The sequence below is a fragment of the Melozone crissalis genome, unplaced genomic scaffold (genome assembly GCF_028551555.1).
Source record: "Melozone crissalis strain CALT ecotype California unplaced genomic scaffold, PUWL_Pcris_2 ptg000027l_1, whole genome shotgun sequence".
Classification (NCBI taxonomy): Eukaryota; Metazoa; Chordata; class Aves; order Passeriformes; family Passerellidae; genus Melozone; species Melozone crissalis.
In genome coordinates, this window is record NW_026535805.1 from 11,424,098 (window position 1) to 11,699,038 (window position 274,941).

The 274,941-nt window shown below is 39.7% G+C and overlaps 1 protein-coding gene across 2 annotated transcripts; it reads left to right on the forward strand.

Moving 5' to 3' along the window:
• The first annotated feature begins 62,696 nt into the window (after window positions 1-62,696).
• On the forward strand, window positions 62,697-215,182 carry LRFN2 (leucine rich repeat and fibronectin type III domain containing 2). 2 transcript variants are annotated; one of them, XM_054280139.1, is made up of 4 exons: window positions 62,697-62,935; window positions 63,469-63,675; window positions 179,226-180,618; window positions 212,421-215,182. In XM_054280139.1, the coding sequence occupies exons 3-4, from the start codon at window positions 179,246-179,248 to the stop codon at window positions 213,337-213,339; spliced, it is 2,292 nt and encodes a 763-aa protein (XP_054136114.1). In that variant the 5' UTR covers window positions 62,697-62,935; window positions 63,469-63,675; window positions 179,226-179,245; the 3' UTR covers window positions 213,340-215,182. The 2 variants fall into 2 exon arrangements, with proteins under 2 accessions (XP_054136114.1, XP_054136113.1); XM_054280138.1 differs by lacking the exon at window positions 62,697-62,935 and having other exon boundaries at window positions 63,141-63,675.
• Window positions 215,183-274,941: the final 59,759 nt, after the last annotated feature.

Genomic DNA, 274,941 nt, shown 5'->3' on the forward strand with positions numbered 1-274,941 from the left:
TGGGGGTTCTTGGAGACATCATCTCCTAATGAGCTTTACATTCTCTTTCATACTCAAAGAGAAAAGCTCAGTAAACAGTCTGAACTTACCCAGCGCTGCTTGCCCACAGCAACCACTGCATGTCGAAGCTTTGTTTTGAAAAGGTTTCTGCCTGCTCTCACAGTGATTTTTTCACTTTGCTCTGCATTTTAAATCTACACTTTGAGGTTTGAAGCACTCGTTGGTTTGTGAAGGGACTGGGTCCTGTTTGGCTTTTGCTTATGCTGTTATATCCAGCCTTGTTTCCGCCTGCTCCTTATCCAGAGTGGCTGGGACCTGGCATCTCTCATGACTGGCTTATGCTTGGTGGTTTTTTTTTCAGGCAAGATCTGTTTTCTGTCAAATTCACTGTGTGCCATTAGCCATGGTGAAATGCCAAGGTCAAATCTCTCCCCATATATTTTGTCTATCATATAATCCTCTTTTGAGAAAGCACTATTACACTGATTAAGGAGTTATACAATGCTCATAAATCTTCTATTTCTCTGTTTGCACTTGATAAATTGTGCTTGGCCATCACTGGAGAGGCAGATGGACTGCCAAGTGCAAAACACCCATCCTGAAGGCAGCATCTAAGGCAGCATCAAGTTGAAAGTGGCCAAAATCATAATTCATGCAAAATAACCTTCTTGGATGGTTCAGCTCTTGTAGCTACTCCTACAAGGCTGCCAGTTTGCTTAACTGTAACTACCAATGCATATCTTGCTAAATCAAGCTCCAGACAAGGCAGTCTACTGGGGCTGGAGGCAACCTCTCATGGATCTTTCTCTGGCAGCTCCATGAGCAGGCCAGCCAGGCTGACAATAGACCAGCAGACTTGCTCACTCTTGTGTGCCTGCACAACAAATAAAATATGTTCTGGTAGTCCTACAAGAGGACAATTCAATCTTTTGCATCCTTCTCCTTTTTTACCCTCATAAATATGACTCCAGGCATAGCAAACAACTTTAATATTATTCTCAAAGGCAGAGAATTGAATATCACAGAACATTGGGAGTGATATGAAAAGATTTTTCTGTAACCCTTTTTTCAATTACAAGGTTTCTGATTATTTAGCAGGTAAAAGAAACATAGCCTTATTCCCAGCCTCATTCTGGAAGTAATTTTTTATTAAAGTGAAAATTATATATTTTAGGAAACATTATAAGATCCTTTCTCTTCCTCTCCTTTTGCAATAGTATAGGTAAGAGGTTAGACTATTGACAAAATATCTCAGGCCAATGAAATAAATCTCTTCTATTTAATGACTCCCCTTCTCCGAGTCTTTTTACGCTGTTCTTAATCTAGGATTCAGGCCTTTTATAAGGGATTCTTCAGTTTCTTTCCCTTGTCTTTTGCTAAGCTTCAGTATTGTTCCTTTCGTCGCTTTCTGGAGTACAAGTTTAACAGTACTCCATGTTTCCTTCATCATAGAAACAAATATTTGGGGGGTTTTGTCCACTGCACTGATCAGAGTAGTATCAATGAATATTGCCAAAGATAACTTTCTAGCTTTGCTTGTAGTTTTCTGTAAAAAGCACCTCTGTAGACCCTTGTAAGCACTCAAATTATCACTTTAATATTAAAAAAACATAGCAATAGGACAAGTAAAAGACATCATTCTGGCCACTATCAATATCTGATCTAGGTTCCAGTGGTTGGGCTGTTTGTTCATGTGCATCTCCCCTGGGGAAAAAAAACCAAATATGAATCATGGCAGTGATATAAAGAATGCATGTCCAGTATGATGCTTAGTACGGTTGCAGCAAGACTTCTCTTTTTGGTAGTGTGCTCGGGAGATTTTTGACTTCACAGTGCAAACATGAGAATATGGCTTTCTGAAACAGAATCTCAGAGTTTGATGAACAGCAAACAGTTGCATGCAACTCCAGAGTTGGTTCCAATTTCACCTAAACCAATCCACCAATATGTCACAGATGTTATTTGGTTTCTTGCTGAACTCCACTGGTTTTTCACATGAAGGTGCTTTGCAGCATAATCTCATGTCTTAATATGTTACTTATTAGAAGCTGCACTTGCAGAGAATCTCCTTGGAATGTAGGTGAAATCAGGTTTATGAGGACAGCTTTTAAGTGAAGTTGAGATTCCAGTAGATTGAGTTTGGGTGCACATTTTAGAAACAAAAGAAAGAGTAAATCATTGTTATGGTTTAATACACCAAAATATTTATTATCAGCTTGCTAGATTATACCATTACACATGAAGACCCAAGAAAAATCTCTATCTGGTGATGCATGGAGATGCTTTGTATGTTCAGGATGCATATATGAACAAGTAATGTCATAACACTTCAGTATTCCAGTCTATGCTAAACCACATTGTTTCCCTGTGTAGGGAAATCCACTGATATTCCTACTTAGGCAGTTGCTTCAATATTTATATTTACTTCTGTCACAGCCTTTCCTCAATTTGCTCAGTACTCTAAGAGTGGATATAAATAATATGAACTTTGCAGATGTCCTTCAATTTTTATTAGTTTAAGTGGAAAAAATGAGGCAGACTTGAGTGATGATAAAGAGTGTTCCCTCTGGTGATCCACTTTTATTTCTCTAACCCTGTAAGACCATTAATGTGTCTGGCAATCCACGAAGGGGTAATTTCAAAAAGACTTGCAGAATTTCTGGATCTGCTTGTCCAAATTCTTCCTTTGTTCAACTATCTGACAATCTAAGATTGCATCTCAGGAGAGATCCTCCTATTTAATGGAGCTCCACAGTCCAGTCTATTCTCACTTCTAGAGTCACTCTGAGCCCTGCATACTGCCATTAGCATAGTCAGAAAAGTGTTATAATAGCTCAATGTTTTTAAGAGATGAAAGAATCATGTACACTTACGTTCATGCCTTTGAGAAACAAAAATGCTCTGCACAAAACTCTGCTTTGAGAGTTATTCTTCCAAAAGAGAACCTGAGAACAAAGCATCATTCTATCCCAAGGGATAGGCTGTGCTTCTGGTCTTTGTTTAGGCTTGCTTGGTGTTTGCACTGAAAGGAAAGGAAGAAGCAGTGCGTGCAATTCTGTGTTGGCTTTCCATGTTAATATCTGCAGCAGTGACTAATGTCTGTTGTCACATATTCCCACAAGGAATAACATCCCAGACAGTGAACTCTCAGAAAGTGCCAGGAAGCTTTTTGCATTCCTGTTCAAAGGCTTTGGTATTTTCTGTACAAACAGTGAATGCAACATCCCTATATTTCAATTCTTTTCAGTCTGGAAAAAGTTAAATGAGCCTAGAACAGCTGAGTGTTTGCAGACTTGTACTTTGTACCCAAGTTCTATGGCCCACTGAGATTTGAGATTGCTTTGAACACATCTGTCAGCATGTTCATCTGGAGATGAGTGTTAACTGGGTATATTCAAGGTAATATTACTGATCCATTTCTTGAGAGTTGAATCAAGCCTCAGTGGTGAAAGAGACTAACCAGTGTTTTCCCATCAGTTCACAAAGGCTGATAAGTAAATTGTCAGGTAGAAAACTTCTGCATTTTCCTCCCTAGAAATTTACACTGCATTTTGTTATACAATTTTCAGATTTTCTTCACATTGACGTTCTATATTAACATTCACTAACAGTCTATACGTGTGACGATGACTTCTAATTCAAGCACATGGCCTTCCCCTGTTCCATGCTTAATTTCTAGAAATTATCTGGCAACCCTCAATTCTTCCTCTGTTGATAGCATCTTCCACTGTTGTTTCAGGCTTGAGAAAATGGTCAGAGCTGGGGATGCTGAACAGGTGACTGGAATTGTTCTCCCTTATTTTAGCTATGTGGCTCCTAAAAAAGCTAGCTGATCCACAGAACAGGACATATACACATGGGTGTGCAAAGTATGTTAATTACAGGAGAGGAATATGAGGCTGAAGTACAAGGCTTTCTCTTTCATTAGTGACACTTCAAGAGACTTTCTAAGCCTTTGAAACCTAGTTATTATATTAAATTTGACTTATTATTATTTTATGTGATTATTATTCCAGAAAATTACACTGCTTTGTAATATTTCAAAGTTGTGCACGTGGATCAGGGCAATGCCAAGCATGAATACAGACGTGGTAAAGAATGGATTGAGAGTAGCCCTAGGAGGAATACTTAGAGGTGTTGGTTGATGAGAAGCTCAGCTTGGCCCATCAGGGTGCACTTTTAGCACAGAAAACCAACCACATCCTGGGCTGCACCAAGAGCAGTGTGACGAGCAGGCCAAGGCAGGGGATTTATTTTGCCCCTCTACTCTGCCTTTGTGAGACCCCATGTAAAATCTGGCATCCCAGATAAGGAGCATGTAGACTTATTTTAGTGGGTATGGAGAGGGGCCACAAAGATGATCAAACAGCTGGAGCATCTTTGCTAGGGAAACTGGGTGAGAGAGCTGAGACTCTTCCTACTGGAGGACAGGAGGATCCAGGGAGAACTTTTAGCACCTTTCAGTACCTAAATGGGGCTACAAGAGAGCTGGACGGGACTTTTACCCAGTGCATGTAGTGTTAGGTAAGGGGTAATGGCTTAGAACTGAGAAAGCGTCATTTTAGATTACATATTGCTGGAACAGGTTGCCCAGAGAAGTTCTGGAAGCACCAGCCCTGGCAGAGTTCAAGGCCAGGTTGGATGGGGTCTGAGCAGCCTCCTCCAGTGGAAGGTGTTCCTGCCTGTGGCAGAGGAGTTGAAACTACATGACCTTAAGTTCCTCTTCCAAACCAAACCATTCAATAATTCTAAAATACTTGTCTTAATTCAAAGAGGCTCATTTGTAAGCTCAGTTTGAGGAAGGATAGTCCCTCAACCTTTTTTTTTTTTTTTTTTTTTTTTTTTTTTTTTTTTTTTTTTTTGAAACAAAATTACCTTGGAAGACTCCTTTCTGATCTTCTCTTATCATGACAAAGCTTAAGTGAGCTTAAGGTTGGGCTCAGGTCTGCTGGGATGGATACATAAGAGAGATAGATGCTTTTCTGTTAAAAAAGAGGCGGAATCATGCTGATCTGCTGTTATTGCACTCTTTTAAAAGGCTGACAGTGCTAGGAGTAAATTTAGGACATAATATTAGGATAAAAATTCAAACAAATTTATCGCATCTTGTTTGCAAAATCTTTTTATTAAATTCAGCAAGAGAAAAATATTCCTCTTTTCCCCCAAAGGACTTTTTTCAAAACATTTATATAGCCCTGTAACATTTACACAGTGCTCTACAGTGCTGACATGCTTCTTACCTGGGTGAGTGGAGACAAGAGAAATACATGGATGATAAGCTATTATGGATAAAAAGGAAAGAGAGAAATGAAGCAGAAGGATTAGGGAGGAGCACTGGACTGTGAGCAAATAAGGGCTGAACCTGGAGGGAAGTTATTGCAGAACACAAGAGAGGAAAGTTAAATGACTTGTGTGTGCCAATACTGGGGGAAGGAATGAGAATGCAGAACAACAAAGCAGCATAAACAGGGGGAAGAGCAGATGTCTAATTAACCTAATTTTTTTTAGAGTGAAATAATTCCTAAATGTTCCTGTAGAAGTGTGAGCCATTTGTCAGGAGCCCTGCTGGTTAAATTAATGTAGCAGTGACTCTATGTTTAGAGACAATAGAGGCTCAGTTATCATTTCACATACACCCACCTAAATCAGAATTTCATGCTATGGTAAAAACCATGCAGGGAAAGACAGTAATCCCCAGGTCTGTGCTGCATAGAAAATACTTCCACCCTGCAAGGATTAAGAGTGTGGCCTCTACTGTTTACAGACTCAGAATGCAGGAGGAAAATCTCACCTATCTTTTAACCTATCTGCTGCTACACCCAAAATTATAAAAGTATTTTAAGCCTAGACAAGATCAGAAGCCCTGTGAGTGAGGTTATAGCTCAGTTTAAGGAATTTCTAGACAGCACCTTATATATGTAGAATTCACACATTTACGATATATAGTGTAATATATAAATTATAATGAAAGTTCTCTGGCCTTTTTCATATGCAGAATTCAACCTAAATTCTGAATACTCACCTCCATTGAAAGCTGCCCAAGTATCAGATAATGCTGCCAACTTACACAGGCTGATGATATAGTCAAAGCTTTTGTGTTAAAGGTGGATTGCAAACGATGTATTTGTATCATGGGTCCATGGGAACAGCATTCAAAAAGTTGGTTGCATTCATGCAGTTGGCTGCCTGCCATTTGTAACCTGGATTTTATTGAGTTGCATTCCTTGCATGAAAACTTTTCCCTGTGGACATCTTTACACCCAAAGTCAGTGAGGTTGTTAAACTCCAGGGCATTAGAATTTCCCAAGTCTTCATGGTACTCCAGATGGAGATTTAACTTCCCTCTTTCATAGAGCAAGGCAATCTGTTTAGGTTGTTACACCAGGATCTGTGGAAAGTTAGACAAAGCATTTGATTTTTCTCCTTTGAGGTGTTTGTCTCCATGGGGTATTTTCTCATATTTTGAAAGCTTCCAAAAGTGTTAGGAGTCTTTGCTGGATTTTGTTACTTTAGCTCAGAGATCCTATTTAAAATAAAATGAAAAAAAATTGTTAAATTATTGAAGTGGATGTGTCTATTTGTTTGAGACTTAGGGAAAAAATAATTTCTATACATGACTACAGGTCTGTCTTCCCTCCCCTCTGTCCCCCAATAATAGCTATAATATAAAACTAGAAAAGCTATTTTCTGAAGACCTGGGAGAGATTTACTATTGAAGCCAGTGGTGTTTTTCCCAGGTGGACCCAAGATTCATGATTCTAGTGTAGAAAAATCTTGCATTGGAGAACTTTAATAAAGCTCCAGTTATCTAAAACCCTACAGAGCCAGATTCAGGAGTTTCAAAGCAGCACATTACCTACATGAAAGGTGATCTCTAGTAACGTGAAGATGGGACTAAATAAACTGCCCAGTGGAAAAGGACTTGGGGGGGCTGGTCAGCAGTGGCTGAACATGAGCCAGCTTGTGCCAAGGTGATCAAGAAGGCTGATGGCATCCTGGCCTGTGCCAAAAACAGTGTGGCCAGCAGGACCAGGACAGTGATTGTCCCCCCTGTACTCAGCACTGGGGAGACCATACCTTGAGTGCTGTTGGCAGTTCTTGGCACGTCACCACAATAAAGACATTGAAGTGGTTGAGTGTCCAGAGAAGGACAGCAGAGCTGCTGAAAGGTTTGGAATCCAAGTATTATGAGGAGTAGATGAGGGATCTGGGGTTGTTTAACCTGGAAAATGGAAACTGAGGGGAGACCTTAATGCTCTCTGCAAGTGCCTGAAAGGAGATTGTGACAGATGGGGGTCAGCTTCTCCCTTCCCAGCTATTGGTAGGACAAGAGGAAATGTCCTCAAGTGGTGCCAGTGAATTTCAGGTTAGATATTAGGAAAAATTTCTTCATTGAAACAGTGGTTAAACATTGGAACAGGCTCCCCAGGAAAGTGAAGGATTTGATTTCCCTGGGAAATGTTAAAAAAATGAGCAGAGGTGACATTTTGTGTGTGTGGCTTAGTGGACCATATTTGGTCGAAGGTTGGACTTAATGATCTTGGAGGTCTTTCAATGGTTCTATGACAGTTTTTTTCTTAAGAACACTCAAAATTTCAAATGAATTGTTATTTTTTTTTAAATTGTTCATTCCTTCTTATAAAGGACCTTGAAAACTCCAGCATCACAAAGAGATCAAGGCCAAACCTGTCTGTGTGAGATTGTGTCTGAGTAGGATTATTTGAGATCACAGACATTTGCAGGTGCATGATAGTCAAGGACAAAAAGCTCCTCATAATTTTGGTTGAGGTGACAGCATGATGTGTGACCATTCACATATGTGTGTACAGGACTTGAATTACCTGCTTTTCTCCTGCCCTGCCTAAGCAGGCACAAGTTTTTGAGAGCTGCCATGGAGCGTACCAGCTCAAGAGCTTCCAGCCCTCTTTATAGATGGTCAGGAGGTTAAGTACAGGGTACCAAATAATAACTGAGGAAGGTTGATGCCTACATTTGTGAAAGCTAACCCTTGTGTGAAAGTGTCTTTATGACTACAAACAGTGAAAGGATAGGAAGCAGCCTTTTTTCCCTCTAAAGGAAGATGTGCAGCAATGCTACAGCTCAGTTCATTGCACATATCTTAAAGCAAGAAGAGATGTGATTTGGTATTGTAATTCCTGAAAGCATAAAGTAATCTTTTACTCCCCCTGGGCACTGCCACATCTTTCTATTTCTCTCGCTGAGTCACATTAAACAAAGCACCAAATAAAATTCATGATCTGACTGAAGAGCCTCTCTCTGTCTAAGGGGTTGCAAAGAGAGACCTCCATACCAGGACACAAAAAGTGCTAAGGAGGGAGGGAATTTATGGAAAGAATATCTGCCTCATTAGGGATGATTAATGTGAAGGAAGAGCTCATTTATCTGGAAGGCACAGTGTCGGAGCAGACTCTGTAGGCAGGATGGGAAAATATTTGGCTGGAACAAAGAAAAAGTTGTCACTGCAGAAGGAAAAGGGAACAGAAAAAACCTTTCATGCTTATCAAAGATGCAGAAGGACCAGGTGCCTTTTTGTCTTCTGCAGGAGAATTGTCTTTGAAAAAAGAAAGAAAACACTTCACTAAATGTCTTAGAGTCTTGTCGTGCTTTTGACCTTCAAATCCAGCTTTTGACCTTCATCTCCAGCAACCATTCCCCTCTCCGTGACAGATGTTAGGTGAAAGAGGTATTTTGAACACACTGCCTCTTTGTGTTACCTTGCCCTTGCTTACACATGCCCAGTTTGACAGTGAGCCTGCAGTAAGCACTGGTAGCAGACAGGGTTTGCCAGTCCCCTTGCTATTGGAAATATGGTTCAGAAGAGGGAATGAGAATCTACTCTGTAAATCTGGGTTCATCTGATGTCACTGGTGTTTAGGAACCAATACATTGTCAGGTGTGGTTGAAAAAGAATGCTATGTCCTGGTAATTCCTTGGCTGTTATCTGTACTAAAATATTCTTGGGTCTGTCTATGCTAATGCCCTCCATGTGTGCTGGAGTATGGCAGCACAGTGGTTATTCTAACCTTTATTTTTGGGACATCTCCTAAAGTTCCAAAGGTTCAGCAGCACATTAACTATGAAGAGGAATCCAAGAGCTATGTTCAGGATTCTTTGTCTCCTCTATCTGTCTTTGTGCTGCTGAGTTCCTGGTGGCTCTGTTAAAATGAGTGCTGCTTGTGAAAGTAACCTAAAGCTACTGGCCTCTTGATCAAGAGCAGTAAAATCTTTTTTCCAGGGTGGCCCATGATTGAAAGAGGTAATTTATGAAAGTTGAAGATTGAATGGTTTAGGCAAAGGAATTTAAATAATCTAGGGAATTTTCAAAGGAGAACTAAATTGTATTAGTGTATTAATTGTAAAATATTTATTACAAAAAGGTCTTATGTTGAGGGGTATATAAGTAAAATTATTCCAATGTTGTGTTGGGCACCTGTAAGCTTCATCTATATCCATTCCTTGGCAAGTTTATCCACAAGCACAGTTTTGATGCAATACCCAGGGACCCAACATCCAGATGCAATTCAGTCAGATTCAGCATAAAGGTCACAGTGAATTTGGTGAGGCCACTTCAGAAATGAGCCTGATCTCATCTGTTATTTTTAGGGAAAAGATAATCAAAGTCATTGTGTAGGAGAAATTTGTGATATTGCTGCTATACAAACCCTTACAAACCCTTTGCTAATATCTGTCATGTGTTACCATCTCTTACCTGGAAGAGATCAAAACCAGTGACTTGGAAAAAAAAATTGAGAAGCATTTTACAATGAAAAAAGCATGGTTACTGAGGATTATTTTTAGAACTAGATATTTTTTGTACCAGTATTCAGAATGAAAAATAACAAGAATAATTAATTATTTAAAAAAAACTGTAAAGCAAATGTGTAAAAGCATCATTCAAAAATGGTTTACTGGGACAAAAACATTATAAATTAGTTTTGACAGGCTAATGTGGGTCTTAAATGCCTATCCTGTTCAGTTTGTATCTCACTACCACTGAAGTGAAGGTAGAGCAATGTTATATGTGACAGAGGTCTGGTAGAACACAGAGGTGAGCTGAAGAGATTTGAGGTCAGCAGAGTAAATGCAAATTTGCCTGAGCAGTTCAGAGGTAGCTGTATGGGGCCAAAAGCTTCCAAGTAGTTGTAAATTAGTGTCTGAATATGCCAGGTAAATACTAAGAAGATGCTATAGAATGCTTTTAAAGTGTCCCAAAGAGCTGCACATAAGAGGTTGTATCTCTTGGCTGGGTTTTGGCCCGCTGTTCCTCAGGAGGCGTCTCGAATTGTGCAGGGCTTCCCTTTCCAGGGAGATTTGACAGTGTCTCTGCCTTTGGCTGGGGGTCACTGTCTGTAAAGGCTTTCCTTCCACTTCATTCACTTTCTAATTGCTACCTGAGATGTGACTGTTCTGTCATAGACAGCTGTGTGCAGGAGTTTCTGGACACATGAAGATGCCAAGCTTTTTCTCTGGCTGGGTAAACTGTTCCATACAGGCAGCATTTTGTGTAAAAGGAAATGACACTGCATGATGCAAGCAAGTAAAGACAAAGCCTGTAAGTTTAATGCAACCGTGCTTATACTGCAACATACTGCCAGCTTCTAAACTCATGTTGGAAGATACTTCTTGTTTTCCCTGGTCTCTCTGGTCAGTTGCAGATTTTTAGTAAGTGGAGTGTGGCATCCAGGTGTTCCAATCTATCTGCTCTGGGCAGCAGCAAGATTTTGGGAAAGTTCCCAGAAACTATGGAGATGTGATATAATCTTGTGATTTCCTGAATGCTCAGATACCAAGTTTAGCCTGAAAGCAACAAATTTCATTTTTTGCAATGTTTTTTTCCCTTCTTTCTTCTAGATAAGAAGAAGAAGAATCCTCTTCTACCCAGGATTATAACAGGGTATAATCCTGGGTAATTTTTTTCTATGCTAAATTTCCTCTTTGAATCCAGTATGAATTGGACAGTGGCAGTGACTGCCCCAGCCTTATTTCACAATGCATGACTGATGTTCCTTTCTCTTTTTCCACCTTTCAGCTTCCTTTGTCCAAACCCTGTGAGACAGGGAGACTGGATGCTCCCAGGCCTTTTCCTTCAGCAAGTGCTCTGTTCTATAAATTCTTTTCTTATTGTTGCTAGCTTCCCAATCCAAGTATTTTCTATTTTTACTGGATTATAGTTTTTTGGGTTTTTTTTTTCCTAAGCAGTTGCTCATTTTGATCGCCATTCTGAGCTTCTTCTAGCTAAGAGATGTCTTGTTTGGGTGACATGGCCATTACACACAGTACTCCAGGGAAGGTTGTGCTGTTACTTGCTGTTCTAAATTCCTTGTCTAACAGAGCTTTAATAGCCTATAGAAGATATACAAAGGAGTTGAACATTGGAAGTGACCCAGAAAGCTGGATCTAAGCACCTTTAAGCTTCAGGGAAATTTGGATTCAGATGAGAGGTTTTTTGGCTTGTACTTGGAGTGTAGTCAGCAATTGCTTCCGTGACTGCTGAACCCAAGCTAAAATTTAGCAGTTTTACATATAGCCTCTTTATCTGATTTGGAAAACTGCCCATCCCTGTGCTAGTCAAAGACTGAGGAATCAAAAAGGTGACCTAAAGCCACCTCTGTCTCCTCAGCTCTTGCAGGGAAGATGACTGCTGCACTAAAAGAACTGTCCATTTGCTTCTCTTTCGCTTGTTCAGCCCTTTCCCTGCCTGCAATTCCTGTGTCATGCCAGTCCCCTTGGATTCTTAGTGGTGATGCAGGGTTAGAGGCCTCATGAGTACCTGTGCCCAGCCTCCTGTGAAGAAACATCCCCTTTTTGAACCTTTGTCACCATTCATATGTAGGGGAAATGGTCAAGATAAGCCAACATTCATAATTGGACATTATGAATGTCCAGTTATTAATGTTGGCTTATCTTGACCGTTTTTTCTTAATGAGTAAAATTGTTTTCTTAATGAATAAAATTGTGTAGAAGGAACTTGAAGAACCTTCCAGCTAGTACTGCTAAACCTCCAGGAATAGGACATTAGGACATTGTAAATGGAATGGTAAAGTAGGACTGGTGTGAAATACAAGCTGTCAGAGATGGAAGCTCAAACAAGACTGAAAAATGCCTGTATTTTTTGTTAACTTTTTCAATTAAAATCCTACAATTCAGGGATGAGGGGAGGTGGTGAACTGACTCTGCTGGGATCTAGTAATAAGAGAAAACCTACTTTTCAACTCAGACTGAAGTATTGGCAGGAGTTTGCTGTTGCCTTCCTCCTGCTTTTTCTTGTCCTCTTTGAAGAACATATCCCCTGCTGAGGAGTTGCAATTCTTTGCAAGATGTCCATATTCTTGCTGCTGTCACTCTTCATACAAGTATCATTCCTAAGGATTGAAAGCTGGGATATCAGAATAATTTAAGGAAGACATAAGAGGACAGTAGAAGGAAAAATGTGGTAAAAGCAATATGAATAGAGTGTTTGCACAGGGGCTTCATACTGTAACAGTGCTCCCCTTGCTGAAGGGGGGGTTGCATTTCTGTCAGCTGGTTTAGTAGGACAGTTTTTCCCTTTTTAGATTACATGAGCCTTGGAGAGAGAAAAAATGTCTCATGCCATGTTTTTTACTTCAATCTTAGTGACTGCTGTTACCAAAACAGCTTGCAAGGCTTCTGGAGGTAGTATTTTTCCTAAATCTCTCTGAAAACTGAAATTATCTCTTTAGGTGAAGCTAATATATTAATTAATTGTTCATAGAGTATTTAGGCAGATGGAACATGGATGGATCAAAGTGTAAAAGAGCTTAAAAGGGAAAGAAATTGCTGATCTTTTTTATGCATTAAAAGTCAGACTTAATCAAGGAAAAAGTAAAAGAAAAGAATTTATTACTCCCTAATGTTTCCTGCTCTTTGTGCCAAATTCTCTAGTTTATTGCTTGGTACAGACCCATTTTCTATTTTACAGAAAGATTCTCTCTAGGCATTCTTTTGTGTCAGGATGTCCCCTGGACCCCTGTCCTTCACCCCAATCATCTGGGCACTTTCTACAAGTTTACATTATCAAAAGGTTTTAGGCTCAGAAGAGGAAATCCCCTCCCAGCTCCCCCTCCCCAGTAAACACTTTACCCGGGTTCATTTTCTTCTGTCTCCCTTGTTTCCAAGAGGTTTAATACCCAATCTCTTTGTTGCAAAGAAAATATTCCATGGTTTTGTCCTGAGAGGAAGCTGAGATTGCCCATGGAATTAGACAAGTTGTCATGTTGATTCAGGGGAAGAGAAATATTTGAAATAACTTGGAGAAGTGGTAGCACCTGGCAAGTTGATGTCCTTGTCACTATGATCTGAGCTGGCTCTGGTAGCTCTGACCTGAATTTGGACTACAGAATAGGAAGATGAGGTGAACTTTTGATGTCATCGCACACCGTGCTCCATACATTGCATTATCTTAGATCTTCTGCCTAAGATATTTTTTTCCTATTTTCTACTGGATAATTGTGTGACTTGGAACCTTTTGGGTTAGTTGCACTGCTTTTTTTCTTTGTTGCAGAAATTTACATTATAACCTTTTCCACTGGAGAACCTCAGAGTGGATTGCAAGCATCATTAAATTTTTAGTTTCTTCCTTTTTTTTTTTTCCCCTCATTATACTAATTTCAGGAGGAGATGTGAGTTTTGCAAGGGTTAGAAAAAATGCACAAGGTTATGGAATAAAATATCAATAGTCAGGGACAAAACTTTTAAATCCTTCTTCCTAGTCTCTCACAGCCTTCAGAATAAGACCCTGAAATGTAATATTGAGAGTAAGTAGCAGCCAAGAGAAGTTTTGTGTGATTTCCACTTATATAACTAGACACATAATTAAAACTTCATCCTTCAAGAATAGCATTTCATACATGGCAAATATAAACTTTTTCAAGTAGGCTGCAGCTATATATAAACTTCTCAGTTTTCTATACGAGAAAGCATATTCACTGTCAGCCTTGTAATGGAATTTCAATAGGAAATTGAGAAAACAGGCTTAGGAGGAAAAGGAGACAGAATTAGTCATTTAGTATATCTACCATTGCCCCATGGAGCACAATTCACCAAAGTATTAGTTGTAGACACATTTGCTGCAGATGAATTCTTGTTACTATTCAGGTCAAATTTCCAAATCTGCCACTAATTCAGTACATTGACAGATAGTGTACGTGTAGATATTTATCTAAAGAAGTCTTTAGATTAATATTTTTGGTTTCTTTTTGCCTGTTACTTTTTTCACTTGCAACACTCAATTGCAGGTAGGATTTTGCAGATGAATCAAAAGATGAATCGAGAGTTCACAAGGTAAGAGAATGAGCAAACTTCTCCATAGGTATTGGAATACTTATAAATTGATACCTTATTTCTAAGAGTTCATGCAATACAAAATTTTATATCCATTTTATATTCAACCTTTTTGTGCCTAGCTATTTGTTTTTAAAATATCAGCTGTTTATAGCATTGTATTGGTTGCTGTTTAAACTGAAGACTGTTTCTCATCTCCCCTTATGCTTTTTACTGGAGCTTCTTCAATCACCATTTCACTGGTTTGTTACTTACAAGTAAATTTATCACTGCTTTCCAGGTTTGTCCATCCATGTGTGGCCAACATATTCAGCTGCTAGCCATGGTAATGCAAATTAGAAGGCTTGTCTTAATTACACTTGGCATCAGCCTGCAGCCATGTAACTTAGGAACTGCTGTTTGCAGATGAGTGTTGCCACTTCACTGCCCCACAGCTTTGACCTGAAGCAGAGCAGTGACTGGTGCCTCCAAAATGGATGCATGGTTTTTTACAGTAATTCACATGTGGGGATATTTATACATGTTTTGGCAAATTTCCTGAGCCCTACTGAGCATCTTCTTTGCCATTCCCTGTGTAAAATGGAAGGCTGGAGTCCACATCTTGGACTCTGCAAATATGTTGGCATTTCCAATACTACCAGCATTTCTTACCCACAACCTGTAGAGTATGATTTGCTGCCTGGAAGAAGAGAGAGGAATGGGATGGTAATGCAATTTGGTGATTCTCTTCCATGATCAAAGACAGCCCCATTGCATTAAATGATGTGTCAAAGCAACAAAATACATTAGAACTAATTTAGTTCTCAAGCTTAAATCATCCTAAAAATAAGTAGTGGTGTTTGGAGAAAAATGTATGTATAACAGAAGAAAACTTGTTAATACTTTTAAAGGAAGGAATTTAGCAGAGCTGGGTGGTTTGTTGGTACCAGATGGTCTTAATCTGAAATACATCTTGAAAAAATACTCTTTTTTTGTGGGAACAGGTCCAACAGCAGTGATCATCTACAGTCTTGTCAGGGTCATGAATGTGTCCCAAATTTGATATGCAGAAATGAGCCTTTCTGTTTCAGGTTCCTCATAGTGGAAATAACTGAGCACATTCTCAGACTTGAGATATTTCTCTCTGGCATGTATTATTATGCTATTTTTATTAAGAATGAGGGAACTAAGATACCAGCTATCATGACAAGATTTGGTAACTGAATTTTTTAAACAGCATTCTCAGGGTAAAAGCAATGAGCTTCTCTCTGCTCTGAAAATATTTTCTCTGGTTCATTGTATGGGCATGTCAAATAAATGCCACTTTGAAGAAACTGCCTCTCCTGATGTAATCCTTTTCAGTGCATAAATAGGTTTTTATTCTGCAAAGCTAAGCCAAAACTATATCATTCATATGAATTCATATTTAAATATTCCTTTTATTCTTCACTTGGCACAGGAGAGATTGCCTTCCTTGATTGTCATATTTATGTGAATGAATTTGTTCTGAGTTAAGTTCCTGAAGCCGTCCATGAATGCCACCAAGCTGTGTACATTAATGACAAATTACACATTGCTGGTGTCTGGTTGCCCCCGACACACCGGCCTCTGCTAGAAATTATGAATATTATGAAATTTACCGGATTAGGGTTTGATGAACTGCATTGGCATGAGGGCTGCATTGGCAGCTGGAGGGCAGAAGTAGTTGTGTGTACACAGCCCTACAGCAGGTACTGGTGCTTCCAGGGACTCATCTTTTGTGCGTGTTTTGCATATTGAGAGTCCATTGTCATGCAAAACACAGCCCCTAATTATTCCATTACAGGATTTTTCCTTTTGAAATGAACAGAGTACCTAATTTAAAAACAGTTTTGAAAGCATTCTACTTATATTATCCTGAGGAGGAAGAAGGGGGAAAGGAAATTAAAACTTCGACTACTGACAAACATTGTAGTGTGGTTTTGGTGGTACGGGAAGCCAGTGAAAGGACAAAAGAAGTCCATAATTTTAATACTGGGTACAGGCTAAACCAAATGGGTTTGCCATGGGTATTGGTACAGGCAAAACCAGATGACACTGCTTCAGTGTGCCCTCACAGGAGATGGTGTGCCAAGGAAAAGCAATCCTTTCTCTCGTGCAATATTTAACAGTAGGTTTTTAACTTTTTTTCTTTGGAAATATACCAGTTACTCCCAGGTGGACTACTTGATATTTGGCATTTGGTTCTGAGTAAACAGCTCTGCTTGTTTAAATATTTGTTCCTAAGGCTTGGAAATTAGTCTGTGTACATTTTTAGTACCTATTCAATGTGGTTTTATACATTAAATGATACCAAAGATGGTTGAAATGAACTCAGTTAAAAATACCTGTGGTTAGTTGCAATATCTCTTATCTCACTTAGGAAACGTATAGTCTGCCACTCTATACTCTATTGATTTTTCTTCCTCTTTCTAATGGAAATTTAAAACAAAAATTTGTTTCTACTAAATATGATAAAATGGATAAAATGGATCAGTGTCATGGTTTAGGAATGGTATTCCTTAATTCATTTCCCCCATTGAGACTCACCAAAACCACACTGCCTCTGTCTCTTTTGGTCCCCCCCACCCTGTTTTTCCCTTCTCCCTTTCCACTGCAGTGGGATGCAGTTGAAGACTGGAGGCAACGGTCACCCACTAGTTGAGATAAAACAATTTAATGGAAACAGCAAAGAGATAAGAAAATGAACAGTAACAACACCAATATTAATACCAAAAGATATATGGCAAAGAAATTATTTACACAGCCCTCAGTAATGAGCCCAACCCCTAATGGGTTCCTTCCCCCCCACCCTGACAATGACATGAGGTGGTATCAAATAACATCAGGGTCTTGGCCACAGCCTTCTGGCAATAATAAAAAAAATTAACCCTCTCCTGGCTGAAACCAAAACAATCAGAAATATTATAAAAGCTATGTGTTATTATTATTATTATTATTATTATTATTATTATTATTACTACTACTACTACTACTATTGGTAGTAGTAGTAGTATTGGTATTGTTATTCTTGATATTATTATCATTATTTGGGGGCTTTCTCCAGGATTATTCAAGTCATTCTCATTTATTTGAAGCAGCCTCCCTTAACTGGACTTCTGGGTGTTTTGATCACTATCCATGCAGTTCTACCAACAGGATGATAAATAGTGGGGTCAAATAAAGATGCGGGTTATTCTTCACTGTTGCAGGATACTTGTTTTATAATATATTTTTTTTAAATGTTACATTTTCTTTCTATTATAATGGTGTAATTTCATATTTCTATATCAGGAAGTTTAAATATTGAGGACTCTGATCAAAAGCATCTTTTTTCAAAATGGGGAGCAGTTTTATACCAAAGTGAATTATTAACTTCTTTAAAAGAGAGTTTCAGGTTTTTCCACTCCCCTGTCCTCATATATCTAGATAACTTCTAGTTCTGAGCCCTTTCCGTCATTGAATGAAATCCTAACAAGTATTGAAAACAATCCTTGATACATTTTATTGTGAAAAAAAAAAAAATAAAAAATAGCTGAGACAGAAAATATCCTTTCCCTTAAATAAATGGTTAGCTGATTTACTGATGGATAAAATCTTATATCCTTTCAAAATTCATGTTAAAAAATCTATCTGTCTATCTATCTATCTATCTATCTATCTCTCAGAAAGTCATATGGATGTATAAAGGATCTATACATATTAGGATCTATACATCCTAAATCAAATGTTTATATAAATATGTGGAATATTATACTTGAATGAAACTCTTGGATGTTCTTTTTATGTGGGTCTCTAATCCTTCCCAGAAACTTGTCTAATGTAAGGTATTTATGATTTCTCAAGGAAGAGAATTTCACCTTCTAAATGCATAAATGGCAAAAAGTATTACTTTTCTTTTGAGTATTCCACTTTGTCGTGATCCAGTGTATTTTTCCTTCTGCACTCTAACTGGGTAACAGTTGTCCTGCTGTACTGATCCTAAGCAAGTTATTCCCCTATTTTATATGTCTCTTCAGATTAGTATAGACTTTGTAGTATAGTTCTGGTTGTAAACTTTAGCTTCTGTGCTTCTGCACCCTTCTACCCTCAAACACTTCCCCGTGGAGAAAAGAAAAAGCTGTTCAAGTCTATTTTGTTTCCCAGTGATCTGGATAAAGCCTTACCATAACCTTCCTCTTTTTCCCTCCCCTGCTGAAGCTTATCCAAGTCTCTCATTTTCTCAGCCAGAAAGAAAATCATCCCCCTTGCTGGATTTTCTTCCACCTACTCCCATGCCTTTCGAACTGATGTGCCATTGACTTTAATGCATGCCGTTGGGGGTAAAGTGCATCAGTCTATTTGGTCCTGAGGGCACAATAACACCCTTGTCTCCACATGGCAAAATTATCTGTCTGCTAGGAGAAATCAAAGACCATGGCACATGTTTTCATTCCCTCCAGCCTGACCTTCCAGTTTTTTTCATTGGACATCATTATTCCACATATCAGACGTCCATCAGGCCCTTCACAGAGCAGTTACATTCAATGGTGTGGGTATTCACCCAAAAGGGGTTTTGCCACGGGGCAGAGTTCAGGGCCACATCTATTGCAGGTAGGAAAAAAAACTCTTCAGGTTATGCTGGCCAATACATGCCGTGTCAAGATCATCTTTTCTGCCAGGCTTAGGCGCTGAATTAAGAACCAGTGTGAGAGGAAAGCACTAAGAGTTTACTGCATGAAGGCACATAGTCTTTTTTGGTATGAATGATGCATTTGGTCTGAAGAGAGCTCCACTGTCCTCCTAGGATATTTGCTTTAGGAAAAAAATGGCTTGTGTTAAGTTTAATGTTACAGAACACGGTATGTGTCCACTAAAAAATAAGTGTGACTATATTATGTGCTAAGTGGAGTTTAAATAGCTTTCCTGCAGAGCAGTCAAGGAAGATAGCAAGATGAAGCTGAGCAACAGGAGAGGGTTTATTCTTTTCAATCCAATAACTTCTTATTTGATGACCCTTTTAAAATGCTTCTACTCCCAGCTCCCAAAAGCCCTTAGCAGACAATGTTTGGTAAGCAGATTACATGAAGCTTTTGCAAGCTCTGTAAGGAGCAGGAAGGACTGTGAGCCTTGAGGGGTTTCACATTAAAGAGTGGTGCCTGGTCACAGAGTTCCCAGCATCCAGAACTCAACCCTGTGCAGACAGGAGGACAGTGAGGCTGTCAGGGGCCCCGAGCCACTTCCCTGCCCGGGATCAGAGAGAGGATGTGACAGCACACTGTCACAGGCAGCCGGGCAGGGAGGCATGGGTGCAGCTGGCTGCAATTAGCCAGCACTCTCAGAGCCCTTGGCGCCCAGAGAGAGGTGGCACAATGTGAATCTGCCTCCTCCCCTTATCCTCAAGGGAACGTGGTTGTGCTTAGGAAAGTCGGGTGGCAGGGGAGGCTAAAGGGCAAATAGGCATGTCAAGTAAGTCTTTGAAAGAAAGCAAAGGAGGCTGAGGAATACTGGAGACAGACTGAGGCCTGTCACATCCTGTCAAGACAGCTAGAATTAGAAAATTATAGTTATGTTAGGAAGGAATTTTTTTAAAAAAATGGGGCTAAGGTTTTTAAGAAACTGATTTTTACAGTAGAAATTACGGGGTTGTGTGGGTGGATGAGTATACTTTGGGAGCAAAAAAGGACAAAATAAACCATGAAACTTCAAAAGAACTTTTTTTTGTTAAACCATCAGTGTGGGAAGGAGGAACTAGCCAGGAAACAGCTCAGTAACAAGGAAGGGATCTGAATTCTGCTGTATATCATGAGCCATATGCAACTGAGTTTTATTATGATGTTGTGGTAAAGCAAGTACAAGGGATAAACAGTGTGTTGCCTAGAAGATATGAGGAATAAAGCAATCAGTGCTAGCACTGCTTCACCAATCAGTATGTCGGTAATTTTGCTGAGGTAGAAGCAGGGAGTATACTGTGTGATAAATATCCATGCCAGAAGGTAGAAGCTTGTGACTCCATCTTTGTTTCTTTATGAAGTGTCTTCTGATTGGTTTGAAAGAAACTGCAATTTCTATTTTCAGTATCTTTTCAGATTGCATATATATGTATGTCTATATATATATATATATATATATGTAGACATTGTGCATTATTTTTTACCTGGCATATAGAAAAATCAAGCTTAGAAAAGTGTATGTGCACAGGTAAGAAAAGGCACTCGTCTGAAAAGGGTGAAAATAGTGGAACAGTGTGGCCTTGTTGTAGATTATAAAGTAATTTACTTAAACTACCTTTCAAGACTCCTTTGACACTAAGAAAGACAAAATGACAAATAGTTTAAATTGCTATGAAAGTAATCCTTTTTACTTTCTTCACGGATATTTGGAGCTTCCTGTTAGAAACCTTAAGAATAAGAGTTACTGCACAGAAATGTTTATTAAAAAGTTCCCCATACTAGTTCCTATAAAAATGTTAAGTATTCAGTAACTTTATGCTAAAGTGTTCTTTCAAAAATGTTTAATGGAAAAAGTTACTACTTGCCAAAAATAACAATTAAAAATATAGACAAAGGGTTTAAGATGAGGAGTCATTTTACTAGAAATAAATCTAAGTCTTAAAGGGGTGGAAATGCCAGGGGAATTTTGACTGTGTCCATTAGCCAAGTGATGGCTGCTCCTGTGCATTGCAGCTGGGTAGTGGAGCGTGGAGAATTGCTGACAGTGGAGATGAGTGACCTTCCCTTTGAACGATGGAACTTCTCACAGCTGGTCCAGGGCTTCTAATGGCCCTGAACTGACAAGCTCTGGAGGGAAGCAGGGGCTGAATGAACCCTGCCAGGAAGGACCGCAGCCCTCTGACACTGCCCCAGATGCACAGCACTTGTCAGACAGGTAATGAGAGAAATGGCTTTGTTTTCCAGCAGTGTACATCACTTGCTGCTTGGCTGAATTCAGCTAAAATTATTGCAAAAAGAAAAACAAACCCAAAAGTCTGGGAGGGTATGGGGAGGTTGGAGTGTCTGGAAAGACAAGAGCAAGTAGAATTTGGCCTGGGCCACCAATCGTACTAATGCCGACAAGAAATTTTCCCACAGAGATTGTGTAGCAGTGATGAAACTAAGGTGTTGTAGTCTGGCAAAGACCAGTACCTGTCTCAAGAGACAAAGAGCAGGATTAAAGGTAAGAAATGAAGCACAAAGAATGGAGTAAGAGCTGAAGTGTGATGGTGAACATCTCACCCTCTTTGAAAAATCTGGGCATTGAAGGATGGGCTGGTTAAAGCATGTTCTACCTAAAGAAAGGTTTTTGTCTCTAAAAGGTTGTTTTCTTTTGTTAAATCAGAAACTGTAACTGTAGCTAGAAAGGAAAATCCAAACAAATCAACAACAAAACTCCAACTAATGATAAACCTCACCTTTTTGTAACACCAGAGCTACAAAAATAGCACTTAGCACTGTTGGGTTTTTTTCTGTCAGAGAAGAACTCTGGAAAACACTGCTACACAAGCAGTGCAGTGACCATCAGTGGGTACATCTGTTGTATATTTACACTTTTTTCAGCAATAACCACTTGAATATTCCTAGTTTATGCTGTCAGATGAAGGTCACAGTCTCTTCAGAAACTGTCTCTTCAAGAGGAAATAAATGTACTTTCCAGTAGCTCCAAAACCAGTTTTATTCCAGCTACATTGTCATTAATAATGTGAATTATTTCAGGCAAAGGAATGCAGAAAATGTGAACTCAGTCTAATGTGAATGAGCACGATCTGTTCCCTTCCTCACAAATGTATGAAATACCTAAACCCAGGTTCTGTGTCTGCTGGGATGGTGCAGTGACAAGCTCAGTATATTTTTGGTGAGTAGGCAAGAGCTAGGCACTCTGTGTGTAGTTAAGAGGCATCTCAAGGAACCACACAACACTCTGCTGGACCCTGAGTATGGTCTTGGACCCTGAGCAAACAAGTTCTCAGGCTCTAGAGATAAGGAGCAGCTGTGGTTTTTGATGTAAGGTTTTGCTGGTTCACTTTAGTGCCAGCTGAGGAAAGCACATGTCATGGATAGGATAAGAGACATGAAAAATTTAAAAGGTTAACAGACATGTTTTCAAGGAATATCTGTCTAGAGTGGTGCTCTCTGTGAAAGATGCAAATTCCTAAATAGAGGGTTCCAGGTAAGATGCCCATGCCAACATGGGCATTCTTCTTGCTGATCACTTGTTAAAGCATTTGTCCAAACATCTTTATTCCAGGTTATGCCATCAGACTAATGTGATGCTTTATCGAACAATATATCTCATGCTCATGTATGACTCAGGGTGCACCAGTACCTATATTACCTGTTTTTTCTGAAGACCACTTTTCCAGGGGTTTCGCATTTAAATGCTTCACTTGTGTTAGGTCATAAAGTGGAAAATTGGCAGGTTCTTTTGCAGTATTATGCATTTTTAACTTTTTGTTTTAAATTAGGAAGTCCTAGGCATTGGATTGAATGCTTCTGGAAACTCCGGGGCTCACCAGAGCTACTAGGTGTCCTGACTGCCAATGATTCCTGAGACTACAGGTGAAAATGAGACCTTCTTGCCAATGCTTTGTGAAAAATTATTGCAGTTTTAGCTCCTTAGGGACTGGATGCTTAGAACAGAATGTATTTGACTGTCAACTGTATATTAAACAAAAAACAACATCTCATAGAGCTCTGCTTTTTAAAGTTACTGTTATCTCCCCCAGCTTTCAGGAACATTGCAGGAAGTCTTTATGTGCTGAGTTAGATGCTGCATAATGAGCCATGACAGTTGGCATCCTGTAATCCTTCAGGTGGTGCCATGGTAATACATTGTACAGGGTGCCTGTGGATCAGCTCAAGAGCTGGCAGACTAAGGTTTTGACAAGATGGAATTAATAGTCAAATGGCCTTTTCTTGCAGTCATGTGATGATTCCTATTCTGAAGAAGACCAGAGCATATGAAGGAACAAAGTCAAACAACAGAAACGAGATCATGAAAAGCTGTTCTTCAGCTCCCACAGTTGGGGATTTGACTATGGCTGCAGGTGCTGATACCCTTGTGGTGTTCCCTATGTGGCAACTGGGGAAACATGGAGATGCATGCTTCCTCTTGCTTCTCCAGAGTCAATAACGCCTTCCTAAACACGTGTGGAATGAGCTTAGTAGGTACTCTCAACACAGAAAAAACCTCGTGTTAAGACCTGGTGGATCATCTGGCTTGTCCACTCACCACAAGCTATCCCATTGCTTTCTCTGGCAAAGACAACTTGGACATAGACCCCACAAGATATCTTCAAACTGCTCTTGAAATCTAGAAGTATCTTCAAACTTCTGTTGAAATCCACAGTAGTTAAGAGTCTTGAATTTGGAGCTAGTCAAGAGATTGTATTATCCAGCTAGATGTGTATTCTAGGTCTGGATATTCAAGCAAATTTCTTTACTGTTTTCTGGCTTCAACACTTTCAAATCATGTTTTAAATTAGTAATGCCTGTGTTGGAGATGATTTACAGTACCATTACAGTTTAAGTTTCATCTTGGTTACATACACCTCATTGACTGCTTATTTTTGTCCGTGCTTTGCCTTAGAACACGTCTACATTTACAAATTATGTCTGATTGATGGAATAACAAGTGATGGGGATTGAGAAGATCAACTGCAGCTATGACTTGCTCATTCCTAGTTTGATTAATTTTCCTCTCTCTCCTATCTGAGTGATTTCAGCAGGATCCTACAAATGATATGCAGTTAGTACCTCTATGGAACCACTACAACTTCTGCATTGTATCTTCAGAGGAAAAGCTGTATTTTCTTTCAGATGAGTAAGTAAAAACAACTTCTCTAGATGACACTACAGGGAAAACTTGAGATGGTGTAAGTGAACCTAAGGTGACCTTCAGTATGCCATGTACAAAACATCATGGTGTTTACTGATGATCACCAGCAGAGGAGGCTTGAGGTGTCTCTTCTCAGACGTCACAGATGTGCATTTGGATCACTTTGAATTTTTCTTGTTATCAACACACTCTTCTTTCTTTCATTCTCTATCCTTATATTTTAGTGTCTGCTTCACTACAGAAAATGTCTAGCCACCCACATTTGCCTGAATTCCACAGAATTTAGAGATTTAACTAAGAGGGTATCTTGCATTGAGGCCAGAGAAAGTTGATTCTGCTGCAGTAATATTTCTCCCAAAATGGAAAAGCTTTACTTGAAAACAGCTGCAACCTCACAACTATTGCTAAAAAACAGAATACAGGATTTTCTAATGGATTTCTGTCTTGTCTGTTCAGGAAATGTACTGCTTCTGCCTCTGAGTACTTAATAGCAGCATTAGAGCCAGGTATCATGTGTACAGGTGTCATGGAAGTTTGGTTAAGTAATCTCAGCCCTAAGATGTTGTCTTCGCTGTATCTAAGAGGAGCCCATCAGCATCTGCTGTTCTGCCTCAGCTCTCCAGCTCTGAGCAGCAGCCTCCTTTAGACCTGCTTGAACTGTCAGCACAGTGCTGTGAGCCCACAGCAACCTTTGCAGTGGCAATCCTTGCAGCTCACAGCAACCTTTGCTGTGGCAGTCCTTGGTTCCCAACCAGTCTGCTGATCCAATCTGCAAAGTCCATTCAGCCGCTGCTCTGTCACCCAGCTGTCACCCAGCTGTAGATCAGTCCTGATTTGATGCTTTTCGTGTGATCATTAAAATATCACTAATTTCATTACCACCAGGGAGGTGCTCAGTTGGGTTTTGGAACAAATCCTGTAAGGATTTTCAACCTTAGCTGCTAAAAGCACAATTCCTCATGTACCTCTGCAATAGCTAATTGTTTTTATCACACCTAAACTTTTTTTCTTAAAACATCCCCTGTTCAGATTCTGAGGCATGCAGTTTTTGTGGACCCTGGAGCTTGGATATCTGAATGTTTGCAAAAGCCAATAAAGTACTCACAAAAAAAAAAAAAAAAATAGATTGGTCTGCCCTGTCACCAATAGCTCTTTATTCTGTTTCCACAGAGTCAAATTTACACTTAAGCTGTTTGTTCAAGATTTCAGAGGAGAAAGTAACCTAAAGCAACTAAAAAAACCTTAACACCAAAACTGGTCAGCCAATTTCCAAATTTCAGAAATCTGAGAAGGACCCCAGTTGTTCTCGAAAATGTTTTGATCTTGGAGCTGCAACACACGCATTTGGAAATTACCTTCCTTTCTCAGGAACATTGTGTCCATCAAAAAAAGGAAAGGATCCTGACTTCATTGCACAGGACTATGCCATACCTAGATACTGAAAACAACATGTCTGGGGGTAGCATCAAAATACTGGTTTTAAAAGTCTCTATTCAAGGAATTGGAGATCAGTCAAAATATAATGATTTTGTTATGGGAGCATACAGTACTTCTATTCAAAGTCTTAATGCTGTCAATGGGAAAGGGAAATTATATATTTTTTAAATAATGTTCAGAAGGTGGTTCTGAAAAGAAGGACTTTGATTGAACACCACTTTCTACTGTTAACTTAAAGTGTAGTTTTTACTGGCAGGAGTTGCATGCAGCAAATTGACAAAAGAATGGAAGACAAATGCAGGGATTCTGCTTTCAGCAAAATCTTAATTTCCTGGTTGATTTTTGCCAAATGTAGCTTCATGCAAGTACCACTCTGTTGTCTGTTGTGCAAGATAGGATTGAGTAAATGATAAAATTACCTTGTTGCATGGCCAATGGTGGGCTCCTAGAGGAATGTGTGTACTGAAGAGTCTCAATGCTTTCTTGCATCCACAGTGTTTTACTGGGTAAATGCCTGTGGAGTGAGTGAGACTGTAGAAGGGCATCATTATTGGGCTGACAGCTATTGATTGCTTTCACTAGTTTTTCATACTTTATTATCATCTATTCTTCATTCCACAAATGCCTCTACACCTTTCCTGTACTGAACATAAGTTGCAGCTAAACACACACAGGCAGAACTTGCCAAAGAGATCAGCAGGACAGAGGCAGCAGCAGCTCCACAGTAATGCTTGATGCAGGAGGAGACCTTAGTTTAAAAAGTGATTGACTGGCATCAAAGCCACTTTTCTCCTTGTGCAAACCCCCTCTTCAGTGAGTGAATTTCTAGATTACAATGCATGAGAATTTTGATCAGTTCTGATAGGATAAAATATTGCTGTAATGAAGAATGAAATGGTTCAAGAAACACCGCTGGAAGAATTCTGAATGTCCTTCAAAACCCCAGCAGAGTAAGCAAATAAGATGTTAGCAGAACTGGGTGAACAGACTCATAACAGACCTTAAAGAGCTGCTTGTCCAGGTGACATCCTTCTTTAGGGTGCCACATCCGCATGGTGACACTTGGGATTAGTGAGCACAGTTCAGCCAGCTGCAGGGGCTGCCTTCCTTTGCAGAGCTCACCTGGTGAGCAGCAAAGTCCCCTCCATGGCTGGATGGGGCTGTCACAGGCCCTTGCTTGAGATCAGCTGCAGGAGCCTGGCTGTGCTTGGGTGGTGCTGCTGCAGCAAAGAGGGTCAGCAGCACACTGCCCCCCAGCACCAGCAGCCTGGGATCCTCCACTTCCTGGGATCTCTGTCCCACGTGGAAGGTTTGCTCACTGTGTGCACCAAGAAATCACTCAGTGAAGGTTTGCTCACTGTGTACACCAAGGAATCCCTCAGTGACTTATATCATATGGCCTGCACTTCTATTGATGGCAGACTATTGACTGATACATTAATTTCACCTATAATATGTACTTAAAATTTTAATTATTCACCTCATAAACCATCAAAGAAAATGTCCTTGTCAAGCAGATAGTTAAAATCTCCTGTTTCTAAATATTGTAAGGATATTGAAATGCCCAGCGCTATTCGTTACTAAAAAATCCTGCTGGCTAAAATATTTTTGTGAGGTTGTAAATGGTGAACTTCTCTGTTATTGCTGCTGTGTAGTTTCTGGTATAAATGTCTTGACTCTGGGAAGGCAAGCCTATTGGAGGTAACAAAAATAGTGAAAAGGGAGATGGACAAAGAAAAGGGGGATGGTCAAGGAAAAGGAGTGATTTTTTAGCATGTAAAGATAATATTGATTAAGACATGCTAATGAAGTCTTAAAATTAATTCTTGTCATACAAGAGACCACAAAATAGCACAACTTTCCTTGTCAGTATTGGGTGTGGGGGTGTTTTTCCCACATGCTCCATGCTTACTTGGAATATATAGGGAGAAGAGTATGGTTTATTTTTAAAGGAAAATTTTCTATACCAGCTAACGCTACAGTAAAGAACTAATCATCATGTCAGGTTCTGCTGCCCCTTTGCAAACAAGAGCTGGGAAGCAATGCCTGCTTTTCTCTGCAGGCTGTTTGTGCTTCAGTGTAAAATGGCAAATGTGCCCTGTGTTAGCTGGCATTTTGTGTCTTCTAAGAAGAAAAGGTACTTTCTTATTGTCATTTATGAGGCTGAAGTGTGGCTGAATCATAAAATACAAGCATGTATGCAATGCAATAGACAGAATATATGCTGGCAAAGCACTGGTTTTCACAAACCTGGAAAGATTTCTGAGTTTTATGTGTCCTTTGCACTGAGATGTATTCTCTCATTGAATTTCAGCACTAGGAATGAGGTAAATCAAGGTCTTAGGTGATGTATCTCTTTTCTTGGACACATATTCAATGAAGTTTTAAAAGAAAACAGGGAAAGAGAGTACCAAACTTCATTCAATTTCTATGGGAAACAGTTGCCTAATCATAATTTATGCCTTTCAAGTATACATTTGAGTGTGGAAAACATTTGGTGATGCTTTGTGTCTGTTATGTGGCTTCCCTGAAGTAGAGCAAGTGCCATGAGAATTTGTGGAGGGAGGAATAACAGATCTTAATAAGCTCTTCTCTTAATTGCTGGGCACTGTAAATTTGCCTCTGTGGTACTGTTCTGTATCTCAGCTTTTCAGTGATAAAGAGTACAACCACATGGTTTTCTTTCCATATGTAAATTTACTGGACTCCACATGTACTACAGTGAAAGACACTTTGAATCTCTCTTCTTGCCAGTGTGAGCAAGGGCTGTTGAGTTTGAGCACCAGACAGATGCCCCAAGTTTGTTACCTTTTCCAAAAGAGAAAGTGCAGGTAATAAATTGGGTCAAAGAAAAGTTCAGAAAATCACAGGGAAGTGCTTAATGTTCCTGCTACTAAAAAACCAAGAGCATAAAGATGCCTGGTATTAAAGCTGAGGCTGTGATTATCTCATTCAGGATAAAGTATGCTTTATTCCATGAGTAATTTAATGAGAGTATATGGCAGGTATGGCCAACGTAAGACTGTACTAAAAAATAAGAAAGCAAAAGGCGCTATAGATATGTCTGTGTAAGATTATTTTCCTTTCTGGACTTGTTTTTTAGTAATACCCTGGTCAAGAATGTCAACTATTAGTGGCCTTATATAGGTTATAATTTAAATTTGTTCTGTTATCTGAGGACTGGATATGTAGCAAATAAAATCCTTTTTTAAAAAGGGCTGTGGGTCTGATCTGAATTGATGATTTTTTGCCTTAAGTACAGGTTGTAACAGCTAACCTAGCAGCACATATATGAATGAACATGATATACTGGGAAAGAACTGCTGTATACAATGCATATGGAGCCCTGTCTTCCAGAATTATATTTTAGTTCTCAGAAGGAGTCAGAGATGTGGGTGATCTGGGCAGCCATGACTCATGTGTGATGAAAAATAGTGAGGTTTTACAGCTGAGAGGGGTTTTTAACATCATCCACTAGGATATTTGGAAGTGCTTGTATCAGCACTAAACAAATTCATAGGCTGTTTCTGCAAAGAAATTAACAGTGACACAAGAATAATTGGAGATTTTTGGTTTTGTTTTAAATAAAAAAAAATTTTAAAATTTAAAAAAAATTAAGAATGTTTTAGAAGTAAAAGTGAATGAAGAGACAGGCTGGAGGTAATTCCATGTCCTCAGTTACACAAAACTAGGAAATACAGGACATCTGCAAAAGTATGCTACAAAATGTCTTAATACTCAGCATAAGTTCAAAAGGAAACTAGAAAGATGGGAATGATTGGGAAGGTAAGAGAATAAAACAGGATACATCATTATTCTGTGATGCATTCTATTATTTCATTGTTCTGTAACTCTCTTCCCATGTTTTGAATACTGCATAACATAAATTAGATTGTAAAAGGTTGCTTAGGTCACAAAAGAAGTAACTGGGATATAGGCCTACATAATCACAAATGACAGGGAAAAGATGAGAAATAATGAGTAAAAGTTCCATACTCACAGTTGAAGAAGCAGAGGAAACTTGACAAAATGATTAGGTAGAAGATTTAAAACAGAAGTTTGCCATGTTCTTTTGCAAGCACTGACCTGGAAGGTCATTAAATTCTAAGAAATGGAAACATACATCTCTTGATACAGCAGTTGTAGTCAAGACTATTCTGTACTTCTTTTGTACAGAATTGGGGCACTAAACAGGACAGACTCTTCCTTTGAACTAGACATTCTATAAGAACCACAGATTTTCATTTGAGCCTTTTTGGAGGATACCAGAGGACAAAGAAATGGTAGCAAATTGCTACACAACTGATGGTGATATGCACCGGGAAATGATCTGCAGACACTGAGCATGTCCCAGAACTGTGTCTCACAGCATTTATTTCACTGTCCACTGCCTTTTCATTTCCTTTCTTTTCCTTCTAGTTATAACATGCTTACAGAACAGTACCTGTCTGTTTGAAATGCTCTGTGTGTTATTTGTCTCTTCTCTTATTTTTCTTTCCAGTGTGGTAAGTACTTCTACACTGTCAGGGAGCTGAGTTTGTCTGGAGATTCTTCAGGTTTCAGACAAAAAGACCAGACTCCTTATCTGAGGTGCAATAATCCTATATTCCCTTTCAGGACTGAATTAATCCAAATCTTGTGCCTAATAGAGAAAAGCTGCAGCTCATTTCCTTATTTATGTAGTTTCCTGTTTCAACACGTCCTTAGGAGCTGTTAGATGGAAAGGCAATTTGGACTTTTCCTTGCTTCTGAGGCCAAAGGAAAAATCTATTCAGACAGAACAGCCATCAACAGAACAATGGCTGAGTTTTTAGGAGCACATTCCAAACCCTGAAGAATTCAATATAATTTTCTATTTCATTAGTACTTTTAATCAAAATGAGCACAGTACTTTGTTTAGTTTGAAAGGAGCAGTACAGATTTACACCTACTGAGATTCTGCCCATGTGTGTCTCATCTCTCCCAAGTATTCCCCATCCTGTGTGCTTAGCTTGTCACCAATTTGGAATAGGCAACATGAAAGAGGTGCGCACTTCAGCTATTCATATGGTAGTTTCTTCAGATAATTAAAAGTCTCTGCTTCTTTAGTTTGGGGCCTTTCAGCTACACTGGATTTATCTGAAGGAAGGTCTAAACCAACAGGCCAAACTGATGGATGTGCTCACACACAGCCTTGTTTGTCACCTGTGTCATAAGTACATTCTAGACCCCCTAGCTGTGAAGATTGGCGGTTTTATTTTTCTCTGTTCCCTGTCCTATTGCTCATTTCCTGCTAGTACACAGAAGGCCCAAAGCAAAAAACCACCCTGGCCGTTCCGAGCACGAAATCCACTTTAAGGCCACGGTGAAAAATCTTTTAGATCGTAAAGCACTGCTAGAATATCACAGGTCAAAAGATGATTCAGCTCAATGCTTTTTCCAAGGAAATTCTAATGCTAACAAAACCTTTCAAATTTTGTGTGGCTACTACTATACCTCTGTAACATCCAGTCTGCAGCAATTCTGGAGTGACAACTGTCCATGCTTTCTCAGGTGAGCATGAACAGGTTTTATTTGAGGGTCCTTGTACCATGATAGCAATCAAAATCTCACTGTCAACAAGACTTGCAGTCTGAGAAGTGAGTTTTGCCAGGAGCCTGTAAATAGTGAAACCAGTGACAGGCTTAATGCCTAAAAACTGAACTTGGCAAAGAGTCATGGTGTCTGTCTGGTGGGTGGCTCAGTTGCTGTGGGAGGAAATGGGTAGAGTTAGATCTGGAAAGGCCCTGGCATTGAAGAATGTCCTGGTTGGTGCTTAGTCAGCTCCTGCTTTCCCTTTCTGGTATGGAGATAAGGCACTACTGTCCATCTGAACGTCCCCAAAGGGAAAAGCCTGACAAAGTTATTTCCGACCATTAAGTTTTCCCTGTCCTTATATAAAATACAAATGCTGGACAAGGTGCCAGTGTCTGCCTTCCTTATGTATTATCAGTCACTGGTGAGGCTTTTTGTCTAGGAAGCAGGAGTCTGCTCAAATTTTTGTTTGATTTGAGAAAGCTCTGACACAAGCTTCCTACTTCCCCTGTATCTGCTAATGACTGCCCTTATTTTTCAGAGACCTGCTCCACTCCTCCTTGCTCGTTGTGCTTCATTGGCTGTGATAGGTGTGAAGTCAAGTAACTATAGACTGGTGGGGAGTAGGGGAAGTTTGTCTTCTGGTCCAGTCCCTGCCCCCAAAACTATTTAGATAGTTCAAGCCTTCTGTGAGATAAAATCTAAAATTCTTCTGCAGACAGGGCTCAGAAGAGAGACAGTAATTGCAGCTGAATCATTTCCACAGATACTACTTTAAGAAAAGGAAAATGATCATCTACCAAAGTTGCTGTCATTAACCTTTTCTGCTTTTGGGGATCAAAAAGGGAAGAAAGAACAGAAGAGTTCAGTGAAAAATAGTTCGTGAAGGGAAGAAAGAACAGAAGAGTTCAGTGAAAAATAGTTCGTGAAGTGTATTTCTACAGTCAAGTAAAATTGCTTTTAGATATTATTGCGAGTTGGATTAAATCTCTCTGAAACATATGTGTTCCAGTAAATTTGTAGCACCCTTCATGAAACTGAAAATTAGAATCAGTAGTGCTGTACATAGCAAAGAAAAGCAGATTTACCTTTTGCTACCTAGTCACGAGCAGCTATATTCAAAATACTAAACAACTACATTACTGAGTTTCACATTTGCAAGTGGTGACATGATGGAAAAAAACCAATCAATTACTATTCATCATATACTGTGTGCTATTTGTCTGGAAACTGCATGCTCCTCTCCTGTGGTTGTTTTATTTAGAGGTGGTTCTTGGCCCCTTGAAAGTGTGCTAGTGGTCACAAGGGATTTTTTCAGCATTTAACATTTGCAGAAAGAGTGCCAATCATTGACTGAGGTGAGGGGGGTTATCTGCTCAAAGGTTGCTAAATGATGTATATCTTTCCAGAACCTGATTATCTCTCCACAAACATATTTCTTCAGAAGTCTTATCCAAAGTCTGAGAAGAAACAGGGAATTTTTGTTACACATGATAAATTATAAATATCTAAAAATAGACACATCAGTATGAAAATTATTTCTCCCTGGGCAGAGAAAGAAAAATGTAAAGCACTGAACCTGCATTTCTTGTGATCACTAATCTGTTGCATGATGATGAGATTGCATGGCCCTATGCCTATATGCCTGTATGATATTATCTGTGTTTCTATCTGATATATGGAGTATTATTCTGTTCCCCTCAACCCTTGCAGCTAAGAGTTCAAAAGCAACAGTTTTAATTCTGGTATATATTGTGGGCCTTGTGTATTACTGAAATCTCTCTTTATATTCATTCTTAATTTTGTGTTTGTGTGAACTAATATTTTTCTTTTTAAATTGCACCCTCATGAAACAATGATTTTGCCATATGATATTCAGTGTGTGGAATTGTTCAGTCAGAATAACTAGATCCTGAAATTATTCATAGAATTAAGTATGGTTGCACTTTATTAAAATATTTGTAAAACATTTCCATATATTTTGTTACATGGGAATTATAAGATGCATAGGACAATAGCCACATTTTGGAAATTCTACATCCAGCCAAACCACACCTAATGGCTTAGGGTTGGATTGCCCTTCTGAATGTGTTTGCTCAGAAATAAGGCAGAAAGAGTAAAGCTGTACATGCATTTGACCTTAATTGTAAGAGGTAAGCCTAGTCTGTGTTGACACACAGAATAACCTGAAACTGTCATTATTTTAAAACAATTTTTTTTTATTCTTTGAACTGTTCACAAAAGCTCCGGCCCATTGTCCTCATTAATATGTATTGCACAGGAAAAAGTCAGGTTATATCCCTGCTGACAGTACTTGCTTTCTAAGTCCTGTGGCATGCTTTTTCTGGTACAACCTCTTAACTATTTTGCTGTCAATGATCTGAATTAGAGATGTGCTCATCCATACTGTTCGTTGCTGTGCTTAATGTGTCATTCCCCCAAAAAAACATTAAAAACAAATCTCTTGGGTTTTGCATTACTCAGCCCTTTAGTTTTGTTTAGCTTGGTATTGACCTGTGTAGCAATTTGCTACCTTAGGAAAATATTTTCACTGTTCCTTAAGTTCAATGCTGTCAGCTGGGGACTAAATGCAAAGAGAGCCCTTCTGTCATTGCCTGCGCTGTGCCCACCCTCCCTCACCCCTGGGCGAGTACCTGGCAATTGAGGGCCTCTGAGTGAGCAGAGCAGCAGTGACGGAATGGGAACTGCTCTGGGACAGCTCAGGTTTTGCTCCAGGCTCTGTCCTTAAGCTCATCCCCAGGAGGAAACAAGTCCTGCTCTTCCCATCTTCTTTTGACACGGGACTTGAAGGAGCTTTTTAAAGCACAGAGAAAGCCCTATGGCAACCTCTATATCAGATTCATTTGCTGCAGTCAGTTTTTCACTTTGCATTGCATTTTGGCTCTGTGTCTGAAACTTTCTGACAACCTTGTTATGGCAGCCCACAGTATTTTTGTGTGTCTGGTTTTACAGAAGAGATTTTTGTAGACATGATCATTACAAAAATGAGTTTGGTACCCTGAAATAATTTTCATATTGAATTGAAATGGTGTCTACAGTTTCCATATTCAAGTCTCACCATACTATACTTCGTAGTCATGGGAAGAAAATGCAGATTTCTCATATGTAGGGTTGAATGCAGAGTACTGGGATGTGCACTGGTATAGAGATTGGCATTTTGAGATTATAGGGTGCAATTATCTCCTTGGCTGTTTAAGTGCCTCTTCAGACTGGGAGCAGTTAAATATTTTCTGTGTATTTCACTGTCAGTAGCCCAGTGTAACAAATGGTTCTTAAGGGACTGAGCTGTGCTATTATTCTCAGTTATGTGTTTGATCAGATTTATGGTACGAGGCTAATTACAGTTGGTTTACAGTTTTAGGATACTTTTTTAAAAACAAATCAACAAATGCTAATTGACTAGTAAATGCTTTCTAATAAAATCTTAAATTATCAATGCATGGTAAGCAAGGGAAGGTTCCTCAGTGAATACAGTTCTATCAGATGGATGCTCATACTCACTTCCAAGTCTGTACCTTTTTTCCCACCTAGAGCCAACATCACCACTATTAGATTCAGTACCATTATTTCGACTTACAGTAGGGATTTTAAACAAGAGGTTTAATTACTTAAGATGCAAAAGTCATCTTATCTTTCTAGAATGTTCATGAACTACAGGTATATTGCTACAACTGAATAAGGTTTTCAAAGAAAGAATTTACTACATGAACATAAGTATTCAGTTCATAAAGAAAATTGTTCTTATCCTGCAGCTCAACATTACACAACATAGTAATGTGAGTAGTTTGAGATCTATGGTTATAGGGAAAGTTGTTGCTGGAGAGACAGAGAAGACAATAAACATGGTAATGTAACATTACTGCAGACATATTGTCTTTTTCTAAAATTAAATATTTCAGAGCCCAAGGTCCTAAATGGTTGTGGTTCCTTCATTTTCTGTTATAACTTTGACGTTTTAATCTGTTTTTAATTGATGAGTGCTCTGAACACCAGGGTGTTTCTGCATCTTTTGTATAACCATAATGGACACATGCAAGGATCTACTGCAGAGGAGACTTATTGTGGAAGGAAGTGGTGAATTTGAGTTTAATTAGCATTTGGCTGGGTCTTTGAAACTACAGGTTCCTCTAGGCAAAGCCTTGTTAGTGGTCTATTATGTACTATGTAAATACATGATAAAGTGTTATTTGAAGCCTGTATTTGAAGTAAGGACCTTAACTCAGTGGTTTCTGGGTGTGGTGGAGCACCCTGGCAAACTGGGGAAGGAGAGCTGCAGCAAAACTGTGGGAAAACCTGTTTCTGGGGAAATACTAAATCACCCTCTGCCAAACTTGTGACACTAACATTCAGTGAAGTGTTCCTGTAAATAAATATTCAAATCTGAGCATTTGCAGAGCGAACAAAATTTTGGAGATTTTGATGTGGTTACTCTCCTATTGAAATCTTTTATAGAATCATACTTTTGGTGAAAGCTCAAACCATTACTAAGAATTTTTGAAAATGTCACCTCACAATTTCTGTGTAATTTCCATACACCTTATTGTCTGTTTTCTGCCTCAGAAGGTAAAATCATGTAAGTGGTGTCCCTTCCTAAGGAGCAGATGAGCTGGTCCTTGTGTGTGAATGCAGGACAAAACAGAGCTCTGTTCTCAAGCTAAACTGACGCTGTGATGGTAGTAAGGATTTTGGCCTGAGGGCTATGGATTTGTTCCTTTGATAGGGTTGTAAGCTTTGTTTCCACTTTTTTTTTGTCCAGCTTGTAACAGAAATTTTCTCAGTTTTAAAATCAAGATGAGGAAGTTAAAGCTGTCTTTTTGGGGTTTAGGAAAATAAACTGTTAAATTGGCTAATGCATGTTTCTTAAATGACATATCATAGAACTGTAGAATATTTTAGGCTAGAAAAGGGCTCTAAGATCATCTAGTCCAACCTAGATAATCTAGTTCTAAGGACAGATTCTGCTGTGAATTAAATCTTTTAATCTGGAAACAGTAAAGTAGATGAAAGCATTACAGGATGATGGAAATTTTCTTCAGTTGCTAATCTTCTCCATGCTGAGTGTCACTACTGTCATTTCACTGAATCCAGGAAATCTTCCAAGCTTTTATCAATGTCATGATATGAGGAGAGGGAGATTCCTATCATATTGGATACTATCCATGAATAATTTTTCTTGGCTGGAGGTTACCTGACTGCAATCTTTGATGCTTGGGCCGTGGAGTGTGACAGATGGATTCAGGATACAGATCTGCATCAGATGCTGAAATAGAAGGACCATCGTGCAGACCAGATTTCCCATAGATATGTGTAAATTTTGAATTGGTTTGGGAGATCTGAGACATCATTTTTACATCTGCAGCAAAAATTAAAAGCAGGAAATAATACAGGGGCAACATGATGGCAACAGATTTGATCCTGACCCCACAGGTACCAAGGGAAGTGCTGCTGCTGGCTTTCTTTTTGAAGAAGCAGGTAGGTACTGAGGATTGTAACCATACTAATTGACGATGTCTGTCCTCCACTGGGACCTTGTGGTACATTGTTATTCACCAGCAAATCATGCAGCAGCAGGTCTTAGGAAAGTCTTGCTTAATCTCTGCTTATTTTTGTCTTTAAGTGAACATTGTCGTGGATCCCAACTTTGTTCTTGCAACCTGTGTGTCACATTAATGTTAGATTATTGTAGCATACTTGAAAAGAGGACATGTCCTCCGGATGCATTGCAAAGACTGTGTGTTTGCCTGAGTGTCTGAAAGGCTGGGGAATGGGAAGGAGGGTACAATAATAGTTGCACTTGTAGTACATTTCTTGAAATAAAATTTTTTTTTGAGTAAATGTCATGATTTCAGAACATCCATCCTAATGTATTGCTTAAATACCTCTGAAAAAAGTATTGATTCGGATTAAGGAAAAGGCTTGGACATGTAAGGTCAGCAGAGTGACCCAGAAAGCTCCTGTTTAGTGTCTGCTGGTTGGTAGGACTAAGATGCCAAAACCTCTGTTCTTGCACAGATTCATATCTGCATCCACTTTGCCAGAGCTGAATCTTTCAGCATGGTTCCCACTGAAGCCATTTTTATATCTTGAAATTTCAATGTTGCTCTGACCATGTCCCTGAAGAGCCTGGCCTGCCACACCTGAAGCACCTTCCCCACCCTGAACACAGAAATCACCATAGTCTTCTGTCTTTGAGCAAGGATCTTAAGGCTTGAGCTGATGGATTTATAGCAAAATGGGAATGTGGGTTGCTATTGTGGAGATAAATGATCTCCTGAAGAGCCTTGAACTGTGGTCTGAATTCCCCTATTTTTCTGAACATTAGTTAAAAATGCAAAAATAATTCAGGGAACAGGGCTGTTACCCAGACAACTGTCTCTCAAACACATTTTGGCCTCAGTAAATGCTCGTGATCTCTGTTTATTTCTTCTAATTGCACATCTATGACAGGAAGGACAGAGAAAGTGGTGTCACAGGTTTCAACAGTAAGCAAATGTAGTTAATGAACAGATCCTGGCTGCCTGATCAATACTGGGCTGTGTGTTTTTCTGGCTCTTTTAGCATAAGAATCTCTGTGCTGCTCTCTGGTCTGTTGCTCCTGGCTGCTGCTCCACCACAAAGGTTTAGGAATATTCAGGCAGAGAATTATTTTCTCTGTCTCCAACATCACCAGGGTTTAGATCTCTGCCCAACAAGCACCCTCAGGACGTTATCACTGTGAATTCAGTGCTGGAGGAAGGATCTTCTGCATACTTTGCTGCAGGTTTAATGTGGCATCCGAGGTGGACAGGAAGATCCTTACCTTGATAGGTCCCAGTTTGCAGAACCACAAGTTGAATATGCAACATGAAAGAGATGGAAAGAATGAAGAGACAGAAAAGGTGGCATGCCAAACACAGGACAATGGAAATGGCAGTAGGTTCAAGTTTGTGTTAAACTGACCTGGATGCTCCATTGCTTCTGGAAGTTATTAGGGACTTTGGGAGGAGGGTGATAAGCTGGCAGGAACTTTGATAGCTGAATAAGAAAATATGTAAAAATAAAAACTGAGTAAAGGTTCGTTATAGAGCAAAGAAATAGAGTATACCTCATATTCAATTGATCAGTTCAGCGTCATGCTGGATAGTGATGGCTTTGTATTCACTTTTTCAAGAGGTCTTTGTCACAGCTTTTGGTTCCTAACTTTTACTTCTTCCCAAGAACATTGGCATCTCTGTCCTCCTTCATTGTGCAATCTGCTGAATCCTAATCTTGTGGTTAAAACAAGTGCTTAAGGTGCTCTGGGATCTTGTCTCTCCCTGAACAGTGCTGTCAATCAGACATCTTTCACAATCAATTGAATCAGAAAACTTCAAGAAGGCAGATATGAGCTAAAAGTTAAATGAAATTTTGCTTTAGGCCCAAAGGACCAACTTTGAAAATCTTTTGGACGTATCTCCTTGTATATTTTGAGATAAGGTTAATTCCCTGCAGATAAAGTCAAACTCTTCAGACAGAGACAGCAAAGAGTTCATTGTCACTTTAAAGGGGGTTGAATCCATCCTCTCCTTTGACAGCAGAGGTAATGTAGCAGACTCATTTTCATCTCTCATTCAGAAAGCAGATGAGATGGGAATCAACTTCTTTGACAGATGAACACCCTGGAGATAATTTCACTTTGTCACAGTATGTGTGATTTCTTTACAATTAATGCCAAGCTACAAGAATGTGGAAGACTGGTCCACAAATGCCAGCCATTCTGCTTTCTTTAAGTCCCAGAATATAAAACACTTTTTAAATTTTAAATATTAAAATATTGTTGGAAATTAAAGTCTTCACTGGAAAAACAGATGCTTTTTTATAGTCAGATAGGAAAAACAGAAGAAATCACAAAATTGGAGGGAGATGAGAACTCTGGGGTTTATTTATTTTGGTTTTTTTCTTTTTCATTTCTCAATTTTGAATGAAATGAGTTTGAAGGAGAGATGCCATGTGCCTGCTACCTCTCTTGCTTCAAAAGGGGATGGTTCAGTGTGCTGAGACACTCTGTACCACTGCTCTCCTAGACAATAGGTATATGGGCCACTTTGGGTGTCAGAAGCACCAAATGTTTGCAAGAGTGAAATGCAGAAGAGATGTGGCTCCTTGCATGGCATGTAGGTCCTGCTGCAGCTCCCAAAGAGCCTGACACCTCTCTTCATTTAACACTGGCTGCCAGTTTGGCTATAAAAATATTGGAGGGGGAAACACCTGGTTTCCTGGGCAAACAAAATGATTTTGCTGCAGTCACCAAAATGTTTCCACTCCTTCAAAAACATACTGTGTTCCACCTGAAAGCAGGATAGATTCTCATACTACTTATTTTTACTGGAAGATTGTCCCAGATCGTCACATCTCCATTGGTTTAAAGACTTATAAATTTCTTCCTAAGTAAACCTATAGTGGCTTATATTCATTTGTTCTTGAACCAGAATTGTACTTTAACTCTTAGTCTTCTCCTGAGTGTTTTCCATCAGCTTGGTTTTTTTGGTTTTCCATCAACTTTTTCTTCTCAGAGCTGTAACAGGCTTATGAAACAAAACTGTTTGTTTTCTCCCATTTATTCCTTACAATTGCTTGGTTTTTACATTTATTATAAAATAGATAAGACAAAATAAATACTGAGGAAATTTTGTGTGGAAGTGGAGATATGGAAAATGATGGGTCATATCTTTAACCATCTACATTCCTAAAAGTTTATAATCTCATTTTTAATTTCCATACAACAACAGATTCTTCCTACACATTCAGTAATTTTCATGCCTGATACTACCCTCCATAAAAGCGCTGAAACAAATTTCTTTTATCTTTTATTTCTTCTTTTCCTTCTGCATCTGAAGGATCTTAAAGGTTTGATCTAGAAATTTGGTTTTATCCAATTCCTGAGCCTCTCCCAGTGATTTTCATCTCCTGCTGTCTGTCCACCACAGACCCGGCACTGATTGCTTCAGTGCTGCCTTTTAGTGTACTCATTGAAACTGCTGTGGTTGCTTTATTAAAGCATTACCCTTATTTTTTTAACTTTTTGAGCGTGTCCCAACTGACCACTTTCCTAGTTGTAGCTGTTTATTCTGGAGATACGTGCACATGGGATTTTGGTTGGTGCTAATGGCAGTGTACAAAGTTCTCCAGTTTATTTCTCCCTGTAGGACACCAGCCCTTCCCTGGGCACGCAGTTCTGGCCTCAGCAGGGCTGTGGAGAGAGTAGTGGGACAATAAGGAGAAAACCATGGCCTCAGCTCCTGGCATGGTTTAGCCCTGGTATGCTTGAAGCAATGACTAGGTCACTCCAAACAGGGCCCTTGAGAAAAAGTCTCCAGTGAAATGCCCACCAGCAGAGTGCTGGGATTTGTCCTGCCCCTTTCAAACGTACCGTGGGATGTTTGACCAAAGGTCTCCTCTGTCCTGGAGATAAAGCACTGGTGGTTCATATCAACAGCACAGCCCGCCCTAAATATACAGTACTCCTGAGAATTCAACCTTTAATGCCAATGACTTTAAATCAGTGGTTTGCCTAAGTATAATTTCATATGTATGTAGTGTTGGATGCATCTTTGCCATATTCCCCCAATGCTCTTGTCTCAGTTTTGCTCTTGGCTGTCCTGAATAACTTGGCAGAGGTTATGCACAGCAAAACCTACTGTGGGTTTTCCTCGCCAGCTGAGACCTGTGTGTGCTCAGTTTGCCAAGCTGGCCTCCTGCACCTCTGCAGAACCAGACCTTATGCAAAGGTTAGATGCCCTTCATCACCCTGTATGCAATCATGAGCTAAGAAAGATGATTCCAATACTCCATCCAACTCTAACATCTTCTTCTGCACTTTCTTCTCAAAGACATTTATTAGATAACTCACCTGCACAGTCCCTACAACACAGACAGGTTCCCAGGACTCCCCTGCGAACTGGGCAAACTTGTAATTCCATTCTCACACTCTATTTCAGTGCACACAGTCTTCTCATGAAAAGTAGAATGATTTAATAAGAAGGGCTTAATGTCCCAACCAGATTAACCCCCAGCTGAGTGGTTAAGCTGTTGCTATCTTCCTGTTGCTCAGGAGAAATTTCTAACACATGCAACATAGCCTAAAAAAGGATATTCAATAAAGTGGAGTACTGATTCCTTCTCTTGAGAAGATACTTTAACACAGTGGTTTTAAAAATCTTGGAACCCATGTCCTGTTTCTGAAAGAGATGAGAACCAAACCTACTAGTTAGGCTTAGTTGGAAGAAGTTCACATACAGTGGTCACAAGGTTATAGGTCTGTTAGCCAGTTCTGGTTTTAGAGGCTTAGTAGGGACAGATAATTAGATTTTTTTTCATCATATGTATAATTTTTTCCTGTTTTATCATCTTTAGCAATATGTGCAGTATATTTCAACTGTTACCATGGGTGTTGGTTGAAACTCAGAACAGTAGGACAAAGGTAACAGAGATGAGAAGAGAGAAAGACAGAGAAATATTTACACTTCCTCCTGCTAATTATTGTGTGCATGAAATCTCACCAGCTGACCTTGTGACTTCTCTAAAATTACATTGCTAATTAATTTCCTTACCTTTCATCCTTTGTGAATCTTTCATTGTCCTTTCCCAGCCTTGTGATCACCTGCTTTGTGTTGCTCAATCCATGGTGAAAGAGGTGAGTGCCCCGCTGGAGAGAAGCAGCCCTGCTCTTTCCCTGTGTGCTCTCTCCAGTGACTCTACTGATTGTTCTTCCTGCTTTCCTGAATGTCACCTACAGGCAGTCCTGGCACCCTTCTGCTACAGGGCACTTCTGCTGCAGGAGATATTACCAAAACTGTATTTGGTGGGAACAAATAGCACCTAGAGATGTCTGTGGAGCAGAACACTTGGAAGCATGGATGCCTTTCTCATCCCTAGACAAATTCTAGCATCAGCAGTCATTTTCTCCATGAGTGGGGAGCAAGAAGTCAAAATTTCAAACATTTTTTTAAATTCTATGAAGAACATGAAAAAGTGTAAACAGCCTAAATGAATTTGTCTATAAACATAATCAAGACATTCAATTTCCATCCTGTTCCTACATGATGCACATAGGCCAATGGCCAAGAGCAGATATTCTCTGTAAGCTGCCAAAAGACATGGTCAGAAGCTATTTGCACATTATGGTCAGGTGCTATTCGCAACTTTCTCCATTCGGTCTGAAAAACCACATCCTGTGTGGTGCTTTGACCCTGCCTGCATGACAGGCACCCACCAAAGACACTGTTTTACTCCCCTTCTCAACTGGACAGGGGAAAGGAAATATAACAAAAGTTTATAATTTGCAGTATGGATAGGGGGAGGGCACTCACCGTCATGGGCATTACAGACTTGACTTAAAGAAGTAAGTTGAATTTATCATTCTCTGGTTGCAATTTGCAATAATGAGAAATAAAACAAATCTTTCCCTACCCCTCATTTCTTACCAAGCTTAATTTTATTTCCAATTCTCTCTTTCCTTCCTCCAGTGGTGCAGGAGACAGGGAATGGGCACTACTGTCAGCTCATCCCATGTTGTTTCTGCTGCTGCTTTTCTCCTCAGGGATAGGAGTCCATCCCCTGGTCCAGCATGGGGTCCCTCCCATGGGAGACCATTGTCCACAGACTTCTCCAGTTGTGAGTCCTTCTCTCCTGCAGTTCTTCCCAAACTGCTCCCATGTGGGTCCCTCACAGGGTCACAGGTTCTACCAGTGGGTTCTAACCTGGGCTCCTATCTCCATGGGTCTGCAGGTCCTTCCCAGGAGACTGCTCCAGCATGGGCTTCCCATCTGCTCACAACCTGCTTTTGGGCATCCACCTGCTCCATGGCCTGCATGGACTTCCACAGGCTGCAGAGGAACACTCTTCCACTGGGGGCTGCAGGGAATCCCTGCTCCAGTGCCTGGAGCACCTCCTTCCTCTCCTGCTTCGCTGACCTTGGTGCCTGCAGATGATTTCTCTCACATACTCACTGCAGTGTCACAGACCATCAGCACAAGTCTGGGGACTGTCTGGAACCGTCTGAACCTACTGCCAAGTGAGACTTGAAGCAAGATGCTATAACCTCTTTATCCCTCCAGTTCTCTGCGAAAGTTACTTATTATTTGAATGAAATAATCATGGAAAAAAGTTAGAATCTCCATTTTATTTAGGAAATTATTTCAATATTTTTCAATATTCTTGTATGAAATTTTGATTGTTTGGAAAATCCTGCAAGTTCCATGAAATGTTGATGTCATACTGCTTAACCATCACTAGACCATTAGGTGTCTTGCTTAAGAACTGAGAGAAGTTTTTTCTTCTTTCCCACAGCATTTTCAGTGTTCTACAGTGTCTGAGCACCTTTTCCTGCTTCCAGTTGTCCCCCGTAATTCTCAGCACATCTGCAGGATGGCTGTCCAGATCTTCATCTCATCTCATCTCATCTCATCTCATCTCATCTCATCTCATCTCATCTCACTCTTTGGAGAACTCTTTTCTTCTTCCTGCCTGTGCTCCTGCAACTGTCTCTCTCCTCTGCTGAGTGATTTCCTGGGTCCTTGGAAGTTCACATTCATTCTTCTCTGCCCTCAGCCTCCAGCATGATCCTGGATGGCACAGGAAAGGGTGGCAATCAAGAAACCAAGAGGTTTCAAGGCAGGAAATGAAGAAGCAAGTTGATAAAGAAAATTTCAGCAGAATATTAAACATTCTGCCATTCATATTTATATTTCCAGGTTCAGCTTATCTTACAGCTCACCCAGCTATATTCAGTTGGTATCGTCACTTTCAAATAAAAATGGGATTAAACTATGAAAAAATAATTGAATAAAATTCAAACAGTCTCAGTGTTGAAGAAGTTTGCATTAAAACCAGTACTTACACAAACATGTAATTTCTGTCCTTTTAGTGCATTTTTTGGTGTAGTCTTTCTCATATCAAACATTTCAGAGAAAAATAGATTTTATTGTTCCTCCAGATATTACTTTAGAAAGCTTTTTTATAAAGAGAGGATGCTTAAGTGGAATAGATACAGGTATAACAAGGAACAAAAAGAATAAATATTATCTTTTCAGAGCTTGAGCTGACTGAGGATATCTTGTGCCGTCTCAACTAACTCAACTAACCATGTTTGTCCTTCTACATTTTGCTTATTGAAGCAAACCTGTGCAATGTTGAACCCTTTTGCTCCTGAATGCAGAAGTGTCTGTCTGACAGTAGCAGTGAAATGTAAAAATTATTCTATTGAAAGCAGAAACTTTATAAAGATTACTCTGAATGAAAGTACCAGGTTTTTTATTTAAGCTTCTAAATTGTGAATCATATTCTAGAAAGAACTTCAGTGCTTCCAGTAGTAAAGCAATTGGAAGCACTTATTCATTTTACTTAGAAATGTTTTGCTTAGAAACAAAACAAAACAAAAATTTTTAGGGGAATTTTATAGCTATTCTCTGTTCAATTAAAGTTTTAAAGTTGTTGTCAAATGTGCTTGTTAGAAGTAAGAATGCAGACAACACCAGCCTATTACTTGTGACAATTCCATATTTGTGTAAAGGGTGCCTTAGCCAAGCAATGAGTCACGTCACAGAATGTAAGTCAAGATGTGTGGTTTTGGAACAAAGATTAATATGCAAAAGTTACAGACAGGGTAATTAAGATTTGAACATTAGCCATGCAATGGTGTCCTGAATAAAAATCTCTAGTTTCTTTCTTTATAAATCCCACAATGGTCAGTTCATTTGAAATCCAAAGTTCTGTCAGTGGATTAATTTTATTTCTCATTTAAATGCTTGATATATTTTTTTCCTTCTTAGTAGACTTCCAAGCTTCTTAAGTCCCTTTCATAAACTTGTCAGGTGTTGGAAGTTTTTTGTCACCTCACATAATTTTAAGCATTCGGTTTTCTCTCGGTTCATATCACCTTCATCTGAGCTTCCCCCAAAATAGCCTTGTAGTAAATATCTCACACACTGCTTTGTCACCCCAAAACTTCTCCTTTCCCAGCACCATTTACTTTGTGAGGAAGATTATTTCAAAACTTAATAAAATCTCACCTTCCTCACCCCAAAGGTTTTGAATATCCATTATGAGATTTTATGTATAGAGAAATGATTTAAAATGGCTTGAAGTAGAAAGGTTTGGTGGATTTTTTTTTCAATCAAATTGCATATTAATTATCTTGAAATTTTTCTGTAAGCAAATGATTTCAGAGATTTCTCACTATTTAGTGAACCTGCTGGACTAAGCACCAATCTGAAGAGTGGGGAATCTTTCTTCCAGCGTTTGGTGGTTTCTGCATCATCAGTGTGAGAGAAATATTTCTCTCCTCCTAATTAAATGTCTCAGAAAAACTGAAACAGCTACACATTTCCTTGAATGGAGGGAGCCCCTGTGTGAAGATTCTCATTAGAAAGAAACCTGACCCACAACCTGCCAGCTGGGCAGGTGCATGATTCTTGCAGAGACATTGTTTTCAGGTTCTCACTCTTTTTTCCCTCTTCCTAAAGTTTATGAAAGAATTCTATCTCAGTTTTAGTTTCATGTTTCTCTTTTAAAATTCTTGTTATTTTATGTTTTAATATTTTGCTTGATTTAATGTTCCTTTAAATTGCTGCACAAGCAGCATAAAAGCCATGAATAGAATAAGGGAATGGCAGGCACAAACATAAAGAGGGAAGAATGACATCAGGTATTGACTGTAACTGCAAGAAATTAATGACTGCTTGTTGACAGAAAGACATAAATTGTAAGTAAAGCCATGGTGTAAAAGCTGAACAGAAAATAAGTTTTTATGCAGAAATCTTCTCAATTGCAGGCTAAACCATCAAATTGGTTTAACACAGTGCAGGTTACTTGCCAAAGATATGAATGAGATTTATACATCCAGCTCTGCAGCAGAGAGGGAGGTGTACACAACAAAGTTCTTTTGCATATGGTGGCAAGAAAGGGCTGGAAATCGGGTCCCTTCATTGAGTACTCCCTCTGTAAATACCTCCCCTGCCCAAAGATAGACACTCTGATACAAATATCAAATAATTGTAGAACAGTTTGGATTGGAAGGGACTTTTAAAGGTCATCTAATCCAACCCCACTCCAATGAGCAGGGACGTCTTCAATGAAATCAGGTATGTGTGAAGACAAGTAATCAAAAACAGGTCTTGCTCTTTTCCTGTCTCCATCAATTATTTTTCTTAATTATCTTGTTGTTCAAACCTCATTATTTTTGTAATTTACTGTTTATGACAGTTTGCTGCTGAACTGAGCAGTACTGTGCTGTGAAGTGCCCTGTGGACATGATTGTACCAGACACTCTGCGGTCTTGGTCTGTGTCTGTGTGACTCGATTCCCTGCTATTCCCTGATTCCATGAAGTATCATCTGACCTCCTCATATAAATCCTGGGCTTGTGGAGAGAACAGCAAAGACACATGCAAAACCAGCAAATATCTGACAATACTGTGCCAATTTGCAATGAAGGTTTATGTTGACATATTCATTTCTTGATCCATAGCTACCATTTTCTCAGATGAAGGAAATGGATTTATTTATTTGTCACTGGTAGCCTTTGGAGTGTAGGGTCCGTTGCTGATGAGCTGGAGTCTTCTGTAGCGTGTAGGCTGCTTTAGGGTGCAATCACTCATCTAAGTGTGGGCTGGGGATAGCAGAGCTCAACTTCCATTGTGATCTTTTGAACCCTAAAGCCCATTAACATCCTGTTCAACTTTCAAGGTTATGATTCTTCTCAAAAGACCTGCGCATGAAGCCTGTTCTTGATGCTGAAATCTAAACAGACCAACAGTTTTCATGTGTTCTTATTAAACATAAAAATAATAGGAAAGAAGGAAGAGGGACCCCCAGTGATTCAGGGTCACATTCGTGTCTGCAGTGACTTTTGTGAATTGGCACCCACTCTCCTCCTCCAAGGAAAAACCCACCACCCCTGCAGATGGGGCAGACACTGTGATTCATCTGTCTCTCTGAGGGCTTCTGAGGTGAGAGTTGCTGCTCAGATGACAAAAGCAAAGGATGGTATTTAGACAAATGTCACAATTTTTGAGAAGAAACAGAGAAAAATATTTATTTTCAGGATATCAGTCCTCATGGCATACTGTTTTCCTTAGAGTTTTTACCTGGAACTTGCTCTAATTAAATGTTGAAAGCAAACACGTATCTCTTGGTTAAAAATGCATTATAAATTCATGATTTTTTGATTTCTGCAGAAGTTCCGTACTAGGGTTATTAAATCATATTTTATGCCCTTTTCACTTTAATCTCTGAGCAAACCGAATTCATGCACACCTGATTTGCTGTCACAGAAACTGAAACAGAAACTGGTGATTCAGATTAAATATCTAACTGTGACTGGGGTCCTGCATCTTGAACAGATGGTTTTCCTCTTATCCATTCATCTTTACAATGCATAGATTTATATTTCCTACTGAGAAACATTTTGTAATATACATGCATATTTCCAGAGAGGAGAAAAAAATGTTTATTAGTGTGCACACCAGATCCTTGCATATGCCAGTGCTGTGTGTGGGAATTGTTTAACTGGAATGCCTGGAGAGAAGCAAATTCTAGTTAATGCCTTTCCTGTAATGGGGCATTTAAAAGTTTGCATTTATTGAGGTATTACTTCCTGGCTAACTAACTCTCATCTAAGGACAAATATAATGGCTCTTGTCACCCTGACATTTTCTGAAAAATCCCTTCACCAGGATTTCTTCTGAGAAGATGAGAAGCCTTAGCTTCTCCATGTTTTGCTGCTCTGGAATGTGGTCTGGAGATTGTTTATCCAAACATGTGAATTGTTTTAAATTAATGACCAATCACCATCAGCTGTGTTGGACTCTGAGGAGTCAGTGCTTTCATTATCATTCTTGTTAAGCTGTCTGATGTATCCTTTGTCTTTCTTTAGTATAGTTTTAGTATATCATTCTATAAAGAATAGAATAGAATAGAATAGAATAGAATAGAATAGAATAGAATAGAATAGAATAGAATAGAATAGAATAGAATAATAAATCAGCTGTCTGAGAACATGGAGTGAAATTCTCATCTCTCACCTTGTCCTGGCGACCCTCATAAACACCACAGGCTCTTCTTCCCAGATATTTTTGTGGCATTTGTACTTTCTTTGTACTTCCAAGGCCTCTATCTGCCTGATGGATTTAATTGACCAATTGGATAAGTTATCTGGGACAGAATAAGGAGAGGGGCAAAGTAGGATGGAATTTCCCTAGGACATTTCTTTCCTCCTATGCTTAAGATATTTTTTTCCTTATCCTTAGGGGTTTTTTTGGGGATTTTTTGTGTTGTCGCTTGTTTGTTGTTTTTTTTTTTTTTTTTTTTTTTTTTAATAATTCAGATTGCATGTTTCTTTTCTCTTTTAATTTTCTGTTCTACCAACATATGACCTCTAAAATTTGAGGAAATGTCAACAGAGGCTCAAGAGATCACCATGTTATATCACCAGCTTTCTCTGTAAGGGATTGGTTTATTGCTTTTTATTTTCCTCTCTTTTTGGAAAGGTGTATACTGCAAGCCCCAGCTTTTTTAAGCTAGAAGGGCAGAGTACCTCTAGCACTGCTTGTCACTTTAAAATGGAAAGTCAATTTTTGGGGGCAGGAGTCTGGCTGCTCTCAGAGGAGGGGCTGGACTTGATCTTAATTCAGTTCAGGACTTTGTCTGCAGTGGTCACAATCCTCAGCATCTATTTAAAGCTACCCAGCTGCCTTAAGCCAAACACTCACACAACCTAATTTTACAGAGCTTTTGATCTGTCACTCTGGGTAGCCTTGTCATTGTTATAACGAGTTAAAACTGAAATAGTCAGGAAGTTGGCCTGATACTTTAAAGGCACTATGGTGCTTACATTGCTTGCATGGTACCAGCCATTTGAGGGAAGGATGATGCTCCCCTTCTCCCCTCTCACAGAAATCTGTTTTGAATTGTCTCTCTCACAAACTTGGGGGTTAATCAATTATGACTCTTCCCAGACCTGTGGCAGTGGCCATCAAAGGGAGCCCGCTTTTCCAAGCATCAAGGCAAAGCAAACAAAGTGAGAGGATCCTCTGCCAACAGCCCAGAACCCCTGGTGTGGGTTACAAAGTGTGTTTGCACCCTTTATGTGGGAGGCAGGCAACATTCAGTTAATTAGGGCTTAATTTGTCATTTATTACAGCACATATGTTCTTCAAGGGAGAAAAAAAATGAATTAGGGTCTTGCTGTGAATATTTTTCCTTGCTCTGACCTGAAGTATGGCTGACTGTAACGGCAACCACACTTTTTAATGCTATCAATTACTTCCACATATAGAACAGACACTTCATCTACCACACAACATTTGGCAATAGAGAACATATTTTTCTATCAATGTAATAGAGGTATATTGGGAAAGACAACAAACTTGAATATAAAGTCTAACAAAATATATTTTTTAGACCCTACTAAACTCTTACAGTCTCAGAAAAATGTAATGGAAACATGATTTAACTGTGACATTCTTTGCTTCTTAAACAATAAAGAATAGTAACTTTGTTTTTAAAACGAAAATCCTTTTCAAATAAATTCTAGATCCTGCATATAGAGAATTTGCTAATATAACTGCAATTCTCTTTGCAAAATTGACCACAGCAGTTCAAGAGACAATTGCACATTGGTAAATTCCCTGTTGTATGTTCCTCTCAATCTTGATGTGCATCCTTTTGAAAACAGCTACCACAGGATCACTGGTTTTCTAAGACATCAAGAACAGGCACAGGTAAGACAGAGTCAGTGCCCTGAATCTCTGCAGAGAGATGAATTGAAACTTTAGGGAGTGGATGGTTATTCTTCTTGTAACCCTGGTCTAAGATGCAGATCTCTGTGATACAGAGAGGTAGGCAGACCTGTGAAGAAAACTCAGATTTATTAAACTCCTTATAATCATCTTTACAGGCAGAAGATCTACATTTGGCCTGGACTCCCTTATTATTCCCCATCCAAATAAGTGCACAGTTTATTTCACAAAATAAACAGGAGAAACAAGTCACTCATCACAGAGTGAATACCCACAAAGTTATTTCACAAAACCTTCACTACCACAGTGGCTTTATTGGGGTCTCTCATTCACTTCATTATAAAGACAAGAAACCACATTGTGGGCACCACGAGACCTTTGCTACCACTTTTTTGCATCTTTTTAGGGCTGGTTGGGACAGCTATGTAGGTGCTCTCTGGTTGGTTCATGCTCCCTAGACTTGTCTCTGCACATGTCTTGAGTAGTAGAATTGTATCAGTTCTGCTGTGTGTGGTGTTTTCCCATGGTTTAAACGCCTAAAAATTATTAATTTTAGTAATATTCTTTTTATTTGACTGGACCTAGAAGCTGGAGGTGGGGAGAGCCTGCCCACTCATATCCAATGCAGAGCTTCTCTCTGGGGTATTTATCAGGGTACCACCCAGAGAAGCTGCAAATGACTGCAGTGACAGGGCTGAAAGAGTTTCCTTCCAGGAGGCTGCATCAGGAGCTCAGCACAGGGGCTGTGTGCACACCCTGCCCACATTTACCCTGTCAGCTTTCATACAGCTGCTGCACTGAGGCACAGTCACTTCACAGCTGAAGGGATAAGCAGCAGCAGCTTCCACAGGGGGAATGCGAGCTGCGCAATGTCACCTTTCCTGCCTTCGGTAAAGACTTTGTGTCAGGTTCCTGAGGAAACTTTGACTCGCAGCAGCCTCCTGGATCTGACAACTGGGCTCTGCAACCTGGACATCCAGCATTCATCTGAATGGATCTTCCCTTTGGGACTATCTCCTCTAACATAAACAGTACATTCAGACTCAGCTTTATACGGCTCCAAATTGCCTGCTTTTCTTTAAGACACCTTTGACAACAGTTTTAGGAAATGGTGCCATTACTGCAGAAGTTGTGTGATGTGCACAGAGCTGGTGAAGAGTAATATGGGGGAGGACCAGCTAAAGTTTTTAAAGGTTGCATGTGTATTACACTTTCTTTTTTTCTATAAAAATGAAGCCTTTTCAAATCTAATCCTGTCATACATGTTCTCTGAAACCTCAGCCAGACTCTAGAGCATAAAAAATGGCCTGGTCTACATGCATTCACAGCCTTGCACTGTTGATGTTTCTCCTGAACAGGAACTCAGGCCGTTAGCTGTAGATAATAGTAGAGAGGGGAGGCCTGAATCTTAATCATTAGATATTTATTCATTTTTTGAAGAATATTCACCCCACTTAATTGACAACAACTTACAAAATACTGTTTCTACAGGTTGTATTTAATCCCAATTTCAGTTTAATTGCTTCCTGCAAAAGGAGCTTACCACATTCACAGTCTGAACCTAGTTAATATACTTCTACTTCTGGTTTTCTTAAAAAATTTTCACAATTAGGTGGTGTTTTATCTGCCATCAGAAATAGCAGCTTTCAGCTGGAATTGTGGCACAGTTGCAATGTATTTCAATTGAACGTCAGTTGTACTTCAGTTGAACTTGAGATCTTGAATTAGTTTCCAGTGCTACTTTGAGATTGATTTAGGTGTTTAGATATAGCATTGAACTAGAATTGTCAAGTGCACAGTTAAATGAAATTTAATTTGGTCAATTTAACTTTCACAGGTTTTTTTGGACACCTTGTGACTTAACACATACTGAAATTGATTGCTTTCATATGAAAATCAGTAGAAATAATATTTTGAAATAGGTCTATTTTCAATATAATACTCCCTCTAGTAGAAAAATAAAGCTATTTTTAATTTACATCAGAATTTCAGGTTCAGACAGCCTAAGTATATATGAGAAGAGTTCAAGCCTCTGGAGCACTTTTACCCCTGATTGGTTTCTCCTTTCTGTGTGAGAGTAAAGAAAACTACTTCCTGAGGGTCTCTGCATATTGGTATCATTCTTTCTTGCCTCATAGCTTGGTCTTGCTAGTACAGCTTTCAAAACCTGATTTGATGGAGGTACTGATTTCACATCAGGATAAAAAACAGGTGGCCAAGTGTAGTTTAGGTTTAAATTTTAGATTAGGACTATATCTCAGAAGAAAAAAGACACCAATTAATGTTTAAAAAATAAATTGGGAAAAGGTAGAGATTGAAGCTGTTTCTTTTTCTGAAAGCACCTTGTGTCTCTAGCTGGGTTATATTTGTAGCTAACTGTCTCAGCCCTTGTACTGCACCTGAGGAGAACAGTACTCTGTGTGAGAGTAGATAAATGAGGTTCACAAGAAAATGGGTTCCTTTCTTGATGTATGAAAAGAATGTGCTTGGCAGTACATGTGTCTATTTGGCTAAATTATTAAAATACACACCTCAAAGAGAAGGAAATTTATCAAACATCAAAGTAAATGGCCAGCTTTATGTGTTCAGTAAGGTCTGATCCAAAATCCACTGAGGAAGGTGAAGTACATTTCTGTGTGATTTGAAGGGCTTTGGTCCGTGAAATGTCAATGGTTTGACAACTCAGATCAAAGTTGCCAGGACATTTGCATGCCTGACAGTGCAGTTGAGTTCTTAGTGGGCTTTTCTGCCTGGTTTGAGCAGCTTTGGTGTCTGCTTGTTACGGGCAGTGCTAACATCAGTTCCCTAAATCATCAGCTTTGCAGGGGTGTCCCCTTTATCCAGGAATTAGGGTGTTTTCTATCACATCATTTCACTCTTGTCTCAGCAAGACTGCAAATGTTGTGTGGATGCATTAGGGTAAACACCTGCACTAACAAAGGCATTTCCAGTTTAAGTAACTGGACAGTCCAAGAATTGAGTGCAAGTCCTAATTTATTATTTAAACTGAGAGTGAGTTTCATGTCCCGTGACCAGATTTTGTGCCAAGTCATGGTGCAGCTCTTGCTGCTTATTCCCTGGCTTATGTCTTTTTGGATACTCTCTGTGGCTGAGCCATGGTCCTTATGTAAATGAACAGCTCTTGTTCTCAGACAGAAATATTAATTGAGAGTGACACAGCTGCTTTTTGGTGTGTGCCTGTGTGTCCTGCTGTTGTGCAGCCAGTGATGGGAGCTGGACCTGGAGCCACCACTGAGCCCCCACACGAATGCAGGTGTGGGAAGGGAAGGGCTGTGCCCTGGATCTTAGTGCTGAACTCTGCCTTCTCTTTAATATCTGCCTCTATTTTTGCTCCTCTCTCCTCTCTTTAAGCAATGGTGTGTTTGATCAAAAGGAATGTGCTGCCAAAATTAGAACATATATATATATATGTATATAAATGTCCCTTTCTTCTGCCTGCATACATTAGAGAAAAGCACTTACACGAATCACGTGAGAGCAGAAATAATTAGGTGTGTGATTGCACATCAGGCTTCCCTAAATACATTCTCATCAGACATTCAGGAAACATTGCGATTTTATTACCAAGGGAAGGCTTTGCTTTTATTATTTTTGTAGGGGTAATTGTTTTGGGTTCTATAAAATTCAATCTTCTAACTAAAGAGTGTGTTTGTTTTGAAACCTTTGGCATGAAAGAAATTAACATTTCAGTTTCACTGTTTTTACAATTGTAGTGGGTATCTCTATTAGCTAATGTGAATCAGGGAGTTTCTGTTATGTTTATTTGTTTACTAGCACCCACCTCAGGTTCACAGCCCTCTTGGTTAATGTACTAGTATGAGATCCTGGGAAAGCATTCCAAATAAATTTGCACACTTCAGTGATGTCCTACAAAATGGTTTGTCCTGCCTGGTGATGCTGAAGGCATCAGCCCATATTTTACTTGCTGCCCAGAATAGTAAGGGAAAGGATGACCAAAAACTCCTTCTGCCCCTTTTGGCTTCCTCACCAATTCCCTTTTTGAGTTCCCTCTTTTTCTTTTCTTATTCTTTTCTCTGCTCTCTTGTTTTCACTCAAATTCTCTGTTCTTATAGACATGTAAGTCTCAAACCCTTTTGTAATGCTCCCTTTAATTCTCTGTTTTCTTGTTTCACGCATTTGTTCTCTCTCCACTTTTGGTTTTTTCTGTGTCTAGCATTTTTGTTGTGTTTTGTTTTGTTTTGTATTTTTAATGTTAATTCTGCCAGGCTCCCTGTCTCTTCCCAGCAGCCCTGGGAGGCATGACAGAGCTATCTCTATTTCCTTCTCTTTCTCCTCTGCAAAACAAGAATTGAACTCTTAGGATGGGTTGCAAAGAAGTTGGGCAGCATGAAGGGAGTAAACACACAGGGGAATTTGTACCCTTGCTTTCCTGCAGCACCATCTACTCCTACATTGCTGTAGCATGGGCGCAAACATGAGATCTAGAGACAGGGATGCTTTGGGGTGCCTTCAGCCCTCGTATTTGTCCCTTGGTAAGGCAAGATGGTGTCAGCTTGATGGCATCTATTTGCAGCAGGTGTAAATTCTTCTGTAGCCAGGACCTAGGTAGGAATAGAAACTTCCAGTTAAGTTACAGCAGTACAAAGAATAATGGTAGAGATATCCATTAATTTAATGGGCACTCCAGGGGTGACTGGAGTAGGTCCCTCATGGGATCTTGGGTCATGAGACACCCCAAAGCTCTGCTGCTGGGGAGACTGTTCAGACCAAAATTATGAACAAAGGGCCCAAATCTCTACATCAGCACAAATTAATTCATCTGTCTGAAAACCCATCTAGTTTATAAGTTCTGTAAACAAGTAAGGTTCTATTTGTAATGTGCTTGGTCATGTGTGGAGTATAGTAACCTTTGAAGGACCCCAAAGTCTCTGAGGCAGCTCTCCAGAACAGCTCTCTGCCACAGAGCTTGTATGCATCCCTGTGTATGTATGTACACCCACATTTGTGTATATTCTCACAATTATTGAGGCCTTATACATGACTAAATTTCATCCTTTAATGCCCAGCTATATCTTCTCTCTCAGCATCCTCTGCTTTAAATATTTTCAATCAGTGCCTCCTAGATATCCCATTTTATGCCCAGCTACAGAGACAATGATTTTCAGGTACAAGAGAAACATGGAAATGTTTCAGGCTTCTGCTCTGGTGGCCTCATGTCCAATCCTATGTACAGAAATCAGGGCAGCTGTCAAAAAGAAAGCAAGAATTGCTCATTCTGGTTTGTACATTTATATGCCTGGTTTCTTAGAGATTTCTGCAGCTATTTCAGAATAATTTCCTTTTAACTTCTAGGGAGTATTTACTTGCTCTGTGTGAACCAAGCTCCAAGCCTTATTGTAAGTCTTTCTTATGCCTGTAACCACAAAGGCGTTTTCTGTCTCTCCTCTAATACAACTGTGATAAAGACTCAGCAGTGGATCAGTACCCAAGTTCTTCTGAAATTCATATTTTTTCCTTTACTCTGCTCTGAAACTGAGCTTGCATTGAATAATGTTAGATAAAGTCTCTTGAGATAGATCATGTAATGGTGGGACAAGTATCATCTGAGCAGGACTCAATGAGCTGAAAAATACAGCAGCCCAAGAAACTCATTTAATTTGACATAGCTATGAATATTTGACATTTTATAAGGAAATACAGAAATTAAGTCCATCTTACTATGATTCTCTAGGAAGTACAGATTTTCTTACGTGTGTAATCTCTGTGAACACAGAGGCTGAGGAGGCTGGTGAGGAGAAGTAGCAGCTCATGCAAAGATTGTCCGACCCTTATAGAGCAAACTCATTGCAAAAATTGAATTCCCAAAGTTTTTGCATTGGGTGTTAAAATACTGAGCTGCATCACACATGCCTTGCAATAGATGCTCAAGCTTTTAATACATGAGGAAAGTTTTCTTCCATGTATGTTTATTGGTTGCATACTTTGTTTTCTCCAGGGTCCCTGAGCAGAATAACAGCAGAGGGAAGATACTCTGGGATGCCCTGGACATGCAAGGTCTGACTGAAGGCCAGGTCCCACTTCCCTTTCAGAGATGAGAGCACAGAGAGCAGTGAAAACCATGTCAAAGGATTCTCTTCTTAGGTTGTTCTTTAAATGGTGCCTTTTTTCTACCATGCTTGAGATAACCTGAAACCTCTGAAATTGCTCTGTGTACCTATTCTCCTCACAGCCAAGTAGTTCTTGCTGTGCCTCCTTCTGATCACAGTTTAAATTTACGTACTTTGGCTTAGCTCTTGCATCCACTGATGCTTTTTAAGACAGCTTTCATTTTTCTCTTTGATTCCTCTTAACTTTATGAAGTAAATAAGAAAGAAGATATGAAGTAAGAATTGAGAAGATATGGACTAATTTTCTCCTTCCTTCTTTTTCTCTGGTAGACTCAAATAGGAGCAGAGGCTGAGAGAGGAATCCAAATCACTTGTTATCCTGATACTGCTACTCTGCAGAACCACAGAATTCCCTCTGCCTCCTTTATTTGGATGAGCCCACCTGGGTTATGAATGGAGGCAGGGACCTCACCCATGCATATCCTTCAGCAGCTTCCAAGGCCTCAGGCAAAAGCCAAGAAGAATTTGTTGAATCTCCTCTTTACATAACCACACTTCATTGGCATCAGTCTCAGGAAGGAAGGATAGGAGAGGGCAGACCTGAGCAATAATTGGGAGCAGTAAGGAGGCCATCTTCCCCAGAGCAGAGCAGGCAGAAATCATATCCTACATTGCCTCTGAGGCATTCACACCCCCTTCTGTTTCCTTTTCCTTTCTGCATCAAACTTTAATAATATTCAGGTTCCAAGTCAGATCCCAAGTCATGCCTAGTTTGTGGTTTTCTTCTTTCCTAACCTAAATATTTTGTAATATTAGGAATAAAACCCGCATTTTTTGCATCATGCTTAAGCTTCATTAAGAAAAATATCACCTTGTATTTGTTTTGCTCTGTGTACTGCAAGCCCTGTGTTACAATCTTAACTCACTTCAGAGGTCTGGGATTGTTCCTTTTAAGTACCTGATCCCATCTTTGGCAAACTTAGTAGCTTTCAGACAATTGTGACCACAGAAACTAAAGTGCTTTGTGGCTGGGAAGAATTCTTCCCACAATTTGCGAGGTAGATTATTGAGGTTATTGATGGATTCATTCCTTTGACACCTCCATGCTATAATGTGACAGTGTTAGCCCACACTGACTTTATGGTCATGGCTGTAATTTTGATACAAAACCCTCGTTTTGTTTGCCCAAAAGCTTCTCACCTCCACCATGTATTTTAATTCAATACACAATTTTAACCATTCAGTTCCATGGCTGAGACAAGCAATTTTGAAAGGACTAGAATGATTCCTGAACAGCTTAAGGAGCTGACCTTGTCCTAGATAAGGACTCTAGTCCATTGTATGCCAGTCTTCTTGCATGATTAGCATAAGACTGGTTTCACAACATTGCCCCACTTGACAAATCCTCTCTGAGGATTACCTGTCCCCAGCCTCTCACAATCCCTCTCTCCTTAAAGGTTAAAAAATGCCAAATAACCTTCTCGTCTTCCAAACTTGTTTTTAAGTGGCAATTAGAAAGCAAACTAAGATCTGTACCATGTAACAGGGCACAAAGACAAATGACTCAGCTGGTGCAGAAGTGAGATTGGCAGGGGAGTCACTGCAGCAAGTCCCAGCCAGGGCAGCCTGACCTCCCTAAAATTGCTCCTATTGCCATTGTAACAGAGAATCACAGCCGAACAGCATCCTCTCCAAAGAGGGACCCCCTGCTGCATGGCAAGTGCACACATCCTCTTTCAATAATGAAAAACTCCTATTCTGTGCGGAAAGGGTCAGACTCTAGAATGAAGACTCCTCTTGTGCCATGCCTTTATTGCACTGGGCATCTGCTGCCCCTCTGGATTTCAGTGGTGACTGGGAGTGCTCTGTGCAGAGTGTATCGATGCCAGAGGATGCAAACCCACCAGGATGAGGTCCTTGTGGGCAGGTGGCAGAGTGCTGCTGCCTCCAGGCGTACTGTGGAAGCTAATGCTGTACTTCTCATCAAATTAAGAGAATTGGGAAAGCACTGACAGGGCAGTCTCCCTATTCTGATGAACACTGTGCTGAAACAGATGTCCACTAAATAAGAAGTTTATTTATCTGCTTGTTTGTTTGTTTGTTGAGTGAATAGATTACCCTGGTCTCAAAGAGCACTCATTTGTCCCCAGTAGACCCAGTCCACTTGTCTGGGAGAAACTTCTGCTATTCCTAAATCTGAGTTTTCTGAACAGGAGATGCCCAGCTGTAATTCATAATTATCACTTTGAAGTTTTGATAACATACCAAAGTCTTTTGAGTAACAAAATTAGGTGTGGTATTTTTTTTTTTTAATACCAGCAGTTAAAGATATAAAGAGAGTAGAGTAAATACATCATCATTAAATCAAGATTTAATCATTGACTGCCTTTATAAAATATATATTTTTGCAACACCCAATATTATGATGATAGATGCAGGAGCCACAGAGAGGATTTCTGTAACTGAGGTTATGCAGAAGGTCAAATGAGATGGCCATAATGATCCCTTCTGGTCTTAAACTATCAATCAAAGGGCATTAAATTTTACTCACTGAGCTGGACATGTGATTATGCAAAACAGAAGTACAAGGATTTTCCTGCTTGTAAAGGGAGAACCTGGGAAGAATAATAACCCTGGGATAAAAATATTATGCTGACCTTCTTTCAGAGCACCTACAAAGTTACAGTAGGTCCTTTTAAGGTTAGCACAAGTATCCTGGTTATTCCAGATGAGATGAATGCTTAGAATGGAGTAGATTATGAATATATAATTTATTCTATGACCTGAAATAACTTGGTATTTGGTATTTGGAAACCCTTCTGTATTTAGCTGCATGATGGACAATGAAAGATTGCTGTAGAGCTGTTGAAGTATTTTAATGAAGTTCACCCTCATATTTTGTTGTGATATTAGTCTATGGTTTTTATAACAGTGTATTGCAAAAGGGACCTTCTGTGATGCTTTTGTCTCATCATTACCCTCAAAACCCCTTTTCCTTTCACTGCACTGTAAAACAGCACCTGGTCTCTGTTGGATGTCTGGGTCTAGAAATTTGGATAAAGTGTTCCCCATGCTAAGATGCAAGAAACTGAAAGAAAGCACATTCATTTTATCTGTTGGCTGGAGCTGCTTTTAAAAGCAGAGGGATATGTGGGTGGAGGATGTGAGAAGGAGATTTTGTACTGGCATATACATGTGTAAACAGATATTCAATGATTTGTAAAGAGCTGAGCTGTACAACACCCAAGAAATATACAATTTTTCCCCAAACCTCCAATGTTTGAAAGCTGGTGGGTTCAGCTCCTGACATTTGTTTTTGTCAGTAGGGCCACAGAATAAAGGTTTTTTAGATTGTCTTTCAATCAGTGTAATTGATTGGCGGCCATTGATTAAATGGTCATGTGGACCAGTGCTGACAACTTTGGTTTGGAAGGGAGTGGGCAGGAAATGGAAATCACCAATGTCTGCAAGCACATGCTAAATTGTATTGTCAATCAGATGACCAAAGGCTTCAGGGTTTTTTCTGCTAGACTTGGAAAGGAGAGTGGTGTTTGCAGCAGGTGAAATTGTCCTGGAAGTCTCAAAAACATCTCAATTTTATTTTTGTCTTGCTCTGCTAGCCTAGTTCAGCTTTCTTAGGTTTTGATGTTATATCTGGCACTGTACGTCAAAGGAGAGAGTTTCCATTACACAATTTCTGTGTCAAGTTAGATCTTTTCAGTGATTGACACTGTTCAAGGAAACTTGTATGAATGTGATTTTAAGGATTTAATGAGTTTTATGAGTCTCTTTTCATAGAGAAATTATGCATTCTGTTGGAGCACAGGATTTCCTGCATCACTGAAAGCTTCAGCTGCTCAGCAAGATTCTCAGAGCAAAAGTTAGACATCTGTAATCCTAGTCTCTCATGTAGTTTCTAGATCTAAGCCAAGAAGGAAAAACTGAACCTTGACAGTTCTTTCCAGGAGTGGGTATTGTGAGCTTGTGAGATTATCACAACCCAGGCAAAATGAGATTTCTCTTGTGGCTCTTTGGGTCTGATGGGATTTCCGTGGAGGTGGAAGTAACAGCAGATGTAGCTCAAACATCCTTGTTGGCTGACTAGGAGCGAGGGCAGGATTGGAGAGAGGGGAGGCCTGAGCAAAAGAGATGAGTGGAAGTGATAGCCTGCTAGGAGGACCAAGAAAGAAAGCTGTTGATTCACTGAGAAGCTCCTTACTTGGGAGCAAAGCAATATATAAACACCAGGGATGGTTAGTGAAGAGGAGAACCTGAGGAGCAAATGCCAGGGAATTCTGATTGAATTCTACAGAAAGCACCCTGGCCTTGCACACTGGAGACCCATAACACCACAGCCTCATGTAAACTTTTATTTTTGGGTGATTTTACTTTTTTCCAGAGTTGTATCATCTTTTAGTTTTCATTGGGAGTTTTCGCTGACAAAACTGTAGCTGGTGAAAGATTTTTGGAAGATTTTTTGGAGTGCATTTGTAGAGTGCACTGATTTCTGTCACTGCAAGCAATATTTTGCTTTCAAATCAGACTCTGAAACACTAGTCTCAGAGTCTATTATTAATTCTTGATGTCATTAAGAGATGTCTTCTTGTCTGCGATGCACTGACATTTATTTTATGAGGCACTGACATGATTAGAGCTTTCATTCGATTTTCTAGCCAATGTGCTGGCACAGGGTTCCCAAGAGTTATGTTTAAAGTTAGCTTTCTAAGTTTGTGCTTCAGTCATCTATAAATTAAATAATTTTTTAATATTTTAACACCCAGTTTGGCAGCTTTCAGCTTTTCAAGTCTTGCTTTGGCCTGACCACTTGCTTCAGTGCCCAGTAAAATTACTCTTGGCCTTCTTCCCAAGAAGGGCCCTTCAGCACTGTTCCAAATAGAGCCAAGGAGAGCTGAATAGGCTGAAAAATAGGCAACTGCTGTCTGTGCAGTCCTTCCTCATCTGTTTAACCACAGTCTGGATCCCCTGTGTGCTAAGCCTGCAGCTTGCACCTTAGGGGTACAGAGAGAGTCACTGGCAATGCAGCAGGCACAGGTCAAAGGGGTGACACTGGTAACAGTAAGGGATATAAAGTTTGCAGCAGAACCTGCCTCTCCAAGAGAACCTCATGTATTCCTCTATGCAGTCATTCATAAAAATATCTAAAAATATCTTCAAACTTTTCAGTTCAGTCTGGTCTGACTTTCTAGGGGCCAAATTTGATACCTGCATATTATTTGTGTGACCTGGTTCTTTTACCTGCACTAGATAGCCTCTTGAAGAACATTTGATGTTTCCACGGAGAGTAAGGAGTAAATGAGGAGAGTAGCTAGGTTATATGAGGCTATAAAAATATACTTCTTACCCTTCAGAATGAAATACTACAGCTCTTTCTGAACTCTTGGCCTTTTTTCACACTGGGATGTTTACAAAGTGTCAGAAGATTTTACTCTTTAGACCCTGAATGTCTTAAAAGAGGTGCACTTTACACCAAATGCAAAGAATCTCAAAAGCAGACCTTACATGTTTAGTCTGGATGTGCAGAAGCAGACTGTTTCACTGCTCATGCCTCAGTGCATTAACTAATCTTTAAAGAACAGGGATTAAGGAGAAGCTTTGCTCATGAACAGGTTAGCCCTGGCTGTCTAGCACAGTCTGCAAAAACTCATTCAGATTCCTCAGAGGTATCTAGTGCTGATCACTGTCCAGAGACAAGACACTGGACTAAATGGACCATAGATGTGACCAGGGCCACAGTTCTCAGGTAAATTTCCACTGCAAAATGATACCACTTTCTTGGTTTGTGAGGTTTTCTGGTGTTTGTTTGTTTGTTTTCTATTCCTTTCATGTGCATTTTGAGTTGTTCTTTCTGTTGATGTATGGATACTGGTGTGTAGTAAGTTGAACAAGATTCCTCCTCTTTTATAGTCAGTGCTCGTCTTTTCCCTGGCTCTGTCTAGGAGCCTCTTCAACCAAGAGAGGCAGAAGAAAATGAGTGTCTCTGTGCCAGGAGGGCTGGAGAGAGGAATCCATTGGTTAATGGGAAAGGCTAATCAATCTCCATGAGTTCTTTTATCTCAGTTCAAGTTTTATTTAGACATTACAATACTGTTCGGTACAAAGGGAGAACTACTACTACTTTCTTGCCAACAGCATTAGAAATAATACCATTTAACATGGGCAACCCTTGTACATGTTCTTATCTTTGTCATTTAATTTTCTAAAACATAGCAAGGAAAAATGTTTCCAGTATTAAATAGAACGAATGAAGCTGACAGTGCTATTAAAATCATAGAATGGTTTAGGTCAGAAAAGACTTTTGAGATCATCAAACCCAACTGTTAACACAGCACTGCCAAATCCACCCCTAAACTGTGTCCCTAAGTACCACATATGGTTTTTGTCTATCTTTTCCTACATCGATACAGATATATATGACTTCCACTATAACATTTCAAGCATCGGCACCACCTGAGAACTCAACTGCGGCTTATGCATTTTGCAGTAAAATTTCTCTCCTCTTCTGTCTTCCCTCCTCTTCCTCCGCCCCCAGAGGACTGACAGGCTTTCTACTGACAAATGTTGAGTGTAGCTACTGAGGATTTAGCATGTCAGGCTGTGTCTACACAGCTTAGGTTTCTATTATTATGCAATGGCTTAGAGGGCAGTGCTTTGCCACATAATTACAGCGCCAATCTCTGTTAGGACCCAGAGTTTGGATGCCTCTTTCTATATCAGCTATTTGCCTCCTGCCCACTTAGGACTCCTCCCTGACACTCTTGCTTGTTTATTAGCTTCTTTTTGTACCCTTGTTTCATCTGGTTTCTGGTTTTCTTCCCTTTCCTACGGTGCACATTTGTTTATTTCAGAGGTGAGGGGTCTGACTGGGTCGTGCCTGCGCGGATTCCTATGCAGTACAAAGCACTTGCTGCATGTTGCATCGTCAGAAGAGGTAAGAAGAAATTCCTGAAGCTGCCTGCTAGTTCTCTCGGGTTTTTACCTCTCTTTTTTTTTTTTTCCTTCTTTTTTTCCTTTTTTTTTTTTTTTCCTGTGTGTGCACATTGCTTGTCTTACAAGCCGTGCAGGCTCTGCCATCTAGAGCACTTTGTGAGATCACTCCACTTTGCTGTTTTTCCTTCTCCCATCCCTGCGTGTGACTGTGTGTCTGTCTCTCTCTGCCTCTCTTCCCCCCGCGGTAGGGCTCGGTCGCCCACCCCACACGCACACACACACACACACACCCACACACACACACAGGAGCTGGGCTTGCTTGTATGAACTTGAAGACTTGCAGTACTGAAATGCATGTGTTACCTTGGGATGCACTAGGATCAGAATGCTCAAAAAGCCTGCAGGCTGCTTAGTCCTCCAAGACTGGGTTTTTTAAATCACACAGGAAAAGAACAAGTTATTCACTCTTTTTTATTCTCTTTCTGTTTTTTCACTTTCCTTTTTTTTTTTGTGCTTTGGATATTACTGAACAAGGAGTCTCAGGGATTGACACGCTCGGACTTCACTGAATCAGGCTGCATCTGACAAACAATCTTGTCTACATTTTGGTTTGCTGGAGATCAACTGGGATTTTTCTGATTCTATCTTCTTTTGAAAAAAGGATGCATGGAATAGGAAGAAGGTCTAAGTGCCTGTCTGAGACTATTTTACCAAACCTGGGATAAATGTTACTTCTCAAAGGTAAGTGCAAGGTTTTTTCCTATGTATGTATAAACTGTGTAGTTATAAACTATAAATAGATATATACTCAAAACATTTTATAGACAGCTACCTTTGATGGTAAAAAATGTCTCAGTCATCCAATTTAAAGGATTAGTGAAATGTATAACTTTATCTCTCTTTTCATGTTAGCTTAGATAAGATTGTTCATGTACAGTAATGGATCTCAGTTTGGTTTCTGCCTCTCATGGTATGAAAAGGCATTTCAAAACCAATATTGTTTTAGAGTCAATAGGATTTTTTAATGATAGTTTTTAAACAGTGATGGAAAATGATGAAAAGGGTAATAATTTTGTTTCTAATAAAGGAGGACTTGAGGAATAAAGCTGTGAAAGCAATTTCAGCTTTCTGAGGAATTAGTAAATCTTACAAAGATAAGGAACAACTTTGCTGGACAGATCAACTCTGCTGTGTATAAAACAGGAGAGTAAAAGTGAGAACCTTGGCAAATGTCATTTGAAGAAACAGAAGGCATAGGAGCAGCTAGAGAAGGGAAGGCAGTGAGGGGTGTGGAGGGGCAGTGGGCACCACTTTGGTGTCTGCTGTCACAGAGGCTGTTGTTCTCGGTGAGGTGATGCCACTGGTGATGGATGTCCAGAACTGGCAAGGTGGGCATGTGGGGGACGGGGTACACAAACAGGTATGTGCTCTGTCATGTCTGTCTGACGTCAGCAGACATATATGCTCTCAGCAAGACTAAATGTACTGAGAATTGGGATGGGGGAGGCATCTGAGTGGCAGCACAGTACAAGACATAGCAAAATGGGAACTGAATCTCTCTCTGATTTGCAAGGATGCATGTACATGTTTGGGACACAAGGCAAGTGCATGACTGAATAAAAGAAAGGAACTAATGGGGTAAAAGAAATTGGCAGTGAAGTCAACAAGTCCCAGTATGGCAGATTAGCCACTGGAAATGTAAAATGGTCAGTTGTGGTAGTGTATGTAAGAAAGGGTTCTTAAACTGGGTAACTACTACCTACACAGAAGAGACAAATAATATTGATTTAAAGCAAGAATAATTTTCTCTTTTCAGACTGCCTGATCTAGTATTTTAGGGGCAGTGCCATGAAGATATTAAGAAAAATAAGGTTTATTTTATCTATTCCACCTTTGGGATTACTATGACAGAAAAACTCTTTTGATGAGAAGAGGGAGGGAAACAGTAAGCATCATATCCTTCTGTAAACTCACAGTTAATTAAATCTCTTGATATCTCTTAACTTTATAATACAATGTTCAGCTTGTGTAAGTCCAGCAGATGCAACACAATTGTCATGGGGATTTTCTGTTCCTCCAGAAAGAGGAAACATTGACATGCAGGGGATCAATTTCTTATTGGACCTTGATGTGTACAGAGACCGTACTGGGGCAAATTTAGGCTTGTGGTGAGAAAGAAGAGAGACAAAGAATTACTTCCACTCCTGCTGTGTTTCAGGCTGGTTGCAGTCCCCTTGTTTACAGCTTGCTCTGTGTCAGTGGTGAGTTTGCATTGCCCAGGGATCGCCACTTGAGCACAACAGAGCACTTCTTGCGTGCGCTCTGCTCGGAGCTGCCGTGCCACAGCAGCACCAAGAAGAGCTCAGACCTTCCCTGAAACTGCTTCTGATTCTAGGGGAGAGAGGGGATGCAAAAAATAAACAATGCCAGGAGACAGGTAGCAAAAATTTCATGCTGAATTTTCTTAACCCATGAAACCCAGCAAAGATCTGCATCACCCCTTGGCTCAGAGACAGCCTCTGATCCGCTCTGCCCAGCACAGCTCTGGTTTCTTTAGGGCATCTCTGGACCAGGTGTGCCCCAGTATCTGGCTGTGTAGGGCACTGGCATGCAGGGAAGCTGGCTCCCCTTGGTGCACCATAAAGGGTGAGAAATGTGACCCAGCCCCAGAGCCCCTCTTTGCTGCTGTCCCCTCTGCCCCATGCTGCACTTCACAGCTTCGGTGCTTCTTGTTTCAATGTACAACTGGGCCATTAGTGACCATTTTTCCTAATGGGAAGTACAAATGGCACGTGTAGCCTTGCCCCTTAGCCTGCACTTTGCCTGCTGCTCAGGTGCACCTGAGCTGACAGCTGCCAGCAGTCCTAGTCAGAGTGCTTCTGCTCCCCCTCTCTGCTGAGGAATCTGACCACTGACTCAAGTTTGCAATGTAATGGTTAGAGACACATCTGATCCGCCCCCTCCCCCCAGTTCTCTTTTTTTTTTTTTTTTTTTTTTTTTTTTTTTTTTTTTTTTTTTTTGCTTGTGGGCAAAAAGCAAAATGGGAGGATGGGAGGCTGATTGAAAATTACCAAGGTTTAACTCGTAGTAGGCGGAAATATTCTTCAAGTGACTTAACTCCCTGCTGAAAAACCTGTGGACTGAAAACCCTTGAGGCTGCATTTGCTACCCACCCTCACAGAGGTGAGGGAGGGGATGATGACAGTGCCTGTTCACTCCCAAATCCCATTTTGCATTGCTAATGCATTTCGGCCTTGACCTACAAAGATCACCTGTGGGAGAAGGGGGGTAATTTGTTCCAGCTGTGTACTGAGGTTTTTGGTTTTTTTTCCTGGTCTGAGCGCTCAGCCTTTCTTCATGTTTGTCCAATGTGCTGTCATGGGTTTGTTTTTGTGAAGAGGCTAATTATCTTCTAGGTGCTGAACTGAAAAGCAGTAACACTCTTTTTGAAGGAAGACATCTGTGGCTCCTTCAGACCAGTCCAGATGTCTCTAAAATTTGTTGTCCAACTCCAAATAGGCCATTGCTTGTAGTCTCTTTTCCCTCTTTTGTTTTACCATGTAGAATTTGAATAGTTCTAGCAACCAATTCTAGCAACTAATTCTAGCAACTAAGGATCTCACCAAGGGGCTGGGATTTTCTCTGTCACTGTCCAGAGGCCACATGTGCTTGGATGGGGTTGAACAGCACCCAGTTATGAACTGAAACTTGTGACAAAAGACAGGGTTTCATCTGAGTGCACCAGAATAAAAACAAACCCCACAAATCACAAATCAGCATGATGCAGTGCTGCAGTGAAGGGCCAGCTGTTACTCTCTGCCCAACCCAGCTCCACCTGGGATGCACAGAGAGAGAGGAAAGCCTGTAAGTGATAATTCTGATTCTAGGAACTCAAACTACCTCCTGCTATGGCTAAATGATAAATCTTGGCAAGAAATTAACATACATAAAGGTGACATTAGAAGGCTCACATGATGTGACATGGAAAAATGGGAAAAGATTGTGTCATTTAGAAGCATTTCTAAATCCCTTGGATCAGCAATTGTCACTGTACTTCAGAATATTGATATGACATTTTTTCAGATTTTTCTCTCTTCCTGTCATTTTCTTTGTCTTACCCACAATATGGGTCTCTGATAATATCCTCATCTTTATGGAAAAACATTGGTGACAAATCCAGGATGCCAACTTCAGCATATAAAATGAGCAGCAGCAGTAGAAGCCAGAAAACATCTTTTCAGTTTAAAAAAAAGCTGATTTGAAAACATAGGAGAAGGAAAAATATGTCCTGTCAGGGTCTGCCCCCATGCAGAATCACTATTGACCTACATAGAAGGCAGAGCTGCGTGGGAGTTTTTAGTATAAATGTTTTTTGTTTTTGCAGGAAAAGGTATTTTTAACACACAGAAACATGATTGGGAAAGGGTCAGTCTTAGGAATTTCCTGATTCAAAAACTGTAGGAACAACATTTCTTGAACACTTTACCTTACATTCTTTCTGGAAGATAATTTTTCATTACTTCTTTCCAGTTCGTGCATTTTGCATGAAAACTGAAAATAATTCATACAAAACTTTATCATAAAGCCCCATTTTTCTAAAGGACAAGCAAATCTGTGAGCTGAACTGGAATTAAGCATTTCTGGCTCATTAGAAGGCTTGCGTACCTTCAGATTGGGACAAGGATGCTGTAGACATTGTCATTTTGACTCAAGGAACCAGAACTTTTGCCTGCCAAGCCTTACCTGAAAATCAATTCATTTCACCAAATTGGATTATTTTAGGGGTGTCTTGGCAACAAATGCTGTGAGATATCAAGGCCTCTGAGAGCTTGCTCTTGAAATAATTCCTCCAGGTATGGAAAACATGCACTGAGAGGATATGGCAGCTAAATAACAGGTAGGAGGGGATAGCTGCAGCAATAGTATAAGCAGTACAATGGAGCATTTAGGAGGCTTCTGCTAATCACACCTCAAGAAGGAACAGGTCTCTAATCCTCTGAAAGATCTGCTGCCACTGTGGGGTTATGGAAAGAGGTGAGATAAGGAGAGGGTCCTGGAATAGCTGTAAATCCAGGGTCCTGGACAATGGTTGGTCAGAAGGTGAGAGGTAGGGCTGGTGCATCCCAGTGCACAGCAAGGCAGATTCTGAGCAGAACAGAAGCTGGATTAAGGATAAAATCAACAGAAAGTACACGATGGCTGAAAGCATCTTGTCTATTTTAATAGAGCTAATGTTGCACTGAAAATCCCTGGAAAACACGTGTGTGTGGCACTGGTGCAGAAAATCACCAGTATGACTCTTTTCCTGAAGCCAGAAGAGGTAAGTGAGAGTGGTGCATAGATCTTTATGTGCAGGACTGAGACTCATGGCTGCAGTTGTCCAGTTAGGACAGGAGAGTTTGAGCTGACTTGGCTGGGAGAAGGAAAGACTATGAAAAACCTAAATCTAATCAAGTCTCATGGATTGAGGTGACCAGGCATGATTGAGGTTGGAAGAAATACATGCATTGGTGGACAAGTAAGGAATTTTTCCTCCTCTGCCTTTAGAAGAGCAAAGGCGCTCAAAATGGCACCAGTCACCAAGAGCTCTTAGCCATTCCTTTGTGGTGTCTAAGCTCCTCAGGAAAGCTTCAGTCTACATGTTGGTCAGAATGAGTAATCCTCCTTTTGTTACAGCCCAAAGATAAAAACTAAGAATGGGAAAGGAAAAGAGGATGTCTTAAAATGTGCCACATCCTCTGCTGTAGTGGCAGGATGGATAGGCTGTGATTATCAGCAAGAGAGAGGCACCTGTATTGGTGCTACAAAGGAAGAACTGGCTATACCAGGATTCAAATTAGATCCCTCAGTTAACAGCCTTTAAAAAATCTATCTGCCCTTTCAGTACAGAATGAAAACAATGAGCAGTCAAATGGCAAAAGGAAAAGTCGAATGAAAAAAGTGCCTGTCATGGCTTGTTCGGCATTCCCTGTCTGGTTTAAAAGTAGCCAACAACAAATGTCTGTCTCCTTAGAGATAAATATCAAAACCTTCCCAATCATTTCAGGAGATATTTGATCTCCTTCCCTTGGTGAATATTCCTGTGAATAGCTAAACACATGGGATACTCAGAAAGCTCTGCATGGTTTGGGTGTGAAACAAGAATGCTAAACTAAGAAAGAAAAAGGCCAAACTGTATTGATAGAAAATAAATTATCTGGGCTGAGACCATTTTGTTGATTTCCTAAATTGAGGAGTAGTTGGCATTTTGTATGACTTATCTTTAGTGTAAGTGAATGTGATCACTGCTGCTGGCAGATATTTACTGTATATTGTTTTTTAAATAAGGGTACAACATTGATTACTTGCTCTCCAAACTATTGACTGCACTTTCTCCCTGTTGTCAGGTCAGATAACTTATCTCCTCTGGAAATGTTCAGTAGAAAAATGGGAAAATGTGTTTATTTCCAGAAACTCTCATGAAGAAGAGGATCAAAGGGTTTTGTGTTTTTCTGGTTTGGTGGGGTTTTTTTGAAAGCTGCCTATAATCAAAATATCTTGTAATTATCTCTGAAAATTGACAAATTCCTCTGTGAGATATATGAGCATTCACTAATCCCATTTCACATGACCAAGTAGCCCACTGAGCCATGAATTCTTCAGCTGACACCCACTTTGGAAGGATAGTGTGACCTTTCCTTAATAGTGCAACTACATCTTCTGTTCACGGCTCCACAAATGCATTTTGGCAGTGATACCTTCTTGAGATGAGGTGGAAGGTTGTTCATGGACTTCACAGTTCTGCTATGTGGCCAGGAGTCTCACAGAGAATGAGCTTTCCTCTGTCCCTGGTCTCCCATCACCCTACCCTGACTGGACCCAACGGGGCCTCTGGCTGGTGGGAGAAGTTTCAGGGGCATTAATTAATAATGTTTTCTTTCAGATCCAGGAGTGGGTGGCAGCAGTTCATGTGAACTGGAGAGAATTGGTCATATAGACAGAGAGTAGGAGCAGAGAAGCTGAAGTGCAGCCTGATGCATATTCATGAGAGCAAATACCCGGAGAGCACAGAGAGTAACATTGGGAGAAAAATTGGAGAAATTTGGGTAGGATGAGGGGAAAGACAGAAAGCAAAAACAGCTATGGTAAAGCTAAGAAGATGTTTCTGTGTCTCGTTAGTTATTTGTATGTCACTTTTTTCCACTGATCCAGAATACCAGTCTAGGCTAAAGACAGACTTCTGATGTGTGTCACTGGTCACACTGTTGATAGCTGATACCTCTCTCAGCCACTCAAGGCTGTTTTATTTTTCACATCTAACCCGTTTTAGCATTTTGGTGAACATGAGAAAAAGCCCTTTGTGCATTTGTTCCTGATGTCTCAGTCTTTCACCTCCCTGGATCAGTGAGTTGAGTGAAGAAGCTATTTTTTTTATTTTTCCTCAGGACTAAACACAAAGAGTTTCTTATCATCAGCTAATAGTTATAACCACTCAGTTCCTAGTAGAACCTAGCAACAAGCTTTCAAGTTAATGTGAGAGACTCTCTAAAATACATTAGGTCCCTCTTCTTATGATATCTTTTCCAGAGAGTGAGCAACTGATGGGCTGAGATCTTTCCCTTCTGTGCTGGATGTCTGATGGCTGCATTTCATGATCACCTTAGGGTTTTTATTTACCTCTTTTACAACTTTTTCATTTGTCTAATGCTATAAGCAGCAAAACAAAGGTCTGTGATGACCTTGTGGATCCATGTCTTACAAAACCTCGCTACGTTTTGGATTGTGCAAGAAAAGGAAAAAGTCCATCCTCTTGTAAGAAGGCTGAGATAGGACACAGTGAATTTCTGTGTACTGGTGACTTTTATCCTATGCCAGTGTCCTACCACAAAATGGAAAAATCAAAGTTATGCCACATTCTATCTCAACTATAGGATTTACATTTAAAAATAAATAATGCCCTGGGGCCAAGTAACAGCTGCTGCAGTTCTTTCCAGCACAGCTCATCGACCTTGTCCTCTCATTTGACATATCCTGCTACTCCCATGGTGCTGTAGTTAGCATTAAATCACAGAGAGATCATGCAGTGACCTCACTGAAACTGAGACCTAGTTAGGGTAGACTTTGCACACAGATATACCAGGCCTTTCATCACCTCACCACACAGTGGAGAAAGACCTGAAAACAAAGTTCTTATTAGGCTGTGTTCTCTGTTTCTGTTTTTCAAATAGATTTTTTGCTTATTATATGTTAGTCTAATCAGGCTCGCTTTAAGGAATTACTTTCAACTTTTTTCTTTTTTATTTTTTTTAAATAGCAGGTGTTGTTTTATCATGAAATATTGATGAGCTTAATACATTTGTTAAAACTACAGTATTCCACAAAAATCCTGTTATAGAAACCAAATATCTTTTAGGAACTCCTAAATAAAAAGCCTCCCAAGTTTAGTACATGATGCAATTTTCTCACTATCATTCCTCACATTTCTCACAATCACTCCTCTCTTTTCTTTATACTGACAAGTACATGAAGAGCAAAAATGAACTCTGCAGCCAGCTGTTCTTCGTAAACATGTCTTGTCTTGCTAGTTCAGGTAAAAGGCAAATTGCACTTTGAGACTTTATTTCTGCAGCAAATCAGGTCTATTTTCAGAGGAATGCTTCTTCAGTCACAGTATTTCAAGATGGGAAGTCAGGATATGTTCCTGTCACAATCTGATTATACCATGTTTGCAGAGTCTTTAGTCATAGGGTGGCAAAAACATTTAAGAACAAAAGAACACAGTTTTAGACCTTTGCTTCCATTTCTTCCACTCCTGATTAAATTTTGAAAGCCTTTCTAACATTTAACAAAGAATTATCTGAGAGCTGTTTGGAAAGAATATGGGATCTTAGATTGACATTCTCGGAAAAATTTCTACTTTGTTCCAAAACAATCTCTCCTGCAGCTATAAATTTATTTTGTAACCTATTTTATGCTCCTTCTATTGTTGCATCCTTCTGTTAAAAACATATTGTTTTTGTTTCTGTAGTCTTACCAGGAACAAGAAAAAACCATTTACCTTGCCAACACACAGTTCTTTTTGTTTGATTGTGTCACAGAATAACAGATATTGCTGAATGCTTATAGGGCACCAAGTAGTAAAATCATATTTACCTCAAACAAGAAAAGGATATTTGAGCTTACTAGCAGGCCTTTGTAAATTGATACTCCAGAGAAACTTGATTCCTTGAAATTCTGTTGATAAATGCCAAGCTTTGGTGACATTAACTGATAGTGGGCGCTGGGATTTCCATTAATTTTTCTGAGATTATTTGACTAGTGTGATATTCAAATGTCCAGGTGCTTTAGTCATTCAGAGAGGCAGCAGCACCCTGGGGTGAGATAAAAAATGAAGTAAGAATTCAATCATAACAAACAGTTTTTTTGAAACTGATACTTCTAATCACTATTAAAAATTAATAAAAATAAAATGTAGACTGTATCACAGTTAGTGCATTTTAAAATTGATATCCAGTAAATCCTGGCATCTCACAGGGGAAAGGAATGGCAGTACCAGCCCCTTTGACATACATATCTGTATTAAAATATTTTCATTTATTTGCAGGAAAAAACTGAGGAAGGAAGCAAAACCAAATAAGACTTTGGTTAAAGCCTTAAAGACAAAGTAGGCTTGCAAGAAACAGTCTGTGCAGGACTTACTAAGGTTTGCAAAAGCCCACAGTTGACTGCAAAGAAAAAGGGAAAGAAACTTTCATTTTGCTAATTTTGGAAAGGTACATTCCCAAAATTCCCTTTTGTATATTATCCATTAGGTCACTTCAAAAATGGAAATGGTAATTTGAAATTAAATGCTTGGGTAATTATGTTTCTACTTCAGATTCAATAAATGTTTTCAGAAAGGTGAAATGAGTTCAACTGAAACAAAGGATCTTTTTCCTGTTTAAATAAGAAAATGGCAAGTCAGCTCAAAAAATGTATTTTTCATTAATTTTGACCCCTTTGATTGCATTTTTGAAATTATTGAACATATATGTATAATGTGTGCTTGTGTACATATGGTTGGATACATTCTTGGCCATAGGTATAAACTCTGCTTTTCACTTCTGCCTTTGTAACAGGACATAATGGTAACAAACGTCAGAGACTTAGGCCTAGCAGAACTGATGTTTACAAAGTGCTTATAGAGCAGTAAAGACAAAGGATCCACTCAGGAGCGTACCTGTGTCAACAAAAGGAGACACACAACATAATAAGAGCTGGTGAAGAGTTTTCAGTCAGCCTGGGATGTGGACAAGCTCGAGAAGCGGGCCCACAGGAATCTCATGAGGTTTAACAGGACCAGGTGCTGGTGTTGCACCTGGATGGAGCAGCCCTGGTATCAGCACAGGCTGGGGGATGAATGGATCAAGAGCAGCCCTGGGGACGAGGACTTGGGGGTGCTGCTGGGTGAGAGGCTGGACATGAGCTGGAAATGTGCACTCCCAGCCCAGAAAGCCAAACCTGTCCTGGGTAGCATCTTGTCCCTCTGCTCTGCTGAGAACTCACTGACAGTGCTGCATCAGCTCTGGGGTTCCCAGAACAGCAAGGACATGCACATGTCAGAGAGCATCCACTGGAAGGCCATCAAGTTGTTTAGGGTGGAGTGCCTCTCCTATGGAGAAAGGTTGAGAGAAGTGGGATTGTTCAGCCTGGAAAAGAGAAAGTTTCAGGATGACAAGGCTGTGGTCTTCCAGTACCTGAAGGGAGCCTACAAGAAAGATAGAGAAGGACTTTTTACAAGGCCAGGCAGTGACAGGACAAAGGGGAATTGCTTCAAACCGAGTGAGATTTAGCTTAGATATTAGGAAAAAATTCTTCCCTGTGAGCATGGTGAAGCACTGGAACAGGTTGTCCAGAGAAGTAGTGGATGCCCCATCCCTGGAAGTGTTCAATGGGGCTTTGAACAACCTGATCTAGTGGAACTGTCTCTGTCCATGGCAGGGGGCTTGGAGCTAGCTGATCTCTAAGTTTCCTTCCAACCTAAACCATTCTATGATTTTTTCATTATGGAATAGGTTTTTGTCCAAATTAGCTTCCTGAGTATGTTGTGGGAGGGGGGATGGGTATTATTCAACAATATCTTCATACGTTCTGTCTTTTAAAATATTTTTGGCTGGAATGTTTATGAGTTTTGTTTCTAAATGAAATTGAACTTTATATCATGTTTAAAGCTTTAATGTGGCATTTTGTGCTATTTTTACAGCAAATAACTTCTTATATTTTCTGAAAAGCAGATATTCTTCAAATTTTAATGAGACAGTCTAATCTAAATAAGTCAAAATTTTCTCTCAATTTCTGATAAAATTATGCTTTCTTACCATAATTCTCCTAAACAACAATTCTAAACAATTTCTAAACAATAATTCTTAACATTGACTGATAACCATACAGCAATAACACCACTTCTTTTTGTAGAATTTTTTTCTTTTTTCCTGTTTCATTTTTTTTTGTTTTCTTGTCCTGGTAGGTCTGTTCTTTGTAGATGACTATGCACAAATGGAGCAGATAGTTCAAAGGCTTCTCCAAATATAACAGCCTGTAAAAATGCTGCATTTACTTTAAGGTTCATAGGACAGGAAAATATGAAGGTAAAATGGCAAGGAGCATGTGGTATTTGAGTGGGAGGCTTGTACCAAGGCAAAGCAGACCATCACAATTCTGAATTAGCGTCTGAAATATAATCTGTGCAGAAGCAATGGGGGCTGAGAGGGAGCACAAGTGATCACCAATGAATTAAGGAGTTCACTGTCAATGCTCTGTGATATTTGAAAAGTGAAAGAAGCAGCTGAGAAATGTAAGAAAGTTTCCTGTGGCAGAGGAGCCACCTGCAGCAGCTCGGTACCCTTCAAACTAGAAATGCTGTTGGGTGGTCCATGGTTAATATTCTCTTAGGTGTAAAAGTGAACCTGCAACTACTCCATTTTTAAATGTGTTAGGGGCCATCACTAACACATGATTCATCATTCTAAGCCAGGGCAAAGGGGAATGAGGGGATCCTGACAGTTTATATCAAAATATTCCTAGAGTGCAGAGCTTTTGGAGGCTCTGTGGTGGCATGCTGACACTGCAGTGAGCACTCCCTTTGCTGTTAGCACATTTTCCACTCAGAACTCTGAGCAAATGAACTGATCCTTGATGCTTTCCATGTAAATTGGGGTAGAGTTGCTATTCCTTAACTGAGAAATTGGCACGTGGGTTTTGGTTTGAACTGCTCTGTGCTCACCTGCAGTGCCTACAGCAGAGTGGTTGGTTGGTCAGCCATCACACTGGCTTTTGTCATCCTGCTGGCGCTGAGGCCGTGGTGAGGCAGTGCTGAGCCAGAGGAATGGAAAACAGATAAAATCCCAGAGCTGTGCCGCAGCAGCAACAGAGTGAGCTGTGCCTACACAAGGGAGCCCACTGGAGAGCTTCATTTAGGCTTTTCATTCCAGCAAGACTGTTACGAAAACAGCACTCAAATAGCAAGCCTTAGCTAAAGTAGGAGCCACTGAACTCTTTTGTACAATTTTTACATGCTCTAATAGAGTTGAAGAAAGTACTCATCATATGCATTATCTATCTTCCTGCTTATTTTTTCTATGTTTATTTAATAGTCATTTGGGAGGGATATGGATATACCACCAATAGGGATTAAAAAAAAAAAAACAAAAACAAAACAAATAAACAAAAAAACCCAATCCCAAAAAACCCCCCAAGCATAAATAGCTATACTAAGCTTTTCATCTTGCTTGGGATGCTAGAAATCATCCAAGCATACATCCAGGCAAACCCACTCTTCCTCATGTATATTTTACTTATTATCATGAATTGGCATACTGAATTACTGATGAAATTCACACTAGAAGAAATTCAAATGATATAATTATTTTATTCCAGTGATGGACTGAAACATTTTATTCATATTACATACACAATTTTTCTGCTTTCATTATGCTACAGCTAAGATTTATTTGGCCTTTTAATTTTTAGGGCTTCTTATTTCAACTGAAGTTCTGAAGGATGTAATTGATGTCAGCTCATGGTTGACTTATTTCTTTAGTTTTCATATGAAGATACCAAGAGCTTCTCACCTCTCTCTCCTCATTGTGCATTTAAACATAACCTCAGCCTGGTAGTGAAAATGGTCAGTCTAGCAAAATCAGTAAGGTCAGGTGACCTAAGATCTAGTTATTCACAGAGGAAATATGCAAACTGCTTATGTGAAAAAAAAAAAAAAAGTAGAATTTATACTTTAGAAGATTTGTAGTTACTTATGTAAACTCAGAAAAAACCCCCACCTAAGTCCCTTGACCAAAGCTTTTCTTACCACTTCTACAAGACATCCTTTAAATCCACACTGAGAAATAAACCAAAACAACACTCCATCAAACCCAATAAAGTTCTACACTGCAGCTGCTGATCACTCATTTCACATTTGGTGCAGTTTGTCTGGACTGCAACTAGTCCCTCCTAGCACAGACTTCAATCCTGTCTCAGCTGTCCAAACCTCAGTTACCCAGAACAGGATAGTGGTCCTCTGTGCCTGTTAGCTGCACTGATAATTCCCATAATTACTTGGACATGCTTCATCTCCCATGACATTCAGTTGAATGAAGATGCACTGCCTGGTAAAAACTTCATTTTAATGTCTCACTCTAATTCCCCCCATAATACATTCAGCAGCAGCATGTTTACTTGTTCTTCTTGATGTGAAAGCTTCTAATATATGACTACAGCAGAGACAAAAACAACAATAAATATTCAAAAATCTCCAGTGTGATTAACACACATAATCCATAAGAGCAGTAAGAAGAGCAGTAGTTATTAAATATAGATGGTTTACTCACTGTGTCATCAATAAACATGTGATTTATGATTTCCTGAGACTTTTTAGGTGATGATTCATTCATGATTTTATTTATTTTACTGTATAATGCAGCAGAATAGCAGAAGGAAGAGATTTTAGCTGATGCCACAAACATCTCCTTATTTGGTGAGATGTCTTCCTGTACTTTCTAGCTCGAGAAATTAAAGTTTAGGGGTCTAGAGCCTGCAAGGCAACTGAGCATCCCTGGAAAGTGCTGTGTGAGCTTTTCTGCTTGGTCCAAAGTGGAACTGCCCTGTAGGTGCTGCAGATGGTTATCCAGTGACAGTAAATCCAATGGCCTTTGCCACTGGTGATAAACAGATCCTAACAGAGACCCACCAGCACAATTCTGTGTCTACAACAGCCCTTTTGGGTGCAGCTTCAGCTGTTAAGAGACTTCAGTGCTCTCATCAATGATGTTGCACAATTCTGGTCCTAGAAGATGAACTGAAAAAATGCAGAGAAGGAGAGCATGGATGGATGGATAAGCTTTTAAAAAAAGAATGATTGAATGCTGCAGCTTGGAAGGAGTTTACTCTAGTTTGATATGATAAAGATATCTAAGACCACAAAAAATATTTTTGTTCCATGTCTCTTCTTATAAAAGTCTTACAGGACAACAGATAAAATTGGCAAGTGACAGGTCCAGAAAAAAAAATAATGAAGAATTGTTTATCTTGGGATAATGAGAAGCTGTGAAACCCTTTTCTGCAGGATTCAGGGGTTTCTAATTGTTAACTTTGATTTATAGGCCATTTGGAGAACTAAACAAGAAAAAAACATGATTTTTTTAACACTCAAAGACATTATCTTCAGCTAACAATGTTAGCTGCACCACAAGCAGCTAAGAAGCAGAGAGGGAGAGTATTCTGGGAAATTGTCACCAAAGGCTTGCATTGCTTTTAAGTTTTTTGACTGTTTTCCCTATTAGCTACTAGCAGAGACAAGGTAGTGGGCTGGGTATGCCCAGATGTGACATGATTCAGATTTGTTCAGACTGATTTGACTCAAGATGCTGATTCCTATGGTGCTCATGGCACAGAAGGATGCCGTGTTTGGCTGAGTCCACAGCTGTGCACCAGCAGGGTGCAAAGAGGTGCAAATTACTCAGTGCTTGCACATGTGGGCAGAAGCAGTGATCTTCTACCAGGATACAGAGAGAAAGCTTCACTGCTGCACTGACTAAGTTATTAGCACCCTGGATTCTGAAACTATGCTGATATAATCACAGTCTCTGGCTCAGAAATTTCAGATAGCTTTCATAGTGTTTCACTCCTAGTTAGGTGAAAATTGTACTGTCTGCACTTTGGGCTTCTTCAATAGTTGCAGTGGCTGGCTGGGTTGGTGTGAACACGAGGAGGCCGCTGTTGAGCTCTGGCAGCTGGAACAGGTAGGCATTCTTATTGAGAAAAAAAATTAAATGGTATTATGGGCCTATTAAGCTGGAAAAAGGAGAATTCTTCTTTCTCTCTTGTGAAACTGTTCTTCTAGAAGTTTAATAATGATAACATTTGAGTGTATAGACAAGAAATCACTTGAAAGGCTGTGGTTTCTGAGGGAACAAGAGTCTGAGCTCTTGCATATGGTTCTCAATCCCTATAACAAGTTAGAAGTATGGCAAATAGGGGGAACTCTTTCAAGTAGGCATCTGACTGGTTTCTTTAACTTTTACTGATTTAATTTAGGATTTTTTGTGTGTATTTAGAATCTGGCTTACCTGAGTTCCATATGGGTAGAATTATTCACTGGCACCTGCCTTGCGTTACCAAGGAAGTTTTTTCTTGTGCTGGTGGAGGATCCTTCAGAAGAGAGTTTCCAGACAGACAAGAATAGAGGGAAGCCTCTAAATCAAGACAAAATAGGATGGGGGGCGGGGGCAAGGCTGAAGAACTATCACCAAGGTAGGGCTCATTTCTTTCTGGGCTGGTGTGTCTTGTTTTGTTGAATATCTTTAGTGATAAACCACAGATAGAATTCTCAAGACTCAGCACATCAGAAGGCTGTTTTACAGAAGAAATATGCTAAAAGTGCTATAAATTATATATTAAAAATGACTTTATTTCCACTATTTTTTCTTAGGCTAAATTTTTAAAACCTTTATTCAGGTATTGTCAAGGTAATCTGAAAACCTAAGGAAATCCTGAGTTATTTTATGAAATAGTTGGGTCTCAGAAGGGGATTGTTAGGCCAAAATTCTCCAGTCTGTTCTGTGTGTTTTGAATATTAAATAAATGAATTTGTGAGACTCCCTTATTGGATAGACTCAAAGGCATTGACCATTGGGTTTAGGCCTGCAATATATGAAATTAAGACTGCATTGCTTTTATTCCTTGGATCGCCCCATTCAATTATTTTTTCTTTTTCTTTTTTTTCTTTCTTTTTTTTATTTTTTTGATCAGAATATCTAGATTTGTACTCTCTGGTGGAGAAAACTGCACTGATTCTTTTTCTAATACAACCATTTACAGAAGTGCTAATGTGTCCTAGGAAACATGAAGGCACAGTACTGTATTTAGAAATTGTTCTACAGAGTTATCAGATTTTTTTCCCTTTTTTTTTTCTTTCCTGCTCAATATTTCAAGAACTATCTTTAGGCTGAACAGAAAGAAAAGATTTATTGACAGCAAGATTCATTAGACTGTGAAATAGTCTCCTAAGGAAAGTTGATAGAAACTTTGAGAATTTAAAAGTAGCTTATTGGGCGCAGGGGAACTCAAACCTTTTAATGTACTGCATGAGATAAGAAATGTGTTAGAAGAGAGAAGATGGACTAACTGGCTTGATAAGGCCATCTTTTGATGTGTAGTTCCTATAGCTATTTGCACAGAAACACTAGCATTGCTAATTAACTGCTCATCTGCTTCGTGTACTTACGGCTTACCAGCTATAGTCAAATCCCATCTGTCACTTGAGGACAATTAAGTGGGCTGAGAAGCAGCATTTCATGACAGCACCTGGCCAGGAGGAGATAGTCCAGATGGACAGCATGGGAATCAGGAGATACCTAGGTGAGGAAGGGGAGGAGGCTGTCTCTGCACCAGGCAGATGCAGGTGGTTGCAAGCCTGTTCATATAAAGCAAAGAAAAGCTGTTCTGGAGTGGCACTGATAGGAGCACACAAAGCTCAAACTCATGGTTCCAGGACCACTGCAAGAGCTGTGTGGTTTTCTTCAGACTGCTACGGTTCCTATATTCAATTTTGCATTAATTTTGACGCCATAGACAGTGGAAAATTGCAAGAGCTGACCAAAACCCAAAAAATGGCATGAATAACGTTGGAGATGAGGAAGAGATGATATAGCCATTGTTATTAAGTGAGACCCAAACCCTGGAATAGGGTTAGGGTCAGTGGTGCTGTGGTACAGGTATATGATACTGTCCCTTGGTTCTGCCTGGGACATGATCCTGGGGACTGAACAACTGCATAAATAACCAGGAACAAATTTTCGTAGTGCTGTCATGGCTCTCACTTTGTGCATTTTCATTCATGCTGCTCTTGCTCTCTGCTGCTTGTGTCTTGCAATGAGATCCTTTCATTTGAGTAAGAAAACATGAGGTGAATAATTATATTTGTTCCTAAATATAATGTTTCCTCAAATCTCTTCAAGCAGTATCAGTGGCACTTTAGAGGCCATTTCCAAGCTTACAGCAGTGTGCTTGGGTAATGAGGTAATGGTAGTGCCTCAATTATATTCTGCAGGTGAGGATGAAGCCTTAAACTGCCATTCAGCTTTAGAATTACTGCTGTAATTTTAAAAGTATCTACCCTCCTTTCTCTTTAAGCAAAATAATCCACCCCATTTGTCAAGATAATGATATCCATGGCCAAGCAGGACCTCTCCTTCCAGGGATAGCTTCCTTCAGAGGGATGCCATTAACAGCCTCATTTTCTATCACCTGAATTCATATAGTTTAATTTATGTCAATTCTATTTTTTTTTGCTGTTATTCACCATGTCTGTCTATTATGCATGACCAGGAGATTGAAAGAAGGGCAATTTTGCCATATCAGCCTTTGTGCTGATACTTCCCAGCAAAGATTTTACACACACACATATGCACACACAGAGATAAATTTTATAGATATATATATATATATTTATGTATTTTATCTGTAAGTAGATGCACATGGAAGAGAGATTTGTTTCTTGGCAGGCAGAAAAGAAGGACTTAAACTTTTCCTGGTAGAAAATTTTGCAATTCCTGGCACGGTGATAAGTTGCAGTGTGCTCTGTGGTCCCTTCTGGCAGGGCTGCACTCAGGCCAGAAAGAGACATCAGTAAAGCTTTCTGGCAGATGGACTCTCTTTCCCCTCTGTGGGAAAACAGACTGAATTCTCTGCTCTTGCTTGCACATCTCAACGGGGAAAAGTTTCAAATAAAACCACTTCTGTTTTGTAGAGCTGAGGGGTCTTGTAAGGTGGCTGTGAAGAAGAAGTAGATAGTACTAACTCTTGTTAGCCATGAGCATTCAGAAATCATCACTCTAAATATCAGATGAGAGTTTAGTATGGCATAATCTACCTTTTGTAGCACTGCCTATTTTTAGGCTCCCTTCTCCAGTTTCTAAACTATTGTGGACCTTCTTTAAAAAAAAATAAAATAAAATTCTTTCCTAACCACGTGATTCCAGGAGCCCTGTGCTCCTGTGTGTTCATGTGTCCACGGTCCCTGTGCAGGTGGGTAAAGGACCATTTGATATTATTCGCTCTTTGTGCATTTCAAATCAAATCAAGACAGTTTCTCAAAACAAGGCTGTGTGGGATTTTGTGGAGTTTATTGTTTGGGTTTTTAACCTCATCTTTGTGGGGTGTTTTATTGTTTGGGGTTTTTTTCTCACTATGGTATTTAAAATATGCTTTGAAAAGTTGTTGCTTAAGTATTCTGAGAGTCAGACTTGAGAATCAGTTTACCTGTTTGTTCAGGAAAACCATGACATGGAATGGATTCTTGCAGAGAGAGGGACTCATTTGTCTAATCCTGCCAATCAAGACAAGAAAGATGAAATAAAAGCCAGCAACATAACAGGTAGAAAAATAAATTAAAATACTTTCATTCTTGCCCAACCAAAAGGATTTGTGTAAGGAATATAAGAGAAAATTTTGAAGAAAATTTTCTTTAAATTGTGCTCTCTACAATTTAAAAGACATACCTGAGCAGATTTTTCTCAACCACCAAAGTCATACCTTTCTAACCTGCACATCACTTTCCAAATTTAAAAATATTTTTTTCTTCTTCCATCCTTCCCTACTAATTTGAGGCTCTAAGGTCTTTCATAGGCCTGCATGAGGAATATCATATGTATTTTAACAATTTATTTTTAATTTTGTTCTCTCTCTAGTACAGAGATTGTATCCAAACAAAAATCACAGTTTTGATGCCTGTATCTGGCACAAGCACAGCCTGAGACAAATGGTGAATAATGCAAAGAATAATGAGGTGTACTATGGCATACTAGATACCCAGTTTCAAATGACTGTGATTACACCTTTCTCCCCTGTTACTTTTGTCACTAACAACACCAAGCACATTTCTTTCAAAAAATACATTTTGAGCCTATTAGAGAGGATATGTTAAGGTCAGATTTTTCAAATGTGCTCAGCATACTGAATGCAGATGGGGTGCTAAGTGCTCTGGTGTTTTGTGGATTGATTTTTGTTTTGCTGCTTTTTTTTTTTAAATGATCCCACAATAGGATTTATGGACATAAAATGACTTTGAAAATTCAGCTGCTATGTAAATTCTCAGGTCTTAAAGAGCTGGTTCGTAACAACCTTTTTTAATTTTGGAAAAAGCGCTTTGATTGTGGGATTTTCAGGCATTTTCCCAACTGGCCAAATTCTGTTCTCACTGAAATCAGTGAAAATAATTTTATCTCAAATTGATCTTATCTGATGTGGATTTTTGGTCCTGCTTGTCTTCTTTACCCTTTGTCCATAGGTATATGTTTAGGAACAAACTTCACCGGAGCTCACAGAGGACTAGACGTGCCTCAGCCCAGGTCCCAGCTCTTTGCTCCTGTGCTGAGGCTGGATCAGACACAGGTGATGCCCAGTGACTCACACCTGCCAGCACATGTGCTAATTATAGCTTTTCCTTAAACCCAAGCAAAAGTGTGGGGGTTAGATTGATGTATAGGGATTTTCCATATGCAATCCTTTATGACTGGTAAGGAGGAATACACTTTCATGATGCAGCTGTGCTCAGCTTTAGTAACTGAAGCACTCAGTAAGGTAGATATCAATAATAAGCATGATGAGTTATGTCTCAGAACTGTCTAAGTCTTTTGATTCATCCACAAGGGTCACCAGATGACAAGATAATATGTGAATGTCTAAATTACAGGCCTCACAAATGAGATCAAAGCCACTGCTAGCCACAGTGGATGAAAAACACAGGGGTCATTCAGTGTGTGAAAGCTCTTCATCTCTATTTTAACTTTGCATCCTTACCTTATTTTTGCCCCACTGGTTTCACTTGAGAAAAATAATCCCATACCAATTGTTTCTGAAACCTTTACCTACAGCTCAGGCACTGTGTAGCTCTGCACTATGGCCATTTCCCTTTAAATTACTTGCATTTTTCATTGTGAAACAACTTGTCCCTGGGACTGTTTTTGTACCACAGGCTCAGAAATGGACCAGTGACTAACTGATTCACTCTCTAAGACATCATGTATTTCACATTGTAGCCATCTGTGCTGTGATAATACCCTTATTTGATTCTGTTCCTTGAACTCTCTAATGCTAATTTAGGAAATTATTTGCCTGGCATTTTTTAACTTTTTTTTTGTTGTTGTTGTTATCACTATTATTTATAGAGACAATGGGCATAAGGAGATATTTGGAACCTTTTTTTGTTTGGGTTTTTTCTCAATTTCTGAAAAGATTTTTATTTTTAACAGATGAACTTAGGATAAAAGAGACTAGATCCTAGCGCATCACTGTTTTCTGGTACTGCTATGGTAAATGAATACATAATTCCTTGACTTATTACAAGCTAATACAAATCTGTATGTTTTTTCTCCACCTCTTTTAACCTCCTACATTCTCAGAGCATATGTTGAGAATGCCACCCGTAGCAAAGGATCAGTGTAAAGCATCTGTTGCAAATTATCCAGCTGAGATTGATTGATTTTTCAATTTATGCATTTAACTCTCTTGGTTTAGATTTCAACCTAGACCTCAACTGAATTTCAATAATGACACATGCCAGACTTAAGTGCTAGAGAGCTCCTGAAATTCAATAGATCCAACATCGGTAATTAATAGACATTTAGGCACTGCTTGACCTTGCACCTTTCTAATAAACCTCTATGAAACTAATAGGTTAAGACATAAAGAAACTTTCTGAAATGTCCTTTATGGATTAAGCTTCCAGGGGTGGCAGGCACTGAAGCTTGCAACCTGTGTTGGAAGGTCTCTTCTTTTGGAGCTCCCTGTGCTTCTGAGGTCTGCAGCAATCCTTCTAGGATTGTTTAAACAAGATTTATAGCCAAGCAGTAAAGCAAACTAGCAGTAAAAATTCTTAAATTATTGTGCTAGGCAGTCTCCTAAGCTGTACTGAAAAAGTAATCACTTTCACTTATGCGTCTTGATTTATTGTTTCTGAAAGAAGCCCTGTACTCTGGTAGCATTTTCGTCAACTTCCTTTGCTGTTGAAAAAACTGTGCTTTACCTAGTTTTCTTCCTCTATTTCTTTCAGTATTTTCTGTTATGTGAAGAGAAATCTCAGTCAGGTCAGTAAAGTTACTAAGATAAACAAATAGGAAATCCAGCTGTGACTGTATCATTTGGAGGAAGGGATGAAGGCTCTTTGCAAGCTAACCAAGTGAATTGGGTAGTTTTCCACACATCAGTTGGAAAGTTGGATACTTGACCAGCAAGATAGTTTTCAAGTTTGAAATCTGTTTCTGTTCCTAATGGAAATGTGAAAAAGTAATTTCTTACCACTTCTGTGAAATGTTTGTAGAGGGGCCAGAAAGAGAGATGGTAATGTGGGTGGCAAGAAGTCTGGCCATACTAAGTAATTGCAGAAAATTTAGAGTATCAGAACCCTTGTTTTGGTTTTGGGTTCATTTTTTTGTTGTTGTTGTGGTTTTGTTTGTTTGTTTTGTTTCTGTGTGCAATGAAAATTAAGAAATGTGAACCTTTCTTTCACAGACTATAGACTCTGTGTCTGATTTTCTATACCCAAAAGAGACAAGGTGACCTGAGTGTAGAGTTTTCACTGCTATGTTATGAAACTGCAGAGCCTGATGAACAGGCAACTGCAGTTTGTTTACAGAATAGTGGCACAGAAAGTCACCATGACTTTGAAACCGAGCCGAGATCCATACATTGAATAGCAGATCTGTGTAGCATTGTTGCAAACCATAGTGCAAGGAATCAAGAGCCACGTTTCCCCCGAGATTGCAGGTAATTTTTATGTTTCTAGCTTTCTGTTAAACAAGAAACCTGCAGTTTCAAGTTAGTTCACAGTCATATTACCTACGGGACCATTGAATCTGGGGAAGATTAAAGCCATGTTGCAGGTGAATACCCAATCTCAATTACTAGCTGCTGAGCCAGGGAAACAGGGCTTTCCCAAAGCACCAAGTCGGGAAAAGAGGAGATCTCACATTGCAGGAGGTCTATGTCTCCAAAGCCACAGGAGAGAAGGGAAGAGAGGTGAGCACACCGCAGGATTTCTCTCTTACTCGGCTCCTCGGGAGCATGAACACAGACGAGCATTGTAGCCACTGACTGACAAGGCAGGAGACCCTGGGGAGGTGCAAGATGCTCCCTTCCAATGGGGACCTTGCTTTTTCAGTTTTCTGCAGTTTGTTTACCTTGCTGCACTGCATTCCAACAGCTGCCTTTGTTTCCTATAGCACGTATTTCCTTTATATTGTTTTATGTTGCCCTGCCTATGCAGTGGTAAGCAAAGAGTAAATCCTTTATGAGTGACTACATGACAAGCACAAGACAGACACAAGAGACACGGTCCTATTCTTGTAGCTGAGAAGGGATTTAAGCTCTATACAATGTGCCACAAAAGATTTCATGCAGTGGTTGGAGTTGCATTATTTGTAACCAGAAATAACCGTGACAAAGACAGTTAAACTCTGCATCTGTTTTTGTCACGTGGATTCATGTTTTGTGATGAAGGCCAGGGAGACAAAAAGAGTCAACTGTATGTCATGCTTTTATAATATTTATCTATAAACAGAGACCTCCATTTGAATTGGGAAATTGTGATAAAGCAACAGAGACTTGCAATGAAATGTCTTTTGGTTATGGGTTTAGGTTTTTAGGTAAATTGTTCTTCCAGTTTCTGCTTTGAGGAAGATAATTAATTCTCTCCTAATTTGGTAGTGATGCATTCAATTTTTAGCTTGGTAAATCATGTAACAGATTGGTTTCATTTCACAAAGGAACAAGAGTACTGGCTTAGAGGACAGATAAAATGTCCTAAGTCCCCTGTTATACTTAATTTGAGTAAACCTAAACCTTCAATTATGGCTCAACACTGGTTGAATAAGTCCTTCCTTTCCCCAAGTCCCAGCAGGTATCCTACTTGCTGGCAGCAACTCTGGAATCTCACTAGAGCAGATAATTTGAGCTAAATCATAAGTTGTCCCCTCATCGCGCGGTCAGAAGGCGAGGAGGTGATAAGTGTTTTTTGAGGTGTTTCTGATATGTGTTTCCCTGAGGTTGTGAACAGTGATTACAGAAGTGAGTCAGAGTCCATGGAAAGGGAGTTTTCTGCTAGATAAACCTCTACAGTGTGATTTCTCTGCTGATCGAAGAGTGACTTCTGTCAGGAAGGAAAAACAGTATTAACTTTGAGGGGACCCTCAGAGTTAAGGGCAGAAGGCAGCAGTTCAATTATTGGGCTAGATACCTTCTTGCCCTGCAGAGCAATTCTGTGGTTTCAGAAATCTTCCTCTTGCTGCCATGGGGAGAGGTGAGATATCCAGACTTGGGTGTTCAGTTGGAATGCTGTAGGATGTGATGGTGTTTGCAGGAGCCTTAGGATGAGGGAAGAGATGAGAATGTTGACTCCATGTTTCAGAAGGCTTGATTTATTATTTTATTATATATATTATATTAAAACTATACTAAAAGAATAGAAGAAAGGATTTCATCAGAAGGCTAGCTAAGAATAGAAAAAAGAATTATAACAAAGGCTTGTGACTGACCGTGACAGTCCAGACATCTGGACTGTGATTGGCCATTAATTAGAAATAACCATATGAGACCAATCACAGATCCACCTGTTGCATTCCACAGCAGCAGATAATCATTGCTTGCATTTTGTTTCTGAGGTCTCTCAGCTTCTCAGGAGAAAAAATCCTAAGGAAAGGATTTTTCATAAAACGTGTATGTGACAGTAGAAAGCCTGGTTCCCCCTGATGCAGAGCAGGAACGTGAACTGTTTCCTACCTTCTGGCAAGTCACTGTAATCTTCTGGCTGCTCTGAAGTTTGCTTATGGTTGTTTTTACTGCACATGCGCCATTAAAAATGGGCAGATGTCCAGGCTGGTGACAGCAAGTGAGTGAGCACAACCAGCAAGAGCTACTTTTCTGTAAAGTGTCTGATTGGGAAGAGCAGAGACCAGGTCTCCTGCTGTGGGTAAATGACAGTCTGAACTGGCAGGTAACTAAAGAGCTCTGGGCTGGCCTTTTGTTCCCCTCTTGGTGGCTTTCAGCAGAGTAACTGGAGAGATTTGCTGCTCTGTTTTGTCACTAGCCTCTCCCAAAAGGAACAAACAGCCTGTCCATTTGTGGAGGGGGAATTTACCATATCTGGGTGGCATAAAATTGGCTGGAAGCTGTCACATTGAAATGTTAGAGAAGGTCTCCGTATGTTCTACTTGAATTGACACCTGTCCTTTTAAAAACTAGAATGCTTGCTAAGACATTTAAACCCATACATTATGAAGAAAAAAAAATCATGTTGCATTTAATGAAATATTCAAGGCTGCATTCTTTTTTTCTTTTTGTTGAAATCCCTGCCCCCAAAACACCTATTTCAGCTTGAAAAATCTCATTCCACGTCAGAAATACTTTGGGGGGAAAAAAATTAACTAGCAAGAACCTATTATCTACACATATGTAGCTGTGTAATCACACTTCAGACGATTGACTGTCATTTCCATGTCTCTACAGGAACACCGACTCTTTTCTTTCATAACTAAAACTAATGCAATCAGAAGTTCTGTGTTTGACAGATCTGAATTCTAAAGTTCTCTTGCAGAAGAGCACTGTAGACAAGATCTGAAATGATATGTCCTTAAAAAGGGGAAATGTTTGTTTGGGAGTAACCACATCATTGTGGTTTTCTGTTGCATTGCAACTACTTGGAACAAACAAAAAAAAATTTGACATAAAGTTTTTTTCACCACAAACGGTAAGAATTAATTTTGGAATCTTCTTAATGGGTTCTGGTTCTTTAACATTAGAAGCTTTTTCAAGACTTATCGAGGTTTATTTAGCCAACTAATATGACAGTATGAAATTTATTTGTTCACATCTCCTGCCTGACAAGCAGAGGGAAATGGATGAGGAAATGTATTGGAATTTATTTTTTTTTCCAATTCAAAGTACCCAGCTTTGTCTAATTGGCCTGAAGAAGTATGTATGTTTGTGGAAATGAAGATGTAAATTGGGAGCAATCAATTTTGACTACTTAGACTATCTCTAGATGGTGAGGGAGAAAGAAAAAGAAAAAAATTACAAACAACAAGAATTAAAAAAAAATAAAATCCTACCTTGTTCTGCTCCTGTTGTGGAAAACCATTTTGCTACTAAGGAAAGCAAATGCTGTGCAAACTTCTAGCTAGTACAACTTTTATTGTTATTTGACAGATGAGTGTGCTTGTTTTTAATGGTCCTGTTTTGCCTTGATTATCTGCATCTTGTCACTTCTGGCTGAGCACAAGGAACACATTGGCGCATTTCAGTGCAGACTACCTGTCAGTAGGAATATGCTTACAAACACTAATATTGCAGCTGGAGTTAGCGTATTTTTTATGACTTGACTGAATCATAGAATTGCTCTCTGAGCCCTGTGAACCAACTGGTTTCTACAGGTAGTATCTTAGCAAGAGGGGAGCTCCTTGCTCCCAGCATCCTCCTAGGGACACACATGTGAGGCTGTGTGATGGTTGAGTTCAGCCCCAGTCATTAATGGGTCCCTCCTCCTTCTCACTGACACCTGCTTAGACAGAAGTTAATTTGTTGTTTTGCAGAGAACTGAGACTAACCCCAGGCTTCTGGACGTTATTCCTCTGCTTGGTAATGTGGCACCTGTTTATGCCCATGTGTTATTATTTTGTGCTGTGGGTTTTGGTGGTGTTAGCCAACAAAATTCTCGAAGCTGACTTTAGGCTCAGGTAAAGTGGGCATTTGCCAGCAAAATGACTGTGAGGCAAAAGACCAGCTTGTGATTCTCTGTGCTGTCTTGACTGTGCTTAGGAGCCTGGAAAACTGAGCCTCAGAAGAGGCTTATGCTACAGAAATACAGCAACCATCCTTCTCCCTTGCAAACAGCAAATTCTACTGTCTTGATCTCTCTTCTTTTTCTGTCTGTTTTATTTATCTTGCTTCTTTCCATAGCTGGAGTTCTGTATCCCTGTTAGAAGCTTAAGTTTTCATCCTTGGAAAAGTTAAATTCTCACTGCATTTCTCAAAAGCTTTGAGGTGGCCTCATCTGTCACTGTATATCTGGGTTCCTCTACCCTACTTACGTAGCTCTACAGTTTCTGAGAGCTATGGGTGCACTGTAGCAAATAATTTGCTTTCCCACATCCCTTCACAGAATGAGTGGGTTTTTTCCTTGCATAGCATTCAGCCCCTGTGAAAGGATCCATATTTCTATGTTCCTAAAACGTCCAAGGACTGATGGTGTCTTTACCTTGCTCTACCTCACCTTTTTTTTCTCTGTGCCCTTTCTGAATAAGCAGCACAGAAAACTCTGCATATGGGGAAGACCTGGGTTTTGTACATACAGCATGAATACAGCCAATTGCACCCACAGAGGAGCTTTTTCATCCCAGAAGAGTGAGGGTGGACCAGTGTGTTAAATGGAGTGCAGAAATAGACACTGGTGACTCCACAGCACAACTCCCCCTCTGCAGGAGCACATCATGCCTAAGCAGCATGAAGGGAATGATGACAACAGGCAAGTCCCTGCACAGGGACACTCTGGATTTTGGAGTACTGTGGGAGCACCTCCGTTCTGGAGCAGAACAGCTGTTTCACAGTGTCCAAACAGCAGTAGACCAATCAGAAGTCCCAGTCTCATGGAAAACTTGGAAAAATTTTGGCCAGCTTTCAGCATTTGATGTTGCGGCTCTTAACAGAGAGCTGCAAATGACACACATGATTGTTTTGTTGGTTCTCTGTTTGCTGCCAAAGAAAGTGGCGTGGATGCCGTGGGTGACGTGCAGCTGCTGAGCCAGCCAGCTCTCAGGCCAGCCTGGCTGCCTGCCACCCACAGGCTGGCTGAGCCCTGGCTGCTGGGGATGGCTTCCAGTGGGTGGTTTTCCTTCTCCTTGCGGGGTAAGTAAGTTTTGCATCCTGCCATGTCTCTGACTGATATCTATTCTATAATACTGTGGGGGAATCTCTTCAAAACAGCTCCATGTGAATGTCTCTGGGCAGATAGTCTCCAGCATTTAGACGCTGTTAATGTACCCAAAATGAGCTGTACAGTGCATGACCATTAGCATTTGTGAAGGAAGTGGGATGTGCTAGGTCCCAAACATGGAGATTTCTACATCATGCAGCCTTTCTGCTAGACTGGAATATCTCCAGACAGCTCAGCATGAGGGCAGAGGTCAAATGGCTTTCCTTAGGTATTCTCTGAAGCTAACCCTGTGGTCTCCAACATTGTGTTCTTCAGGTATTTCTTTTAGAGCAGTTTCAATGCCCCACATTTATCAATTTATTTTATTATTTTACTTCTGAGGTTGGTGTTGGTGGAATATTTTTTATTTTCCATTGCTGGCAAAAACCCTAAGCAAATTGCAGAGAAGCAAGTCCCAGGAGCATGATAGCATGCTTCACTCACAGTTACTGCTGCTGTGAGTGCACACACATAGATGTATGTGCAGCTGCTTTATCCAAAATAGTGGTGATCATTACTGGTGGTAGTTCTCCTAGAAGTTTAAATGAACTGAAACAATAAATGTACTAGCTCAGATTTCTTTCCTGAGTTCCAGTTGGTAGCCCACAAACAATACTATAGTTTTAGTTACAAGGACATTTTCTCTTTGTATTAATCATCCAAGCTCATGAATACTCCTGTCCTGCTAAGATGGTGCCAGGCAGTAGAACCCTCCTGAATTTAAAAAAACAAACAAAACAAGAAAAGGGGAGAGAACATGATCTCATACCTCTGTTTAGTATGATCTCAACTTCAATCATGCTTCTAATTGTTTATCAGTTGAACAGCAAGACAATTGTACCTGGTTCTGACTTCCTTTAAAGCAAGGCCAGGCTCTTTTCAGTGGTGCCAGGGACAGGCCAAGAGGTAAGAGACAAACAGAAGATGCTGCATTAGAGCATCTGGAAACACTTTTTCACTCTGAGTGTAACCAGGCATAGAAATAGGCTACCCAGGGAAGATGTGGTGTCTCCGTCCTTGCAGGTGTCCAAAACCCACCTGGACATGATCCTGAGCAGCTGGCCCTGAGCTGGCTTGAGCAGGGGGATGGACAAGATGACCTCCAGAGCTCCCTTCCACTGTCAACTGCTCTGTAATTCTATGATCACAGCTCTTTTCCCTCTTCACCTTTACATCATTTCTTCTACAGTAGGTGATGAAAGGGAATGAAAGGAATGACACAGAATGATAGGGGAAACCTTTAGGAATAGGATAGGGAGGCATGATGGTGCCCCTGAAATGTTAGGAAACAAGAGGTTGTCCCAAAGAAAACCCTGGAAATGCAGTGCAGCAGGATGCCAGGGACTGACCCAGATGCAGGAAGATCAGTCCAGAGAAGTCATTAAGCCTCCACTGCTCTGAGTGTGAGCACCAATGATTTGGACATGGATGTAAGTCTGTAAGGAGCTTCTTGGATGTTGAGTCCTCTTGCTTTTCATCTAGTGCAGCAGTTGTACAGAGCAACACTGGAATGCTAAACCTCACAAACCCAGGCTCCTTGACAGCTCTTGGCACTGAAGTGACTTTTGCTCCAGGCCCAGGGATGGATCATTTGGCAATGTGGTCCCCAGCTGCTTCTGGAGGCCTCTACTGTCAGGATCGTGGGGGCAGCAGGGAGAGTGTCAGCCCAGACAGGTGATGCATAAAAATGGAGAAAAGAGCTTCTATAATTTTATAACCTGCAGAAAATCAAAAGAAGCTGTAAGATAAAAGGAAGCATTCCGTGTTCATCACCTTAACATAATCAGGAATGTTGCTATATTCATTTTTCTTTTCTTTTCCTTTTTTTCCCCTACCCCACTCCTCCCCATGCTAATGTCACTATACTTTTTCTATATGTGGCCTGGGGGTAGTCACTGATGCTTTTACTGTGAAAAAGATCCCTCCATACCACAAAAGAGGTTGAAGCTGTGCTCATTCAGGTTTTTTTTTTTAGTTGAGTTCTGTTTGTTCCATTATCTGCCCAGTGGTAAGTGACAGGTGCCACTCTTCTGGGGAGAGATTACACTGAAGTGTGACTAGAGTCCTTTTAGCAGGCTTTTATATTAATGATAGCTAGCTGTGCTAATGCTTAATTCTCCTTTTTCCCTTTTATTTTTTTTTAATCTTCATTGAATAAAAATATGAAACAGTGATGCTATGGCCACTTGGAGTTTAATCAGAACACTTACTGTGTTATTTATCTGTCCTTACTAGCAGTAACTTTCTTGGTTTCCAGAGCATTGCTCCTGAAACAACTTTCTTTTAAAGAGACTAGGCCATCTCTTTACAATGAACAGCAATATTTTTTTGTTTACTGTGGGGGGTTTTGTTGATTGGTTTTTGGTTTAGGGTTTTTTAATTTGGTGTTTTGGGGGGGTGGTTTAGGGGTCTTCCTGCCCTTTTTTCTGGTTTTTGATTGTTTTTATTTTTTTAAAACATGCTCTTAAATAATAGAATTTGTTGCAAATTAGATGCATTAGTGGAGCTGTTACCTCTCAATGTAGGAGAAGTTCCTTGAGAGTCTGCTGATATGTGTGTGTGTGTGTATGGATGAGGCAGCTAGTGCTAGGGGCTGACATATCCTGGTTACGGGGAGGGAATATTTCAGAAGTTCCCACATCAAAAACTATTGTTGCTGTCAGCAGGGAAGGGTAGCAGGCTAAAGGTAGGTACTTAAAAGGATTTTCTTTGATTTGGTTTCTCCTAGTGAGGGAATTTTCCGGATATGAGTATCTGGTGGGAAAAAAAATAAAAAACACTAAGATGCCCAACATAAATGCCTAGGTGGGTTGGGAGCAAGAAGAGGTCTGACAGTAAAACCTGTCCTCTTTTGCTGTCATCTTTCTAGTGCCTGCTTTGGTCCTTTGATGATCGTTTTGGCTGAATATAGGCCTAATGTACCCCAGCCCTAATCACCAATCCCACCTGCTCTCTTGTCCCCGTCCTCCTAGAATTTGTACTGCACATCCTGCTGACATTGCAGCAACACTTTGAACTTCCTTCTTTTGGCAGCCTCCTCCTGTGAATTCCATTAGGTCACAAATTCTTGAAACTAAATATTCTTCCCTACACAGATTCTCCATGTCCCCACTGTGTTTCTAATTTTAAATTTGTTAGTATACAAATTAGTGTAAACCTGAAGTGTCCCATTAAGACCTGCCTTCTGTTTCCTGGGAAAATGTCCTCTGAAGTAACCTCGGAGTGTCCACTGAAATCTCTAAGGTAAAAGAAGATTGCCAGGGCTCTGGAATATCCAGAGAAAGCTGATTTGTTTCCCAGAGATGCTCAAATGTTCTACACAGCATTTAAATGTTGCATTATGTTTTCCCTGTGGCACTCACATAATCTTGTTTCAGTAATTGAAAGTTACAGAAATTGGAACTTTATCATTTAATAACCTTCCTACTTGCTGTTTGCTCAGATGACTGTGATCTAGTTAAAAACATTATGTAAATGTGTTTATAAACAAAAAGTAATCAACCTGTAGAGGAAGGAAAGCCAAAGCAGGAATACACTAAAAGAGACAAAAAATAATATACCTGAGACTTGAATTCAGAAAATACTTATCAGTCCCAATTTTATGTGAAAACATAAATGTTTGGATGTTGGATGTGCTGGTTACTTAACAACCATAAAGTTCTTGCTTTCTTGTGAAGTGTTAACTTTAGTAATGGGATATTTTGACTGACATCAAGTGAGAGCAGCTTAATATCTTACTAATCTTTTATTAGGACACTTTATTTGCACTTGTCAAAAAGATGTTTTCTTCTGTCTTTTATGTCTGTGATTTAAGATCCAGCCCTCCACTAAAGATTGTTTTTTGAAGTTCTGAAATATAAATCAGCAACAGAAATAGAATAAAAGTAAATCTCTGGCTACCTCAGTGAGGGGGAGGACAAGGGCACCTGTTTGGTTCTTGCACAGAACATTCAGCTCTGAGCCACTGCATATTTCAAGTGGTTATGAAGATGTGCAGGAGTTTCTTAATGTGAATATGCAAGTACTTGATAAAGATCTGGTGGTTTTGTCAATCTGTAAGGGACATCATTTTTTTCCCCTAAATTTATTTTCAGGAAGAGAGAACATCAGATATAGTTTAATCTGTTTTGGGATAATTGGCACTGTTACCAGTGGTAGTAGGAAGTGTTGGTTACTGAGATAGTTCAGTACTTGGAAAAAAAGTATCAAAGGTTTCAGTCCAATGCACTTCCAGTTTTTTTGATAGAGGAGCGTGATATTAGATCAAATAATCCTACATAAAGAGGCATATTCTCATGCCTGCTGTTGACAGTAAAGGACACAGTATTTTTAGGAGAGATGCCAAACACGCCACTCTATTTATGCAATGCACAAACATCCTAAAAGGACAGGTAGAGATGATTGTATTTCTCTCCGCTCCTCAGGTGATTAATTGAATGCTGTTAAATGAGCAAAAAAAGTCCATCTTTTCCCAGGACTGTTCTCTCATGCCTGTTTTTCAAAGGATCCATAAATCTATGGACTTTCCCTTCTGACATTAAGATCTGGTTAACAGTTCTACATCTATACATTCAACAAACTTTGCCCAGTTTCTGCTCACAGAAGTTTCTAAATCAATGTGTAAGGCAGGTTTAGAGAGAACACAATTTCTGTCCCCAGCCATCTCCTTCCCAGGGCAGTTGGTATAAATTTTATTGGAAATTGCTCCTGGCAGTATGTGCCACTTATTTTCCTTTAATCCTGTTTTCATCTCACCTCATAATGATTTCAGGAATGTTTTTAGTTTCCAAAGCCAAGGAAACAGTTTCTTCTTGGCGGAAACAGCACTGGCTGTTAAATAAAAAGAAATGTGCTTTTCTGGCTGAGCTGTATGAAGATGATTGTACAATCTGTACTGTACGCTTGGAAACTGCTGCAACAAGACGTGCACCATATGGTGTATATGGCATTCCCTTACCTCAAGTGTTCCCTTACTCAGGCTGATATGGTTGGTAATGAGCTCATTTTTGAATAAGAGAAATATGGCTGATTTTTGTCTTTTTGGATTGGGGGTTGGGGTAGGTGAGATGAGGGAAGCAGAAATCTCTACATGCAAGAACCGGGCAGAGAAATGTTATCATTCTTCACCTCTGCTGGTTCTCTGATCAGCTTGAAGTCTATAGCAATCAGGAACTTCATTAGGAAAAAAAGGGAGACTATTGAGCTGAGGTTAAGTTTAACATGATGCCATGATAAGAAAATAGAATTTAAGTAAGAATGGTTTTTGTTTTTCTTTCCATCTGGCCGACACATAGTCCATAAATATGTGGGAAGTGAGCACATTAGGTAGGTGAAATGTGATATCAGCTCTCTTTTAATGTGTGAGAAGAGAATGGGAGGCTCGTAACCTTGGGAAACTCTTCTGCACATTGCATTCTTCTCCTTGGAAGTCACCTTAGAGAAAACTCTAGGAATGTGATACAGAGAAGTTAAAATTTTCTCTACCTGTGTGTTCCTAAAAACCACAGACAGAGAGGGAAATCCATTTAGGCTATCACTGCTCCCAGGCAAAGTGTCACCATTCTTTCCTGATCTGCCCTAAATAGAAACAACCAGTTCATGGAAATTGATGAGCTGTATGACCAAGCTGACACAAAACACTGTTTTGTACTCCCTCTATTAGATGTACTTGTTCATGGTGTGTATCCTGGTCTTGCTGAAAAAGGAAGTAGTAGACCACTAGTGCCTGCAAAAGCTTGAGATGGCTTTTTTTATCTCTCACCAAGATATTGCATTCTACATTTATTAAAGATGAAGTCCATCCAAAGTGACATGCAGTGACATGTCAGACACAATAAGAATAAATGTCTATGGTGTATTGTCTCAGGTAAAGCCTAAAAATCTGGATAAACATTTCTTGAGCTTGCATATTCTTACTAATCTATTCCTGTGTCCTAACACAGGACAAGTCATGGGACTAAAAGAAATACATTGATCCTGAATAAAAGGAACATCCTTTGTCAAAAGACAAAATATGATCTTTTGTTACAGGCTATTAGTGTTACAAAGCCTGTGTAGAATTTTCTGTCAAGAACCTCAACAGTAACCTGAGATAAGGATAGATTGTGGAAAACAGAGGCATACTGAGGACTAAAACTGCAGTTGTGGATAGGGCAAGCTGCGTGAAAAGTAAGGTGTAATACCATCACACAGTTTTTAATGTAGTGAACAAAACTAGTCTGCAGTGCCATTGTAGTTACACCATGAACATTGTTAGGGCAGCCAAGAGCTGATAACTGAGGGCTCTCCTGGAGGATTGCTTTTGCCATGAGAGGTGTGATGTGTTGCCTTGGAAAATTAATTGAGCACGGGATGATGATGCAAAGCCCCAAGCTCCTTTCTTGAATGCAGAGGGTCCTATTGCTCCCTGAGATTTAGGGTTATTTTTGTTGAATTTTGGGTTCTCACTTTTATTACTTGGGGATGAATATGAACAGAAAATGGAAAAATAGACTGCATCATTTTTGTGTTCCTGCCTTACCATTTTAGCTAAAGACACCTCAATAAGGATTCATGACAAAATAAATGTCTATAGTATTAAAGGGTAAAGAACATAATTGCTAATTTGAGGAGTTTGAAGAAAAGCATCAAGAACAGTGTATTTGACTATTAGACAAACAAAAGCTGAATTTTCTAAGCTTAAATTGGCACTTTTTAAATGAAAAATAGATTTATATTGTAATGAGTGTTGAGAAACAGACCATTATCTGTGAGGTATCATTAAACTTATTGAAATGAAGACAAACAAGTATTCTTTAATTTTTCATTATCTGAAGTCTCCAAAAGTTCATGAGGGTTTCTCACTGCATGTTTTTTATGGTGTGTTAGAGAAAGAAAAACATGCCTGAGCCAATGGAATATATTTACATAGAAAATAAAGAAAGTAATTGCATTTATGTATATGTATGGTCAGGTTAGAAGTCAGTAAACACTTGCACATTTCTCTCTATGGAAGAAGGCTTTAATTCTCTACTGTTTTATTTTTCATCATTTATCAATCTGCAAGTCAGTATTTAAAATGCTATCACGTTGATTTGGCAACAGCCCTTTTGCATTAATTTGTGCTAGCAGTGTTAAGAAAAGGAGAGCCAGAGCCTGAAACTTCAGTGTCTGTTCAGAAAACTGTCAGACAGGAATATGTGTCCTGCTGCCACATGGGAGTGGACTTGAATTAAAATCCCATGTTGTATTTGCACTGTGGATCACTATCTGACTTCCTGGGTTGCATAAACCTATTCAAGGACAAGGATCATTCCAAGCTCTGAGGTGCAAATAGAAGTAATTTCACCAAGAAATTGGTGAAATATAGAGAATAGAAATATCTAGTCAGAGGCCACCAGACTCATGTTTCCTTGGGAATACTCAATCATACTTTGCAGGACAGCCTAACACAGTAATAAAACTTTGGGGGGTATAGAATGGCCTCCTTGTCCAAGAGCTTTTGAATATATTATTTTAGATATTTATTATGTATAGCAGATATTTCAACTCCTGGGAGAAGCAGCTTTCAAACAGAATATCAAATATTAGAACTGGACCTATCCTGAAGACTTTTCACAATATACTGGCTTCCAGTGGAAGTCTCAATGTAAATAAAATGTTTATCTAATTTGAAAACCAAATATCAAGTTAGATTGGTGCTTTCCTTGTAGAATTCAAAAGAGGTAAAATATTCAGTTTCCACAGAGGTTTTCCTTTTTGCTTTCAAATGAAGGGCTTTTGTAATGAAAAACCCCCTCAGCTCTGAGGATTTATACAGTTCTTTTCCTGCTTAGGATGATAGTGTATGCTTTTGTATTTTCTCCCAAAATCAGTTTGACCTCAAGTCTTACCACAATTTATTGCCCACCTGCAGTTCCATGCAGAAAGATCTAAATACACTTTATTACCTTGTACTTTATCTGACACAAGTGAGCCCAAATCTTCCCTGGGGTTCTGAGCTGTGGTGGCTGAAAATCTTCCCTGTTATGTAGACAAGGGTTTAGCTGAAAAATCACTGGATTGACTAGGGATTCTGTTTAGGATGCTGTGTTTCTCTGGATAACCTCTTGACCTGAGCATACTCACTACTTCTCCTGTTGTGATACATCAAAAAAGGATGAGCTTGAGAACAGCCTTTTAATTGCTACTTCCAAAAGTGTGGTTATCAGCTTAATATTTTCACTTTCTTGCTGTTTTACCCTTTTAACACACACTGCTTTGCACATGTGTATTGCAGTCCTTGTAAGCACCTGCTTCAGCTGAAAACCAGATCTGAAAACAGGTGTGCTGAACCCCACCATAATCCTCATATTTTAATTTTTAGTGTTGTCTGATCAGCCTATTTGCTGGCATGCTTCCATCTAAAACCTGAACTCTTTCTGGACTTTATTCCATTCTTACAAATATGTATCAAACTACTTATTCTTCTCCCAGCCCTAGGAAACAGTAGAATATGTTACAAATCTCATTTGGCACTAAGAGAAATTCATTTAAACCTTTATAGTTTTGAGTGAATGCTTAGGGATTTGTTCCCATTCTCCACAGCTCAAAAAACCCAAAACAAAACAAAACAAAAAACAACAACAAAACAAAAACAAACTCAAAAAGTAAATAATAAATCATCTTGGCATGATAACCATTTTCTGATTTGCTGTTGGCTCAATTTATTATTCTCTGTGTGTGTGGTTTTGACATTCAAGCCCCTGAAAACCTTATTTTAGACTTCCTGAAATAAAATTCTGTGACAAGTTACAGAGGTTTTTGGTTGAGTAAAAGTTCAGGGATCCCTTTGTTAAAATTATAGTTCCAGCACTGCACCACCACTTTGAGCAGAGATGAAATTAATTTCTTGTAAACTAAATGTGATGTCAGTTCTGTGTCTGAGTGAGGACATGAGGATCTGAGTGTAGCAGAAAATATGGGCCCACAGTGTAATTTACTGTCTGGCCTCTAAAGATCAATGCTGCTTTATCCTGCAACTATTCAAATCTTCTTTGAAGCCAGGAAATGCTGATGTTGATGATGATCAGGAGCATAGCAAGCATAAAGATCCAATCTGCACTAACCTAATATCAGGCGAATGCTGGTTTTGGTTTCTTCAAGGAACTTCCAATTCTTCTTTTTGTCTGACTCCTCTTCTACCAAAACCTTTCCCCACGGGTGGCTCACCCAGCAGCTGGAGGAGGCACATTAATTCCTGCCATCACCAAGCAGGCCTGTGCCTGGCTGCAAGTCCCAGATGCCATCTTCATACATGTAATAGCAGCTGTAAAACACATGTTTCTCATGTTTAGTGGAGTCTTAACACCATATGGCTGTGAGTGTTCACAAATGAGGTGTTATTAAGTTGTCAGTTGCTTGCAGAGGTGAAGTGGAATGGATTGGATGAAGAGGGAGGAGTGACCTTGAGTTAATGGAGGCTATTGTGGCACACTAAGCAATGAATAATACTGTGGGTAATAACCAGCTTGTTCTCATCCATATCCCTTTTCAAGTGCACCTTCTTTTATTACATCAATGATCAAGTAGTTGGTGCATACGGCTGCAGGCAAGGAATTAAAAGGTATAAATAACACATACTTTAATTGAAATCCAACAGTGAATGCCTGGCCTCTGTGATTAAACCTTTTATCACATGGATTGTCCCACCACAGGTACATTCCTACTACTCAGAGAACTACTTAGCCTAAAAAAATAAAAATCCTTTCTTTCTTTCAGATGTCCAACTTGAGTTATTTGAGAATTTCTTTGGCAATACCAGGACAAGTATTGTGGATATAACAAACTCATTCTTGCACATGTGTAGAATCCTCCTGCAGTCCCTTCTGCTCAAATGCTGGTGGCAAGCACTTTGAACATTGCAAAGGAAGAGGGAGCATGGGAGCTGGAATAATGGGTACTGAGGGTCATCTCCCTTAGGGCTTTCCACTCCAAGTGTAGCTCACTGATGTGGTCCCTAGGATTTCCTAAAAATAATAAAAAGCCCCATTGGATTGGGCCAGCCTTGGTAGCGTTGCCTAAGTACAAAGGCTTGATTCTGGATTTCTCCAGGCTTTCTGTCTTCATCAAACCTCAGTGAAAAGGCTTGATGAGCAGGCTGCTGAGCGAGCAGTGTGACTCCTAGGGGGATTTAGCTGTGTGAGTAGATCAACATTTGCCTGAAAATAGGGGCACTGCTGGTGTCATCCTTTACACAATGGGTAGCAGAGTGGAACCTTGATTACTGTGATGGAAACAGCAATGGATGATACTTATTACAGATCACTTCATGGGCAGACTGTCTGCAGTGATGATGAATTAATGTTTTCCAGGGGAGAGGGATGACTAGCTGTTCCTATGCCTCAAATTTAGGAGTTTGGTTTGTTTATAACTCTGTCTGGAAAGAGTCCTCCAAACATTATCCAAGATTTACACTTATGTGATATGATAACCAAGCTGAAAAAAACCACTGTTCTTGACAGCAGTATCCAAGTATTTTTTCTAGTTCAGGTGTGTCATATCTGCAATGTGATGGATTTCTTTTAACAAATCAGTACTGACATAAACTTGATGCCTGGTATTTCCCAAATAAAATTATGTGGAGGAAAATCTTTGTGTCCGAGCTACAAAAAAAGCTGGTTGCTGCAAATAATGCAGAAAAATAGCATCATACAAAGCTAACAGTGCTGCATTAGTGCAGTGAATAGCCCTGGTAATATATTTTAAATTACTCGCTTAAAGATATTTGGCTTCTCTCAAGGAGATTTACCAGCAAAGACCAGGTTTTGTAGAATGTTTTTGAACCTAAACTACATAAAAGAGGCCAGTAAATACAGACCAGCAAAAGGAGAGAATGGCTCTGGGAGCTGTTAGAGTTATAAATTATTTGGTTTTACTGCAGCATACAGCTGGAAGGTTCTTCCTTGATTTAAACAGATGCTTTGTTTTCCCCTTTGTTGGTATACCAAGTTTCCAAAGGCACTTAAGCCAGGTAAATCAGTATTTCTAGCACTGCAGTAAATGTGTCAATTGAATATGGCACTGAGAAGAAATCTGAATTAAAAATCTAAATGAGAAGTTTTACATGGCATCTGGTGAAAGGAGGAGTTTGAAACTGGTAGCACTAGGTTTTCATCTATAGAAACCAACAAGCACCACAAAAACTGTTTTATCCTTTATGCAGTACCTAAGGTTTTGAACCTAAACTCTTTGAGCCTAAATTGTCACAGCTTTCTTAAGTTTTACATTTTTTTTTACTGTATTTAAGTTGCTGTGCTGGAGTACACGTTTCAAGAACACCCTTGGTATTTGAAAGAAGAGAATTCAATAAGCTAAATTATAGAAAGAAGTAGATTAGGTTTTTACCCCACATATTTAAGTTGCTGTGCTGGAGTACATGTTTCAAGAACATCCTTGGTATTTGAAAGAAGAGAATTCAATAAGCTAAATTATAGAAAGAAGTAGATTAGGTTTTTACCCCACAGTCTTCTTTCAGAAGGGACTCCCCAAAGGCCTTTTCAAACCAGCAGGTTCCATCCCGGGGAAGGACATGATGAAGGCTCACCTTGTTGCAGCGTGCACTAAGATTTTCTCTAGTGTGTCTCTATCGTCTTCTCTGAGACTGCTTTTGCTTTGAAGCAGGGTAGGAGAAAGCAGAATCCTGCAGGGACTGTGCAGGCAAAAGTAAGCGCTCTGATGCACTCTACAGTGGTTCATGCATATATACAGGGGATGTAGAAAGGCTGTTTTATTGGCAAGGGGGCTGTTGGCCAAGGCACCATGGTTGTGCAGTAGTACCTTGGGACCAGTATGTTCCACAAGAGCAGACACTGAATTTTGAATTACTGTTGCCTCTAAAACATTTTGCAGCCAATAATGCTGTACGTCCACACAGTAATTGTCATTCAGCACTCAGACTTTGTCAGGCATTTTAAAGTTCCACAGCAAATCAATGTGTCCTCTGTGTTTCACAGCATCAGATCCTAATGTTTCAGTGTCACCTGATAGAAATGAAAGACTTTATCTTACAAAAACTTGGTAAACATGAAAATGTATATATTGTGGGGAGTGATTCTCTGTTGCTGAGCCCTGGACTGCTCAGGAGCTCACATATGCCTGTTCCATTTTGGGCCTTTTGCAATAATGCTGAAATATTTCAGCTTGCCATGAACTTTCTTCCCATCAGTTCATAGTGGGCTAGCAACGAAGCAAGGAAAAGGTATGGTGAGTGTTATGCCAAAAAAACCCAAAAACAAAAACAAACTTATTCCCTCTCACTAAACTCGTGGAAGCTTATCAAATTTGTTGAAGAAAGTAACCAAACAATCAGACAAATCCCCCCATACCAGCTCTGGGTTGTTTTATCAAGCATGACCTCCTACAGGTCAGAGGCTGTAGAAGGTCTTCAGTCAAAGGCAGAATGGAGATTTACCAGAAAGTCTGAGATCTGTTTACAGCAGAGTAAGAATAAATCTGGAAAATGTATAAAGAGGGGTTATGACCAAAAGTAGTCCTTGTACTCTGAATACTTTTTGAGTCTAACTACCCTACAGAACATCTGCTCACAGGCTCTGTTGTAAAAGTCTAAGCTGTCCCTGATGGAAGTGTAATGTTCACAAGTCCTCCAAAAGCCCAGGAAAACCCTCATTCCCAAGTGCAATATCAATCTGTGATGTAATAGATATAATGAAAAACATTCACATAAATCCCCTGGCACAAGGAAAATTATATCTTGGTAAAGGGGTGTTGTCAACAGGGACAATGTCCTTGCTTGGAAGATGATCCAATTTGTTGTCTCTCCTTGTGTAGAGGTGACCAGTGTCTTGGGCACTGTACAGCTCCATTGTCATGATGCTACCTGGAAAATTAATTTATCATGTGTGTATCAATTTGTGCCAAACTATCTCAGTTTTCAAGTGATAGTCACGCTAAGAAACAAAAGCCAAATAGAATGGGATTTCAAGAACGTACACTAATTATCAATTACTTCATTTAAAACTGCACCCACAGTCTAGGTAATTTTTTTAATATTAGATCTAGCTTCAGTATTGTTAGTAAAAGTTTGGTGTGATGTTACTTGGATTTATAGTCTAGGAATGAAGTAATTGCAGCAATGGAGGAGACAGAGTGAGTGAACTACCTCTATTAGGCAGTTACTGAGCTTTTTCACAAGAAAAAATTGCACTTTTTTTTTCCTCCTGTTTTCTGTAGAAAACTTTTTTACCTTATATATGTGGGCTATGTCTTGTTGACAGGTGGAAGTTTTACTTTTTAGCTATGCTGATACCATTAAATTGGCAAAACCCCTGTAGTGTGAATACAGTTGTTGCTAGAATAAAAGTGCTTATGTTAGTATATCTTATTCCATTTCAGCAGGAGAAATAATTTACACACCCATGAATCACTTTATATTTTTCAGACTATATCTGCACTAGGGCTTTTATTTTAGTACTTCACTAGCAGTCAGGCTCACTAACTCCCTTTCTACCCTGACACTGAATAGGGGTAATGTGCCAGTAGGCTCAGCATTATACTTGCTTAAGTTTTCCCAAAGCAAGCAGAAGGTAATTGTGAAATCTTGTCAGAAAAAAAGTCAGAGTTTTCTCCTTTTGGAAAGTATAAAATCCTTTTGAGCTCAAAAGATAAACAACTTTTAGCCATAAACCTTTATATGAAACCCAGACATTTAGTTTTTGAATTCTTCCTCTGTGTCTCTCCAGTGATGCTTAGGTTGTTTATGTTGCCAGTCTGCCCTGCACTCTGAACACCCTTTGTGAAACTCACCTTCAACCTTCAAGTCCTTGTCTTGCAGGCATGTTGTAGCTCATCACTGATGTCCTTGGCAAAGGGCAAAGGAGCCGGGTGGTGAATGTAGCTCATAAGGGAGGACTTCTATTGCCTGAAAAGACATGGAGGTACTTACATGTAAAAAATGGCAGAGGAAAGGTATTTGCTATTCATAACTTTAAAAAAAAAAACAACCCACAAAAATTTGGCTCTTGATCTCAGTAAAAAAATATTCACAAGGAAAGAATACTTTGGATAAGAAAAAAACAAAACCCCCCAAACACATTCTCCTTGATTAAAGACCCTATTTTCCTTTCTTCTTCAAAATAAATGGATTGTAGGAGAAAAGGCACCAATGAACCTGCTAATCTTTTCACCAGTTGTAGTGTTATGAGCAGTAACTGAAACCATTTGCCTCTTTCAGTTCACTGGGTGAGCCCCTTCTTTCCAATGTTTTTCACCATGACATCCAGCATGAACACTTAAAGAGCAAACTTCAGAAACATATTGCAAGAAGCTCTTGAAACATCTGTTTTAAAAGCAAAGCACGTTAAACATTAATTGAAATTAACACACTGCTTACAAAGGATAAATCCACATGAATGTCTGACCCATAGGATTTCCACCTCCCTTCAGTCTGAGGTTTCACATGGTTCAGTGACAAAAACAATTGTGCTGCAAGCTGCTGGCAAAAGAGCTAGCAGAGGGAAGGCTGTGTTTCTCTGGCCACAAGTATAAATTCAGATTTCATCCCTACCAGAGTGGTTTTAGACTGTTTCACAAAGGCTTTTTTTAGATTTTGGGAACCAGTGTGTCTTCTTTTCTGCCTTGATTTAAATTTATAATAGTATTACAAATGTTGAAAGGTAGTGTTGAAAGCATCCAAAATACATTGTGCACTAGATTCATTCAAATTAGAGTTCCTTGAGTTAATCCCTGCCAAGCAATTCCTCTGAAATTTAGAAAGCTGTATAAGCCAGGGACCCAGACTGAAGCATTCATGAAATTCTAGTTAATTTAAATTTGGATTTAGGCATTTTATTGACATGTTTACTTGATGTGATTTTTTTTTTGAAGTCTCTGTCCATTTATTTGCCTGTCTGAATTCTGATGCCATATTAGGAGAAAAGAAAAGCCTTTGCAATTTTCACAACCTAGTTAAAAACAAGAAAAGTTTAAAAAAACATTAAGAAAGCTTTTCTGGTTTTGCAGTATTCTGATTTGCATTTTGCATTTTGAAGATTTTGGGGGAAAAAAATCTGAGCTTTGCCTGCTTTCGTGAATAGATCTCCCACGCCTTTTAGAGACATTCCTGCTCACAATCTCATCAAATTACAGATGGGCTGAACACTGATTATCCAAACCTTGGTTTTTTATTTGCATGATGAAGTGTCACCATGGTATTACCAGGCTTAATAATTTGGAAAGTCACGATTTGATTGCTTTCATTTTGACGCAGCTCTACCTTGGCAATCAAGTGTTTGTGACTGCCTTGAGTGCAGTCATTCTCCTGGGAGGCTGTGCCTCCAGTCAGTCCTGTGGCAGGGCTGGCCCCTGGGTCTGGGCAGTAGGGAGGGGAGCCTCACGTGATGTCATTCCTTGTACAGCCTCTGACATTGACCTTATTTGCTATTTTCTAGCCCAGACTCCCTCTCTGAGTGCTTTACTGTTGCACAGTTTGTATAGCACAGTCATATTATCCATATTTGTGCCTGCCCTATGCCAGCTCATGGTGTCCACCCCCTACTGCACAACTTCATTCCTGGTCCTTATCTCCAAATTCCTGCTCAGCTTTTTGTTTCTGAAATCATGCACTGGCCTTGCTCCAATTCTTCCACAGTTGTTACCCTCCCTTTTACTGGGATTCCCATACTTCTGGCTTTTTGACTCTCTTTCCAGCTTAATTTTCAAACTGCATTTTCCATCCCTGCTTTTAGACTCTGACTACTAGCCATGCTTTATGCCAAACATAGGGGTTTGCTATGGATTTTGCCTTCTCTGTGTTCCTTGTTTGTACTTGGTTCAAATTTGATACACAATTTAATACCTGCCCCGTTTTTACACTTAGTGATCCCATCAGAAGATAAGAATTTACCACATCCTTGTGAAGAAAAGGTCTACCGTTCCAAAATAAAAGCATTCACCTCCATTACCCTTGATCAGAAGAGTATTTAGGCTACAAGGAGCTAACTTGTCATTTTTTCCCACTGATCCCCACGGTGAGGCTACAGGAATTGCTGTTTCCTCTTTTTGCTCAGCTGCTGGCCATTCTGTTGTCCATCCCTGTACTTCACTTTTATGTCCTTCTTTGACATGTGGAATGATTCTGCAGGCAGGCAATTTATGATAAAGGATCTCACAGTGCATTTCAAATTGTTACTGTGCCCAAGATACATTTTCCAGACAGCTGGTTCAGCATGCAACAGCTCATAACTCAGTATTTTCCATCAATGTCTTATGCACATTAGGATTGTCAAGGGGATTTTGTCAGGACCATTTTCAGAAGGAGTGAGCTAATAGAGAAACATTCTCCTCAGTTTGCAAAGAATTTGCCAGGCTATGCCTATTAATAATAATGGTGATGATGATTGTTATTGTTTGTTTCACTGGGATGTATGCCATTCAGATGGAGATTTTGGTCTGTTGTGGTAGTTTTATTTGTGATCCGATTTTCCCAGGGGTGTGAATGGATTGCTGTTTGTACAATGCAGCTGTGTTTTGGGTAGACTGGTACATAAGCTGTGGACACAATTTTTCTCTGAGAGGCTCTGGTTTTATTTCCCTCTGACAACACTAATATGCAGCTTTTACAATTGGCATGAATGGTGAATTTCCTACGGATTCATCAGAAAAATGAGGAACACTGAATTTTTAAGCAATTATAACTAGTATCAATTATGAAGTTGTTACAATTATAAAGTAACCCAAAATGAAAACAAAAACTCAATGAAAACTCAGGCACAAATAACTACTTGTGTCCAGAAGAGTGATTCAGGATTGGGCCTTGTCATTAAAAGCAGATAACTAAGTTAAATAATGCAGAACAAGTGGCTGCATGTATGTCAGAAAATTATTAATTTATTAACATTTAAAGACTAACACAATTTTTATAATAATTTACATACTATACATCAATATATTGTATTTCATTGTATCTAACTATAGGGCATTTTTATATTTAAATTATTCTAAATTGCATGTTATATATTAAATATAAATTATAGAATTATTTTTATTATTTATATGAAGACATTTAATGTGATGAGGAAGATAGATTTTTTTTAGCCATATAATGGATTATATCAGGTCAATCTCTCATTAAAGCTAATATCATGCTCCTTGCATCAGCTAACATTTCCAGCTGGAGATATGGCTGAAATACACCCTGAAAGTCTTTAGGCAGTGGTGGCTCTCCATTATCAGGGAGCAGGAACTGAAAGGTGGCATTCCTCACTATGTTGACTGGGTAAATGGGGTTGGGCAGAAGAATTGATACCAACCCAAAAACTAAAGCCGTAAATTTTCACATCTCTCTGCAGTGATAGAAGGATCCACATAGGGAATGCTGGTACTTAAATCACCTCTTCAAAGGGGATATAATTTGAAACCATTGTCTAACACTCATTTACCCCTTAACAGTGGGGAAGACAGAAACATCTGGATGTGCAAGAAGGCAGGCCAGTCAGGGATGTTTTCAGAGATAACACCCTCTGACAAAGAAGACAACTGTTCTCTCTGCTCTTTAGTTTAGGGAGGCCTAGAACTGAGAGACCACTGTGTACAGAACCAGCCTCACAGTGCTTGCAAGACATATCTGGTTGGAGTGTTTTGGAGGCAGGGTGGGGGGAAGAAAAAGCAAGAATGGACAAATAAAACAAAACCAAACCCCAAGTCAACAAAAAAAAGCAAACAAAACAACAACAAAATCCATTAAAAATTTCCCCAGTGAAAAATTTTACTCCCCAAAGCACACTCCCTCCCGACACACACCATATTATACGCCAATTTCTGAAACATTCCAAGTGTTGCCCAAATGTACATTGACCTGTTGACCAAGAATCTTGAATGTGATCTTGAATATGCTTAGAAGTCTGGATACCTTTGTTTTGGGAAATCTCACCTTCTTCTGAGAGATCAGGTTTTTATTTCTCATAATGTATGCTGAGATATCAGTCATGAATACATGCTAAGAAGCTCCCAGTTGGTATTAAAATCCCCTGGCTGTCTGTTAGAATATTGAATTCAACCCCTGCCTATGATGGGATGCATGCATCAGTTTTCCACACACGTGTGAGCGAATACAGCAACTACTTCTGTTCTAGCTGTGTGCAACAGATGGGATCCAAACATGAAAATATTCGTACCATTCCCACAGATGTTTTTCATTTTCTTTGTTTCTTTGTACCTTGAAGGTGCATTGGAGGAACTAATTGAAAAGAGAGACAGTCAAAGATTATTGCAAATAAATCAGAAACATAGGCAAGTTAACATAGGAAATAGTTTATGACTGAAACCCTGACGTTATAGCACTGAGAGAAGGTGAATGACATCAGGAGGTGCTAGAGGGTTGAAGAGCCTGAGCTCTTATCAGGATAATGGGGTCTCATCTTCAGGTACCTATTAGTGTGCCATTAGAACACAGGTGTTCTGTCTTTTCATTTAATTTCCTCTCTGTGTCCATTATTTTTTCAAGTGTTCTTCACATCCCAGCACTATGCAGCATCCTTGCAGGTCTGTGTGTGCTTTCACATCCTTGTGTCTTCACACATGCACAGACAGTGTGATACATGAAGCTTTCCTGAGCTGAAATAGGTACATTCAGACGTGTAGGGTCAATTATAAAGCAGATCAAACTAGATTGCCATAATCCTGTCAATCTATACATTGACCTTGTGTATCAGAGCCTTCTGTAAGCTACAGATAGGATAGTAAGGATTTGCCAGCGTGGGCTTGGAATGATTGCATTACTCACAGGTAAATAAACTGAGTTGTCTCTAAGAACAAAAAGAATGGCAACAAGGTCTCAGCAACAGATGGCATTCAGTCTCTAAGCAGCCCTTCAGGCTAAAAATCTGTATCTGTGTTTGTGTTCAGGAGTGGGGAAAGGATTCCATGAGGAGTCACATAGCAGTGATACCTTTTCATATGTACCATAGATAAAGTCATGCCACTAATAAAGTTTGGTGGCATCACCCATTAGATGTTGGTTTTTTTTTCCCTCAGTAACAGGTTGGGCTTTTTTGAAAATGCCTTATTGCTGCTAGTTTTACTATTGTACCTGTACCCAAAGCAACTGTTCCTCCAGTCTGTTCCTTCACCCAGGCAGCATCTGCAGTGTCACCTATGCTGGCATTTGGCTGCAGGGGTGGCAGAGTGCTCTACACCAGGCATGGGGCTTTATGCTCACCTTCCCTGTTTCATGTCCCTTTCCTTTCCCTGGTTTGCACTATCCTACCAGACCTAATCCACAGCTGTGGACATAAGAGCTTTATCCCATTGCTGCACTATCCTCAGTGCTTCATCCCAGACTAATCCAGTACAAAAACAGCTTTCTCACTTTGTAGAGAGGCTTTCAGCAGCTTCTTACTGGATCCAGACAGCAGGAACTGCGTGGTGCCAGAAGCAGGGCTGTGATGGACCCTTGGCTCTTGGAAAAGCAAGAAGGCCAATGAAGAAGCCTTGCACGTCCTCTAGTTTCTTCCATCTGTGCACTGATTCTGAAATATGAGTCAGTTCACCACACATTGTGAGCAGAGAAAGAAGAATTTACTGATTTTTGCTCATAAGGTGAATAAGGTGTAATTCCATAAAGGCATAAGTATATATATTTTAAAAAATGGAAGGAATTTCAGTAACTTTATTTTTATGAAGTTCAAGTGAGTTAGAAAGGAACTGTGGGTTTGAATTACAAATATCAGGGTACTGTCACTGATTCCAGTGAGAGCTGAAGAATTCCAGCATTTCTGAGAACTTACACCCTCCAATAGGTGTCAAGATCAGCATCTAAATCCAAACAAAAAATTTTGGGGAAAAGCAATGCCTGTGTTTTGTTGTAGGTCATGTGGCCATCCATCCAAGGAAATAAGCCAGGAATCCTGACTTTAGCTCCTAAAAAGCTATTTCAGCCAGTTTTCACTTCAGTACATAGCAATGGAAAAAATAAAAACCTCTGTGGCCAAGCCCCAGAGGAGAATTTGTTCAAACCGTAGGAGCACTGTGGTGTGTCTGTGCGTGTGCTCTCTCCTTCTGGCTCATGGCTGTTTCATGTGGTTCTCCTTGGCAGAGGAAAAACTGATCAGGGTGAGCAGCTTGTGAATCTCAAAGCATTTTGATTTTCAATTTAGATAAATATCAGAAAGGTCAGATGCTTCTAAAGAATTCCTCCCTTCCCTTAACTGGAGAAATCAAATTGACAGGTGTGTCATGTAGAGAACTACACTACAAATAGTAACAGGAGTGTCAGGTGGTACCATCTTTTTGAAAAATACAGACCTTCTCTGATTATTTGAATTTGTAAGACATTTTCCTGATTTGATAGGAGAGCTGGCAAAATCTTGGTGGGAAAAAAGAATCCTAACTTTTACATCTTTACTTATTTGGTGTCCTGGTTTTGGCTGAGATAGAGTTATTTTTTTTTCTTTTTTTCTTTTCTTTCCTTTTTTTTTTTTTTTACTTTCTAAAGTGTTCTATTTTGGAAACTTAATAGTCCTAGGCTTCTTTATAAATTTCCTAAATTCTAAAATTTATGCTGTATTACCCAAGTTTTGCTCAGTCAGTGCCCATGTGTCTCAAGTGACAATTCTTACACGAAGAAGGTGCTCCACCATCTGGTCCATCATCAGGAGTCTCCTGCTCTCTCCACATTCTTCTACCTAGACATGACTGCAGTTGAAATACTCTTATTTTTTGTCTCATTAAGCCATTGTTATAGAAGTTACTGCATGATTAATAATTCAGAGTAGTAACTTTTGAATGAGAACGTATTGTACTTTAGTAGTTTAATCATTGCAGCTGTCCCTTGTTAAACTTTCCTATAAACTTTTCAACTTTTGGGTCACCAAAGTTTCTAAAATATAAATTATTCACTGCAAAGTCCTGTCAGGTAACAACATTTTAGGAACAGGAATTTTCCTAACCAGATAAATAATGTTTTTATTGATATTGGCTTCTGAAAAGCTTATGGAAGCTTTTTATCTGTGCCAAAATTTCAGGTGCTGTATTGGGATGGTATCATGTTCTCTGATTGCCGCACAGTGTGAAATCTTTCTGGCTCAAGCTTCCTAAAGCATCTAAAAAAAAGAGACCCTGAAATTAATCCATAACTTCAGTGTTTTAGTAAAAGAGTATTTGTTTTTCTCTGCCCATAATTATTTCTTAGTTTTTATGTCCATAATATGTGGGTATCAAAAAATTACTCCAATATTATGTATGCATGAATTGCCCAGTATCTAATTCTCAGGGACAGGAGCAGTTCAGATAAGGTTATTTCAGCTCCCAACAGCATCAAAGGTGTCCTGACACTGATTCTAAGAATGATTACACCAAGCAACTAGGAGGAGTAGACAGAGTATTAATGGAGGAGGAGAAGGGTAGAAATTCTGCAAAATATTTTGTTTATGCATTTCTTTTCAATAAATGGTTTCAGCGTGACTCTCTCATTTGATTATTGGGCTTTTGGTAGAATCCAGAAGGAGATGGAAATTGTTGAACTTGAGCATTTTGAGGAGAATTCATCAAGAAAGCCAGCAGAGGTGACAATGTCCATCTGGGTAGCAGCTCTCTCCTGATCTCAGGCATTTCTCACACTGCCCGGTAATGCTCTTACCCCCAAGATCATTGAAGCAACAGGCAGCACCCAGAAACATTTCACACCCCTGGGAACTGAGAAGTAGAAACAGACTGACCCACCAGCAAGGTGACCCTTTCTCTCTTGAGGCACCTTCAAAGGGGATCTGGAGGTGCAAGGATTACACTTTACCTTCAGTTTCATCTCTGTGAATATAGTCCCCTTTTTCACTTGTAAATAAAGTTTTTAAATAATAATCTCTTCCATTTGAACATCTCTTTTGCAAGCAGTAAAATGGTACCCTTATGCAAATTTACTGGAAATATTTATTCATTTCCAGAAGTGCTTAAGTGTGTTTAATTGGCATCACTGTAATGAAGTAAGGAATGCTACAGACTTCTGCTGCAGTGTGAGTGTGCTTATAGAAACAGAGGTGGATTTGGTGAATTTTTGCTGCCTTCTGTCCAAAAGCAGGCAGGAAGGAAAAGCAGTGGAAAGACTTCCACTTATTCACTTAGATCAAATGATTGTATTTAATTTCTCCAGATATTCATGTCATTAGGTTGTTTTCTCAGTACTTGCTGCTGATGCCTGGAAATTCCATGAATTGATATGGACCAGTACCAAGAACTTGTGAATGATTCGAGGTGGACATTATTCTTTTACTTTGGGCTGTATAACATGATATCAGAAAGAATAGTAATAGGATCCCATCACTGTGCACAGGGCTTTGTGCCAGGCTATGGGCAAGGTGGACCATGACCTGTGCTCTCGTTTTACAGATATCTATATTCTGGCTCTGATACTCCTGTTTCTCAGCAAGCTGCCAAGGGAAAAAAAATAAAAAAGAAGTGTAAAAAGGAAAAACTTAAAAGACTGTGAATCATGTCTCAGGAGCTGCTAATGATCACCCTTCAGCTGCTAGCACAATGCCTGTAAATGCCTATTTAGGAAAAGAGCAACATGAATTCTAATGCCAGTGATCAGCACTCTTATGGTTACACATGTGGTGCCATTTTGTGAGGTTAAATCACATCTCTTCTTTCTCAACTAAGTGTTCAGAATGATTTTGTCTTTTTTTTTTTCATTGCTCATTAGAGAAATCAGAAGCGGGAAAAAGCTACTGCCGTTGATGCGTGCGCACTCTGATAGTAGGAAAGTTAGAACAAACTAGACTGTTAGACTGTTTCATTAGAAAGGGATTAACAATGATCTGGTCCAACTGCCTGACCAATTCAGGGCTGATCAAAACCTAAAATTTTGTTAAGGGCATGGTTCAAACGATTCTTAGCTACTGACAGGCTTGGGGCATCATTCACCTGTCTAGGCTGCCTGTTACAATGCTTGACCATCCTCTCAGTAAAGAAATGCATCCAAATGTCCAGTCAACCAGCTTTTCTCAGGAATGGTATATACCCTATAATCCCTTCTTTAATACAGCTGTATACTTCCAAGCAAATCTATTAATTATTTTTGTCAATATTAAAATATAATCAACAACAAAATCCTATAAGGCAATTTAATACATAAATATAATAATATATAAAAATATAACAACAACAAAATCTCATAAACCAACCAAGTACTTATTTAATTTAAATTAACTTGTTTCTAAATCAGAATAGGAAGTATTAGTCCATGTTGTTTTCAAAGACTGAATTTTTTTCTCCTGGGCTTGGGCCTTTACATGCCAATGTTCAGTCCTGAGCACTGTTTCTCAAAACACATATTGTACTTTTGGGTTGAGTTGTTCTGTTTCAGTACATAAACAAGAATTAGAGCTTTGGACTGATGTTCAACCTCATCAGTATTGTTTGAAAGGCTTGGCATTTCCCCTGAAACTGCCTAGGATGGAAGACTCAAAATTGCCCAGGACACTTCCTTTTTTCTAATGTCACAACACTAAAGAAGGAAACCTCTGTCCCTATAATGTGTCACTAAAAGATGAAGAGAGACCTGAGGTGGGCAACTGAGACTTTCTGTTACAAGATTTTTGAATGCTTTGATTGCATGGCTAAAGATGCCAAGTTTGAGACATTTATCAATTCCTAGTTTGTAGGTTTGGCGTTTTTTCCTAATGTAAAAGACATATAAGGAGTTGCTCCAGAAAATGTATTGCTGACAGGAATCTGCAGCCAAAAATAATTTAGGAGAGATTATCCTCCATTTTACCTGTAACTAAAGCCCTATGTGGTCAGTAGCTCTACCCTTCATCAGCTCTGCTCCTCGGTCCTCCTCTGCTCCCTGACTCTGGTTGCAGTTAAACTCCAAGCAGGGGATGTTTCCTGTTTCTCCTTCTCTAGTAATGTTTCCTATGGGACACTCCAGTTGCACAGGGGGTCCCAGTAAGGTGGATCACAGGTGTGCAGCCAGAGGGAGAACTTCCCTGACCAGGAGTGTTGTTTGGAGAAAGCATCTTTCCAGCAGCGCCACGAGCTCACAGTGTAGGCTCAGTTGGCAGGTGTCCCAACATTATAATGCATCCTTTCCTCTCCTTTTACTCCCACTATTGCTTCATTCTTCATCATTTCCTTAACCAGAAAAAGAACTAGACAATGGACATACTTGCAGGTTAAATACCATGCCAAAATATAAATACCCAAAATAAAATGAGTTTCATTTCAACTGAGGGGGAGGCTTCTGGGTCTGCTGGCTCTCACTGTACCAGCAGTCAGGTAGCAAGCTGAGCAGCATCCCACCAAACCAGCTGCCTTAGGAGGTGGGGTAGCAGGCAGGCAGACAATTGGGCAACATTTCCTTGCCAGTAATGCTCCTGCAGATTTCAGATACATTAAGTGGTGAGTTTTCAGTATAAAATAATTCTGTGGACACTTCCGTGCAGCTGCTGTTCTGACAATGGTGATTGACAGAAGCAGGCTGGGAAACGTGCTCAGAGCTCAAAAGAAAGGCTGAGGAAGGCAAACAGAGTGCAAAGATGAGGTGGGAGGAGGAACTGTGTTGAGCAGGAATCTGTAAGGGAGTTTTTGTATTCCTAATGCTTTGATCATGTAGAAGAAGCCCTTTTCCAAAGCCCTGCTGACCCTTGTTGCTCTTGTTTGGTGAAAAAACCAAGAAATCTATAGACTGGAAAAGACTGTGTCTGATATGTTGTTCACTTTATCAAATACTACTTTTTTATTAATAATTCAATTAATTTCTTCTCCTGTCCTTCCTCACTTGCTCATATTGTATTCTCATGCTAGAATAAACACTTTCCATTCTGAGCTCTGAAAGACGATGATACCTTGCCGTTAAACAGACAAGTATGGATTTTAAAAACAAATCACGTATCATTTCTTTCACTGGTGATTTTGTCATGCATAAAGAGACATCTCTGAACATGATTATGGATAGATAAGTATGAACATTTTGTTTATACCTAATAGGCTTCTTTGTGGCACTTAGAAATCCATGAAGGTTTGTATCTGACTGTTAAGAGATGGTACCAAACTAACAGAGAGAAATCAATGAGGATATTATTTTCACTCTGACCACTGCTTTGACTTTTTAAGTATTCTTACCAAAAATGCAAATGTCCTGGTAGTATTTTGTTGAGGGATATTTTGATATTTTGATTGAACCCACAATATGAAATCAAAGGGAATCTTTATTGGTTCAATATAGATAACTTATACAGAATGTAGCACGCTTCTCTGCTGCATAGGATTGCAAAAGCGCAGTATAGATCTGCACTTTTAATGTTATAACACAGAACTGTGCAGAAGACAGAGGTGCAAAACTAGATTACTAAAGGTCATTCACAATCTGGTAGTAAGATACGGAAGATTTCCCCAAAAAAATATTATCATCAACCATCTTGCTTATATACATATTCTGAGCCATATTTGCTGTAAATATGGACTTTTTGAAAATTAATTTAGTTATGTTTAGCCCTATGAAGTGGGTTGCATAAGGACAGCAGAATTTTGTGTTTTAGCATGGCAGAGAATGTGTCCTCTTGCTGTGTACTTATTCACAGCCCAAACTTCATCATTGGCAGGTTTATCATAAAATCCTGACAGTCTTTTAAGATGTCTGCTCCTCCAGAAGTGTTCCTTGAAAAAATATCAAGGAACAACTTTCATCTTCTCTTTTATCTAAGGTCTCTCTGGGTATTTGCAAAGGTTTATTTGTGCAAATGGTCACCTGATTTCCTCTTTTGATCACTTGAAACAGGGGAATAGTGAGAGATTAGCCTTCAGAAATATTTAGCTGCTGTTAACATTGGGGAAACTTTCATTAGGAATGAAAAAGCTGTGTACGATGAAAAAGTTGCTGCAAACAACAGACCTGACATGCAGTATTTATGAATGAATAGTGCATCTAGGTTTGTTTGCTGCTTTCTGGTTTAATCCATTCCCAATGGGAATTATGCTATGTGGATGGTTAGACTACTGGCAAGATTATTACATAACAACATAATGATTGGATTTTTTGTCCAGAAAAAATATTTTTCATGGCATTTTCCATAGTGTAAAATTTTTGGAGATGCCTTCTATTTATTTTCATACAATTCTGAGTGACAGAGAGCCCAAAAAAAGATATTATTTGAGACAATGTTTGAACTTTAGGAAAAAACATCCTTGTGATCAGAGGAAAGGAAGTCAATCCCCAAAAGCATGTAGTGCTGGTTTTGAGGCTTGTATGGCTGTGTCTGCACTGAGGAATTTTCCTGTTTTCCCCATCCCTGCCTCAAAGTTATCCAAGGTAGGCCGTCTCTCTGAATGCCTTCCTGCACGTTTCCTCAGATATCCTTTCAAAGGATGAGTAGCACACCTGGGGACCTGTGCCTTGTAAACACACTTGACATCTGTTCCACTAAAACCTCCATTTACCAGTAATCTGTGCCCAGGCACTCTCCCTGGTAGCTGTCTGCTGTAACAATGACTGGAGATGGTGTTGAACAGAGTGGTGGCAGAATGGTTCACTTTGCTCCAGCCTCCTGCCTTTGTCACTGCAGACCTGGGGCTGCACCTTTTCAGCTTACAGCAGAAAATGGCTTTTCATTCACTCACTCCCAGGAGGCTGAAACAGTTTTTCAGGGTTTATGCATTTGATAAGATCAAAGGGCTGGGGAATGAAAGAAGCTGTTCAGAGTAATTAGCATTATTATTTACTCAAATAACAGTTTATGGTCAGCAGTGTTTTTCTTATTGAATGGCAGGGTGTTTGAACTGCATTCATAAATTCTTCTAAAAATATTTGTGGTACAAGTGATTGACAACTCTTTGAAGGTTTTAAAAGAGAATTGGAATCTGTTACACAAAATGACCATGCATCTTGACTGGAGTTTGCCACCTGTCTGTGCTTTCCCAAGTTCCTTCCATTCTAAAATGTTTTCTTACCAGATGGTCCATCTCATCTTTTTCATCTACAGTCAGAGTAGTAATGGAAAGTTCCCCTAATTTTTAACTTAAGTGATAACCCATCATAGAAGCTCAGTTAACAAATCTCACATAGCTCCACTGACTGCTGTGAGAATGTTCTGGCATCTTAATGTAAAGTATTGCTAACCCGGTTCTGAAATTCACAGAGAATGTAAGCCTACAAAACCAACTAGCATTTCACGTCAGTGTGGTTTAGTTATGATGAATATTTCAAACATTTTAACCAACATTTTAACATCAAAGCTCTGGAGTCTATTTTAGGCAAGTATTGCTATAATTCTTGATATGTACCCTGATCCTGAAAAAATAGAAAAACCCTAAAGGTCTAGTATGCATATGAATAACTAAGGAGACAATATAGATGAGAGGTTTAAAACCCACACAGAATTAGGACATGTATATTCAATGTGCTCCAAAATTATCTTTTTATTTATTATATACATGGTTTTCTTCTGCTAGAGACAAAAAAAGAAAAAATCATAAACCAGGAAGTGGCATCATTTCAACAAGAAGATACTTGAGTGAATTTGCAAAGAAAATAGGTGCATTCTTGTTCTGTTATTGAATCTAATATCATCCTTAAGAAGTCAGATGGTTTTCTTAAAAAAAGCAGTGCAGTTACAAAATAAAATTGCAGTCATATTTGTGAATGAGTAAAGCTTTGTGCTTCACCCAGTCAAAAGAGCTGAAATGAGATGCATTCAGTTTAGAGATGGTTTCCTGGTTTAATAGCTTTTTCTTTTGCTGTTATTTCAACACAAACCAGATTTACTCTATTCAGTTCTTGGATGCAAAACAATAGCATTTGGTCTTAAAAATATCCTTTTCTTTATTGGTGTTTGCTTGACTACCAAATCTTTCCAGATGCTTTTGTTACTGGATTTATTATCAACCTTTATCAGATAAAATCTAACTACAAATAAGTAAAACAATTTTGGTCACCTGGACACAATATTAAAATAACACCTTTACTTAAAGTGCATTGTTTTATATTTACTGTGACGTATCTCCTCTAATCAACTTTCTTTACACACTCTCTATGCTAAATGCTTCTACAGAAGTGACCTTTGACTCCATGTCAGGGTTTCTTGCACCTATTCATTTTTCTGTGTAAGTTCTCCAGCCTCAGTGAAGCACTTTTTCCTTCTTTTCTTCATTTTCTCAGCAACTTGAGTGATTCCTCTCCATTTTTACCAGGCACCAAAGGTGAAAGCATCTCTATAATAAAAACGTGTGTGAGGAGAGCAGAGCAATTTGCAGTGTCACAACATTGTGACACTGTTATCACATCAGGAGGTGCAAATGCTGTGCTCCCAAGCAAAGATCATGCCATGCAGCCACTCCTGGCAGCATGTCAGAACTGCTCCTGACTTGCCTTGTTCCCTGCTGCAAAAGTTACATAAACCTTCAATCCTCATTATCCAACACTATTAGAATACAGGGCAGTAAAAGAGAAGATGGAATGAATGAGATAAATTTTCTGCAGGTTTTTGAGGAAAATTTCCTGTGTCATGGAGGATTTTCGACTCTTAGGTATGAGGCCCAAAACAATACTCTTTCTAGGGCTTAACTTTCATGATGAACAATTTGCTTTTTGGCTATAGTTATTGGATATTGATGATACAGTCAGATTCACTTTCAGTATGTGGGAGTGACATCTCTGCAACTGACAGAGGGAGGGAGGACAATCCACTGAGCTGCTGGGCAGCAGGAACCAGGCACCAGGGTTACGGTGACTGCTGTGTTGTTATTTGTGGGTAAACCATGGACTTCCATTTCAGAGCCACACATTGCTAAGGGAGCTGCTAGCTTTAGAACCCATTAAAGGCTCCAGGTAAGGAATGGGTGTGAGCTCCTTTCCTGTCCCCAGACTCAACTTTTGCTTTTCATAACAGCCATGAATGACCATATAGACTGTCCTCCTGATAGGACAGCTCCATGCTTCTGCTAACATCAGGAAAGCGTTGGTTTACCAGGTTAGCACTTCAAAACAGACTCACCTAAGTTAAGAGTAACAGCCACAGGCCACAGATATGTCTGTGAATTATCTGCCAATCATCAAAAAACCTTCACCCTAGATAGTCAGACACATACTGAATAACTCTGAAGTCAAAAGTGTTTGAAAATGGTGCTTTGCATTTTATCCAACAGATTCAGAGAGAGGGATGCAGATGGTTTTTCAGTGAACCCAAGAAAGGGATGCATCCCTCAAAGGGTTGGCGTGGAAAGGCTAGATACAGATATGCAATCTTGGCAGAGACCAGGTCTGTGCCTGACAAGTTAGACCTTGCATTGAGGGCTGTGGAGAGCAGTTGAAGTGATTTCCTGGTGGGTGGTTTGCATTCTGCAACAGCAGAAGCCATTTGGCGGGGAAAATTATTTTTGGCAGTCATGATTTTGCTTAAGCACTCAAAGCAGGAGTTTTTGTCATTAGCTGCTTACCCTGGGGCTGTGGTAGTGCTGCTCAGCACACCTGCCCTCATGCTTGCACCCTCCACGTCCCCATGATTCAAACTTGCTAATGTGGGGGCAGGGGAGGACTGAAAACAGAGGAAATGGAGATGCCCTAAGTCTGCAAAGCTTTAAATCAGCCCCACGACACTGAATTTTATGGGGTTGACTGGAGCAGCTGGTCTATGTGCAGCACAGAGGAATCCCCTCCACAAACAGCAGTGTCAGCAAAAAAATGCTCAGGTGTAACAATGTGAGGGCCAGGCCTTAGCATCCAACTTGAGTTCTTGTCACTGAAAATTTTCTAGTGCTTCATTGATAGTGGCTAGAGTGGTACTTCTTATTTAGAGGCATGAGAAGTAGGAAGAAACAAGAGACTTACTTAAAAAAAAAAAAAAAGAAAAAATTGCTTCTAGTATAAACATTTTTAATCCCTGCAGTGATCATGTAGAAGATATCTGTAAAAATCTGATTTCTGTTAATCCCAGTCGCTTCCTAGTTGTTGATCAGCAAACTAACCTACGGCTATTGGGATTCTTGCTATCAAATGATTCCATAGAAACCAAGGAGCATCCTACCTGCTCCAGCTAACAGAAGGAGCAGCTTGAATGCCTGCACTGAATAATTTTCTAATCCAAAGTTGGGGCCATCAACTTTATCACTGTACAGATGATGCTGTTAATGGTTGAGCTCAGCTGGCCAGTTGTGGGAGTCAGGAATAATGTATTGTTCAGAACCAGCTCTCAGGAGTATTTGCTCTCCAGTGTGCATAAGGAATACCCACAGAACTCGATAATCCCTTGATCTGTACTGCTGCTTGCCCTCTCCCAAACAGGTAAGGGTTAAGCATGGTGATCAAGCCCTCTGTCATCAAGCCTTCTTATTAGCAGGAGAAAGGAACACACATAACTATACAGTTTGCAAAGCTGTGTGTTTGTGCAGGATATGAAAGAGCCTGTCTGCTGTTGTGAAGACTGAGGGCATAGCTCCTTTCGCAGTCATTCTACCTCGGTAAGGATATTTTTAAAATAATCAATTGCTTTAGTCTGAGTGAAATAAAATGTCTTGTTGACTTTGCATTGTAAAAGCACCGTTGAGATTTCCCTTCTTTATTTAGATATTTTGGCTGAAGCGATTTAACAGGACATCTTTAATGTCTTGCTATGAGAAGAGAGAGAAGTGGTATGTGGTTGAGTTTACAGTGTCTGCCAGGATGCTGAGGCTCAGCAGAAATAAGATAACCTCACATATAAACAACAGATGGCCGATGGCCTAATGCTTTGATTTGGGTGTACATGACAGGGATTTATTCTTTCAACCTGGAGAAGGAGCCTCGGAAAGGCTGAAACTGCAGAAATGCCTGACATGCGGACAGACACAGTTTGTTATGGGGATTTGGTCTGAGCAGATGGTATTGGAATACAGATCTATTATTAGGCATCTGCTTCTCTTCTCACTTATATGATGCGTAAGACTTGGATTAAATTCCCCAGGGAATGCCTGGATCACTTACTAATTTGTGCATGCGCATCTCTATTTGTGTCTTTGAATACAATGAGCTACATCCTGAGCTAAGTTACAGAGAGATACATTTCTGGAGTGACAGCCGTGTCACTGCCAGCATCATCTCATCTGTGTTCTCATTGCACACAGAGCTCCTTGGTGATAAACTATTAGTTAAGGTTTAGTACTCAAAACAGATGGAGTTTCTGTGGTCTCTGAGTAAACGTGCATGGATCCACACACTGGGAAGGCAGCAACATGCAAATGTTCTGTAAGACCTGCATCCAAGTAGAAACAGTATAGATTAGGATTTATTTCTGCTTTTTCTCCCTTTTCTGTCAAGTTAAGGTACATAATGGGATCAGTACTATGGATGACTTACAGGCAGAAGCTATTCCAGGCTTTCAATGTAGAGACTTCTGGACTCTGCTTTTTATGCTTCCCATGTGAACAATGTGAAGCTGATCAGGAGAGCCCAATGGCTTCCTGCCTTGAGGCACCAACCTCCCACTGCCCCACGTGCAGCAGGTTTGAACACAATTCATGATCCAGTGGAAAATCCATGCAGACTCCCCCTGGGGGGGGGTGACCTGACAGGGTTGCATGCACTAATGGGGGGAGCAGTAGCCCTCAGCAGTACCTCAGGCCGGGACCCTGCCTTGTACCAGACAGATGGAGCTGCTGACAGCTGTCCTGCCATGAGCAGCCCAGGTGGGGCCAAGGATCTGTGTTTTATCAGCATACCCACACTCCCTTCCCTCACTGCTCTACTCCCTGCACATGCCATGCAGAGGAGGGACTTTGTCTCTTCCTTAATTAACACTCCCACTTGGAAGCCCTGGAGCATGAGCATGCATCCATGACACAGCTCTCCCCATGACTGTTATGTCCGAGCCCTCACAAAGGCAAGAGGACCACAATTTCATCTGCTTGGCCCTTCAAGAGGACAGATTGTGTGGAGGCTGAGGCAACTAACCCACTTAAGGAGAGAAAACACTCACAACCCAGCATTTCTGCCCCTTATCTTCAAATATTTAGTAATAAGTATGTTTTAGTGCAGGAAAGATGCTGCCCTAGATGTGTCTCAGTTGCAGCTGGGGTTGTTGTTTTATCTACTGTGTTGCAGTGAAGGAAGAAAAAGATACTGAAATTCAGCTCCAGCAAAGTGTCTCTGATAAATATGTAAAGCAAAATTCTGATTACATCAAAGAAAATAATGTATCTGTTAAGCTCTACTTCTCTGAAGTGATTTCAAGCTAGTGTAAGTTGCTTTATTAATAAATAAATATACAGATTTAACAAGCAGTTCTCTCTCCTTACACAGAGAAACTAAGGAATGATATGTAACCACTGAAGTAATTCTTCTGCAAAGCAAAAACGTGCAATATTTGGCTGTCCTTTTCAAGTTCATGATGTTATTTATGATCCAAGCTGCTGTGTTTAGGAATGGGTGTATGTTACCCAAGTTGATAGTGTTCAAGTGTGAACAAGCTCCTACATCTGATCCCAATTAGAGTGGAAGAATCAGTGCTGAAATTCAAAAATTTACCCAAAACTTATGTTCTTACTGTCACAACGAGTGAACCTTTGTGGCTGAAGGCGTTGCCCAGCTCAATAGTTATTCAGTGCTTCAAAATGCATCAGGATGAGGTTACTGCACAACAGAAACCATCCAATATGAGATTTCTTGTAGAGTTCAGTGGCTGTACATCAGTTATGGTGACTTTGGTGATCAACCTGAGTATACAGTCACTGTCAGTGCAGGATTTAGTGGTGTACATGAGCTTTGTCAGACCTACAACCACATAAAAGCCCATGTCCTCATTTTTTTCAGTCAGACCAGTATCCCAGCTACTCCAGACAGTGCTCATGGGGTGGAAAGGAAACTGGACATCCATTTTCCCATTAATTCTGTGACTATAAATCAGTCTGGCTCAATTAAACCCAGTTTATATAATTGCATGAGAATAGCCATGTCTCTTTGAGCTATAGAGTAGTTACAGCCTTATTTAATTGCATGGTACTTAATTTTTGCTGAGTATTGAGCTGGTCTCCTGAAATGTTAGAAGACAGATGAGGCATTGCAGTAGCATAGCTAAGTTCTCTGAGGAAAGTTTTCTAAGAACAGAGGTGAAGGAGATGGGTGGAGATCTGAGATCCCTGTAAACCTCTAAGTGGGGGGAGGGCAGTTAATAGCTAGGGGACTAGTCAGGTTAATTCAGCCCTGAAAATTTCAGCGGCAAAAGCCATTGCACTGATCCCAAAAAAATGCAGTGGATTATCAAGTTTTGCATTTTCGCTTTCCATACCATGAATCATTCTAAGTGGAGAGGAAAAAATAAATAAAAAATGGGAATGGAGAATAAAGCCGCTTTCATGAAAGACATGTAATGAGCAGAGAAAATTGCCTCTTTTCATTACAGCCCTAAGCCTGACCTCATGCTCTGTCTCACAAGCTGTATTTCTCATTATTATCCTCAGAAATATCTTCTATTCCATGCATTTATTCTTCCTTTTGAAGAAATTCAGACAATGATGGCAATGACGGTGATGAAGAACTTTGTTTTATGGGAGCTAACCTGTGGCCATCCACTCAAGGCTTCTAAAGAATCCCAAAGGGTTTCTCTCCAAGAATTTATAGTTAATTAACACTTTTCACCCTCAGCTGATGATATTTCAGACTGAGTAAATTGTATCTATCATTGCTCAAGTGGAATTTGAACCCCAGATTTCTTTCATTAAAAAAAAAAGTAGAAAAAATTCTATGGATAGATAAAGAAAATAGAAGTCTACCCTAGCACAGGTTGCAAATAGCATAAAGAGAAAATGTCAATCTTACATTAATTACCAGCAACAATTGTTTCACATTGAGCTAAAATCTTGACAAGAGCATTGTATCTAATTCTCTCTTTACTGAGGTGGTAGAAGCTGAGGGGAAGAGAGCCAAAAGTATTTTTACTTCCTTCACAAAGTTAAATAGAATCAATCCTGAGTGCATCATTAGACTTCACTAAAAGCAGGGCAATTTTGAAAAATGAAACTCATTGACACTAGCTAAAAAATTAGTGACGTAATACCATATCCCAGTAAAGAGATCTAGAATGCCTAATTGTCCAGAAATACAGACTGAAATGAGCCTGAATGAGGAGAAAAACATTAAATTTTTAAAAATTTCTAAATTCCATCATTTTCCTTCAATAAACAGGGGTCAAACAACATTACTCACAATTCTTCAACAACATGCACCATTTCAGGACACTGAATCTGAGCTGCTTATAAGTCATAGTCCAGAGGCTTATTTATGAGCTGATATTTCCCAGGATGTGTGGGATTTTTTTGTTTATTTTCCTATGTATATGTGGCCCACAATGCTGAGAATGCTGCTGTGCATTTGGCTGTGTTAAAAGAGTTTCTAAAACAAATAATTAAGATTTTGTATGGCATTATATTGTTGGTTCATCTCATCATCATCCATCAGTTTTCTCGAACCTCATTTCTTCATTCTTTTCTTCCCAGTCTCTCCTCACAACAGACAGTTTCCAGATTCTCAGCTTGGTTCTTTTTGTGAAACTAAGTCCTAGTTGTTTTCTTTTATTTTGGAGATATTTGTTCATAATATTTTCTTGTATTGATAGTATTCACTGACTTTTAAAATATTTCAGTTTTTCCTCCTTTTTTTTTTTTTTTTTTTTTTTTTTTTTTTTTTTTTGGTCAGAGAAAGGGTATTCAAAATACAATCTTTTTAGGCAATAAAATGATTACTTCCCTGGGCAATTTTTTTTCTGAAAAAAATGTTCTTTATTGATAATGAAAAATAAAGGAAGAAAAAATACTTAAAATGTAAGTTTACTTCTCAAAAGCTGAAAGTTGGAGTAATATCAAGTGCAATAAGCATAACTCCAGTGTAATTCTGCCAATTTGTACCATTTCAGAGTGTAAACCTTTTTTTTTTTTCTGCTGATATGGTTCAGCTGGGCATTGCTTGAGTATGAACTCTCAATCCTCTTCTAAGATGGGCAGATCACTCACCCAAAGAATTTTTAATAAAAAATATTTTTGAATAATTTAAGAATTTCAGATGCTTTTAAGAAATGTGGTTTGAAGACCTGGTTTCAAATGTGGTTTTCAACTTTGGTTGATATCCTGCATCTTAAACAGAAGTTGACAAGACAGAGCTCCTGCTCTTCCAAGTCTCTTTTATGTGGTCTTGTAAAAGTAAAATCAACTTTCCTACTACTGTATCTGTCAGGATCAAATATTTATCATTAGACAAGATACCTTATCCATAATTTTAAGGGTGGAAAGAAGGTAGCAATGTATCTCATAGGAGATTGACACATCCAAAGAGCTTAGCAAGGTTAATTCTCTGCCTGTGCACCACTGCCTCTGAATGGAAGCTTTGTAATTGAAGAGGGAAGATGTTCTCTAGCAAGTGTTTTCCTTATTGACATGATCATTTATTGTTTATTCATGCTCACTATAGCAGGGAAGACCTATTTTCTTCCAAAGAGGCTATTTATACTGCTTTTCAATTTTCCATTTCAATGGCTTTATGACTTGTCCTTCAGGTTTGCCGAGTTTTCTCTGCTAGAGGAATTTTCCTCCTCTCATAAGCAGAGGCACAGCTTGGGAAAGATTACAATGTAGATGTGTGAGTGGGCCTTCTATACTTCCTGCAGAAGTCCTGCTGGCCAGTCAAGTGATTTAATCCTCAATGCAAAAAGGCTTAATGAAACTGGAAGGAGTAGGAATGCAAAGTCCTCTCTACAGAGCAATGGATTCAAAAGTTTTTTGTAGCTGTTTTGCAGGTGCAATACAGGTCTGTGCTTCTTTGGGCTTGGCAAGAGGGAAAAATCCCATGGACTCAGGCTCAGCAACACCGTGGTTGAGAAATCCAACTTCTTATCAAATGCTGACATAACTTGTTTGACTTTTTCAGCCAAGTGATTCCTGTAATATCCTATGACAGCAAAGTGATTCGCACAAGAAAAATTCAAGATTATTTCCTTTCCGTCAGGGACCACTGTGATCTAGAAGTCACCAAAGGAAACCTTGGATGACTTTTGGACAACACAATATCTGTGTAGGTCCAAGATAATATAAATTCTGGGTGTTCAGGGAATTCATTACTGTTTTGTTTTGGTGGATTTTTTAGGATTCACTACAAGAGAGGGCATTGCTCCATAGAGGGAAAGTAAAGTTCTTTTATTGAAAACACTTTGTAAAGGTGACTAAGCTGTTTAATAGCATACTCCTAACTTTCTGTGTGGAAAGTTAGGCCAGATCCCTCTGTTATAAACTGTGCTCTCTGCAGCTTGGGGCACTGGGGACAAAAAGTCACAGCCACCATCCTCGTCATCACAGCAGCTACATCTTCTGTCTCTCATGTGCTGCAAAGATTTCTCAAGCAGGTTTTCATTACTCTAGCTGAACAAACCTTTGGGCTGCTGAAGGATCTAGAAACTGCAAATCATATTTTGAATTTCTACTCTCCATTGTCCTTTCACACATCACACAGAGAACTGAGAAGGCCAGTCTACATTTATTTACTCTTTGCTTGCTTTGTTAGTGGATATATGAACAATATATTTCTCACAGAATAGTATGTTTTGGAAGGGAACTTAGAGCTCAGGAGGTCTTTAGAACAACCTCCTGCTTAAAATGGAGTCAGCTGTGATGTTGCTTCAGCTCAATCAGGGCTTTATCTAGTCAGGTCTTGAAAAATTCCATTGGTGGACACTGCTTCAGTGCTTGACTGTCCTCATAATGAAAAAATCTTCTGTCCTGATTTATTCATGACAATCTTCCTTTTCTGTTGTCCCATCCTACTCCTCAATAAAGAGCCTGGTGTTGTCTGCTCAGCTACTTTGTTGTATGTATTAGAAGGTTAGGTCCCCTAAAGTTTTCCTTCTCCATGCTTGTCATGGGTGTCCCAAAATATTGCCGAGTATTCTCCTTTACATTGTCTCAAACCAGGACAACACTGAAGATGTGCGTAAGCAATTTTCCTTTAGTTATTGATGCCAAAGTCAAATAATGTCAAGGTTTTGATTGCTGTTATTGTTATTGTGTTGGTTTATTTCATGATTATATATACAAATGTATATATATGAGTGTATTATATTACAAATACATTAATTCCTTCTGCCCCATGATATTAAGCACTACCAGAGTCACCCAGAAGTCCGTAGGCACTCATCAATCCAGCTCAGTTCTTGTGTTTAGTCAGATGGAAGCTCTCTGTGATTCAGTCTTATCTTTTAATAAGCAAACTTGGTTGACTGAAGCCTTGGAGGCAATGTTCCTCTGGCTCAGCAACACACTGTAAGTCCCCCTGTTCCTTTGAAAATGTGGTGGGAGACGACACAGAATTACCCACTCACTCATGGGACACATCTGCAAAGGTCTGAAGGCAATTTTACTTGCAGGACTATAGTTTTGAAGATTTTGTTAGCATTATTTCAGGACTAGGCTCTTGGCTCTCCACTCAAGAAATCTGTGTATGAGTTAGGAAATGTGCTTTCAATTCCCTCTTCCACTATAGATTTTTTTCTAGACTGTATAGGTATAAATAACAGAGCTTTTATCTAATCTTTTCTTATAGACAAAGAAAGCAAGCAGGCATTTCCAAGAAATGATCAATTCCCTCCTAAACCAGACACTGAGAACAGCTCAACCCTATAAGACTCTCTTTTGGTCTAATGTCTCTCACAGAAAAACCTATTTCCTTGCTTAGGTGCACACACCTACATTTCAGACTTCTCAAGTTAGATGAGATGAATTCTACTCTGAGTTTTTCTGAGCCTCAGTTCTTGGCTTTCAGTTTGTCACTGTGTCTCAGGAGGGATTAATTGAAAGGATAAGAGCCTTAGGGATTTTGAGGCATCCAGTGCCACATAGAGCTAGGGACTGTGGTTTGGTTACATATATGCATCCATTAAGGTCTAGATGAAATAGCTGTGTGGGGCAAAAGCAGTACAAAGACTATGATGGAAGATCTGTAGCTAAGGTTCTTTCAGAAAAAGGCATAACACAACTCCCAGCTTCTTCCTCCAGATAAGAGCATGGAGAAGGTGACACTGCCTCTCCATGCAGGTGAATCTGCCTCTCATCAGCAGCACTGTGCTGAAAAGGAGGTACCAAATTAATAAAACTCAGAAATTCACCTCACCTTCTTCAGTTGCAAATCATGTTTTAAATTTTTATGTGGAATGGTGTGATGGGTATAATGTACGATTTCATTTCAGGTAATTACATTCTCCCTGCTTAAAATTATCTCTGTAGCTTCCACTGGAAAAATGATTCTTCATTTCTCCCTCCTGTACCCTGCTGGGTAGGCGCTATTGCTGCCAGAGAGTGGCTGCTGTGTGCCACCCCCGTGCCCTCCACGTACACACATACACAAATTGTGGTGATGTTACAATGAGCCCTGCATATGCAGCCTTTTGTCCCGCCTGTGACTGAAATTGGTTGGAATTGCTTGGGTGTAGCTGAGAGCAATATCTGACCTGCAGTTTTCAAACCACAGGGGATGAAAGAGGCTGGGGAAAATCAGTGCTACAGTCAGACTTTGCATTTTTATCAAGTATCCAGAATCATATCATTCTTCTTCATCCCCCAGTGAAGCAGATTAATATCATTTGATGGATTGTGAGACCAGATAATCTGGGGCCAGGTGGGGTGAAGAAACTTGATGGCTGCCAGGCAGCGTGAACAGTCATGTGAATGCTTGCAACGTGATCTGGGCATCTCATGAAGCTAATAGCCTCCCACAGGGATTGCATGGTTCTACCAAAGGTGATTTAATTGGTCTGCTTTACTGGGCAAACAGCATAGGAGAGCTCATGCAGTCACTGCCTGTTGAAGGAGGTAGCAGCCAGAAACAGAGGGTGGGTAGCTTATCTTAAAGCTCCAAACCAAGCTGGCAACACTTTTCAGCTAGGCACTGGGACAATAGGAAGACATGGCTAAAAGCCAAGTGGACACCAGCTTTTCCCTCTTCTGCCAAATCCACACACAGAGCAAGCCTTTATTCTATGGCCCTCAAGGCAAGTTCCACAACTCATTTGGTTTTAAAACTCACTATTCACACATGGGGTTTTGGGTTTTTTTGTTGGTTTGGTCTTTTTTTTTTAATTTTGGTGGGTGTGGGTGAAGTGGAGAAGGAAAGTGGACACTCCGTTTGGTTGAGAGTTTTTGGTTGTTGCTTGCTTTGGTTTGCTTTGTTTTGCTTTGCTTTGCTTTTTGAGCTGCTATGTTTGTATTCTCAGGCAGCTGCCACACTGTGGTGTGTGTTCACAAGTCCTGGGGCCAGCTTCCTCTTGGCATGAAATGAGGGAAGACCCAGGTGTTTACCCTGCAGACTGTATTGCTTCATTCTTCTGCATTCCTACAACTGATCAGTTTCCTTCTTTCTTTTTCTTTCTTTCTCTTTCTTTCTTTCTTTCTTTCTCTCTTTCTTTTCTTTCTCTCTTTCTCTCTCTCTTTCTCTCTCTCTTTCTTTCTCTCTCTCTCTCTCTCTCTCTTCTTTTTTCTTTTTCTATCTCTCTCTCCCTCTCTTTCTCTCCTTTCTGGTTTTTTTTTAAATTCCCTTGCAAATTTTTCCTTCTCAAGATATATTTACATTTTATTCATGACTCTGTCAGGATTAATTTCAGCGCTTCACGCTGCCTGTGACTCCTCATGTATAATGAATGAAGCAGCAGCTGGTGCAGCTGACAGCCTGGGCACTCCAAGGGCATATACACACCAGCATCATTGGCAACATCCTACCAGGAAAGATTTTAATACCCCTGCTGTCTGAAATGCACTTCTGGCCAGGGCATGCTTTAGGAAAGAATTGTGGCAACTCTAAGCAGAAGGTACTTTTCAAATTACTTTCTTGCTGTTTATTTATGTGCATTGATAACAGCAAAGGCTTTGGCTCCATCACTGTCTTAGGGCTGTCAGATGCAGTGTCTGGACTTGGTTACCTTGGTGAAATCCTGTGGAATTACTTAGCCATCTCATTACTGTAAGAAACTAATCCTGGATCTGGAGTAGCATACAGACACAGCCCCTGTTTTCCCTTTTTGATCACACAGAATAACTTATGTCATAACTCTCCAGAGGTCAAGGATGCTTTCACACTGAATAGGCTCTCAGAGAGTCAAAATCTGGTCCCTGATTCTGCCACTGGGTTCTTGAGTAGCCTTGGCATGATGTTACCCCTTGATGTTTCATGCAGGAGGAGTGTATTAGAGGTTTGCATGGACCCTAACACTGACATCTTGATCTTCCTGGAAGTTTTTAGGTTCAGCCATAATAGGAGCAACTATAGTAATGAAAAAATATTTTCTGGATTCCTAATTAATTGCTACCTCAGCCATGTATAGTACTCACAGCCAAGCAAAAAAAGAACTGTAGAAGTTATACCAACAGTTAGTTTTTTGTCTCTTTTTTAAATGATGGAAAAATCAAGTTTCAGGTAATTTTTAAAAAGGCATTTCAAATTAATCTTTAAAGATATCAAAACAATCTTTCTAGATGATCAAGTTTGCTTGTGTTTCAATATTTCTAGTTATTATGACTGCTTTAATTTTAACTCTGTAAATACTTTTAACATTTCGTCTTCTTTGCAATGTTTGGGTTGTAAAACAACATACAGCATACCAGATTGTCATCTCAGAATTGAACTCTATTTTCAAACCATGTCAGGCAAAACCTCAGATGGCAGAACTCTCTTGCATCTTCACATTTTCTTGTGAACACAGCTCACGAGATAGGGATGCAGAATTCCTCCTAGCATCATGATTAAGTATGATCTGTCTTCTGCTTCATAAAAGTCATACTTCTTAGGAAAAAAAAAATCAGTTTTGAGTCTTATAAGATGGTGTACAAAAGACATCTGGTAAAATACTGCATAAATGTTAAAGTCTTAGTTAATAATTAAATATCTAATTCCAGAGAAATTGGACAGATTAGCTAGGTGAAAAACTATTCATCCGAGGACTAAGGTTTTGTGCTTTGACTCTTGTTGACTGATTTTCACACTGACAATTTGACAAATGAAAGAGTTTGCTAATTTTTCACAGGTGGGGAAAATGAGGCCTATGATGTGCAGATTGTTTGTAATGGATTCAGTCACTGGGAAAACCAGGATCACCCCTTGGAGGGATTCTTACCTGCAGCACTGTGCTGAGTCCAACACATGTGGTTGGCATCAGCAAGTGAGGTGTCACATAGCAAATCCTCAGGATGGACTTTGCAGAGAAATGGTTCTGGCCCTTCACTCTGCCCACTATTGTAGGAGGATACAGGACCACTATTCCTAACAGTGTTTGAGCAAGGGATGTTTTCCAGCTCATTTGTTCAGTACTTTATTAAAGCAGGTACGTCCAATTACTGTAACATCCACGATTTCCCCCTTCTCACAGTTCTTCTGTACTTGCACTTGCTTCTTTCTTTTCCTTTCTGATAGCTGAAGACAGTGCAAGATAAATTTTGCCTTTCACAAACCAGACATCCCTTCAGTCAAGCCATTCAGATTCATTCAGATAAGCTGTCACTTATGCAATTCTTCACAACTTGTCTATTGTACCCTTGCAGTTTTGTAACCAAAATAGGTCTAAGACAATTTATTAAACAGGAGAATTCAAGTCCTGGCAAGTCAGAAGACTCTATTTTCTTCTTTACAAATTCTAATTTTTTTGATCCAGAATGGTTGTGATCAGACCTGATCCCCCATGCACCAAGTTGATCATCCTTGTGATTATAAACTTCTGTGATCCTTAACATTCTGGCTGTGGTCCAAGCTTAACTGTTAATACATTTAGCATGCAAATTTTGAAATATCCCCCATTCATCTGGGTACTGCATTCTTTATTGGCTGTCATAATGGTATGTGTTGTTGCTATGCATGGTTAAACGTCGAGGGACTGCTCTGCATTTCTGTGGATGTTGCTATTTTCTGTGCTGCATTTCCTGCTATAGAAACATACAGATTCATAATTCCCAAACTTGTGAAAGCCAAGCCTTTATTTCCTCTTAGGGAAATAAAGCCAGTTACACATATCCTGACTCCCAGAGGGCATTCAAAAAGGCTTATTTGTGCATAATCCACTTCTTGGACCTTCACATGCCCCAGCGCAAGATATCTTTGTTTTTCATGTTTCTGGTATCTGTCAATGACATACTGTTACAGAAAGCCATGAGACCCCAGCATAGGGGTAAAAATAGCCCTAGAAGCTGAGAGGGCATGAGTGTAATGCAATTCTCCTAACTTTCAAATTCTAACATGGCAAGGTCATGGTGCTGAGTGCTTCTGAGGACCTTCTTTGCATTGAATATCTTCCTTATCCTACAGTAATTTATTTAGGTGTATTTGTATTGTAAAGCCACAGGTTATTTGGCTGTTTGATTCCAGCAGCAAGGAAATAAAATTGTTCATTTTCCAGTCATAAAAAATAATCTAAAATCTTGGGAATATTCTTTACAATATTTAGACAAAACTATTTGTCAAGAGCCCAGTGGATGTCTGGACTCTCCTTCCAGTACCTACCTGAGCTTAGAGAGAAGGATGGCTCAACCCCTGAGGTTGTCTATGACATTAAATATTTCTTTGAGCAAGGAGAAGACAAGAAGGCATGCCTGCTGGTCTCATTTCTGATTCTGCTCCCATTTGCTCAGTTTGCTGTAGTGTTCAATGCAGGGCTGCTTATTTTTTTCTGCCTTTGAAACAGCAACTGCAGAAACTTGTTCACCAGTGGCAAGACAGTGGTTGTCCCAAAGCTTTGCTAGAGGGGCTGAGAAAGCCTCTCATGTTGCTGGCAGGGAACCAACCAGACTTGACTTGCGCAGTCTCACAGGTTAAAAAGCTCTTTACTGTGCTCAAGAGAGCAGTATGGACATGTACAGTGTTTTTTCCAATCTGAAGTCTTGGTTGCAAGTTAATTGAAGTGCCCCACCTCGACACATGGATCTGTGGTATTTTCTCAGGCCAAGTCCCAAAGAATTCACAGAAAAATACCTTGTTTTTCAATTAAATTGTGTGGTTTCCTTCAGAGAAGAGTCAGAACCAAGAATAGAGAAAAAAAACCCCAAAACTCTTCTAGTCCAAAGGCTGTAAGCATGCTCCTGTAAACTTTACCTGAACTGTGCCTCATGCTCTACCAAAAAGCCAAGGTGATATTTGCCTTTTGCAGGAATGAATGATATCTTCATTTCAAGGCTTTTCTTGCAATAATTTATAAATGTGAAAAATGCTGAAGGGCTGTTAAGCCCCCCAGACAATTCAAAGTTAGAAATGAGTTTCCAGGGACATTTTGGGAATGGCTTGTCTCCCCATCTGAGTGAATTTGTTGTTCTCCTGCTTCACATTAAGAGGAAATTACATGTTCACTGACAAAAGAGTGTATCTTTTAGTGCTACCTCTAAGTCTATAGAAGAACAGCTCCCCAGGAAGCAATCAAATTCCAGATGGAAACTGGATGCATGTGTATGGCTATATACAAATATCTATTTTAAAAGCAACCTTTCTTTTCAGTTTGTGATCAATCGCTAATCCAAAACATTATGGATGGAGCAAATTTGGTTCAGCAAGGCTGAGATTACTATAGTTCATGATTTTAAAGAGTGCCAGAAAGGTCCCTGGGCAGCCAGATCTAACTGTTCATACTGTTGCATTGCTGGAAAGGGACCTGCAGAGGATTTGGCTTGTACTCTCCCTCAGGTGATCACTCAGGTCTTAGCAGGGGCCACAAGATTCTCTCAGTAGGTAGCCAAGATGAATCTACCCTGTTGAAAGGAAGAGGGAATTCAGCAGTACAGCTGTACACCAGTCTGTAGCTGCTCTCTTCAGTGCTAAAGGGAGTATTGGCAGAATTAATTTATGAGCATAAGAAGAAAAATCTCTGTATCTACACACATAGCTGCTGGTTTTTTTCCTTTCTGTTTTTATCCAGAGTAGATGAGATTATTGCTGCATACAGGCTTTACTTGCTCTTACATGCAAGATTCTAAATTCAGAATAATAAGACATAAATAAGTGCAAGTAATCCTGATGGCCCAGTGGCAAAAGAGATCAGAGACATGAAGGAATTTTGTTTCATTTTTCTTAAACTAGAGTCTAAATCCATAATCACTTTTCCTATGAAATATTTCAACATCAGACCAATACCCTCAAATCACCCATTTTCTGCAGAGTGCTTTTTATCCAGATCTTTAGATTCAGTAACAAGTTTATTGAGTAAAAGGAGACTGCAGGCAGTATTTCTGCAGTCAGTATTTAGAGTGCACTTGATTGCATTAGTACTTGTATGGGGTGTGTTACATAAGCAGCAAATTATTAAGACACATTTGTTGAACACTAACAACTGTTGTTCTTGCCAATAATAACAGCCACCATTATACATGCAAAATGCAATCAGCCACTGTGCTTCACAGTGTCAGCTGATGGCTTCTGCTGCTTGAAGGTGTGCAGGGCAGGGTCAGAAGGCAATTCCCTTTCCTCATGCATTGCCACAACTCAATGGTTGAAGAAAGGTGGGCAGGATGAATGGCTGGTCTTACAGAGATTGGCACACTGCTCAGATCCAGGTCATTTTCCTTGGTGCTTTGTGGGACTAGCACCTACTAAGGACTTCCTTCTCTCTTTGTGCTTGCTGTGTCCTAAAGCATCTTTCAGAAACCTGGGGTTGTCTCTGACAGGCAGTCAGACCTTGTTTGTAGTGTGCTGCAAAATTCAGTGAATTAATAACAAAGGAGGCAGAATTATGGAAGAAACTGGAGCAAAATGAATGTCAATATAGCCTTCAGTATGCAGTTTCTCTTCCCTGAGCTGTCAGAAAAGTAATTGTGTCTCTGATTAACCATTTTTTCCCAGAGCACCTACTGGGAGCATCCTAAGCATGTACTCTCTCTTCCTAGAAGGACAATGCTTATAATAAGTGCAAATCCACATGCCCACTCTGTTGCTCACCTTCTCCTCCAGGACTTGTCCAAGCCAGCCACCAAGGAAAATCAGTCAGCATTTTTATTTCTCTGTGGATCATGAAGATAGGCACAGTCTTACTTTAACATACACCAGCACCAAGAGAGCTTCCACCGCCTGACTCCAACTTTACACCAGAAGAAGAGTGAGCAGATTCAGGCCAAGCAACTGTCTGTAAGTGATTAGAAGCAAATGGGATTTGGTAAATAGCGAGTTGGCAGGAGGTATTAGAGAGCAGCTCTTCATCAGGAGGTTCCCCATGGCGCTCTGAAGGGTCATTGTGTGTACTGGCGGAATTCTCACGTTTTCTTGCTTCCTCCTTCCCAGAGGCATTTCGGGGAGGAAGACTATTCTTTGCCACATAATCCCTTCTCCCCTCCCTCTCCCCACAGTGCACCCTTCCTTCACAGGTTCGTTTATCATGCCGAGCCATGATGCAGAGTTTTTCCATGCTGTTTCTCCTCTGCCCCCCTTTCTCTCCTTACATAAATTTTTGTTGCAGAGGCAGAGCCTCGAGAGATTTTTGATCAGTCAAATATTCGGGGTTTCGTGAATTGCTTCTGCATTTAATAGGATGCTAGCAAGGAACTGAGTGGATGCTAATGGACTGCTGGAGGAGGAGGTCCTGCTTCAGGTTTATCGTCACAGCTATCTCAGACGCTGGCAGGAAGAGTTTATAATTCATTACTTTGATAGAGGCTTTACTGAAAGAAAGAGATAGATGCACAAGAAGCAATGGAGTCTGGGGTGATTCAGCCTTTTCTGGCCATTTTCTTCAAACTGTAACTGATCTAAGCAAATTTCTCTGCCTGTCTAGGCAAAGGCATTTGTCATATTGGGGGTGTATGTTGCATCTGGAGATTATCAGATCAGACACATAACCAGGGATTTGAACTATGCCTGAATTACTATATATCCCATGCATCTTAGGAGTCAGAAATATTTAAAGGTGTAAGCTCAATCAGAAAAAAATATTAGCATCACTGTTTTGGTGAAATTTGAGCCACTTGTTTCTGAGCTTTGTTAAATTATTGATGGTCGTGGCTGTCTTTTAACATTAGCAGAAATAAATTTTCTGTGAAGAGTGAGATAAGGGTCAATAAGAGCAATTACATGTATAGGGGAAAAATAGAAAAACAAACATTCAGGCTGCAGAATGGGTGCTCATCAGGCCACTGTAGAAGAGAGGAATACAACAGCATAAAATGAAGTTTAATTTCAAAAAGCTGAAACAGCATCAAGAAGGCAACAGGATTTTTCTGCAATGGGGAATGGAGTTCCTCAAGCCAGAAAGACAGGCCACCAGAGTCATGGGTATTTCAGTCTGGCAGTATGACACACAGGTGTTGCATAGCCCCCATAGCAGACAAAAGATTTCCATGGCTGGGATGCAGCTCTCCATCTTCCTTCTCAACTCCCTGAAGCCTGGCTTTGCTGGCTGAGGCTGTCTTGGGTCAGGATCTCTCACAGGTGGAGTTGTGCATACCAGACCTGACTGCCAATAATTTGTTTTACAGTTCCTCTGTGCTGGAAGTGGATAAGGTATCCATGGTGTAGGTGTGAACATGCACTTATCGCTGCTAACAAAATTCCAGGGATTGTCAATCAATCTGTGAGGAGTTTAACTTGTTCATACATTAAACTGTCTGGTGAATTATCAGAGTCTGGTTCTGCATGCTTCAGCTGCAGACAGCAAACACACTGAGCAAATTCCTAATGAACTGATTACTTAGCTTAGCATTTAAACTGCCACATTTAACATCCTTCAACCTTCATAAACATATTGAACTACTAAAGAGATTATGGCTGCCAGGTTTGCTGTGTCATTACTATAAATTATTCTAAGAATTTAATCAAAAATACCACCAGAAGCAAAATAACAGAATGAGGGGTTGAGATGATAATTATTTAACTCAGAGCAAAAAAAAAAAAAAAAAAAATTGTACTGAGAATTCATTTTCAAGGTTTGTTGTAAGCAAATGTAAAGGACACAGGTGCATATTTCCCCTATGTACATATGCAAAATTAAATACTGTGCTTGGAAATTTTTTAGCACATTTTCTGATGTCTTTTTTCAAATTTTCAAACATTTTTTTTCAAAGTCAGGAATGAGGGGAAAACTGGTGGACTCTTTGAAATTGGCAGTAAAAATTAGACAGACTCTGGGTAATTGAAACCTTAGTGTTGATTTTACATCTACAGGGAATAAAAAAAAAAGATTCATCCATTTCCATCCATTGAAATCCCCTCCAAAACCAAATTTTGTCTAGGGCTATGGAGAGGAAACTCCTTCCATGGGTGGCTGTGTTTTCACAGGAATTGAGAGCACATGGTTGCCCCTCTTCACATTCTGAACATCAGGTCCGTGACCAGAGCAGAAAAGCTGTTGCAAGTGTGTTTCCTGATCTCTCAAATGTCAAGACTACATCTTCACCAGCTATTCACATAGCCCAGTAAAGGTGTATTTAGGGAACACTTTTCTCCCCTTTCTGGAACTCTACTGTCTTCTACCTTACATGGTGCATCACTAGATATTTACCAAAGGGAAGGATAGGAGGTGAAAAGTATAGAAAAGGACCTAATCTTCACTTAACCTTGGTGCTCTGACCATTTGCCCCCCATCCAACTCACATTGCCATCCTCCATTATTCTCATTTTATCCTTCAAGACATGAGTTATGGCAATAAAAATTAATTGTTACAGGCACTTTTTAACTTCTGGGAAAATTTGCTTTCAGTTTTTCCCCTTTTAGTTTATATAAATTTATTGTTTTAGGGCATAGATTCAATTGTTCTTAGTTGTCGACAGAAGATCTCAGCATTTCTAGAAACTGAATCACCAAATGTCACGCTGAATGACCAGAAAATGTTGAAACAACTTTAAGCACTCACACAAATCTTTGTTAGGAAAGTTGCTGAGCAGCATCTAAGAACTTATTGGCACAGACATGTAATTCACCATCTTGGACTCAGGTTCCAGAACATTATTTAACTCTAAGCAACCTCATACAATTTTTTTGAAACTTAGGCATTTTCAGAGAAAGTTACTGGGAAAGATAAGTAACTCTTAATGCAGTTGTCTACTGAATTAGAAGCTCTTCTGTAAGTTTCCTCATCTTTCATCAAATCCCATTGATACAGTTGTTTTCCTGTTAGCAACTGGTAAGTGAAGTGACTGTTTTCTCACATATTGTAACTCCTTTATTGCCTTTGCCATCCAACCTCCTTTCCTAATGTCCTTGTGTCCATGTTATGTGTTATCTCTGCGAGCAAAAGGTAGGATGCCCTATGGACAATAAAATTCTACAAAGCATCCACACAGTCCACAAGAGCTAGTGAACTGAATCTTACCCTAGCCAACAGTTTAGTTGTGAATGACTTTATTTGTGAAAGAGTTAATGTAAATTAAATATTAATTTCTCTGTTTGTGTCCATTAGGACTGATCTGAATCATAATGAACATTGGAGAGTTAACAGATGCTTCATTGATGAGTGTTGTACCTGCTCCTTTCAATCACTAATGCATAAATTGTAGGAAATAAATGGAAATCAATCAAGGTAGAAATATGGGTCTGCAAAAGAAGATGTGTTGCTTGGTAACATGGACCCTGTGCCTGCCAGGCAGAACCCCATGCTCTGTGTGGCATTTTGAGTCAGAAGATAACTATTATCAGGGGGCTGCATGAAGTTTATCAAGCGGTTGCATGAGCTGGCTGAATGACTGGTTACAGATGTTACTGGCTCCTACATCCTCCCCTCTTGAGCCATTCCCTCTGGAAAGCTCCTTTCTGCAGAGTATGATTATTTCTTATTTCTGCTGTGTTATACACACCATTAATCTTCCTTCCTTTCCTAGTTATTGCTGTCACCTCCTTTTGTAGCCAGAAGGGGCTTAGAACTGACAAACAAGAAAACTCCTGTCCTGTAATCTGCTGACAGTACAGCATATCTTCTTTCTTGCATGGCAGCTTCAGGGGCTGTGCTTCCTCACAGACATCAACTGAGGAAGATTAAGAAATTCCCTCCTAACTCATCAGATAGGAAGTGGTGGAAGAAACAAAAATTTATACACATAGAAGTAGATACTGTCAGTAGTGGAAGTAGTTTCTTGCATCTTGAGTTGCTGAGTGCATTTTTAGCCTTGTATCATGGATTCAGAGATTTATTTGAAGTTTCCATAAGGATGTAAAGTAGGGATCTAGAAATTATGAGAGCCTGAGATAGGTAGCAGAAGGTGGAAACGTTCATTCAGCCTCTAGCTGTGCTTTTATTTTCTGCAAATACTCCCAACAGATGTTTCATGTCAAAAATGAAAAGCAATAATCATCTGGGAGGTGGGAATATTAATATTATGCTGTATGTCATTAAAAATGTTGGTTTAAAGTAGGCAGTGAGAGATCAAGATAAGGTGCTCTAAGGCTGACCAGGAAATACAGCTGTCAAAGGAAGCAAAAAATTAGACACATCTTGTTGGATACAACTCAGAGAGGTATACAGGGGTCAACAGTCGCAGCAAGACCCATCAAAGGGCAGCTGTCAATGTGATCTGGAGCTGAAAGAAGAATTTCTGTGTTTTATAAACTGAAAGGGATTTTTTTTTTTTATGCTCTTGGCATGCATTCATTTACTATCCCATGCCCTTTATATGTGTGTGCTGATCCAGCTTCTCCTGAAATGTGTGTCATCTTCCAGGGCTTTATGAGCATCTGTGGTTACCAAGAGTAGCTGCTACTAATTTAGGCAATTTGGGAACCCCAAGAGGTTCCCTGGGTTTCAGCAGAGAAGGTACAGGAACTAAACACATTGGTAGCTGTTCTGTTGATTTATGTTTTCTTAAAGAAAGATACAATTAAGCTTGCTGGCTGCTTCCGTAACGTGAAAAAAAAATGCAACATTGCAGCAATAATAATCTGTGATAAATTTTAGAAAACATATCTGTAGTTACTTTTTAAGTGTTTTTCATCTCCCTATTTTATTTTTCTGCATTTCTTTGTGTGCATCATCTCTCACCCATCTGAGAGCACAGCAAATGACAGCTCGGTGATACCTTACTGATGTACAAGGAAATGTCACTGTTGTCTAGGCAAAATGTATTTTTCCATGTGCTTAGTCTAAAAACATTCTGTACTGTATATATTTCCTATGCTTCATACACCTGCTTCTTGTCAAAAGACAGCAAAGGTAGAAATAAGCTTGCTCTCTACAGAAGTGGATGTTTTGCTTGCATGAATGCTAATCAAATGATTACATTCAGGCCAAGTTTCTCTTCAATTCTTCAGTAGGGTGTTATGGCCCAGCTACAGGGGATTGCTAATCAACAGGTTTTGGATGAAAATCAGGTAACTGAAGACCTCTTTGACTAAATGTTATTAGGCATTATATTGCTAATTATGACCAATGGGATTGTATGCTTAGGAGTCATTTCCATACTAAAACATGCCACATCACATTGTTGGCATTTCAATGCAGACAGGCAAACTGAGACCTGTAAAACCTCCATGAGACCCTGAAAAGCAAGTTCTGCTTTCAAACTAGACAAGTGCTGAGTTAGGCTGTGGTACATAAATGTCAAAGACCTTAGGATGGTCACTCTGTATGGAGAAATGCCCTTCAAAGATGTTCAGATTAGCCCAGGGCTGGGCTGGAAGCAGTGTCACTGAGCTGGCACAGTGCTGCATTTGCCATATACTCTTATAAGTCCAGGTTCATTAGCCTATGGAAAAAACTATATTAGCCTTATTCTCGAGCCTGACCTTGTCATTTTGCTTGGTTCCAAATGACATTGCAATGTCACAGTCCTAAACACAGCTGAAGGGCTCAAAAGACCCTGTAGGTTTGCCAGACGTCCTGTTTGGAAAAACATTTATTGAAACTTCACCTTAAAACACTTGAAAGATCTAAAAAATATTGTGATTAAAACGGCAAATGAAATGTGCACACTTCTGCTGGGGCAGAGAGACCAGGCCATTTTTAAGAGTTCTCTATAGAAAAATTTGCACTTTCAGGCTTGTCAACAGGACACAGAACTCTATATCTGTAGATCACCACTTCAAATTTTGTTTCATTGAAAGTCAGTGGTACCATGCCAGTCTGTGTCTGATGAATTGATGAAATCATACATGTCAAATGAATTGCTGTCCACACTGACATTGGCACCAAAAAGAATCTATGGTGGAAGAAGCAGAGAAGACAGAAAGTAAAATGGGTAGATATACTGAATTATTCTGCTGTAGATGCCAAAGAGTTATTTGCTTTAAAAACATCAGCCGTCTGAAGTCATTGCATTCCTAAGCAAAGCATGTGGGGAAAAGGCCTGTGACATTTTACTGAACCTCTGAAGAGCAGAGTCTGTGGGATCTTACCCTCCGAAGGGTAAACTGTGGCACTCCTTGTCATTTTTCCATCAAATAAAAACCACATCTTTTGTCTCAGGAAGTTCTTAATTTGCAAACATTTGTATCTTCTGAGAATATTCTAGAGATATGTTGATAAATGTCTGCTCCCTTGGTCCATAAACATTTTGGCCATTATCAGAGAGAGAAAATGGATGAGGTGGCCATTTCATTTAATCCTTTCATCTAAGCCAGGATACAAGGTCTAACTTCCACATGTCCATTAGCACCTAAGATACTCAATGTGCCATTTGACATAGCACTGTTAAGATAAAATTGTATGCTATCCAGAACAATCAGTTATTAAAATGATCTGTTATCATTATTTTCTGAGTTTTGTAAATATTTGTTTTCTGAGTGATGTAGACTATGCTAATGATGATATGAAAAGGTTTATTATTCATGGAAAAGTTTTTCATCTCTAGGGAAAAATAGGAGTTTAGAGCATTAGGTAGAAGGTTGGGGAGCTAGGTATTAGTTTCAAATATGTTACTAGTTTCTAATACAGCCCCAAGAAAAATGCTTCTCTGTGCCTTTTCATCTGTAAAATGATGGTGACAGAGCTCTGTGAAACTCTTTGGCCATATTAAAATGGAAAGCACTGTTTGATAGCTTAAAGCTTGTTATTATCACCATACAGAATGCAGCAAAAATCAAAGCATCCTGAAATGCCTTCTGTCCTCACTTATATATTTATTCCTTGAACTCTGGAGTATTTATATGTGAAGAAGCACAGCAGATGGAATCAAGTTAGAGAAGATGAACCTTCCATATCTCTCTGGGGCTCCGGATCAAACTGGTACAGAAGCCCCAGGAAATTATAGCAAGGCTTGTTGACTCTGCTCCCATGGGTGCTACTATAATCCAACCAGTGTCACCCTGTAGGTCAATTTAGCCAACCACAGAATCACACACAATCACAGAATTGTTAAGGTTGGAAGGGACCTCTGGAGGTCATTTAGTCCAACTCCACTTCCAAGGCAGGGTCACCTAGAGCAGGTTACTTGGGAATGTAACTGGCTCGGGATATATTCTATCCATTTGTCCAGATCATTGATAAACAAGTAGAATAAGTCTGGATCCAGTGCTGATCCCCAGGGAAAGCCACTGACTAAAGGCCTCCAACTGGATTCTACTCCACTGATCATAACCCTCTGAGCTCTGCTATTTAGCCAGTTCTTGATCCACCTCACTGTCCATTCATCTAACCCACATTTCCTGAGCTTATCCAAGAGGATGTTATGGGACGGTGCCAAAAGCCTTGCTGAAGTCAAGGTAGATAACATCCACTGCTCTCCCCTCATCAACCCATCCTGCCATGCCATCACAAGTGCTATCAGATCAGTCAAGCATGATTTCCCTTTGGTCAGCTCATGCGAACAACTCCTGCTGACGTTTCCTTCTGCAGGTTTGGTGATGACCTCCAAAACTATCTGTTCCATCACCTTGCCAGGGATGGAGGTGAGGCTGACTGGCCAGTAGTTTTTGGGTCCTACCGCTTGCCCTTTTTGAAGATTGGACTAACAACAGCCTTCCTGCAGTCAGGCATCTCTCTCTTTTCCCATGATTTTTCAAAGATGATGGAGACTGGCATAGCACCAAGATCTATCAGCTCCCTCAGCAGCCATGGGTGTATCCCATGGGTGAATCCCATGGATTTTGGCTTTGTGACCACCCATAGATTTCTTCTTGTTTATTCTCCATGCTGGATGTGTTTGTGTACAAGCACTTTAGAGCGGAAATCGAGCATCCAGGTTTCCTAGAAGGGTTGTGAGAGGATTCACCTTAGCCATAAACACCCTTTGAGCCTCATCTTGAGAGAAAGCCACGGAGTATCTGTCAGCCTGGCTTATTCCCTGACGGGAAGAAGTGCCACGAACATTGCCACTTCAGACCCCACCCCTCAAGTTCAAACCAGACCAAGCAGCCAAAAGGGGAAAGCTGATCTTCAACTCAGTATCTCCCTGGCAGCCCAAATTCCTCTGCCCATACAGGCAGCACTGCTGCTCCAAGTCCCCAGAGCTTTCTTTCTTCTCACTCACTTAAGATTTCTCTCTTATATTTTCTGTAAGTTCCAGGCATCTCTGCTTCATTCTTTTCATAGCCATAGCTTCTCCTCGTAGAGTGACGTTCCTTTTGGGCCAATGAGGCTGTTTAATGAGAGGATAATCTTGTTCCTTCATAAGGAAAAATTACTCAGCATTACAGTTTATCCACAGAGCAAACAGATTTTCAAATAAAATAGCATATTATGCTCTAAATAATTAAATAAACACCAAGATATTTGTCATTCAACAGACTGGTGTCAGCTGAGAAAGCAGATATCTTATTCCAAATTATGTTGGCTTCTCTTTCAAAGTGAAGTTACAGAAGAGAAGCAATTGTCAAAACGACAGAGTAGCATTCCATATTTTTCCCTCTGTGTTTTCCTGTGCAAATTAGTTCCATTTATAACTTACACAGTGATTTTTCCAAATGCCAGCAGTGCAGATTTAGAAAATTGCACCAAGATTCCTCGGTTTCTCTTGTACTACTACCAGGGAAGGTAGCATGATCTCCACTACTTAGCTGGCAGGTTTATTGATAAACAAAACAGAGCAGGAATTTTCTCACTTCTCACAATAATAGTGGCTCAGATAGCTGAGCACAGGGGTGGTGGAGGTTTTTTTGTTGTTGTTGATTTGTTTGGTTTTGTTTTGGTTCTGGGTTTGATTTTTTGTTTTTGGTGATTTTTTTGGTTTTTTTTTTTATTTTGTTGTTTTTATTTGGTTTTGTGGAGAGGGAGTTGGTTTCTTTAGTCATCTCTGTGCCAGCAGCAGTGGAAGATAGGAGTGGTAGAAGAAAAATAGTGCTTCTTCCATAAAAGTGCATATTATGGCTCCAATGAATAAAAAGCTGGGATGGCAGATATATTTATTTGGCTCATTGCACAGTAAATAGATAAATTGGACAATAGTGCATGTTTGGAATTTAATGGAAGAAGGTGCCATCCCAAATATTCGGTAAGATATTTAAATATTAATAAAGCTTAGAAAGTGGCTGTGTTGTTCACATAGATTTGAAAAGATCCCAAACTTGTATGTCCGCCTGTGTTTATATTGTTCCCTGCTTCTGGTAGATATCCCTTCTCAATCTTTCATGTCTTCAATTTAGAGTAACAGGTTTCAGTTCAATTCCTGTTTAGATTTGTTGCCTTGCAAGCTTCATACCCAGACGCACTTGTTGTGTCTCACTGGAAGGTGGGACTGTGAGGCCATGATGTACCCAGCATGTGTTTTTTTCATTCATGTCAAGTTGTGAGCTGTATGACCTTAAAACTGTGCACACACACACCCCAAAGTTGTAGACACTCCAGCTAAACTAATATTTAGAGGAGTACAAAATGTATAAGCACTGACTTTCTATCACTCTCAGAACTGTGGACATAACTAAATCAACTGGCTTCACTGGCATAAGAGGTACAAAAAAATTGTAGCAATAAAGATTTTATTACTCTAAAGTATTTCTAAAATAACCTTTTCCCCTCTCTCTTAAAAGGGAAGTAAATGGAATACGTGATAGTCTGGCAAGAGTGTTTTATAGACATGCTTGAGTAAGGCAGCCATTTCAAAGTCATACCAATAAGAGACCAGTTCCTGCTGCCATTACTCATTTGTACAGCCCTAATGACTTCGATACAATGATATGCTCGAGCAACTTGAGCAGGATTTAGTACAAAATATTAATTTCAGAATGGTTTATTGGAAATTAGAAGGTTTTATCTGTGCTATAAATAATATTTTGGGTTATAAAAATGAATTGACATTTTAACATCTAATTCACATTGCTAAAATAATGGCACCTTTCAGACTACTTGTTTACTTTTTCCCTTCTGTCTGTTGCATCTGAAAGTGAATCACTCTGCTTTACTTTGGATTTTCAATCAATATCACTTTCCTGTTCCAGTTCAATTATGAGAGCTTGAAAGTCAGAGAAGTTACTTTTATCAGCTTCTTCTCATGACTTTGTTTGCTCTTCATCTTGATATTGAAATATTTTCCAATAAGCACCAGCCATGGGAAATCTGTTTTGAACAAACCCTTCCTTTAGGGCCTTATCTGTCCTTTGTAAAATGCCTTTTGTTGGTCACTGGTTCATCTTTCTGATGCCATCACCAGTGGTAAAAGTAATAGGGGACATCATATTGCCCGTCTCCAGCTCTGAGACTGCTAAAAGCTGATTTGGTCTCCAAGGGACTAGACAGTCCCTGGGATCCCAGAAACACCAACCCATGGCATGATCAAGCCACGTGTTCTCATCATCAGGCTGCCTTGGAGCTTTTTCTGCTTAGTGCCTAGTTGTGGAGGCTCAAAGACCTAAGAGCTAACATGGGGTTTTCCAGTGAACATATCTGCTGTGCTCTTGGCTCCCTGAGAATAATGGCCCAGCTGCAATACTATGGTAAAAAAGAGATTTCAGGCAGCTGAGAAAAAGGTCTCATTGAGCTGCTTCTCTGTGCTTCATTCTCCCAGTGAGAAACTGATTTGTGACTAGGGAACAGCTATGGTAATGAAAACACTGGTAATAACAGTTGGCACTTAGCAATTCCTGTATCCAAGCACTTCCAACAAATCTAAGGCTGACATTCCTCAGTCAATATGCATAAATGTTTAAATGAAGAATGCCATAATTGGTTTTCCTGTCTCATCCTTCTTAACCCATTGAACTGCCATGCTGCCGTTTCCTGTTATCAGACACTTGCCAGTCATAAGCAATCAGTCAGGTACTTCACAATTAGCAGGGAGAAAATATGCAATTTCTTTGTGTTGGTACCAGATGTTTAAAGCCAAGAACAGGATAAACTAGAAAAATGCTCCACCCTCAGAGTGCTGCAAGTCAGCCTCTTGTAGCATAGCTTGTCTTGGCTATGCTTTGTAGTTTTCTGTAATAACACAAGAGTGAGAGTTAGATTCTACTGTCTGTCTTTGCATGGAAGTTGGATTATTCTGTGCATTCAGTTTGCTTACAAGGATTTGGTGCTGACACCCTTCAGAACAAGCTTGTTAGAAAAGCAAGAAAATAATGTCAGAGGGATTTTCTTTCACAAGGAAAAAAAACCACCAGTGTAAGGAAGGAAACAGTTGGTCCCAAAAGCGTCAGAAACGAACCCTCTCCAAAGCAATTGTTGGGCAGAGTATTTGTTGTACTTTATCAGGCTGGCACTGGGGGGTTCCTTTTGAGCAATTTTCCGTCTGCACAGGTGGGTAGCTGAGATTAGAGTAAGTGTCTGGTCTGTGTAATTGAATCTGTGCTACTTATCAGCACTACTGAGAGCTCTCAGTTGCAACTGGAGGTCTGTTACCTGTGCTCTGGTTCACATGCAGAGAGAGCCAGCGCTCCAGAGCTTTCAGTCTATTTACACAGGGAAAAGAGGGAGGGGAGGAGAGAGCATAGTCCAGAGCAGTGGTGAGCACAACAGGCAGATGAATAGCAAAGAGAAGAGGCACAGATCTCATGGCAGTTGTGATGACCTCACATTAGAGCATGACATATTTTGTGGTTTCATGATGTCCATCACTGTGTCATATTTTCTGCAATGAAACTCCAAACCATTAAGAATTTGGGAGTCTGTGTCAATTTACCCAGATAAGATAACTGGGAGAGCTTCTGTGAAAGAGGAGCATATTAATTTTTGATCTTTCTAGGATAAAATACAGCCCATTTCCAGACACCTGGAACTGCTACACCTTAAGCTAAAAAAACCTGAAAGATTATTGAATCTTAACCAAATGCTATTCATGTCTGTTTTGGATAATCTCCATACTCCTAAAATTTTTTTTTTTTTTTTATTTATGGGAATGTGGAAAGGGTGAATGAGATTAAAATATTTGCAGTTTATTGCAGAAACTAAGAACCAGACATCAGTATTTAACATCTTGTGTTTTGTGAGATCAAGTAAAAACTTTCATTTTACTCTTTTTCTTGGGGTTGAGATGTGTTATTTCCATCCCTCCAGATATGAAACACTTTGCCTTGATATTTAACTTTTTTATTTTCCCTGACTTATTTGATAAACTTTTTTTTTTTTAATAATCTAGCATACTTACAGAGAAAAGAGAAGAAAACTTGCCATGTGGGTGTTGACAGGTTGCTTGTTGCTCATTTGAATAAATGCAAACAATAGTGCAAAAGTAGCTCTCAGAGCTTGTGTGAGGAAATTATCCCTGTTTGAGAGAAAACCTGAAGTGAAAGCAGGTCCCCTCCAATGAAGTGTGCTCCATAGTGTATACCAAAGCATAAACCAAACATTAAACATATGAAGAGGTGCTACATTAATGAGTAAATAAGGATGGAGAAAGTCTTTGTGTTCTCTTGGCTTTGCACAATGTTGCAAAACTTTTAGCTTCTCCACATCCTGAACCCAGCTGTTAACAAAATTCCCTGGGAAGAGCAATGACAGAGGTTGCTGCTAAGTGGCCTGGGTGAGATGTTATTTAGTGTCCTCTGGAGCCAAAGCTGAACTTTTAGAGGGGACTAGCAGGCTTCAGGGAAGTCTTTGAGAAATTAATTTAATATGTCAGCCATCAACTGTTAAAGTGAGTGCACACTGTTACACAGCTACATCACACCAGTATCGAGGAAACAAATGGGCAGAAGGCAGTTAGATGGATCCTTTGCATCTCCATAGAATACAGAACTTAAAATCCATGCCCAGGGATGCTTGAAAACAGGGAGGTATTCTGATTACTTCTCTGGAACAGCCAGCCTATAGCACGCTGCTGTACTGCACATCTGCTGGCAGCAAAGTGAAACAACGTGAGCCCCATTTGCTGAAGTACTCTCACAGGTACTGCCAGCATAAAGATCCAAATCTGCTTGGATTGGTAGTCTGGGGAGTCCAGTACTGCTGTGGGAATGCCATATCTGAAGCATGAGATGGGAGGAAGAGGTCAGAGGAAGAGGAAAGCTGGGGAATATTAACAGCTTTAAGAAGGGGTCCCACCTGAAGTCCCGCTCTTTCTGGAATGGGACCTTGCTAATCCAACTCACTGGAGCATAACGCTGTCCATACTACTAAAAAATCATTCTGCCAAGGACTATTGAGAATTTCTTCAGTAAGAATAGGCATTTTCACATAAGGCAATAAATCATAATCATTGTACTCAACTTAAAAATTATTACATTGGCAATGAAGATGATGGTATTGAAATAGATGACTTCCAATTTTCTCTCTGCATAGTTTTGGGTGAATGTGCATTTTATCTCTGCACATTTTGGTAAATGTGGCTAGTTTGGTGGTTCAGCAAGAGACCCATCTGTGTTTTGGAAAAGCAAAAGTTTTCATATTTTCTGAGAATAATATGCAGTAAACAAGATGTGAAACAATGGGAGACACTTGAGAGAAATTTTATGTATGGCTGTCTTAAGCATTGTGAATAGCATTGCCTCACAGAGCACCTCAGTCGTAACACTCAAATTAATTTTTAACAACTCTTTTTGCTATTCATGCAAAATATGTTTATTACCTCCCTATTTCTCAAACTTCTTCCATTGTCTCTGCACACCGCAGGTGTAGAGGTGTATCCGAATCCAGTGTGCCAGACTATGCTCTTGGGCATTTCAAAATCCCATGAAAATACTTTTCACCAGAGATGTTGAGTTTATTTTTAAAGAGCTTACCATGAAAATGCAATGTAAATGATTCATATAGTTGGTGGTAAATGCTGACAGGAAAACATTTGTTTGTATAAAGCCAAGAACTTTCCACTAAGGGAAAGCTTCTATGACTTTGACATTTTTCTTCTGTCTCCCTCGGCACACTAGCAGGGGTTGGCATTTTTCTTGACAGGTTTCAGTGCTTTTGGCAAACACCAATCAGCTGAAAATTATGTTGTCACTTAGAGGTTGGTACGACAGAAAATCATTGCTCTTTTATTTTTAGGGAAAACCAATGCAAGGGGAATTAAATTATTTCCCTAAGGTCAAGGAAAAAGGCAGGAGTGAATGAAAGAATTCCAATTAGAATTTAATTCTGAAATAGCTCTTTGTGTTCTGAAATGTGTCTTCTGAATATCTAAACCCAAATGGTACAGGAGGTCAGGAGGTCTGTAGAGTGGGATTTTCTTGCAGAAGGCCGGTCTGGGTTTTTCCTTTTCTTCACTCTTATGTGACTGGTGACTCTTGGAAAGTCAGAAATCTGACTGCCAATACTTTCCCATTGTTTCCACCAGGGATTTCAGCTGTAATGAACTTGCTGAAGTGTTCTGTTGATGAGAAATTTTGTCAAAACACCTCCCAGAGGCTTTGGGCCAGTCTGTTTGCACAGTGCTGTAGTCATATGAGGCTCAGTCCCCACGCTTGAGTGAATGAAAGAGCTCTCTTGAAGAGTTTGAAAAAGTGTCTTCTCCACCTCCTATCAGAAACATGTTAACAGCGATTGACAATATCCATACAGATCAAATTCAAGGTCAGTGACTGCAAGTGGGTGGTTCCTGTGGGCTGTCTTGAAGAACAGTAAAGAAGCTTTTTCCCAGATGGCATGCTGAGCAAACTGCCTCTCAGAGCTGTAGGACTAGTGAGTTTGGGATTTTATGTTGCACTGCAGTTTATGGCTCTGGACAGAAAACAGCATCATGAACGGGCAGACAAGTGATGCTGGTGTGCCTTCAGGGAAGAGTAACAGTGCTGCAGGTCAGATTTTCAGCATTTATGATAGGACATTAAAGAAATGTAATTGAGCTATGAAGCTAGAAATCATCAGCTTCTTGAGGAGAATTTAAGTGCTGCTGAAAGTAGCAGATTTGACTGTCAAATCTGGAGTCTGGAGTCAAAAGGCAGGTACTTCATGAACAGCAGCAATATGTTCTTGCTCTCTCTGAAGACTTTAAGGGGAATGAGACTGCTTACTTACAGTCTTTTCCAGTTTCTTTGTTTGCTATCAAGACTGCCTTCAGGGTAGTCCATTTTAGTGTTGGTTTCCATGTATGCGTTGAGTGCTTTAGTTGAATCCAGACCAGCTCCAAAACCCCCTGGTGTGGATGGGCTACTTTTCATTGGTGTAAAGGAGATTTTTCTGGAGGTCTATGAATGATGATGAGAATCCTTCGACTTGTAGCCTATGAAAACATCCTGTGAGAGCACCATCACCAGTGGTGATTGCTGTCTCCTGGAGGACTGACAGCCCAAGCTTCCCACTGGCCTGTCAGGGCCACCAGAATGATCCCTACTTTCAATTGCAAATTATCTCATCACATGCCTCCTAATCTCATTCAAATGATGCAACTCATGAGATGTCTGCACAACACCATGAACAGACTGCAAATCAATAAGGCTAATTCCTGAAATCCTTGGCTTTTCTGGAAATGCCAGTAATAGATGGCAGATTCCAAGTGTATTTTCTGCCTTTCCCTAGGTGTATGTGGGATACACAGAGCACAGGAGAGCAACCATCAAGCCCAGAAATCTCACAGTTTTCAAGACAAATAACAAAGTAATAAAAGGTGTACGTGTGTATGACTTTTCTAGACATTGATTTTCAATATTTTGTGAGTATGAGTACAAAAAATGCAAAATTACAAGTACAAAATGGGATCCCTTGTGTTTAAAATATTATTCAGCAGCTGGGCATTGCAGGTTTAAAAGTGTATAAGTAATTTTCCTTACAATTTGTTATATCAGGACCATTTCTGATTAGTCTGTGGGAACTTATTTTTCTTTTGTGTGTATAATAGACATCTTTCCTTTTTCTGAGAGTATTTCCAGAATTCATAATTCATTTTAGAGTTTTCATGAAATTTCTTACTTACCTTATTCTCTTCCCTTCTCTATTGGATCTCTCATTGCAAGCTGATTTCCACTTTCTCTTCAGGCCCATGTAGAAAGTTGCCATATTCCTTTTGCACTGATGGATTTACAACAGACATTGTCATTTTAGGGTTTTTGTTTTTCTAGGTGGTAAGGACCACTTGTAAGGTGTTTATGGGATAACTCTAGGAAATGCAAATTGGAACAGGTTTCCCAAACTGGTGGTTGATGCCCCATCCCTCCAAATATTCAAGGTTTGAAAGGAGCTTTGAGCAATGTGGTCTAGTGGAAGATGTCCCTCTTTATCAAGGGGTGTAGGAATAGATGAATTTTTTGGTCCCGTCCAGCCCTAACCATTCCATGATTCTATAATTCTAGATCTTTACTGGGTTTATAGGCCATAAAATTATATATGCAGAGGGTAGCAAGACTTTATTTCCTAATAATTACAACACATTTCCTCAGCCTCCAAATTATATTACATTTTGATGCTGCACAATAGAGAGTATGTGGAGGGAACCCATCCCAAAGACAATGCACAGGGATCTGTTTAAATGCAGAGGCACCAAATACTGTAGGACACAGTGGGCTGCAGCAGTAGCACAGCTTTGTCTGGGGTGACAGGAGGGGAGCATAAAAGAGAAGAGCCAGCATTACAGTACCAGCAGTGTTTCACATCATGTGCGCTGTATTTTCAGCAACTCAGAGGGGATTTTGGTCTCTAGCTCTGCATCTTTCAGCAGTGACATATATGCTGAGACAACTGGCAAAAGCTGTAACACAACAGGCTGGTTTTAACTGTATTTTTTATTGGTAGTTTTGGTTTTCTACCAGGCAACTGTCACATCACACACCAATGCACCAAATTCATTGGGGATATTTCACCCTGTAAACATTGCAGCACTTGCTCTTTTCTTTTGCACTTAGAAAAAACAGTTGCACTTTGCTTAGTTTCAGAGAGAAGTAACATATCAATTTCCACCTTGATGAATAGCCCTCTTTTTCAACCTGATTGCTACAGGTGCAGCTCCAATGGGATGGCAGGAAACAAAGAAGAAAAGTGTAAAAGTGAACATATATTTTCCTTTTTTTTTTTTCCTTAAGTACTTAAAAGCAGGATCTAATGCCAAGTTCTAAAATAAAGGTCTCGTAGAAAGAGCACTGGCTGTCAGCCACTCTGAAATAAATCCACCTGTTCAGTCATCACTTCAAGAAAGTGTTGACAGCACTACAGTGAATTTAAATAGCAAATGATGGTTGTGTTCACCTGACAAACCTAGTTTTTAGGACTGTCCCTAAGGAGCTCCTAGAGATCTTAAGCTTGCTGAGGAGCAACATATCAAGCTCTACCTAGGGGCTATTAATGCTTAGAATGAGGTCTGGGTGGCAATGCTTGGGCAGGAGGCAATCTGTCGTTTGCTATCAGGCAGAGTGACAGATGTGAATGCAAAGTCAGAATAGGGAGATCTGGCTTTTGGGAGCTTTTCAGCTCACAGAAAGCACTGATTCTGGTTACCTCAGAAATTCTGCTTGGGTCTTATAAACTTTTGCTTAAGGTTATGGTGGAAATCAACATTGCACCTCTCTTAATTTGAGTGTGCTGTAAAAGGCTGTGTTTCAAAAATGCTGTTGGGAGAGGACCAGAGTTCTTGTGAAATGTGGTGTCAGGAGGGAAAAAATTAAAATTAAATCTCTTTTCAGAGATTGACAACACTCAACAAAGACTCTTTTCAGTCTTCGTTGAGTGTTGTCATTACAGCTTTCTTTGCCTATTTTGTTATGTGAGTAACTGATAATGAATATATTTAATCATTTGTATGTCTAGATTTCAACCACAGAAGTCAGAGTATTTACCTGCAGTCTCTGCTCTTGTATGTGCAACCTCAAACCTATGCAGTGTGACTAAAAGTGAAAAATAAACAAAATGATCACATCATGTAGTTAGTCAAAAATTCACAAAGTTTTTTGGAAGTATTAGATTGCCAAGCTTTCACAGCAAAATAGTCACTATAGAAAACCTAAGGTGTTTCTTGCCAGTAATGTTCCTGCAACTAAATCCCTTCACAGGCATATTACTTCCTGCAGATCAGCGGAATAGGTAATTTGAGACTTCCAGAGCTACTTGAATGAATCTGGCTGAAAGATTAAAACCTTGCTACTGGAGCAAATTCGGTGCCTCATCCCACACTGACCTAAGCGATAATGTACTATTTTAATGGGTAAAGATTTTACTTCAGGGCAGCTGGCTGACATTTACTCATCCTCTTGGGAAGAGTAGAGTCATTTAGGAAGGATTTGGCATTTTTTCTACTTGTTTTATCTCCCAGTGTGGGATAGAGGATTACTTTGCACCAGAAGTGGACAGTACTGTTGACTAACATGACAGAGAGCCACAGTTCTTTTCCCTAGTAACTGAAGGAGGCTTAAATTTAAAGGTCAGAACTTACCTTTTATGTTGAATCACTTGCTTTTTAGTGGACTATTGAAGGATTCACTGTCCAGCCTATCCGTTAATACCTAAGTCAAACACACACACCTCCTCCTCCTTTCTCAAGGTCAGGCAGTTATATTCAGGGAGCTTCACAAGGAAGTTCTACAAAGCCCATTTTTATATTAGAAGATTGTCCTGCAGCTGCTCTCTCTGTTCACAAATCTCCCTGAAGCAGAAAGCCACTTCTAGTAAAGCTGTGGAGAATAGTATAAACCCATCAAAATAAAATTAATTTCAACCTTACCACTTAAAACTGGCACATGGATGCGCAACTTTTTAGTATGGGAGAAGAGGCAGTTAGAAGCAAATATTACTGTTGCTGCTGTAAGAATAAAATTGAAAATGTGCACTGGATAAATGCCTGCTTACCTTTGCCATTTCACTAGGATGAAACAGTCAGGTCTGGAATCTTGTCCAGGAGCTGAAAGCATAGTAGTCACTTGAGCCTATGTCTGTTGTCACAGAATGGAGATAAATACCTTCAGATGATTATTCAGTTTTGAGTTCTGGTGAAAAGTCCATTTCCTTCCACTGACCACCAAGAGTGACCCTGGAGTTACTGTACACTAAGCCTGACTTCCTAAGAACAGTCTCAAGAATCAGATGGAGTTGTACAAATTAAAGCCGATTGGCATTTCACCTAGTGATAAGATTAAAACAATTTGTTTTTTTCCAGAGGGACAATTTCTTTCAGTAAATGAGTGGGGGGATTTAGTTCTGAACATGAGTTCTGGTCTTCTGTCTGCATTAGAGATGCTCCCTGCTATCTGCACTTGAAAAATAGGATGGCTAGGAAACAAAATAGAAACTAAACATGTAAACAGGATGTTGATTGGAATAAAATGTAAAGAAAGACCACTGTGGACTTTCAAGGAACTTCTGAAAATTGATAAAAAAAGCATTATTTTTATTAAATGTATCATGTTTTTTCATCTCAGACAGTTATTTGCTACTTAAAAGTGCAGGAACAGGGCTGACCAATCTTTAAAAAAGGCAAGAACTCATGAAATAAAGAATTAATAATAATGATAAAGCATATGTGTTCAATAATCTGAAACCACATCACAAATATTAATTTTTGAAAAGTCACATTACATCAGCCAGTCAGAATAAATACTGGTGGCATACAGAATTGTAGAATTGCTAATGTTGGAAAAGATCTTTTAGACCATTAATCCAACTGTTAACCCAGCACTTCTGAGTCCAGCACTAAACCAGGTCCCTAAGTGGCATAGGTACATGTCCTTTAAATACCACCAGAGATGCTGTCTTAACCACTCCGCTGGACAGCCCCTTCTAATATTTGAACAACTTTTCAGTGAAGAAATTTTCCCTGTAGAAATCTGGGCTCCCCTGGCACAATTTGAGGCCATTTCCTCTTACCCTGTCACCTGTTATCTGGGAGAAGAGAGCAACCCCCACCTGGCTAAAGCCTCCATCCAGGCAGGGACAATAAGATTCCCCCTTCTGAGTCTCCTTTTCCCCAGGCTAAGCAACCCCAGCTCTCCTAGCCTCTCCTCACAGGACTTGTGGTCCAGACTCTTCAACAGCTCCATTGCTTTTCTCTGGAACATGCTCCAGCCTCTCAATGTTCTTCTTTTAGTGAAGGATCCAAAACTGGACACGGCAGTCGAGGTGTGGCCTCCCCAGTGCTGAGTGCAGAGGGACAGTCAGTGCCCTGGTCCTGCTGGCCACGCTGTTTCTGATGTAGGCCAGGATGCCATTGGCCTTTTTGGCCACACTGGCTCAGGTTCAGTTGCTGTTGAAAGTCCTTTTCTGCTGGCAGCTTCCCAGCCACTCTTTCCCTAGCCAGTAGAATTAGAGTAGATTTCCCTCCCTCCTGGAGGAAGGATCCAGCCTTGGCCTTGTTGAACTTCATAGAGTTGGCCTTGGCCCATTGATCCAGCCTGCCTGGTTTCCTCCACAAAACTTCCTATCTTCCCTCAACAGTGCTACCCAACCTGGTGTTGTCTACAAACTGACTGAGGGGGCACTCGATCCCCTCATGCAGATCATTGATAGAGATATTAAAAAGGACTGACCCAAATACTGAACCCAGGGGACAAAAAGAAATACAGCTGGAGGTCCACCACAGGAGGAAATAAGAGATGGGAAGATGGGAAACTGAGGAGGAGATATGTTTTAGACAGGTATCTTGTATGTTGGAGTTGAGAACCATAGAGAGGTGGCAGATACAGTGAGACCCTGCTGTGGGACTGGTATCTGGCACTCTGTCAGACTCAGCAATACTGTCCAGCAATTCTGATCCTGGCATACTGGTAAGCACTGACAGCATCCACTTTGTCTGGGGTGAGGACAGTGAGTCCTTCTGTCTCTTTGTCCCACCATTACTACTGGAAACATGTCCCTGTCCATGTCAGAGGCAGCTGCCAGGCCCTGAAATAATCCAGCAAAGCTCTTGCAGTGACTGCAGGCTCAAGAGGACTCAGCTACACCTCACACCTCAGTATTTACCTTGTCCTCCTTTCTTTTAAAAGCTATAAAGTCATATCCGAGATTATGTGCTTTTATGCTTGGTGGCTTAGGGACGTGGAAGCCCGTATCAAATAGAATTGATCAAAGCAACTGTGGAAACCACACCTGGCAGCAGTTTGTCTCTTGGGTGCATTTTGTCATCAAGTGTTTACAGAGAGTAACAGACTTAGCTGGCCCCACCTAAGAGAGAGGCTTTGCAGGGTTTTCTGCTGAGCAGTGATAGAGACGGTGGTAAATAGCATTAATGGTGAGTGACAGTCGTGCCCTATTTTCTCCACATCACTCAGCTGTAAGTCAGCTGCCTTCATTAGGGGAAAGTTCCCTTGTACTTTGCATAAGGCTCAATTTCAGACTGAATTATGAGGTGCAGAGTCAGTAGGCAGGGATTTATACCTGTTGAGGGAATGGACTGGTAAATTCAGGTTATGCACATACACAGAAAAGAACAGAAGAAATGGAATAAACCTCTCTGAAATCTGGCACAGACAGGATTCATAAAATTAGACATAATCCATAGAACAACTGCAAGGGGAAGGGTATTGTTCAGCAAATAAGCTACTTCATTAAAAATGTAAATGCCACTAGAGCTACAGAAGAGTGCCAACATTCCAGCTTATTAGGAAGATGACAGGAAGGAATGATTGACAATTTTTTCTGCAGTTTAAATTCTGCTATTTTTTCAATATCCAAAACATAAAGCTATGGACTGTATAAAGTGTTTACTAAATCTAAAAGTAAGCAAATTAAAAATATGCATAATCCATAGCAGAGTGTTAAATGAGAAACAATTTAATTAAAACAGTATCAGTGGTAGTAATATGATTTGCAGAGTGTCTGAAAAAGAACATGCTTCTATGATCTTAAACCCACTGATTGTTATGATGGATGAATACTGGGAAAGACATAACATGACAGTGTAGGGAGTAGAAATGACAGGATTAAATCAGTATTTGATTTTGGACCTATGAGATATACAAAAGAAAATTTATTAATTGATGTGATTCTTCTATGTGTATACGTAACCGTAGGTGCAACTCCATGTGCAAATAGCTTACAAATTCATTGAGATATTCTATGATTAGTCCCCCTAAATAATGAGAGCTGTGATTGTTATTAATCATTATTTTATGACCATTGTAGTAAAGATCTAGAAATAGACACATTAGATATAAATGAGCTCTGCTCTGTTGACTTTTAATTTGGTCATGCTGATGTGTATCATTGAGGAGTATTTGGACATGGGTACAAGGGGATATTCCCATGCATAGAGAAAATGTGTTTTTCTCTTACCTGATAAGATATCAGTATATCACCTTTTATCAAAGAGATAAATCAGTATATCACCTTTTCACTCACCAGTACAGTGAAACAGACACCTGTAAAATACCATGCATTAAGTTAATATAATTTCAAAACTTAGCAAGTGGTAAACATGAATTCAGAGTAATACTGGTGATTTATTATTAGATTTCATCATATCAAATTTTCCTACCAGATGAGCTGGTGTTATGCAAAGCTAAGATAATGGAAGCATGAGATTAGTTACAAGGAAAATGAAATTTTGGTTTCCCTTATGAGCTGTGTGGCTTGTGCTGTGGTTTTGAGACCATTGATCAGATCTAGTCAGAGCATTGCTTCTCCTCATATGGGAAGCCTTGCAGGGAGAGGATAGCACACCAGGAATGCTGTCAGGATGGCAGCAGGGAACCACTGCACATTCCTGGTTTTAGCCAGAGCCTCCAAAAGGCTCCAGGGCACCTCCTTCAGCAATGTGTCTGTTTCTTCAGTGAGCCCAAGACACTTTCTGCAAGGGTAGGTCTCACAGCTTCTATTTTCTAGTGAGTTCCAGCTCATCTGCTTGCTTTTTGCTCTACTGAGGTTCTCTGTAGGGTTCCCATGGCTCAGGGTGTCCCCGAGCTCCAAAGTATGGAACACTGGGGGCTGAGTGTTGAGACCCCATGGAGAGAGCCCCATGTCAGCAAGGGGGCTCAAAATTATTATTCCTGCATGCACAATATTTTCACAGCCTGGGGATCCAGTTCTGGCTGAAAAGAGCTATAAATGTGAGGTATTATTAGCACATGGCTTTGTAGTAAGCCACCCTCAGGCCACATTAAGGTTTTTGATGTTTCTCAGTTGCACTCTAAAGGGATTTTAACATGATTTCAGAAAAGGAAAGAAGAAAAAGAACTTCCAACTGCTTTTTAAATTTTAAATAAAAAATGAAACCACTTGTATTTTGATTTTCATTTCTGTTTGGAGCTGAAGATTTGTTTAGAGGCAGGCTGAGCATCCTGCTTATTCTCTTTTAAAAGTGATGATGATCTTTTTAAAATGCAAATGAAAATAAAAGATCTGGTGACCTTTTTATTGAGGTCTTCAGAGAGCTGAGAGGAGCTTTCCCTGTCTTCCCGTGTTGCAGGAATGCCTCCTACTACGGAACACAATATCAGGCAGAGTTAAAAATGCCCCAAGGGCCATATTGATGAGGGGAAGCTCACTCTCCACGGCCTTTTTAACATTCAGCCACGGCGTAACTTGTTTGTTTCCTCCGTGTTGGAAATGTCAACAAATGTCACCCAAGTTCTTTGCTTTCCTTTCTTATCTTTTGACATATTATTTGATATGTATGTGAGAGTGTGGAGTGTATTAATAAAGGAACTTTACTCTCCAGTGTATTAAAAGAGTGAGTGCAAAGCTGTACTGAAGAAAGGTTTCTTCTATTAGTTTTGCCATTAGGAAAAAAATAGTTCTCTTCAAAAGACCGACTGAAGAGAGAGATCAAAAGAAGACCTGTTAGCTTAAAGGGGTCTATACTTCTTCTGCCATGGGGTCAGTCTGTATTCATTACTCTAGGATTTTCTTTGAGACAAAGTTTGAGTGCTTTGTCCAGATAATTTAAATATTCTTTTTAACAATGTCACCCCCATTGATTTCCTGGGAGACTTTTCCCAGACAAGACTTCTGGGTTCAAAATTTCAGAAGTCCTCCACATTCCTTCATAACTTTATTAAAATTTCAGAGATTACTTAGTTACCCAAAAGTGAGATTCCCAAAGGGTCTCAATGATACCCAAAGCCTCTAGGTGCTTTTTTTTTTTTTTTTTTTTTAAATATGTCTGCTGTTCCTAAGCCACTAAGATTCTTTGAAATTGCAGCCTTTGCCTTTAATGAGACTGCTGATATTTGGGTTGAATTAGCCTTTGAAAACAGTAATTTATTATACATTATAGCACTAGGTACATAATATAATTAGACTAGGTAGAATATGACATTTAACATTTATAAGGCACCTTTTGTGCAAGTATAATTATTTAATTAGAGCAGTGCTGAGAGGCCCCCAAAGCAATTTGGTATATAATTTGCTTATATTATGTGAATGCATCGAAAGAAACAATTTTGGCCCAAATTGCTTTTAAATGTGTGGACAGGACAGAAAAACAATGAGGAGTGAAAGCCTTTGATTTCATTGTAAGGACAGAGAACTCACATGGAAAAATATTAGGAGAGTTTCCAAAAGACAAATACCAATTTTCTGTGACCAAGCTGTGAATTTATTTGCCTGTGCACGACAAGATGATCTTTCTTTTTAATCTTCAGCTGTTTCATACACACTAAATTCTGATGATTTATATACTTCTGCAATGTGTTAAACAATTCTTTTTCATCTTTAACAGTCAGATGTTTCAACTATTTGTAGACAGTTAGTCATTGCTATATATATTTCATTTTTTGTTTTGTTTTTTATTCCAATCTGTCCTCCTAAAAAAAAATTAAAAAGTTCTATTAAAGCATCCATGGATCCATCTGTGAAACTAATATCCTGTAAAGCATTTAAAGACAATGCATCACTGATATGCTGCCTCCTTAGGGGAATGTGCTCTGACTGCAGTTTTCAGCAGCTAGGGTGGAACAGGATGGCAAGGTTGAAGACCTGGGTGTGCAGTTGTGCCACTGTCAGTAATCTCCAGTCTCCTGCCTTTCTTTCCATTTCCAGACATGGAAATTTCCATGAAAATTTTCCATGAAAATTTTACAATAGCAAGGCTATGAAAGGCCAAATACATACCTTATCACTCCGGGATTCCTAATCAGGAGTATCCTGAAATGGAATTCTTGAAGTTGTATAATCTTAAACAATTACTGTTATAAGAAGGTGAAACCCTCACAGGAAAAATAACAATTCTTGTATAATTGTTCCATGTTTTATCAATTTGTGACCAATTTAACCAACCTATTGAAGTCCCATAGCTAAATTTTGCACAAAATTTCCTTTCGCACTACAGGACTGAAAAACTCTTTCAAATTATGTTTGACTGGGATACTCCGAGAAGCTGATTTTACCTTAATTCTGATGATCAAATTTTTCTAAAGTTGGTAGAAGCAATTATTTTTTTTTACTAATTATTTTAAATCTGGAATGAAAAACAAGGGTTAAATGCTGAAGGCTTTAACAGCACATCTGCAATTGAGATATAACTAGGGTCAAGAAGTCCGCAGTCCTCGGCATTTTTTTCTCCCATGTTTACTTCATCCAACCTCTTATTTAGGTCATTTCTGTGCAAAGGAGTTGGACAGCAGCCTGTAAAATCAGGCCTGATATTAAAGAATATTCTCCTCATGCCAGCTATTTCTTGCAGAAATTACAACTTCCTACAAGGAACCAATTCAAGGATAGTGGTTTGGAAATGCTAGGAAGTAGTGAATTAGGTGCCTGAAAGGATAAGGGACCTGTTGCATTTTTTTCCCAGCTCTTTGTGCTTTGATTAATCATTTGCTTGCATTTTGATAAGCAGCTGCACTGTGTGAGTATATTCCAACCTTGAGATGTTCATATTATTTCAGGACATTGCATCATATGCAAAGCAGTTTCCCAGCTGCTTCCTGACTCATGCTGGTAAAGGAGTAACTCACACATTTACTGGATTTTGAGGGTGGTAAAATCCTAAAAACTGAAGGCTTCTCATCAAAAGACACTTTATCAAGATAAATTATATTTCTTTCATACTTCACCAATACAGCAATAGTTGTCAGGTTATGAACAGTTTGACAGAGGGATTATTTTGGCTCAATTTGACACAGAGATACAAACTTTCTGTATTTGAGATGAAACATGCTACAAACATTTTGGGCTTGTATGTCACTGCAGTGATGATGTACCCACTTTCACAGGTAGCAATAAAACTTGCTTTGTTATCAGGTCCTCATGTCTGGGGAGCAGTAAAGCAATTCACAGGTATTCCTACAAGATCCACCACTGATTTAGGGTGTGCCTTCCTGTTTGCAGGTTCTCCCTGTGGCTGTACTCTATCATCTTTCATTGCAGAGCCTTACCATATTCCTCAGCATGAGCTGTGGTCAAATGGAAGATATGATACTTGAGGGAAATATTTTCATATTATGTTAGGTTCAATCTGTTTTCTGACCTTGTTTGTATCATTTCTGTGTTCCGAGGCTCTTTGCTTGATGACAAACATGCATATATACCCTGAGGATGGAGCTTTTCTTTATAAGTTTGAATTCCTTAGATTGTATACCATAACATATCATATTATATACCATATTATAATATACCATATTATATAAACCACTTTTGTCTGGAAAGACATTAATATGCACAATTTCAGTTGATATCCAGTCCGCACCTTTCACCAGAGAAAATTTGCCTGCTCAGGTTCATTGCTGTAATGAACCATGCACTGAACCACCAAGCCAGGAAATATAGAAAGTCAGGACAAGCAGAGACATGGAACTGGGACCCTTCCTTTGTTTACAGGTCATAACTAATCCTATTTTTTCTGTGTTCTGAGTTTCTTTCCATAGAGAGATGAGCACAAATCTGCTTTCCTTCACCCACCCCATCCACCCCCTCTTTACACCCCATGCCTCTGACAGTCATAGGAAAAAGTGGTGACTTCAGCTACATCAACTATTTACCTAAAGTGGGGAAAAAAGAAACCAAAAGTAAAAAAAAAAAAGGTGATTTCAGTTTATTTAAGTGGGCAATAATGAAAGGGGGAGTCTAGGACCTTTGCTTCCCTAAGCAAAATTCGGTTCCAATCATTCTCAGTCATTTTAACAACAAATTGATTTCTAGCAATGAGTTTATCATAATTTATCAACCAGAGCAATCTGATCCTGTTTGTGTATGGAATATTGATCCCTGAATGTTGGTGGTTCTCAGCAATGCCTGATACCTGAGCCAGGACTACAAAGTGTGACAGATGAAGGAAATCATTAGCTTGTGTTCTGGAGTGAGGTATTTGCTATAATAAGAGCTGGTTTGACAGAATCATCTTCAGTAGAAATTAATTTCCTTATGAACAGAGTTCATTATTGTAGAACTCACTGGTTACTTGTCTGCATTATGTTCAAAGTTGCAAGAGAGGTGATGTACAATACAAGGCCAGAAGCTGTTTTGCCTCTGCACCGAGATCAAGAATGCCCTTCAGATAAGTAACATGAAAATACATAGCCTATTTACACTGCAGAATAGTTGAGATTTAAAGACACCTTGGGAGATCATTTAGTCTACCTGCCTGCTCAAAGCAGGATCAGCTGGGACAGGTTGGCCAGGACTGTGTTTAGGCAAGATTTGAACATATCCTGGGATGGGGACTCCTAGACTTCTCTGGAAAACACATTCTGGTGTTTAACTGCCTTCATGGCAAAAAGGGTATTTTCTTGTGTTGATGTGGAATTGACTGCATTTCAATTTTGTCCATTTCCTCTTGCCCTGTCACTGAATACAACTGAGAAGATTCTGGCTCCATCTTCTTTATTCCCCCACATCAAGTATTTACAGATACTGGTAAGATTCCCCCTGAGCCTTCTCAAGGCTGAACAGTCCCAGCTATCTCAGTCTTTCTTCACGATAGGATGGCTCTAGCCCTTTAACCATTTTGTGGCACTTCTCTGAGCTCACTCCAGCATAGCCTTGTGTCTTTTGCCCTGGGGGGGTCATGACTGGACCCACCAGTTGGGAATTGTCTCACCAGTGCTGAGTAAAGGAGAAGGAACACCTTCCTTTAGAGCTGGTAACACTCTGCCCAAAGACCGTTGTTCTTTGCCACAAAGGCACGCTTCAGATGCAGGTTCAACAAGTCCCCACCAGGACTCCCAGATCATTTTCACAAAGCTGTTTGCCAGGTGGCTGGCCCTTCAGCCCCATAAGGAGCTGGGGTTTTCAGTTGTACCTGCAGAGTCCTGGAGAAGATCCAGTTGATCTCTTTCTCGTTGTTTCTGGAGCTGTGCAGTGTGCTGACCTTGTCACAGCCACATCACGTAGTGGCACAGACCCTTGGGCAGCCTGTGGGCAAAGCCCCAGTCCCACCAAGACGTCTCAAATGTGCAGGGATGCATTCTCCCTCAGGAGCTTGGTCCAAAGGGAGGTCGCTGATGTACAAGGGATACTTCCTCCATGGGGCTGGAGTCTGTTCCCTGCAATGTGTCAGCACCATTGGAGAGCCCAGGGAAGTTTGTGGTCTCACTCTGGGCACCAATTGCTGTGCCTGCTGCCTGCTGCTGCTCTGTGCTTGTGGTGCACACCAGCACGAACGTGGCTTGCAGCTGAATCAACTATGTGGATGCTGACAGGTATTTAGCACTTCCTATTGTGCTGCCTGTTTTTCTAGGTCCCACTCTGTTATTAAATGCTTAAATGTAACATTATGTTTTGACTCTCAGTACTGTCTACTGGGCAACATAATTTGCCTCTTCAGTTACTGATGAAAATAAAGCACAGAGTGGGATAACACCTGAACAGAGATTACAGACTAAATTACCAGGAAAGGAGATCAAGCATCCTAACCCATATCTCAGTGCCTGCATTACATTTTACTTTTATTTGCTGTGGATTAGTAACTCTTTGCTGTTACCAAGGAAATGAGAGACTCCTGGGCATCTGGCACACCCACAGTGCACTCTTACCATTGATGAATAGGAAAGGAAGCATGAGTATACTCCAGTGCATGTCAGAGATCCAAGAAAAAACAAGCTATTGAAAAGAGATAAAGTAAACAAGATTATCTGAATGAAATCAAGAAATACTTTCAGAGGAGGTTAAACTGTTTGTTTAGAGCTCTTCAGCAAAATCGAAGATTTGATGTTTTTTTTGAGCAAAGAAGCATACAACACTATCTGCTATCCTGGAAATGACACCCTGTAGAGGGCCTTCCACAGAGGTTGTCTTCATCATTCTTATTTTTATTGTCAGGAGGTACCACTGAGTACCTCTGTGTAAGAAGAACTGAGATGTTCTTGTAAAACAGTCCCAGTACATTGGAAAGGGGTATTTTGCCATTTTTTGGTGGCTTTTTCAAGGAGTTTGAAAATGACTCAGAGGTCCATGTCTTGAAATCCTTACTCATATTTCTCTTGGGCAAACCTCCCACAGGTTATAAAAATGGAGACTTTGGAATCTAGTTCAGAAAAAGGAGGGATCAGTCTCCAGAATTCAGATATACAATATGCCTTCCATGAGTCAAGAGGCATAAAGCAGCATGAGTGGGAAAATTCCAAGCAGAAGGTAATTCCTGCAGGATGGACACTTCCTTCCCATTCTGAGCAGTTGTTAAAAGGATGTGCATGTGTTTGCAGACCTTGCTGTGAGCAAACTCAGAAGTGAGAAAATGAGTTGAGTGTGTCTTGGGCAGATAAATTTCACCTGGGAAATCAGCACCCAAATGGGTGTTATAAAATATTTCTGAGACTGAAAGGTGCTACTCTGTGAGTTACTTGGTTGAGGCAAGATGTGTGCTCCTTAGGTCATTTAAACATATGTTGGAAGACCACTGTGGACTGTGATAATCCAAGATTTAATTTTTATTTGTTCCTGAACTATTATTATCTGATTATTTTAATCTCTTCTTTTATATGAGCATCCATCTCCTGAGAAGAATTTCTGCATTTTCTCACACCTCGTGATTATATGTATACAAGTAGCATAAGGGAGAAGATGGAGATTTTCTCCTATATTTAAACTGAAAAAATCATTCAAAACAAAAATTTTCCATCGACACGAAAAGCAACATCTCATGATGCTCATGGTGAGGAACAAGAGACTGTCAAGATCACTCTGAATTTCAGCACCTCTCACTTTAAAGGCCAGCACCTCAATCCAGAAGGCCAGCACCTTTTCTCTCACAGTAGCAGATATGTCGTCCTAATCTGAGCTTCCTGCTTTGGGGAAGGAGCTCTGTGGGCCTGAAGCAGCTCTGGTTTTATCCAGAGGCTCAGTTTCCCTGGCACTTCTCAGTCAGATCAAGTGTAACCTTTGTGCTGACCTTATTCAGGCTGGTAGTTTTTGGCAGCAAGTGAGGGTAACATGTTCATGCTGGCCTACTTAGATGTGACATCATCCTCGGGTACAACTGGCCAAAGTGGATTGAGGCATTTGTAGATCCTGTCAAGCACAGAGCTGTATTTAATTAGCTCAGTCTAATGCAGAGAGACCTTTGCCACTCCTCGTGCCTGCTGGACATGCAGCTCAGCGGCTCGGTGCCCTTACTGTGCTCTGCACCCTTCACTAGGGTCTCCTCTGACTGCAGACCCTGCGGAAGCAATGAACAGCAGCAATCATCACTTTTCCCCACTTCTCCTGGCTGGAACAGTGCAGTTTTCCCTCCCTGGAAGGGAAGTCGTATTTCAGTTTTCCATAACATTTTTTGCTACTGATAGGAAGATTTTACTGCTCTGCTGAAGGAAGCAGATACTTGTTTGCTAGTATAGGGGAGATTTTCATGTATGTCAGACTGGTATTTTATAGACAGACTTAGCTTCCAGACCCTCTGGGTGCCATCAAGACAGTGTGTTTTGCTTTGTAATTGTTCTACAGGACTCTTATTCTTTCTGGAAAACATTGGTTTGACTTTCCACCTCAAAGCTTGAACCATCTTTCTGATTATTTCCCGAACAGTAGATGATAGGTGGAGAATTTAAGAAGAGGAACTCTAATAATGTTAAACGTTGTTTCCATTATAGCCCAACAGAAAATAAATATGTAACCTTTGGGATATGTTGCAATTTACTGAAAAATGCAATCTATTCTTGGAGTATTCAAATGAACAGCGAAGACAGTGCATCTGCTGTAGTATGAGAATACCTCTAATTATTTTCCCTTGATTTTGTGTTAATGCATCTAGACCTAAGGGCAGGGAAGAGTGTGTTGTATCTACTACAAATAAATCAGTGCAATTAACTGCTGATATATGCAAACTGACCTTAAGTGCTAATACATGTCTGTTTCTAATATCAGGAATCTAGCTTAGAACAGGCAGTAAAGGGATCTGGCCTTGGATCAATGAAGGAAATTTCTTGAACAAATTGGGACCAGAGAGGTCAGTCTTCTGAAAAACATAATTAAATTGGGACTGAACTGAAAGCCTCACACATCAAAGAACTGCAGTGATCAAATGATTAGAGAATGAAGGGAGGGGTGGGATGCATCAGAAAGCAAGAAAGAAGCAGCGAAGAGTGTGTAAGACAGCAGCTTCAGAGATGGTATTTGAGAAGCAGAAAGAGTTTAGAGGCACAAAAAAGGAAAACTAGTCAAAGACAGACTAAGTAAAAAAAACCAAAATGTGTGAAACAAATACCAGGATATGCTGGTACACACTAGAAAGTAAAGAGTACATAAGGAAATGAGAAATAAAGCATGCAGAAAGGCAGTATTAGGAATGCAACAAGAAAATCCTTGGGTAATGGAGCCTGTTGTTGGCAATATAAATTTAAATGCAGCATATAGCAGCTGGCTGCTCTTATCTGATAAGACTCATTCTGAGCATAGTTGGTGAGCAGAAACTGCAAAGTGAAGCAGAATATATATTTGAAATATTGGGGTCTTATATATTTTATTTTATCACATGTTTTCCCTTCATTTTAATTTTAAGAGACTTGTTCTTTTTTTGCTGACTTAGTGCCTGTGAAAGGTGCTGCACAGAGAGTCCTGGGGATTGAAGACTTTTGTTTCCTCATAAATAAACATAGTAAGTGTAGTACAAAATCAGCTTTCCTCATCTTGCTTTCCACTCACCTTCCTCTCTCCTAACCTGAAAGACTTTCCATCTTTCCTGAAACAAGGTCTCTGCAGACCAGATGGAGTTTGATGAGCAGCTCAACATGAGCTGGCATTGTGCAGCATGGAAAGCCAACCATGTCCTGGGCTGCATCCAAAACAGCATGGTCAGCAGGGCCAAGAAAGTGGTTTTATCTCTTTACTCTGTTCTTGTGAGACAACTCCTGGAGTACTGCATACAGGTCTGTGCCCCCAGCATAGGAAGGATGTAGTACTATTGCAGCAAGTGCAGAGGAGGGCCATGAAGTGGTTAAAAGCACTGGGGCACCTCCCTGATGAAGACAGGCTGAGAGAGTTGGGTCTGTTCAGCCTGGAGAGGAAAGGGTTGCACTGAGACCTCACAGGAACCTTCCAGTATCTGAAGGGGCTTCTAGGGAAGCCAGAGAGGGACTCTTCCTCAGGAAGTGTAGTAACAGAACAAGGAGGAATGGCTTCAAGCTGAAAGATAGTAGATTTAGATTGGATGTTAGGAAAAAGTTCTTTCCTGTGAGGGTGGTGAGATACTGGAACAGGTTGCCCAGGGAAGTTGTGGATGCCCCGTCCCAGGAGGTGTTCAACACCAGGTTTGTTGGTGGTTTGAGCAACAGTGAAAGGCATCTCTGAAGGCAGGGAGCTAGAACCAGATGATGTTTAAATTCCTTTCCAGCCCAAACCATTCTATGATTCAATCAAACAGCACACTCAGGGAATCATAAAATTGTTTAGATTGGAAAAGGGCTTTAAGATCACTGCATCCAACCACTAAACCATGTCTCTAAGTGACACATCTACATGTCTTTTAAATACCTTCAGGGATGGTGCCTTAACCACTTCCCTGGGCAATAAGTTCTAGTGCTTGATAAACCTTTTGATGAAGAGATTTTTCTTATATTCAATCTAAACCTGTTCTAGTACAATTGGAGGCCATTTCATGATATTCTACTGCTTGATACCTGAAAGATGAGATCAGCTCCCACCTGCCTACAACCTCCTTTTAGGTAGTTGTAGAGAACAATAAGATTCCCCCTAGCCTCCTTTTTTCCAGGTGAAACAACCCCCTTTCTCTCAGCCAATCCTCATAAGATTTGTACTCTAGACCCTTCACCAGCTCTATTGCCTTTTGGAAAGGGAAAAAGCCTTCAGTCTCATTAGCATGACTGAAGTATCATGATGTACTTATACTGTTGTTATTTATAAAGTAATAGATTAGAGATGCTTTTTAATTCCTTTCTCTTTGCTTTCCTGGTGCTGTTTCCCAGTGTACTCATTTGTACTAGTCAAGGTTTCTTCTCAGTCAGGAAATTTTGAAACCTACTCCACTATATATGAGCTTCCTACTGGTGACAGGCGAGCCTCTGAGCTGTGGTTAAGCCATTGAAGAAAATGAATGTGAGATGTCAGGAAAGGAGGCAAAGTGTCTTTCAGGGGCTTCTGTTCTGCAGGGGGTCAGGGCAGCAAATGGGGCACTGGGGACAAAGTCACTCCAGCCACACACAGACACGCACTGCCTCTGCCATCTGCTGACTGCCACTCCTGGGGTGACGAAGAACCAGTGACTGAGCTAGAGAAAACACTGCACAAGATGTCTCTTATCCACGATCTCCCTTCCTGTGCATGACAGCAGACTGCCCCATAAACCGATCTTACATGCACACACTGTTTCCAGATACTTTGCAAACAACTGATTAGCAGAAGTCGGTACTTATAATTATCTTACAGAGGAGAAAGAGAGGTTAATTGAAACTCTCATCCAAGGTTACATAGATAGCAAGACACGATGAAGTAATCCAGGAGTTAACATTAACGTTAAAGCCGGATTTCTTTCCCAGAGATAAAAGCACTGCATCTCTCCTTTCAATGTAATTATGTAAACATTGTCCATGACACTAGATTTGTGTTAAAAAATTGTGCAGTGATATGCTTTACATATGGAAATATCACTGTGGAAAGAGAAGGTATGAGAGTTGGGTTTTCCATGAGGAACTTGGTGAATTATTTTTGGCAAAACATTTGAGGCAGACTGTGCCTCTTCTTATTCACTTCTTAAAACTAGGTAGAAGTTGTCTCTTTTTCCAAGTGCATTAAGATTCTGGTGTGAAAGTACTGGTATTGCTACCAAAAGTCCTCCTTTCTTTTTCCCATCCATTTACAGCTCTTTGGAAATAGGTATCTGTGTAAGCAGGTGCAACAAAGTCTACAATTTTGAAAAGCTGCTCTTGTCATGGTAGAAGTAATGGGAATGTTAAATTCTCCAGAGAAACAGTAAATTATCCTCCTGTATGTGAATCAAAAAGGGAGAAGTGCTAGAAAGAGAAATTTAATGGACAGATCTAGTCCCATCAGAAGTGAAAAGCAAGAAAGTACAGTAGAAAGTTTACCAGGCTGCTGAAAGAGCCCAGACACTGTGGAGGCCATGTGTTGTGTCATGCAATGGCATAGCAGGGTTCTCATGTTTCCTTCTCAGAACTCTGCTAATTTCTCACTGACCCATGAACCAAACACAGATACAAGACACTGGGCTTGTATTCCCTGTAACAGGGGACCTCTGCCACCATATGCCTATGCTAACATTCTTAGGAATCCTGGGACATTCAGCCAAAAGTGATTGTTTTGATGGTTTTTTTTTAAAATGTGGACTTCAAATCTGCTTTGCTTATGTTTCAAAGGATTTCCGTATCTTTGTATATCACTTTGTGTGTCCAATTAAATTTATGAGAAAAAATCAGGAAAAAGATCTTTTAGTTTTAATATGCCTTGGATTTCCTACCAGTGTCTCTCTACATGTAGGTTATACATGAAAGAAAAACTGCAGTCTGCACTCCAAATAAAGAATACTTCCTATGGAATATTGGACAGACTTTGTCTCTAGAGCTGAAGAAAGGGTCAATTAAAAAAAAAAAAAAAAAGGCAACAGTCCCAGATAAAGAAGAGAATCCCAATTCTAATTATCCTGCTCTTCCTTTGATGTGGAAGGAAATAAGAATGCATAAAGACTTTTATGAGAATTAAAGTAAGCTCAAGATAAAGTTACCTGAGGATTTTCTGTCATGGCTCAGAGCCAAGGGGAGTTTGGATTCAGACCATGAGAAGAGACCTTCAGTGGTATTTGCAGAAAGCAGTAGGGCCTGTTGATGGACATTTATGTTTCTTGCCACAGGCAGTTCTCTGAAAGAGCTGCTCCTTAGCAGCTTTGCAGCTTCTGTGTGTGTTCAAAATGACTAAGAAATAGAGTAACTGGTAACTTCTCTACTGTGCTGATAAAGCAAAATGGAAGATTGCTGTTAAGAACAAGATAAATAAATGAACTGAATGGCTAAAAATAGCAGAGGGGCCCAGCTTAGCTGACTCATGAGCTTGTAGATGAAATCTGATAGAGACTGGCACACAGCATTAAAATAGGATAAATGTCAATGGCCATTAAATGAACAATGAAAAATGAATGGACCTTCAAATGGTCTGTGGGAGAAAAAAACCAAACCAGGCCAAGCCATTTTTTTTTACAATTAGTGCTCAAGCCGTTTACAATTAGTGGTGTTGAAAACACCGTTCCTCTTCTCCTGTGTATCTGTCATGGGAAATCACCATCCTGCACAGATGTAGAGGGACTGCACTGGAAAGCTCTAGGAAACTGCCCAGAGAGACCTGTTGCTCACACAACACACCTAAGTGTGTCTCTTTACCAAACACACATACTTGGATTTTCTAAATGGCCTCTTTGTCTTCAGTTTGTTTTGTGTGCTTACAAGTGACTGCGTACACATTTAAATTTTTTTGCATTACCAAAAATCGTCCAGGTAGCTAAGCACTGTTTTGTGACAACAAATCAGGCAGCTAAAGCCTGTGCTTTCCAGTCAGTGAAGGTAGAATGATACAAATACAACTGTTTTCACAGGTAAAATCACATTAGTCAACAAAATCTGGCTATGATTATTAAGGTTATATTATTCCATTCACAAGTTCTGGATAGAGCTATATACTTTTTTTCTATTTTGTCAGAGGTTTTGCCCACTGGCAGGTATCAGCCCATGTGACAGAACTTGTTTGTAAGATTATTCATGTTTCATGAGATTACTTTAAGAAAGTCATTAGATGAGGCATTCAGAATATTTGTTCCTAGTGTTTCTGAAATTAAATGTTTTAATTTGGAAACCATGCATTTCACATACATATTTTTCCAAAGTACAATATTTAATGAATGAGTAAATCAAGCATGCCTACTGGATTTATGCTACAGGACTGAATTAATTTAGTTACTACAATCAGCACTCAGCAATTAAAAATTGAACAGTAAGCTTCAAGGCAGATACAAATGAGACTGACCTTGGCATTGCAGGTAGGCATCATTCTAGAGTAAAAATTTCCATCTTCTGCAGCACAAGAAATTTAGGCTAATTGCCAAGAGGAATTTTAGGCACACATTTCTTTTGCTCTGTTCTCTGTGTGTGCAGGAAAGCTTTTTAGTCTCAGCTTCAAGTGGCATGATGCCAGATCAGACCAGGTCTGGAGATTAGTCATAGGAAGTAGTGGCACCTGTACCCTTTGGATGGGAGCTAGAAGCAAGTCCAGTTTCCAAAGGATGTGTGTCCCTAACTGACCAAGTCCTGGAATCATAGCATGACTGTGGAACAAGTTCACTGCTTATCAGACAATGGAGAAACTGCACATTTTAACAGCAGAGTGGACCATTGTCTAAAAAGGCTGAACTTGGGATAAAGCCTTTTCAGTAGGCAGAATGTTGATAATGTTGATAATGTATGTCTTCCATGTGGATACTCTGATTCCAAAAATGAGGTGGGCACAACGATGCATAATGTCCTTCACAGAAGTCTAACAAAGCTAACCAAGTGTCTCTCCTCTGCTTTCATGAAACTTAATATATTCTGTATTCTTGAAAAGTGAGAGTAGTAAAAAATTCTGAGGCTTCTGCACTTCAGATTTTATGTGAAGGGATGAAAATGTCCCAAATATATTATGAAGAAGTGCCAGACAGGCAGATGCTCGGAAGTACACAGAATGTGTTCACTAAGTTTTATTTTCTTACAAAATGAGTCTCAAAATCTTGACTAATTTTGCACATTTCTTAAAACCAAATGGCTTATTTCGGCCAAGTGCTAGCAGCAATAATGAAGAGTGATCTAATAGATCTATACCTGGTTTCTTCTTTACTTAAGAGCTCTTGAGACATTTCTTAGGAACTAGAATGTAAGTGCATTGTGGATCTAAGCACTCTAGGGTCACTGAGGCTGCTAGACACACACACTGCCCAGCCATCAGGGACATCTTTGTCAGAGAAGCTAAAACACATAAAATGTTTCTCCTGGGTCAATATCACTGTGAAAAATTAAAATCCTTATGTACATACATGTTTCTCAGAATTTCTTCTAAGAAAGCAACTCTATCCCAGATGAAACCAGGACAGTGAGCACATACACATTAGTGCTCAAAATACCCTTTCCATATACACTACAAGAAAGTGACTCCAGGAAGAAATTTGTACCACGTTTTCCAACAGCTCATCAAAGAAGCATTTGCTAGTAGGTTAATTATATCAAACAGAAACAAAATTTTTGACTGACTCTGAAATTTGTCTGGTAAGATTCGGGGTTACACTTGTCTTTTAAGTGTTATATGTTAAAACTTCATAAAAGTGTCCAAGGGATTTTTTTTGCCTAAGTAACCTGAAATGTGAAGAGGTTACTAATTGTAGAGATTAAGTGTGCTGGACCATTAGCATATGGATTTGTTATTTTAGGATGTATGGAAAGAACTGGTTTTAATGAAAGAAATTAGATACTTTAGTAAACTAGGAGAGATGAAAGCTACATTGATAATCTGGGCTTTTGACAGATGCATCATTTCCATCTTGGTAGTGGTAAGGAATTGGGTAATGTTACTATTTAAAAAAAGAAATAACAGGACTGGTGTCAGGAAAATATTAGGAAAACATTATGAAAATATCAGAAAAGCTTTCCAAGAATGCACACAGAGATACACAGGTTTTGCTCATGAAAGACTGAATGACAGCAGTATCTTCCTGTGTGAGAAAGCTCTGCCTAAGGAAATTTGGTTATTTCCTTGGGATCAGTTGAATGGATTAAACCAGCCTTTACAGAGTGAGCCCTCTTGGAAATCAGCTTTATGCATTATCCTTACTTCTGTTCTGGATCCATTATAACCAGTTTTTTAAGGACTGCAACCTTAACAAAAAATGTTTTTACATTTAGGACCATCCTGTGAGGCAATTTTACTTGGACACATCCACCCCTTTACCCTAGCTCTTTCTAAATACTGGCAAGATAAAACTGCTTCCTTGCTAGGGAGCACAGAGCAGGTAGGAGGGACTCACAGCTGCTTGGAAATGTGAGAACAATAGAACATAACTCAAAAGAATCAAACCACATAAATAAACCTCATGGTGGTAAAGGGGTGAAAAATATTTTTAGTGCAACCTTGCTATGGCTGCAATATTCAAGAAAAAGAGTTGTAGAAAGGGCAATAAAGTTGTTACACTTTACCCAGAGTTCCCTGTTTTCTGTTACTGTGGAAACAGGATCAGTCACATTAATATAGGCGGAGTTTCATATAGACAAATACCTGGAGAAATGTGCTCTTGCAAATGTTCCCTCTTTATGTGTAAAACATAAGGTGGCTGGAGCAAGCAAGCAGTTCATGTCTAGAGCTATTCCTTCTATTTTCAATGAAACCAGCTCCTTAAAAGGCCTAGCCAAAACCTCCACTGCATTGTCTGTATGCACCTGATGAAGATCAGCTGTACCCCAAAGAAAGGAATCTAGGCAAGCAAAAAATACAAAAGATCAACAAAAGCAGTGTTGGTTGTCCTGATTTTGAGCCTCTAAGCTGCTAGGTGCAAATTGACTTTAAACACCTGAAGAGTTTCACAGGTGCTCACAAAGCCAGCACTGGCCTAACACCAAGCCTTGGCCTAACACCAAGTGTTTCCATGGATGTGCTACTGATGACACATCCAGATGCAGAGAGATTTACTTTCCTTATGGCCATTGCAATTGTTTGGTAAGTGTAGCATAAACTGCTTGTATGGATCAGGGAAAACACAAAACATACCTTTCCATACAGTTTTTTGGTGATGCAAGGGATTAAGGAGTAAGTTTTGTCCTGACATAGTCCCATCCTCTTTTATGCCTTGTTGATTAAACTGCTTTTGGAAATAGGTGCGAAACTTCACCCGTCACTGCAATCCTTCAAGCTCTGCATTGAGGGTAGATTTCTTAGTCACTTAAGTTCACTTAAAACAGAGATAACAGAAGATAAAGAACAAAGAAAAGGGCAGCTCTCAGGAAAGAAAACCTAGTTCCTCCACAACACCTACAAAACTGAAAGGAGATATCTAAGTTCACCCATACAGTCCCTGGAGCCTGGGTTCCAGGGTGCTTGGAAACCATAGATTCAGAGCCACTACCCATCCATTCCTCCTTTTTTAATTTTTTCTTTCCCTTTTCCCAGCCTTTATGCTGCATATTATTTGTCTGACAGTTACCTTGCACTTGGCACTGTGGAAGGCAAAGGTTACTGGAATTTAAATGCAAAGTTCAATGAATACAGAAATAAAAAATGCCTTGGAGGCATTGCTGAAATGAGATGCCAAATCCCAGAATTTGTATCTTTATGAGGAAATTTGAATACAAACCACCAAGTTTTATGGCTCTTGCACATATTGATTCATACCAATCCATGTTCTAAGAGGACTAAAGGGGCTATTTTTCATCTTGGGCTAAGACAGGAACTCTTCCAGATTTACTGACTTGCTGTGAGAAATATGCTTTATCAGGCTGATAGATATCTTTAAAATGTAAATCAGAATGGTGAGCTTATCACAAGACTGCCATTAGCAGCTTATAAAATTCTTGGTGCTACAGTTAACAAGTGATTTTGTGAACAAGGTGAGCATGCTGGTCAGCAAAAACAGACCCCAAACTTGATACTTTATTTTCTGTCTTGCAAGAAAATTACCAGAAATAAAATCAAAACAATTTTTATTATACATCCATCTCCTTGGCAACTAGCAATTACCATGGCTTTGTGGGATGGTCTAGATTTTAAAGGATATTATTATAATTGTGTAGGCTTAAGTATTGCAGTATTACCTGGAATCATCCCTAGAAGTGCTCAAGTCCAGGCTGGATGGGGCTCTGACCAGCCTGGTCTAGTGAAAGGTGTCCCTTGACAGGTAGGTAGGAACTAGATGATCTTCAAGGTCCCTTCCAACCTAAACCATTCTATCATTCTATTAGTCTATGAATTCTTACCTCATCTTTGGCCCAAGTGCTTTGTCTGTCTGGAGAGAGAAAGGAAAATCATTTGTGCTATAGAAGTCCCAGATTTTCTCCTTAAGGAGTCCTGTCCATTTCTGTTGTCTCCAGTGTCCTATAGGAAGCCCTTTTGGTTTATACCCTGTTCACTGAACTGTGAACTGTTCCCTTCAGGATTATGTTGCAGAGAAACTCAGGTCGGAAGCTTGCAATAACAATGCTAGTAAATGATCACAGAGGCCAGAAATATCCTCTGTAAACAAACAATATTTACATTAGTACTCTCAAGTGCACGCAATAGCTGGAATGGCAGTGGCTGTTGACAGTTTGCCCTCTTGCTGGCAAGAGCACATGCTGCACTCTCTGTGACTTTCATGCACACGTGCAGGCTCACACAGGCAGATGATGTGCTTTCGAGCCATCCACAGATGGTTTCCCCATCAGGGCTTGCTTTGCCATTTAGGCCTCCTGCTTCACATCCTCCTCTTGGTGCTTCAATCCCTATTTTATGTAATTAACTTCTGTTCCTCCCCCCATTTTTACTTTTTTTCCCGTGAATGCTCTTTACTCTGATGCTCAGAGTCAACCATCTCCCCAAAGCACTGTGATATTTACCAGCATCCGGAAAAAACGTGGTTAGAGAATTGAGACACTTAAAGGAGACACGGCTGTTGTAAGTGTGCATTCACATTTTTGAATAGATATTCAGAGGGTGGGAATCTAGATGAGGGAGAAGCTATGAAAGGGCTTATTACTAATTAACTATATCTATTTCTCCCCCTTTTAAACTGCTTTTTGTTTATCATTTCAGCTGGTAGGGTAATACACTAAATTAAAGCTGCATAATACATTTATAATTAAGACTGAAAAAGCCAATTGCCTGTTACTAAACCACCAATTGATAATATTGTAAGGGATATTTATAGCTCTTTGGTATGTATGCCACAGATTTGCATCAATAACACACTTGCTTATCTCCAAACATTTTATTCAGTAGCCTTTTATTTACTATTGAAGGTAAGATTACTCTTCTCAAGCCATCCTTTCTAAAAGTGTCTCGCTTTCATCTTGTTTGTAAAGCTCAGCAAACACAGATGCTTCAGTCATTTCCTCTGCTATGAAATAGTAATAACAGTATATAATTACCATCATCACACCATGCAGAAAACCTTGCCATAAAGAACACACTCTACATAGTTCAGCACTCATAGCATCTTGCATTTCTATGGCTCCTTCTTTCTGACTCATCTTGCACATCCTAGAGAGGAGATACCAGGCCACCTTACCCAGGGCATGAGTTGAGAAGTTTTGGGCAGAGCCCCAAACACAAGCCCTTAGGGCCCTATGCCCTATGCCGTTCATTTCACAAGGAGGTAGAGCAAGACCTGTTCAAAGAGTCTTGCTCTACCTTGTTGAAGTGATACTTTTTGTTTTGTGTTTGGCGCGTGTTACTGGGGGTTTAAAAACTTGAAACATGAGCCAAGAAACTGCTAGGTGTGTGAGCCCCTGCATGTTGAGAAGGGATATGGCATAGACCAAAGAGTGCTGCAAGTTTACATGGTGATTGAAGGTTAGAGGCAAAATGGCCATGTTCAAAATGAGAGCCTGAATTGTGCCTGGACCTAGTGCCACAGGGAGAGTCTCAGAGACTGGTGCACACCCTCCTAGCAAAAGATGCCTGGGAGAGCCCTTACAAAAATACAGCTTTTTGTCTACCTGCCCCTTTCCTCAGAAGGAGAATGAGGGCCAGGAATGAAGGCTCTAGCCATTCTTCAGCCCTGCTGGATAGCAGGGCCTGGGAAAGGGATAAACAGAAAGAAAGCAAATTTCCTTGTATCCTGCTCATGTGAGAAGAATGTCAGCAAACCTGTGTAAGTAAATATTTCCAAACCTTACACAGGGCTTCAGCTTCTCCCAGCCACAATTGTATCTCCAAGCCAGCCCAATCATGAGTTTTGTTTATCCTTCAAAGATGCATCCTAGCAGTTTAAGCTGGAAAAGTGTATGAGAGATCAGAAAAAAGCGAGATAATGGTACAAGGAGGAGTTGGTGGGGTGTAAGGAGGAGTTGGTGGGGTGTAAGGAAGAATTGACGGGGTGCAAGGGAGGGCCATGAAGACAGACAAGAGCTTCACTGTCACTACAACAGTAGGGGTTGCAGTTTGAGAGCCTGTAGCTGTCAAAAAGCTTGCCAGGGGCCTGAGGTAGCACTGTCTTCCCCTGGATCCCTTCTCTTTGGAGCTATATGCTGTCGTCCTTTCCATGGTTTGGCTGAGCATAGGGTGAAACCAAATGGCAATTATGCAAGTGATTTCTGCTTGTAATGCTGTCTATCATTAATTTTATTATGAGTGGGCAAGTGACTTGCCCCAGAACCGGCCAGATAATTACATGGTCATCATTAACCACATTACTGAAGGGTGAAAAAGCAGTTATTTTTATCCATAAAGTCAGCTGCTTCAACCCTAAAACTAATTGCACATTATTATGCAGCAGAAAGTAATTATTATAGATACTGATTTTAGCTTCTACTCCCAAAGAAGCAGACACTATTTCAAATGAAATCTTTCAGGATTTTTAATAAGCCTTGCAATCTGTGGTAAAAGAAGGAAAGAGAGAGAGGGAGAGAAAGAGAGAAAGAAAGGGAGAAAGAGAGAAAAAAGAGAGAAAGAGAGAAAAAAGAGAGAAAGAGAGAAAAAAGAGAGAAAGAGAGAGAGAGAGTGTTGGAGAAGAAGGGAGAACGACCATCCTCTAACGCATCGAACTCAACTTTATTCATCAATCAATCACCTTAAATAACAATGGTAACGAACTTCATGCATATTCTGTAATCCAATTTCATGATGGGCTAACAGAGAAAATTCTAACCACTCCTCTTGTTTTAGAATACCTACAATTGTTTATTAAAAACAGAACCAGAGTTCCCAAAGCTTTCACATCTGTTCCCAGGGTGTCATCTTTTCCCAGAGATGGTGTTCTGCTTGTTATGGGAAGACAGTCTGAGAACTTTATTGTTTACAAAAAGAGTCTAATTGTTTATAGAAATCAGAAGGCTGAGAACTGCGTTAGGACTGCTTTACTTTTTCCTTTTACTTTTCTCTCAATTGTATGTCTCATGGCCTTTTTCTTTAAGCCATTCTTGAACTAAACTCTCCAACAAGAGAGAGAGAAAGAGAGAAAGAAGGAAAGAAAGAAAGAAAGAAAGAAAGAAAGAAAGAAAGAAAGAAAGAAAGAAAGAAAGATAGATTTTATCATGTTTTTATAACACATAAATGTCCCATCCTAGAGGGCTGATGCCTTTTGGTGGGACTCCTGAGAGGAGGCATCACAAAGTCTCTCTGGAGGTAGATGTTAGGCAAAACATGAGAAGAAATGTATTATAATTAGTATGTCATAATTACTGATGTTCCTTTAAACTCTTTTTGTTTCTCCCAGGTACTGTTGCGTGATTTACAATGGAAAAATTGCTCTGCGGCATCCTGGTGTTTGGAATGGCTGTCACAGTCAACGCTTGTCCCAAATATTGTGTCTGTCAGAACCTGTCTGAGTCACTGGGGACTTTGTGTCCCTCCAAGGGTCTGCTTTTTGTACCTCTGGACATAGATCGAAGGACTGTTGAACTCCGTCTTGGGGGCAACTTCATTATCAATATCAGCCGACAGGATTTTGCCAATATGTCTGGACTTGTTGACCTTACTTTGTCCAGAAACACCATTAGTTACATACAGCCCTACTCCTTCACCGACTTGGAGAGCCTTCGGTCTTTACATCTGGACAGCAACAGGTTGCCTGAGATTGAAGAGGATACTTTAAGAGGTTTAATTAACCTTCAGCATTTGATTTTAAACAACAACCAGCTAAGCAGCATTTCTGATGACGCCTTTGAGGATTTTTTACTGACATTGGAAGACTTAGACCTGTCCTACAATAACCTCCGAAGCATTCCCTGGGAATCTATAAGAAAGATGGTAAACTTGCACCAGCTCAGTTTAGATCACAACCTAATAGATTATATAACAGAGGGGACATTTGCAGATCTTCAGAAATTGGCCAGATTGGATCTAACATCCAACAGACTTCAGAAGCTCCCCCCTGACCCTATATTTGCCAGATCACAAGTAATTCCTTTGGTTGTTACCCCATTTTCGCCACCTCTGTCCCTCAGCTTTGGGGGAAATCCACTGCATTGCAACTGTGAGCTGCTGTGGTTAAGGCGGCTTGACAGAGACGACGACATGGAAACCTGTGCTTCTCCTCCAAGTCTGAAGGGAAGGTACTTCTGGTACGTACGGGAGGAGGAGTTTGTTTGTGAGCCCCCTCTTATTACACAACATACTCACAAGCTGCTGGTCTTGGAAGGGCAGACTGCCACGCTGAAGTGCAAAGCCATTGGGGATCCCACTCCCATCATTCACTGGGTGGCCCCTGATGACCGTCTCATTGGAAACTCCTCGAGGACGGCTGTCTACGACAATGGCACCTTAGATATACACATCACCACCTCCAAGGACTACGGAACTTTCACGTGCATAGCAGCAAATGCTGCAGGAGAGTCCACTGCAACAATTGAACTCTCAATCGTCCAGCTCCCCCATCTCAGCAACGGCACAGGCAAAGCAGCTCCACCGAAATCCAGGCTCTCGGACATCACCAGCTCCACCAAGTCCAATCGTGGCGAAACAAAAGGTCCCCCAGAAAGGGCTGTCCTGGTGTCAGATGTGACCACTACCTCAGCTTTGGTCAAGTGGACAGTCAGCAAGTCGGCCCCTCGGGTAAAAATGTATCAGCTGCAGTACAACTGCTCGGATGATGAAGTCCTGATCTACAGGTAAATGCATTTTTTGTTTGGTCCTCTGATGATGGCAGGGGGTGGAAATCAACATAAGTCTTTTGCTCTTTGACTTTTTAATGATTTGACTTGGAACTAAGATGGCGCTGTGACCAGTAGCATTAGTGGTATTTGATAAATTTGCATTCTCTCTGTCAGTTTGCCTGTTGGTCTGTTCACTGCTTTTTTGTCCAAGTCACACATTGCAAATCTCTGTAGTACTCATTTTCCAACAGCTGTTTTCTGTAAAATTTTCAATTTGGGAAAAAATAGTACTGCAGTTGGTAGCCTCCTTAGTAGGCTTAACAAAGACAGGAAAACTTGAAGACTAGAAGTCAGAAATTTCCCTTTCCACCTCCTGTAGGTGGGATTGAAACAGACTACTAAGAGAGGAAGCAACGTGGGAGGAAGTTTGTGCTGTCTACCCATAACACAGGCTCTAATTATTCTGTGATTCAAGATTTGGGGTTGCTAACAAGACATTTTTCACCTATATGATAAAGTTTGTTTCTTATTTCACTAACATCTGTTCTACACAACCGTAATGGCTGAAAACTTTGGAGCACCTAGTTTTTTAAACCATATTAAATGCAAGAAGAGGTGGATATAATTTCAAAAGCAAACCCTGAATCTTCCTTATGATCTTTCAGTTCTACAACTCCTCTTCAATGATGTAAAGCAGGAATCGCTCTTGCAGTGAAGCAGCAATAAATTTTTAGGGACTAAAAATGTGTAGGAACAGTACAGGAGAGCAGTACTACTGTTTTTTCCTTGTGTAATGGAAGAATGATTGACATATTCATGCTAGTGATGAATCCCTAGAAACCACCTTGTCCTTCCTTTTTATTGCAAAGCTTCATTGACCTGAACTGTATCTTTGGTTGTATATGATCTCTCAGCAAAAGTCAGATTCTCATGGAAAAATAGAATCAAACATATCAACTCTTATAGCTTTATAAGCATCCTGAAGCAGTGAAGAAAAATTGGATCTGCTAGAGATATAATGGGATTTGGGGTTTGAACCTAATTTGAGAATAATCTGTGGCCAAAATATAGCCAAAGGCATTGAATTCCATGGTAGGTTTGGTGTTATTGCCTGATGGCTATTCCATTCTCCTGCTGCCTGCAGGGAGAGCCGAGGCACTCATCAAGTCATGGTACTTGGCCTCCAGATCCCACAACAAGCCTTGTTATTTTGTTCTTTACCATAGGGTGGTTTTCTTCAGCATGAGGAATTCAAAAGGAGAGGTTGTAAACATTCATGTGACATCTTTCCCTCACCCTTCTACAATGAAACCTAATTTAAAAGCTTCTCCAGAGCAGAATGTTTAGCTGACATGGCCAAAATTTTGTGCCAACAATACCTTTATCTGAGTCAGTTGTAGAACTGAAATAAAGAAGTGATCAATTTAGTTACTCCAAATTCACTCAGTCATTGCCAAAAGCAGGAATATTGACCAGCAAGTCCAAAAAACATTTTTTAAAGGATATTTATTCAAATACTGAAATAATCTGAGGAAATTCAGTTCTGTCCACCTCCATTCCTCAATTATAAAAATATCTTGAGATAAATCAATTAGAAAGTGAAAATTATTTCTTTTGCTCTGGCTAATGTACAGTGGAACCAGTGTGTTAACTTTGGGAATTGCAACTATGTGGAATTAAGCAGAATGAAAGGATAAGATAAAGTAATGATACAGTATTAGGAATAGAATGGAAGAAAACATGCTAGTGCATTTTTTTTCTCCAAAGCAATGCTTTTGGCAGAAGCTCAGCAGTAATTAAGATCTTAAGCACAGTGTAAGGCTGAAAAACACTCTGAAAGATGTATAAGTCATATGTTCACTGAAAAATTAATTTGGCCAAGTGAACAGGAATATTCCTGCAACCAGAAAGAGAAGTTTGCAGGGGTCGTCAGATGTTGGAAGTGGTTGGATTTGTCAATTTTCTAGGGAGGAGGATGGTCAGGGTTAAAAAAAACAAACCATGCAGAAGCACTGACATGCAGCCTAGGAGCTGGATGGGTGAGAATTGGGTGCACAGTGAAGAAAGATGGCATCTTGCCAGCCTGGTCTGGAACAAAAAGTTGCTGTCAAGATTTTAGACACCGCTAAAAGTTTTTATCATGTCCCCACTTCCATGTCCCAGTAAGGTTTTGGTCCTTTGCTGCTTTATTTCGTTGTGGCTCAGTTTTTCAGAAGCTCAGTGAAGAGAGTGTTATTTTGAAAAATCTCCCATCAGGCCTTTTTTGAGGATTCACTGATGATGCATAGTTCTTTTCATTCACAGCTCTCAAAAGCACTTCACCAAAGAAAACTTTTTTCTTTTTTTTCTCTACATTTTGCACCAGGGAAAAATGAAGTCTAGAAAGATGAAGTGATTGTCCAGAGTCTGAGAGTTAATCAATGGTACTCATAATATCAAAACCAGTCCTTACAACTTCCAGTCAGGGAACCACTCAGTCCCTTAGAGTTAATTAACTGAAGCTCTTTTGCTTTAATTGGTCAGATGCATATCACTGCAATGAGTGTGTGGAAAAACCTAAGGGAAAAGGATTTCTACAGTGCTCTGCTCCATAAAATGCTGTGTATGTGCTAAATGGAATGTGATACTGCTTAGCTGCTAAAATGATGGGCACTTAATATACGCTAAGACAGTTGGTATTCCAGGACTGAGACACATCAGCTGTGCTCAGCTTTTAGGAATCCTGCTTCACCAGCAAGAAATGTATGCACAAAAGACAGAAATCTGCTGCTCCCTCTGCTAAGATTTTTTCATGGACATTGTACTCATTGTGAAAGAGTGAAAGCAGAAGTTCTCCCCTCCTCGCTGATATCGCCATTTCTCCTGATCATTACCCAGGACAGCAGTCCCCTTTCCCCTTCCGTGCCAGCTGTGATTTTCCACCGTCAGGATGGTGCAAAAGGGGACTACAGTAGGGTGCAATGGCTCAATAAAAATTCAAGTTTTGGGACATTTTGGCAAATGTTGTCTGCTGGGCCTCCCATTTGCACTGAGCTGAAATGGTACCAGAATGTGAAGTTTGGCTTTGGATATACCAATGCCATTATAATGAAGATTAGCTGGAGAAGCCCAGTTTGTCTGCTTTCCCATCTGACCTTCCCTTGTATTTGCTGTCTCAGGGTCTTTGCTCAAGCTCATAGCAGGTTTTTATCTCTTTCAATGCATTCAGAGTGCACATTTCTGATAGTGATTAAATTAGTAGGTCCTGGATCTGCATTCTGTGGGTTTTAATGCAGCAATCTTTCCATTCTTTCATCTTCTCTGTAATACTAACACCAGTGCTAGTAAATCACTTTTAGCCAAGAAGAGAAGCTTGTTAAAAATTGCAGAACTGAAAATCACTCCTTATTTGAAGGAAAAACATGCAGAAATAACCAATGTCCAAGAGAGAAAGGGATGGAAGAAGACCAAGGTCTATGAAGAGATGTCTGTCCTTGGACTCTGGGTTAAAGGAGTGAACACTAGGAAACCTCCACTGTCATAAAGATCTTACCTAGTCCCCTCAGTCAGAACTCCAAAGTGTTTTAGATGTGTAAAAGCATCACTCTTAAGATCAGTGCAACACATGCACTGGTAAGCTTAATTCATTTTGAATAATTGAAATTGAAATGAAATATAAATGTTAGAAAATAATATCTTTGAGCCTTAGTTTCCCATCTGTAACCTGGGTGACAGCACCACCTTGCTTTGTGGGGATAAACACATTAGAAAATATTATGGAACCAGGAGCCCACATAAATAAATAGGGAGACTTGCTTTGAAGTCATTGTGTGGTCTGCAGCAACAGGGATAGTCATGAATGATTAAGATGGAAGATTACATAACTGCAACACTTGAATTCAAGTAAGGCATCTGGGGAGAGAGATTGTGGTTTTTTTCATGCATAGAGCACCCTATATGATGGGGGACCAAGTCTCAGTTTTGGCTGGCAGGCATTGCTGTAATATATACTTTCACTACTTTTTCAAAAGCGAATAAATCTGCAAGTGTTTTGTAGAACTTACCAGGTCATACTGAGCCTTCTGGCTGTGTTTTGAATTAAAGCAAAGATGCAGCCATTTAAAAATGTGCATCTGAAGTGCGACACTGCCATTAGATTTATGAGACATTTAGGTCTGTTTTATTTTGTGGTATTTCATAGTAAAAGTGATGAAAACAGCTGTACAAATTAAAAATTACTGTAGTGTTATAGTCTCCCTAACTTATAAATTCTGCACGGGGAAAAAATGTATTTTATATGTTTCTGAAAGCTTATTTTTTAAATATATATTTTATGTAGCAGGCAGTTGAAACATTAAAATATGAATAAATGGCTCTACATCTTCAGTTTATTTAAACAATAGTGCTATGGATTTGATTACTTAAAGAATATAATAATGATTTATATTTACACAGCTCCTTTTACTGCAACTGCTTTACAGGGTGGCTGAACAGAGATCCCCACTATCCTGTCACCTCTCAGTTAAATATTGGCTGCAGTTTAGCAATCTGCAGGTGATTGTTCAGTTCCTTTTCATGAGCAAAAAATAGCTTCAGCATTTGCACTCGTGGATACTTTAAACTAGGGAGGAAGTAATTAACTGAGCTTGAATTTCCCACAGCATGGTGGTATAAATATACCCGTGCACTCTTCTAGTCAAGTGCATGTCAATAAGAAAGTGCTTCATGGCTGAGGTGCTGCAGACTTCAGGAATATCTAATTCACATAAGGAGGCTCTCTCAGGCAGCAGTGCCACACTGAGAGGATGCCATTGTCTAATGCTTCTTGCAAGGAAAGCCTACGGTGTGATCTTCCAGCTCAAGACTGAAAACAGAGGAAGCCCTGTCCTGTTGCTGGTAGGGCAAATTGTCTCAACAACCTGATGCTGTAGCAAAGTGTGTTTATGTAATTTTTGTGTCTGAGGAAAGTTGGAAACACAGAGTACTGGTTAGCTTTGGAAAAGATAGAAGATTCATTTATTCTGAAAGGCCCGAACATCTGTCCTTACTTGTGATTTGGTCACAGGGCTCAGACAAATAAATGATTGCAGATAAATGTCAGCCACACTTCTACCCAATTTTCAGTTCCACCTGTCTCCAACCTCCCTAGGCACTGACCTGCCTCCATGGCTCACACCTGGAGCAAAATTCCCAACTTAGCCTCAGCATATGAGCTGAGCTATTCCAGATGCATTATGTGCAGGATACAATCCTTGATTTGGCCAAAGCATTTACATATTTAAACATTAAATTAAACAACAACTGGGAGGGAGGACAGCACATGAAGATGTTAATCAGCATGTATTAATCTTTTATATTTGACAGGTAGAGAGCGCCAATTTATAAAAATAAAAACATGAAGTCACAGTCCAAAGAGAAGCAAAATTTATATAATCAGTGCAGAGGGAAGCCTGGCATGGACATTTGGTAGTTCAGATAATTTGAGAGTGGTTTGCAGCAGTAGTGTCTATGTGCTTCTGGAGTACCCTCAGCAAGTGCAAGCTTGCTGCAAGGCATCAGTCATAATGAAGAAGCTGCTTTACAGATGCCTGTATTCTGGGACTGTGGGGTTTTATTTGTTTCTGCTGGAAACATTTTCATCTAGCCTTTTGTTTTTCATCTATCCTTTTGTTTTCTTTCGTTTGCTGGAGGAAGTACAGGGGCAGTTGTTTTTTGGGGTTGTTTTTTGCTTGGTTTTTTTTGTGCTGTTTTTTTTTTCCCACCACCCCACCCTCCCTTGCAATATGAGGAATATTAAAAGAATAAATAAGAAAATGTAGTGAAAACGAGAAAAAATACATGTATTACCAGAAAATTATATGAAATATATATATTAAAAAATAATATATGCGAGAAAAGTAGGTGTGCATCTCAATATTGTCCCTAAATTCATCCTAGATTGTTGTGAAAAACTATCATCCACTTGATGCTTGTAAGAATCACAGAAAATTATGAGGAATCTATTGGTCAGAGCATGTCCAGTTCAGGATGAGCAGAACCTGACCATGTGGATGCTGCCCAGACCATTTTCTTGTTTGATAGCTGACTCAGAAATGCAAAATACTAAACAGTTCCTTATCCCTGGGGGAAATATGCCCCTGGCATGATCATGTGAGATGTATGTGAGGGCTCATGAGAAAGTGCTTGCCCTGCTGCTGACCCTTCTGCAGTGCCCCAGCAGAGCAGGGCAGGGGCACCTGCTCCCAGCTTGGAGGCATTCCCGTTTCTTTCAAAGTTTAACTCCTGTCAAATAACATTTCTTGAGGCTTGTGGAGAAGTTGTATGTGACAGCACTACCCCCAAACTCAGCCTCAGGAGTTGAATGTGAAGGCAAATCGCCTGATTCTCATCTCACCCCACATGTAGGGGTGTTGTACAACATAGAAAGGAAATTAGAATCACTTCAGACAACACTCTCAGGCACATTATGTGATTTTTAAGGCAGTCCTGTGCGTGGCCAGGTGTTGGACTTCAATGATCCTTGTGAGTCCCTTCAAACTCAGAATATTCTGCAATTCTGTGATTCAGCATGAGACAGTGGTACCTGTTTCATCTTTGTTACCAATTATTAATTCAGCTCAATAAGGCTGAGCATTCTCACTCAAGGGGAATTCAGGATGAGCTAGTTCTTGTCCATAACATCTGCCACATCTTCTCTCTCAGATGCTCTGAACCTAAGGTGCCAATATCTGCCCCTCACAGCCTTTATTGCAATAAAAAGTTAACATCTAATTCCAAAATGAAACATTGAAATAAGATTTTTATTTAGCTTCAGGTGAGTCAACAATTTGATCTCTAAATGAAAATCTTTACCATGTCCAAAATTTGTATATGTAATGCACATTTAACCATCCAAGAGGCTCTACTTCATCTCTGCATTTTCACTGCAGCAAGTTCCCAATATTCCTTTCCTTTCTGCTGCTCATCCATTTAATTCCAGTTGGTGTCAGAGATCCACTCTAATATCTTCTTTATTTTGGGTCACATCTGCTGATATCTGGGTCCTTTTAGGAGGAATGGAAAAGGTATAAGCAACCACAGAGTGTGACAACTACTCCTAGTCTTTCTAAATCTGCAGCCAAGAACATCCTCCCTGCCCTCACTTCACCCTTCATTTCAACTGGATCACCACCAATTCAGACTACTTAGAAATCTCCTCCAAGGGTGTTGAACCAATAGTAAAACTAATGGCTGAAAAATACCTGCTTGAAGGAGAGGGTGATTTATTTTTGTCCACAGGTGTTTTGCAATAGAGTTACGAATGAAAAAATGCTTAAAAGCATACTGTGCTCTAAAACACCACATTACTAAAATTTGCCTTGCCAGTTTGAGATCATTCTTCTCAACTGAGCTCCCACGTGCTCACGTGCAGGTTCCAGGCTGTAGGCAGGTGAAAGAGGGTGCCTTGACAGCTCTTACCTCCCCAGCTTTCTGACACCCCATACAGCTCCCACCTGAAGTCATTGGACAGACTTTTCTCCCATTTCAAAGCTGATGTGGCTTTACATTCTTGGTAGGAGGGTCTTCAAAGAGAACTCTTGCTCCTGCTGCAGTAGGCTCCTATTTCTCCTTGTCTTTCCAGTGCTGAACAGTTGAGCTCTGACTGTGAATATTGTTTTGAGGGTTGTGCGAGCAATTATATTCCTTTGGTTATGTAGGACTATTTTATCTATCAAATACATGAGACGGGACAAAAAGGATGACAGGGAAAGAATAAGTCAAAATTACAAACACAGCCAGAGCATAGTGTCTTATTTCACTGGCATAGCTGCAGACTTACCTACCTAATTGCTTGCTCTGAATTTCCTATTATGCCCTTTCTCTTTCACACCAGGCTTTCTGCTTGTAGGCTCAGGCTATTTTCAGAAGAAAATCTACTTTTTTGTACAATGATGGAACCGATTAACCCTAACACATAATAGCAATGATACAGCTTGTTTTCCAAGAGAAAAGACTTAAAAATATGGAACTGGAAAAAGGCACAGCACTGGAAAAACTAAAAAAAAACATAAAGAGAAGAATACACTGGTCTAAATAAATTATATTATAAAGTCTTCATTAGCTTTAGCCCTTACAAGTCTGGTTATTTTTGGAGTTGCCTGTAAAAGTCAGGTTTTCTGAGCAAAACACAGTCAGAGTGAGAAAAAGTCTCTTTTCAGATGATACAGTGCAAGCTGAATGCAACACTCTCTTCTCATTTAAACCTATTTTGGGGCTTCAGTTGGGATGTTGATGGTGAGTAGTCTTTGTGTTAAGGCTTTGGTTATGGAAAGATGAAAGAAGAGAATTCAGACAAGCTGAGGAACATAAAATTTTAGGTGGAAATCAGGTTCATGCTCCGTGTAATTTTTTGAGTGCTGTACTTGTAGGTTTTCAATGAAGGCTTGTACTACAAGTAATTTATCTTTTCTTTGTTCTTAAAAGGACACAGGAGAAATATAGCTCAAATTTTGACTACTAAAGAAAGAAAATGTGAGGTAATGGATGTTTTTGAAAATAAGACATTGGTTATTTCATTGTCATGCCACCCTTTTCCCCAAATGTGTCTTGTTTTGCAATCTAATATGAGGACAGTACAGACATGTACCCTGTAATCCATAATAATCTGTAACAGGGCCTAGCAAAATGGTAATCCAGCCCTAGCTGAGGATAGCAGGCTAGTACTTTCATCTAAAGAAACCTTGAAACTATAATGCCATTGAGAATTGCATATGTTTAAAGTGAAATGTTCTGATTTTCATAGCAGCGAAAAGCAGCCAAGTCAGCCAGCTGATCTGCCCTATTGTCACAGCCCTACTGACCTCTCAGAGTCACAGCATGATCATATTAGGTCCTAGAATATTTGTCAAGAGTCCAATATTGCCTCTGGTCAGAAAGGAAGCAGGTTTTGGCAGAGGACACCACAGAGTGGAAGATAAATCGCCTGTGTGCCACAACAACAGAGATGGAGACACTTGTACTGGGCAAGAGAGATGTTAGTCTGGCATCCTTGGATGAGAAATAGTCCACCCACTACATGGCTGCAGCCATGCTTTAGAGTGGCTGAACAATCCCTGGAGACAGCAAGGTAAGGCTATGCCCTAAGCCTCTTTTATTCAGCTGCTCCTGGTTTACAGATTAGTTTATTTGCAGAGATGAACAGTTTGAGACAGCCAGCACTAGGTGTGAATTCAGACTGTATTTGCCCTTCCTCTTCCATCACTTTGAATTTGCCTAAGTGTTGTAATATATTTATTGTCTCATAATTTACTTCATTTTGACTAGAAAACAAATAAAAGTGATATTTGCTCAACCCAGTACTTTTTTTAAAATTATCTGTTTATTTAATCGGCTTAGTTTGTGGAACTAATTGGCTCTTATACAGATATCCCACACCGTGCTCTGAATTTTTCTCTCAGAGTGGGGATTGCACAGGCAGTAGCTGCCCAGTAGACATATGGGCAGCTGACAGCATCAAGACACCCCAGCAGCAGCAGCAGCTCTGTCGTCTGGCAGATTGCCTCGGAGAGTCAGGCCTGGTGAATCAGTCCCTCTGCTGGCGCTGGGAGCGCGGGGCACGCCTCTGCTCCAGCAGGCTGCCTCAGAATGAGAAACAAGCACAGCCCCCACGCTCCTTGAACTGCAGCCTTGGCACGGCTGGCAGGGCCCAAATGGACTTGAATCTGGCTAATTTGGGTGTGTGGAGGCAGAGCTTCAGCTTGGTTACTCTCAGGTGAGGATGTGTCACTAGCTTGATGCCTGCTCTTCTCTCTGCTGCAGTGGGGATTTTCACAGCCTGGAAGTGCCATGGGGAGGAATTTAACAGTGCTGCCAAGGTTGGGCAGTGGGAGAGGGGAAGAGAAAAGAAATTGGCTTGGAAGTGTCCTATCTCTCTGTGCCTCTTCCCTTCTAGCCCTGAAAGGGGCCAAAAGTTCTTGTGAGCTCAGCAAGCAATAAAACCAAGAGGACCCCTACTTGTCTCCTCAACCCCTGGGTCCTTGCAGCCTCCTCTGGTTGCTGATTCAGTCGATGACATGGCAGCCCCTGAGCAGGCAGAATAAGGAACAGCCACCTGGAGTCACCTTCAGAGCCTGGCCCCTCCAGCCCAGGGACTCACAAAGCCCAAGCTGGCTGCTGTCACAGGCTGCTGGCTGAAGAGAGGGGCAGGGACAGCTCTGTCTTCTCTGGTGGTGTCAGACAAACCTCCTGCACTCTCAGTGGTGCTAGAAATTCTGCAGTCCCTTTGCTAGAAAAAAACAGTGCAGAAGCACATCTGTCTCTTGTATAATTTGCCTAGGGGTGTGATCCCCACTGAGCACACAAGGCTGTGTGTATGGATAGTAGTTTAAATTGTTTGCTGAGTTTTTTTCCTCTGGGGACACTGGCAATTTCTATGAGGTGAAGAACTCTTTGCAAGGGGAAAGATGAAATGAACACTGGGAGCAGGATTCCCACTTGTGAAGAGTATTAACAAAAGCCTGAGGGACTGCAGCAGCCCCAAATCAGGGCACAGTACTGCACCTTTGTACAACAATAGGTTGGTGTGGGGTGAAAACCTTGTGCTGTACAAACTCTGCCTAGTGAAAGCAGATGAGGTTTAGCTGGTTTTTTTTTTTCAGGAGGTAAGGTTTTTTCTCACTAAAACAGAGTGTTGTTTTTTTTGGTTCACCTTCCCTCTTTTTCCCTATTTGGCCTCTTCATGGATATTTCCTTATTTGGGCTCTTTCATAGATAATTGTATTGGCTGTGGATTAATTAACCAATTATGCTGGATTATTTTTTAGACTAAATCCTTTGTTTCGTTGTCCTTAAAACAGCTTCCATTCTGACACAGCTCCTGACAGTTTGCTGCTCCCTGTACTTCCCCATTTAAAGGCTGGGTTAACGTTCTTGCTGAGATTCACACCCATTACTTAGTGAAACCGTGTATGTCTGCACTAGGTTAAAACCTGCTTTCTACCCTCTTTATGTGATTTCAGTCCAGAAACTTTCTGTGGTTTCAAGGTAGCCAAGGGAATCCAAGAAAAGCTGTAGAAACTTACAGGAGTCCCTCCTACTGAAAGTCTCTGAAGACATGATCTGTGTTTTCCTGGATGCTGCCATTTTCGTCTCCTCTGCTTAACCCCAGTGAGGCTTGCTGATGACAGGGAGGCATACACTCAAAAGTGCTGCAGGCTGTTTTTTAAATCAGGTCACATTTACTAGTTCCCAAACACAATATGTTATTGTGGGGAAAGTTTGAAGCTAGTACCTCAGTTTAGCCAAAGCAAACCTTAATCTGGCATATAATGGGACAGAACCACAATGACTGTTCTTGACATTGAACAAGGATCAGATTTAAAAACTGATTTTAAAAAGCCAGATCTACGGTAATCGGTCTTACAGTCATTGCAGCAATGTGCAACATCTGTCTAGCACACCCTCCAAACACCTGCCTCTGCAATGGCTATGAAGAAACAAGCCATCCATCAACTCAGTTTTATTTTCTAGCCCTGTATAAAATGGAACAAACACTGGAATACCTCTCCCATGGGAAATTCCAATATTGTAACATCTGTTTCTGTAGACTGAAAATTCTCCATAACAGTTGTTTTTTTTGCTTATTGGAAAAAAAAAATAAAGCATTTCATATGGAAATGTGGAAGTGTTGCTATCAATCTCTTTGTGGATGTTACAGCTTTTGGAATGACAGTGCCATTTCCACCATACATCATGCCCCATGAGGAGTTACTCTCCTCCTGGATGTAAGGCTCTATAAATTCACCACATTCAATTTGCTCTTTCCCCTCACCACAGAGCTCCTTCTTCCAGCCCATTTTGTTTCTGCTTTCACCTCCTTGAGTGGCAAAGGAATGGCTGGACTGTGCAGGGAGAGGAGCAGCTGCTCATGGGTGAGTGGGAAAGGAGCAGAGGACATGGTGGAGGGGCAGAGCAAGGGCTGGGACCAGAGCACCCCTCACAGGTGCCAGGGAGAGGAAGAACGTTGTGGATCCCCACACCTACAGCTTTCATTTTCATTTTTCTTACAGGAGGCAAGAAAAAATTGATTTAGCAGAACCTCCTATTTTAATACTAAAATTATGTTTAGTTTGAGATATCCAATCAACTTCGCAGTCAAAGTGTACCATGGGTTTACTAGCATCCAATGTTACTGCATGTAGGAGCTTTGAACACATGGTCCAGGAGACATCCAAGTAATGAAAAATACTTTACACAAACTCCTTTGGGGGGGGGATTGTTTGGCGCAGGTAACGAGTCCATCTGCCAGACACAAACCAAACAGCTCTGCCTCACACAGTCACAGCTGCAGGAGCTAAAAACCTCCAGCTGAAGCTTCTGCCCTGGAAGTCATCACATTTGTCAGCCTTTCCCTGACAGCAGCAGTAGATACTGCACTTGTACCACCCCAGCTGCACCCTCACTGCTACAGGTGAAACAAAAAGGCCCTCTTACATATTCTGAGATGTTTTGCCCAATTTTGAGTGTGTGATGTTTTGTGTTTTTGCTGGCAGTGACAGCCCTGCTCAGCAGGTGACACACATTGCTGTTTAACTGCAGCACTGTCTCTTACACCTTGTTTTAATGACAGTTCAAAAAGGCAGAGAGCTGCACAACATTTAGCTAAAGGCAGAGGAATGAAGATGGAAGATAAAATCTGAAAAGGGTGACATGAGCACATAGAAAGGTACATGAAGGCAGAGAGATCAATTTTGGGGGGAAAAAATCTTATTTATCTTTATTCCCCCTTTCTGTTCCCAGCTTTGCTTAAGATATTCCTTCTTTTCCTTTTTTTCCCCTCTGGATTTTTCTACAAATCAAGAGCTTAGTAGTGTTAAATCACAGCAGACCTTATGTCAGGACTGGATCCTCTATTCCCACTTGTGATTTAATTTATGGCCAGACTGAAATTTCTCTGCTTTCATTTTCTATTCAGAATTATCAGGCTTGCAGGTCTGTGTTGCTTTTTGCTAACTAGAGAACTATGAGATCTATGACTGCTGACTTTTCTGTCATAGATTTTTTTCTTTAAAAATGTTAGATAAATGTTAGATAAATCATTTGAGCCTGTGTTTTATGATTTGGTTGCCTGTTTATCCTTCTGCTGTTTCTTGTCACCCCACTGTATTTAGATACCTCTTTTGATAACCAATATTTTACTGAGCACAGATAGATGAATATATATGTAGGACACAGTTTCATGAGCCAATATAGGATGCTCCTTGTACATGTGTTTATCACAGACATGGTAACTACAGTTGAGATAACCACAAGTGGAACAACCCTCAGTGAGGATTCAGAGAGTAGAAATTCAGTGCTGCTTCCAAGGATGGGTTAACATACACAGTTCCCTAAAAATCCACTATATTCTCTACTCCATCACAGAGGTAAAATGAGGTGCTTTCTTTTGCTGTAGAGCAGGCCAGGAATGGAAGCAGAACAGACTTTTCTGTGGGTTTCAGTCCTATTTTTCATCCTTAGAAGCTGTGGAAATTTATCTGCTGTTCAGTCAGATCTGGATAAGCACCAAACTTTGCAGAGACTGACTATTCAATGAAATATTCAAGCTTTTCTTAATAAGGCCCTTGTTAATTCTAAATGTCTATAGGTAGAACACCTCAGAAAATTGTAGATCTATTTCCTCCAAAATGAAAAGTGAAATTATGGAAGGCGTAAGAAAAATATGTAGGAAATAATATTCTATTCCATTAATATTTTAAAGGTTTTCACTGAAAAACAACCTTCCTAAGTTCTGTTTTTAAAAATGGATATCTGAACAGACTAACTTTTTTCTTGAACCTATGAATACTCTTATTAAGAACAAAAGATGCAAACAGAACTACTTCATTTCAAATTTCTTTTTAATAAACTCCAGCTTCGGAGAACTGCAAGATACTTTTCTGTTATGAATCCAGAAAAGCTCTGTTAAACTTCACAGCTGAAAATTACAGTGTGTAGCAGAGAGTTAGCATTTTGGCAATCTCACATGCCTTCTGTTTTGTTTACAAAGAAGTTGAGTGTGGTTGTCAGCCTACACAAACAGACTGCCTGGCTCCCCTGGAGAGGTTTCTGTACCCCCAGGATCCATTCAGACAATGGCTGCAGAAGGCAGCTCAAGCAGGGTTGCCTTTACTCCTCCTGCCAGCTCCCATGCCCAGCTGGAGTGGGGTGAGAGCCACTCTCACTTTCCTGGGGGCCACATCGCAGGTGGACCCAAGAGCTGGACTCACCAAGGCTGGCCCCTCATCTTGCCAGGACAGGGGCAAGACTCTGTCTCTACATAGGGATTCGGAGTTCTGAGCAGTCAGGAAGGCTGAGCTTTTGTGGCTGAGCCATTTCTTGACAATCCATTAGCCTAAACATAGTCCAACTCTCTTTGATGCATGAATTTTTTTCTACAGAGCTACCAGAAATAAAAGTTTTTGGTGGCTAAAATCAGCATCTCTATCTCCAAGTGACTGATACACTACTCCCACAGGCAGCCCTTTTGGAAGCTGGTTCGTGATGTTATTATGCTGCTGTTTTTGGGGTAAGTCGTGTGCTTGAGAGTGCACTTCTCAGCACAACTGCAAATGAAATGTCTGCCACAGACACAGACAGAGTGCACAATAAATTATTGCCTTTCTGACATTTTCTTTCTGCAAAGTGAAAAACAATGAACAGAGTATAGAAGTGACAATCAGTCTTTAACTACTCCTCCAGTACTTCCTATCAGTGATCTGCTTTTCCCATTCATGTGATACATGCACATGTTAATCTGAAAATGATACTCTGACTTGTGAAGAACCTCCTAGACAGCTGGTGATTTTTGTTGGCTTGGAAGGATTCATGAGTTTATCTATACCCAGGATGTTCCATCATTCTCAAGTTCTCAGGCGTTGAGTAGCTATGACCCTGAGGGGAGTGCAATGCAAGTATTAATCATTGGTAACAATGGGGTATTCTCCATGGGCATCATGTGCCACTGTCAGTAGATCAGAGAACTGCTGCTGACCTTAAATAGAGAAGAGAAAAGGACAAAGGTCACCTTTGTTTCGTCTACACAACAAAAGTTTTGAAAATGGCTTGTCATGAAAGCATTAAAGATCTGCTGCACAAAACCCTTGGGCTGAACGGTGCTGGCTTCCCTGACATGTGTGATAGTAGAGTCACTTTAGTACTGAGTAGTACTGCAGGAACTAACATGCTCAGCTGAAAAGGTACTGGTTTTACATTCTTCTCTGTTCATGGGGTCCTGTGACCTTCTGAAAAAGCTGCTAAATCTTAGGGGACTTTTTCTATGTCACTTTTAATAGTGATAATAACACACAGAAGTACCTCACAGTCACAGACATGTTTCAAGTGGAAGTGACTGGATACAAAAACACAACCTATTTGGACACTCTAGAACTGGATTAAAAAGCCTTTTATGCATGAGATGTCAATGTCTTCCTCTTTCCATATTGTCTTTGTATCCCCTTCCATTTCAACCAGTTACGTTACGTATTTTCCCATAATTAAACTCTTGATACTTGTCTTCATGTTTATCCTGGCCTTAGACAGCTTGTCTGTGACCGTCTGGGCTTTCTCAAGTCTGTCTTTCAATCATTTTATAAAAATTATTTTATAAAAAGCCATTAACTATTTAGCAAGTCATCTTGGCCAGTAGCAGACCATCCATCACCGGTGAGATTATATTTTATATTCCAAATCTCCACAACACCTTGCCTCCTCTCTGCAAGTATAGAAGTTCGTACCATCCTCTGATTCTTTCAAAAGTGAATTTCAGAACTTCAATAATTCTCAACAGCTTTAGACTATGTCTCCATCCTGCCTCAAAGTCTGCTCTTTGCTTGTTGTTTTTACTTCATATGCAGATGTGTAAACCACTCTTTATCTTTCTCAGGCTGAAGTGAGGACCTATAAACTCAAAGTGGAAATGAGCTGTGATGACATTTTGGTGTTGTGGTATGAACTAGTACACAGACATAGAGTCAATAACTTTTCATCCCCTGAGAAATCCCTAACTCACCATGTCCAGTAAACCACAGTGCTGTGTATCAGTGGAAGAATCCCTGGATAAAGTCCCCAGCCTGTGCTGGACTTTGTTGAAAAAAAAGTCAGACTAGATGATCATGACTACCCATACTGCTATTAATATTTGGAAACCACCCCTTCCCGCAAAGGCAAGAACATAAAAGCAGTCAAACTGTCAATCAAAGTCTTCTGGTGAAGTCAGCATGTTCAATAAAACTGAATATCTCTGCGTAAGCTAATGCTAGAATTGTATGCATTAAGGTTTCAATTGCCTTAACTTTTATGAGAGAATACTCATTACTTTATCTGGCAGTCACATCACAGCAGTCCTATGGATCTTCTATGGCTGTATCAAAAAAAGGTGCTACATGGCCTTGTCTTCCTTGAGAGCTAAGCAGAGCCTTTATAACTGACATGGCACGGGCTGTCAAGCTTTCAGTCAGTACTGGTCGCCAAATACCAGCCCTTCCTAAATGTTACTGAAAGCAAGGCTGGTGCAAACAACAGATACTGACCATTTCAGAGAATGCTGGCTGTCTGGAAGTCTGGTAGGACATGTGTCAAGCAGTGTCCACAGGTGCAGAAAGCATATAGCAGTATCAAAGTATTTCTCTATCCTTGTTTATACCCTGGGTAAGCAATTAAGCTATGATCCATGAAGTGTCTCCTATGCTGTTCCACTGAAGTCTTGTGAATTGATTTTATCTCAGCAAGATTCAGCTTGCAAAAAAGCACTTGTGCTTGACTAAACTAAGAAGATATTCTCACACTTTACATTAGGCTGCATCTGAGATGGAAAAATATAAAAATGTATACTTCTTTCTTTTTTCACTGTAAGGATGTTCTTCACTAGTCAGTCCCTTGGATTGTTGCATCCAAGGATATTTTGAGCACTGCAGACACACCTCTGCCTTTCAGGCTGCCTTCTGTGTTGTGGTTCATTGTGGAGGAGGTTTGGCATAGATGTGTCTTCTGGTGTGTATTACTCTCTGGGACGGTCAGTGGTCCCTGCAGCCATTCATCAGTGTTGCCCTCTTTGCTGCTTCTGCTTTGCTGCTCATTTTTATATGTCTGTGTGGAGGCCTCAAATATTGCAAAGCCAGCAAGGCTAGGGGTGAAAGATTGCAAGAGCAGATTTCTTTCAAGAAATAATCACAGGCTCAGTGTAGTGGTACAGATTAGGCCAGGTTTAGTGAGCACAAGCTCAGTCTTAAAAAAATTGCTGAAGGAAACATCACTGAAGGAATTATTAAGACACACTGTGCTTGACTGAGTGAGCAGTCTCAGTACCAGAGAGCTCACTAGGGCCTCTGTGCATATACCCATGACTCTGATTTAAAGCAAGATGGAAATGTCGATGCCTTTGCATTTTTTCTGCATTTTCTTTTATGGTCATATTGACCCATATACTTAAACTTTTGTGTGGGCAAGTACAGCAGCCATTCCTCTACCAAGCTTTAAATCTATTTTAGCCAGAACCATTGGAGAAGCCATCTCCACATGTACAGGATTTTCTTATAGACAAAAATGGAGCTAGCTGTTCCTTGAACTCACGGTAGCTGTCTCTTGAGTTATATAAAGCATTTCCATTAGAGACTATTGTAGTTAAATACTTTTGAATACTGGTTAAAGCTTTCTGAAATCCTCAAAGTATTCGCCTGGCACTTGTGAATGTTCACAGAAAAATGACCCTTTGTGTCATCACGTGGGTCACTCTGAAGATGTCCACAGCTTCTTGAGGGAGACAGACTTTGTAATCTGAGAAGATTGCTTTGGGATAAAATATTATGCTAACACCTTCTCTCTCAAACTGAGAGCAGTGTAGAAATTTGTAACTTCGAAAATCTATCCTCATATGATTACAGGTTGCTCTCTTCAGAGACAAGAAAGTGTTCTATAATGTCACACAGAAATTATGAACACAGAAAGGAGGAAAACTTCTGTATGTTTGCTTTTGAACCTCATAAAACTTGCCCCTGAAAGTAGAGCAAATCCAAGCTTGCTGAGCAATATGTAAAAGACCAGTTGTACTGGGAGTGGGCTTTCCTCTCTCGAGGAATCATGAGTGTGTTGGAAAGCAGTAGACAGAGAAATGCTGAACATGAGCAGTTTGAGAAAGAAAAAGAGAAGCTATCATCTCTTAAATTCTCTGTTGGGGACGGTGTGATAAGTGATGCATACAGATACACTCCTACAAGATAACCCTTTTTTTAGGCTCTACCATATGTTCAGGAGCAGCAGTCACATTTGTCTTCGTGCTGGAGAGAGGGTGGAGTGATTCATTCCATAGCAAGGTAAAAAAAAAATATCCACATAGCAGTGGAACCAGAAATATGACTATGAAAGTTCTGGACACTTTAGAGAATAAAGACGCCAGTATTTGCCAACAAACCCAGAGTGCACATGAAGAAAAAAGACCTGAGTGAAATCTGTGGCAGGCTACCACATATTTACACTATAGAGTGAGAAATTATGCAGGTGTTTATAGAAACTTTTCAGTTCAGTCACCTTTTCTGTGGAACTGCAAAATGTTGCCAGCATGGCCATTAAAGATCTACTCATTTTCTGAAACAGGGTTATGAATTTTAGTCATGACAGAATAAATTCTTTTCTACAGCTGAAGTATTGAAGCTAGTTAAGCATTCTTCAATATTTCATTGAAATTTAATCACTGTGACTCAGAGTTTTATCTTCATTAGGTGCATAGCCAAATGAATTTAGGATCAGACTCATTTTTGACTTGTAGCTTATAGTCAGGTTATTGTGCAAGAGAAAAACACATGCACTATGAGGAATCATTGGCTCTGTCTGCAGTTTCTGATATCTGAGGTAAGTTAATTTTAGTCTGCCTGTGAGGCATATTAGACAGTAAATTCTGAGAGATTTGTAAACGCCAATAGCTCATAGAAGTTTTCTGCAGTGCCGCAGTTATCTCTCCACTACATCTCTGAATGCAGCCCTTTCCAACCACCAAGTAATGATTTTTGGCACCATCACAAGGATTTTTGGCATTGTCACAGTTGGGTAAATATCAATAGCATCAATATCAAATATCAATAAAAGATTCATGGTTGAGCGTGGGGGAATGATTCAAATACACACCTGCAAAGACAGAGAGAACATGGCAGGGAAATGACTACACCCTAAGTGTCAGGTGTGAAAGCAATCTTAAAAAAGCCCTTGAGACACTTGGACACAGATTTTTTACATCTCTGCTATCTCCTGAGAGAGGCACAAGGGATGGAACAGGGGTGTGTTCTGCTTGAGATGTCTCCAGCCACTGTGGAAACAAAGGCAGCTCCCAAGCAAATTTTGAGGACCAAAGACAGCTCTTATTAGATCACTCCCACCTTGTTTCTTTTGCCATGTATATGAGGGAAATGTGGGGGTTCCATTTGCAGGCAGTTGGGTACAGGCTACTTCCTCCCATCTTGTAAGTCATAGCTGCTGTTCAGCAGGTTTGCAGCTTCATTTCTTCTGCAGGTGACCATCCTTCTCTCCGTCATTTTGGTGAGAGAGACAAATAAGGAAGGAAATTCAACTTCTAAAAAAAATTGAAACCTCTACAAAGTTGTCTGACTTCCCCAGCAAGTAAGAAAGGCCATCTCATCAGTCAAGATGCTCATCTGACCCTTATTCTCTCTCCATGTCAAAGACAGACACTGTGCCTCGCTGGAGTCCTGCCACAGACTGATGGTTCTGCCTGTCCTAATTCCACATGTCACAGGATTGGCACTGACTGGGTGACACCTAGGAAAGGGACTGAAACAACATTTAGGGAGGTGAACTCAGAGCCCAGGAGCTGTGTATCAAGTGGTACAGAAGCAAGTTTAGGACTCCCTCTAACCCAGCCCACTGCAGACAAGCCAAAATCAGCAGTTCTGCTAATGAAGCACAACTTTGCAGTACTTCATAAGGGAGTAAAATTTCCTTATTCTCATGTTCATACACTCTGAGATGCACTCTGGTACTTCTAAGGTGGCCATTTATCGACAAAAGAAGGGAAAATGCTTTCCCAAGTGCAATATACTTTGTTCTTTAATCACTGCAGATCTAAAAAATCTCCCAGCCCATACAGTGTTTACAGAGGATCAAGTTTCCTCTTTAGGTTTACATTGGGTATCAGAAAAGTTGATTCAAATGCTGATTACTATACTGGTAGTACTCCTGACCAACATATGTATGGGAAAACAGAGTCTTATAACTAATATACCCTAGAATGCAGTTCTGGCTGTGCTCTCCAAAGAAGCCTGAAATCTTATATTTCTATTTAGTGATTTTTAAAATAATTTCCTGTCCTTCTTTTGCAGGAATCAGTCTGACTTTTGACTTTTTAGTCTTTCTGAAGGGATCATACTGAGGTTTTGATGCTGCTTGGCGTAATGAATCAATGTTCAGCTCAACCTTTTTGCTCCTAAATATCAACAAACGTTTGGCAAATTTTTTCTACTGCTCATTTTGACAGGATGAGGACAGAATTCCCTTGTCTGATAGTAGAGGTGACTAATGATTCTGTATTCTTCAAGCACACAAAAAATTGTGCATTTAGTACCATTGTGCATTTGATTTGCATTTTATTCCACTCTCCTTTTTAGCTCTCAGGGTAATTTTTGCATGTTCTACTTATTTAAGCTATCTGGAGTTACAGCAGGAAAGCTCAGAGAAGATTTTGCAGAATGAAAATTTTGAGTTTTTCAGTCTTTACCCTTGAAGCTCTCCAAAGCAGAGCAATCTGTCAGTCTCTTCCTTTATTACTCTTTGAAAGTTCTTCAAGCAAAGATAAAGAAAAATCTTCTTTCATTTCTCTTTCAACAGTACTCTTACATGTTATTCCACAGAATTTATAGTTTTTCAGTAAAATTATTCCTAAGTTGCTTTTCATTATCTGTAATGACCTCACATGGATGCCCATAACAAGTAAAAGCTTCTGTTCTCCTGGTAAACAATGAAATATCCACGCCTGCAAAAACCTCCAGGAATGATGACTAGCAATTAATCATGGTAAAGGAAAAATAAACCTAGCAAATCTGGATGTGGCTGTATCAACAGCCTTGATACCATACCTAGCATTTGTTGTATTTGTACATATGTAAACCATATTCAGAAATTTAAGCCATAAGTGGGTAAATCTCAGGAGCCAGGTAAAATTTTAATCAGTTGGTGAAGTTGAAACCTAAGAAGAAATTCTGCTCTCTTCTTAATGTTAAACCATCAAACTTAAAGAGAACAATTGGGTTTCTCTTAAATAAAAGGGAGATGCAAAATTTGAGCAGTCCTATATTTATGAACTCATTTAATATGCAACGTTGTTAACTAGTAGGATTTCTTTCCTTTTCTGGTACTTAAAAATCTTTTGCATATTTTCTGTTAGTGAGAACTAATTTTAGGATAGCCAAATATATATTTGCAAAGTATATAGCTGATACTTGGAAGAGAGAAAAATCCAAATAACACTGCTCAAGCTTTCCTCTTTCCAATGAGTTCATTAATGGGATGCATAGCCTGGATTCTGGACTGCTGATATTTACTAGGCTACTGGCAGTCTGCTTTTAGACTCCTAATTGTGAAGAGTTGGTAAAATGTAAATAAATAGTACACTAGTTTTTGTTAAATTTTATTCACATACCAGAAATCTGTGGCACTTATCTAAGATCCTTTATCAGAGAAATATATTGCTAAACAATAAAACATACTTCTTGACAATTAAATTATGATACTATTTGAAGTTATAACTGACTTCTCATTTTATTTCTCCTAAGGTCATTATAAACTAAAACTTATTTTCTTGCTGGGTGGGTTTTACTTGCCTTTTCAGTAAGGAATTTGTCACTCTTCATGCAGTACACTTTCAGTCCAGGCTCAACTTTGAAAGAAGCAGGGTGTCTCTGGCTGATGAGCAATGCTTTTGTCTGATTTTGGTAGCACAAACTGAAAGGATGTAACTGTGTTCTATCCTCTAGTAGAGCATTCCAAAATTCAACATTTCCATGTCTTTCTAGGCTATCCAGTCTTTCTAGCCTGCCTTTTCCTTTGTTTTATGTGCAATACCCAGAAAATGACAAAATGTCCCACCTCTGCTTTAGGAAATGCCTTCATTACACATCTATGTTACTTTTTTCTTTTTTTTTTAATTTCTGCTTACTTTCACTCTAAGGAGATGATATTTTCTGACCATTAGTGATTTTTTCACCCCTTGTTCTTATTCTACATATGGAAAAAAATCCTGAATGTTACTGCAAAAGATACCTTGAATCATTCTGTTTTTTCTTACCTTGTGTATGCTTCATGGAAATTTTTGTTCCAAAATATTTCCTCTCTCTTCCAGCTCAGAATCTAGAAGCTTGATGATTACTTTGCTTATATGTTTTTTAAAAAGTTTACTCAGTTTACAAGAAGCAAACAAATCCCTTTTACACAGTAAAAAATATTTCCAATGTTTGCTAATTAGGTAAAGGGTTTGGCAGAGAGATTCTCTAAACATAGGTGAACTATGTCTGTGTCTTTGGTGAGTTGGTAAATATTCCTTTAGTTCAATTTTGTAGAATTGGTGAAGGCACTTCTCCCTTTCTCTCCCCTGGGAATTAAATTATTTTTTTCAATCATTATGATAAGAGAGATACTTGAGATTCTGGTAGATAAGCATTCCTTATCTCCTGAGAATATCCACAAGTTCAATCACTGAAGCAGGGGAAACACTTGAATGATATGTGTTTAAACTTTTTAAATAAGGCATAAATTGTGCCTTTAATGCTGAGACACTCTTCTGTACAAACTGATATATCAGTGAATACACAATTTCTATGGGTGGTGATGCCCATTTCATTTCATTTCATTTCATTTCATTTCATTTTCTTTCGGTAGGAATATTAGAATAGTCTTGTCAGCTGTTGGCTGACTCCACACTTCCCTTACCAGTGCACAAAGATTTTTTTGACAGAAGAACTTGAAGCAGCATGTTGAAGTTTGCTTTGGCCAGCCAATTACAAAGAATGGGCAAAGATAACTTCAGGCAATTCCTGGGGTTTTTGTCATTCTGGCATAACCTTCTGGAAATAAAATTATCCTGTGTGGAAGGACACCAAGTTTCTACAGGACATGAGAATTTCAACCTGGCATAAGTGCTCTGAGCTGCAAGCAGGGACAAAATTGCTAGTAAGCCACTGAGGATCCTGTTCATCTCAGCTCACATGAGCTCTCACAGAAAAAGGGGGTGGGTTAACCACTATAGGATCCCTTCATTATAATTTACACAGATCTCACTGCCTGGAAATGAGTGAAAAATCCCACTTGTAACTCTCAAGAAAGGACAGCATATGGCTGAATCTGACAGCTGTTCTGCCAGGAAAATAGCAGATTCCCTTTTCCAAATTAATTTCATTTGAGTTTCTAAATGTGCTCATTACTTCTGATGTTGCTCCCTTCTGGTAACCTCTGCTGGCGTGGAAGGATGACCTTTTCTGAGGTAACTGTCCAACACTGCAAAAAAGAATTCAGAATTACTTCAGTCAGAGAGAATAACCATGACCCTTCAGCCTAGTGTATGAGCCATTTGTCTATAAAAGCCTGGGAAAAGTATGTCCCAGGTCCCAAATTCTGCTTAATGACTTGAACACCCCTTTCATGGAAAACTTTTACCTTTCCCCATCTTTAGAAACATGGTGGTTGTAATATATTGCTTCCACTGACAGTTGCTAACTTTACATACTGTTGAGTAATCTGAAATATTCTGTCTGACTCTTTGAAACATTGCTGTGAATTATGAGAGCTTCCTAGCTCTACATTTACGTGTGGCTACAGAGTGAATTCATTAGTGTGCCTCTGCATTGTTTCCATAAATATTTCAGCTTCACGTTTACTAACAGAAATATTGTGTGGGCTTTCAATTACCCTGCTAATGAGCTTAAATATGTTTTAGTTGGATTTGAATTAGTGTGAGGAATTTTTTTTCTGAGGCAGTTAGTATAATGAGGTGAAAGGTGTTCTGTGTGCTGCTGAATAGCTTGGGTGTGACTGGATTAATCTTTAGTGCTGACCAGGCTTCCTAGAGTGTATCTCCTTCCCCTCTAAAGATAAAATTGAAAGCTAAGGGCAGTAAATTTCTGCTTCTGTTGTATCCACATGAAAGAAGTTATAGCACAGATCAGGGACCCTGAAAGTCTAATTTTGTGTTGTCATACAACATGAACCGAAATGAGATTGTCCCAGAGTATCAGCTTGCACCTGAACAGCTGAACTGAGCACCTTCATTGATTCAAAGGATCAGAAGATGTTTCTGGTGATCTTCATCCAAGTGCCTCAACCATTGAGCCTGACTATAGTTTGCAAGAATTTTGTTGAGAATGATAAAAGGAAGAGAGCAATGGCAATGGAGGGGAGCAGAATACTTTGTACTATGGTTCCCCTTCCTCAGCCTTGTGAAATAATGTCCCCTAGAGGCCTACACTTTCCTCTGTCACTTGATAAATTACTCCAAAGTGTCCCCAGGGGACATTATTCAGCAGCCTGTCAAAAATTTTTATATTCTCTGAGCCAATTGTTTAAAGATTGCGTTGTTTTGGTTGTTTTTTTTTTTACTTTCCCTTATAGCACAAGGCATATATTTAATATCAGTGTCTCTATGGCTCACCATCTTCTGACAGGCATATCAATTGCTTTTGTCTCTGCCTTCTCTTCCTCACCTCCAACCCCACTTTTCCAAAAGAGCAGGAAAGAACCTATGCAAATTAGGAAATAATAATTAAATTATATGTGCTTTGTGTTTTATTTGACAAGACAGATTCTCTGAAGGGCAGCTGGATGAATGAGTGATGAGAAGATAAGTTTCAGAAAAGCAAAAAGGGATTTGTGTTTAATAATAAATGTTCCGTCTGAAGGCAAAATTATGATTGCATATCATAAAACCCCCCAAAACTAATAAAATAAAAATGCAAGAAATTATTCATGCTGGGTTGATTTAGTGTTTACTGAAAATGTCTGGCTACCTCCTGGTATTATCTGACATTTCCCTATGTTGACATGACTGACAGAGGAATTATACCCTGTTGCTAATACTAACAAACATCTCTTATCCCAGGACACCAGAAATAAAACTGTCATTTTTCCAAGATGCAGGTCACAATAGGTCTCTGTCTTTCCCAGATTCTAAATTAAAAAATCTTGAATCAGATGCCAGAAGAGCAATCTCACACAGAAACCTACTTGGTACTTTTTTACCTAGTTTGTTTTTTTTTTTTAATTCCTGAGGCCTTTAGGATGATCTGAAGACACATATTCAAGGATTTCCTTTGAAATTTAAAGGGTCAGAAATTAATCTCTGTTGTTAGCTTACTTAATTTTTAATAATGTTTTAGACTCTATTTTCATTCCATCACTACAAAAACTGGAGCTTTCCAGGAAAATAATACAGAAGAAAATTAAACCAGTATATCCCATAAAACTTTCAAGCAAATCACAAAAGTTGGCAGCCAAGAAGAATGCTAAGTGTGCAACACAAATTTGTCAATTGCCTGCTCTTGCTCCAAGGCAATACATCATGTGTGACATTTTCACTTCAGTTTAGATCCTTCTACTCTTCCTCTGATCTTTTTCTGCCTTTTTCTCCTGATTTCTTAATCTCTGTCCACCATCTGAGGTCTTTTCACTTCACTATCTTTAAAATTGTCTTGGCTTTGCTCCAAGATCTTCACATTCTTACATGATTTTTAGTCAATCTTCCTCCACTATGCCCCCACTGATATTTTCCCTCTTCCCTTTCTCTACCAGCCTAATTCTATCCTACTGAGATTACAGGGGGACACTCTACCTGAAATGCAGGACTCTCTCAGACCCTTTTACAACATTACCTGGAATATTTTTTTTTTGTCCTCCAGAAAAAACATATGAAACTGGACTGAAGGAAAAAAAAAAACGAAACCAAAAAAATATCTTAAAATAGGGGACAAACTTATTAATGAAAAAAGGATGATTTTTGGCATTAAATTTTCCCTGAAAAATGATTTTTTTTTCAGATTCCAGTGTTTTATTTTTCTGGATTGATTTCTAGTTCTGAGAGTAATATTTTGCACTTAAGTGAAAGCAACTTTATCAAAGAGGAAGTTCAGCAGTGCACAGTGAGACTGGTATTTTCACAGTAAGGCTTTATTATACAGAAAAGATAGTGTGCTAACTAACTGGGATATAAATTTACAATGCAATTGCTATTTCACCCTTGCACTGCTCTTTCTCTTTCTTTTCCCCTCCTCACCACAAATTATAACAAATAATGACATCATTGGTTAGCAGTTGCTCCATAATTGTTGTATAGTCTACAACAGCTACAAAATACCCAAGGAGTTAAGCTATTTAAACTTTTTTTGCACCTTTTCCTGGTACAGTATTTAATAAATTAGCATGACTCTATTTTGAAGTCCTAGCATTCATTCCAGAAGGAGAAATTGTATGCAGGTGGTATATAGACCCAGATGATAAAAAAAAATTGTGCATAGGTAGTATATAGTCCTGGGAAAAGAAAAAGAAAAAAAGAAAAAAATAAAAATAAATAAAAAGAAAAAGAAAAGAGAAAAGAAAAAGAGAAAAGAAAAGAAAAGAAAAGAAAAGAAAAGAAAAGAAAAGAAAAGGGGAAAAGGACTATGAGAAAAGCAGCATAGTCTAGTTATTATAGAACTGAGTCTTGAAAGTTGCAAGTACGTTCCCAAAGGAATTGCCTTGACAGGTCCCTGCAAGTTCTGTGATTAAAGCAGTTTTAGACTAAAACTAGATGGTATCATATCCCTCTTTTGATGGAGAAAAGGAAGAGAATTGCCTAGCCAATTAACCTAATCTGGGTTTTGTCTAATTTGTCTGTTTTGCATAACCACAGAGTTAACCAGCAGTTCAGTCCTGCTAATCCCCAGTGCTACACAGAAGAAAAGAACCATTTGTATATTACAGTGTAATCACAATATCTACTAATTTCCTTTGATACACTACAGGCCTCTTTTGAAAGGAGATTGCTGGCATTATCCCCATTTTATAAATGAGGAGCCTTAGAGTACAGCAAAATGATTTCTCAGGAACTGAGAGTTACTGATAAAGTGGAGCCTGATATCAGTGAAGCTGATAAAGGAAGAATAAAACTCAGTTATCCTAAATTCTTAGCACAGTTCACTCTCTGCAAGCATCAGTGCTCACTTGCATCTGGGATTATGACAGAAGTCTGCAGCAAACCTCTCTCCCCTTCATTTCTAACTAATTTATTTTCTAATTTTCTTAATATCACCAAAGTGAATAATTACAAAATTACTTGCTTTCTGTATGTTGTGTCCACAAGGACATAACAAGGACAGTTTAGTGGTGATACAAAATAAGATTGACTTCAAATAAGAGTTCTAGCACTCTTCTTCCCTTTTTTTAAAAAGTGTTTCATGGACTCATTTTGGTGCTTTCACAAAATGAGACAGAAGTCTCCATGGATTGAAGGGAATGGATTGTTTGAAAAAGCCCTGAAAACCTTCACGGCTTCATAGCTCTTCATTCCACATTAACTCTCCTAGGAGCATCTGTCTACTGTTGTTCTATTTCTGACACTTATGCCATGCCCCAATCCTGGCCAGAAGTCTCCTCCTCTTCCAGCAACTAAAGCTATTGTGCCAAAAAGTGAGAGAAGAGGGCTTTTTCCTGTAAATTAAGAGGGTCAGTTGTAAGACTCCTATCCTCATTTCATTCCTTATAGAGGCAAGATTTTCAGAGAGGTCAGAACCTTGTTAATATATGAATACTTTTCTTTGGGATATTTCGACCTTCAGATAGGATTCAGAAGGTAGATTAAGAATCAGATAAAAAAATCCTGGCAGGAATGTAGAGATTTGCCTGCTTCTCCTACTCCAAAGAGAATAAACGAAATGAGAAAGGCAGAAATTATTGTGGCTTTTGTGTCTGGACAGTGAAATTTCCATAAGACTTTCAAATTGTGTCTTGACCTAGCTGGAACTAAATTTACACTTTCCCTTTTGACATATTTGTGTGTTAGTTTGCTTTCCCAGTTCTCACTGCTCCAGGACTCCTTAAACTGGATAGATTAAAACCTTTCACAACCTATAATCTGTAAGGAAGACTTTCGTTAGTTAATCTACTCCTGCACTTAGCCAACTGTCACTTTTTTTTTTTTCCTGAAGAAAAGCTAGTATCAAATTTAGATCTTTATTCCTCTTTTGTGATGGGAGGCATCTCTGCAAGGTCACCATGCCCTGAAGAGCAGGTGGACAATATCAAGCTTGTTGCTTCAAGATACCACAGCTGTTAAGTATGTTTGCTGAGGGCTCCCAGGTGAACACCAGGATCTTCTGAGTTCCAAAAGCTAACAGCTTTAAAAAGCTATTTTTGATCTCTTATGCACCAGATCATTGCTATCTGAAACCAACTTTCTGTGTTTAGGTGATGAGTGGGCTGAACAAAGCCTTGCAAGATCTCTGCCTAGACCCAGTTTTGTTGGCCCCTCTCAGGTTTACAGCAGCTCTGTGCTGTTGAGTCCCAGAGTTAAGGGCACAGTGGTCCGTGATTAATGGCACTGCATGTATGGAGCAGCCATGAAGAGACACCCCCTCTGAGGCAGCAAAGCAAAGCCTGAAGTGGCATCTGGCAGCTACCTGTGCTGGGAACAATCAAAGTAAGAGTCATCACATCCCAGAATGAAAATGTGACTGCATCGATATGAGATGTAGGGAGCGTTAGGAGATGTCATCCATCATATCTGACTGGCAGCATGTTTGGGGAGGGTAGACCAAAGCATGGAGCCATGCCAAAATACTCTTAAAATCTGGCAAGTTTAAGAGAACAAGATTGCCTTCCCTGTAAGATAGAAAACTAAGTCTGAAATTAATTACTTAACTCCTAGTACTCCTGAAATTGTTGCTTATTCCTGTGCTTAGCTGTTCTTTAGCAGAATAATTTGAATATTTTACAAGAGTATTTAAGGTTTATTTGCAGAAACAGCCAAAATTCTTTATTTAGATGTATATGGAGACTTGATTGCTTTTTCCTTAGTTGGGACTACAACTGTAATCTTTTAAAACACAGTATTAGTCCCACTGTTGTCACAGATGTTACTTCCAGAATTCATTGAATTTAGAAATGATTCTGTTTCTTCCAGGATTCATTGAATTTAGAAATGATCCTCGTTTCTAAGACGAGGTTTTTATTATAACACATTTCAACACAGTTAACCTGTCCAAGTTTTAGGACTAGTTATGGCCTCAATTCTGTGCATTCAAAAATGGAATGGCTATACACTTCTTGCCACTATTCACCACCTGCCAGTCCTTGAAATATTCTAGGCAGTTTCACTTCCTTGGAAGCTTATGTGTTTGAAGAAAGCAAGTTGTAAATTATTTGGGCTATCAATGTTCACTGAAATTGGGCATAAGTGTGTGAGGCTGAACAACTGTATTTCTATTTTTATATGTTTGTTTGCTTTTTTAAAAGAGCCACATCCTTACCTGAGGCCAGACTGAAGGGTTGTGAGAAAGCCTACATGCAAAGATCACCCACCAGACACGTGCAAAGCTGTAAAGTGGGTAAAACAAGGTGTTTGCTGCTTGCTCGGAGACTGTGGAAATCTCTTGTCTCTGTGTTCCACCAGTGCAAAGCCAAAGGAGCCACTCTAACAGGTGGTGTTATAGTCCTGTTTCTCCAAGGGTTATGACCCAAGTACAAGACCCAGTTTGTGGGCCTGACTACTCTTTCTGCTAACAGTGCAACTTGTTTGCAATGAGGTTTTACAGTGAAATGGCTTCTTAATGACTTAACAACTGCAGAATTTTTTTAAGTTTTGGTCTGGGATTGGTGGTGAAAAGTGGAGTATAGCACTACAGGAGGAGATAGGAAGCATTTGGTGAAACTAATTAAGGGTTTAAAATCAAATGTTTTATGATCAGTAGCATTCTGTTATTCCATATATCATCCTTGGTTTGTGCATATATACTTGAACAATTCAAGAAAGTGCAGTTTGCTATGAGCAGAGGTGTTCTATTCACAGAGACACAGGGAAAGCAGAACAATTAGAAATAGCTTGAGACCAAATATTTAAACTTTTGGAAACTATTTTAGCAACAGTATCTGGAGTGTTTCACGAAGGCTGCTTTATGACCTCTCGGCTCATTCTGAATAGCTCATCTGTATCTGTGTCAAACAGCTACATTAGGATGATAAATGTGCCCAGAATTTCAAATACAACATTGAGTAAACCTGCCAGATGATGTTTATATTCCAAGTGTCTCTCATTGATATTTCTTTTCCTTACAGAATTTTTTTTTCTGTGCTTGTTTGCTTTTTAGAAAGAAGCCACATCCTTGCCTGTGGCCAGACTGAAGGGTTGAGTAAGTGGGGTGAATGCATAAATGCAAAGATGATCAGAAAACCATCTTGGCAGTGCCTTGACATTGCTGCTTCTCTGTGCAGGTCTATTCCCTCCCACTGCACAGAAGGGGCTCTGCAGAGCTGCAGTTTGTGCTGGCTCTGGCAATGATTTGAGCCTAAGGAAGCCTGGTTCTCCTGCAGGGAGTCTGCCTTGGTCCTGTGCCCAGGCCTTACCCTCCCAAACAGTCACACCAGCTTACTGTGTGCTCTGAGTGCCTGTATGGGCTCCCTTGTTGCTGATGCAAAAAACCTGCAGGTATAAGTTGTAATGGGCTGGTTTAATTTCAGCTTTTTTCTCTCACCCAAGCCTGTAATGTGGCAGTAATGAGAAACATGCATGGGGTATCTCTCTGGTGTTATTCTTGACTGCCCACCAGGCACTAAATCTGGGATTCCCCACTCTGTTCCACTAATGTGCTACAATTTTCACTGGTTTGAAATGGGGGTAGACTACGTTCATTTTCATCTGCTAATTTTGAATGCTAGTGATGCTCTAATATTGCATGAGTTCAAATGACTGCTTAAGTGTTGTGGCAGCAAAGAACAACTTCCATAAATGTTCCAACTTGGAGCACAGCTTTGGCCCAGCTATTTGGTTTTTGGAAATGGATTTATACATGAGTAGAATTTTTTTTATTTTAAAGAAACCTTATTTCCATACCTATATCTTCCTACCTCTCCTCACAGTTCCACAGCCCATACTGCCAATGCCAGCGTTCCCTTCTCACTCACACAGGGGAAGGTGGTTGCAGTGATAAATTTCTGGCAAAGATGATGATGGTAGCTGCATTTTTAGGAGATATTTCCCACAGTGGGGAGTAGGAGGATGAGGAAAGTAAGTGGGAGAGTGGAGAAAAAGAGAGAAATGGTTGCCTGCCTTTCATTCTCAGTCAATGAGAAAACTGAGTGTAGACCTTTGCCTTCACAAGGTAAGTAACCTGCCGATGTGAGACAGAAAATATTCAGGCACCTGTGAAGGGATGTGACAACTGCCACGCTGAGTCTCAGCAAGCACAAGGGTCATTTGCATACTGAGAAAGAACTGCTTTTTGTATGATTTTATTCTGAGTTATTTGTTCAAGTTTGAATATATTTCAGATTATGACAGATGCAAGTGAGGAGAAAAAGAATCCCCAGTTTAGTTTTGTCTGCTTTTTCTTATTCCCTTTATTGCACAGTTGAGAGCTGGCCCTCAAAACTTGCATGTTACTGAATGTTGAGATGTTGAATCCTCAGGAGCTGGGGAGCTGGAATGATTGTTTGAATTTTATGGCTCTGAATTTATGGCTCCTCTCTGCCAGTACTCGGAACAGTTAATATCACGTTGTTCTAATCTCCATTCTTTCTTTTACCTTTGTTCCAAGACTAACCAATTCTTTTTTCTTTCTTTTTTTTTAATTTTTTTTCTTTTCAAGGATGATACCAGCTACAAACAAGGCCTTTGTTGTAACCAACCTTGTTTCTGGAACAGGCTATGACCTCTGCGTCTTGGCAATGTGGGATGACACGGCCACAACCCTTACTGCCACCAATATTGTGGGATGTGCCCAGTTCTTCACCAAAGAAGACTACCCTCAGTGCCAGTCGATGCACAGCCAGTTCCTGGGTGGGACCATGATTCTGATCATTGGAGGCATCATTGTGGCGACCCTGTTGGTGTTCATTGTAATTCTCATGGTCCGCTATAAGGTCTGCAACAATTCCCAGGGCAAGATGTCTAATGTCAGCAACGTCTACTCACAGACAAATGGAGCACAACCAGTTCAGAACGGAGTCTTGCCCCAAGTCAATCCCAAAGTGGTGGTGAGAAATGAACTTATGGAGTTTAACTGCCAGTCTGCGCGGAGCAGCATCTCCTCTTCCTCCAGCTCTGCAAATAGCCGTGACTGTGACAACTACAGCCTCCAAAGTGAACAGGGCACATTGTCCAGCAAATGGAGGCCTCCTTCCCGGTCAAAACACAATATTGACCGGCTAATGGGAGCTTTTGCCTCCCTGGAACTGAAGTGTCAGAAAAAGGAGGAAGTGACAGACTCCAGAACTTCCACGGTGGCCCGCCACTCGGACAAAGAGCCACTGCTGGGCCAGTCAGAGTCCAAATTCCGCAGCTTCCTCATGTTGCCTCTGGAGGGCAAAACTAAACGTAGCCATTCTTTTGACATGGGGGACTTTGCCACATCTCAGTGTTGCACCTACCCAAAAAAGATAACAAACATTTGGACAAAGAGGAGCCTCTCGGTCAACGGCATGCTGTTGCAGTATGATGACAATGACCTAACAGGGGCCAAAGGGACTTTCGGGAGCTCAGAGTGGGTGATGGAAAGCACGGTGTAAATATCAGTGTCTCCCCCTTTCTCTTCTCCCCTCATGTGCTATAAGTGTGGTTTGCTTCAGGGCCGTGCAATTGGAAAGAGAGGGGAGGAAACATTTCCTGTTGTACTGGCCAAAAAGATAGGCAAGCAAGTTACAGGAATAGTAAAGGAAAAGGAGGGTCATGAAATGTGAATAGGCACATATGGTACCATTCCTGTCTGGCCCCTACTAAACCATGTGTGAATGTTTCAAGGAATTTGCTAGTTGTATTTAGCATTGCTTTCCAAAAGTTACTCAGACTCCTGGTGAACCTTCACCCAAGATTAAACAAGGAGGATGAAAAGGGGTTTAACAGCAGAAATTTAATTTTTCAGGGTTTCTTTTTACTTTCTTTCTTTGGTTTTGTTTTTGGTGGTTTTTATAATAGCACCTCTTTTTTTTTTTTTTTTCCTTAACCACAGAAATACACTTCTGTGGATATGACTGGTGCTAGGATATATCTGGTTGTCATTCCAAGGAATTTTCTCAAAAGTGCAGGCAGGGCACCCACAGGGGAAGATCAGAGTAAATTGTTTAGCATAATCTCATGGTCTTAACTGTGAAACTGTGACATCTGGGCAAACAATAATTGTTGTTGAATGGACTTTTGTTTGGTATTTAATTATTTCTCTTCTGTTTTGATTTGTTACTGCTTTTGAGTTGCTTTTTTCCCGCAAGACAAGGTATGTTTCCATGCATATTTTGGTTTTGTTTTCAGCCTCATCAAATTCCCCAGATCCTCCCCATAAAGGAGGATATGTACAAAGGTCAAATATCTGATGTACTGTATAACTCACTTCTAATACCATCCCTTTTTGTCCTAGGAAAAATTAAATCTAGGGATAAATTAAAAAAAATCATCCTCTTTTTTCCATCTCCTTCATAATCTCTTCTTGTCAATGCTCAAGGCAGATTGCAGCAGATATTGATATCTGTAGGGATGTTGCTATAAAAGATGAGGAAAATAGTTATCAGGATACCCTAATAAAGGATAAAGAAAAGGAAAACAAAAGTAGCTCCTGGGAGCTCTCCACGTTGTGGATAGCAGTGGCTTCTGGTAGGGGTCATGCTCTCACTCCACTAAAAGGAGAGACTTGCACCCTACTGTGACAAAAGCTCCTTGTTCTGTACGGTCACCATGACATGTCTTTACTGTATCAGTAACATCAGGAAAATTAAGTTTTTGTGTATTTCGGGTGATTGGTTATGTTCCAAATTAGCCACAGAAGCTGAGTAAAATTTGAGTATCACTGAGGAGGGGGTGAGCCATGTCTCCCCTGCATTACATAAAGCCCTTCCCCAGTCTGGTGCACTCCTACTCCCCTGTCTCTCATCCTCAGGAAGACACTTGTAACAGGAGCTCTTCAGGGTTTGTAAACAGAGCCTCAAACTGGTTTTTGGTGAGCATTGCTGTGGTTGTAGAAATACACATGGCCCATCCAGCAGAATTTATTTTCTTTACCAATTTTACTGTGATTTCTAGCATTCTGCTGGCTACTGCAACTGTCCTGTCATTTATTTATTTATTTGTTTGATCAGCTGTTGGGAACCATTCTGAAATTGCACATTGTTACTATGATTTTGTAAAAGAGGTGGAGAAAGTATGCAAGGCACAGAGAAAATAATACATGAAAAAACTCTATGTATATTTTTTTTAAAAAGTTCAGAGATATATTGTGACATGGCTGTGTACTTGATCTTGTATTCGTCATGTTTCCTACTTGGAGTTTTAGATAACAACATCCCTGTGATCAGAATATTTTTTTCCTTTATTTTCTTTCTCTTTTTTTTTTTCTTTTGCTACAAAATGTACAGTAAAAAACATCCTTGGAAAAAAAAAAAAAAAGCCCCTGCTTTTCATTTATTTGTTATTCTGTGGTCTGCTTTGAAACCTAAGAAGTAATTATTTTTTAATTATCTTTAAAATTTAGACATTTGCTTTTTCTTTACCACAAACTGTCTTGGACTTCAGAATTTTAGGTATAAAGCAGGAATCAAGAAATACATACCTTTGTGGAATGCATGAAAAAGATTTTGTAAAAGGCATTTCACCTCTTTTTCTGTTGTTACATTTGTACAAGTCTATATTACTAGAGTACTCTAAACTCTGATCTAAAATCTGCAGACCGAAGAGCTAGCATTTTTAGACTTAGGACCCAACTTTCTGTAGGTTTTTGCTCAGACTCTTTCTCACCAACAGCATTAATAGATTCAAGAGAGATCCAGTCAAACTCTATTCGGAACATTTTTCAAACTCTCTGTTTTTCTCACACTTTCTGAGATGAATGACACCTCCAGTGCCAGAATCTACATAATCCAACTGTCCAGATGGCAGTTCATATTAGCCGTTAATGACATGTTGCATTTATGTTGCACTGAAAACTCCTAAAGAAGTTCTTGTAGTGAGTTAGTAATTTTCTTTTCCTTGTTCCACTGTGGTACACTTGGATTTTTTTATTATGTTGCTACTTCGCTCTGAACATGACATCTGGGTTGTTTTTAATTTAGACTTTGAGTTCATTTTAAATATTAGTAACATATGCAGCCATGAATTTTCAAAATATATCACATACTTAAAGAAGAATACTCTTTCACATTCTCATATAAAATTAAAAGAAGTAAGCCAACAGATGCCGTTTTAAAATAATGGATAGTTGCCAAAGAACCAAGGTAATAAATTCCACACTCTAGCAGCTGCATTTATTATGGTTAATCATAATATTAATTCATTTAGCATTAATGAATGAGGTTCAATCCACACCAACTGATTTGCAAATACTGAGCAAAATTAAACAGGTGCTGGGTAACTCCCTTTTGTGCTCACAGTGCTTGGGAGGAAGAGGATTCAGGGACTCAGAGATGAGGCAGGGAGCCTCACATCATTGAGTCAGCAAGTGGCCAGACCTCAGAGAGGGTTGGAGCTGCTTATGGGTGGTGATCATCCTTCAGGTGCTACCAGTCACTGCCCTACTGCCACTATCAACAAAGCAGGCCTTTGGAATTGTCCTGTGGCTTCCTCTGTACCCCTCTGAGAGCTGCTGAAGACAGCTCTGTAGTTTGGGCTGCATTCTGAATCCATGCCCTAATTGCTAAGGTGCAATTAAGGCCCCAGGGTCGTCCACACACAATCTGACCAATCTCTACCTTGGCTCTGTTTTCCTGTGTGTACCTCACTCAGCACCTCTGGGTTGGATTATTCTTCTGTTGTACTGCCATAATACCGTAGTAGGGATTCTTTTTTGCATCACTTCTGAGCACAACTGCACATCCGTGTTTCCTGAAATGATTCATAGATGCCCACCCACTTGGTGCAATAAATATTTTCACTCATCACTGAGGAGCTGAGATAGCTTTGATGGCCTAGCCCTCTTATCTCAGAAGAGAGACGAAGAGAGAACTTCTACACTGAGATGTTTATATGGTGTCTCTCAAGTAAATATGGGATGGTCTGATGTGCAGCTGCACTAACCATGTTTTAGGGGCAAAGGCCAGGTAGTGCAGATAGTAAGGAAAGCAACAGAGATCAACAGGAGCCTTCAGAAGAGAGAAGTCTGAGATATTAGGGGGGCTAAAGAGTTTAAAGTGAGGTCTATGGGAATAATTAAAGACATCTGCATATGCATATGAAACTCCTGTAAGTTCATTTTTTGAGGTGTTTTATAACAGTGGAACTAGCTTTTTTCCTAAAAATGTATGTCATTGGCTTGAAAGAATAAGATATGATTCTACTCTTAAATTACACAGTTAGGCCTGCTAAAAATCCAACACAAATCCCCAAAACATCATCCTATCATCCTGGACAATATTAAGCAAGATGACAAAATGAAAATTTCTGAAAGTAGTGATTATGTGGATTTCATTTGTTGTCTGCTAAGAACCAAATGGTTGTATGAAATGAAAATAAAAGTGTGTGTATGCCTGTGTATGTACATATGCATAGCAAAGCAGACCAGACTATTTCCTTACATTTATATCCTTACAGATTACATGAACTGGAATATATTTCTGGTTTCAAATGTTCTTTCTGAGTTTGCCAGCTGTAGAGAACAGCAAACTTGCCCACTTTTTTTTGAGGAAGATAACCCATATGATATGTCTCCAAACTACCCTCTTTACTTGGTTATAATTGGGATTAATTCACTTGTGAAGCAATGCATAACAAAGAAATGAGATGTCTCTCTGCCCAACATGATGTGAGATTGAAAAGGTGGCAGATTTTACTTTGCTAACCTTGTTTATATTTCAAATCATGGGACTGATCTGCTCTGGCAAGAGAAGAAAATAATATTCCAAATGCCTGCTTGTTTAATTTCTCACTCTTCACCCAGCAAACTGTTGCAAAGACACATAACAAAACACAGTCCTTGGAGGTTTCTGAATGAGTGCAACAAATGCAGCAACTTTAATACAGCAAATTTAAGCATTCTTACCCAGAGAGCAATGAATAATTGTACCTGATAGCTAAGAAAATATTTTAGTCTTTGAACAGCTTGAATGTCACATCTGCTTGCAATGTTTTGCACCCATTAGCCCGTGGGTAACCCACAGTACACCATATGGTGTTCACAGTACCCCCTTCTACCCCTTGCAGCCCATTTCTCTGGAACATTTTCTCAGTGACTCTGTGTTCAGTGTTTGTAAGTGGACAGTTCTGCATGTGGAATTATCAAGAACCTTTATTAATATCTTGCGTATTTCACCTTTAAATTCCCCGAAACATGATTATGAGATCCCACTGAAAACATTAAATTAGGGTTGGTTTTAGGCTGTGGGCCAGATGAAAACCAAATCAGAATGCCTTGAAACTCTTGCTTTCAGTATAGGAATTTTATGTTCTGCAGTATGTTTTCCTTGTCCTAATTAACCACTCCTTAATCCCCAGAGGTACAGCATTCCTTAGCATCAGCTGTCAGAAGGCCCTACTACATGAAACAGTGCCAGATGCTTATTCCCGGTATTACACTTCCAACAGATGGCAAATGTCACAGATATAAATACACATCCAGATACAGATATATCAGCAAGTGCAGGCATTTGTATTCAAGCATATACATCCCCATGCACATGTGTACACGTTGCACTCTTTATCTGCATGGTTTATGATGTACAGGTTTCCTAGCTTGGCGATAAATGAACATTTACATTTTTCATTAAATACTAGTGGAAGAAAGGGAGAGAGAGACCAGAAACCTCTTCTTTATAAGAAGCAGATTATTTGATAAGCTGCATCTCATCCCAGCTGGGAGACATCAGCACTTCAAATAAAGTTAATTGGTGGTGAAAGGGTTCATTCATTTCCTATGACAACAGTGAAGTCTCAGCTCCTCTGTTAGGGCATTTATTCAGCTGATGCTCTCACCACATGATGCAGATAAGTCTCCTGTCAATGAGGACTTGTGATCTGCAGCCACGGGGAGTTACTGTTCTGCATTCACTGAGGACATTGTGCAAGCTCCCAAGGACCTTGCTTCTTGGGAGAGGGCAGCATCACATGTTATACTCAGTCACATGAGGCACCCAGACACAAGGCAAGAGAAACACTGAAAATCAATGGCTTGTACAAGAAGAAAATAACTTTTAAATCCACAAATCTTAGTTTGAAAATAGGAGAGGAAAATGCTCCATTGATTACCTGTACATTTACAGAGGTGGGCATCAACTTATGGCAAAAGTTGGCCCATAATATTTTTCATGCAATGAGAAATTGAATGGATAGCTTAGATGACACGTTTTAAGTTTCTTCTGTGGGACTAATCTATTTTAAAAGTATCAATACTCCTATCCTCTTCTCTTCAATGAATAATGCAGACTAGTTTAATGCTGGGCTGTTAAATACCACCTATACCATTTATGTGTCAAATCACAAGACAGGTGTCTGAACAGGAAGAAAAGACTGTTGTTTCAGGGAAGCTGCTCCTCTTTGACAGTGCTGTTGGTTCACAGGCATGAAATGCACGATCTGAGAAGGCACAGGCATGATGAAATGCCATCTTTATTCCCTGAGTCTTGATGAGACTTAAAGTAAAATCCAAAGAGTGGATGTGCTAATCTTCCTTCTTTTGAGCATGAGTCAGAGAAGGGAAACTTCAAATAATTAGGCTCATAAATGTGATGTGCCATAGACAGAAAAATGGTGCTCATCAGACGGATGAGATCCAAGTGTTGCTGCAGCAGGGAGTTAGTTGCATGCTATCACTCGTGGAACAGCCATGCACAAAGACTGCTGAAGCAGAATCCAAAGAGGATCACTGCACAGGTCACAGCTGAGACATGAGGCATGGAGATGTAGGAACATGGTAGATCCAGCTATTCCATGCCTAATAAATCATTCTATCCTGGTATCCTGTGATATGACACTAGTTATTTCAGAGAAAGTACCTTTAAGCAAACTTCAGAGAACTCTGTCCCAAAGCCTGATGGGCTTCCCCCTGTCCCCTTCTCCATAAAGAAGCAAAGAATTACTTCCAAAATTCACACCCTAAAAAATAAAGCACAGCAGAATTAAAACTAGGACAAGAAAGAAAAAAACTCTGGAATAGTTTTCCAGATGAAAAGAAAAAAAGAGGAATGTTCCCTCTTCTTTTGGATTTCCTGCCTTTGAGTCTCTCAAGCTTGACTTTAAAACAAGATAGTTCTTATCATCTGCAACTGGGTTGCCTGAGGGACTTGGAATTGGACAGGTGAGTATTTGCAGAGATGACGAGAATATTACTCTTTTACAAGAAGGATACAGTGCACCTTCTGTGTGCTTCACAGTCACTAAATGCAGACCAAAGTTCTTGGCAACAGAAACAGCAACAACATTAAAACACTTCATAAACAACTTCATAAAATATGAAATTTTGGGCCATAATGCAAAAAAACTGAAAAACAATCAAACAAACAAAACTCCAGCACCCCAAACAGTGACTTCCTTACCTAGATTTGAGAAAAAAAGACCAGATATTTGTTCTTGTTTTCAAATATACCCCTGAATTTGCATATAATAAAAAACCTCTGTAGAAAAAAAGATTCATTTTCTAAGAGATCATTGCATGCTACCAGGTTGTGTAATAATATCTGGAAATCAGATATGAAACACTCAATATAGCACCAATTTGATCCTAAGAAACTGGTGTTCCTGAATTTTGGGCCAGTAGGAGATAATGTCTTTTTTTTTTTTTCTTGTTTAATAGAAGGCCATAAATTATGGCTTTCTGCTGAAGAAACCCCAGCGGGATTGTGGACCTTTAAAATCAGGTTGTGAGGCCAATTCCAAGCTCAGCAGGTGCATGAAAATGCAAACAGGCCTGAGGCCATTAGTACAAATGCTTTTAACAGCTGCCAGAGAGCCTCAGCTTGCTGTATGGTTGGGCTGCTACACAAGCACATCCAAAATGACTGCACAGACCCAAATGATTGAAATGTAGCTGCCTGTGAAACTCTGAGTGTTGACTAATGGGTAGCACTGGTTAGAAGTCATGAATGCAGATGAGAGCAATACATGTTTGGCTGCAACTTCTGGGCTGCAGTTCCCTGTACCTGCTGGGTGCCCAAATCAGAGCATCACTGCTGGTCTAGGCCACCAAAATCTGAGAGATGAAGCCACCCAGGTTGTATTTCCCTTACAAAGACCACTGAGCACATCTGGATAAGATTCAGGAACATTTCCCTCCTTGGGGAATTTAGGTTACAGAACCCTGCAGAACCAGTCCAGAAGGGGAACCCCACTTCTACCATTTAGATCAGCCTGTAAGAATTTGAGTTTATTTGAAATGGAAGGAACTTACATCTCTAGCTTGGCCTTCCAGGACTCATCACCTTCTCTCATAGCCCTCCAGCCCCCTTTCCCATCCCCCAATGAGATTTCATTCCTTCTCTGTTTCCTTTCTTTACTGATTTATCATTTGATTTCATCCAAGAGGCTGTTTTTCATCTGCTGTACACACCAGCCCAGTCAGTGCCATGAAGTAGCTGCACACGACAGGGGAATGAACATGGCTGATGTGATTTCTGGCCATGCTACATTCTCAGTTACTCTGCTGCAACTTTGCTGCTGACTGCACTGACTTACAATTACAACTGTAATTGTAATTGATGATTACAATTACAGTTGTTTGAATTATTCACTGTAACAAGCCAACCAAATGTACTGAGATTCTTCATCAGCCACAAACTGAGGACTCAAATTTCTGGAGATGTGCTATCATCTTTTAGTGTTCTCTCAATGGGTTCATGAACTCAGATCAGTTCTGGGGACCTTGCTGTATTTTCACTCCTAAGTAATAATTTGGGGGTGGCCATTTCAGTGAGATTTCTCCAGAATAAATCATAGAGCAAACAACTGACCATAAATACAGACTAAACAGAGCCCCTAGGTTTATCATGATTCCAGCAGGATGCAAAGCATAGACATTAAGAATATCAAACTGGTGAGCCAGTCTTCAAAGAGCTAAAATATATTACTATGTCAGATATTTTATATTTGCTATTAATGTCACACTGTTTAAATTGCATCTGGCATTAATATGGATGATACCAGGTGAGCAGCTTCGGAATTAATCTCCAGGACAGGTGACCTGGATTTCATTTTAGTGAAGAGAGGATCTCCTACCCTTCAAGTGCCTTATCCTCTCCCGAATATTTTTGAGTGTCTGCTCTATATGTTTAGTAAGCTAATTGCTGTAAATATTTATTTTATGTAGTTATATAACTTCATTCCCATAAATGTAGAATGCAGTGAGGCATGTTCCCATTACCCATATTATTTGTGGTATATATAGATGGGCAACGCTGTTGTTCAGAATGAAATCCCATACAGATACCATATGTTTTTCAAAATCCACCAAAATAAATATCCAGTCATTCAAGAATTTATACCCTTACATTTAAACCAGAGTAGGAAAAGAAGAGCTAAATATGATGTAACTATTGACAGAAATATACACATATGCTTTCTGCTCAAAACTTGAACCCCAAATATTCTGAACAGAGGTAGATCTAAATTCTTATGTGTCAGCAGTCTTTCCCAAAAGAGCAGGGGGATATTTTCCCACAGTGATAATAATTTCCCTTGGGTGTTTTTTCCCTTGTTATTTTTCACCTGATACAATGCAGCTGACGAAGGAATGATGCTCTCTTTACTACCTCCATTGGTGACAACCCAGACAGACTCCAAATGTGTGTGGTATTGGTGTGGTTTGCTCACTACATGTTGTCTTCAACTCTTAAATATCTTTGTCAGTTACTTTTCCTGCACATGACTGCAGGAGGAATGGTGTTTCTACCACTGCCTGTATTAGGGTACAGTACTTCCACATGAGTACAAGTATTCTCCACTCATTATTTGCTGTTTGTCTTGCCCTCTTCATCACTTGGCCATAGACAAAATTGTTCTGGTACAGCAAGGGGCTAGAAGTAATAACATTGGTTTTACCACAAATAGCTGTATAGGGAATGTAACAGCTGAAATTAGCAATATAATCACAAATCCTAGAATAAAACCTCCTTTTGCAAAAATATCTGAAAATGAGACTAAGATTTGCTATGAAAACACAACAGAAACAAAACAAAATTCATTGGATGATTTATCTAGAAAATGTAACTCTAAGAGCTTTAACAGTGAGTTAAAATGGAAATTATAACGTTTCCTGAACTGTGCTGCACCTATATTCAGAGCAAGAAAATGAGCTGAGAAGCTGATGTGAGGTTATAGCGTGTAGTTTGCAACCCAAGACTGTACAATTTCTAAAAGGGTTGTGAAATTCCTGAAGGAGAAATGCAATTACCAGAAGCGGGATTAACTAATATTAGTTAATCAAATTTGAAAGGCATTTCCTTAATGTCCTTTATGGAAGGGAAAAGGAAGGTAATGTATTCAAATGAGTTTTGAAATAAATAAATTATTTTTTAAAAGGCTGAGAGTGGATTTGCGATCCAGACCTAATACTCAGTTTGCTCCTAGTACCCAGATTATAGGAGATTATCACAGATCAAACCCCTCTAACAGAAAAGAGCCTTTTAAACCACCTCAGCATTGCCCTTATTAGGAATGAAGGAGAGAGGCTCCTTCCACTGGGGGGAAAGGAGCCCTTAATTCATGTCTTGTCAGAAGAAAGGCGCTTGCTTCAGCACTGAGCCAGGTTAGTTATGGCCCTAATTTACACAGCACCATGTCTTCCTGGAGGAAGGGACGACACCTTTAAGTAATAATGAACAAGTGTGCATCGACAGAATAATAATCACAGATTGAAAAGGTTACAGCAGAGAAGGTGGTAAAGCTAAGTGCCTGCTTTAATTCCACTGGGTGCCATAATATCAGGACTCAGGACCTGCACTTACAATATAAAATAACATTAGTGTGGCAATTAGGACTTAATGGTTTGTGGAGAGAAGTCTGCAAGACTTTATAAAAACATCTAAATTAGTCTGTATTCAAGTTTTACATCACTCACACTTTTTTTCTGGCTGTATTGCCCTCTCCCTCAAAGGCATAGTTCGTTTAAAATACTGGGAAGAAATGCTAGAGGAACTGGGGACACTTCTCAGTTTGTATATATGGGTATAATCTGAATTTCAATTATTCAAATTGAATAATTCTTTCAATTTATTCAAATTAAAGAATCTGGCCTGGGGTGCACAAATAAAATTGCTGACCTACAGCAAATGTTCATTTGCTCCAGTAAGCAAACAAAAAACCAAATCAGTAGATGTATTGACCTGGTGTCCTGGTCACTAAATTTTGACCTATCTTAAGGTGCATACATCCTACAGCACTTAGAGAAATACTACTCCAATGAGACCTTTTTGAGTGAACTCATATCCCACACATTTTGTTTGGACCTTCTGCTTGTCTCAGAAGGAAGAAGTCACCCAGATTTGCAGGAGATAATCTACAATTTTTAAAATTCTGCTGAATTCTGAATTCTGTCACCAGAATAGCAGGGTACCAATGACCTGCAGTGCTGGTCTTGCAGAAAACCTTGGAGAGCATGTGGAAATTTCTCCATGTATGTGGGATAAGAAGCAGGCAAAAAACAGGGCTCTGTTTTTTGAAGTCCCCCACATGGCACCAGATTTTTGACTTCTATGAAAATACGTTTCTTCAATAGTTTTCATATATGACTTTCTTTCAGGCATCAGTCAATGGCTGACTGACTGTATAAATCTCAGGCCCTGAAAGTACACAAAGCAATTGTCTCCATTCCTGTCTCACCATCACACAGTTCTGAAGCTGTCTGAAAACTGAATTTACACATAGTTCTCTGATCATGGGTGGCAACAGTTGATTTCCTCAAATTTACAGTAAGAACTGACAGAAATGAAGCATGTCCTTGCCTCTCCATTGATCTCTCTTCCCTTTGCTTTCACACACATACAAATTTTCTGCTTCAATTTATTGTGTATCTTATCTCTGGTAGATATGTTTATATGACTGTATATTCTCTGCCTGAAACTGAAGGCTCAGACACCACATAGGTCTGCATTGATCCAGGTACTGACAGTGCAACTATTCTATTCCTTCCAGGAGAGATTTCAAACCATTCCTTTCCTTTTAGGATAGGCTTTTTGTAGGTTTGTTGTGAAACAAAAAAGTACATGCAGGGTTTTGATTCCTGTCTTTCAATAAGTCTGTGAAAATATACAGGCAATTTGGAAAAAAAGCTCAAAACACTCCTGAAAAATTCTTTACTGTGAATTAAAGACGCAGAAACAGGTTGTCCAGAGAAGCTTGTACATATCTACATCCATGCACACATCTATCTAATAATGCTGTCAGAATTCAGAGACAGACACGGAATTTTCATTTTTCTCACCAAAAAGAAAAGTAAAATGGCCAAGCTTATAGAAAGGGAGGGTTCCAAATAGAGAGACTGGATGCAAAGACACTGTACAAGCAGCTGTCTGCCTCTAGTGCTGATCATGATATTAATTCCTTACTGAAAATCAGGGACTCTACTCACTTCACTTAATTTCCCGCTCTTTTCAAAGGAGAAGAACTTCAGACACTGCCCCTTTAGGTATGGTTTCTTTCTTCACTTCTGTGATAACTGGACACATAAAAAGCATCAAGAATTAGGATTAGAATTTTACTGCAAGACCTGTGTGAATCAGGGAAATGAGAATACAGCAAGATGAGGCAGGGTAAGCAAACTTATCTTCTTATGGGTGCAGGATTGGTTTACATGATCTTCCCATGTTTTTCTTCCCTTCCCCACTGTGGAGCAGAAGAGTAAAATTAAACTCAGTAGGAATAAACGTATTACTTTGGTGCCGGGTTTCTAAGCTTATCCCTACCTGGTGCATTGGAATTTGAATATTTAATTACTGAGTTTATCCTTTTGTCAAATACATTTTTTAATGTAATATTCTGCTCTTCTTTCTGCCTGCTGTGTGGGGAATGTGTATATGCTCATGCCTATATACTGCCCATGTAGTACTTGTCCTTTTAAGCAGATACAAGCAGGAAGGATTTACATATTAAATACCAATTTTTTTTTTTAATAGCTGACCTTACAGTGATTAATGACCAAAACCACAAACTACCCTGATTTCAGATTCAAATCTTATCTCTTTTGAACACAATCACTCCATAAACTTGTAGCATTAACAGACTACGTTCAAAATCAAGTGCAGAATCACACATTAAACAAAAAAAAGCAAATCGTTTTTCATAGAAAAAAGAGTCTACTTCAATTAGTGCAGACAGTGACCTTGAAATTTTTAGTTTATTTTAATTTTATGAGACATTCAGATCCTGGATTGATGGGGACAGAATAAATATCCAGTCTGAATCCACTAATTAGGCTGATTTCTGGCTGAAAACATTTTGGTAAAAGAGCTCTATGTTTCATTTAGGTAAATAATAATGGGATCTGCAACTGCTTTTGCTGGCATGAAAATTCTGAGGTCTGTCACTCTGTGTGCTTCAAGGCAAAGTATGGATCCAAAGTCAGTGATTTTTATCGTGACACTGCTATATTTGGTATCTTTCATAAAGGTCCTATACTTAAATTATTTTGACAGATTGTCAGCTTCCATTAAAAAAAAAAAAGTTTTTAGCCCTCCAGACTATGGAAAAAAACCTCTTGACTAAATTTAAAGATCAGAATGTAATTCAAATGCCATTTTTTTGTATTTTAACACCATAATATCTTGTGATTGGATTGTGATGAGCCTTGCTCATGATTTTTTGAAAACTTAAGGCCTTCCGTCCTGTGTGTATGACTGGGTCAGAAGGAAACCACATCCTTTCTCACTTCAGAATAAATCCTGTTGACTTTGCCTTTTACAACACCTGGAAGAGTTGACAGCCTGCTATAGGACACTTAAGCTGGAGATTCCATGGGACCCACTAGAGAAGTCAGCCCTTCTCAGGCCCTACTAGGGACACCCACTGTCAGCTACAAACCTAGGGTTTGTCTAACCCAATTCTTCAAGAGGAAAACAGCAAGTTAAGTTCTCACTGCCAGCTGGAGGTGTCTCAGTTGAGCATCACACACTACACCTGCAGCTCCCTGTGTCCCTGGGGGCCCCAGCCCGGCACGCTAAGCCGCTAACAGGATAGCAGCCCTCCTCCACACCTCCAGCTCACTGGATTTTGAGGGACAGAATGAGGTTTAAGGTTAACTACCTGCTTCCAGAAGATTACAAATAATGAAGTAAGGCAGGCATGTGAAAAGATTCTGAGGACTCCTGCAGGGGGACACAGCACGGGAGCCTCCTGCCCCTCAGGTGGCACGGGTGGGTGGGGATTGCCAGGCTGGCATAGGGACAGCTGGGCTGGTGCTGCAGGTGGCCACATGCACAGCTCCCTGAGCCATCTGCTCTGAATTAGACTGGATTAGACACACAGCACAGACAAATCCCTTCCTGCTGCTTGTGTGAGATAGATTTATCCCATGTGAAATATGGCTCCGAGGAAGGGGTTACCTTTCTCACTTGCTAGGGAAAGGCAGTGAACAAGGAGAGAGTCTACAGCCAGATAAAATAAACAGCACCCCTAAATGAGAAATGACACTTTTGCAGGCAGTCTTTTTTTTTTTTGATAGCCCCAGCACAAAGTAAAAAAAAAAAAAAAAGTAGGACAGGTACCAAAGACTGCATGCAGGATTCTCTGAAGACAAGAAAAGGCACAGGTAGGTGAAGAAGTCAGTACAAATAGCACTGGATTCATAATTGTTTTACAGAGATGGAGGGTGCATAAGAGGAATGGACAAATCTGAGGCAAAATGTCCTTAAGCACCATTTACATCACAGCTCCAAAGAAAAAATCCATTTCATTCTTGACTTTCCTAGGTGGTTGTCTTGCCATGGGAGCAACAAAACAAACAAAAAAGAGCTGCGGGGTAAGCCTGTCATTAGTATTTCAGGAGCCTGTACTTTTTATCCAGTTCTTATTATTTTGCTTACTTTCTGCACACATACTGCTCCCTGAGAGGCTGTCCTGAACCCAATGGTCATGACCCAGCATGGCTGTGTAGCCCTGTGGGTTTGTGAGGCACTAATTGTGCTTACTTATGCTTTTTCCACCTATATAGTGGCCCTTTGGCAGAGCAAATATTTACTTCTTTCTTTTCCAAACAGCTGCTGGTTCTGCCTTACAAATGCCCACTTTTCCTTGTGAATGAAGCACACTGGAAAACATAAGGGAACAATGGAACAAAGATGCCAGTCTCCAGCTTCAAGAAACTAAATAAGAAACAGTTCCAAGTGAAGTCAAGCCCTGTACCTGCCTCCCTAAACCAAACAGAGAGTAGTGCGCACTTTTCCATGTTACTTGCACCTACAGTTCAACTCTTTTAGAATGAAAGCTCTCCTTGCCTTTATAATGCTTGGGAGCAAAGAACGGCAAACAGTGAACACAGAGCCATGCAAGAGACTGAAGCAAGGTTGGAATGAAAGCAAATAAAAAGGAAGAGAAACACTATAGTAATGGCAGTGACTACAGGTTCTGAATATGTCATAAGAAGAAGGAAAAATGCCTTCTCTTTCCAGATCCTGTGCAAAAATAGACCTTCATCACAGAGTTTAACACTGTTATATCAGGAAACTGTAAGGATTTAACAGTATCAAACAAATTTTGACACATGATATTGAATTTTTTTACAATAATAAAAATTAGAATCAATTAAAACCAATGGAATTATCCCAGACCTGTATGTGTTATATTGTCTAGGACTAAAAGAGGGTATTTTTTGCCATTTCTAGTCAGAAATTACTAATTAATAAAAGAAAAAATATTTATATGAGTAGGTTATTCCTCATGAGGCATATTTTTTTTGCATAATATTTCAGGAAAATACAGCAAAGCTGTCATGAAAGGACATTTCAGCTCCTTTTCAGAAATAAAAGGCTTAATTTTCCATTAAAACGGGTGTTTTCTTCCATTATGAAATGAAAAAATACAACTCAACAATGCAAAATAAATTGAAGAATGGTTTTCTTTGTATTCCAGTTGGAAATGAATGCTATTTTCAGTATTAAATTTTCATAGAACAAGAAATCTATTTCCTATGAAGTACTAATAAAGACAACCATATGACTAATCAATCTTATTTGTTTCAATGCCATCATCTTTGACATAAAGAAATGCTGTACTTCCAAAAGCTCTAATTTTTTATGTCCCTTAAGACTATATCGGCCACATGATAGTTTTGGCAGTGTGCTGTGCTGTGTGGTTTGATTATGCAGCAAAACTTAATAGAAATTTCATGTTTAGCATATGTTTTAATTGGTCCATACATTAATTGAACAACTCTGTACATAATTATATAATTAATTAATAATATAATTAAACTCGTTACAATTTGTGCAGGCAAATCTTTTAACTACCATATTCAGATTTTCTAGTCTTTTTGATAGGCCTAATCTTCTATCTTACTTCTGAATGGGATCTAGTAGTGGTACTGCACAGGTTTCCCTGCACTTTACTGGAACACAACTTAGTTAACTGTATTACTTGATGAAGTTTGGGGAAAATGCTGTTGCCAAATTTCAGACAAATTCTTTGAATAATCCTGAAAAGATGACCAAAATATTCCTGGATTCTGTTCACACTTGACCACTTTACTTCTAAACCAATCTACAAAATTTTTCAGAAAATTTCCCATATTTTAGGGAAGAAGTGAACAATTTGCTTGTTGTGATCCTTTCATTTCCAAATGACCCCAAGATCATATGTTAAGTGGTACAAGTGAGAGGTCAAATGAGATTGCTTACAGAATACAGCAGGCATCACACTGGATTAGAAAAATGTCAGCCTAGCTTGCTGTATCATCTCTGACAATTTTAGCAGCAGGTTCACAGGTGTTCTGTGACTGTAAGCTAAATATAACCCCCTTCTTTGGTTTGACAATAAATTCTATCCAATAGGACTTATGAGCCTGGCTGAGGTCTCCATATACTGGGTTCTGCGACAAGGTTTTGTCAGGGGGGGACTTCATGGGCAGCTTCTGTGAGAAGATCCATAAGATCCTCCCATCTCTAACAGAGCCAAGCCTGCCAGCTCCAAGATGGAATCACCACTGGCCAAGGCCAAGCCCAGCAGCATCAGCAGTAGCACCTCTGGGATAACAGATTTTAGAGGGCAGGGGAAAACTGAGCAATTGCAGCCAGACCCTGTGGGAAGCCCACACTGGAGCAGGACCCATGGAAGAGGAGCCCACACTGGATCAGGTTTGCTGACAGAACTTGTGAGCCCATAAGGGACCCACACTCAAGAACTTGTTCCCAATGACTGAACCATGTGGAAGGGACCCATTCTGGGGTAGTTCATGAAGAACTGTAGCCTGTGGGAAGCACTGAGGTTTGGATAAGTTTGTGGAGCACTGTCTCCAATGGATGGTATCACACAGGAAGAGTGTGAAGAGTCCTCTCCCTGAGGAGGAAGGAGCATCAGAGAAAATATGTGATGAACTGACATTCCCTGTTCCCCTGGGCAGCTGCAGGAGGAGGAGGCAGAAAAAATCGTGAGTAAAATTAAGACCTGGAAGAAGAGAGGAGTGGGAGGAAAGTGTTTTAAAATTCAGTTTTATTTTTCGTTACCCTTCTCTGATTTGGTTGGTAATAAATTTCCCCCTACTCATATCTCCTTTGCCTTCGACAGTAACTTCTTAGTAACTTCTTAGTGGTCTCTCTGCCTGCCCTCCTTTCAACCCATGAGCCTAAAATTTGTATTTTCTGTCCTCTGCCCAGCTGAGGAGAGGAGTGATAGACCAGCTTTAGTGGGCATGTGGCATCCAGCCAGGATGACCCCTTCACACACCAGTGAATAGCTCACTGGAGTTTATTTACAACATTAAAAACAAGTTCACACATGCAGGTCTTTCTGGTGGATGCACAGAAGAAAATTAATGGAAGATCAGTTTGTCTCTTCCATTTAACTCTGCTTACCACTGATACTGGAAGTTTCTGTGGTCTGCTGCTAATTCTTTTAACTGGCACTTCATAATTACATGGTCATACATCTGTTATTTAAGATAGGTGGTTGTCCTTAACGGCTCTTAATAAAATTAAGACACACCCTTCTGAAGGTATTACTTATTTAGTAATCTCATGATATCTCTGTAATATTTTTGATTCACTCCCTTTGTGTGTCCCTCTGATCCCACTGCTCCTGCCAATGCTATGTGGCAAAACAGTACCATTGTCACTTCCAATTTCCCTGGCAGGAGCTGAGCCAAGGGCTGTGGGCCTAATGAGGTGTACCCAACCAGGAGCAAAATGCAGCTCCACTTCTATTCCCTGGGTGACAACTATTTTGTGAGAGCAATCCATACCTGCTTACCTTCAGAAGTGGAAATAAACATGCGTGCATAATTACAGGTGATCTCCTGCCCTGCCAGGGTGGGGAGGGAATTGGGCAGCCACGAGAAGCATGGGACAATCCACAGGCCGAGCCATTGAACACGTTCTGCTGCTGTGATAGCAGCATCTGTCTTGGCTAGTTAATACTCTCGTTTGTAGCAAACAAGAAGGGGCATTAGGCTTGTTTCTGCAGGTGTGAAAAGCAATCAAAACCTCCCACTGACTTGAGGGAGGGAGCACAAGCAGGCGCTTTGCAAGGACACAGTGCTGCTGAGTGCTCTTTAGATAAGGCTACAGCAAGAGCACTGTTAGGAAAACAGACAATAAAGAGAAGCAGAGCACTTAGGCTGGGATTAATTTTACCTACTTTAGCCATCTAAAACTTTAGTACCTTACATAGATTATTCATTTAAACTCTCTCTGCAGAGGAGGGATGCACTTCAAGAGACTGATTAATCCTTTATGCTCCATCAGCAGTATATAGGGGTGTCTTTTACAGAATTAGGGTGATGTATTCTCCCATAAACAGGTCACATAAACTCTCTGGATGGCCACCAGCAACAAAGATAGTGAAATCCTTTGGAGATGACCTGCAATCTGACTTTAGTTAACAAGCAGAATATTATGCTTTCCATTACCTTTAACTGGATATATATTAGTCCACAGTAGCCAAGGAATAAAATCATACTCTCAGAGGACCTGGTAGGACTATTTTATGCAAAAAAATTGTTTAAATCTGAGAAACTATGGAAATGCATGGGGACAAGCAAGCAACGATGAGAGTAAAAAATATCTTCCTGTTTTGTCTCTGCATTTCAGGTTTGATATTTCCTGACAATCTACCTATTGGCACTTGATGCTGTGACAGTACAGATTTGCCAATCCTTCTCTCAAGCTAAAATTCTCTGTTTGTAGGGAGAAAACAACAGGAATGAATGGCACCGAATCCACATAAGATACAGAGAAATTTTTGGGTGCCTGTTATATCTTGTGAGATAAAAACTCTGATCAAGCCTAGAAGAATTTGACAAGGATATGTTTGCCAGGTTCCAAGTAAGCCAACCTTGCAATAAATCACATTTACCATGCTCACTTTTACTGAGTTGCACTGAATTTGAATAAGTGGTGCATGAAGGGCATTGAGACAGGCTTAATGCACAAAGTTTTATTAGTGGGGTCTGGAGGTGAAGATATCTATACCAACCTCCAAGTTACTAAAGGTGTTAGAAACAATGGGAATAGAAAGACACAAGCAGGGGTAAAAGCCAAAGAAGGCTTCTCCCTGTGACCAGCTGGGAGTCATTGCCAGGCAAGCATTCCCCTCTGCGGTCTCCCTCATAATAGCAGGTTATATAATAGTGATGGCAGCCATCCTCATCCTCATGCTCATCCTCATCCCCCAGCACTTCATACCTACATCACAACCTCTGCCAGGTCTTATAGGCTGTTCCCATTTGTGCTGCTCTTCATGCAGCATGCTGGCACACTTAGCTGGTCAAAGGCATTGCACACAGACTGGCACAAAGCTTTGGTGCAGGTGTTTCACTGGATAATCCTGACCAGGCATGTAGGTGACCACTGCCTGCTTTGCTGTGCTCTAAGCTTTGTGTTTCTGTCATAAAAACTAAAATTAATAAGATGAGCTGTAGCAAAGGTGTAGGAAGAAATTCTTCATGCCAATGGCAGCTGCATCCTGTAAGAACTGTCTATATGGGCTGGAAGGTACAAGAACATGAGGCCAACCCTGTGTGTCCAACAGAATAAAACAAGTGACAAACTGCCCTCACAGCTCAAAGCCCTGCCACAGGAGCCCTGGTGAACAGTTACAGTGAGCTTTGAGCAAAGGCAGCAAACAGAAAGTGTTCAGCTTCACAGTGATTGCAGCACCTAAGGCACTGTGCAAGAGGAGAATGTCTTTTGGCTGTAGTATTCTTTATTTCAGAATTCCTCTTCCTTAAAGCAAAAATCCCCATCCCACTGTAGCAAACACATTGTGTTACACAATTCTGAAAAATGCTGTAGTGTGGCTTACAAAGTTTCCAAACAACAAATGTTTATATTTTATATTAAATTCACAAAAGTGTCATATTTTCTTTCCCTTAATATCAAAATTTAAGTCTATTTTTACAATGCTTCGAATTTGTTGAAAGTAAAATTAAACCTGGAAAAATATTTGCCACTTTCACTTGAGGACTTAAAAATCAAATCATTGACCTGGAATTAGCTGTAACGAAATAACTCTTTTATAATGTGAAAATATTAAAGTATCTCTTTGAACCATATTATACACAGCCTTTTTTCTTTCTCAGTGGTATGTTTTTCCCTTCATGCTTTGCTTTAACCACCTGCATTAAACTTGCACCTTCACATGTAAACATCCTGGATTTTACTGTGATATTCTTTTTCTTCTGATAATGTCCTCTTTCTTTCATTCCCTATCTTCTTGTCAAGTTCTCTTTTCCTTCTTTGTTGCACTCTCACTCTCTTCTTTTCTTTTGCAACATGTCCAAGAAAAAACCTGGAATAAAAATTTCAAAACAGGCTGTCTACATGTGTCATGGATAAAGGGATCTTTCAAGGCTTTTTAATTTCCATGAGAAATCAGAGCAGGTTGTATAATCCCTTTGAGGACTATGCTCCCCAGAGAAATCCTTTGGCCCACAAGAATAAAGTTCTTCCTTCTCACTCAGTAGAGAGCCATGCCCTCCAGATCCATTGTCTTCCTTTAGAAAATACATGGCAAAGGTGGGGTCCTCTTCCCTTAAACATTTCAGATTTTCTCCCTAGAATGTCCTAGATAATGGAGAGAGAGATGGTCTTTGGTTAGTAGGTAAGGAAATAATGACTGAATCAAATTATTCCAAACTTGAACTGATAATTGAGTTCTTGGACACTTCACAGAATGAGAAATTCCACTTTGGTGAGGAGGCCTAAAGTCAACGGCACGGGTTGGTGCCCTGATATTTGCACAGATTACATGACATATATGCTTTGTCAGTCAAATCCTCTTCACTGAGAGTCAAAATCTAATGCCTCCCTCAGACCCAAGATAACACATTTCTGGAACATCCTTCCTTCCATGTTTCTTCACAAATATTCTCGCCTTTCAACCATGTATTTCTAACTTCTTATGCTGGGCCCTGAGTGTGAGGAGAAGACCTTTACCGTGTTTCTACTCCTACAAAAAGCACTCAGTCATCATCAGTCAACTTAACTGGCCATTATCCACTGTGAAGACACAATGCAAATAAAACCTGCGTCTGCTTTTTTACAAGAAAGAATGCTTCTTTTTCAGTCATATGTTAAAAAGAAAAAAAAAAACCGAAAAAAAAAAAGAGAGAGGGACATGGCAATTTCCAATTAGCAGCCTCTGTATTCCTCTGCACTCAGTGTTTAAAATAAGTCGATTGAGATTGTAGACTGTGCACACAGTGATAATATTGCCGATGCTGACTTTGCAAAGTACGACTGTGTCCTTTATGAAACAATCATCTCTGCCTGGAGGAAGAGGCAAAGTAAAACTATGGAGAAACCATCAAGAATCAAGAGAGCAGGCGAGTGCCAAGTGCCTGTAAGTATACAAGTACCAAACTAAGCAGAATTTACCTCTCCACCCACAGTATGGCAACAGAGAAGCCCTGCTCATCTGTAGTAGGGCTTAATATAGATGGCATGTAATGCACCTATGTACTGCCAGCTTAAAACAGTAACCTTACTGTTTTAAGCTGGCAGTACATAGGTGTATTACATGCCACAAAATGCAGTGCAAAACGGTGCCTCTTAGTGGATGTTTGGCATGCTGCAGGGTCTGGTATCACGATTTAGGTCATGGCCATGATGAGGGCTCAGTATCAGTTTCTGTGATGAGTCTCTGCCCCATGGCAGTAGCTTGCTCAGTCTTTCTCCTCACTCACAGGTATTCTAGGTGAACAGACTTCATCCCAGGGATCATCACCAGCTATGCTGGCTCACTTCTGTAAGGCAAAACCATGAATATCAGCAAAGGCCAGCCACAGAAACAGTCACTGACTAGAAGAGGTTAGAAATTAGCGCCTGGAAACTCACGTGACAGCTGCAAGAGACAATGGGGAGAAGGAAAGGTGCTGATATGCAGAAAAGATGTCTCCAGGTGATCTGGTCCAGCCAAAATGGCAGATGTGCTCTTGCCTTCAAGTTCACCCCTGATCTGCCAAAGGATCCCATGAGCCTTTTGCTCAGCCACTGTCACTGTGCTGCATGTGCATGTAATCCTTCTGCTGGAGATGCCAGCATTCCAAATGTATCATTCCAATGCATCATTCCAAATGGCTAGTGCAGGAAATATTTCTGCCTGTTTATGCCTGCAAATTTTCCTGTTCTACTGGGTGTTCATACAGGCTCACAAAAGCAGCTGTAAATGAATTAGCAGGCAAATTGCTCTGCACACTGGAAGATCAGAAAGAAAATGCAAAAAGAATGATACACATAAATGCTGTGTTTGCTGTAAACAAAGAATTGTGTTTTCCTTTTCATATCCTGAATGACTCTAATAGGGCAAGGCAAAAAAAAAAAAAAAGAAAAAAAGAAAAACAAAAAGAGGAGACAAGGAAACAATTCTCTTATGAAAAGGGATAGCACATACCTCTCCTCTGGACCATCCTACATCTCAAAATCAACATAAAATATCACCTCTTCCAATTGATAGAAAGTTCCTTGAAATGCAAAAATGCAGACTACAGAAAAGTGTTCACGTGAAGGACATCTCAACAACATGAGATTCATTTGCATTGAAACAATTGAGGAACTATTGGTATTCATAAAACATTCATATACCAGACCCTTTATGCTCAGGAAATTTAAAGGAAACTAGAAAACACTCACAGGGACAAGAACATCTAAAACGGAAGAATTCTTTCACTACAAATAATGATTATGATAGTATAAATCTTTTCAATTTTAAGTGTTCTGAGAAATTTCATAAAGCTTTTGAAATATTAATAAATGTTTAATTTTCCAATATATATGTGAAATAGTTAAATACTGGTTACCTTTCAGGTAGAGAAAACAAGTGTAGTTGATTCGCTGAATCCTGCTAAGACTGAAAGCTTCTCAGACCATAATTTATTTACAAAGTAACCCTTTGGTTCTTTCCTTTCATCAGCCCCCTTAAACTTTGAAGATAAGAAGAAATACTAGAAAACAGGAGAACACATGGTTATTCCTTCATTCTTTCAAAAAAGAAAACCAAAACAAAACAGCATAAATTCCATCAGATTTGATTAAAAATCAATTATTTTAATGGTCCAGTGTTCATTTCTGCAGAAGAGAGATAAACTAAATATCCTAGGTATCTGCCCAAAGGGAATATTTAGATTATCTAAGCTGTTATATTAGCAAGAGTTCTATCAGGCAGCCAAACAAGTGGTTTATATGCACAACGCTCCCTCCATACATGTTGTCTTGCAGGGAGCTGGGTAAGGCTCTAAACTTTAATGCAGTCATGGTTCCACAAGCATAAATGCTGCTGTGCAGTCACAACAATTCACAGCACTGCACTTTTCACCTGCAGAGCATCAAATACATAAGGAGCTGTGCAAGTCCGACTTTCATTTCAGAGATGGGAAAACAGAGCAGCCAGAGACACACAGCAGCTGAGAAGAGAATGCAGCCCTGATAACTTCCCACGATGGCACAAGCCCAGACTTGCAGGATTTAATTTTCAAATTTAACTAAGAAAGCCAAGTGAAAATTCTCCGTGAGGGAAGGGGAAGGAGATGGGAGGAGAAAGATACATCAAGCAGAACACTACTGAGGCTGGCTCCTCTAAGATCAGCTTTATCTCACCCATGATATGTGTAAAATGGGATGTGTTGAATGCCAGCCAGTCTCTTGTTTTGGACTATAGTGTTGCATAGATGAGTGATTCATATTTTCAGCACACAGAGAAAACATGTGGTCACATCAGTGTATTTTAATCTAGCAACACTGGACAGCTTTCCCCCAGGCAACTAAAATCTACCTCCTTCATTTTAACTAATCCTCTGGGCTAAGGAGCCAGTCCTTCCCTAAATAGTCCTCTCCAGGACACACCTCCATAACTCTTTAAGCCAGTCTGGGGTTTGCTGTGGACAATGAACCTTATTGAGTGCATTGATACCAGTTCTATGAGATTCGCAAGCCACACAACACTTCAATTTGTTTAATTCAAATAATAATATATGGTCAATGTTATATTAATATATGGTTAATGTTAACATCCATTTACTGAGTTTTACAACCACAGGTCCACCACAACCATCACTGACATTTCAACCACAGGTTCTCACAAAATGTGGAGTAAAGACATTCAACATCCAAGAGATATCTGTAAATTGAAGCATCCAATAACATACCCTTGCCACTCTGACAGGAATTCTTCTCATTGGTTTGCTACTAATGAGCATCATTAGAGTGCTGAAGGAGCTAGCAGTGCAAGGTCACTCTCCATCATCATTATAGAATTGTGGCAGTTGAGGGAGGTGTCTAATTACTTGAAAAATTCTTATATTACAAATTTCTTCCAAAAAGACAGGAAAGAAGATGTTTTTAAGTACAAAAATAAACATCAGGGTTTAACAGTTCCTATTCGCTAGAAAAACTCACAACACAAAACCAAAACCCCCAAAAAACACACAAACTTATGTACACAAACACTCAAACCTGTCACAGGTTTCAGTTTCATGGATCCTACATCCAATCTTTCTGTTAGAGATACCAGCCTGGTTAACCAGATGGAATGCCAGCATCACCACCTGAGTTAGCACACTAATGCCTTTTGGACTAAGCTGGCAGAAGGGTTATATTCCATGCACTGAAAGGGCATGACAGAAATATTTCCTTCAAATAAGTTTGATGGAAGCTTTGTAGACTTCTTTGCACATTTCTCGGTCCACATCACAGGCTCCTTGCTCGCAACCAGAGGTTACTGTCCACAGATGGTTCCAAAAAATGAAACCAATGGTTGTCCATGATGGTGTCACTGTAGATTTTAAGTGTATTGATACTTTTAAGGCTGTTGCAAAGTAAATATCCAAAGGACTAAAAATAAGAGGTCTTTGTATAACCAAACACATCACAGTTTTTAAACACAAGACTGTACCTTTTAAAGTTATGCAACCAAAATCGGATTTTGCTACAGATAGTAATAGTAATTATCATACATTTTACTAACACAAATCTCCTGTTGAACCTTTTCATTGTTTGTCCTCTTACCACTTTCAATTCAAGGATAATCCTACAGATTGAGCACTGCAATAAGATGCTGATTAATGTTTTACATCCAGGAAGAGAATAACTCTAGTCCTGTGTGAGCCAGTATTGTCTGGTTTACACAGTCAATATCAGATGTTCTCATTAAAAGCAATACTGAAGTCACACAATTTATTGTCCCAGCCATTAGCTATTGGCAGCTAAAACCTCAAATATTGCAGTAATAATTGCAATATAATTTCACAGACAGACCAAAATATATGAACTTATGTATCAATCGGGAAAGCAATCCAGCTACCTCAGAGAGACTAATATGAAGCTCTGAGATCAGATGAGGACCCAGAAGATCATCTAAGGAGAGCCTGTATAGTCAAAGTTCTTGAACTTTTGACATAGTTCCCATTCAGGACTGTCTAGAAATGGGATGTGAAGAGAACAATTGTGATCCTGTGAAATTCATGAAGAAATTATGAGAAATATGCTAAAATAAGTCCTTTTCTCAGGATAGGTACATTGCAGGATACAGAAATCTGGTCTGAACTTTAGAGTCAGCTGCACTTAAGACGATGTTTTGACTTCCAAATCTTTGTTCTGTCACTTGTGGATATTTCTTGTGGAGTCTAAGGAAGTTAAAGTTGATTTGTAAGTAATATGTCAATAAATAAAAAATAAGTGAGCAATGACCCAATCATGAGTATATATGCAAACAATGTTAAATAGATTTCTCTCTTTTCTCTTTATACACACAATCTGTATGCAATTTATTTATAGATACACACTGAATATATAAAATCATTAAATATACACTGTAGGTAAATAGCGTACATGCATATTCACTACATAACTCAATAATATTTACAAAAACATTAAACTGGGACTGACATAATTAAAAACCTAGAAATCAAATATTTTAGAGCTCATGTTGAAGCAGATGTCTGGCTTTCCTCCACATGTGGCAATGATGCTGTCTGTGGGGTAGATGGAGAACATCAGGTGTCTCAGGGATTAAGAATCTCTCTGTAGCTAACAATTGAGAAGCTCTGAGGAAAGGTTTACATTCCAGTCTTCCCCTGACCTTCAGCATCTGACACGAAGTTTTTGGAAAGTAATGCTCCAATTTTAGGCAATAAATTATTCTGAAATTCTGAAATGGCAAGTATCATTTGCATCACCTCTTCTTCCCTTCTCTTCCCCCCTTAAAGAGGGCATCTAATTCTGTTCTGAATGCCCAGCTGCATATCAGGTGTTGAATGGGGCTGGCACAATGTGACATGCCTTCATGAATTGGCAACTGGCAGGCAAAGTAAGCCTATTTTACCTCCCATGCCCTTCAGTTGTGCAGTTAAAATGAATACAGATGGGTATTTAAAACAATAATAGACATCCCTTTTTAGAGAGTGAAATCCCACTGGTGGTGATGGGAATTAGATATTGGTCTTTAATGTTCCTCTCAGCTGACAGAGCCCATTTGACTTTGTGATAAGTTTTAGCATCCACAGATTTGTCAGGTCAGTTTATTTGAATGCTCTTAGTTTTAATGGTACTTTTTATTTTCCTGTTCATCAGTGCATTTGCTGCACCAAACAAGGCTCATGCATTTACTTGCTTATGGCTCAGTACAAATGAAAGCATAAGGGATAATTGTAAGAGGGAGTGGTTTAAACAGGAGGCATCTCTGAATCCAGGATGGAGTTATGCTCAGAAACCTGCACATCCCTCATTTGCCACAGGGTGGAAACAATCTCAGGAACGCATCTTCAAAACATTGCTGCAGCAGCTCAAATGCAGTAGTTAGGTGCCATATGCTGTACACATGGAGGCAGATGCAGCTGATAGCTTCAAACAGCTCTGAACTGAGCACATGATACAGCTTCAATGCGTTTTTACACCCAAGAAAACAGCATGGCTCCTCAGGTTCTTTTCTAATCTAGTATTTAAACAGTACACTAGTTTTATAAAATTCCATGTAAAACATGTTGCTTCAAAACAACCTAGATAAGTGTAAAGAGTTAGTGTACTAATAAAAGGGAGAAGAGTTCAGATCCTCAAATGCATTTAAGCACTTAATGCCCCCAGGCATTTATCTCCCATTAGATTTTGAATGGACGAATTAGGACATAAACTGCTCTTCTGAGCTTCAGGCCAGAGGATTTCTCTCCTGCATCACTAATTTGGGAAGATTTTCTAATGATCAAAGACAAATATATCTCTAAAAAATACTTTTGATGGTGGAGAGGGGAGATAACATAAAACACATGCCTTTTTTCTCTCTACTGACTTGAATAACTGATTTGAAGGCATGCACAGAATGCTCCTGTTCCTCCCAAATAAGGGACTAGTTAAACTCATTCTACTCGAGGCAGTGGTGTGTCTTGCAGTGCAGCAACCCACTCCTGGTGAGCCAAGCAAGCAATCTCTGAGTTCTCTGTTCTCCCCGCTTGCTAAAATGATAGAAGATTTCTGTCCCCTGGAGATGCCAATCCAGCAATCTTGAAATCTCTTAATATTCATATTGGGCTAAGAGAATGTTTAGATTTGTCTGTCATGCCTGGTGCTTTTCTACTCCAGCTCAGTCTTTTTATCCACAGCTGTCTGTGGGTTCTTCTTGCTTTTCCTTTTACACAACATGGGTGTAAAGCACTTTTATTTTGAGAATTGTGTTCAGTTTGTATTTTAAAGCAGATGGCATTTCCAGTGCAACATCAGGGGGCTTATTATAGTCAGGAGCTTTCTCTGGGAAAACAGCAGCTTAGTACCAAATGAGCTGATCTGAAGCCTGTATGAAAAAACCTGTGGCTTCAGAGCTCTCCCATTTTTGGTGTTGTCTGCTTCAGAGGAGCTTTGAAGCATTTACTCCCAGGGCTAACATCAGCCCCATCCTGGCAGCATCCTTGCAGTACAAGGGAGCCCTTTGAACCAGCGTGCTGCCACTGGCATTTTGAGAGTTCCACATAACTGGCAGGAGAGATGTTCACTGGCAAAACCTTTCAGCCACTTTGCCATTCCCCTCCAGATGTGTCACATCTCTCCAGATGTGTCACATCTCTCACTCAGTAGATCTCCACGTGCCCCCGCAGTGCAAGCGCGCTCTGCGCAGTTTCAGTTCTGGGCACTGTGGTTAATCACTGTCATTTCAGCATCTGGAGCCTGGGAAAGGCTGCCAGGCCCTTCTGCACAGCCGTGTGAAGCTGTTTGCTTTCCTCTGACCCATAAAACAAAGAAGAAAAATGGTGACAAGTCATTAACAAGATATTCTGTGTTTCGTTTTATGAGTGCCAGCTGTTCCCCAGCAATCACTCATATAAAACCAGCAGTAAAACCTGACTGCTGTGGGATGTGAGTGCAGACCACATGAGCACTGAGCAGCTTCCCAGTTAGGGAGAGAGGGGATGGTGCCACGGCACTGTGTGGGCCAGCAGCTCCCCATGATCCCTGGGCTGGCAGGGAGGGAATGTGACAGCCTGAAGGGCACTGGGAGAGCCCCAGCCCGGGACATTTTGGGCATGTCCCCTGAGGATGGGGGAGGCCAAGGCAAGGCTGGGACAGGGGCTGATGGGGCTGGGCAGGGCAGGGCTGTGGGGAGCTGCAGCCCAGCCCTGTTGGGTGTTGCTGGGACAGGGGATGGTGGCCATGGAAGACTGCCATGGGGTCCCAGGCCATGGGCAGGGTGGAGCAGCCCTGGAGTCCTGGGAAAGGGCAGGCAGGGCTGGTGGTGCCCCTCAGGCCTGGCAGGTAGACAGAAATGTGTGGAATACTTCTATAACGAGGAAGACCCTGACTTTAAGCAACTCAGGTGAATATCTCAGTGCTGCCACAAAACCATGACAAGTCCATGATGTCTGGTAAATGTCAGAACCCAGGACATCCCCCTGGCTGTCCTGAGCAGCCAAGACTTCCACCAGGGGTCTCAGAGGCCCTGGCACAGAGCCCAGAATGCCTGTGGTTTTGATTATGACCTGTGGAGCAAGTTACCAACCTTAGATGAAGATCTGCAAGCCATGACAAATTAAGTAGAATGATAGTGAATTCATCACGGAGTGAAAAAGTAGATTCTGGGGTTTCTAGAATGGAAGTTCACGGGGCAAGATAGAGGGTTCTAGGCGTGTCCAGCCTTTCTTCTTCTTGGCCTCCATCTTCTGCTGTGATGTTGGCACTTTTAGATTGGTTTAGAGTAGAAGTTCACGGTCTAACATAGGTGATAGGTATTGGAAAGTAATTGTAAACATTGTACACGTAGTTTTTAGTATAAAGACATAACACTGCCCGGGGGCAGCCTCGGACTGTCGTGCTGAGCAGACCTCAGCAGGACAAGAGAAAGAATTTTGTAGATAAGATACAATAAACCACCTTGAGACTGAGAAATGAAGAGCCCTGACTCTTTCTTCAAGCGCCAGGCTGAGAAAAGAGACTTTCCAACTTTTCTCAAGGTCACTCTGACCAGCTAAATATCTCAACAGGTAAAGGCTTGGCCAAAGTCTGTGTTTCCTTAGTAATGAAAATTAATGAAAGTATCCTGAGTTCAGCCAAGAGGGGCCAACCAAATAACAGCTACAATGACAGTAATCATGGAGTCAAAGCTGGCTCCATTCATTTACCTGGGGACTCCCCCCTGAAATCCAATGCTATTATCAAACTAAACCCCTACAAACTCTTTCTGCTAATGCTTGGGAAAATGCCTGAGCTGGAAGATTGAGTATCAGACAAGCAATGCTCAATGTTCCACCTGTTGCTTGAAGAGATTCCTAAAATAACTGGTAAAACATACCAAGGGCCAGGAAACAATTTAGATCAGAATTTTCTAAGTTAGTACCTCCAAACTGAGAAGGACCTCTATTGTTTGCTACTGATTCTTATGAATCTAGCTTGTTTCAAGCCAGAAACACAGCTTGGGAGTCTCCATAGACATTCTCATTACAAGCCCAAAGATGATCTTGCTTCATTCCATCAGAAATTTAATTGTGTGAAGGAAAAGCCAAACAAAAAGGGAGAAATAAAGTCCCCATGGTGGAGAGCAGAGGACCTTCTGCAACATATGCTATCAGAAAAAAACACAAAATGGCAGCAGTCTCCAGCAAACACCTAGAAATTTAAAGATGCAACACACAGAAAATTAAGCCTTAATTGCTTCCAACAATAGCAGCATAAGCCATAGCTAGTTATCACCTGAACCATCTGCTCCCCCAAGCAGCAGCTCTTAACACAGGCATGAGATTGAAAGATCCTCTCACTCCAGGCACACGCTCAGTTCACATCAGAAAAATAGCAACAAAAGTCAAGTGTTTTCCTCTGCATTTCAACATACAGGAGATGCAACAGCAGGATTAGCCACAGAAAATACAAAGATAGAAATTGTAGCAGTCATGAATGTCTCTGCAGAACAAGCCCAGTCCTGTTTCACACAAATGCTGACAAAACTGATAAGCACATTTTCTCCTTACAGTCAGAATTTATAACCTGAAGTGGCTGTTATAATGGAAAAGTAAATGATCCCCTGATACTCAATCAATCTTGTGAGAAATAACCTGAATAATGAGTTACAATTGCAAGAGATGAAATTAAGACAAGAACAGTTAAATAAGGATCTAAAGGAACGAATAGCATTTAGTGTGGTATTGGAAACCTAAATTAGACTTTAAAATGTGTGCAGAGACAGAGGAGGAAGGGGGAGAAAATAAGGAACTGGAGCAGAGGCCTCAGATAAAGATGAGCCTTTGATGAGAAGTAATCAGAAGCAATGTCAGATTCACATTATTTGAGGAAAAATCCCCACTTCAAATAGAATTTTTTATGCAACTAGGTTTAGAGCTTGGCACTATAGAAAGATTTCCATTTACAGTATGAAATACTGTAAAATGCTTACAGCTCAAATCAATTTGTTGCAGATGTGATTAGAAGTTTTCTCTAGGACCATGCTGCAGCACAAGATGTGGGACCAAGCTAATAACAACTCTTTTACAGTTTGGTGCCTCACACTGACGGATGGTCTTCACCTGACAACATTAAAGAAAAGCGAAGTATTATCCCTAGAACCCTAGAATCACCTAGAACCCTAATGACTAATTGATGGTTTTTATCATAGAGGAAGGCCATATAGGGTCCTGCCATAGGTTCTTGACTACAAAATCATATTTGAAAAACAAAGAACCAGCAATAAGATAACTTTGTGTTTACCAGTATTGGATTAGGTGCTATGACCCTTGTTTTCCATCCAGGCTTGATAAAACTGAGTTTTCCTCATAGTCCTACCTAAAGCTGGAACATATGAGGTTGGAATTTATCTCATCTGACTGCATATGTCTATATTGTGACCATTTCACTGATTGCTCTTGTACTCCAGCTTTACAACAAATGGGGAAAAATTGTCACTCATAGGGTATGATTCAACTTGTGCTAAAGCAAATGTTTAACTCAGGTGAGAAAACTGATGTTCTCTCATTGCCCACAAACTTAGCCTGGTAGGATTAGTTAGATGTTAGCTCAGACATTTATTCTGCAGATGTCCATGAGATGAGTGCCTCAGGCACTGGAAAGTGATAATTAAACTGTAAACTATATCCTCTGGTCTATACAGGTATTATGATAACATCATCCTTTCCCCTTCTCAAGTTCTCTCCTTGTCTGTTCAGGTCATTTTTATTGCATCTAATAAAAATACAACTAAGTGCTGGGGAAATACAGCAGGAAAAAAACCCCCTATGTTCATTCAGACTTTGTAGGATAGGTAGGAAATGAGGAGAATTTTTGTAACCATTGATGGTAATACATAGTGCTTGATGACTGTTGTCATCCAGATTCTGCTGCAGGGCACTTTAAATCAATAATGGCAGAAATGCTCACAAGAATCTTAAATACAAGCTATTTTGCATTGCCAGGGAATTAAGGATGGAATAATAGATCTGTCCTACTGATTGCCTATTTATGTATTCATTCACTGTCTAGTTATTTATCTATTTCTCCAGTATTTCCTGGCTGATGTATCTCCCTATGAAGATAATTTTTAAGGAATGCCTCAGGTTATCAGTCACCTTGAGACGAGTACCTATGCTAACTCCTGTGATTCTGTCCTGCAGACCCATGATAAGTGAACCAAAAGGAGACAAGATCATTATTGAAAGGTTAAACAATGGGAATGACCTAAGCAGAAGTTTCAACAGATGGTTTCTGTCATGAGACAAGTTAAATCTAAATTTTACAAAATGTTTTGTTACATTGCAACAAAAAAAAAGGTGAGGAAATTCTTCTTTGTGACATAATGGAAAACATCAGAGGAAAACCATGACAGAGGCCGCTATTGTCCAATTTGGAGCTGCAGAGTTGCCCTTCAGGAAATACCGACTTTGAAGACCTACAATATTTTCTGCAGTATTTAGTGCTGGGTTTGGCTTTGACATCAGCTGGGATTAGATCAGCTGCTTCTATCACAGCCTTTATTATGATGCAGAACCTGAAAGATGTTGGAATAATCAACCTTTCACATGATCAAGGGCATATTAAAAGTATTAAATGCATACCTAGAGACACAACTGTGTAACAGCTAACAGGCAGTTACAGATCACTGGCTTTTGAAAATCACAAAGAGAAACAAATCTTTTATTTTGTATTGTTATTATTTCAGTGACATTCTGTAATCCAACCAAAGCCCTGTTAAAAATAATTAAAGGAGTTTTCATCTTTATTGTATTGTGCTATTTAATTATGGTCATGGCACCTGGAAAGAGTCTCCTAGCTGAGGATGATTATTAAAAATAAAATACATTGTAAATAATAACCCTTAATAACCATCCTTTCAGAAATGTTGAGAGTCTAGGTACACTTGGAGGAAACCTGGTGTATTGTAAAAAGAAAACTGAAGCTTGACAAAGTTTTGTGACCCCTCCCTCCCCAACAAGTTAGTGCTAGTAGCATCACTGCAACCTAGACCATCTGCTTCATAGCCTTAATTTTTCTCTCATTAGGATATGGTCCTAAAGTGATTCCTGAAGTCAGTCTATTCCCATTATTAATTACAGTATTAATTCCTTTCAGCCTGAAGATTTAAGACACTATCTAAAACTAAAGATGAAATCTAATTGTTGCTTGCTTTTGAATGAGTAGTCAAGAGTTTTTGTAGCACTGGATGAAAACACATGTGTCATTGGACACCAGTGAGGTTGAAAACATGGCTTAGACTTCACATTAAAAATAAAGCCTTTAGATACCATATGCTTATAGCCAGGATCACATCAAAGTTCACAAACAATCAGTATCTGATGTCTGTGGTGCTTGACTCAGAAATGCATCACCAGATGAAAGCATCTCTTTGCTGTGGAGGCTAAATAGCATTTTATGACAGGTGATTGATTTTGGGAAGGAAAAAAAGAAATCTCTGTAATGTAAATGACATTATACATACAGTTTGTAAACATGAAAGGGATTAAATGTACCAGCTCTGCAAATAAATTCTCTGCATCAGAAGAAATAAAACATTGATGCATATGAATCAAGGCCAATCTGTATGACTTAGGCATAGGGGCATTAAGTTTCTGGGCCTTTTTTTTTTTGACAAACCTAATTTAAAATAATTTTTTACTTTTCCTACTATTTTTAGCACTGGGGTGCATAGCAGGAAATAGTGTTAGACTTCCAGGGCAGGATTGATTTCCATGGGCTCAGAACCCTCTCCCTGATGTTGCTAAATATTTTTTTCTGTGACCTTGTGTATTTTTCAATTACTTCCCTTCTTTAATTCCTAACTAGACATCCTGGTAGTAGCTAAGAATTACATCCAATCTTTTCTCTGAGGATCTAAAATTTCAGTAAAGCAGTGTGGACAAAGGCAATGCATGTGAAGGTGCCAGACCATTTTTTTCCAAAACACAATTGTGTCTGAGTGCAGTGATAACTTGATTTTTTTAATTTATTTTGGTAAGCATTATATTTACCATTGATTCTCCTTTTTTTCCCTTTTCTCTCTCTTTTTGTTTAACTTCTCATTAGTCCCTCCTCCAAACTTCAGTTCCAATGACAGAAATTCATAAAACCATTTGGGACACATGAGCTGTGAAAAATTTTAATCAAGTGATGAATGCAATTTTTTGTTTCTCTCCAGTCTCATTTATTTAATGCAAGAAAAGGTTAGGAGGATTTTGCAGGACATTGCATCATAAATCCTAATTTGTGTATTTTATTTCTATTGCAAACCTACAGACTGTAGTGAACTTGATAGAATTTATGGGTTTTTTCCAAGAAAGTCCCAATACAAGTCTGGATTGAGACAGCTCTTGTTCAGTGTATACTTGACTAAAATAATTTGTAGAGCTTGAATTTTGAAAGAAACACCCTTAAATAATCTGAAAAGGGCAAAAAAGTAGCATGAAAATCAGACTCAAGTTTGTGAAAGGAAAAACAAAGCCAAAAACAGAAGAAAAAGCAATTCTAGATAAACCTTCAGTAGAAGGTAGGATGGATACTTTCCTTTCATTCCTTCCCACAGCAGGAGGAAGACCAGGAAGCATGACTGGACAGTACATAACATTTCAGAAATTACTGAATTTGCTAACAGGTAAAATGATTCCTTGAGTGTGTGGAGTTTTCAGAGTGAAAGATATCTCTTGGACTTTACTCCCATATATAAGTAAGAACTAGCAAAATAATCAAAATTCCTGTTGAAACAAAAAGAAGTGAAGAGCAATAAAAATGTTGTGAGGATTCACAGGAGGAAAAACAGGTGACCTGTATGGGATAATTATAATTGGCTATTGTGATTGAACAATAAACCAGAGGGGAGACAGAAAAAGCCACAGGAAAAGGTCAACCAGAGAAAGAAATATGTCCAAAGTTTGGTTGCAATGAACTATATGTCCCCAAACAGCAATTAGAGCAATGGTTTTCTATTCAGTTTATTCACTCTGTTGTATCACTCAAGAAAAGGGAAATAAATCAGGCTGGTGCCTGACCTTTAAAAATCAGTGGATCCCAGTGAATCATCCTGTCATTGACATAATAATTTGATTTCTTTTTAAGCCTCTTTCTACACATCCAGCAGCTGGCAAAAATAGAGTTATGGCCTGTGTTTTCATGAGGAGGCCTTTTTCCCTTGCTTCTTAAGGTAAATAAAGTATAGCAGCTGGAAGCAACTGAAACATAAATTTATCATCATGTCCACTGTGCCTATAGAGAGAGAATCAGTGCCATGAATGAGATCTGCATGAAACTATATCTAAAAACCCAATATAGCATCAAAACATTTCATTTTAAAGTATTGAAAACTTTTGTTTCTTTCTCTTCACACTTATTTTTAATGTATTTGTCTTGGTTCCTCAAAGATAAAGTTCTCAAACACCAGAAAAATTTCTATTTATACTTTATAAGCAAGGGCCTGGAAATCTCAGATAAAGACAATGTAAGGAATATTTCTAGAGAAAACCAACAAATTAATGGAAACACTCTGCTTTTGTACATTTATCTAATCTCAACATTGAACTCTGCTGGATTGGAATTGAAATCAAAAGTTCCTGCTATGCCAAATATGTCAACAGTGCAAAAGAGAGACCCATAGTTCTTTGTGAACTTCTAAAAGTTCAGAACTAGACTGAGGATATTATGCCAGCATCAAAAACTAAGAATCTGTTACTTTTATTGGGTCATTTTGTGTCATAAACCATTGGAAGAACAGAAAGTTGCAAAACATAAGCTGCTTTTTTCACTTATCTTCCTTTTTTTCCCCCTGTTCTAACCATTTTTATATCCAAAGCAGATGATACAGAGAAAGCACTAGAAGTGACCTAATTTTTATTGCTACGTCTGGATTTAGAAAAATATGGAAAGACATTTGCTTTGGACCTTCAGTGTAGTTTCTAATAGATAAGATGGGGCTATGAAGTTTGTATGGTACCTACACACCCACCCTGTGCACAGAACCTTGATCTGTTCTGCAGCTTCAGGAGCCGGGACACTCCTGATTCTTTACTGACAGCATAAGGAATATAATTTAAACAGGAACTTGGGGCAAGTGAAGATCAAGGAAATGCGATGTAGAGAAAAATATCAAATAGATGCCACTTTCTTCTCCTTGACCTTTGTGTCTGAATCTAATGATAATTTATTGATCTAAGTTGTCTGTTTAGATCACCTAAGTCACTGACTCCATGCTACTAGAAATAGCAATCTCTTGTAACTACCAAACAGCATTAAGTTTTGTGTCTCTCAGTGATCTCACTATAGTTCACTACTAAGTTCACTCATTTTGCTGTTCTTATCACTGCTACTCCAGTTTTTAGGAACCCTTTTCTCATTTAAAGATTAAAGTTATTCATAGACAGTTCATATCTATTTTCGTACCATTTTTCTTTTAGCTTAAATGCCTCTTCTTCTTCCCCAATCTTTATTCCCTTGGCACAATTTCAGCAATATTCCCTCCCCCTTTTTGTTTTGCTGGGCTAGTTAAGGGAAGTTTTCTTCTAGTGTCTCTTGAGCAATAAATTAATCATTCCACTATTCATCTAGTAATTCCTTCCTGCACCTACTTCAGGTTGATTAAATCTTTCTTGACTATAGCTTTACAAAATTTTCAGTGTTGTAAAATATTTTTACTGGCATAATATGAAAGTTTCCCACATCTGGCATATATTTAATTGTGGGAAATTAATATCCATTTTATCCTTTTGTCAACAATGTCCTACAGTTTAAACAGCTCTCTTCATACTGTGGTGCTTATCCTTCTATTTTATTCCTAGGTATCAATCATCTGACTCCTCAGCTAGGCAGCCTAGATCTCTTCTTTCACAAGTAGATATCCACTTTCTTATTCATTTTAGCAGTCTTCCTTTTCTTTGCTCTCATTCTGAATTTGTCTTTCTTGCAGGTGGTGAGACTCACAGTATTCCAAACAACACCTCCCCACGACTATGCTATTAACACTCCCATGTGTCTCCTGATATATCCAAAGAGAGCATTTGACTTTTCAATGATGGCATCATATCAGTGCCTCTCAGTCATTTGGGGACTGACAGATATATTCAAATAGTTTGTCTTCTCTTCCTGCTCTGGACAGTGAGATGCCAGGACACTGCAGAAATTATGTGCAGTTATTCCTGGTGCAAGATGTTACACACTAGCTCATTTTGCCATTTTTCTGTTACCCTGACTCTTCCAATATTTTGTTCTTCATGTATAATATTCTTAAGCTGATTTCTATAACTGCCATCTCTTGTGTTTGTGTCATCAGCTCCACTTTCTCTGTTGCAGGATCAGGATCATTCACAATAACAACATACAATTTTGCTCCTAACTTTAATTTTTCAGAAGATCCACCACTAATTATTTTAAAGCCCAAAAATTCCTGTTATTTCTTTCTTCTCAACTATGCAATGCTTTTTGCTAATCTACATCTTCCCACACAGAGCTAGTAATTCCTCAATTCTTCACACAACTTCATAACTGAAGTCACACAATTCTGGCTAGATAAGATCAGATGCACTTCCTTTGTATAGGAAAAAAAAATCAAACAAAAAACAGGTAAAAAAAAACACAGAAAGAAATCAGGTTATCCTGACAGCATCTACATTCAATAAGCCCATGTAATATCCTATTCCTCAGTCTCTCCAATTCCTATTTTCTTATGGATTCTTAATGCATTTCCAAGGTTTGATCCATGGATTTCTTATTTTCCATTTCACTTATCTTTCTACATAAGGGCATTGCATTTTCCTCTTTCCAGTTTCGTGCCATTGCACACTTCAAGCACAGACTTTAAACCATTTCTTTCAGAATGAAGGTTTCATTTGCCAGTTCTTTCAGGGTTCTGGGTTGGATATATGATCTACTCACTTTTACTCAAGACCTTTGAACCTTTTGATTTCAATTTCTCATTCCAATTAACTGTCTTCTCTTTGTCTTCATATATATCATGACTCATACTTCAAATTTTTTATCCTATGAACCTCTGCCATTTCATACACAAATTAGGAGAGTCCTGAAGTTTCAGCCATTCTTTTTTTCCATGTGACCAATTTTCTTCATTTACACCCTGATAGCAACTTTTAGAATGTATTTTTTTTAGAGTGCACAGACTACTGAACGGTACTTTAAAATATGCATCAAATCCTACTTAAAGTATTTTGAGGGAAGGTTGCCTTTTGAAATTTTTCTCTCTGTCTGGATTTCCCTGGATTCTATCTTTACAAGAATAGAACATGTCTCTTGTCACTCAAACTCAGTCCTGGAAGAAATAATTCAAAAGGTTTTTGCTTTAGCAAAAAATAATGCCAGGAAATCAATGTTAATGCCAGTTTTTCCAGCTTCAGAAAAAGACTTCTTATGATATGCAAATAATGGAAGTCTTGATTCACTACCATGGTAAGAAAATAAATGAACAAAAGTAACTGATTCTGGTTTATTAAAATATTTCATTGTTGTGTTTTTCTCATTCACTCCAGTTTAAATGGCATCTGAGAAGTGGGTCATTTTGTGTTTCAGTCTGTAAAGCATACAAAGAATGACAATGTCTGTCCTCAGAGGGCCAATCCTGTGCTATGGTAGGATACATTCAGTGACTTCAGCAGGATATGGAAATCTCTCCATGCTTTCTGTGATCCAAAAGCCAAACACAGCCAAGGACCCATGGGGCTGTCAAGCATTTTTGCATGCACAGACTATTTGTAGGAGGAAGGCTGTTGAAGAGAGGCAAACTAAGTACATGCTCGTGTGTGAGGGGAAAAAAGATAAACCTTCTGCAGCTGTACTGCAATATTATAGTGAATTTGACTTCTCTACAGGCTTTTTTATCTCTAGTTTTGGTTTCCTGACTCTACTCATGGTAACCTGATTAAACCAATGGTAGGTCTGCAGAGTTCTGATCGCCACATGAGGCACAAAAGTCTCTGGTTTCATCAACACATCCCTTTTAACTGACAGCATGGGAATGGCTTAGGAAATAGCTTTAGTTTTCAAGAATTAAAACACTGCCTTATGAAACCCTGTATTTCCTTGAATTTCTGAGTAGGCTGAATATTTATTTACAAAGAAAAAAATAATCACAATGAGCTATCAGCCTCTGCAATCTCCTTATTTTTGTTGATGACTTCCAGGGAAAGGAATAATTTATTAGGTTCTTGGCTGCACATTATTCCTTTTTCATCAGTGTTGCACGTACAAAGATAGTTACTTGAGAATGATTTCTGCAGATAGGGATAAAAGCAAATTACTTTTGCAGTGGCCACTGAACACATGTAAATGAAACTAATTATGAAGTGTATTGCTCCTCATGGACCAAATAACATCCTGTGAGGCTCTGCTGGCCCTCTACATTCATTTGTTGACAATATATTAATAAGAGCATATTTTAACTTGTAAATCATTATCTCCACAGCTCATCTAGCACAGAAAGAATGGAGATAGCCTGAAAAATTCAATGCAATCTAAGGTATAGCAACTCTGAGTAAAACTTCTCACTGGCTTAAGCCTTATTTTTAGAAGAGGGAAATGTATCCTCAAGGCATTCTGACACACCAGTGTTCATTTCCCTTTTGCTACAAATGGCCAGCAGAGACTCCTATCATGTCACAGCACAATACCTAGATGCCAATATTCCACAATTACTTCCTTAAGCAAGCAATTCTTTACTGTTTTTTTCTCCTAGTCTTTACAAAAACCTTAATTTATAGCTTATGAAGTGAACTTGACCTGCTCATCACAAATGTGACAGGGAGTGGAATGAAACCTAGTACAAGGCAGCAGCTGAAGGTTTTGACAGCTGGTGGACTTTTTAAGCCACTGGCCACTGTTAAGTAGCACTGCCATTTCTGCCACTAACACAGTAAATCTGTGTCTAACACATGAAACCACGGAAGAAAACACAGGTTGTAAACAGGCTTGCAAACATATTTGTGTAAGTCTAGCTGTGGCAGTCACCAGTGAAGAGAGTGTGATGTGGATCCCAGTGTCTACATCTATGATATCTGTCACCAGCTTTCATTTTCATTTGGAGCCTCTGATGATTGCCCAAGACAGCCTATTGTTTCTCTAATTATAGACTTGGAGTAACAAGTAGTTATAAAAATATCTGGGGACTTCTGTTTGCTTCCTGTAAAAGAACTAGGTGAGGCCTAGGTCTTGTGGGTGACTTCAACCTACCAGATATCTGCTGGGAACTTAATACAGCAGTAAAGAGGCAGTCCAGGAAATTCTTAGAATGTATGGAGGACAATTTTTTGTTGCAGTTGGTGGATGAACCCACCAGGGGAGGGACTATGTTAGATCTGCTATTTACAAATAGAGATGGGCTGGTGGGAGATGTGGTGGTTGGAGGTCGTTTGGGGCAGAGTGATCATGAAATAATAGAGTTCTCAATACTTGGTGAAGTCAGGAAGAGCACTAGTAAAACTCTTGCACTGGACTTCCGGAGGGCAGACTTTGGCCTGTTCAGGAGACTCATTCAGAGCGTCCCTTGGGAAGCAGCCCTTAAAAACAAAGGAGCTCAGGAAGGGTGGGCTTACTTCAAAACAGAGATCTTGAGGGCGCAGGAATAGACCATCCCTGTATCCCGAAAGATCAGTCAATGGGGTAAACGTCCAGTTTGGTTGGGAAAGAAGGTCTTGGAGGAACTCAAGAATAAAAAGAGGATGTATCAGCGTTGGAAGAAGGGTCAGGTCTCTAAGGAGGTATTCAAGAGGGCTGCTAGAGTATGCAGAAAAAAAATTAGGGAGGCCAAAGCTCAGTTTGAACACAGAATGGCGACTACTGTTAAGGATAATAAAAAATGTTTTTATAAATATATTAATGGTAGGAAGAAAGGTAAGACCAGCCTTTGTTCTTTATTGGACAAAGGTGGGAAGTTAGTATTTGCAGATGAGGAGAAGGCAGAAGTGTTTAATGCCTATTTTGCCTCAGTTTTTAATGGGAAGACGACTTGCCCTCAAGACACCCACCCGCCTGGGCTGGTTGATGGTTTTAGGGAGCAGAATGGTCCCCACATTATCCAAGAGGAGGCTGTCATAGAACTATTGAAATGCTTGGATATTCATAAATCTATGGGACCAGATGGGATCCACCCCAGGGTAATGAGAGAGCTGGCAAATGAATTTGCAAAGCCACTCTCCATCATTTACCAACAGTCATGGCTTACTGGTGAGGTTCCGGATGACTGGAAGCTGGCCAATGTGATACCCATTCACAAAAAGGGTGTAAAGGAAGATCCTGGTAATTATAGACCAGTCAGCCTGACCTCAGTACCTGGCAAAATAATGGAACAGTTTATATTATGCACCATCATGCAAAATTTGCAGGATGGCCAGGGTATCAGACCCAGCCAGCATGGATTTAGGAGGGGTAGATCATGTCTGACTAACCTGATCACCTTTTATGACCAGGTAACCTGGCTAGTGGATGCAGGGAAGGCTGTAGATGTTGTTTACTTGGATTTCAGCAAGGCCTTTGACACTGTCTCCCATAGCTTACTCCTAGACAAACTCGCAGGCCGTGATCTGGACAGGAATACCCTTTGCTGGATTCAGAACTGGCTGGATGGCCAGGCCCAGAGAGTGGTGGTGAATGGTGTTGCATCCAGCTGGCAACCAGTCACCAGTGGTGTCCCTCAGGGGTCTGTGTTGGGGCCAGTTCTGTTCAATATTTTTATTGACAACATGGATGAGGGCTTAGAGTCTTTTATTAGTAAATTTGCTGATGACACTAAATTGGGAACGTGTGTAGATCTGCTAGAGGGACGTACGGCTCTGCAGAAAGATTTGGAACGGTTAGATGCATGGGCAGAATCAAATGGGATGATCTTCAATAAGTCCAAGTGCCGAGTACTGCACTTCGGCCACAATAACCCCCTGCACCGATATAAGCTGGGGACGGTGTGGCTGGACAGTGCTCAGATGGAAAGGGACCTGGAGGTGCTGGTTGACAGTCGATTGAATATGAGCCAGCAGTGTGCCCAGGTGGCCAAGAGGGCCAATGGCATCCTGGCCAGTATCAGGAATGGTATGGCCAGCAGGAGAAGGGAGGTCATTCTTCCCCTGTACTCGGCACTGGTGAGGCCTCACTTGGAGTATTGCATCCAGTTCTGGGCCCCTCACTTTAGGAGGGACGTTGAGTTGCTTGAGCGTGTCCAGAGGAGGGCAACGAGGCTGGTAAGGGGCTTGGAGCACAAGCCATATGAAGAACGACTGAGGGAGCTGGGGTTGTTTAGCCTGGAGAAAAGGAGACTCGGGGGCGACCTCATCACCCTCTACAACTTCCTGAAGGGTGGCTGTGGTGAGCTGGGGGTTGGTCTCTTTCTTCGGGCAACAACAGATAGAACAAGAGGACACAGTCTCAAGCTGCGTCAAGGGAGATGCAAGTTAGAATTAAGAAGGAAGTATTTTACAGAAAGAGTGGTCAGATACTGGAATCATCTACCCAGTGAAGTGGTGGAGTCATCATCCCTTGAGGAGTTCAAAAAAAGACTGGATGTGGCACTTGCTGCCATGATCTAGTTGAATAGTTAGAACATGGGTTGGACTTGATGATCTTATAGGTCTCTTCCAGCCTTGAATTTCTGTGATTCTGTGATTCTGTGAGGCATTTTCAAATGGCTCATTTTGAAAAGGCAAGCCCAGACCGTTTGAGATGCAGCAAGGCCAAGTGCTGGGTCCTGCACTTTGGTCTCAACAACCCCAGACAATGCTACAATTTAGGGGCAGAGTGGCTGGAAAGCTGTCCAGCACAAAAGGACCTGGGAGTGCTGGTTAACAGCAACTGGGCATGAGCCAGTGTGTCCAGGTGGCTAAAAAGGCCAATGGAATTCTGGCTCCTATCAGCAATTGTGTGGCCAGCAGGACCAGGGGCAGTGATTGTCCCTCTGTACTCAGCACTGGTGAGGCCACACCTCGAGTGCTGTGTCCAGTTCTGACCCCTCACTACAAGAAAGACACTGAGGTGCTGGAATGTGTCCAGAGAAGCGCAATAGAGGTGACAGAAGGCCTAGAGAGTAAGTCAGACAAGGAACAGCTGAGGGAGCTGGGGATGTTTAGCCCGGAGAAAAGGAAGCTCAAAGGGGACCTTGTCACTCTCTACAACTCCCTGAAAGACAGGTGTAGCCATGTGGGAATCTGCCTCTTGTCCCAGGCAACCAGCAGCAGGAGAGCAGAACATATCCTCAAGGTGAAGCAGAGGATGTTCAGGTTAAAGATCAGGAAGAATTTCTTAACTGAAACCCTTATCAAGCATTGAAATGGGTTGCCCAGAGAAGTTGTGGAGTCACCATCTCTGGAGATGTTCAAGAAATGAATGGCCATGGCACTCAGAGCTATGGTTATTTGACAAGGTGGTGTGCAGTAAAATGTTGGACCCTACAATGCTGGAGGTTTTTTCCAAACTAAATGATTCTATGAGTCTTACAGAAAATGAGTTCCCTTTATTGTTTTTCAAGCTGGACTTTAGCTGAAACTTTAGTCATCCAAAACTTAATGTCCCTTTAACAATATTCAGACAGGTAGCTGATGTTTATCTCAAATGAGCATTCCTCTTGCTTTCTTTTTGAAAGGGCATCCATGCTTAGCCATGGCAAAAAGTATGAGATATAATTTTCCTTGTAATGAGTCACTACAACAGGATTTGAGTTTGGATGAGGACCATGAAAACAACTTAAATTAATATGGTCAGAAGCACAGGATACTACTGTCAGTAATTTTTACAGGCCTCCCCAACTCCTTCAAGCATCAGAGCTCCCATTTGGCAAGGTAATTAAGCATCTTAAATTATGCATCTCTGTGTTTTGGCATACTTACAAAGAACCTCTCAGAAGCACTGTAGCCAGCTTGATTTGTCTACCAACAACTGGTAAACGAATACAGTCTCCATAATCTGTGGATGAAGATATTTTATCAATCTCTTGGAAAGAAATGTACATGGTATATCAATACATGATTGTGTTTGGTTATGTAGGTAAACTTACCCCTGTCTAAAATTACCATGGAACAAGCAGAACAAGGTTGGGTATTTGATGCTGTCCAAGCAAGGAGCAGCATACATACCTGCTGCACAGGAGGTATTATCAGCCAAGATTTCCTTTGTTAGCTAGTGAATGGTACCACCTTTCAGGAGCTAACATCTGCTTTGGGGCCAAGGAACAAATTAACTTCTCCTCCTCCAAGCAAACTCAGTCTCTCTCTCTCTCTCCCCCCCTCTGTTCTCTCTCCTTGCCCAACTATAAGTTTAAAATATCATTAACATGATCCTTTATGATTTCTTCCTTAATGACTACCTTGCCACAGCTCCTTATTTTTCCAAGGTCTAAAGGAATGTTGTCATATGGCCAAATCTACTAAACAGGGTCCTGCATGAAATGACAATTTCTAACAATTAATTAAATGTTAGGATTAGTCTCCCTGTCAGATGATGCCACTGGCTAATGCCACATCACTATGTCAGTGACAAATGATGAGATGGCAGCAATAAAGCTGCTTGGAGTCAAGAACTTACATGTCAGCCATTTATCCGTCCACACTTATCCCAAATCACTGAACTTCTTGAAAACACGCAGTGAATAGCTGATATGATTCAAGCTGATGTAGACAGACATTATAAGTTATTCAGCATAAAGGGAATAGAAGAATATTCAAGATTTTGTCTTACTCTGTGTAGGGCTTTACCACTCCCTAATCCTACAACAAGAACTACAAGATCTCCTGGTAATTTGGGATCAGTTCTCCTGATCCTGACTTGGGCTATGGATGTCTGCTATGATTCTCCTCAAGAATGACAAGGTGTTGATGAAGTTATTTATAAATCTCCCACAGCTTTATGAAGGGAATTACTTCTCATTGCATGGGCTGTGATTAAGTGAACAGCTTTTGTGAAGGATGAGGGCAAACAAAAGGAACAGATAAAATATTTGCTAATGAAAAGAACCCAGTGGTACAATGTAGAAGAAGGAAGTATTGAATGAAGTGTTCCTGCCACCCACATGCTAGTTGAGGAGTAGCACCACAAAAAGAAAAAAAAAAAAAGAAAATGTATCTGTAACAAATTATTCTGACACCTGGGCTGAAATCCAAGAAAAACTTTCAGGCAATAAATAAGATGTCTAAGAAACTGAATTTCTTACACTTGTGGTAGCTGTGTGCTGGATGCCATCATGGAAAAGCATGGGTTAAATACAAAACTCAAAAATTTTAGTATGTTTGCAGCTCCTCACTAATCATAAATGCTGCCTTTTAGCTCAGCTACATAACATTTCCTTTTCCTTGTGATTACTCCTGTGGTGCATATGCCAGTGCTAGCTGGGAAAAGGGCAATGGAAGGTGCAATAATGGTCCAAAGCAGTCAGAGATGCACTGAACACTGATACATTGATGGGTAGCATTTCATTATTCTCTTTCTCAAAGCTACATTCTGTAGTGCTCACCTGGAATGTACATAGAACACTAAATGTGTGACAAATCAGGGAAATTATGGTGGTTGTTTTCAGTCCTATCAAAGCTCCACTTTATTTTATCCAACACATTGTTTCAGAGATGATGGCCCTGTCCTTCACGTGGTTGTTGCCTGCAGCCAGGACCATTTATTTCTAACAAAGATCCTATTTAATGCAAGAAACACCTAAAGCTTATTACCCATCACTGGCTACATAAAATTACAGGCTGTCAGTATGTGTTAGATGAATCCATCTGGAGAAGATAAAAGAACCGAGAATTAAACTGGTTTCAACATTCCAGATAAACTGTCTTTCAGCATTAAAAAAAAAAAAAAAAAGCTGAAAAAGAAGAAAAGAAAAGACCAAAGACAGGTTATTGTCTTTTTCTTCATGTAAAACTAGGGAAGAGGGCACAGATCTATTAGATAATGCAGTCAGCTTCCTAGCTGTTTCAGAATTATATTTTTGAGGCTTTTTCATTTGACATAAGTCTTTCTTGCTCAAAGGGTGGTCCCTCTCCTATTATTGACTGCAGTATTCTGAGCCTTGTCTTTTAGCAGGAAAAAAGATATGCATAAACTCAAAAACAACAACAGACTTGGTCTGCCTGAAAGCAAACTCTATTAATGCTCTTGGAGGGGTGGGGAGTGTGGAATGGTAAATCCTTTTTACATACTTTACAGAAATAGGAAAAACACATTTGCATGAAAAAAATCGTCAGACTTTCTCTTATTCATGTCAGTAGGTTTGAATGCAATGATCAAGAAATATTAATACCCCTACGTACATCTTTGGGAGTATACATAGAAAATCGTAGAATTGTCAATATAAATTGTCTTAAGTCATGTTCAGGCCAGTATCAAGAGCCTTTCACTGGGGAAAAAAATGTAAAGATGCTGCACAATGATTAACAGTCCAGCTCTGTAAGAATTTTCGTACTTACTTCTGGGAAAAAGAGGTCCTTGGATTAGGACTTTTGGGAAATTGAGTCAAGCTATCAGCTACATGATGTTCACTGTAGAGTTCATCATAAACATAAAACAATCTTGGTGCCAATGTATTAGCCAAGCACTCAGCTTTGTTTCATGTAGATGTGAAACTATGCTCCGTGTTTTTCTATTTCCTCCAAATGAAGTGGGAGGAAACACTTTTTGACTAACAGAGCCTTTGAGAGAGAGTGACTCTAAGATGTAAAAATGTAGTTCTAATCCTTGGAAGTAGATATCATTTTTCCATCCTGTAATCCTTTTTTTTCCCTCCTACTCACTCATGCCTTGCCTGCCTCCTCCCTTTTCTACTCCAATTCCTCCCTTTCATATGCCACAGGTAAGGATACAAAGCCATAATAGCATCCTAGAAAATCATATACACAAGATCTGTGCAAAATATATGGATCATATTAAATAGAGGTGGTAAAAAGAAATAAAAATAAAGGCACACAATTCTTCATCCAATGACACATGAAGCAGATATATGTGTAACTTTTGTGAGAGTGATTTTAATACAGGAGCTTGGGTCAGCTCTAATGTGAGTAAAAAACAGCAGCAGATTAAGCACGAGTCTAAGTGGAGAAAAGCTCTTGCAGTCCTTCTGGCAGGAGATTAAAATAATTGCTAATGGCAAAGCTTTTCAAAAGTATGAATATTTTAACTCCACTACATATGATAAAGGAGCCATGGAGAACTAAGACCTCCTTTCTAAAGAAATGCTGTAGAACAAGATTTTTTTGTTGTTTTTTTTACAATTAAGCAATATTGTCTCCAACAGACAGGTTATGTGGGTGGCAGAAAGGGGCTTATACACTATCCCACAAAATGTTTAAACAGGAGGATATGTGTGTGGGTGTCAGTGTAAGAGATGGTGCACACAGCTTTTTACGGGTCTGAGACACAACCCAGTGCAGAGAACATCACCTAGACAAGAAGTAAAGGTGTTTCAAGTAAACTCCTGGCTCTGACCTTGACTTCCAGTGTGCTCCAGGGTTCCACATAAAGGTAACAACTCTATCCAATGCAGTGTTGGCATTCATATGGTAAAAATCTTTGAAATTCATTAAATGAGAACATTCAAAAATTTTTTTTTTAATCTGATGTGACCTCAGAAAATTTGTGAATCAGAAAAGAGAACTGCATTTGTTAAGTAACCATTGTTGTAGCAGCTTGTGTCTCCACCACTCGGATCATTTGATCTCCACTTACTCCACAGCTGCTAAGGAGTGAATTACCCTCATGGGGAGCTGCACAGCAGTTCTCATTTCCTGCAGAAATGCATTAAATTTCATGTTAGAATTTGTTATAATTCTGTGGAATTGAAGCCATAATTCTTTGCCATACTACTTCATACTGCCAGAAGCAAAGAAAAGACACAGATGGCAGGCCTGGCTTGATATCTTAATTGACACATCAGCTAGTCCAGGATAAAACACCTAGATGCAGACAACCTGCCCACAAAAGCAGTCAGAGCGCAGAAATACCTCTTGTGCATCTTTAATGAGTTTATGATGCCTAATCTGTCAAGGTCACAATAAAGCATGACTTCATTTTTTACCTCACCATTACGCTTTAGGAACCAGTACATTTTAGCTACCTGGAATATCAATAGAATGGATTCTATCAAAACTATTCATTTTTACAAGGGGAAAATTTGGATGGGAGCAGGCTGTGTGAAAAGCACAGAAGTACAGAAAAAGCAGAGCTGGCCAAGAGAATGTGCTTTTGGGAAGCAGGAGGACACAACAGGGCATGCCATCTGAACTGTGTTCAGTTGGTGACAAACTAGGTGTGTTGATGACGCATCCCTTTAACAATGCTCCCAGGAAGTCACACCCTCCCCAGCTGCAGGAGGAACAGACAATGAGCTCCATATTGTAACCTAGGCAAGTGAGTCCTACGTCAAGTTAGATGGTGCCCTCCAAAAGTTCTGCTCTGCTGAATACAACACAAATAGTGTTCAACTAAAGCACTAAGCATTCAACTGGCTGAATTTCATGATCCCTTCTTGATTTTAGCAGCTAGAAAAAGCCCATAAATACTGGGTAAGGGGAGCAGAATTATAAAAAAATTGAAATTCACAGTCACATGAAAAAAGAGGTCAAAGGACATCAGCCTTCCATTACAATCACAGGTACTGTGTGTGCTTCATTAAAAGAACTGTATACAGATTATAACAACAAAAAACCTAAAACACCTCTTGTCATTATAATCTGTATATTCAGTTCCTGGGTATGACTCTGGACTGATCAGAAGCCACCGTCAAGGTGACAGAAAGGAAAAAAACCCCACAAAAACCCTTGCAGCAGCAGAGAACTAGAGGTGAAGATTTCAAATGAAGAAGAGACAGAACTTTTATGATTTCCAGCATAAATATTTTTATTGATTTCCTTTTCGTTTGTACAAATTTCTGGTGCTAATCCCACATTCCGCTAATTCTGAAAAGACAGAAAATGTCTAAAACACACGTAAGTTCTCCTGGTTATTTAGACTGACACAAGTGAGAGAGCAGGTGAAATGTTCCTAAAATTAACAGAGGTTCTGATTCTTTTCAAACCTCTGAAAAAGTGTCATAACATTACTAGTGTCATCCAACTCTAAATCTTATATAAATTGTAGAATAATCAACGTCCTGTGCACTAACTCATTGAAAAATCTCTTCTGGTTTTTTGGATTTTGTTTAGGCAATAAATTTATAATTATAATAATTTATATTTCGAAGACCTGTGAATTCAATTGTTCCACAGACATAGGCATTATTTATTTATTACTACAGGAGTCTGAAAAATTATGATCTTTGATATATTATTAGTAGCAGCTGCATTATACTGCAGTCATTAAGAAACATACACATTTATGAATTTTAATATTGACATTAAAGAAGTTCTCAGGACAAAAATTCTTATAGGACACCCCTTAAGAGCTTTTTAGCCATACTGGAGGGACAGAGAAAGCAACAGGAATTTTCAGAGGTCTAGAAATAATAACATACAAGGAAAGATTGAGCAGAAAGATTGTCTAGGTAAGGGAATAATGAGAGTAAATTTGGAAACAGCCTGTAAATATTCAAAAGGATGCTCCAAATTCCGGGGGTATCATCTCTCTTCCTCATTCATGAGAGTAAGACAGAAAGCAAAGGGATTAAAAATGCAATAAGCAGGATACAGGTAAGGCATTAAAATACCCTTCTAGTGGTAGAGCTCATGAATCACCAAAGTGGATATGGAATATCCATCATGAGACACTGCTAAGAGCAAGAAGGACAAATTGCCTCAGAAAATTACTGCTGACATCACCAAAGCAAGAGCATGGGTGATACATACTCTCAAGGGTCCTTCTAACTCTTTCTCCTGTGATTTGAAATGTCACCACTTCTATTTTAACAATAGGAACTAGTTTTCATTTATTTTGTTTTGTTTGTCAAATGAGAAATTTTTTTAAAAAGCAGTTTGCCTGCTGAAAGATGGATTATTTGTATCATAATTAAGTTATAACTCTTTTGGGTCAAATTTCAAAACAAAGTGCTGGCTTGGAAAAATTACTGAGAGTTATCTCAGTATTCCAACTCAGTTTTATTATGGGAATCAATCTTTTTAAAGATACAATTAAAAACAGCCATATAGTGGACAGAGCAATAAGCTAGAATAATTGTTCAAACAAGATGCCATACCTAAAACACAAGGCTAGAAATCCTCCAGACAGGATTTACCATGCTGAGATGATTTCTTTTCAAGTGAAGGTTTGCATCAATGCCTCTTTTTATAGAATAAATTCATATTCATCTGTAAGCTGCATGTAAAGACTTTTCCATCACTTAAAGTTCAGTGCATGAGAAAGAGCCCTGGGCTTATCTTCTGCAGAGGAGGGAATTTCACCAGACACACACAGACAAAATGATCTTTATGAATCCACTTCCAATAATGCATCTCTCCCATACTGTAAGCAACTATCTGCTCCATGAAAAATCTTGGGTGTGGAAAGGGTTTTTAAAACCCTTAAAACCAAAAAGGTTTTTGAAACCTTTTTAAAATCATAGACTCTGCCTAAGGGTTATTGAAGGTTGTTTTGGTTTTATTTTTTCTTTTTCCCATTTGCTTGCATTGGTCATGTCCATACAAAGTAGCAGTATTTTAATTCCACATGCTCCTTATATTTTTGTAATGAACACATGAAATAAAATGAAAAAGACTTGAGTTAGTATTTCTTATTGGGAGACTAATCAGCTTGGAGCTGGCAATTTTTATTTAAATCCAAAGGAACAGCCAATAATGAAGTATAAACAATACTACAGCAATATGTTGTATAATCAATCATGTAATATGTGATTCAAAAAATCTTTGTAAGAAACATACACCAATCTATTTATGGGCTACAAATTCACATTAAATAATGAAAAGCTGCAAATTACAGACACAATAGAAACAAGTGTACATAAGTTCATGAATGATGTATTAACCCAGACATTGGCAAAAATCATAAACCATAGTTGGGCAAGTATAAATGTTCATTTTCACAGATTGTATGGTGTTAAACACACTGTGAACCTTGGTTGAAAATTCACCTACGGAGCATTGTTGGGATCAAATGGCATTATTATTTTTCCACAAATGTAGGAGAAAAGGGATGGGAAAGAACATGGAAAAATTCTAAAAAAACAGCTGCAAATGACAGGATGCCTTAACTGCAATACAATAAAAGTAATTAGACAGCTAAGACAAAGTAATGACCACATTTCTGAGATTTGTGATACATAGCAGGAGCTGGGCCAAAGTATGGTCCATACTTATACCAGCAGTGTGTGTGCCCTTTCAGCACACGCAAAATATTATAAAGCTTGATCTGACACAGTCAGCAGTCTGCACATTATGCTATTGCAATGTGTCTAATTTCCATAACAGCTCAGGGCCAGAAGTAAATAAATAAATTAAGGAAATAAATAAAAGGAGGAACTAAGTAAAACAACTAACCTTTCATAGAAAAAAGATCCAAGGTGACTGTGAGCAAGATCAGTGGTATTTCTGCAATATTATCTTCATCTCTGAAGATCAACTCCTCTAGTAGAGCTCAAGGGTTGAAAAGCTTTGACAACAGGAAATGAGCAAGGGAGGGAGCTTTTAAAATGTCTGTGACCTTCAGCACCCATGGAAAGAGGAACTGAAATGTGATGTTTTCATGCAAAGGCCATATTTGCTAGATACTCCTGCTCCTTTTGTAGGGTGGGTTCCTGAGATTTTTGCATATGGTGGATAAAGTGCTGTTGAAAATACTGATACAATGCAGAGCTTCCTGAAATCAGTTCCTAGAGCCACCTTCAGTCACTTAGGACCCCAATCACTTAGAACAAGCTATTTCTCAGAGAGATTAACAAATAGCTGCTCTGATCTGGATACTGAGCTTCTGTGAGATGGACTCAAAATACAGTTTAATGCTTTGTGAGCCCTCTTGCAGTTACGAGACAATGGCATGGGCTAGTTAACCTGTTGTTCAAAGGGTCTAATATCTGTTCACACTTCTATACATTGTTAAGAACACTGATAATCTTCTGTGTCAGTGAGTGGATTAATGACCTGCCTTCTCACAGAAAAATTCTGGCCACTGGCTCTGAAGCCTTTCACACTGTACAAGTCTTAAGCTGCATCTCAAATGTCCAGAAGAAGAGAACATGAATACAAGATTTGACTCCTCAAGTGTCTGTTTTCAGTTTTGGAAACATTTCTGAACTTAGGGCATTGAAAAACCTGACTGAGTCAACTGCAATAGGGCATCCAAAAGGCATGAGGAAACATCCAGAACTTCTCTTCACTATGCAGACAAAATAATAGCCATCAAAGAAATTCCTGATTTGTTGATGTTAGCTTTTCTGGAGAAACAGAAATGTATAGAAAGTATGAAGGGACAGAGAAGTCTTGGAAATTAAGATGCAGTTGTCAGGCAAGAACATAAGTATCCTGTACAGAACTTATCACTGAATGGTCTTCCCCAGGGCTAAACAGCCTGGTGACTGTGTTGCACTTTTTGCCATCTTTCATGCATTTAGTTGTTCCACAGGAGCTGAATGCATTTTTGTTGTCTCTGGGCAGGAAGAGAGTTTAAGATGCTTATTTCAGATGCTCACCGGAGAGATTGAACCCCTCTGACCAAACAGAATTTACTAGAACAACCCATGGTTTGGAATTACCATTTTATCATAAAGGACTGCATGCCAAAATTTTGTCAGAGACAAATGGTTGAGAGAAATCATATGAAAGAGATGAATGGAAAACCACCTGGGCTGGTACTATGTGAAGTGACAGAAAGTGAATGACTGATGCAATGGAGAATTTATTATTGACCCTACTGTTGACAAATCTCAACTTCCCTGTTGTTCAAAACAACCACTTTTTAGAGAAGTATTTTACTGGGGAAAAAATATTCAGCACTTACAAAGAGACATTGATTTCTTTCAGCACACTCAGTCTGACTTGTGAAAGACAAATGGTGAAGGTGTTAATGGACAAATGCAAAAGGAGCACATAGGCTAGCGGATAGTTACAGTTGTTCCTCACACCAGGATACACTTTTCAGGTTTACTACAGGCCAAGGTGAAGGGTGTAGGTTGAAACTCAGAAATTACCCTTCTATCAGTCATGCAATTTTATGACATGGAAAAGAAAGCCACAGCAGGCAGAAGAAAACTACTTTAGGCCTCTTCAAAGTCTAAGACAGTTTTAATGTAGGTTTCAAACTGCTCTGAAAATCCCCCTTGAGCCAGCAAACATGAACAGGTAGGATGTTCACAGACAGTGATTGCTGGCTGAGGATAAGTCAGAATTGTTCCTGACTTTATATCTTACCTTCCAAAACCTGCTACCTCCCAGTATTGGAAAGCTCTAAGCTCCATTATGCTTAAATTGCTCCATATTACAACATCCTCCTGCTCTTGAAGGTGGTTTGTTATAGTTACCCTCCTGCCAGGTAGATATAAGGAAATAAATGATATATTTTGATACAAGGCTATTTTGCTGAACTGGATGGATTAAAGGACTGGTAATAAATTTTATTTTGTCTTCTAGGCCACTGGTGCAAACCAAGTCCAGTTCAATTGTGACCAGAAGTTATTGCCACCTGACAACAGAACCAAATACATGTGAAATTGATTGGCAGTTTTTAGCCCAGGTCCTTGTGACTTGGTCATGAAATTGTCCCTTCTGATGCAAATTGGACTCAATGAAGCTGTGTTAATGCAAACGCCCAGGAACAAGTAGGGTAGAACACTCTACTTTGTGACTGGGAGAATCAGGTGACATTCTTCATTTAAAAAGCTTTCTTCATAAAATGTTCTTTCTTCAAGACTGAACTTTATAAAATTCAACACTTACATTTGAGACAATTATAAAATTTCAACACAATCTTTTTGTTGGAAGTTTCACGCTGTAATATTTTTTCATTTTACCTCAAAATATTGTTGTGCTTTGGAATTTTATTTTCAAAAAAAGGAAAATAAATTGCATGCTGAGTGTTTCAGATGACAGTTAGAGTGGGATTCATTTTGCCTAATTTTAGACATCTACACTGTAGGCGTCAACCTCAGAGCTAGTCACTCCAGGCTTCCTTTATAGCTAATGGAAAGAAACAGGTACATTTAAGGTGTGACTCGTCTGACCTATTTTAAATACCTACTTTAAGATCAATAATGATCTTAAAATTACTGTCTCTCTCCACTGCCTATGGTATGAATCTACAGAGATCTCAAATGGAGATCTACCAGAGACATCTTCTACTGCTCAGATGAGCCCTCTCCCAGCTAACTCTCCATTACATACACTTAGTTTTCAGTTTTTTCACAGTGAAAACCATAACTAATAATATATTTTCATGTGAAATAAAAAGCTGTATGTTGCTTCAGAATTTTCATTTAATGAATAAACTTCTTTCCCAAGTGAATTCAAAATTTGAAGTGGAAAACCCTATTAGCTATGTGTGAAGCTGAAGTTATATAAGGGACATTTTAGCAGGCAAGAAGGATGAAAAACCACGGGTTCTCTCATCCTGTGTCTTACATCTCATAAAATTATTTCCATTCACAATTACCAAAGTCAACAGAAAAGCTACAAGGAGGTTCTGTGGGATGGAAGTTTCAAGGATTCAATGATTTTGCTCTCCAATCTCAGCTGCCATGAAGGAAAGGGACAGGAACACGACAGCTAGGAAAGCAGAGAGAAGAGATGGGGACAGGTGGGACTGACTGCTCATGGGAAGCATGCAGTGGGTGGAAAAATCATGAAGAAATAGATGTTTTTATTGAAGAGTGGCTGAAAACGGGAAGGGACAAGAGTGTCTGAAGGGAAGGCAAATGTAAGAAAGGACAGAATGGGTAGCTGAAGAAAAGCAGCTCTAGAGACATTGACATTTTGCTTTAAATTAAAATTCCAAAATGAGGATTGTTTTCTCACAGGTCTGAACATAATTTCCTAGGCTGCCAGGCACACGTCAGACACAGTAAAGAAGCATAAGTGGATCCTGCTTTTCCCTCTATATTTAGTGTACCTAATTCAGCTCCAGAACTGTTTGCAGCCCTCTGTACTCTTCCTCATCTTATACTTCCACAGATCCAAACCATTTTGTTGCAGACCTTTGGCTGCACTGGACTCAGATTCAGCCACACAGCTGGGAATATAATTCATTTCGCTCAGCAGAACCAACTTCTTTGGTAAAAACAAATTTACATTGATTGCCTCTGAGCCTAACACACACACTTTCTCTAGCCCTCTGCCTAACAAAACTGTGAAGGAGATTCTTTACTTGCCAATAACCTCACAAACAAATTAGCTTGATTTTGACTCCGTTACTCAGGCTAATCTCTCTTGGATTTCCTAGCATTTACACAGGAAATGGTTCATTCATAATAGATGGTGTGTACATTTAGCTTTTGTAATTCAAGGAATGTGTTAGGTGGTTTGTGGTGACATTTTTCTTAATAATGTGGGCAGCACTGGAATGTCTTTCTCCAACTACAGGCCTCTTGGTGGATGCACACATTATTTAGATTGAGAGCAAGAAACTCTCTCAGGTGGTTTTCAGGTAAAACAGAAAGTATCTGCAGGGAAGGTTAGAAATAATATTGAGATGTGCCTTTGCCTAGAACAGAATCCCAGACTGACAATGGGGTTTCATGCAATTACCTTTTAGCAATCTTCAGCTGCCTTCCTCTCCTTACCACTTTCTTTTGGGCAGGAGGAAAAATGAAAATATAGGAAAATGAAAATATGGGAAGTCAGACCAGAAACAGGCAGGAGTTCTAGGCATGTCTCTAATACTGATTCATCCTACAGCTTCATGTTAGTGCATATCCTCTCTGCTTCAGTGGGACTGGTCTCCTAGGCAATGTCAAATTAGCCACACTTCTGATCCTGCACTCAAAACCAGACACTGATAATACCACATTATTACTGTACAAACCTAATCTAAGAGGCAGCTTCAGCCCAGAGTCTTAACACCTAATTGCTTTAGAAACAGGCTAAACTTCACTTTCTTACACAGTCACATGATTCAATGAGTGGCAAAACAAGTGAGCATTAGACATCTGAGATGGATGTCTAAAGCTCCTTCCTCTGTGTTTTTCTCACAGATCTCCAAAGAAACGATGTGTATATGCAATATTTTGGCCATTGTGTAATTCTGAGCTCTTTCATGCCTTCACTTTGCCTGCAAATGCACTTGTCTCCCAAATTCATGGGAGAAATAAGAAGTACAACAGCCAGCATTTTTGATGTAGTAATTTACATGACTTGGCAAAGTTTTCCTCTCCTGAAAGTGGAGGATACCAGCAAGATCTCTAACACTGCCTGCCTTCTGTCATTCCCACACTACAATTTTTCAGCTCTTTGTTGCCCATTTAGGAACTGAGCTTCACACTGCACAGAAAGAATAATGGACATGTGAAAGTTCACCTGGAAAAGATGCACATTTTACTCTAGCAATGAAATAAAAGCAGATGAGAGCCTTGAACTGAAAGGTGTGATGGGTAATGTGACAACAGAAAGTCCCTAGAATGCAAATGACCTTTCCCATTTATCTATAAGTTATTTTTGTACAAATTTTGTACAACTTTTTTTCTCTTTATCTGGAGAAAAGGTTGGAAACTAGCTGAAGAAAATGCAAGTAGCACAGAGGACTAGCAAAGATAGCACCATTAAAATAAAAAATTCTATTATTAATTCCCTTCTGGTCTTAGGTGCCAAGAGACAATACTTCCCAGGCCTATGTGTTTCCCCAAATACACCCTTAATAAGGTTTTCTAATTCCACTACAGAATCCTGTAACTTATAAAACGACTTAGATGTTTGTTACATACTTACATGCTTTGCCGCACATATCTGTTCAGCAGGAAACAAATATATTACAAAGGCTCTTTGCTGAATTTCAAAGCCAAAAGTTGAAGAATTTGGGAGCAAAAAGAAGTCAGTGATCAGGGTAGCTTACACACAAGCAATTTTTCACTTTTAGCATCTCAGAAGGCACAATATTTTTGCACCCACATTCTTGGGCCAGACCATCTGAACCGCATCCCTGTCAGAACACAGGAAATTCCTCTGACTGCCCTGGAGGACTTGAAACCCTGGCAGGGGGCTCAGAGACATTGGCACGGAGTCAAAAACACCAGTGCCTTTGATTTTAACCCATGGAAACAATTACCAACTTTGAGGAGTTACGAGCCACAAGTTTGAGTAGAATGTTAGTGAATTTATCACAGGGTGAAAAAGTAAAATTTTGGGCTCTTAGAATGAGGGTTCAAGAGGCAAGACAAAGGAATCTGGGCATGTCAGTCTTTCTCCTTCTTTCTCTTAGCCTCCATCTTCTGCTGTGATGGTGGCACTTTTGGATTGGTTTAGAGTAGAGACAGACTGTCTAGCATAGGTGATAGGTATTGGAAAATTATTGTAAATAATATACATGTAGTTTTTAGTATAAAAAGATAACACCACCCCAAGGCTGTCAGTGTGCCATGAACCAACGTGCTGGACAGATCTCAGCAGATTAGAGAAAGTTATAGATAAGAAAAAATAAACAACTTTGAGAACAAGAGCCAAGGAATCCCATCTTCTTCTTCAGGCTTAGGGCTGGGAAAAAGAGACTTTCTAACACCTCGGGGTCATCTCGATGCCAGAGACACCATCACATCCCTACTGAGTTGCACATTGTGCTTAACCCACTTACAGGTGGTGTCCTACTACGGTCATGAGGCTTTAATTATTTCATTAGTTCATTTGAACACCCTGCCCACCTTAGCCACTTTCATCTCGGAGGCAAGCTTCTTCTCATGAAGAACCCTGCAGAGCCCAGGCAGTCTCCTCTTGTTTGTGAAATCTGGGTCCCTCATGTCTCATCTTTATCTGCAAGTGAGTGCAGAGAACCTTAGGAAGTTTCAAGTAGAGATCCAGAGCAGTGAAGTGCATCTGGAGTGTGCTTCCCAAAAGCATAGGAGCACTAGTAAAGATTTTCAATTCAGCATGTGGCACAGACACACAAAAATGAAACACTCTGCTCTAGGAACAGCAACTTAGGTTTTGTGTGTGTTTGCAAAAGAAAAGAGGTAGAAGAGAAGGAAATCTTCTAGATACTGCAGGAACAGATAAAAGGAAAACTCCTTTTCAAATTTTCATGACATCCTTTTGTCAAAGGCTCAGCAGACAATATGGAGATTTAACATAGATTAGGCTTTACATTTAAGGGGGTGACAGCACTATTGTCAATTAATCCTACAGATGATAAGCTCTGAGAGCACCATCTCTGGCCTGAGTTTCTCTGGTACCTTTGTCTGTCTATGTTGAGAATTCAGATAAAGTTAGAAATCAAGATTACAAAGAATGTTTATATAAAAAGTGCATTCATTGTCATGCAAAGCAGCATCTTTAAAGAGAGAGCTTAGGTGAGAATCATCTGAGTAAATGCAGATATTGCCCACACAGATGCTTATGCATGAGCTGGCTGGGTACAGTCTTCTTGCAAGAAGCCTGGTACCCTTGTCATTATTTCCCTCCTGAACTATTTGGTCAAAATGGGTCAAACTAACCACATACTCAGAGCAACCAGCTCAAAAATGAACATCTGTCTATTGATGTCTAAGTATACAGAAATCCAGAACAGTGTGTTTGCCCAAGAGTCCTGCAAGGGTAGATTCACAATAGCAGACAATAACATACTTGTATAAAACTATTTACTGTCCTAGAGTCACAAATGTAAGTCAGCCCAAGGTATAAGACAGCCTTTGCCTCCACAGCACCCTTATGCTCTGTTGGCACACCTAGGTGCCCATACTGTTGTAATTTTGCAGATATAATTACTCATGTTTGCTAGACCACAACAGTGCAGATATAATAGCAAGTTTATGCTACCATTTATGTTTTCACTGGTCTCATGCATCCCTCATGCCGTTTGCAGGGGGAAACAAGTATCTTTTTCTTCAGCAAGTTCAGAGGGCATCTTGCACTCTGGTTCAGCTGGTAGAGCTGGCAGTGACTCATGTTGCACAAAAATACAAAAAGCAAGAAAAACAGGAAATCTTGTGATTCCTGTCTCTAAAATAAGGCTTTAAAAGCCATTAGAATGATCCTGTGTCTCTGCTAGCCACCACGGATCCTGGCCAGTTTCCAAAGCAATGAGCATCACCCTCATCTCTGGAAACCTGGTTCTCAACTGCAATGTCAGCTGGCAGGAGGGGGCGAGAAAAAGGAAACAAACCAAAAACATCCTACAGAATTAATTAGGAGTTTGGAACACAATTTTCACTGAAGAAGCAAATGAAGAGTATACTCACACATCAGTAAGGAAATACATTGATGCCTGAACAGAAATCATATCCCTCTCCTGAAATCAGTACTTCCTAAATGTATGTACATTGACTATAGTTCTTATTAATCATTCTTCTTTTAGCCAGGGTGATACAAATATAAGTGTGGGATACTAAATGGCCCTGGGACATCTGATGAGTCCAAAATTCTTTTGTATGTTGCTCTTTTTAGAGCTGAATACGTTTCATTCCTTTGAACACTTTCCTCTCTTTCACTCATTTTCTGCACACTTTTTTTGTTTGAAGGCAAGCAGATTTTCTTGAATGCAGCTTTTATTTGCAAAACATTCAATTATGAGAAATATTTTGAAATAAAAGAAAATGGAATCTTTCATTTTGTGTGCATTGCAGTTTTGTTTCCAAATACTATTTATTCATTTACAAATCCATTCTACCTATCCAGCTAATTTCATTTTCTTTCCCAGTTATACCAAATCAAATTATTACCCAGAGTTAAATAAAATTACTTCATTTTGATTCTTATTTTTTTCCCTAATGAAAAAAAAAAAAAAAGAAGCAAACCACTTTTTTCAGGAGCTGAGTGCCTTCCAAGCTAACACATCAGTTACCTTTCCTTTGGGTGCACCCCTCCATTTCTCTACACCACCTTTGGGTGCTCAGTACCACAAAGGGATCAGAGGCATTAATGAGAAGTTATACCTCACAGCAGCCAAGGTTCTGTAAGTGGGAAAGCAGTGATGTAAGTGGGAGAGCAGTGATGTGCCAGCACAAGAGGCAGCACACCTCAGTGGAGACACAACGAGAATTTGGAAGGCTCGAGCTCTATCCCTAACTCTACAGTTTTAGGTACAGCATGTAGCAGTTTTCACATCAGTGAACTGGAATGGCTTTTATTTTATTTCCGTCTTAAAATACTTATTGATCTTACAATTCAAACTGCTAAGAAATAAGGAAAAAAAATAGGTAATCTTGCTAAATAAAGCAGGATTATACTGTCTAATAAAGACAGTATTTTGTTCTATACCATGCTTTTTACTGGTTTTTTTTCTCTAACTAGGTAAAAACTACATACAAATAGCACTGGCTCAGGACTTTTTAGACAATTAGTATTTCAATTCCTAAAAGAAATAATGGTATAGATTTAAAATAAAAATACCACTAGTATCAGAAGGCTATATAATATTGGAAATCTGGTAGTATGTTAAAGTTTAAGAACCTACAGAATGAATGTTTCTCAGATTGAAAGCTCAATTGAAGCTTGATCAATACCTAAGTGTCCAAGAGGTCAATATTGGTACGAAAGTTTTTTTAACTTGTAACTAAGCCAGTAAAATAAGTAGACAACAAGTTATTGAGAACTGATAAAGGTGAAGTCATTTCAGCTAATAACAGCCTGCAGAGGACTGTGAAATTCCCCAGATGTACTTAAAGTCATTGGAGCTCTAGGCAGCATGGTGGCAGATTAGATTTATCTTGGATAAGCAGGAAATAGTGTACATTGGCACAATAAAAAAATCAAAGTCACTGACAGTCTCTAAGCCCAGCTGCTGCTCCAGTGGAGAAAGAAATGGAGGAGCCAGCACAAGCAGATCAGAAAGAGATGATGAGTACAGTTAAAATTACATGGGTTAGACGTGAGGAATGATACTCAAAGTAAAAGGGGGGAGGGGAGGGGAGAGGGAGAATTAGGGATTTGGGATTCATGGGTAATGATGGTTGTTGATGCTGGAAGGGAACTTCTTGAAATATTTGTAGAAAAAATTATGGGAAATATTTTAAAATGTGAAAGGTTCAAATAAAAATATTTTATTCCTAATATGAACAACTAAAAGACAAAAAAAGAGGAGAAATTGAGAAAAATATAAACATAAGCAAACCCATGAGGAAGTTATTGACTGCAATGAGGTCTCCCCTAAGTCTCCCTTTCTCCAAGATGAACAGACCAAGTGACCTCGGCAGCAGCTCGTACGGCTTCCCCTCAAGAGACTCTTCACTATGTGACCCTTCTTTGGATGCTTTCTAAAAGCTTTCTTATATTGTCATGCCCAAAACTGCTCACATACTAGAGGTGAGAGTACACCTAACAGAGAAACCATAAATATAGCAGAGTTTGAGCTTCAGTATTTTTTCTGAATGGAGGTTGTTTGCTGAATCACAGACTTATGTTAGGCATTCAACCTACTGGCTGCTACTCTCTGTTATAAAGCAAATGCAGATGCATGCTGGTAGAAAAAGCTTCTTGAATCATCTCAGGAAAAGCTGCAATGACATTCCCTATTATGCTTCACAATAGGAGTTTCTCTTGACTCTCTTTGCTTTATTTCTCAAATCAGAAAGAGAAGGAGAAAGAAAATACTTTTCCTCTGGTTGACTGAGTTTCAGAGAATGTCAGGTCCAGTCTCTCTTGCTTTCCT

Bases quoted from the DNA above. Each gene is read 5' to 3' on its own strand.
- LRFN2 (XM_054280139.1), top strand. From the start codon at position 179,246: ATGGAAAAATTGCTCTGCGGCATCCTGGTGTTTGGAATGGCTGTCACA. The intron at 180,619-212,420 runs GTAAATGCATTT...TTTCTTTTCAAG, and splicing joins GATGAAGTCCTGATCTACAG to GATGATACCAGCTACAAACA.